Genomic DNA, 271,782 nt, shown 5'->3' with positions numbered 1-271,782 from the left:
CTGAGGCAGGATTTAAAGGTGCTGTGTCACCTAGAGCCCCCAGAAAAGTTACCCAAAGTTAGAGGTGAGTCAAAGCACTGATCAGGGACACCCTTTAAAGTGTTTCCTTTGACCAGCTAACCAGAAGATACATTAGAGACATAGTTGACAGAGTACTGGACTTGGAGTCAGGGAAACTTGAGTTTGAATCATAATGCAGTCATTTACTAGCTCTGTGACCCTGGGCAAGATGCTTAGGCTCTCTCAGCCTCAGTTTCCTCATCTGTTAAATGGGGATGATAACAGCATCTACCTCCCAGGTAGTGAAGATCAAATGAGATAATATATGCAAAGTGCTTCGCAAACCTTAAAATGATGTATAAAAGCTAACTATTATTGTACCTTTTCGGATTGAATCACATAACCAGAATTGGGTATGAACAAGGCCTATATGTTTGCATGAGACTGGGTCTGCTCTAGGCATTTTGTATAAAAGGAAGAAACTATCTCAGAAGCTGGGGAAAGGATTCTGAGAATTTAGATTTATAGGAGAAGGAACAAGAGAGGATTGAGCTGAAGGAGCAACTTTAAAATAATTGAACTAGCAAGAATGGTTAGGAAAAGGAGCTATATCCAAGGTGAACCAGTTCCCAGGCCTTAGTGGTTCCAGCCTTTCCAACAGCATTTGAGGGTACATTTTATATTTGCTTGCTGTAGGTGCAAAATTGTTACATTAACATGAAAAAAATTCTTAGGGGCTATGTTATCCCTAGTATAGCACGGTCAGAGCTTCCTTCCATATTCTCTTGATTATGCCATTCTTTTCCTCATATCAATCTACTGTTCTGCCATTTCAAGTGGGAGAAATATCCTAACAATTTTTTCCCTCTAAAAGGACAAGGTTTAGAGATCAAATACTTAATTACTTTGGTCCTGGCATTCAAGGCCTTCCACAATCTAACACAAGGCCACGTTTTTATCTTATGGTAGTAATTCTCTCCATTTATTCTATGACCCAGCCAACTTGAACAGCTCTTTCCCTCTTAATATGCCCTCATACCTTCATGCTTTTGATCTCTAATGCCCTCTTTCCCTATCTTCACCTATCTAACCCATACTCGAATGTCACCTGCTACTGGAAGCCTTCTCTGACCTCTCTGGTTGGTAACAACCTTAAACCTTAGAACTCATGGATTACTGTGTTCTGTAAGTTTCTAATACCCTTGCCATGTAATTGGCTATTATAGCTCTTATTTTTTTGTTTTATTTCTTCTAAATTACCAGAGGAAGAACTCATTAAAAAAAATTGTTTTTCAATCAGCAAAATCCACCTTCTTACTGTCCGCCCCATGCCAAATCCCTCCCCGCCACCCATCCAAATTCAGAATGAAAGAAAAGCAAAACCCCTGTTACAAATATGTGTAGTCAAGCAAAACAAATTTCCACATTGGGCATATCCAACACACACACACACACACACACACACACACACACATTCTACACCTTGAGTCCTTCACCTTCCTTTCAGGAGGTGACTAGTATGTTTCATCATTGGTCCTCTGGAATTGTGATTGGTCATTACACTGATCAGAGTTCCTAAGACTTCAAAGTCATGTATCTTTACCACATTGTTCCATAAACTGTTCTATTAGCTCTGTTCACTTTACTCTGCATCAGTTCATACAAATCTTCCCAGGTTTCTCTGAAACCATTACCTCCATCACTTCTTACATCACAATAATATTCCATCACATTGACGTACCACAATTTGTTCAGTCACTCCCCAAACGATAGACAGTCTCTCAGATTTCAATTCTTAATTACATCAGAAAGGGCTAGAGATATTTTTATAAGACACTAATTAGAGTTTTCCCCCCTGAGGACTAGCCTCTCATTTAATCTATCCTTCCCCTACTTCCCTCTTCTCATCTCCCTCCTTTCCCTACTATTTTCTTGTTGAGTGAATCTATTTCTGTACCCACCTTTATGTATGGATTATTCCCTCTTTTCAAGTGTTGCCTGCTTCCCCTACCCCTTCTGATTTGTGTAGATTTCTACTTACACACATTGATCATGTGAGATAATTTCCCCTAACCTTTCTTTCCTTTCCCTTCCTAGTATATTCCTCTTTCCTTCCCTTTCCATTTTTATTTTAAGACCATCAAAGTATAATAGAACCATTCCTGGTCCTCTAATTAGATTTCCTCTATGTCTAATTCAGCTGCCTCTAGGACTCCTGATGATGATAAGGTTTGGAGGGGAAACACGTATCATTTCTTCATATTAAAATGTAAGCTACTTATCCTTGGTTAGTCCCTTACAATTTTCATTCATGTTTACCTTTTTATGTTTTTCTTGACTCCTGTTTTTGCACTTCAAAGTTTCTACACAGCTCTAGTGTTTTTCTCAGGAATGTTTACAGGTTCTCTATGTTATTAAAATGTCATTTTTTTCACTTGTATAATTATACTCAGTTTTGCTGAGTGTCAAATGAAATCATATTTGTAAAGCACTTAGCATAGCAACTGAATAATAGGTGCTATGTAAATTCTAGCTTTTGTTGTTAATATCATCATTGCTAGGTAAGGTATTCTTGGCTGAAAGCTTATATCCTTTGCCTTCTGGAATATCATATTTCACATTCTCCATTCCTTTACAGCAGTGGCTGCTAAATTGTGTGTGATCCTGACTGTGACTCCTTGGTACTTGAATTCTTTCTTTCTGGCTGTTTACATTATATTTTCTTTAACCTGGAAGCTCTAGTTTTGGGCTATAATGTTCACTAGAGTTTTCATTTTGGAGTTTCTTTCAGAAAGTGACCAGTATATCCTATTTCCATTTTGTCCTCTAGTTGTAAGAAATCTGAACAGTTTTCTTTTACTATTTCTCAAAATGTGTTGTCTAGATTGTTTTGTTGCAGGGTGGGGCAGTCATGGCTTTCAGATAGTCCAAAGATTCTTAATCCTACCCTCACCCCCAATCTGTTTTCCAGGTCAATTGTGTTTGCTATGTGCTATCTTACATTGTATTCTATTTTTTTCAGTCTTTTGTCTTTATTATTTTTTCATGGAATCATCAGCTCCTGTTTAGTTCATTCTCACTTTGAGGGGGTTTGTTGCTTGGACAAGGTTTTATACCTTTAGTGCTAAGCTGTTAAACCCTTTATTATTATTTCTTTCAATTCTCTCATTTCTCATTTCTTCCTCTAGTGCCTTCATTTCATTTATTTAAAATTTTTTAAACATTCTTTTTAAATTCTTGCTTCATCACTTATTCTAGTTGAATTTTCTTTCTTTTTTTAGGGTAAAATATTTTGTTAGATCAATTAGTACATTAGCAGAGTTTGGTTCTTGAGTTAATCATTTGAATGAACTCTTAGCTTGCACTTAAAGTTTGGGGCTGGTCATAAAAATCACCGCGAAAGGATATCTCTATTTTCTTTATTCTCTATCAATGACTTTCATTTCAGTTTTGCCTGTTGTAGAAATTAAAGGAATCTCATCTAACTCCTTTGTCTGAAAGGCTGAGTAATAAGAAGGCTTGCATCAATTGTGAGACAGTATCATACTTCATTTGACAGAACTTGAGAAATTTGAATTTGGAAATTTGAACTTGGAAAAATCACTGTATCAGGGAACCAAGTGCCTCCTATTTCACAAACTCATGCCATGTTAGTAATGATAATAAACAATGATAACAATAAAAGACACAGCAAATGAAAAACCATCCTAGACCAGTTTCTTACAATATCCCTTCATCTCCTTGGCTTTGCAGAAATTTGCCTGCTCATAGCTCCACTGAAGACGTGGCCTTGTGGCCCACAGTTATGACAAGATATTTTTGTTTGATAGCCTTGAGAAGCTTTATATTTTGTTTCTGGAAAAAAACAAACCAAGAAAAGAACCTGGTTGTAGTAAAAAATGATTACAGGGAGATACAGTGGAAGGAACACTCAATCTGCAGTCAGAAGAAGTAGATTCAAATTCCACCTCTAACACTTTTCTTTATTTGTGTTTTGCTTTGAGAATTTGCAGCCATTTTTTCTTTTGAGTTGTGTCTTGAGCATCCCTGTCACCATAATAGCTTTTCATGGTAGGTTTCTTTTTCTGTTTGCTCATTCTTTCAGTCTACTTCCTGGCTTTAGACTTGATGTTAGTTAGCCTGGACTCCGTGTACTTCTGGAGGGAAGGTCTGGGTAGGTCCCATTGCTGCTTTTTTGGGAGACTGAATATTGTGTTACTCCAATATCTCAGGGACAGTTCAGGCTGAGGACCTGTAATCTTTCAGTACTTCCAAAATGTTCTTATCCAGGGCAGTCTGATCACTGCCCCTGGTCTGAGTTCTGCAAGTTATGACCTTTGTTTGGGCCTCTGCAACAGTGGACTGGGGCTGGACTGAAACACTGTCAGCCAGCTATGAAGTTCTACAGGTTCAAAGTGAAATAACTATAGGCTTCCCTTTGGCCTGGGTTTGCTGTTCTGGTTATTCCTCTGAAAGCTTCTGAGTGGGCTAGGAGTTGGAACTGAGACCCCATTCTTATCCACGCAGCTGCTGCTTGCTTCTGAACTTGCTCCTCTCTCCTTGATTTTTATAAAAGGGGAGGGTACTAGAGAAAAGTTAATTAGTTTTGTCTTAGCTATGTGGAGTCTGAGGTGCCCAAAAGGCAAAATGGAGTTCAGTAGAGACACTTGGGCTGGACATATAGATTTGGGAATCATCTGCCTAGAGACTGGAATTGAAATCATGAGAGCTAATGAGATTATCAAACAAGGTAATAAAGAAGGAGAAGAATACCTGGGCTAAAGCCCCAGGAGACACTAACCTTTTGTGGGCATGATCTGAAGGCTCAGTACATACCAGATAGTTTATTCATTTTGTAGTTATTTTTAATGCAATTTCTCTCATTCTAGTTCTTTCTGGGTTTTCCTTAGCACTGTATAGAAATACTGAGGATTTTTGTGGATTTATTGTGTATTCAGCTATTTTACTGACCTATCAATCATTTTAATTAGCTTCTTGGCTGATTCTCAGGAGTTGTCTGAATAGCTTACTATGGGGTTTGCAAATGTGGAGTAGTTTCATCTCTTTGCCACTGTTTATACAGTACCTTTTATTTTTATAGCTAGCATTAGTTAGTTAACAAGCTTTTATTAAGCACCTACTGTATGCTAGACACTGTGCTAAGTGAAGGAGTTACAAAGAAAATCAAAAGAGAGTCCCAGCTCTCAAGGAGCCACATGCAAACAACTATGTAGTACAGATAAAACATATACCGGATAAAATGGAGAAAATAAATAGAAGTAAGGCACTAGAATTAAGGAGGATCAAGAAAGGCTTTTCACAGAAGGGATTTTAGTGGAAACTTGAAAGGGGCCAGCAAGTGGAGATGACGAGGAAGAGTATTCCAGGCATAGGTAACAGCCAGTGAAAATGCCTGGAGTTAGGAGACGAAATCTTGTGTGACTAACAGCTAGGACGCTGGAATGCAGAGTAAAGTGTAGGTATTAGGGGCAGGTTGTCAAACAGAGGATTTTACATTTGATCCTAGAGGTGATAGGGAGCCATTAGAGTTTATTGAATGGGGGAGTGATACAGTCAGATATGAGATTTAGGAAGTTTAGTTTGACAGATGAATGGCAGATGGACTTTAGTGGGGAGAGACTTGAGGTCAACGGGCTAATGGAAAAGTCCAAGAGTGAGGTGATGAAGACCTGCACCAAGGTGGAGGCAGTATCAAAGAAGGGAAGGGGGAATATATGAGAGATGTTCTAAAGGTAAAACCTACAGGACTTGGAAACAAAAACTATGTCAAATAATAATATGGAGAGGGGATAGTCCCGGTGCATTTCCCATTAAACTCCTTAGTTGTCTTTATTTTCCAATTTATGACTATTTTTAATATAGCATCCAGGAGAGACTGAAGAAAGTATTCTTGTTCAGAAGTGAAAAATCAATCCATTGAAAAACATAATTTGTGTCAATCAAAAAGCATTTATTAAGTGCCTACCATGTGTCAATCGTGCTAAGTCCTGGGGATACAAAGAAAGGCAAAAATAGTTCCCGCTCTCAAGCAGCACACGGGAAACAACATGCAAACAGCTATGTACGAACAGGATGAGTACTCACAGAAACATCTACATAATATATACACATATATAAATACATGCGATAAATTGGAGATAAATCAACGGAGGAAAGGCACTAGCAGTAAGGCGGGGTGGGAAAGGTTTCCTGCAGAATGGGAGGAAAAATTTAATCTACTCCCTTTTTGATTACCCTTGGTGTTCCGATTTGGACGCCGAAATTCTACTCCTACAATTCTCAACTGAGCTTGCCCTTTCTCCCCAACCTCCCTGCACCCACCTCCCGTCCGTTTTAACCAAATAAAGGAGGGAAAGTACAGCACTGTTATGCTAATTGTCCCCAATATACATAGAGAAGATAGGTGAAACTAGAGTTTTTTTTAAACATTGCTCGTTAATAATCGGTCATGCTCAGCGCTGCACATAGCGGCTAAAAATCTAACTTAGCAAAGATGCAAATCGTGATGGGGGGAGGGGTAAATGTAGGCGAAGAGAAGCATTCATGTCCACTTATTATGCAATGCTCATTATCTACGGTAAAATGCGGTTGGTGAGGGGGAATCTCTGCTTGGGAATGTCTATTTTGCTTTGCAAATGAGGTGTCAAAATTGCTGCCCAAGCGACCCCCAAAAAAGCAGAGTAGGAGGGAGGATTTGAATTCGAAACAAAGCCACCAAGCGGAACAACCTTCATTGGAAACTCCTCCCCTTTTGCCACCAAAAAAGGGGGGTTGCCTTCGCCCCGGCAAAAAAAGGGGGGGTGGGGAGGAAGGGGACAAGCCTGGGATCTGGCCACGGGTTTCCTCTAGGGCGCTTTCGCTTTTCCCTCGCCCCACTCCGGCTCGACCGCAGCACATAAAGCAGAAGAGAAAAGGAAGCCTGCCCACAGTTTGTGGGTCCGGGAGTGCGAAGCCTTCCTCTGGAACAGTCAGGCTGTCTCCTGACTGTCTGTGGCTTCGTCCGTGACTCGCGGGCGCCTCGTGTCTTCTGCGACGCCCGAAGTGGGCGTGGGCAGGGACCGGTCCAGGAGGAACGGGAGGGAGGGGCCTGGCCGGAGGAGGGAGGAAGGAAGGGAGGGAGGAGCTGCTGAAGACGGAAAGGTGGGAAGGGCAGGCTTGCGAAGAGGGGGATATTCGGTGAAGCCCTGGTGGGGTGGAAGGTGAAATTTTGAGGGGAGGCTGAGAGGAAGGATAGAGAGCGATTTAAGGACTCGTGCGACAAGGAAGCGAGGACAAGTTTCGGGCTGAGACGTGTGATGGGAGGCCGTGGAGGTTGGGCCTGCCTGGGGTTCAGGTCCTGGCCCCGCCGCCATACGATATACTTGCGTCCCCGAGAGAAAGCACAGCTAGTCTTTACATGTTTTTCTAAGATCACTGAGCTTATTACTTCTTTTAGCACAGTACTTATTTGTGTCTAATGGTAGCCATGGGGGCGGGGGAGGGAAGAAAAAAAAGAAATTTACATGATAACTTTGTTATATATTTAAAAGGAATGGCAAGTTGTACATGACAGATTTGCAGTTTCATGTGCAATCACATTTTTATCATACTGTGTTACGGAAATGCTTGTTTTACTCCATAAATTAAAAATAAAGAAATTTTTTTTAAAAAGAACACAGCGAGACTCCCATAACCATGCACTTTCAGAACAAGCCCTCCCCTGCCACAGACACGGCCTCATTGCTGCTATCTCACTACAGCCCACCCCATGGACACCCGGTGCCAGATTACTGTTCTCTCAGCACACACCTCCTTATAAACCCCAAACGTAATTACGAACTGTTTTTCTCAGCACACTACTCCACCCATACGTGTCCAGAGCCTTGTCTCTCTTATCTCAGAACATTCCCTCACCCCAACAAATCAATAAAGAGAAAAGAATGAGCCTTACGGGCCAAACAAAGCCCCACGGGCACCGGGGCGGTAAGCAGAGTTTCTCCCTCTTAAAAAAGTACAAAAGGCCCGGGTTGCTTTACCCTGTTAGGTGATAGCATCCAACCTGCTTTCTGTCTTCTTGAGTTTCCTGAACTAGTTTCTCCCAGTTCTTGATCTAGATCAAGCTGTGAGGATTGAATGAAACCGCCTGACCAACACACCCCCTAGTGTATTATTACATAGAAGACACTACCGTCGACTGCCAGTTCCTGCTTCTGCCGGCAGAGCCAAACTTCTTGTAAAATAAAAACCTCATGGGATCATTCCTCCCTCAAGGTAAGCAAAACATCTCACAGTTTACCCTTCTTTTTTACTCTGTAGTAGGAGATGTACTTATGCCTGGGTAATGTAGAAATTAGGAGGGTTGTAAAAGATTTAATGATTACTTAGTGATTCATTGCTAATAAAGCTTAATATTTTTTGCAGCAGTTTCTGCTTCCTGCAGTCAGTCAACAAGCATTTGTTATGTGCCAAGCACTGTGCTAAGTTTTTAGGATGCAGTTGGGATAATAATTGTCTAAGTTTTTCTCCATTATATGTAAATAAAATAACAAGTTTAGATAATTGGAAAATGTAGTTATGCCAAAAGGACTAACTAGTGTGAGTATATTCAATTTGATCCCCTATTGGCCTGTAATGGAGGCAGCTCTAAAATCCCACATCAGAAAGAGGAGGAGTTCTATCAGAATCAATCTAGTTTTTTTTTAGTCATCTAATATGATTTGTTCTCCTTGTTACAAGATTTGGGGGGATGGTAGAATTTTAATAGCTGAGACATATCCTGTTCATTACTAGAATATAAATAGCCCAAAGTGACATCATTTCAGTTTTGCTTATATAACCTGTGTTGCCATGGAGAGGACAGATGCAATCTCAGCCCACCAGCTAGTGAGGTCTGACACGGCCTTGTGAAAATTTCTTGTAGAAAGATGCTGGGATAGAGGAACAAAGAGTGCTGTCTCTAGGTGTGGGAAAGTCATCCTCCATCTTAAGACCATGTGAACACACAGTGGAGTGTCCTGACACTTTATATCATTAAGTCATAATTCATGACTTCAAAGATAACCATGAATATGCCTGAATGGTCCAGAATCGCAGGATATAAGGAATTCTCTAAGTAGAAGGCAGAGGAGTTAAAGCATTTATTGAAACTCAAAAGTAGCAGACCCATGGACCAGCGTCCCCAGTTCAACATCTTGGCAAGAACCTTCCAAAACCAGTATGCCTATCTCACAATAGTGACCAGGAGGCCACAGAAAAACATTATGGCAGCAAGTCAAGCCATACTGGTGCTTCCCCCACAATGCCAGGGCCCTCCAGAAAGACGACCACCCATTGGCCTCGAGCCCCTGCTCAGCACTCCCTGGTCTCCACGAGGGTCAGTCCTGCTCTTTTTGTAGTGCCTGCTGCCATTGCCACCACTTCCGCTGCAATCTCCAAGCTGTGTTCCAGCTAACTGACTTCTTCCTCTCTCCTTCAGCTCTTAACTGCTCTCACCAGCTGCCTTGCCAACTGCCTCTTAGCTCTGCTCCAACCCGTCAGCAAGCTCCTCCCACCACAGGCTTTATGTCATCACATGGACCAGAACTCAGGCGCCTACCATTGGCTCCAGTCCTAGCCACTCCCCCCAGGACCCTAAGAGCCTCAACCCCAAAGCCCACTCAAATGGGGGGGGGAAATCTTCCCATTCACTGATTGCCTTTACACACTTTGATCCCCAACTTTCTTCTCTAGAGAGAGACTGAGAACAATGGCTGATATTATTTCCGCTACTACAGCTATTTATTATGTTGCTATGCTGGTGCATGTGCTCTCACAGGCGATTTCCTTGTCCCATGATTCCCAGTTAGAGAAGGAAGCAGCAACCATTAACAGAGCCATTTTGTGGACTTCATGCCTCACTCTCCCCCTAAGAAAAAGGAGTTTAAAGAAGAAAAAGTCTTCCTTCTGCAGCTAGTAGACTGGCGCGGGCAACTGTTATATCCAATGAACTTTGCCCCTCTATTTTTATTCTCTTATTTTATTGCTATCATTTATTTGGCAGCCAGGTGGTAGTCAGTGGAATCAGTGGAGAACTGGACTTGGAGTCGGCAAGGCTTGAGTTCAAATTCCACCCCAGACAATTACTAGCCATGTGACTTAAAGCAAGTCACCTAACCTTCAACTGTAAAATGGGGATAGTAATAGCATCTACCTCACTGCAGTGTTGTAAGAATCAAATGAGATAATGTTTCTAAAGCGCTTAGCCCAGTGCCTGGCACATAGTAGGTACTATATAATGGCTTCCTATTATTTAATTTAATATTTTAATTTTAATGTTATTTTTAATATTATTTAATTTTATATTGCTATTTAATTATCTCTCTCTTTTTATCTGTTGTTGTTATTGTTTGTTGTTCAGTCCTGTCCTAACTCCTGACCCTATTTGGGGTTTTCTTGGCAAAGATACTGGAGTGATTTGCCATTTCCTTCTCCACCTTATTTTACAAATGAAAAAAAACTGAGGCAAACAGGGTTAAGTGGTTTACCCAGGGTCACATAGCTAGTAAGTGTCTGAGGCCAGATTTGAACTCATGAAGATGAGTCTTCCTGAGCCCTGGCCCAGCATTCTATCTACTACACCACTTAGCTCCCAGTGGAACATTATTGCACACTAAGTAATGTCAAAAGGGATGGGCAGCTTACGGAGTGGACAGAGTGCTGGCCTAGAATCCAAATCTGGCCTCAGATAACTAGCTGTGTGATGCTGGGCAAGTAGATTAATCCTGTTTGCCACTGTTTCTTCATCTGTAAAAGTGAGCTGGAGAAGGAAATGGCAAACTACTCCAGTATATTAGCCAAGAAAATCCCAAATGGGGTCATGAAGAGCCAGACACTACTGAAACAAATGAAACGCAACAACAGCTAAAGATACAAGAACGCTGAAAAGAACACTGGAAAACACTGAAGGGGGCCAGATTATGAAGGGCTTTGAATGATAACATAATTTTACATTTGATCCTGGAGGTGATAGGGAGTCACTGGAGTTTATTGAGTAGGACGGTGTCATGATCAGACTTATACTTTAGGAGGATTACTATAACAGCAGATTCTAGGATAGGCTGGGTTGGGAAGAGACTTAAGGCAGGGAGACCAACCAGTTGGCTATTGCAGTACTCCAAGCATGAGGTGATGGGGACCTGTACCAGAGTAGTGGAATTATCTAAATAGCAGAGACATTTTGAAGGTGGAATTGACAGTACTTGGCCACAGATTGTATATGGCTAGTGAATGAGAATCAGGAATTGAGGGGGTCACTGAAATCTTGGGGATCACAACATATGGCAGGAACTCCAGAAGAGATTATAAATAGAAAGATTAATAACCTAAAGTGAATCAAAAGCCACTAGACTAGTGAAGCGGGCCCTGGATTTAGGGCCTAGTAAACGGGGTAGTGCATTACCAAGTGTTCTATGTGGCTCCATTTTGGAATTCTTGGTTGGCTGTATCTTACAAGAGATTCTTCTCTTTTCTAACATAGCCTCCAAATTACCTGAGAGTAAGGATTTGCCAGGGAGTAATCACAGCTTGCCCACACCCCCAACTGTCTATACTACATTCGTTATTGATCACTATTGAGTCAATTTGAAGGAAAATTATTTTTCTTGTGGCACCAATTAAGAATTCCTTAGTATCATTAACACTACCTAAGTTATAGAAGGAAATTAGGTGTCATATTTTGCTAGGATAAGGTGGATTTTAAAATAGGAATTTTCCCTTAGGAAATAATGCGATTGAAGAATGTTGTGGCATATTCTCGAGCTATGAAATGAAGTATAGTTTTCAATGCAATCTACCTTTCAGGCTTCAACCTGTAGGCCTGTGAACTGAAATGGAAATCAGTTAGAAGTGAAGGAACCATCTATCTAACCATCTAGTGGCATTTGGAAATACTTTTCTGCTTTCCATCTGAGAGAGGAAGGAATTAACTATGAATGGGATGGGAGAATTAAAATCTCCAGTATATATATATTTTATATAGTTGACCATGTGTGTTTTTCTGGCAGATGATCAAGGCCTGGAGACAACCCTCATCTCAAAGACTCCAGAGCTTATAAAGCACCATGAGAACCTCCACCCTGGGGAAGAGTTTGATGCATGAAGCTTTCCAGCCAGTCAGGATTCTCTTTAGTTTATTTTGCAATCAGATTCATGTTGATTCTCCTTTCTTCCAGAACCCTTGCAAGACTTGGAGCAGTTTTGTCATGATCCCTATAGAAAGATTGCTACTCCACAAAGCTGTGATATTTAGCATTTGTGTGTGTGTGTGTGTATCTACTTTTTGCTCTTGAGTAATTAATATATTGGTCCTCTCTGATGCATTTTACCTTGTAGAGATGCCTACTGAATTCAGTCACATCTCCCTGTGACAGGCATAGACATCAGTATCAAAGGTTTTGCAGTCACATGCGTCTAACTGAACACTGCTGAGTGGACAGAGTGAATGTGTGCTGTGCTGTAGGAGACAGAGGTGAAAACACTGTTTGAAACAGATGAACCTGTTGCTGGAGAAGTGGAAACAGTTTGGAGAAATGGTTCAATACTATTTTAATATAAGCATATTTTGTTTAAGATTGTTAATTTGTTCTACAAAATTGACAACAATCTGGGGCAAGGGTAGAGAGAGGGAGGGGGAAGAAATTAGCTCTACAGGAGGAGAGCTGATCTAAGGGGAATGTGGAGCGGGAGGGAAGCCATGGCTACCTAGGGACAGTCTCATGAATGACCCCTAATTTATCTTCCCATGAAATGTCCTTTGGAACCACTGGCAGGACATTGAACTTGGTTTAGTTCAGAATAACATGTCTTTTGTTCTCATATAATAAGTACTTGGTAATTTAATGAACCTGTCATTTCATTACGTAAATATTCCTTCCGATGATATAAATCATACGTACCTAGCCTTTGCAATTCTTCTTTATGTCCTACCATAAACCCATCACAAGAGAGACCTCCTGATATTTTCGGGGCCTTTTTCTAAATCTTTTAATGTTGCTTGGATATGACTTTCACTGTATGATTGAAATTAGGTTTATATAGTTATGCTTGTAGGATTATTTTTATAATGAAGCTTCTTTATAATGATGGTGCTTTTCATATCGACTTCTAAAATGAATATTTTAAATTTTTATTTTGGAATTCACGAGCATAATTTCTAAGCACAAACATTAGATAAGAGTACTCTGAAAATTCATAATTAGTATTGTTTTTAGTTTTAGTAACAGTATTTTATAGAATATGGTGCAATGTTGTTGATTTTAACAATCTTCAAATCTACTAATTTTTTTTCTCCTGATACTGTAGGTATTTTAGATTGTTCTACGGTTAGCCTTGAAAAATGTTAAAGGGCTAACAGGCTACTGTGAGACATTTTATTATGATATAAAAGTAAATATCCTGAGGACTATTGCTGTTGCTGTAACTGGATTTTCATTAAAATCAATGAGAGTATACACAATCTATAGCTAGCTTTATGTAGATATTGAAGGAAAACCTTTGGGGACTGCCTTGGTCTTACTTTGCTGTTTTGTGAGACACAGTATATAAAATGGAGAAGATGAAACATATTTTACATTTTGGATTAATAAGCATTTGAAAATGTTTAAATTTGTGATTTTAAGTGTAGGAAAATGTTTCAAGATGGGACTAGATATTATCATAACTGCATTTAAATTAAGCACCATACATTCAGGAAAACATTATTTGTTCAGTCCAATAGTATTTATGATATAAGTCATATAGTACAGTATTTGGATTCACTTTTATATCTAACCTGAAATCATTAAAATGTTTTTCGTACACATGTACTTTCATTTTATTATTTATTTTTGAACTGAGCAAAATACATGAATAAATATGCACATGACACATTTATTTCAAATGGCTCATTATTTAATTAGTGTAAATATTGCCTAGACCAATGTAGATGGTACTCCCCCAAACGTTAGGAGACAGTCCTCAAAGACACAGAGGCAAGAAATGGAGAGGTTAAGTCACTTCCCTGTGGTCGTACAGCTAGTAATGCTGAAAAAAATTATAGTAAGCTTGAAGAAAGCTAGTTCTCAATTGTGGTGATATAACCTGTGGCCAGAGATCCTCAATCTCTGCACATTTCTGAGATTTGAGAGACCAGTCTACTACTCCAAAACTCACAGCTCTTTCACATATTATGTCTCCACCTAGAGGTAGTTTCAGGGAAAGTTCTACAATCGGCTCTTCTGGGTCTTTGACCATTAATAACAAATAAGTCACAAACAGATAGAAGTAGGTTTGTCAAAAGTCTTGCTACTGTCGTGGAGGATGTTTAGTGTAATGTCCAAATGGGAGAAGAAGAATTCTCCATAAAAAGTGAAGAAATAAAACCATTCCAATTCCCTCATTTCATAGGTGAGAAAACAGGCCCAGAGAGATAAATGAATGGATTTATAGTCACAATAACAAGTGACAGCACTAGGATTTGAACTTAGGTCCTCTGACTTCAAATCTACCACTCTCTCTACAGTATTACAGTGCCAATTTGCATATGTAATTATGTCTATGTAAAGTATGATGATTATATATTACACATAACATATATACATATATATATACACATGTAAGATTATATTGTTGTTTTGAAGTCATTTCAGTCATGTCCGACTCCTCATGACCCCTTGTATAATTTTCTTGACAAAGATACTAGAATGGTTTGCTGTTTCTTTCTCCAGCTCATTTTACAGATAAGAAACTGAGGCAAACAGGGTTAAGTGACTTGCCCAGGATCATACAGCCAGCAAGTGTCTGAGGCCAGATTTGAACTCAGGAAGATGAGTCTTCCTGACTCCAGGCCCCACACTCTATCCACTGTGCCATCTAGTTGCCTTTAAGATTATTTGTATTATATATAACCTATATACAATATTTGTTTTCCAAAAGGGACCTCCTGAAAGTACTTAAAAGGGAGGAAACAAGACCAAAGATGTCTCCTGTAGAGTTTTTACTCAAAGGAATCTTGGATTTTTTCTTTTGTGGATGAGCTTTGTCTGAAGGTGTAATCTGTGTCGCAGTTTAGAGGAGCCTTTCTCAATTGTATAAATATGCTGAGAATATTTATAAACCTTAGAAGAATACAGTAAACCTCTTCAAACTTTATCAATTTAAAAAAATATTCAATGATAACAGTAATGATGTATGTGTACCTGATGGTAATTTAAGTGAAATATTATGTATTATTTCTAAACTCTCAAAGTTTTTAAAGCTGCTTCTTATGACTTTTCTTTGTAGGTGTGAGTGATATATAGATACACATATATGTACACATATATGGATGTATGTCTCTGTGTGTGTCTGTGTGTATATACATATTTGTATGTATGTGTGTATATATATATATATATACACATAGACACATTCATATATGGGGTGGCATAGTGGGTATGGGCTTGGAATCAAGAAGGCTCATCTTCCTGAGTTCAAATCCAGCCTCAGACACTCAGCTGTGTGACCCTGGGAAAGTCACTTACCCTGTTTGCCTCAGTTTCCTCATTTATCAAATGAGTTAGAGAAGAAAACAGCAAATCCACTCCAGTATCTTTGCCAAGAAGACTCCAAATGGAATCATGAAGAGTCAGACAGGACTGAAAAAAACTAAATAACAATAACAATGTGTGTGTGTGTGTGTGTGTGTGTGTGTGTGTGTATTGTGAGTCCCTCATCACCTGGGAAAGGTCTAAAACCTGGATGCACCAATCAGGAGAAAGACATTTTTGACCCACTCTGGGCTTAACCTACCATAATGCTTTGCATGCTCCGGCATAATAGACATGCTTTGCTTTGCTCTCTGAGTGAGCCCAAAATGCCCCTTCCTGTGTCAGCAACTACAAGGCCAGAAGAAGCTGATCAGAAGCATTCTTCTGTTTATGACTGTCCAGGGCAAGATGCCTCGAACCAGACACTATCTTAAATAATGGGACTTCTCTTATCTTAGTATTTTATGACATGTGTTATGCTATATATTGTCACATTAATGATAAAAGAAATGCAGATATCCTGGATCTATAATTTCAATTGACACATCTTATTTCACTTACAATCTATCCTATTAAGAAGTTCCTTCTTCATATTATGGTTAACACCTATGGAGACTATAATATTGGTTGATGCAGGCAATGAGTCTGAAGAATGAGGGATGGCTGGTCTGGCTCCTCCCTAAAATTGGGGTTCCTGGAAGGAATCCATGGTGGGAGAAGGGGACCATTGGAGCAAAGTGAGGAGACAGATGAGAAATGTGACAAAGTCAAGAGAATATTGGGAAATGGCTCTTGTTCTAATATATTTGAATCAGTTCCTTATAGATCTTGGGTATCAGAACTTAAAAAAAACTTCCTGAAAAGATTTTTTTCCCACTTAACTGTTTCTTTTCTATTAACTCCATTGATATTGTTTCATTGAACCAACACTAAATTCCTGGTATTTTGCTGTAACATCGTTGCTAATATTTTTGCAACTGATATGCATTAGGGATATTGGTCTATAGTTTTATTTTTTCTCTGCTTTGTCTCTCTCTAGGTATCAATACTACATTGGCATCGTAGAAGAAACTTGATATAAGCCCTTATTTTCTTATTTTGGAAAAGTTTATTTAATATTGGAGATAATTGTTCTTTAAATGTTTCATAGAGTTGACTCATATATCCAACTGATCATCCCCACCCCACCCCCAGTTTGGTAACTCATTTATTGCTTGTTCAATTTATTTTTCTAATATTGGCTTGTTTACATTTTGTATTTCTTTTTCTATTAATCTGGCTACTTTATTTTTTGTAAATATTCATCCATTTCATTTATCAGTTTCATTGGCATATAATTATACAAAAGAGTTTCTAATAAGTTCCTTTATTTCTTTTTCATTTGAAGTGAATTCATTTTTATTACTTTTTGAGTTGACTTTTTAAAAAATTATACCAATTAATGATCTATTTTATCATTTTTTCAAAAATATAACTGGTAGATTCTTTCTGTTTCCACTTTTGCCCTCTGGCTGTAATAGATCTGGTGGGTTTTCATTTATGATTTATTGAAATATGATATCCAGTTCTTAAATTATCTCTCCTTGACCTGTTTTCCAATTAAATTATTTTTTATAGTAAATACTTATATTTTCTTCTATTTTTTCAACTTTTTAATTTTATTCTCATATTTATTATTGTTTCATAGAGTCATTAATGTTGTTTTGGTCCATCCTAAATTTTAAGGAATCTGTTACTTGGGTAAGGTTTACCACCTTCTGTTTGTAACTATTTATTCTCCTATTTATTTCTTCTAGAGATCTTATTTCACTTAGAAACTATTTTTTATGTCTTCTTTTTCTTCCATATGCTTTTGGGGATGAGGGGGGAGAGGCCTTCATCACCTCATGCCTGGACTCTTGCAGTAGACTGATCTTTGTTCTCCTTGAATCCATCCCTACTCCAGTCTTTTGTCTGCCCACCTGTCAAACTGATTTTCCTAAAATACAGGTCTGACCATATTAGCTTCCTATTCAGTCAACTTTAGGGACTCCCTGTTACCTCCAGGATCAAGTATAAAATCCTCTGGCATTCAAAACCTTTCATAACTTGTCCCTGTCCTACCTTTTCATTGTTTTTACACCTTCTCCCTTCCGTGCACTCTGCCATCCAGTGACACTAGCCTCCTTTTCCATCTCCCAACTCTGTTTTCACTGGCTGTTTTGGAATTCTCTAGTTTCTCATCTCCACCTCCTAGCTCCTGGGACTTTCTTCAAGTCTCAGAAATTCCATCTTCTGCAAGAAGCCTTTTGTAGTCCGCCTTAGTGCTTTTCCTCTGAGACTACTCCCAATTTATCTTGTCTGTATCTTGTTTGAACAGTTATTTGCATGATGTATCTCCCTTTGGACTGTGAGCTCCTTGAGGGCAGGGACTGTTGTTTGACTTTCTTTGTATTCCCAGTACTCAGGTACCAGTGCCTAGCACATAGTGAGTATGTAGTAGATAAATCCAAATTGACTGATAAACCATACCCTACTGTCTCACTTTGGGAGGGCAGCAATGTAGGGAGGAAGACTGCTGAGAGAGGATTAAGTCATTTTCATTTGGTGCTTATCAGCTTAAAAATGCCTGCAAAAGTTATTACAGAGGAGCCTATTTCTCACATATGTACTCCAACAGAGATCTAAAGAGAGGACCAGAATGATTAATGATCAAGAAATACAAAGAAAATATAGTAAGTTTCTTCATCTAGCTGAGAACTGTTTAAAAAAAAAGATAGTCATAAGCTGCAGGGAAAAGACACACAAAAAATCCTGTGGGAGCCTACCAGCATGAACCAGTAATCCTCTGAGGACATCGGAAGCCTACAGCACTCTGTATCAATAACGGGATGATGGACGTTCAGGGTGATTGGATACCAGTAGCACTCTGATCACAGGTGTTGGGCCTGAAGTTAACAGAATTCATACTGATGCCTCAGGGGCTTCAGAGGTTTTCAGCACTTTGAACTGAAAGTCTCCAGAGTTCCTGGAAGACTGCAGTACTCTTAATCCAAACTCTGAGCACAGATGCACCATAGGAAATGGAAGTTAGTGACAGGAGCCCAGGTAGTTGAGGTCAGGGCCCAACAACCCCATCCAAGAATGTGGGAGTGGGAAGAACCCAATTCTAATCCAAAGTCTCAAATCGCAAGCCAAGGTTTGGAGATTTGAAGAAGACTTTAACTGTTTTAAACAAATGTTATGAGTCCAGAGATATTGAAAAGACCAACCCCAGAAGAAGAGAGTAACTCCACAAAAACTACAGATAGAATCTTAGAGGGAAAAAAATAATAGAATCACAAAGACTGCAAGAACAGCTGGAAGGAGGGAAGCTTGGAGAAAAACATAGACAAGCATGAAAACTTTGAAAATTACATGTTGAATTTATTATATGCTTTTTTAAAGCAAGCTTTACATAATAGAGATCTGTGGTTTCTAATATAATCTTTTTTTAAAATTCTAATTTGTGCAAACAAATGATCTACTTCTTTCTTTTATTTTATTTAATATTTTACTTTCCTCCAGTTACATGTAAAAGCAATTTTTAACATTCATTTTTTAAAACTTTGAGTTCCAAACTTTCCCCACCCCTCATGCCCCATTGAGAAGGCAAGAATTCAATATAGGTTATACAAGTGTCGTCATGCAAAACATACCCATAATAGCCATGTTGTGAAAGAAAACAGAGACAAAAATTTCCTCAAGAAAAATAAAGTTAAAAAAGTATGTTTCAATCTGTATTCAGACACCACCAGTTCTTTCTCTGGGGATGGATAGCATTTTTCATCATAAATCTTTTTTGTGGTATGTTTATTAAATTAAAACAAATTTTTAAAAGAAATAAAGGTGATAAAAAGCAAACTAAAATAAAAATTAATGATGGCCACCACAGGTTCAGAACCACTGGGATGAGGTGAGTTGTGTTTGTCCTTTGTTCTCAGAGGACCATGACAAAAGGGAAATGATGACATGACTTGCAGTTGACTTTGATTAGAGTAAGGGAGGGCTGTGCAAGGTCACCAGCCTCACTTTCTCCTCCAGAGCCATCTGGATCCAGTGACCAAACCTTCTTCACTGAAGGAGGTAGGGGAATGTGGTTGTGGAATGTTGCACTAATTATCAGACATAGTAGATGTTTTTTATTTATTCCATTTGCTTTTTGCATCACTTTTATTTCCAAATACACTGTTCCCCTACCCAGCAAGCCTTCCCTTGTAACAAAGATTTAAAAGTATGGGTATAAAGGTGGGTATGATGGATAGAAGCATATTAATCATTGAGGAATGAATTTAGGTAGGTTATCATTTTCCATAGAGGTTTATTCCCAGGTGGAATTGCCTCAGGATATCCAACAGCTGTGTGTGGCTGGAAAGCTTGAAAGATTTTGGGAGAATGTGGAGGGTACATAGGGGCAGAACAATCCTTGTTAAGTTATAGATAGCTGGAGAGGGGGCCTGAAGCAAAAGGGAAGGCCCAGGTAAGGCAGGCCCTATCAAGGAGCAACTAAACATTCTGTCAGCTCCCAACACTTATATACTCTACTACAGACTTCACAAAGGTATACCACTCTTGAACACAAGGGAAATGATTTAAGTTTCTGTCAAGGAGACGAGTCATGACTATCTTCTTTATTTTACCATGTGAGCTGGCTTTTTTTTGTCTTGAAACTTTTTTCCAACCTATATTTTGAAATAGTATACTACCTTCGCCTGAGAATTATGCTGTTTCCATGAAATTTAACTATTAATTATAGGCATATTGTATATATAAAAGCAATAGGAAATATTATTTCATGGAATATTTAGTCACTACATATTGTAGTACTAATGGTAAGTATATTGCAGTGTGAAAATAATTATAGCATAGCATTAACGTCACTTGCCAAGGATGAAGTGCTAGAGGAATTCTATGGAGAACCTTCAAATTAAATCAATATACATTCTGATACTTGGTTACTTCACTGTAAATGTGGGAAAAGATGAGGATGGGGAGAAATATAATTGTTACAACAAACTATTTTCTTCATCAAGGACAGTAGAATCACCACACTTGGACCTATTGATGTAGTCCCAGATATGCTTATAGAGGAAAGAGAAATGGCAACTAAAAAGAATAAAGATGGGGGGAAATTCTGTACTGGACCAAAAGATAGATAGATAGATAGATAGATAGATAGATAGATAGATAGATAGATAGATAGATAGATAGATGGATAGATAGATAGAAGATCTGTGCTGAGGAGTGACAAAATTTTGAAGGCATTGAAGAATCAGTATATAAAGTATTTGAGGGAGAGGAAGATATCAAAGGTATGGAAAAAACGGACCTTATTTTTAAAAAACCTAGGACTGAATAAGTGTCCAAAGGAACACCAATGGCTATCAACCTACATGGTTACTCTCCCATCTGTACAGAATCATTATGAGAATGATCTATATATGAATCAAGGGCATTCTTGGTGAGAGTAATAGTAAGGAACAAACAGATTTTGTTAGCAATATTTAACAATGGACCATATTTTTACCATCTTACAATTAACTGAAAGATACCATTATGCTTACTGTTTATTGGTTACTGCCATGCCCCCCATCCCCACCACACACACACACACACACACACATACACACACACACACACACCCCAAAGAATTGATTTAGTAGAATAAATTGCCACCTCATATCATCCATCTCTACATCAAAATCATTAAAAATTCCATTGAAGATATAGTAGCAGAAATTACTGCATTCATTGACACCATTAATGCATATCAGGAAATGTAGTGAAATTCGCTCACGAAAAAGATATTCACCACTGTGATGGAGGAGACCCAGCACATAGCCCAGGTCAAAGAAAAATTCCCAATGGAGATGAGGCTCTCCAGATTCTCCTATTTGCAAATGACATTGTGTTTATTGCATCAAGTCTCTAACTATTGTAGAAGAGGCCTGCACAACATATGGCCTACTAAAGGATTTCAGACAACTCATAGAAAATGTGGGGTTGCCGTTGGGCACTCTCCTATTTGTCATGTGACCCACAGCAACCAGCTAGCATCAGTCTGTCTCTAGTCTAAGCTATCTGCAGCCTGAAGAAGTTTAGCCTCTTTCAGTTTTGGCCCCTACCTACTGCCAAGTTGTGCAGGTCTGTTGTAGAACCTCTTAGAAGAGATCTGTAATCAGTAAAAGGAGTTTGGCCTGACCATCCACACAGGAAGGAACAAGTGGATGAAGAATGCCTTAATTTCATATACACACAGAAACACATATTTGAATATATGTGTATATGTACATACATACATTTCTGAAATAGTACAGATGAACCACAAGTTGAGCGAAGTTGAATACAAGGAGGAAAATTGATTTAAGGAAATTACAAAAGCTCCTTTATTGACCCCAAACTTCACAAGAAGCAAAAGGCCCATCTTTTCAATACTAACATTTTTCCTATGTTGCTATATGGCAATGAAACAGAATGCATCTGCCTCCAAAGAATTTAAATAAATGTCACGTACAAGGTAATGAAGAATAGCAGGGTGAGTGTGAGTAGACTGTAACATACAACCAAGGGAGAACTCTAAAGAACAGGAGTAAAAGATATCATCAAGAATTGTATTAAGGCTGTATCCCAAAGAGATCATAAAAACAGGAAAAGGACCCACATGTACAAAAATATTTATAGCAGCTCTTTTTGTGGTGGCAAGGAATTGGACATTGAGGGGATGTCCATCAATTGAGGAATGGCTGAACAAGTTGTAGGATATGAATATAATGGAATACTCTTGTGCTATAAGAAATGATGAGCAGGCCGACGTCAGAAAAAGCTGGAAAGACTTATATGAACTGATGCTGAGTGAAATGAGCAGAACCAGGAGAACATTGTACATAGTAATAGCCACAGTGTACAATGACTGACTTTGATTGATTTAGTTCTCAGCACTTTAAGAATCTAAGATAATTCCAAAAGACTCATGATAGAAAGTGCTATCCACATCCAGAGAAAGAACTTTAGAGTCTAAATGCAGATGGAAGCATACTATTTGCTCTCCTTTTCTTTGGTTGTTTTGTTGCTTCTTTCTTGTGATTCTTCCCATTAGTTCTAATTCTCCTTTACATCATGACTAATGTGAAAATATGTTTAATATGAATGTGTAAGTAGAGCCTACATCAGATGGCATGCTGTCTTGGGGAGGAGACGGAGGAGGAGAAAACTCAGAATCTTATGGAAGTGAGTGTTGAAAACTAAAAATAAATTAATAATTTTTTTAAAAGAAAGAATTGTATTCAAACACTAAAGAACTTCTGGACACAAGGGACTGGTGCATTGTATCCTGTCCCTTTTCCCTAAGAAATTCCCCTCATCTGGGATTAGGCATGTAGTCTGAAGTGAGTCCAATCCTGTGGGAATCTGGCTTCTAGTAAGAGAAGAGTTAGGCTCCCTTTTCTCACACTCTTTGGGTTATTAAACCCCCTAACCCAGCACTCTGGGGGAAACTACTCCCTAGTTACAGTATGATAGGAAGAGAAAATAGGTGGGTCATTTGGCAAAAATGAGGGATATCAGGTGGATAGCCAGTATTTCCCTGGTATCCTTGGGCAGGAGAAAGTGAAGAATGCTGGCACCTCACGGTGAATTTATGAGAGTACATATGTGAGAGTCACCTAGTGGGTTCTGAACTTAATTAGTGGAAGAAACTTCGGAATTAATTTACATAAACTTCATGGAGATGAAAAAAATTCCTCTTTCTTTATTTTAAACTTAAACTTAATATCAGGGGCAGCTAAGTAGCAGAGTAGATAGAATGCTAAGCCTGGAGTCTGAAAGACCTGAGTTCAAATCCAGCCTCAGATACTTACTAGCTATGTGACCCTGGGCAAGTCACTTAATTTTTGTTTGCCTTAGTTTCCTCACCTGTAAAATGGGGATAATAATAGTACCTACCTTCCAGGGTTGTTGTGAGAATTAAAATAGATAAAAATTGTAAAATACTTAGCATAAATATCTGGTATATTGTAAATGCTATATAAATGTTAGACAGTTTAGTGGTACAGTGGATAGAGTGTTGGTCCTAGAGTCAGGAAGACTCATCTTCCTGAGTTCAAATCTGGCTTCAGACACATACTAGCTGTATGACCCTGGGCAAGTCACTTAATCCTGTTTGCCTCAGTTTCCCCATCTGTAAAATAAACAGGATCAGGAAATGGCAAACCATTCCAGTATCTTTGCCAAGCAAACCCCAGAGAGTCAGACACAACTGAAAAAGAACAAATATAAATGTTAGTTCTTACTATTATCATCAAACATCTATATAATTCCTTAGACTTGATTTGCAAATATTTGCATTTAAATAAATGAATTGAAACACCCACAGCTTTTCAGTAACTGTGTCTCAGGATTCTTTGCCCGTTGATTTCAATAAGCAATCGTTTTCAAATGCCTACTTAGGGGTGGAGAACTTGTGGCCTTGAGGCCACACTTGAAGACCTAGAGGGCCATGTGTGGCCTTGAGGCCAAAGGTTCCCCACCCCTGTGCTAGACACTGACAGTCCAAAGACAAAAATGAAATACTCCCTGCCCTCCAGAAGCTTACATTCTATTGGGGAGAAAATATGTACAAATATATGTTCAAATAAATATATACAAGGTCTTTTTGTTTTGGAGGACATTAATGGGTAGGGATTCAGCAAAGGCTTCATATAATGATAAGAGTTGGTGCTTGAGCTGAGCGTTGAAGAAAGTTAAGGATTCAAAGAGATTTAAATAAGGAAGAAGTTTATTCCAGGCATGGAGAGGGGCACAACAAATGCAAAAGCATGGAGGCAGGAAATAAAATGTTATGTATAAGGAGCAAGAAGAAGAAGACCAGTATGGCTGTATCATAGAGATTGTGAAGAGAAGTAATGTATAATAACCCTAGAAAGGTAGTTTGGAGCCAGGCTTTAAAAAACAAACAGAGAAATTTGTATTTGATCTTAGAGGCAATAGGGAGCCACTGAGGTTTATTGACTAGAGGAGTAACATAGGTCAGATCTATGTTTTAGGAATGTTCCTTTGGAACCCATATGTAAGATGAATTGGAGAAGGAAGAGTCTTGAGGCAGGCATGCCATGGATTGTTCTGGCTTCTTTTTGTTCTTGTCACTATTGGATAAATATCTTTTCATTTTTAATATTCCTCATACTTACTGCTCTTAACTGCATTATAATAGTGTGTTAAAATCGTGTTTTGGTCCCCCAACCCCTCCCCCCAAGTCAGTATAGTAAGTAAATTTATAAGTAGCCAAGGAAACTGGAAGTCAAGTACAACCATCCCAAAGATCAAAAGAACATAATTTACAAATTGTATCATATATTAATCAAAATTCACATGTTGGCAATATGTGATGAATCAGCAGAGGCCACCTAGGTGTTTTTGTCAGGCCCTTTTGGTCTTCTCATGTGTAAATTGCAGACAAATTCCAGACCTCTACTTTTCCAAATCATCAAAAACATGCTGATAACTTTGAGATATACCTTTGAAGTTTTACAGATAACTTTGAGGTGATTTGGACGTGTTAATGAACTAACCCCAAGGTGACACAGATAGGAGTTGGTCTGTTTCCTCAAAAAAACCCTATAAAAATAAGATCTCAAACTTCTTCCCCACAGCCCTACTCTTCAATCTCCATTGGGTCCAAGCTGCCTGGTGCTCCCAACTTTAATCCTTAGTTATGTAAATGATATTTTCTGCCTCTCATCCTCTTTCCTATGCTGCCTTCCTTCATTCACCATCCCATTCCCTCTCCTCACACCATTCATTGCCTGTGCCTCTGTACCTCTTTTGCTGCTTCTGTCTGCTATTATGGGCTTTTTGTCCCCATGCCCTGTGTGTTTAATTAAAGTGTGATTGCTGCCCTGTTCCCACTGCCAACTGAAGTCTTTCCCAGCGAGCAACCAAAGAATCAGGCATGCCTGCTCCTATTGCATAATTGTATACACTAATTATCAATTCAAATAAAACTACTGTATATAATAGCATCACTATACCTAAATTGATCTAACCATGAGTTTCTTGCCAGATATCTAGGTTGCTTCCAGCTTTATGGTATAAATAATACTGCTATCAAAATATTTGAACAGTTAGAGGTTGTTTTTTTTTTAAAAATAATGCTGTTAGGATATATTTCCAACAGTGGAATTTCTGGACATGACTATTTTTATAATTTTCTATCTTTTATGACAAACAACCAGGTTGCTTTTCAAAGATTTCACTAGTTTACATTTCTACCAGCAATGAATTAAAACTCATTTCTCTTCCATCACTGTTAATTTATTTCCTTCCTTCATTGTTTAAAAGAATCTGTGATTTCATTTATTGCTGTACTATAGATTACAACTTCTTTGTGCTTTGGTGAGCTCCTGTGTCCAGAAGAATTCATTACCTAGTTGCCAGTTTTCTGATGGTAAGCCTTTTCTGACATAATTAGGCTGGTGGTCAAGAGGCAATCCATTTTCACGCCCACACTTGAAGTCTTTCCAGGTTGATAAGACTCACCAAAGTCTGGCATTGCCTTCAGTAACTTAGTTTCACCTCCATGCCATCTTTAGACATTGGAATAAGATTTTAGTGCAGGAATTTGTTTTAGGTATTTAAAAATGTTTTTGAATTGGTATCTTTTGTTTTTACTTCACCTGAGTTTCCCCCTACCTTTCCCTACTTTCTCCCAAAGAACCATCTCATGCATAATGGTCCTTTAAAACAACAACAAAAGAAAGAAGAAAAGAAAAAAAAACAGCAAAAGAAATTAATACATTGAAAGGAAATTTGAAAAGATATGTGTTATTGCATACCCATGGACTTCCCACCTCTGCAAAGGAGTAGGAGGAGTATATTCTCACAGCTCTTCTTAGAGCCATTCTCATTCTTTATAATTTCACAACATTCTATTTGATTGTTTGTGGTTACTGTTTCTTCCCATTTACATTGTTTTGGTATCGTGTATATTGTCTTCTTGGCTCTGCTTACCTCACTTTGAATTGGTTCATGTAAGTCTTTTCATGCTTATCTATTTATTACATTCATCATTTCTTACAACACAGCCAGTCAGTCAATAAGCATTTAAGTACCCATTAAGTCCTGGGGACACAAAGAAAGGTAAAAAATAGTCCCTGCTGTCAAGGATTTCACAGTCTAATGGTAGAGCCCACAAGCAAACAACTATGTACAAAAAAGGCAAATATAAGATAAATCGTAGATAATCTCCAGGGGAAGCCATTAAGATTAATGAATACAGTAATATCCCATTACATTCATATACAGTAATATCCCATTATATTCATGTACAACAGTTTGCCTAGTTGATGAGTACCTACTTTGTTTTCAATCCTTTGCTACCACAAAAAGTGTTACTATAAATATTTTGGTATACATGGAAACTTTCTTTTTATCAATGTGCTCCTCCAGGGTATAAATCTAACACTGGAATATCAGTTAAAGGGTATGAGGATTTTAGTCCCTTTATTTGCATAATTTCAAATTGATTTCCAAAATGATCATACTAATTCACAGATCCACCGACAATGGCAGTGGCTATACCTATCTTCCCACAACTCGACCAACATCAAGTCTTCCCATCTTTTGTCATCTTTGCCAATTTGCTGGGTGTGAGAGTTGTTTTGATTTGTGTTTCTCTTATTATTATGGATTTGAAGCATTTTTTCATATAATTGTGTGAGGTGGAGCCTCAGGATTGTTCTAATTTTTACTTCTTTGATTATTGGCAATTAGGAACATTTTTTCGTATGACTATAGACATCCTTGGTTTCTTCTCTTGAGAACTGCATATTCAAATTGACCATTTGTCAATTGGGGAATAACACTTTAATAAATTTGAATTGGTTCCTCATATATCTCGGAAATGAAACTTTTATCAGAGAAACTTGCTGCAAAGATGTTTTCCATTTAATCATAGCTTTAGTGGATTTGTTTGTTCAAGACCTTTTTTAGTTTTATGAGATCAAAATTATTTATTTTATCTTCAATAATCCTCTCTATCCCTTGTTCAGTCATGAACTTTTCATCTATCCATAGATCTTATAGGTAATTTTTTCCCATGTTTCTCGAATTTCTTTATATGTGACCTCACATGTCCATTGGAGCCTACCTTGGCATATGGAGTAAAGTGTTGGCTAAATCTAATTTCTTCCATACTGCTCTCCAGATTTCTCTATTTCTTTAAGGAACATTTTCTAATTGAATCTATACAGGTATTCAATGTGCTTTGGTAGAGTGGCCTCTAAATTGAGTTCATGGAGGGGTACCACACTTAGTGAAGAGAACCCTAGCTATAAAAAAGACCACAGTAGGGCTGACAGGATAGGCAACAAGACATTTGTACAAATACCTCTGTCTTTTCCCGCCATCTAGTCTAGAAAGATAGACATTTTAAAATCAAAACAACTAATTATTAAGAGGAAAAAGTCTATTTGTAGATTCTTACTTTTTCCCCTTAAATTATATTATCTATTGCAAATCCATCATTTGGCCAGAGGAGGTCACTTGTGATACATTTTAGAAATTTCTTTCATTCAGAATTGGTACTCTCCAATTAAAAGGGGCTTTTTTGGTGCCTGGTTGAGGTAAGAATGGACAAACCTTTTCTCACTGTTTTTGTTGTAGAAAAGCTTCTGCAAAAATGCTTATTTATGTATTAAGTTAGGGATGGTTGAGTAAAGTCTAATTACAAAGCAATATAGTAGATTAATTTATTGTTGTTGTTGTTGTTTATTCATGTCTGACCCTTTGTGACCCCATGGACCATACTGTCCATAAAGTTTTCTTAGCAAAGCTATGGGAGTGGTTTGCCACTTCCTTCTCCAATGGATTAAGGCAAAGTGTCTAACCACTGAGCCATCTAACTGATTCCTAGACAATGGTCAAGGTCACACAGCTTGTAAGTGTCTGAGGCCAAATTTGAACTCAGATCTTCCTTACTCCAGGCCCAGAGCTCTATCCACTGAAACATCTAGCTGTCTCTAGATGAATTCATACTACGGGTCATATCATATCTCTTTGATATGGGTCATGTCTCTATCGTATCCCTCATCCACATAAATGTTTAATATAGTTCTCATTATATGACACAGAAAGCCTAAAACATGAGGACTATCTTTCTCTTTGTCACAAACCTTATGAGGGAATTCTCCTATTCGTTTTAAAAATGAAGACTCTTGTGTCTAAAGTCCAGTGCTTAGCGCAATTCTTTCCAGGTACTTAATAAATGTTAGGTGACTGACCTAGTATCACCAAGTATACAAAAACAGTTTGTTCAAGGTGTATTCTTCATATTTATTTGCCTTGTTTGGCTTTTGTAGAAAGAAGTGCCTTTTGTGAATCTAACTCCATCCATGTTGCTTGTCAAATTTTAATATCTACCAGTACTCTAATAATTGTGTCAAGTATAATAAAATATAATAGCATATTTCATAAACACGTAGAACTCCATTTTTTCCCCAGTCATGTTAGCCAAGAAGAATAGGAGGATCTACATTGCCTTAATATTATCCTAAAAATAATTTTCCTCTCTCATGAGGGGTAAGGGTGAGGATGTTCTTCCCCTCATGTTGGCCTCCTGGCAATTGCTGACTTTACTGCCTCTCCTGGCATTTTATGCTTTGTAGATCCTTCCCTGTCAATAGGGGACACATCCAGTTTTAACAGCAACTTTGTAAGGTGGAGAAGTCCAGATCTTCTTTACACCATGGTAGCGAACTATGGTCAAGTTCATTCTCCTTTGCTTACTCAATTTTATTCTATTTTTTTTAGCAGCTTATTATCTTAATCAGGTTTTAATCCCAAATTATGGACAATGGCACCCCAGGTGTTAGGTCCTTCTTACTTTTATTTTCTGAATTCTGTTGGGCACTTCTCTCCTCCCCTAAGCCACATCTAGGGCCCCCAGCTACACTGTCCCCAAAATGCTCTTGCTCCCAGCTGTAGAGCACTCACCTGGTGTGTGTTAGCTCCTCCTTGACTGCAGCCAGGGATCACTTCTGGTCAGCACTACTGGGCCTGGCATCTAGAGGCAGTAGAGTCCTTCAATCTTCCTCTACTCGAGCTGTCAGATCCCCATTCTGTTCCTTAGATAAAAGTTTATGAGGTGCAAATCTTTGAGGCTTAAACTGCTTCCAATCCAGCTGCCCCCCGGGCTTGTTTGTTGAGTCAGCAGAGTCAGCCAGGAGGTTTTTACACTTCAGTCAGGCCAAACCTCAGCCCCTGCTGTTTTTCCTGAGGTCATCTCAAGCTATCTTAGAAGGAGAATTTCTTTACCCCTTTATTTTTGCCACTCATTTTGAGATGATGTTCTGTCTCTTTGTGGAGAAAATTTGGAAAGCCTGGAATTTTTTGACCTACTCTACCATCTTCCCATCTGGGTTTATACTCAGAAGAAGATAGTGAGGTGAAAAAAAGCCACTTCTATCCCAAAGAGTAATGTCAAAGAGTCACAAGCCCAAAAAGAGTTCTTAGAAGAACTTAAAAAGGACTTTAAAAAATAAGACTAAATAAGAGAGATCGAGGAAAAATTAGAAAAAAAGTTAAAAACAATCCAAGAAAATCAAGAAAATTATGAAAAGAAAGTAGACCAGTTGGAAAAAGAGATGCAAAATCTTAAGGAGGAAAATAACTCCTTGAAAACTAGAATTGGGCAAGGGGAAGCAAATGACATTATAAGACATCAAGAAATAATAAAACAAAATCAAAAGAATAAAAAAAAAGAATAAGAAACACCTCATTAGAAAAACAACTGATCTGAAGAACAAATTGAGGAGAAACAATATAAGATTCATTGGGTTACCTGAAAATTATGATTCAAAAACAGAATCTTGATAAAATATTATAAGAAATTATTAAGGAACATTGCCCTGAAGTTCTAGAACCAAGAGTTTACCCTCTTGTTCTAGTAGAAATACAAAAAATCCAATATTCATCACTGAAAGAGATACCAGGAGGAAAACTTAAAGAATATCATAGCTAAGTTTCAAAGATCCCAGATTAAGGAGAAAATATTACAAGTAACAAGGAAAAAAACCAATTAAAACACTGTGAAGCTACAATCGGGATTTCACAAGACCTGGAAGCTTCTATACTAAAAGACTGTTGGCCTTAGAACATTATATTGCAAAGAGCAAAAGAGCTGGGATTATTACCAAAAATAACCTAGCCAGCAAAGTTGGGTATAGTCCTGAATGAAAAAAATGGATATTTAACAAACTGAAAGACTTTAAGGTATTTGTGACAAAAACATCAGAACTCAATGGAAAACTCAATATTTAAGATCCAGAAGAAATATAAGGAAAATATCAAAGACCAATTATAAAGGACTTATTAAGGTCAAATTGTTTACTTCTCATATGAAAATGTTATCAGTGTTCTTAAGACTATTATCATTACTTGGGTAGTTCAAAAGAAAGGTTGGGGCTAAGCTGAGTATGATGGGATAATTCTAAAAAAGAAAATTGGCTAGGAAAAGGTAAAAAGGAGCAATTATCTCATACAGTGAGATGAGAAAGAAAGGATTGATACAGAGGAAGCAGGTTGGGGTGGAGGGCTGGTAGTACTGGAACCTTATTCTCATCTGATCTGGGTTAAAGAAGGAACAACATAAAAGAGCATAAAAATCTTCTAAACTTATAAAGAAGAGGAAGAGCGTACAGGATAAGGAAGGGACTTTTAGAAAGGTGTGTAGATTAAGATTTAAAAGTATCAGTGAATCAGATCACCGTGCAATAAAAATTATTTTAATAAGAAAACCATAAAATTAATAAATATAACTAGGAGTTGATTTTATGAAAATCTCAATAAAATACATAAACTATTAGTTAATGATTTTTTAAAAAAGAGAGAAGAAAACTAAATAATTTGTATTAAAAATGAAAAGGGTGAATATACCACTAATGAAGATGAAAACAAAGCCATAATGAGTTATTTTGCCCAAGTATATGGCAATAAATTTAACAATTTAAGTGAAATGGAAGAATATTTGCAAAAATATAAACTGCCTATATTAGCAGAAGAGAAAATAGAATATCTAAATAGACCTATTTTGGCGAAAAAAATTGAACAGGCCATAAATGAGCTTCCTAAGAAAAAAAAAAACAGGACCAGATGGATTTACAAGTGAATTCTATCAAACATTTAAAGACCAACTAATTCCAATAGTAAATAAATTCTTTGGAATAATAGGCAAAGAAAGGGTCCAGGCAACAAACTAAGACTTTTAAATTGAAGAAGAGTTGGTGACCTGCACTTTTAGTGGGAGTTTGCTCACTGGGAATTCCCAGCATCACTGGTTTGAAATCATTGGTTTGTACAGGACCGAAAAAGAAATGCCTAGCAAAGTGAGAAACAGAAGTCCATATAATGACACCCAGTTTTCTTGTAGACACATTATTCCCCTCAGAATAATACAGGCATGGCTTTCTTTGTACGTGGCCTCGCAAAATTTTTTGCTGTCAAGTACTCCTTTCCTCCAAGTGGAAAAAACAAGCCCCTCAATCTGATAGCAGATTCTTTCTGCAGTGAATCATCATCCTAATTAGGATCATCCTTGATTGTCCCTGTCAGCTTTTCCAACACTCAACAGCTTGCCTGGGAGGAGGGTCTCCCCTAGCTTTTCAGTTTCAGGAGGGTCCCAGCTATAAGCTCTAGGTTCATATATGGTGATCACACCATCACATGCACCTGGGAGAGTGTCTTGTACCCAAGAAAATACTCTACTCTTATTTAAGGGCTGGCAAAGCACCCCACTCATTTTTCAGTTCTGTTTCTTATGTATATGGGTAGGATAATTCAAATCATCCAAGGTTGTCACTCTCGGTCTATCGCTCTAACAGTTCCTTATTGCCTCTGGGATAAAATGTCCGTATCTCTGTTAGACTTTCAAGGCCTGACTGAAGACTTATTATATATTACTTCCTTTTGCACACTAAGTCTCATCCAAACTTACCTGTTTGCGTTTCCTGTTTCATGGCATTGCTTCACCACTCTCCATGATTTTGCACAGGCTGCCTTTCATGCCTGGGATACAGTTCCTCAACACTTCTACCTGGTAGAATTCACAGGTTCATTCAAAGTTTAGCTCAAGTGCTACCTCTTACTTAAAACATGTCCTGATTTGCTAAGTTTTTAGTGTCCTCCCCTCAAAAATTAAGACAGTTCTCCCGGCAGCAGAACCAGTGCAGCCATGAGCCCAGTGGTCCTCTGAAACTGATCAGGCTCCTGGGCCCCAAACAATGAAGACATTCTGGCTGTGGGGCCACAGGGCCTACATAAAGTCAGTGGGGAAGGATGGGATCATGGGATCATTGATATAGAGTGGGAAGGGACTTTAGAGCATGTTAACCTGGGGTCCACAGACCTCCACAGGATTGATAGATAGATTTCAGATAGTGTCTAATAAACATACTCATAAGTGTTTAAAAAGAAGAACTTGGAAAGGGAAAAATTCCACCTCTATTTTCACTGATATCTAAATGAAATTTAGCATTTTCTTAAATTATTAAAAACATTCCGTGAAGGGATTTATAGGGGTGTTTGTTTACTTGATTTATTAACAAAGGGTCTAGATTAATCTATTTAATCTAGAACAAAGGAACAAGCCCAGAGGCCAATGATTGAAGCCTTTTTCACTGGACCACATGTCCAAAAGCTGCTGTCCTTATAGCATGGTCTCTCATTGAATGCCCTTTGGGAAGGAATCAAACCAAGAACCAAGCAGCCAAACAGAATGAAAGAGCTTAATTACTGTTTAAAGAATGTTTTTGAGTATGTTCTTTACTAGAAATTAAATTCTATAGTTAACTAAAATTGGAGCTAGCTATTTTTTGGAATTTGAATACACTCCAATTGTTTATTTAAGGCATTGGTGAAAGTACTGATGATGCTGAGTCTATTGGAGTTCTTGGAATAACAGTGAAATTTACTAGTGAAGATAAGGTGAATTTTCAAAAAACTATAGAAGACTTTAAAGAGAGGGGAAAAGGAATATTAGTATTCCTTACTGTACTCCCAAAATAAGTATATTAGGAGTGATTTACTTAAAAATTAATCACTAATGCATAGACTAATTCAAGTTTCATTCAGATAATCCAAAACAAGTATTTATTGAATACTTAATATGTACCAAGTAACACAACATAAACTACTTTTTGTGAGAGTTGAAGTTTGACAGGTTTTTTTTAAAGTAAACTCTTATTTATTTAGTCTCCTAACAAGCAGAAAGTGTATTAATCAGAATTTTTTTCTTCAATATCGTATGAGAATTGGGATTCATAATAATGACGCTGAGACAGTGAAGGTACCATGAGAGTCATCAAAAATGTTAAATTATGTTCAGAATAATTCTAGTGTTGAGTGTATTTTATTGTAATCTAGGTCTTTGAACATTAGTAATCTATGTATGGCACCTATGACAATTATCAGTTGATCAGAATGTCCCTAATTTGAACACCCATTTTCCCTCCTATTCCTTACTTTATCTGAATTTGTCAAATCCTGGTTCTGCCATTTGCTACAAATGTGACTTTGGACAAGACATTTAACCTTTCTAGACTTTACTTTTTTCATTTAAAAGGAAGGTGTTGGATTAATTAAAAATCTATGATCCTAAGATCTATCTTTTAGAAACATACATGCAACTTCTAATATTCCTTGTACAATCCATTTATCCTCTCCTTATTTTATGTATTTTTTCAATGCTCAGTTGTATGTACGCAGGCAAAAGGGAAGAGATTTTAACCAAACAATGGGATTTAAACAGATAAGAGGATCACAGAAGATAGAATGAATCATTTTAATTGCATAAAATTGAAAAGTTTTTGCACAAAAAAATTAATGCAGCTAAAATTAGCAGGGAAACAATAAACTGGGGAAAAATCCTTTGGAACAGGTTTCCTGATAAAGGTCTGATATCAAAAATATTAGGGACAGGAAAGATATAATTATATAAAATATATTATATTATATAAAATATAATTATAGTCATTCCACAATAGATGAAGTCAAAAGATATTGATACTTGTCAAAGGAAGAAAATCAAGCTATCAATTTCACATGAAAAAATGCTTCAAATCATAAATAATTGAGGAAATGCAAATCAAAACAACCCAGAGGTTCTACCTTATGCCTATCAGATTGTCAAATATGATAAAAATGGAAAATAACAATTGTTGGAGGGGATTTGACAAGACTGATACATTGGTGAACTGTTGGAGCTGTGAATTGAATTGGTCTAGTCATACTGCAAAGAAATTTAGAGCTATGTCCCCAAAGTCACCAAACTATGACTATGACCCAAGGATACCACTGTTAGGCCTATATCCTAAAGAAACTGGAGAAAGAAAAAGAACCATACGTACAAAAATGTTTATAGCTTTTTTGATGTAGTGCAAAAGAGAAAAGAAGGAAACACAGCAAGCAGTGCAGCTTTGAAAGAAATATGTAGTTTATAATAGCCTTTAAAATCAAACTGTACATAATAGAGATTCATGTGTTCATGATGACTCTTTTTTTTTTCTTGTCTACGTTATATACAGAAACAAGGGAAACCTGGGAGGGCTTATATGAACTGATGAGAGTGAAGGGAGCAGAACCAGGAGAACAATTTATACATTAAATAGATGTCATAAAGGAAAACAACTATGAAAGTCTTAAGAACCATGATCTAAAAAAACAACAAATTACAACTCTAGAAGTCTGATCATTATTCATACTTCCCATCTCTTGGCAGAGGAGGTGTTGGATTAGAGGTGCAGAATGAGACATACATTTTTTCCCCAACAGAACCAAATGTGTGAATTTGTTTTGCTTGGCCATATATGCGGTATTTATTACAAGGGAGGACTTTATTTGAAGGGGAATGTAGGGATACTGATCGTCATCTTTATTAAAAATGAAGAAAGGAAATAAAAGTGTTAGTGAAACAAACAAAAAATACACAGATGTGATCCAGAGGAATTTTGGATGGGATCATAGACAAGCAAGGCAATATTGGAAACATGTTAAACTTAATCTATATATCTTAAATTTTAAAAATTGAATTTCATTTTTTAATCAGCAAAATTCTGCTTTCTCATCTTGCAACCTATCCCCATTGAGGGGATCCCCAAAACCCAACATTTTCTACCACACCACAATCTGTACACAGTTCCTAAAAGTCTGCTAGTCTCTCCCAGGGTGGGAAGAAAGCAATGCTATCTGAAACTACATTTCCCAGAAGTTCATTGAACTTGTCTTAAGACCCGTCTCTCTCTACAGCCAAAGAAATCAGTCTCTAATAGCCTGCTACTCAAGTATTTGAAGGAATCTGTTTCCAGCAACCTGCTACACAGGTATTTAAAGGTCTGCCATGAGGAAGAAAAATTAAACTTGTTCTGTTTGGCCTCTGAGCACAGAATGAAGAGAAATGAGAAGTCATAATGAAGCTTAATGTTAGGAAAAACTTCTTAACAACTGGGGCTTTCCCAAAATGAAATGTGGTGTCTCTCAGTGGGTTCCCTCTCATTGGAGGTCTTCAATCAGAGGCTGAATAACTACTTCTTGGTCATGTATAACAGTAACTACCTTAGTCTTCACTGCCTGGAGGTCAAGTATGTGATATTCTACTCCTTCCCCCAAGGTTCTCTGGTACCTTTAAGGTGGTTTGGGGGTACTTAGTCTCAGCCATTGGGTCTAGGCCTTATAAATGATGTTCTTCCCAATTTTAGGAGTCACCTGAACTCTAGTCTCATATAACTATTTACCAGTAATTAAAGATTAATTTTTACAAAGGAATATTTACTTCAAAAATATAGCAAGAACAAACACATAAACATTCTCCCTCAACATCCCTCCTCGACATTAGATTTCTCCCTGTATCATCACCTCAGTCTTTTGGGAGAGGAAAGTAATTAGGCTCACAGTTTAGCTCAGTTCCTACATAGCACAATCCTGTCAAATCCAAGTCCAAAGTATTCCTTGGACTCAAATCCCAGGTGTGCTGGCTTCTCAGGACTTTTCTACTGTGCTGGTGGCAACATCCAGCCTGGAATCATGCCTTCAAGATGTCCATGGCTTTGGGTCCAGTAGAGATTCTATCAAACTGCATCTAGAACTGAAAAGGACAAAGACAGAACAAACCAAAGCACAGCCTGATGTCTTTGATCCATGGGACATGAAAGTGGGGGAGGGAATGGTAACCCATACCCTCACCAGCTCAGTTAGTGGTACCCATGTTGTAGGTGAACTTCCAAGAACTTCCAGAGAGGTTGTCCTAGTCTGGCTGTTTTAAAGACCTGACTGTTGGCTGCTCCCACCCATGTCTTTTCCCAGAAGCAAGGTGTCTCCATCCTAATGATGTGGGCATATGCAGCAAAGCCCCCATTACAGATATTATGGTAAAGATTCCTTTCACATATGTTTTGACTAGATGGCTGTTAAAGTCCCTCGTAATCCTCCAATTCTGTGTCACTTAATCTCTAAGTGACTCTGGTGACTCTCTAGTAGTTATCTACTAAGTTGCACTGGTGGATGGGTTTCCCACACTTTGAGTTCCCTATGCTGAGGAAATTATATATCCTTCTGCATTCCTAGGTCCTATATATTAAATAGTAGTAGCCCTCTGAATCTGAAATCATGAAAGTTTTTCTGGTATCTCTTTCTCTCGTCCTTGCTTACTTATTACCATCCCTCCAGTTGTCTAGGTTTCCACTCTAAGTCATTATAAACTCTTCCTTCCATCACCCTTGGTATAATTGATAAACCACTAGACTTGGAAGTCAGGAAGACCCGAGTTTGAATCCTGCCGTAGATACATTTTGCCTGTATGACCCTGGGCAAGTTATTTAATTTCTCCATTCAATTTCCTCACCTGTAAAATGGGGGTAAAAATGGCACCTACCTCTTGTTTATTTTTAAAACCAATGTCTGACTCGCCTGCTTAAGAAGCTGCAGTGCCTCCCTCTTGCCTCTAAGGTAAAATATAGAATCCTCTGTTTGGTTTTTAAGGACTTTCACAATCTACTCCAGTCCACCTTTCAAGTTTTATTGTACATTATTCTTCTTTACATGCATTATAAACCAGTCAAACTGTCTTCTATTGTTTCTGAGAAAATATTCTGCCTCCATACCTTTACATAGGCTGTTCTCCATGCTTAAAATGAACTCCTTCCTTAACTGTATCTAAGATATTTTCTTGCTTCTTTCAAAGCTTACTTTTAGTGCCACTAGTGATCTCACCCACCTCCTAAATTATTTTGTATTTACCTTTTTGTTTTCATTTTGTGAGCCCCCCCCACCCCCGCCAAAGAAAAAGAATATGTATGCTAATTTGTGGGGAAAGCAGGAACAGCTGAGGGGAAATCGAGAGAGGCCCACATAGGAGACAATGTTTGACATGAGCTGTGAAGGAAACTAGGGTTCTCAGAGGCAGAGGCAAGGAGAGAATGTGTTCCAGGCATGGGGGACGACTCTATGCAAAGACACAGATTGAGTTATGGAATTTCATGTGTCAGGAATAGTAACAAGGCTAGTTTGGATGGATTTTAGGGTATATGAAGGGGAGTGATGTATAATAAGCCTGGAAAGCAAAGTTGGAGCCATGTTCTAAAGGTTTTAAATACCAAAGATTTGTATTAGATTTAAGAAGTAATAGGGAGATGTTAGAGTTTATTGAGCAAGAGAGTGCCCAGGTGAGACCTGTCCATTTTAGTGATATCAATTTGGCAGCGTTGTGGAAGAAAGATTAGAGAGGAGAGACAAAGAGACCAATTAGCAGGCATTGAGGGGCATGAGGGGATGTCCAGGCAGGCGAGAATGGGCATGAACTTGGGTGGTGGTCTTGTGAGTGAAAAGAAGGGACAGACATGGGAAATCTGGAGTTCAAATCTACAAGACTCGGTAACTCATTGACTATGTGGGTCCTTTAGGAAGAATGAGTAGTTGAGGATAATTCTTAGGTTGTGAGTCTGGGTGACTGGAAGGTGCCCCTGACAAATAAGGGAATTAAAGCAGAGGTAGATTTTGGGGGAAAATTAGTAGTTCTGTTTTGCATGTGTTGATTTTGAGATGCCTATGGAATATCTAGTTGGAAACATCCAGTAGATTGTTAATGATGGAGGACTGAAGCTTGGGAGAAAGATCAGGACCCGTTATATGGATCTGGGAGTAATTCCCGTAGAGATTATAATTAAACCAGTGTGAGTTGTAGATGAGGTTGCTGAGAATATAAAATGAAAAGAGAATAGAACCCAGGACAGAACTTTGGGGGTAATCCCACAATTAGACATGTGAATAGATTCTTCTCCCCTCTCTGCTCTCTACTCTACCCTTAGAATAAAGATTTTAAAGGAAAAGAGGAAAAAAGGCAGTTTAAGAAAACCAATTAACACATTGGCAAGCAGGTAAGACCCAAAGCCTTAGCAGTAGCAGTGCCCTCCAGATTACCAATTCTTCTTCTAACCCAGTCCCCAAAGCCGTTATCCAGGGGAACAATACTCATGGAAATGTGATCTTTCAGCTACTTCTGAAGGTGCTGAAGCCCTGCCCTCCTCACCAGCTGCAGCTACTGAAGATCTGGAAATGAACATTCTCATGACCAATGTCCTTGGCAATGAACCTTGAAATGGTTCAGCATCAGAAACATGTGTGATTTTATCAATGGAAATAACATTAAAGAAGATGCATTATCATCTGTTTTGCTAGACTAGAACTTTCTATCTGACTTACAACTAAAACTCCCTATTAGAATGTGAACTTCTTGAGAGTTGGTTCTGTCTTGTCTTTTCTATTTGTACCCCCAGCACTTGGCACAGTGTTTTGCATATAATAAGTGCTTAAGAAATTTTTTTTGTTCATATTAATTAATTAATTCATTCATTCATTCTTTCATTCATTTGCCATCCCTATCTGTATACTAATATTTCACGCCCAAGGAACCTCACCTCAAAGTGAAAGGAGGCAGACACATTTTCCCAACTCTTCTCTGGGGCCAACCTGGTCATTATTACACAATGTTCAGTTTCAGTTTCTTGTCCTTTCCATTTATATGAACAATACTTTTCTAATTACTGTTTCCAGAACCCAGCTGTTTTTCCATTTCCTTTATAGGTCACATCCTTAGTGTATTTCTGAGAAATTAAATTATTTCCATAAACCAGAAGGAAGGTGAATGCAACTAATTGATGTTTATAATTTAGGCTTGGAATCTGAGGTCTCCACAAACTCTAAAATTCTGTTTCTAGGGGATAATTTTTTATTCTGATTTATTATATGAATATAATCATAATTTACTATTGTATGTATCAGCATGTTGTAGTCCACAGAAGACCAGTGTCGGAAGTAAGAAGACCCTTACCTCTAATGCATATTAGCTATGTGACTATGGGCAGGTCATTTAACTTTTTGAAGCCTCAGTCAATACTCTTAGACTATAAATTACAGGGAGATAGCCAATCCCTATCAGTGGCAAGGATTTTTATACTATGAGTTGCCCAGATCAATAAAAGAACAAGTCTAGAACAAATATATGTTCTTTGCCTATATGTATATTATATAACATCCTTTGTCAGATTAAGAAAAAAGATCACACTAGGAAAAAGCGAGTAATGTTCTGCTGAAGCTAGTAAACTGATCCTTGTTTCCTTTTCAGTGTTGAGACGAACATCACGTAAGAGTTACTAAACCATTTAATGACCATTATTCGATGACTGTACTATATGACAGGTGGCTTATATAATGTGTACTTGGGAAATCACAAGCAGTAATGTTTTCTTTACTTCTGGCCAAATACTTATTATCCAAGTTGCATAAGAAAAACTTGTGTTCCAGTAGGTTTGTTGAGTGTTCCTAAGTTTTGGATGTTACCAGACTGTTGTATTTCTGTTAGTTTTAACATATGCTTTTCCATTTACTTAAAAAGAAAAACACAAGCACTTTGTGATGTGTTGATGTAGGGTTCTTAATCTGGGGCCCATGTACTTGTTTTTTAAAAGAAGAGATCTATAAAAATATCTATAAAATTATATCTATACATATAATATATACATAGATTTGTTGTTCAGTTTTGTCTGACTCTTTCTAGGGGTGGGGAATCTATGGCCAAAAGGCCACATGTGGCCCCTCTAGGCCCTTAAGTGAGGCCTGAATCCAAACTTCATAGAACAAATCCCCTTAATAAAAGGATTTGTTCTGTTAAACATGGACTCAGTCAAAAGGCCACACCCAAAGACCTAGAAAGCCAAATGTGGCCTAGAGGCCACAGGTTCCCTACCCCTGCTTTGGACCATACTGTCCATAGGGTTTTCTTCGCAAAAATACTAGAGTGGTTTTCCATTTCCTTCTGTAGTGAATTAAGACAAACAGAGATTAAGTGACTTGCCCAGGGTCACATAGCAAAGAACTGCATGAGGCCACATTTGAACACAGGTCTTCCTGACATTACTTAGGAGCCTAGATAGATAACTGCATTTCAGTATAACTGATTTCATTTGTATTCCTAGGTATTTATTTTGCGCATTTAAAAACATCTGAGAAGGGCTGCCCAGACTCTCAAGCGTTCACGACACAAAAAAGTTTAAGAACCCCCGATATGAATTAAATTCTCAACTTGGCCTCCGTGTAAATAATTTCCGTAGATTAGGCTGGATGTTTTCCTTATCAATGGATAGGCATTTATAAAATGAGGCTCGCTCCTCTGTGTCCAGTCAGAACATCAAGATCCTTGGTGTCCGGGGTTATTAGACTGAGTCATTCCGTGGAGCCGTGTTTAGAGTGCTCAGACCGGGCTTCAGATCTGCCCTCAGAGACTTAATAACAGTGTTACAAGGCACTTAATTTCTTTCTGCCTCTGTTTCCTCCCCTCTAAAATGGGGATAATAATAAGCCTTACTTCCCAGGGTTGTTTTGCAAAACTCCAAGCCCTATGTGACAGGTAGGATGAAATGTTAATATTTTAGTCCTCATGCGAGTGTAGGTATAAGACAGAAAACATCTGACAGGGATTTCTCTTGGGGTACAGGCCGTCTGAAAGGGAAGTTCTCAGGATTCGAATGCTTTTAAACGCAAATTGTGGCTATGAAAAGGGCTGGTCTGGAGGGACTTTCTCCCAACAGAAAGTGAAGCAGGCACCTCCTGGACAACTATAGGTCCGGTCCTGCGCTCAGGGCCCCTCTGGAGCAGGAAGGACTGGGGCCGGCTCTCACTGCTGGGTGTTTGGCGTGGTCAGTGGGTGTGCGCCTGCCTCGGAGAGGGCGTGTGTGTGCTTTCGAGTGTCCTGCGGGCGGCGGGCCACGGTGCTGCCCCCGGGCCGCGGCCTGGACCGCCTGGAAGGAGCCGCCTGGCTCACGGACACCCATGGCCAGGCCTCCAGCGAGAAAGAGAAGCATGCGTGGGGCGGCCCACTGACCAGTAAGTGAAAAGAGCTCTTTTAACAGAGCACCTGCCCCTGGCCTTGAGTCTGGGCCCTTCCGTCTTCCTAGGACATGGTCTGCCCCCCCTTCCCCTCCCTCCCTCCGTCTCCCGTTACCCCTCTCCCCCTCCTCTCCCCCTGCCCCTCCTCTCTCCGTCCTCCTCTCTCTCCCCCTCCTCTCTCCCTCCCTGCCTCTCCCCTTCCTGTCCCTCCCCCTTCCTCTCCCTCCTTCCCTCCTTCTCCCCCACACTCTTCCCCCCCCACCCATAAGTAGCTAGAGCATTTATTAAACACTTAGTGTATGCCAGGCACTGTACTTCCCCCGCCCTTTGGACCTAATTTAGACATTCACAATAACATAACCCAGGTGCATGGGAAGAATTTATAACCATCTCATATGTACATGTATACATACATGCATACATTCATACATACACACACTATGTACATATATACTATACAATATATACTATATGTACACACTATATACACTATATGTATACACACTATGGCAGAGAGCACCTTTAATGTGTTAAATATAGATTGAATATATATGTATTTTCAGCATTTCCGTGTAACTTCTTTCCTTTGTATTCCTACGTATTCTATTTTGTGCATCTAAGGGTTTTCATAGGCTTTCCCGCATTCCCAAAATGACACAAAAAGTTTGAGAACCCCCATCATAAATTGTTGTTCAGTCAGGTTCGACCTTTGTCACCCCATTTGGGGTTTTCTCGGCAGGGATATTGGGGTGATTCGCCATTTCCTTCTCCAGCTCATTTGACAGATGAGGAAACTGAGGAAAACAAGGTTAAGTGACTTGCCCAGGGTCACACAGGTAGCAGGTGGTTTGAGGTCGAATTTGAACCCAGGAAGATGAGGCTTCCTGACTCCAGGTATGGCATTCTATCTGTGCCACCCAGCTGCCCCATTATAAATTACTTACGTATCACACACGCACACAAATAATTGCATAAATAAATAAATTTAACAGTTCAAAGGTTTATCTCTGCCATATTCTGTGTCCCGTGGTAGTGGGGAAGGATCCCAGGGTTCTGAAAATCTAGGCCAGTGGAACATTAACTCCCTTCCGTGTGTTGTCTTCTTCCATTAGAATATAACCTCCTTTAAGGCAGGGACTGTCTGTCTATTGACCTGTATTTGTATTTCCAGAACTTGGCACAGTGCCTGGCAAGAGTAAGCACTTAACAAACACTTGCTGCCTGTTGCCTGCCTGCCTTTGTCCAGCAGAGACCTCAAGTACAGGCCCTCTGCTGTATAGCAGAGTGTGTAGTATGTAGTAGGTGCTTAATAAATGCTGGTTGTCTTGACTCGACTGTAGGCCTATTTTTGAAGGGCCAACCCAGCCAAGTTCGGAAAGTCTTACCGCCAGGTAGGTTAACCACCGACTGGTAATGAAATTACTTTGGCTGCAGGGATTCTTAAGGGTTATCTACTAAGGCATAGTTGAAATCTTCCGTGGAAGGAGTACCCACGTTGCCAAAATCATGGGATCCTTAAGTTTTGGAGTATTTAAGATTTTGAAAAATGCTTTTCTCATAGCCCTGCGACATAATGCGGGTAAGTGACAGTATTGCCACTCCCATTTCCTGCGTAAAGGAACTGATAGCCATAAAGTTATTTCTTAGGAAGGAAATACCTTATTTTTAAAAAAAAAAACATAAAAAAGGTAGATTTTTCCCACACACACAATTTATGATATATTGAATGTAACCTGTAGAAATTTTATGCATTTAAAAACAGTATTTAGAGGTGGGGTCTATAGGCCTCAAGACACTACCAGAGGAGTCCATGACACAGGAAAAATTGAGAACCCTTGCCTTAGAGGTTTGCTTTTGTTTCTTCTCTCCCTAGCAAAGGAAATGGTGGGATCTACCCCCCACCCCACCATTATCATTATAAATGTTTTTCATTTTCCAAAGTAACCTTTTCTAAACCAGAAAAAACATATGAAGTAAGTTCTAGGGCCAGAAAAGATGATGCCCTTGTTGAAGGGGTTCTATACTAAACTTTTCTCTTGTTCTCATCTTCAAATGTTTCTAAGGATGATGAAAGATGATGGAGCAGGAAAAATTTTTGTTACCACCCTGAAAAGAAGCTCATCCAGAAGAAAACATTCCAAGGTCCTTGTTAGCCATAATTAAGATAAGAGAGGAAAGGTGGGTTGGATTGAAAGGATGGGGCCTTTCTATTTTCAAATATAATATTAATAATCAACATAACCCTTGGAGTCTTCTTCACAAAAGCTGCCTCTCCTATTATAATTTCTTTTTGGTTTAGCTGATGAGTTTTCTATTTTCTTCCTGACAGATGACTTGTGCAATTAAAACTTTGGCTTTGGTTAATTGAATATTTTGGCCTGGATGGGAAATAAGGGAGGGAAGGGAATAAGCATTTATTAAAAGCCTACTATGTGCCAGGCACCGTGCTATTTTTTTTTTAAAACAAATATATCATTTGATCCTTTTAGGTGCTATTATTATCCCCATTTTATAGTTGAGGAAACTGAGGCAAAGGTTAAGTGACTCACCTGAAATCACACAGCTAATACGTGTCTCAGTCTACATTTGAACTCAGGCCTTCCCCAGCTCCAGGTTCAGCACTGCCCCACTAGCTTTTTCTGGATGGGGTTCTGACCTAGGTGATTCAGTCAGTGTTCCCTAAGTAACCCTTTATGATCTGAAGCAGCAGCACTGAATTCTCTTGAACAAATATGCTAAATGCATGACAGGTTTTACTTTTTTTTTCTCCCAGGTTTTTCTTTTTAAAAGATAGATATTGGTAGGAAATGAACAATTTCAGGATAATGGCAGCAATTTAAAACCTGGGGGTTGTAATGTTTGGTTTTTTTGGTCGATGGTTTGATTTATAGCTTGGATTAAATGATTAGGAGTTACATCACTTGTTTCTCACTTATCTTTTGAGAGGTGTCACAAGTATTTGCTTGAAGATCCCTTAAATACCAATTGTTACTGATACCAGAATTTGGTTGAAGCAATTTTGCAATTTCAATCTTATTGGTCTTTGTCAATCCCCGTGCTCCTCCCCCCCACCCCCAGCCAGTTCCCTACCAAATAATAAAAGCTGCTCTCAGTTAAGTCTGAATGAGTATGTGACTGTGAAACTGGAGGTTTTGCAAAGTTGGTGAATAGATATCTAATCACGTGAATTGGGTAACTTTTCCCTTGTTCTGTTGAATTATAAAAACATGAACGCTAGGGGGAGCTAGCTTCCTTATTTTATACAACAATGGTTGGCCAAGCTGTTAGAACTCTATTTACATTAACTTTGTACACAAAAACGGTTTTTTTCAAACACAAAATTGGAAATGTGAAAAGTTCTCCATCCTGTATCTATTGTAAAGTCCTGGTGGGAGTGATTATTTAAACTATTCATTTTATTTTTAGTCTTTAAAAAACAAAACAAAAACCTGATGCCTTTTCTATCACATTCATTTCCAAGTATATATCCCTTTCCTACCCAGAAAGTTATCTCTTGTAACAAAAAATTAAAATGAAAGAAAATCAGTTCAGCAAAACCAACCACATTGCCTTTGTCTAATAGTATATGTTATGCGCCATACCCATAGCTTCCCGCTTCTGTAATGAGTGGAGATAGCTTTTCTTCTTCAGGCTAACCTGGGTTTTAAAATTGCATAGAATTCCATTTTATTTTGTTCTTTTTCTGATTTATGCCATTGTGCTCATTGCATTTACTGTTTTTCTGGTTCTGCTCACATCAGTTATATCATCCGTTCTACATCAATTTATGAATTCTATGAATTTTTTATTTGCTGTTTCTTATGTTGGAGTAATATTCCATAACATTCAGGTAAAACAGTTTATGTAACCGTTCCCCAGTCAATGGACACTTATTTTTATTTCTAGTTCTTTGCTACCAGAAAAAAAATGTCATTATGAATATTCCATTACATGGGGTATCTTTGAAGGTCTTTGACCTTGGAGTATATGTCTAGCAGTGGAAACTGAGTCAAAGTATGAACATTTTACTCACTTTTTATAAGTTTTAAAAATTATTTTATTTTCAACTAAAAAGCATTTATTTTCTGCCTCTCGTGTCATTCACAAAGCATAATCCCAAATTGCTTACCTAGAATGTTTGGACCAATTCACAACTCTCTCATTGGTATATTTATGTGCCTATCTTTCCATTTGGCAGGTAGGTGGCACAGTGGATAGAGCACTGGGCCTGGGGTCAAGAAGACTCCTCTTGGTGAGTCCATCTCTGGTCTTGGTCTCAGACTCTTACTAGCTGTGTGACCCTCGGCAAGTCACTTAATCCTGTTTGCCTTAGTTCTTCAAATGTAAAATGAGTTGGAGAATGAAATGGCAAACTTTCTTTGCCAAGAAAACCCCAAATGGGGTCACAAAAAGGTTCTCTCAAGAATCATTTGTTCATATTCTTTGGCCTTTTAATTAGGGAATGACTCTGGATCTGGCATATGTGTTAATTCCTCATATTATCTTAGATATTAGATCTTTATCAGATATATTTGGTGCAATAATTTCCCTTTTATTTTAGCTCTGTTGATCCTGCAAAAAAAAAAACCATTACAATTTCACATAACTGAAGTTTATTTTTTGTGATCCCCCCTGCTTGGTTCAAAATCCTGTCGCTAGCCATGATTGTAAATGATCTCTCCATCCATCTTCCTCTGTTAAAAAAAGTGACTGGTTATTTTGAAGTTGGGTATCCATGTCTAACCTATTGTATATCATGTAAGATGCTGATCCACAATGTTTTGGCAAACTCCTTCCCAGTTTTCCCTGCAGTTCTTGGCAGATAGGCAGTCCATCCCAAAGTAGAGCTGTTCTGCAGCCCAAATAGTTTTGGTGATTAATGGTTTATGAAATAACTTGAAGTCTATTCTTCCTTCATCCCTACTTTTTAAATCTTGTGATCCTAAACACTTTACTCCTCCTAATTAATTTTATTAATATTCTGTCTAGCTCTTGAGAAGTACCCCCTTGGTAGTTCAATTGGTATAGTATTAAAGAGAAGTTAATTCAAGTACTACCTTTACATTTGAATTATTGGTATTACCTAACCATGAGCAATTAATTATGAGAATTATTTAAGTCATTATTTCTTAAAGGAGTGTTTTGCAATTGTATTCGTGTCTTGAGTGCCTTGGTAATTAACCCCTGCTATTTTAGCATTTTGTAATTATGTTGAATAGGATTTCCCTTTCTATTTTTTTCCTCCTGGATTTTGTTATTGCTATACATCACTAGTGATTTTTATGCATTTATTTTGTATCTTTATTCTTTATTGAAACTATTAATGATACCAACTGGGCTTTGCTTATTCACGTGGGTTTCCTAAGTAAGCTATAATTTTGTCTTCTTTGCTAATTTCTGTTAACCATTTTTTTGAAAGACATTGCTTATAAGCAACTGGTAAACACTATCCACCCCATATTTATAACCACTCCCTGCCTAATTTTATTACTTGGTTTAGTGAAAACACTACCTTAGTCAGACTAATGTTTTCAGGCAACACTAACCTCAGATTTTTGCATCTCTGGCCATTGTTTAAATAATACTGCAATTGGGTTTGGTTTGTTGTTCGGTTGTTTCAGTTGTGTCAGAGTCTTTATGACCCCATTTGGAGTTTTCTTGGCAAAGATACTATTTGCCATTGCCTTCTCCAGCTTATTTTACAGATGAGGAAACTGAGGCAAATAGGGTTAGGTGACTTGCCCAGCTAGTAAGTGTCTGAGGCTGGATTTGAGCTCAGCTTCCTGACTCCAGGGCCAGTGCTCTTATAATATATTAATGATGTTATGATTAAACAGCATTGGTAGGGACAGCAATGCTTGGATAGTCTATCATATCTTGTGAACAAACTTAGAATAGTAAAAATATCTAAGTTATTAATATAATAAATCATATATTACCAGACGTATTTATAGGGGCAGCAGAGAAATCACTGGATATGGAGTCATGACCAAATGACTGACTTCCACTAAAAAGCAAGTGAATTCAGGATCTCTGGGAGTGGCAGCAGTCCTCTTATTCCTCCCACCCCCCACCCCCTGCAACCATTGCTTCCTGCTTCCAGCCCAGCCTTCACAGCCATTATTTGGGGAGTAACTTCTGTAAAGAAGGGATCAACCATCTCCAACAACTACCAGCGAACTAATTATCATCTACAGGGCAGATATAGCCTACCCTGCAGAAACAGCAAGGCACCCTGAGGGAAAGAGAGGAGCCAGCCTGTGCCAGGCATGTCAAACTACCACCACCACCATCTTAATCCCCATCTCCTTTCAGACCCTAGTGGAGACAACTCAGGGCTGAGAGCCTTAGGAATAGCAATGCTTCCAACCCAGTGCCCACAGCCATCATCCTGGGAGGCAACTGCTCCTGCAGATTCTACAGTCACAGCTAGAGAAAGATACAGAAAAGACAGTTCTTGGGACCAAAGTCTTTGGCGTTGTCAAATGGCTCAACATTAGAAACTGATTTGATTTTATCAGAGGAGGCTGGGTGGTGCAGTGGATAGAGTGCTTTGCCCTGGAATGAGAAAGATCCAAGTTCAAATACAGCATCATAAACCTATAGAGGTGAGCCCCCCCCCCCCACAAGTCACTTAACATCTGTCTGCCTCAGTTTCCTCAGCTGTAAGATGGGAATAGTAATAGCATGTACCTCCCAGGGTTGTTGTCGCTCAGAGTAGGTACTTAAATGATTGCTTCCTTCCCTTCCTTATCAGCAGGGAAAGGACATTAAAGGAGGGGTATTATCATCTGCTTTTCCATTGTACCCATGGAACTCTTCCATCTAACTTGCAGCTGAAACTTTCTCTGTGTGTTGCCTCTCCATTAAAACGTGAGCTCCTTGAAAGGAAGGACTATTTCATCTATCAGTCTATATCCCCAGCACCTAGCACGGTGCTTACTAAATGTTTTTCCATTCACTCACACACTCACTTACTCATTCACGCTCAAATCCTAGCTCTGCCATTTACAACCTTGGAACACTATAAGGTCCTTCTATGTAATGAAAATATGCTGTGTCCTTGGATCTTTACATTATTTTTGGTACCCTTTCTCTTGCTAGGCTAATGGTTTAAGAATATTATTATTTCATATACTTCAATTGTAAGATACAAATACAGAAGAGAAGATTTCAAATGAACCTTTAAAAAAGATTTTGCTGGCTGGAAGAAATAAGGCTGTATTTGAAATTAATCCTCTTTAGGTTACTACTTTGCTAATTACACTACAAAATTAGTTTTTCCCAACTAATGAAGATTTAGGGCTTAGGCAACTTTATAATAGAAAAAAAATCACTCTTAAAAAAAACCCTCATGAATTTATTGCAAATTTCATTGTTTCCTAGCAATACCAGAATTTCATTAGATATAATAATGCCCAAATCAACAATCCTGTTTTATTTTTTTGCCACTTAAAAATCTAAGATTATTGGTCTGCTGAAACACACACATACTTGTTCATGCTATTACATTCAGAATGTACAAAGAGTAGTTATTAACATGAAATTGGTATTGGACATCTTAGGAGAAGAAAAAGATTAAATTGTAAAGTGCTGAAGTAATATAAATATACAAACTGCCACAAGCTCAACTTTGTTCTCAAGCAGAGACAGAAGAATTGCTATATCCACTTTATTGTTAAGAGTGCCTGTTTTGGGGGGCATTTACATTCCCATCTACCCCCTCCCCATTCCCACAAAATTTTACAGATTGTCCAGTATAGCTATTGCTGATCAAATGCTGTACAAAACATAGCAAGTAATGAATGATGCCACTTTATATGCAGCTGTGTGTGTGCCTGTAACCAAACTAGGCTTGTCTTGTTTGTTCCCCTGAGTTGTCTTAAAGTAACAGCAGAGATGTATAAAAGATGGGGGTGGCAAGCAAGGGCCATCACTGACCAGGTGAGATTTTGTATAAATCAAAGCCCACCCTGTTGCTTTCACACTTCCCTTCATAAGTAACCTTGAAATGGGAAATACTGTACATGTAAGTGTTAAGTTGAAAAAAACCACAACAATAACCCAGTCTTAAGATGTAAACAGTATCTTGCAACTCAATGATAGTCCTAAGTGTCTTAATGTTTCAACCATTCAGTAATTTTTTTTTAAAAAATCAGAATTAGTACAATCCAATTCTGACCAAAGAAATTTCTCAAGTATTTTTGGAGATGAATGATTTAAAAAAAAACTAAACTAAACTAAATCACACCCAGTAAGGTGGTTTGCTATTCTTGCCCAAGGGGGGTTTTATCTGTTTTCAAATAGCACAGTTTGTGTTAAGATCATTCCAAAGAAAAACTGAGAAATCATTACAGTCTGTATTTTCAATACAGTAATTTTACAAAACAAAAGATTTTTTTGAGGCATTGAAAGGATAGCTGAAAGGAGGTAAAATGCATTTTACTAGTTTTCATATTTAATTTCTCATAATAACTATCAGCTTTTACCCATCCTAGAATAAGTTAAAAATAAATACTGGTTTAAATTTAACATACTACAATCACAGATATAGGAATAACTCAAAAAAACAGGAAATATATTTGAGAATGCTATTCTGGAAAAGTATTTTGTATTAAAATACATATGGTAAAAACTGGCCATAAAAATAAGTGGTAATCTTCACATTTATCCAATTCAAGTTGTTACGGTTATTTATTTCACAATTCCTCAGTTTATTGATAAGCTATTTGGTCTAAAATTCTACATCAGATTAATCCATTTAGAAAAATAAAAGCCCATGTTTTGCCAAATGGAAACACCAAAGTCATTATTTAAAAAAAATTTTTTTTATTCATATTTATCTATTCATTTTCCTAAAAAGATCAAGGAGTTTTCAGTAGTGTCTAGGATTTTTTGAGTGGTCTGCTCATTGTCACATGGGCTACAATTATTTCATAAGATCCCAGTTTACCAGCATGGGAATTAGAGCTGTGAAAACACTTGGCTGATGCATAGCACCTCTTTAAAAACAGGAATGTGAAGGTCTAATGCATTCTCATTTAGCTAATGACATACAACCAGATTTTGAACGGAAGCTTTTTTGTTTGTTTGTTTGTTTGTGTTTGGTTTTTTTTTTGGCTGACTTAAAACAAATTCAAAAAGAAAATTTTTCAAAAAGATGTTGATAGTCCTGTTCACATATACATACATTCCTGTTAAGATGTTGTTTCTGAAAGTGGGGAAGAAAGGGTAGTCAGTCACCTTTTCCTCATAGTCCTATTAACCCAGTATTTTATATTATTTGAAAAACTGTTATCATACTACTTCGTTTTTCTTGTTTCCTTTGTTTTCATGTTTCCCAAGGTCCATTTCAAGAAAGTCTTCAGGTGTATCTTGTAAAGTTTTGGACTTCTGACTATCAGACGACTTTGTTTCATCTAGAGGAGAATGACACAGTCCAACTTTGCATGGTCTCACAAATGCCAGAAAAATAGCTGCTACTAACATGCCAGCTGCACAGGAGTAGAAAGCTGAAGCATAATTGTAGGTGCTATCCACTAGAATACCTGGAGGAAAACATGATATGTAAGAAAAGTTTTTAGAAACAGTAGATAACCTTTCCCCAAATCTCACTGAGAAAACATTCTAGTTTTTCTGATTTATGTTATTAAAAATGGAAATGTTAAATCCACCATTACTGACCTGCATCTCCCCAAAGTGATCAAAGACTAAGAGAAAAAACCCATACATACAAAAATATTTTAGCAGCAGCAGTTTCTGTTGTAGCAAAGAATTGGAAATTAAGGGAGGGATGCCTAACAATTACTCAACAGTAATGGATTATTATTGACCCTTAAGAAAGGATGAAAAGGACAAATTTAGAGAAACCAGGGAAGACTTGTATGAACTAACGTAGGGTGCAGCTACCAGGAAAACAGTTTCTATAATGACTACAATATTATAAAGGAAAACAACTTTGAAACAATAGTTAATTCTAATTAATGCAATCATGACTTCAGAAAACTAGTGAATCACACTTGCCCCTTTCTTGGCAGAAAAGTTTTGAATTATATGATATAGCCAATATATCAATTTATTTTGCTTGACTATACTTATTAATTATAAAAGAAGGCTTTACTTTTTAGTAGGAGGAGAGATGTAGGTGGGAATAGGAGGTAGTGCTACTGATGCAACAAATGTCAAACATACAAAGACAAAAATACATAGAGCAGAAGGAAGTTCAGAAGGGACAATAGAAAACTGGGCAATGTTGGCACTACTGTGTTAAATTTAATATATACTTTAAAAATCATAAACTATACATAGTATAGAGATTTATTGTTTCATGTACCATTCTTTCTATTCTTTGGATTTGGAAATGTTCACATTTGCTGACATTTGTCAAATGCAAAATAAAATAAGAAACTTTTAAAAGAAATGGTGGAGGAAAGAAAGCTCTATCACAGCTATAGGACTAGTTTCAAGAAGAATTAAAATAATCTGTAATGTAAAGAAATATCTCCCAAATGCCAAAAACATGTTCTGTACCCAGAAAAGGAAAAATAGCTGAGCTTCTGTGTGTCAGAGAGGGTCATTTGGAATATGGAAAAAGGATGAATTCTTGTTTGTAAACTTTTTTAAAGTTACCAAACCAACAAATATACTTTTCCCCTCGAACATATTCACATCTTTAAAAAAATGAGATAGCACACTTAATGATGTATTGCATTGCAACATCATTAAATATGTATTGTACATCAAAGCTATAAACCACATTCATGCCCCTTTTTCCAAGGACTTATACTACAGCAATCAGTCAACAAGTATATGCGTACAACTGCGGACCCAGGACTGTCACAACCTTTCTGAGAAGGAACATTCTTTTGGAAATCTTCTAATTTTCGTTATTCTATTAGTCAGATGAGAGACTGGCATAGTGGCTAGAGAGTTGGCCTTGAAGTTAGGAATATGTAGGTTCAAGTCGTAACTGTGTGAGCAGAGATAAACCATCACTCAGCTTTGGCGAAGGGATGTCCACACAAGCTTTTTTTTCTTTTTTTTTTTTTTTTTTTGCCAACAACACAGCATGGTGGAAGGAGCACTGAACCTCTGGGTTCCAGACCTGATTGTGCCATTATTCAGTCTGTGACTTTGATCAAGTCACTTCATATATGTGGAATTCAAATTTGTTAATCTTAAGGTCCTCTCCAACTCCAAAAACCTAAGGCTCTGATCTAGTGAAGAATATATTCCAGAATCCACAAAGTAGCTAAGTAGCACATTTTAGAGAGCAAGATATACATTTGAATTACCTGAAAGTGGTGGTCCAGCAAGCCCCGATATACTCTGAATGAAGACATAGACTCCAGCTGCAGAAGACATCTTCTCAATTCCCACTATATCATCTTCAGCTAGTAGAGGGAGATGAGTACCTGCTACTGTTCCAAGCATGAACCCAAAAAATGCGCTGCATGTCATAAGACCCCAAAATTCAGAAGCAAAAGGAAAGGCACATAAAGATACAGTCAACAGAATGACACAGATAAGCTCAATGTAGACCTTACGGATAGGCTTTCTATCAAGGACAAAACCAGCACTAATTCTTCCAAAAATTTCTGCCACTGCCATTGCAGATAATGTAAAAGCTGAACGATCCTTGTCAACACCCAGACTGATGCTCAGAGGAATGATGTACAAAGGGGGAGCAAAGAATCCAAGTGTAGCAAACAGACCAAAAAGCATGTAACAAATAAAACTCTTTTCTTTCAAAATGGAAAAGTCCAATAATGAAGCTTTTTCACTTGGTTTTGTATCAGTGGATTTTACCAGGATTTCTATGTCAGTCTTTGGCTCAGGCTCTGCATTGGCATTACTAGGCACGTTTTTAGGTGAGGTAGTTAATTCTACTCCTGAGTCAATGGAGTCTATTGAGGTGTGTGTTTTCTCATTTTCAAGCATATACTGCACTTCTTTCCGATTTTCGGCTGAGGATACTTTTGGTGTTATGGGTGATCTGATTATAATTGGTCGAAGCAGGGATCCACAGATGATAATGTTTAGCTGTACTACACCAACAAAGAAGAGACTGTATCTCCAGCCAATTTTCTCTTTCAAAGCTGTGATGGCTTGCATATTCAGGAGAAAAGAAATAACAAAAGTCAAAGTTAATGATGGACCTAATAAGACTTCAAGAAGCAATACAGATTCTGATTTAGCAATAAACTTTAAAAGATAAACCTCCATATTTGGGACCACATGCTAGGTAACATACTTTGAATAAATAAATAAGGGTGTAGAAAGTGTCAAGAGATACAAAAATCAAGGAAAGAAAATGAATATTGTTTTGCCCATTTCCACTGGGGTTAGATTTCAGGCTCTATAAATGCGTGGACAAAAACCATCTATTAAGGATTTAGGCAAAGAATGGAAGAGTTACAGTTACCTCCACCAAAAGTGGTATTGGGGGGTTACAACGTATCAGGCAGAGGTAGAAGACATAAACCAAGTCAATAATGCATACTGGAGATTGTTGACATTAAAGGTATTTATATTTTTTCTGTTTATAATTCATTGATTATCATTTGCCTGTGATTTGTAAATATGCCCACAAGCAATGTAACTGCTGGTTGGTTTTAGTTCATCTAATGCAATTCCCATCACTCCCACCACTGTACACATGAGGAAACAGGCCCAGAGTAGAGAGAGACTAGCACGTGTTTTAACAAGCTAATTAGTAGTAGATCGGAGCAGCCAGGTGTCACAGTGCACAGGCACTGGGCCTGGAGTCAGGAAGTCCCGAGTTCAAATTCTACCTCAGTCACTTACCCCTGTTTGCCTCAGTTTCCTCACCTGTAAAATGAGCTGGAGAAGGAAGTGGCAGACCATTCCAGTGTCTGCCAAGAAGACCCGAAATGGGGTTCTGAAGAATTGGACACAACTGAAATACAACAACAGCCGCCAAGACTAGAACCCAGGTCACCTGGCTTGCCATTCAGTGCTCTTTTTACCAAATCATACTGTTTTAGTTCAGTGGAAGTACAATATGAGCCAATGAAAATGAATGAATGACTAAAGCGTTTATTAAGTACTAACTATATGGAAAGCACTGTGCTAAGCTCTATGGATACAAAGAGAAAAAAACAGTGGTTACCACTGCTGAACCACTGCCTATGATATTGGAAAGACTGGGGAATGGTTGAGGAGGGAAGGACCTGAGACAGGCAAAGGTTATACTTTGGAAAGTAGGAAAGAGAACACATTCTGCAATCTATAAGCCACTGAGCTGGACTTTGATTCCTGGAAAAATTCTTGAATGGATCATTAGACTCCATAAAAACAAAGTGGTGATTATGAAGAGACAGTATGGCTTCATCAAGAACAGGTCATGTCAAACTAACCTTATTTTCCTTCCTTTTGGCAGGGTTACTAGATGAATACATAAGAGGAATGCTGTAGGAAGCTAGTTTACCTAGAACTGATCCAAGTACTTAATAAAATATGCTCAGCTCATAGCAAAAAAAAAAAAAAATGATGACCCAAGCTAGAGATAATCTAATTAGATGAATTCACACTTGGCTGAATGTCTAGACTCAAAAGAGTAGTCTTTAGGGGTTCAGTGTTACCTTGGAAGTAGGTTTATTGTAGAGTGCCCCAGGAAATTGGGCTTGGTGCCAAATCATTTAACAATCTTAACCAAGTCTGAATAAAGGGATAGATCCATGTTCATCCCATTTGAAGATGACACAGAACTAGGAGAGGTAGTGAATACACTGAGAGACAGAGTCAGGATCCAAAGGACTCTTGGTAAACTCGAGCATTGGGCTGATTCTAATTTAATGACATCCAGTGGGAATAAATGCAAAATTTTATGCTTTGGAACAAAAAATAAATCAATCTTAGAAGTACAGATAAGGGAGGCATGATGAGACAGCACTTTGTTTGGAAAAAATCTGGGGGTTTCAGTGAATTGTAACCTCAAGTAAGAGTCACCGATGTGGTCCCCCGTAAAAGCTTATGTCATCTCTTGAGCTACTCTAAGAGAAACCTACTTTCCTGGAGTAATGAGGGGATAGTCCCATTTTGCTCTACCCTTATCAGACTTCATTTGGGGTACTCTGTTCAGTTCTGAGTGCTGTAGTTTAGGACATGACACTGACAAGCTGAAGAGACTTCAGTCATGATTACTGAACTTCTTTAATGTTTGAAGGAGTGGAGAATTGTTGAGGTGGGAAGGACCAAGGAAAGCCCCGGAGCCCATGCTATATGAGGAGTGGTTAAAGGAACTCGGAGATGTTTAACATGAAAAAAATAACCAGGGGTGACATGGTAGCTGTGTCCAAATATGTTAAGGGCTGTCATGTGGAAGGATGGGATTTGGTTCCAGAGAGCAAAACCAGGAGGAACAGTGGAAGTTCAAAAGAAACTAATTTAGATTTTAAATCAAGGACAACTTCCTAACAATTAGAGCTGTCTCCAAATGGTGGTGAATTCCCTACCTTTGATGTTTTCATCAGAGGCTAGATTGCTTGTGGGATATATCTTAGGGTGGGGAGTTCTTTCACCTGCGGCTCCAACTAGACTCAAATGCTAGGATTGATTCTGTGTTCACTTCTGGATGCCACAGTAAGAAGAGCACTGACAAACTGGCAGCAGAGGGCTCTAAAACTACGTTGGATGAGGAAACGTTTAAGTAAAGAAGGAATGCACTGTAATTCAACAGACATACGTGATACATGTTTATTGCCCTTGTTGAGTCATAGATTTAGATCTGGAAGTGACTGTAGACACATCATCTAATCCAGCTTCCAGATTTTACAAAGAAACAAGGCCGGAGAGGTTAGCTAACTTGCCTAAGTTCACAAACATAACAAGCAGCAGACGTGGGGTGTGAACCTAGATCTGTTAACTCCAAATCCAGTGCTCTTTCCAATGCTGACTGTCATTTGATGAGAGAATGTATACGACAGCTGTCTTCAAATATATGAAAGGCTGCCACAAAGATGAGTGATTAAATTTAGTCTGTGTAGCTGTGGACGACAGAACTGGGATGAAAGGGTTAAAGCTAAAGAGTTAGATTCTTCCTCAGCACACTTTGTCTAACAGTTAGGACTATGTAAAAATGGGTACTGAATCTCTCCTTCCTTTACTTGTATTCTTGAATGGGGTTAGAGATTAGACTAGATTATGACCAGTAAAGTCTCTTTCAATTCCAGTATTCTTGGTAATAAATTAGCAAAAACACCCATCCACCCACCCAAACAAAAAAAACTTTGAAAAGTAAGTTAAGGGTCTGAAAATTAGCATGGTTTTTAAAAAGATTTCATTGATATAAAGATCACAGATTTGGAGTCTATGATTGTATGAGATATTACAAGTAAGTTTATTTGGGGCATTCATCTCTAAAAATAAGAAGACAATGCTTGGAACTTAACTTTAGACAGAAAAACCTTTTACTTCAGCATACCTCATGACCCAGAGACTGTTGGAAAAGAATCAGCACACACACACAATTTTTGGAATTGGTGTCGTGGTGGAAAGCATGTTACATTTGAAGTCAGAAGACCTGGATTTACATTTTGTTCTGCTAATTATTAGCTGTCAGATCCTTAGAAAATCGACTTTACCTCTTTAGGCCTCAGTTTCTTCTTTTTTTGGGGGGGGGGGGAGGCAATCAAGGTTAAGTGACTTGTCCAGGGTCACAAAGCTAATAGGTATCTAAGGCTAGATTTGAACTCAGGTCCTCCTGACTCCAGGGTTCTATCCCCTGTGCCATCTAGCTGCCCCTAGGTCTCAGTTTCCTATTTTAAAAAGTGTATGTTGGACTTGATGATAGATTCTAAATTCCTTTCCAGCTTTAAAACTATTATCTATTTTTTTAAAAACTAAATCAAAGCAGCCTAGGATCTTCTCCCTCCTTGCCACTGATTTGAATTCTAAGCTGCTGCTATTAGAGGCACCTAGAAGATGAAATGAAAAATGTTTGAGGGGAGTATTACCAAATACAGTAAATTGTTGCTTGTTGTTACACCAGTTGCAATTTTCTATTAGCTGGTCTGTTCAGACAAATAAAACATTATGACTGATGTTCAGAATAATAACCCTGAAAAGGTGCTGCAATATTTCAAAATCATGGAATGAATATTAAATTATGTTCAATACGGTTTCAGTTGTTTATACTTTGCTGTACTAGGATTCTTTTTTGGTACAGCATATCATAATTCACTATTAACTAGTATGATAACTCACGGATCTGATTCCTCAACCATGAGAAAGTAGAGAAAAATGCTGCATTTGGAGATAGAGAATTCTAGGTTTAAATTCTGGTCTTCTAATCCATTTCCTTCATGACTGTGGACAAGTGGCTTTACCTTTATGGGTCTGTTTTAAAATGAAGGGGATGAATTAGATAACTTCTAAGATTCCTTCCAGTTCTAAATCCTTTGATATAGGAACCTAACAAATTTTGCTCTGTTACTGTTTTTGAATTATATGTTGTTTCGCCCATGCCTCTTTCCCCTTCTGTTAGTATACACGATGAAGAATTAGGACATCTTTTACCATTGAGTCTTTTATACTCAACTGAAACAAGTTGATTCTACAGATTTTTTTTAATGGAGTTGGGGAAAGAAAACCCTTGCATCAAGACAATGGCAGGGCCAAGAATTCTGTATCTCTCAAGTGAACTCTTCATTAGATCTCAATGGATAGTCTTCTTGCAGTCAGCTCTAGATTATTTGAGTCAATGGAGACAAAAATTGTATAGAATCCAAAATTATTCCTATTTTCTACCCAATATTCTACCTAGAGATTAGCTTGAGATGATGTTAAAATAGTCTGCATTCCCTGAATGGAAAATGACTAGTGTCCAGGGAAGGTGTCCCAAACAAGTGTCTGGGGGAGAGAGGGGGGTGGAAAAGGGAGAGGGGGAGAGGGAGAGGGACAGAGGGAGAGAAAACAAGAGAACAAGAACTTAGACTGTGTTGAAGCAAGAGGAAGGAAGGAGAGGAGAGGAACCAAGCATTTACTAAGCATCTTTTATGTGTGAGGCACCATGCTAAGTCCTTTACAATTTGACCGTCACAATAACCCTGGTAGGTAGGTACTACAGTTACTCCCAGTTGCAGTTGAGGAAGTGAGGCAACCATGTAAAACATAAGAGTAGTGGCCAGGGAATTTTAGTGTGAAGAGGCAAAGAGACTGGGGATGGGGGAGAAAGAGTAGTGTTTATTAAGCACCCACTGCTTGCCATGCATTGTTCTAAGTGCTTTATAAATGTGATCTCATCTCATTAGAGCCTCCAAACAATCTTGGAGGGTAGATACTATTATTATCCTTGTCTTACGGCAGAGGAAACTGAGGCTGAGTGGCCAAGTGACTTGTGCAGGGTCACACAGCTATTACGTTTCGGTGGGGTGGGAGGAGACACAGAGTCTGATGTCACATTTGAACTCAGGTCTTGCTGACTCTTTCCACTGTGCCACCCTAAAAGGTGGGCAGGGACAGAGAAGGACTTTTGTTATTCTCTTTTCAGTTGTAAAATATTTTGGTTCACTTACCTGGTGCACTAGTAAACACTGCAAAACATTCTCCTGTGGAAGCAACTGCAGTCACCAGGGAGCGTCTTTTTGCAAAGTATAGTGACAGAATGGTGACAGTGGGGAGGAAGCTGAGGCAGAATCCCAAACCTGTGAACACGTGTCAGAAAGTATCACGATAACCAAGAAGAAAGAACATACTGATATTAAAGTTCTCTCTTTTTTTTTAAATAACTCACATTTATGTCATACTTTAAGTTTTGAACAGCTCTATGAGGTAGGTCACAAAAGTATGATTATCTTTATATTACATCTAAGCAAACTGAAGCTAAGGGGCTGAGCTGTACACAGTCATATTTCTTTTTTTAATAAGTTTATTAATTTTTAGTTTTTAACATTCACTTCCATAAGTTTTAAATTAAAATTCTTTTACAGATATCTTTTTTAAGAAGAAAATAAGATTGTGAGCTTTTCTAACCAAGTAATTTAGTATGGACCAGGAGTTCATGAAGGATGGCGCCTCATGAAGGAGTTACCAGTGTGGGAGATGTGAGGTAGATGACGTGAATGGTGTATACTTTATTGCCCACAGATACGAATGCTTTTCCTCCCAAAGCAATTGTTCAGTTGTACTTTGGAAAACAAATGACATTTTCAAAAGGATTAATTTTAATCAGCTCAGGAAAAGGGTCCTCTGCAAAGTTTTTAAAATCAGGTAGACTGTTTAATATACATCATATCTAGAAGCTCACTTCAAAAGCAAAAAACCAAAATGTTGCCATTACCCAATTGAGAAGAATTTTTGAGTGAACTCTCCTTTGTCCTCCCACCCCACCGAGAAACTTAAATAGCTGGAACATTTGGATCCAGGGCAACACTTACCACAGATTATTCCAATAGTGATGTACATATGAACAACAGTTTGTGAAAAGGATGCCACAATCATCCCCGCACCGACAAGCAGCCCTCCTACAATCACCACTGGACGATGGCCAAAACGATTGGTCAATATTGTGGACAGAGGAGCTACATTGAAAGAATATAAAGTTATAAGTTAGTCTTATAGGTCTGAATGCTAACTCAAGTTGTCTTAAGTCTTAAATGTAAGATAGTATGGAAAAAAGCAAATGAGTTCTATAAAACGTTCACTTAAGAAAGCTCATGGGGTAAGTTTATTATTTGTTCATGTCAAACGGATAAAAAGAAACCAGGTACACAATATTCTGGATTTATATCTGCATTTGAGGGGGGAAGAATTTTCCTAACACTTTTTTTTCCTCTGAAACTCACTACGTTTTGTTGTGTGAATATAGATTGTTATCTGGGGTGATGGAGCCTCCCAATATTCTGGTGATTTTTCTTTCCTGGCTTTCTAATACCCTCTCCTCTCTCTTGCTTTATTTTTACTAATCTGTTTTGTCTTTGGTTATTCTCTTACTTTTATCCCTCTCCCATGTACTTTTGCTTTCAAATATTAATCACCATTTGGTGTAATTAGTACAAAAACCCCTCAGAAATATACTTAAATTTGGGGGAGGGATTTCATTGATGATTAATCAGCTTTGGTTCATACTGTAAGATTATAAACTTGTTCAGAACATGAAAGTTGGAAGGGACTTCGGCGACCATTTAGCCCAGGATTTCTTAACCAGTGGTGTGGGGGGGTGGTCCACAAACTTGAAAAAATGGTTTTTGACAACTGTGTTTCAATATAATTGATTTCCTTTGTAATCTCATGTATTTTATTTTATGCATTTAAAAACATTATCTTGAGAAAGGGTCTGTCTATTGGCTTTACCAGACTGCCAGAAAGGTCCAATTACACAAAAGAGGTTAAGAATTCCTGATGTAGTCCAGTGCATGCCTAAGTGAGAATGCCTTCTACAGAAATAGTAGTTATTGGGGACTTCATTTATCTAGACATGTGATAAAACTTTCAGCAAAAAGCAGAGCAGCTAATCATTTCCTGACTTACTTAAATGATAATTTAATGCTCTAAAAGGTAAAGGGATCAAACAAGAGGGAATTCTATTCTGAATCTGGTTTTTGTTCAAGGAGGAACTAGCTCCTGGGGTGGAAAAGCCAGGGGATAGGAGACAGAACAAGATTTAAACAGTTTATTTTAGAATTTGTGATAAAGGAGAGGAAATTTGGTAACAGCCTAACATGCTAGTGCCTGTTTCCCAAATTATGTCGTATAGATTTTGTATTTATATATGTAGATATTGGCTCCCCTGATCGAATTTAAACTTCTTGAGGTCAGTGGAAATTATTTCAAAGGATTTGGGAAAAGGATAGGTAGGATCCCAGAGATTCTACAGAGGAAGTAGGTTCAGGAAGGATGGGAAACTCTCAAGAATGAAATTCTAAAGATAAAATGAGATGCAGTTCTCATGGAGAAGAAAAAGGAGAGTTGACTAAAGAGACCAAAGTGGATGCAGAAGGTACTCAACCAACTGATTTTTCTTGTTAGTAGTAGTACTTACTTTTCAGAATGCTTCACATATATTTCCTTTTACTTATTTTTTAAAAGTTTTACTGAAATTTTTTTTAGCACTCACCTTTCCAGACTCCAATACAATTGTCCCTTATAACAAATAAAAACATAAGTTTCAGGTTTTTAAAAAGTTATATAAGGAGGATAGCAGCAAAGGCAGGTAAAGGAAGATGAATAGACAAGCCTGTAAGAATAGTGTCATGAGTAAGAAATCTCACAATGAGCTGAGGCTGTCAGGGAAAGCTAAGAGGAACAAGAGAGAATATGTTTGGGGTAAATGGGACAATGACTATTTAAATACAGAGGGAAGGCAGAACTTACTTTATTGCTTACTTTATGTTTGCATTTTCTGCCAATAAGAAAAATCTTTGGAATAGAAAAGGTAAAACAAAAATGGCAAATGGGGAGCTAATACCCAAGAAAATTAAGGAAATAGTTAAGACAGCATTTAAATGTTCCAGTGAGTTCAGGGACCAAAAGAATTGGTAACTTGGTAACTGTGTCTGCTGAGTCAGTGACAGTGATTTCTGAAAGAATTTGGAGAATGGGAAAGGTATCACAGGATTGGAGATGGGTATATGTGCCAATTTTCTAAAAAGGGAAAAGAATAAACTCTACAAACTATGGTGCCTTATTCCTGGCACAAATCTTTAACATTTTTAAAAGGATGGTCAGTAAATATCTAGAGGAGGAAGTTATAACAAAGAGTAAGTATAGTTTTATCAAGAACGGGTCATGCCAACCGAACCTTATTTCCTTTTGATAGCTAACAAGATCACAGAGTATTTTAAAAGTTCCTTATGGGCTAGAACCCCACTGGGCTGAATCAAATAGGAAAAAAAAATTACTAGGGGAACATGTGAAGTCTTAAATTTTGATTTTAAGAAACTGGTAAATTAGAGGGCGAAGTGCTGTAGATTATTTTGACTAGATTTTAACAAGACATTTGATAAAGTCTCTCAAGCTTTCCCATTTTATTGGCAAACTTCTCTTCATTATAGAACTCTTCCTCTTTGCCATTACCACTCAGCAAACTTTCTAGCTTTATCTCCACTTCACTCTATCCAGCTATATCACTCTATTCAAACTCTTGAAGCAATTATCTACTAGCTCCAGTTTCATTCTCCTTCCATTCTCAAGGTGTTCCCTACCTGTCTCACAATCTTTCACTCCATCCCAACCTATGCCATTATATTAGGGGACTTGGCATACATGTTGATGTTCCCTAAAACATCCTGGCATACTGGTTCAGACCAGCTCAACATCCAAACAACTGGCTAATGTAGCCCATAACCCTCCTCAGTGCAACTGAAGCAGACTAAAATGTAACTGGGAAATATTCAACAAAATAAACAAAAATACAATAAAACATAGATAATGTTAATATTTGGTTTTCTAAGCCAATATTTGGCTTGCAGAGATTCTTCTTTATGATTTAGTGGCCCCCATTTTCTATTTGAGTTTGACACCACTGTATTAGATAACAACGAAACAATGAAAGCCCCAAAAGTTGGGTTAGAACATTAGGCTGAACCTAATAAGACAAAATACAGTAGTAATAAAGGAAACCTTTTTACACTGGGTTAAAAAAAAACAACTTCACGGCTTCAGGCCTGTGCAACTTGCAGCCAGCCAAAGGATTTCGGGCAGCCCGTGAAAAATGTAGATGAAAACATCCTTCATATCCAGAGGACATCCTTTGGCATGCAGCAGTCGGGCCAAGGGCCATAAGTGGGTCGAGGGCCTTAAGCAGCCTGCGGCTGCAAATTGTGCCGGCCTGGGCTAGATGTACTGTTGGTCATCTGAAAAAAAGTGTTGGTGCTTTACTGGACTGAAAGTTCAGTCAGTCAGTGGTATGTGTGATCTGGCAGCCAAGACAGCCCATGTGATTTCAGGTTGCATTAAGACATACACGTAGTATCTAAAAATAAGGAGGTGCAAGCCCCACTGTAACTCTGTCCTAGTCAGACCTCATCTGGAGTATTATCATGTCTAGTTCTGGATACCACATTTTGCAGAAGATACTGATAAGCCAGAAGGTGTCCAGAAAAGGGACTATCTACTTGTTGCAGATCTTGTGGGGGAAGAGGGGGGTGGTTCTTTTTCAAGTATAGGTTAGACTAATCAGCCACTGAGGTCTCAACTCTGAAGATTCCATTTCCCACAAGTAATCTAACATTATCTGCTTGAAGACCCCCAGTAAGGTGGAACCTGCTACCAAGAAGCAGCCCATTCCACTTCTGGAAAGCTCTAATTGTTAGGAAGTGATTCCTTCCAACAAGTCTTAATTTTCTTCTCTGCCTCTTCTGCCCAGTGCTTCTAGTTCTGGCGTCTGGGACCAAGTGAAGCAAATCTAATCCCTCCTCCTGGGAACCTTCCAGAAATCTGAAAACTGCCATCAAGTTCTCTCTTCTCTGAGCTTTTTCACTTGATCATGATTATGGGATCTTTACTAGTCCTCTCACTTTTTTGGGTCACCTTCTTCATTAGTGCTCTCCAGCGTTTCAGTGTCTCTCCCAAAATCTGGTTCCCAAGCCTGAATGCTATGTTGATGTGACCTGATCATTCTGGACACCATACCTCTCTTAAGGTAGCCCTAAGATAGCATCATTTTGACTCATCACTTTACTGACTCACGTTAAGCTAGTCCACTACAAGCCTAAGTTAGTTTTTAGTATAACAACTCTTGGGGCAGCTAGGTGGCACAGTGAATAGAGCACTGGCCCTGGACTCAAGAGGACCTGAGTTCAAATCTGGCCTCACACACCTGACTTACTAGCTGTGTGACCTTTGGCAAGTCACTTAAACCCCAATCATCTTGCCTTAACCCCAAGCCACTTAACCCAATTGCCTTGCCTTCTCCCCTCCAAAAAAAAAAAAAACCAAAAACTCTTATCTAGCTATGCCTTTCCCATCCTTTACCTGTAACATTTTTTTAAACCTACATAAAGAACTTTATGTTTGCCTCTATTATGTTTCTTTTTTTTATAGGGGATCACATGCCCAGCAAAATGATGCAGTTGTTTTCAGTAAACTTCAACATTCCCCTTTCCCTAGGGAATTATGTAGCAGATATAGAATAGCTAAAATTGGATCTACAAGATAGAAATTCCATAATGGATAGTTTTAAAAACTCATGAAATAACATAGGAGAACTTAAATATTTAACACACCTATTCCACGACCCACTTTCAACCTACCTGGTCTTCTAAGAACATGAGGCAGTGAGCACAAGCAATCTTACAGGCTTGTGCTGCTGTCAGGGTCCCTGTCCAGCCCCTCTCCACAGTAGTGACAATCCTGATCCCTCCTCACCCCACAAAAGGCAGCAGACACTAATTCTTTCAAATTACTTAAAGAAAAGGGAGAATACGTGGATGAAGAGGGGGGGGAAAATCTGAACAGCAGTCATGGTAAAGAGGGGAAAGAGCTTCCATGCAAGGGAAAAGGAACTGGAAACTCGGTAGATAGCTCTAGAGTTAACTTTGGACAGGAGCCTTTCCATGTAACCAAACCTCATAACTGGAGCGGACTGAAGACAGCTAAGATGGGGGTTCTGGATGGCAACGGAAGGGGGAGGGGGTCAAAGAGTGTGGTGGGAAATCAGAGACAAGAAACTGAGAATGCAAGAGAGAGGCTGAAAGAATAAAAGCCCAAGAAAAGGAAGCCCAAATAAAAATGTAGCTCACAAACATATAAACCAAGAGAAAGAGAAAAGGAAGAATGAGTAAAAACTTGGGAGAGGCCAGAAAGAGAGTGAAAACAAAGCTCCTTAATTAAAGAGAATTCTGCGATTAATCCTAAAATCACAGAATGACCCCAAGAAATTCCAGAATAATTTAAAAGAGGAATAAAATTTTTAGAAGAAAATATTAGGGCAATTAGGCAATTAAGACAGAGGTCTTAATGAAAAATTTTATTCAGTTCAGTCCATCATTTTAAAGTATAGTAACATTTTTAGGTTCTGATTTTTTGGATCCTGGAGGGCAGGAACTGTGCCTGTGCCTCATTATTCCTCAATGAAACATCCTTAACATAGTAAGTACTTGATAAATATTTTTTTTTAATCAAGCAGTAGAGACAGTGAAAATCCAGTCAAAACTAAGTCAACTGACACAGAACATGCTAAAGATTGTCTGTGATCCAAACTAGTTTGGTTTTGTTCCACTGTTTGGAGTTTTGTCATTTTGGCTCTTTCACAATCTATGCTTAAATTAGTATTTCAAAAAGAGATCAACATTTAGGGTCAAATTCCAGGTAGTTTTCCCTCTTGCTGTTGGAGTCCTTATGAAAATGGTTTATGTGACCAAAGTAAATGAGCTTCCATTTATCTTTACCAATAGATGGGAATTACAGGTAAAGATATTAAAAGATAATAGATAAACCAAAAATTCATTTGGCTTTTTATTATGCTGTTTTCCCCCCTCCCTCCTCAGCATTTGCCTTCCTAATTATGTTTCAGTTAGGTTGACATTAACAGCTTGTTAAGACTACAACTAATTGGGGCAAAGGATGGTGGGCAGTGCAGCAAAGAATCCCAGAAAAGTACTTGGTATCAGGGGAAGCGGTCCAGAGGTCAAATTTGACTTCCTAAACAGAATTTAGTAAAAGTTAAACCAATATCTAATATGACTTGCATGCAAGACATCACCTGAATTCATCTTGAGGCGATATGATAATTGGAAAAGGAGTTAGTTTTCTGCTGGTGTTAAAAAAAATAACATAGAAGCTTCTTGTTGACAACACCGGTTGTCCTTAGTGATAGAAGAGATTAAATTCAAGCCTATTTATTTTGAAACCTGAGTACAGCACATATTAATTAGCTTTCTGAGAAAACTAACCCTTCACAACTGGGAAATATTATCTTCACTGTAATCTTAATTATAGTTGGATATGGCCTTACATCAGCTACCTAGAAATCTGTTATTTTTCAGATGAGGAAATTGAGGCATCAAAGAGATGACATAACTTGCCCCCTAGAAATCACATAATAATTAGTTCTTGATCTTCTAAATCGATGTTAGGACTAATATAAGAAGGTAATATTGTATGCAGTGAATAAGAAACACAAAGAACATATACCCTAAGAGGTTGTATAGGCTTAAGATGCAAGTAGATTCATAGGCTCGTAGGATTTAGAGCTGGAAAGTCATTTAATTCATCTTCATTTTACAGATTAGGAAACTGAGATTTGGGAGGGTTAAGTGATTTACCCAAGGTCACAGAGCTAGTAAGTAGCAGATCTAAGATTTGAAATCACAGCCTCTGATTTTAAAACCCGTGGCTTGTTTCAGGACAACACATTGCTTCACTATGGAGAACAGTCCACTGATCCAACCCAGTGAGGCATTTCTATTTAACAAGATTCCTTGAGACAGTAACAGAACAAGGCCTCTAGCATGATGTGTAGTTTTTGTGTGGTGGAATTTTTTGGCAAACAAGGCAAGATTGTGTGGGATTGTCACATGATCAGCAAGACAGTGGAAAGTTCATCTACACATGCAATTCTAACCCTACAACTTCAAAAGAGTAATCCTCACAGCAGTGACTCAGTCTGAACCCTCTTCCCCCACCTTATAATGAGCAGATGACACTGATTCTGGGATACTCAAAGGAAAGTAAATACAAATGGTGGTGAAGAGGAGGAAAAGCAAGGTGCAGCCAGTTGAAAGAAGAGTCCCAAGGGGTTTCTGTAGTCTTCCTCCCCAGTGTTTACTCTGGACAGAAAGCCAACTGCGTTCCTACATACTCCCTTCCTTACATACCCCCCAATGCACACAGGCTGAATGTGCTACATTGGGCATCGGTGCATTAGTGGAATAGAAGCTGAAGAGTGAGAATGGAAACCAGAGAGAAGCTACTAAAAACAAAAGGAAATGAATGAAAAACAGAAAGTTTAAGAGAAAGACTGAGTGTATATAAGCCTAGTTTCTAAGCAAATAAAGCATCAGGATGACTCATAAAGACAAAAGGAAAAATGCATAAAAGTCCAAGAAAGGCTATAACACATTTGAATAAGTATTATATACTATGAAAAAAAATGAATCCAAAATCTCCAGTGAAAAAGAGAATTCTGAGGATAACCCACAGATCACGTGTGGAACAACACAGCAAAAAACTCGAATGATTCAAAAGAGAAGGCTTTTAAAAGATACTATTTGGGAAATTAGGGCATGAGGAATTAAAGAAGACATATAATAGGATAAGGAATTCTGAATACAAGATGAAGAATCTTTATAAAGAAATAGAGGCACTGTAAGAAAAGTGACAGACTTTAAGTTCAGAAATACAGAAATGGAAGAAAACTTGGCAGAAGAGAAGTAAAAGATAATAATTTTGAAAAAAAACCAAAACCATGAATTCTACATACGCCAAACTGACTGATCTTGAATTCAGGATATAAAGAAGTAACTTAAGGATCACAGGTGTCCTTGAAGAATATGAGAAATTTTAAATCCTGAATATCACACTACAGGAAATAATACAGGAAGAATTCCCAGAACTATTGAATACAGACAACAATATCCAAAGAAAACAAAACCCAATGAGAAACACATCTAAAAATAGGCACATACAGAATGAAAATTAGAGGCTGAACAATATGTTCTCTCTCTCTCTCCTGCCCACATACACCAGGCAATTCCATAAAGGACTTGCATCTCTGCTTTCAGACACCAAAAATTAAAATTCAGAATGTCAAGAGAGGTAAGTAGGGAAAAACTACAGCTTGCTTAATGTTCCATGGAAAATGAAGCAATATCAGTATTACACATGTATTCACCAAATGGCATAGCATCTAAGTTCATAAAGAAAAAGTTAACCAAAGATGATTGTAATGTAGTAATTGTAGAAGATTTTAATTATTGTCTCGCAGAGTTGGATAAATTTAATACAAAAATAAACAAAAAGGAAAATATAGAACTGAACAAAGTTAGATCGAAAGGTGTGATGTCTTCTAAATGGGGATATTTAATAATATGCTCTTCTCAATACTACATAGTGCTTTTACAAAAATAGATCACATGCTAGAACACAAAAAATACTAAACTTTAAAAGGCAGAAATATTAAGCAAATACTTTTCTGAACTGAGAATATTAGGAAAAAATAAATGGGTCAATTAAAGAACAAATCATAGCAACGATTAACTCCCACGTGAAAGGAAAATGAAGACCCAAAATGCCAACATTCTAGAGATACAGATGAAGCAGTCCTCAGAGGAAAAATAATATCTTTGAAAATATACACTAAACAAAATAAAAAAAGAGGCTTAATGAACTGATTATGTATGTCCTTAAAAAATTAAAATATCAATAGATTAACAAACCAAAATAAGCACAGAAGGAAAAATCTTGAGAATTAGAGGAGAAATACATAAAATGGAAGATAAAGAGTCAATAAAAATAATACTAAGAGTTCTTTCAAAAAATTCACAAAACTGATAAACTGTTAGCTTATCTGTTAGTTAAAAAGAATATAAAAATCCCAAAATAAAAAATAAGATGAATTCACAACAAATGGAAAAGAAACAAATTATTACTAGAACATTCTATACACAGTTATTTACTGACAAAACCAAATATTTAAAGAAAAATCTAGTATATCTAAAATTTAGCATTTTAGTGCTAGATAATAGGAATGAAAACAGGGTTTGACATTAGGGAAACAACATAATCCCTAAAACTGAAAAAACCCAAATCCCATGATTTTATGAATAGATACTGTTATCCCAGTAAATAGAGGAGTATAAAGCAAGAGTGCCTCCAGTTTTCCTTCTACCATCTGACACAGTTCTAGAAATGTTAGCAATAGCAATAGAGAAAGAAATTAAAAGCCTAATCATTGGAAAGGAAAAGCCAAAATTATCCTTACAGAAGATAAGAATTTTTTTTAGAAAACCCCAGAAAATTAGCAAAGATATTAACAGAAATTATTAACAGTTTCAGGGAAAGTAGTAGGTGCAAAATACATCCATAAAATGTCAGTAATTCTATACAGCAACAACAAAAACCAGGAAGGAATAAGAGAGAAATCCTATTTCAAAGCAACTACAAACATGTAAAAAATATCTGAGGGTCTTTCTACTATGACCTACTTAAGATATGTGTGTGTATGTGTATATGTATAGTTATGTATATATGTATGTATATATATGTGTGTGTGCATGTTTGAAAGGTTTCATGAAGACAGGTATACTGCAGGTAGAGCTGTGAATTTGTCCAACCATTTGGGAAAACAATTAGGAATTATGCAAAAAAAATGTTAATAACATTTCCATACCCTTTGACCCAGATATCTCCCTGCTTCGGTGTATACCCCAAGGAGGCAAAAGAATGATCTTATGTATGTAAAAATCATAATAGCAATTTGAAAATCTTATTTTTATTTATACCTTTTATTTTTATTTATCTTCATTTTAAACTATATCCTTCTCCCTTTCTCTACCTAACAAGCCATGCCTTATAATAAAAAAGACAAAACTCAAAACATTTCAGCAAAAAAAAGCATTTTCAAAAAATCAAACTATATTTTGATTTATGTGATTTTCTACCCTCATGGTCTCCCATCTCTTCAATAAATTTTCTAAACTCTTCTGTAGGACCAACCTTGTTCATTATAATTACACAGTATTCAGTTTTGCTTCATTCTTCACATTTATGTTGTAGTTACTGTGTGTATTATTTTCCTGGTTCTGCATCAATTCAGTTCATAAGTATCTTCCCATGTTTCTCTGAATTATTCATACTCATCTTTTCTTAGAGAATATTCCATTACATTTATGTACCACAATTTGTTCTGCCCCAGTCAATGGGCATTCACTTTTTTCCAAGTTTCATAACTAATGCCAAAAAAATGCTATGAATATTTTGGTGTATATTGGAACTTTTCTTTCTGTCTTTGAGGTAAATTTGCAGAGTAGATAGAATGCTGTAATTGGTTTCAGGAAGACCAGAATTAGAATGGCACCTCACATACTACCTGTGAGACTCTAGGCAAGTCACTTAACTGTGCCTCAGTTTCCTCATCAGTAAAGTAAGGTCATTGGACTTGAGGGCCTTTGAGATCTCATTCTAAATCTATAATCCTGTGAACCTAAGTGGGAGTTCTCAATCAGAATATGAGTATTTGACTCAAGTTTTAAACACAATCCCAAATTGCTTTCTAGAGTGGTCAAAACAATTCACAGCTCCACCGTTAGTGGAGTACGTCAGTATGCCTCTTCTACAGCCCTTCTAACACGAACTGTTTCCATATTGTCATCATTGCCTATTTTTCTAAGTGTAAGGTGAAATCTTAGAGCTGTTTTCATTTTTATTTCTTTTATTATTAGAGATTTATAGCAGTCTCTCATATGTTTATCAATGGTGAGCAATCTTTCATGTGAGAACTCTTTGTTCATGTCTTTTGACCACTCATCCACATGGGAATCATAGCAGCACTTTCTATGTTAGCAAAGTAATGGAAAAAAGTAGATGTCTATCGACTGAGGAATAGCTAAACAAATATCAGTATATGAATATGATGGAATATTACTTCATCATAAGACATGAGGACCTCAAAGAAACATGGGAAGATGACTGAACTGTAGAGTGAAGGAAACAGAACTGGGAAAACAATATACACAATTACAAAAATGTAAATAAAAAGAAAATGAACATTGTATAATTATAATGATGAAGGTTGGCCCTACAAAGAGAAGAAAGAAGATCTGTGCTTCCTTTCATTGAAGAGGTGGGGGACTGTGTTGTAGAATGTTGCATATACTACTGTCAGATATAGCAGATGTATTGGTTGGTTTTATGAAAAAAAAAATTTTAAATCTTTGTTATAAGGGAAGGCTTTCTGGGTAGGGGAACAGTATATCTGGAAATAAATGTGATGTAAAAAGCAAATGGAATAAGTAAAAAAAAAATCTACTATGTCTGATAATGTGTGCAACATTCCACAACCACAGTCCCCTACCTCCTTCAACTAAAAGAGGTATATTTAGACTAGAAAGAGTATGACAGAAAGGGAGAAAAAGGAATTGATCCAGATGAAAAAGCATTAAGAAGAGATTTTGATCTGCTCTGCTAGACAAAACTTCCATTCTGGTATACGAGGTGGGCAGGAAGGAAAATATCCTGGTGAGACCATAGATCCACTGAAGCATCAAAGGCAAATTATCATTAAAAGCTTGGGATCTACTAATTCATTCATTCAAAGGATATTTTTTTGAGTGCTACTGCGTGCCAGGCACTATACATATAAAGACAAAAACAAATTAGTTTCTGTCTTCAGGGAGTTTAAATTCTATTGGAGAAACAATATTTGTACGAAGTATGAAAAGCAAAATACAAAGCTAAAACAAGGTAATTTCTGGATGGTGAGGAATCAGGATAGTATTCCTATAGGAGGTGGGGACTTGAACTAAACTTTGAAGGAAACCAAAGATTCCATGAGATAGAGGAGAGGAGGGAGTGCATTCCAGGCACAGACACAGGATTGAGAGGTGGTATTTCTTACATAGAGAAGGTAGAGCATCTTATGTTATTTTATGATGTAGGATTGACAGCAGTGTGCTTATACTGTGTAATCTTTAGTGTAATTACTGTCACCTTAGTCCCAAGGCCAGGAATCTTGTTTTATTGCACTTTATATACTTATCCACCTATTCATCTTTTAATCTGTCTTCCCCTAGGGAAACTATTTCTATGACACACTTGAGTGGATATTAAAACCATAGTCAAACCATATCTAGAGTACTGTGCCCAGTTCTGGGCAATATTTTAGAAGGGACATTGGTAATCAGTCAGCAATAAGCTGGAATGTGTCCAGAGGAAAATGACCATGATTATGAGCAGGCTTGAAGGCCATGCCCTTTGAGGATTGGATAAAAACTGGACAAATGAATCCTATAGAAGAAAAGCCTAAAAGAGCTGAGAGGACATGATCAGTATTTTGTAGATATTCAAACTGTCATGTGGAAGAGGGAGAAATAGGCACAAGAACGATCAATGAGCAAAGTTAAAGGAAGACAGATTTTTCGTCTAAGGGGGGAAATACAAGAGGGGAAAAACTTGCTAAATTGAACTGTCTAAAATTCAAGTGGACTGCCCTGGGAAATACAGATGCATCCATCACCCAGTTCTAAAGTGAAGATTTGATGATACATGTCAGGGATGTTGTAGCTACTATTCATTCTTTGAGTAGGACTTGAGCTAGATGACCTCTCTGGTCCCTTCTGGTGCTGAGTCTATGATTCTAGCCTGCCAAGGACCAAATTAACTGAATGCTACTAGTTCTAGACTAACGTAAATATACAGACACTCAAAAAACTATTGAATTGATAAAGGGACCACCCGGACAATCTAGATTCTATGACTTTATTTCTGGTTTCATACCTTTTTTTGTCTTACTTCCTATGTTTGGAGTACTTTCTGCATTTATATCTGTTTCCTAAAATCCTATTCATCCTCTAAACCCTTGCTCAAATTCTACCTACCTCCTCCATGGGGTCTCTCCTCCCTCCAATGGAAATGAATCATTCCAAACAACTTCATACAGAGCTTTAGGTCTAATGAACTTATGTTTTATTCAGTATCTATTACTTGTGTATATATTATATTGAACTCTCAATATCAGACTGAAAGTGCCCTAAGGGTAGGAACTATTTTTTAAGTTGTTTTATTTCTCACAGACCTTTGTATATAATAAATATTAATAAATATCTATTGGACTGGACTGTTGAATTAACTCCTCTAATTTCTTCAGCTGGAAAAAGTGTTTGATAATACCAACCTTATGGCATAACCGAAGTTACAATGAGCAGCTTTGCCCTTTTATGAAATGAGCTCCAATCACATAAAATATCTAAATATGTCAATAAAAAACAAACTTGTTTAAAGTATAAACTAAAAGATGTACTAACCTGTAAATGTTAGCACAAACACGCATATTGATATTATCCATGAGATTCTGCTGTTGGTTTCCTTAAAACTGTCCCTTATATCATTAAAGAAGATGCCAAATGATTTGATGACACCATATGTAAGTGCTTCTACCACAAAAAATGCGCAAGCCACTACCCAGCCCCATCCTCCATCAGGCACTTGAGAGTAAACATTTGCACTGGAACAAAATTTTCTCTTCTGCGTCATTCTTAATCTGAAATAAAAAGAAAATATAACATTTAACATAGAGGGCCATGAAGCAGGCTTAAGCATTCCGATGTTTCTTACCAAACTCTATAAGAACAAATATGATAACTTGAATTTTTTTTACGTTGCTGTGAAGTTAAGACATATGAAACCAAAACAGAGTCAAAATATGTGTCTTATGGATAGATAGCTATAGGCTAGTAACTGGTCTTTGAAATATTCTAGAAAAATATTAGCCAATTAGAACTAGCTCTAATAGTAGGCACTTCTACTACTTCAAGATATGCAAAAGCACTTTATGTGCTATCTCATTTGACCTTTACAGTCATCTAGAGAGGCAGGTCCTATTATTATGCCCATTTTATAGATAAGGTTGAGGCAGAAATTAAATGCCCTGCCCAAGGTCACAGTTTGTAAAGCAGGATTTAAATTAAGGTTTTGCTGAATCCAAGCCCAGCATTTACTATGCCACTTCAGTTGCCCTAAAATGAGTAGTTCAGCATAGTACCTCTATTGACTAAAATAAGTTCTTGGTACTGGGATTGAAGGGACATCAGCTTGTAAGTGCATATTATCACTTGGAATGGTTTAGCCATTTTAAAATTCTTAGAAATGGCGTAGGAATTTTCAGCTACAAAAAAGTCACAGGTAGCCAACATAAATAAAATTTTGGTTTTGAAGCTTTGTAGCCCTGCCTGATTATATCTGAAGTCTTGGTGCTCATAGGTTGTCTTCAATGCAATTCACTTCAGTTAGCATTTATTAAGGGCTAATTCTATGCCAGGCACTAAGCTAGGTGCTAGTAATACCGAGGCCAAAAAAAAAGTCAAAAAGTCCCTTCCCTCAAGGGGCTTAAATTCTACTGTCACTTCACTTCACAGCAAAAGCTGCTGGTGATTTTTCAGGACAAAACATCAGTCAGTCAGCTAACATGTATTTATTAATCACTTATGTGCCAGGTACTATGCTAAGTGCAGGTGATAATAATTGACATTTATATAGTACTTCCTATGTGCCAGGCATTGTGCTGAGTGATTTACAATTATTTTCTGTCCTCAGATTGCTCACATTCTAATGGGGAAGACAACATGTAAATAACTACATAATAAAAGATATATATACAGAGAAGATGGAGTATAGTCTTAGAGGGAGGACACTGGGGAAAGAACTGGGGATAGTTCTACTGAAGGTGGGATTAATAAGTCAATAAAATTTATTAAGCACCTGCTATGTGCCAGGCATTGTGCTAAGTGATAGGGATACAAAGGAGGCAAAAGACAGGCCCTGCCTTGAAGGAACTCACAATGTAATGGGGGAGAGACAACACGCAAACAAATATATAAAAACAAGCCGTATATTGAATAAGTAGGAAATGATTAAAGGAGGAAAAGGAGTAGAATTAAGAGGGGTTTCAGAAAGACTTCCTATAAAGTATAGGATTTTAGGTGAGATTTAAAGGAGGCCAGAGAAGGTAACAAAGTTGAGGAGTGAGAGCATTCCAGCCATGAAGGACAGCCAGAGAAAATGCCTGGAACCAAGAGATGAAGTGTTTTATTTAAGGAATAGTAAAAAGGTCACTGGATCAAAGACTACATGCCCAGGAGTAAGCTATCCGAACCATGGCAAGGTAAAAGGGAGCTAGGTTATAAAGGGCGCTTTAATGCCAGAGGAATCTGTATTTGATCCTGGAGGCAACAGGGAGACGCTGGAGTTTATTGAGTCAGGAGAGTGACAGAGTTGGACCTGAGCTTTGGGAAAATCACTTTAGTGGCTAGAGAATTAAATAAAGTAGGGAAAGAGCTGAGGCAGGCAGGTCTGCCGGCAGACTACTGCGGCAGTCCAGGTGTGAGGTAAAGGGAAGTGTGGCAGAGTGGTAGCCGTGTCAGAAGAGAGAATGGGGGTGGGGTGAGGGGTGAGGGATATTTGAAAGATATTATAAAGCTGAAATAGGGCAATAGTGAGGAGTCAAGGATGACTCCTAAGCTGTGAGCCTGAAGGACTGAGAGGATGGCGTTGTCCTATTACAGTGAGAAGAAAGGTATGGGAGGGTTTAGGGGGAAAAGATAAGGAGTTCTATTTGAGACATGCTTAATTTAAGATTGGACATTCAGTTAGAAATTTCTGAGAGACAGATGAAGATGGGAGACTGTAGGTCAGCAGAAAGGTTGGGGGCAGGATAGGTAGATTTGAAAATCATCAGCATAGATGGTAATTAAATCCATGGGAGTTGATGAGATCACCAAATAAGGTAGTATTGAGGGAGAAAAAAGAGGACTCGGAACAGAACTCAGAGGAAGAGTATGGTTAGAGAGCATGATCTGGATGAGAATCCAGCAAAGTAGATTGAAAAGGAACATTCAGATGGATAAGAGATCTGGGAGAGAGTGGTTTCCCAAAAACCTAGAGAGAAGTTAATTATGAAGGAAGAGAAGGTGATCAACGGTATCAAAGGCTGCAGAGAGGTTAAGGAGAATGAGGACTGAGAAAAGGCCATTAGATTTGGCATCTAAGAATCATTGGTTACTTTGGAGAGAGCAGTTTTTAGTGGAATGATAAGGTCTGAAACCAGATTGTAAGGGGTTAAGAAGACAGTGAGAGGAAAGTAGAGGCACCTTTTGTAGACTGCCATTTTAGATTTAGCCACAAAAGGAAGAAGAGAGATATAAAACAACAGTGGGGATGAAAGGATCAAGTGAAGGTTTTTTCAGAATGGGGGAAACATGGTTGTGTTTGTAGGCAGCAGGGAATAAGCCAGTGTTTCAACAATCCGGCTAGCAGCTTCTGTGGGGGTGTAAGATCCACCCACAGCCAGCACCCAGAAAGTTCCCAACAGCACAGGTTCTTTTGATCTGCTTAACTAAGGAAAGCAAGGTAAAGGGGTTGACAAGTTTACTTTAATCCAGCATACAGACAGCATTCATTTAGTTCAGGGAAAAAATCCAGCACCCTGAACTTCAGAACAAAATACAAACAAATTACAAACATCAACAGACAGACCCAATACAATTCATAGTTACCAACATCTAGGTTCAGCCCGGGAGCTCAGAACAAGGGCTGACCCAGAGTCACGCCTACCACCACTGCTGTGAGTAAGAGAGCTCCAAAGAACAAACAGCCAACCCCTGGTTTTTATATCTTTTTCAGCATCAGGGGTGAGTCACACATGTGACTCACCCACGTGACCTAGAGTTGTCACAGAGAGGCGGACTTAAACCCACGTGGTCTAAAAGCCTCTGCTGTCCCAGACATGTAAACTAGGTCCTCCCTGGAGTTAGCCCCACCTTAGTTGCCAATCCACACCCACTAAGGTTTTACACCTAATAGGAGTTTGGGCCTGGGGATTAGCACCTAGTAAGACACTGAATTAATCAAAGGAAACAAAGGCCAAACTCTTCAAGGGCACTTGTTGAACTAAGTGCTAAGGAGCCCATTTTGCTTACCAACACAGCCAGTACGTAGGGGAAGTTTGAAAATAAGTGATAGAATGGGGATGACAGAGGGGATAATCTATGGGAAGAGATGGTATGGTATTGGATTGCTTGAGTAGGTAGAGAGGTTAGCCTTGGTAAGGTGTTAAGGCCACTTCATGTGAGAAAGGGTGAATGAAGGAGGGGATGGGGCAGAAGGCATCCGAATGTGTTAGGAGATGGGGAAGAGGGAAGAATAGGAAGCTCATGGTGAATAGCCTCAAATTTTCCTGTAAAATGTAAGACAAAGTTCTCAGGGGACAGGGGAGCCATGGGTGGTTTGAGGAGGGATGAAAAGGACTGGAAAAGTCACTGTGGAGAGTGGGATAATGAATTGAGGCAAGTGAGGGTCCAGTTGAGGTTGTGTAACAATAATTTGTGGTGGACCCAGTCAGAACAGTTATGTGATTTTGAACTCAACCCTGAAAGAATCTAGAGAAGGAGCTAAAAGGCAGAGGTGAAGGAGAACAGTTTAGGAATGTATCCTTTTCTACCCAAGGCACTATCCCAAATTATCCGGAAACAGGCAGACTTTACCATGTTTCATTTTTAATCTTTGCATCTCCAGTGCTTGGCACAGTGCTAGGCAAATAGCAGGTGCTTAAAAATAGTTATTGATTGATTAATCACCAAAGACATAAGGCCACTTTCTGATTCCCAAATTCTCAGACTAGATTAATTTACTATACATGTTTGAAAAGGGACAAATCTCCTTTCTAATGGCTCTCTCATCCCTACAATTGCATGTAAAGTTCCAAAGCTTCTTTTAAAAAACAGTTAAAACTCACTTTTTATAGTAATAAATTAAAAAAGAAATACTTGGCTGAATAAATGTAATGGTAAGCAGGACAGGACTTTTTACTGTTCTTCTCTTAAATGCTTTTGATGAGTCTGGCCTTTGTTTGAATGGGGCAAGTAAAATAGGATCTTTTTTGTCTTGCAGCGTTTTTCAGCACTAAGACAATAGGGAGTCATTAATTGGAAACAATGTATATGAAGTGGTACTAGTGATTAACTAACTTTCCCACACCCTAAATGCTAAGTTGGGTCCCTCAGGGCCCTGAACAGGTATATGTACTGGAAGGTTGGCGGTTGACTTTTGGGGGGATACTCATTGAAAGAGTGACAAGACTCTGGGCAAGCCTTGGAACAGCCCCCCAGCTTCATAACCCAGACAGATAGATGTTGGTGCTTCTCTGGTAACTAGTTTGTGTTAGTTGATCTGTTTATAATGTGACAATATTTGTATTTGCCCTGAAGTTCAGGGGGCTGATCTTTTCTCCCTGAACTACGTGAATGATATATATATATATATATGTTTAATTAAACTGAGATTAACCCCTTAAAGTCGCTTTCCTTAGAAAAGCAGATCAAAGAACCATTGTTGGCAGCCCTTCCCGTGTGCTATTGTTGGTCTTACACAGCCACAGTAGTTGTTAGCAACATTGTTGTTACAAAATGGCATAGAGTCGGCAGGATCTGCAGATTAAAAGGAAAGTATGGAGTTTTGGGGTACTGAGATAGTGGCTGGATGTTTCCCAGTTACTGGGCTGCTCTTTATACTTGTGGTGGCTGTGGTTCTGTGGAGCCCCAGAGGCCTGAGGGAACAGTCAGGTGACAGTGAAGGGAATGGTTTCCCAGGAGCCCGGAGCAGGAGCCCTGGGAGATAATCTCTTCTTTCCCCCCTCCCTACCCCACTAGCACTCCAGAGGAGACAGGCCAGAATGGATGGAGGCTTGGAGGAGGTGGGGATGGCCAGAGCCAGGGCTTGAGTGGATTAGCCCGGCTCTGGACAGTGCTGGAAGGGTGTATGTTCTGAGATTGTATTATATGTGGAGCTTTGAAACAGGAGTGGAGAATGACCTTCATGCAGACTTGCGGACAGTGGCTGCTGACATAATGACCCAGCCCGAGCTGAAGACTGCCTGCATGAGAACTTTGGAAAGGTGAGAGTGGGGACCTGCCTACATCGGGATTCCGGCAGAGGCCAGAAGCAGCCAGCAGGAGGTGAACAACCAGGAATCCAGGAGCTTGGAGTTACACAGTCACAGTAGCTAATAGCAATGTTGTTACAATAAAATAAAGCATAAAAATGCTTATGGGAAGCTTGTGTCCTCTGTGGTAGAGATATTTTTTTTAATGTGTTTTCGTTCAGACTATAGATTGAACAAAGACAGAAAAGGTATTTCGTTGGCTTTCCTTAAAATACAGAACTTTGAGATGAAAACTTCAGCAGCCCTCTGAAGAAGGACTTTACAACCTCCTTAAACTGACCTTCACAGATAAGTTTCATCTTTGTGCCTGGAGTGTCCAAAATCAAGTTACTTGAAATCCTGAGAAAAAGCATAGGCAATCTTCATAGGATCATAGATTTAGAACTGGAAAGGACTTTAAAGATCATCTAGTCCAAGGGTTTTTAACTATGTTTCGTGTTGTGGATCCCTCCGGCAGTCTGGTGACCTATAGGCTACCTTCTCACAATCTTCTTTAGAATCTTGCCCCATAACTGCCTCATAACAAAACAAAACTGAGACATTCCTTAAGAGCGCTCTCTCTCTTCCTGAAAGCGTATGACTAAGGTGCTTCCGGAAAGAAGGGGTCCTTCTCTTTGCCTAGGGAAACTCCTCTACAAACACAAGTGATCTCATTCAATCCTGTATCTTCCAATAGACTGTCCCCCTCTATTGTGACTCGACTTTTTCTCGATTCTCAGATCCCTACTGACTTCTTCCCTATCGCCTTCAAACATGCCCATGTCTCACCTCCTCAAAAACCCCTCATTTGTCTGCAGTAGCTATCATCCTTCATCTCTCCTACTTTTTGTGGCTAAACTCCTTGAGGCCACCTTTCAACTGCAATTGCTCTTACCAGAGTTACTAATAACCTCTTAATGGCCAAACCTGATCCTCACTCTTCTTGACCTTTTACACTTTCAATTCCCCTCTTCTCCTAGAAACTCTCCTTCTCCTGGTTTTTGTTATACTTCTGGATTCTCTTACTTTGTCTGGATTGTTCCCTCTCAGTCTCCTTTGCTTTACATTCAGCTGGGTTGTCTGCTAACTGTGGAAATCTCCCAAGACACTGTTCTGGGACTTCTCTTCTCCCTCTACTTAGATCACTAGTTGATTAGCAACCACTGATTCAACAGACCAAGTCTCTAAAAAATTACTTTGTTTTGAGATTTCCAGGCACTTGTTTGCTATAGCTATGAGACTGATTAATTCAATCAAGAAAATTCAGTCAATCAGACAAATTATTTTAAGTAGCATGGCTTAATCAATGTAGTCCCAGCCTTACCGTATCTAACTTTCTTTTTAACTAAATTTTTAACTGTCAGAAAGAAGGGAATGAACAGAACTCAAAATGATTTGTATCCCCCTGTGTGTTTAGGAAAGAGGCTTGTAAACACTAGGTATTCAATGGAAATGTTCAGACAATTAGAGTGATGAAGAAAAAACTATAAAATAGACAAGTATTCACTAAGCAGCACTTATGTTCCAGGCAATATAAAGTCCTGGGGATACACAAACTAAAATGTAACAGCCTCTTACCTCAGGAGCTTACATTGTACCCCTTTCCTAATGACATATCATACTTAGAAAAGTTCTAGTCATCTTTCCACTTATCCATAATGCCTCCTAACTCAGTGGGTGACCCTGGGCAAGTCAAATCTACCTCTCTGAGCCTGTTTTCTCATTTATAAAATGAAGGGCTTGGACCTTGTTCCATCTGGACAGTTTCCAATTTGATCAGGCATCCAATACGACTGGCTACGATGCTCAGCAGTTATTAGAAGACCTGAGGGAAGAGAAGAACTGAACTCCCAAAGACAATTTTCAACTAACTCCCCAACCTTCCCAATTGGCCTTTTTACTTAAATTGGAGGAATCAGGACTTCAAGCCACACTCTATTTTATCCTCCCCAGAGTTGTTAATTAGCTTATTGAGTCAAAGTTGAAAAGTGGTTCTCCTCAAAAAACTTCTTAATAAATGAGTGCAGCTAATTATGCTGAACAATAAAAAGTTCTCCCTGAAAAGCTCACCAGCACATATACCCTAGGCAATATAAAAGGTGACCAAAAAGTGTGTGGCCTTTGTTTTCTAAACAGTAATCTCTTTAGGGTACAAGTTAAAACCCATTGAACTCCAAGATAACTGCTAACTTTCCAAACACAACCTTATTAAGTAGGTAATGGCTTGGCCCTGAAGACCCAGGAGGTTTCAGTACCAGTCATTAGTCAACTATTTAACAAAGAGTCCCGTCACTGCCCCCCCCTCCCGCCCCAGTATAGGTCACCTTGAGTTATAGAACTGTAACTTGAACTACAGTAACTTGGAGTATAATGGGTAGTTAGGCAGTATGGTGCTCTAGACTTACAGTCAAGGAAGAACTGAGTTTGAACTTCACCTCTGACACTCACTAGCTGGTTCCTTCATCTTTCTAAGCCTCAGTTTCTTCATTTGCAAATTAAGGACAGTACCACCTATAATTCATAGGATTGCTTTGAGGATCACATAGTTATTTAAATTACTTTGTGAAATCAATATGTTCAAGACAACTCATTATCTTTTCTCCCACCCTCACCCCCCCAACTCTTCCCTCTTCCTAATGTCCATATTACTATCAAAGATGAGGTCATCCTTGCAGTCTCTCAGGTTCACAACCCAGGTGTCATCCTCTACTTCTTACTCTCACTCTCTCCCCATATCCAATCTATTGTCAAGTCCCATGATTTCTACCTAAATCATCTCTCCTCTGACAGTGTCACCACTCTGGTTCAGGCCCTATTGCCTTATTCCAGGCATTCTTCAATAGCCTGCTGGTTCTTCCCCACTACAATCCTTCTTTCATTCACCTACCAAATCGGTCTTTCTAAAACATAAGTCTGATTATAAACCTCTCTCTCTCCCTCAGTCAACTCTAGTGCTTCTCTATTGCTTCCAAGATCAAATATAAAATCTTCTGTTTTACTTTTATTGGTTCCCTCCTACCTTTCCAGTCTTCTGACACTTTACTCCCCTTCCCCCTACATTCAAGTCCTTGAAAGCAGAGATTAGTTTTGCCTTTCTTTGTATCCCCAGAGTTTGGAACAGAATGTGACACGTAGCAGTTCCTTAATAAATGCTAGTTAACTTAGCACTATATTATTATTATTATAATCAAGAGAAATGTAAATGTTACTACAAAACTAGTTAAGATTCCAAAGAGCATATCTCTTTCAACTGAGATCATGACTGTGTGAAGTACATGGTCCTTTACATTTAATTCAAGTATGTTTAAAGTAGGAATACTAATTGGCCCTTCCCATAGAGATGATTCTTCTACATTCAAATCATTAGGACACAAATTTTTGTTCCAGAAGTTTCTGCCCTAGGCTTCTTTAAGATTCAGAGTGTATACTTGCTGACTAGAGGTATAGATGTAATCTGTAGTCATGAAAGGGACCCTTTTTGTGAAGCTGATCTCATTCAATGAATAAACCCTCTACTTTGATTTCATGTGGAAATAATTTGCCTTTTGGCTCTTAAACTAACTTGCTATGTGACCACAGGCAATTTACCTCATCTTCCTAGGTATCAGTTCCTTCATCTGTAAAGTGAAGGGTCTGGATTAAATGATTCTAGTCCCCTTTGAGCTCTAATTCTAGTCTGTGTGGTGTGGTATAACAGAAAGAACACTGTTTGAGGTATCAGGAAACATGGATACCAGTCTTGGCTTTTTCACTAGCTCATTTCATCTCCCTGGCCTTTAACATCCTCATTTGTAAAAAGGAGATTGAAATAGGTGATACCTAGGTCTCTTCCAGCATAGTGTCCTAGAAAAGGCATTGGCTATGGAGTCAAGGTTCTGATTCCAGGCTCTGCCATTTATTTGTTGTATGACTCTGGACAAGTCATCTCACCTCTCTGAAATTCAATTTCCTCAATCCTCATAGGATTATTCTGAGAAAAGCATTCTGTAAACCTGAAAACACTGTAAAATGTCAGCTATTATGATAAGCACCATGAATTTACAAAATGAACTAGCCCAGAGAGTTGTGGAAAGTAGAGGGCTGCCCAAACCTGTTCACCTGTTAGAGACTAACATCACTAAACAAAGAAGAATGTATATAGTGCACATAGAAGATGAATTCTTAAGCCTAGATCCAAAAGTTTGATGGACAGTTGCTGAAGATGTGTATATGATTTAAGTGTATATGATTTAATAAATGACACTTAGCTTTTGGTTTCTTTTTCTTTCTTTCTGCTAACTATATACTCTGAACTCGTAGAAGATTATTAATCCCTAGGAACACCTAGGTCGGGCAGTGGATGGAGAGCTGGGCCAGTCAGGAAAACCTGAGTTTAAATCTGGCCTTAGACACTTACTAGCTATATGATCTCATTTAACCTCTGTTTGCCTCAGTTTCCTCAACCTTAAAATGGGGATAATAATGGCATCTTCCTCCCAGGCTGTAAGGATTAAATGAGATGATATTTGTAAAAGTGTTTAGCACAGTGCCTGGCACATAGTAGGAACTATATAAATTCTTATTCCCTCCCCTGCCTTGTTAGAAAATGTCAGAGCTGGAAGGGGTTTCAAAGGTAATTTGGTGCAAGCAGTATCTGAACAAGAATATCCTCTAAAATATACCTGTCAAGAAGTCATTCATCCTTTTCTTGAAGACACACAGAGCTGGAGAATCATTAATACTCTCATCAAATAATGTACCCCACTGAGGATGAACTGCCTCACCTTTTACTGTTTATCATTTTGCGATTTCACATCTTTGAAGGAAACTGCCATTCTTTGAACAAAAGTTACTGTTATTACTAAGATCATATAAAAGTCCTCTGTCTCTCCAAAAAAGTTTATGGTTATAACTTTCTGAGGCAGTCTTATGCCCTATTATTTTCAATTACCAGTGGATAAGGGATGATAACTTTACAGCAAATAGTTGTCTGGTTCCTTGGAGTAATTTCTGTGTAGTTAGTTTTAGAAATTTTGGTAAATAAGGATGGAGATTTTGGATGGAGAAGACAGTACTTCCCTAATGCCTCTACATTAAAAAAAAAATTCATAGACACCCTAGAGCAGGCATTTAACCTAGAATCAACTTGTTTGGATGCATAATTAGTTCAATATAATTGGTTTCCTTTGTAATCCTATGTAATGTTTTATGCATTAAAAACATTATTTTGAGAAGAGGGAACCATAGGATTCTCCAGAATCAGATAGTGGTACAGTGGAAAGAGTGCTGGATTTGTATGTTGGAAGACTGGAATTCAAAATCTCCCTCAGACACTTCACTTGCTTTGTGTCCCTGGGTAAGTCATTTAACCTCTCTTAACCCCAGTCTCCAAATCTGTTGAATCTAAATAATAGTAGCACCTACCTCCCAGGGTTGTTCTGAGGATCAGATGAGATAACATATGTAAAGCAAATTACTACATATGTTAATTATTATCAAAATGCTGTGTCTATGACACATATACACAAAATGTTAAGGACCCCTTCCCTAGGTCATTTTTAAAGTAACCAAGATTATCCATTTTACACCTCACGCTGCTATCTTGTTTATTAATAAATTGTTTACCTATCCATAAGTCTGACAGGTAACATATTCCACGTTCTTCAAATTATCTTATAATAGCTCTCTTTATTTCAAGGTCATGTATCCATTTTGATCTTATCTTGGTAAATGGTGTAAGATACTGGTGTGTGCCTAATTTCTGACAGACTGTTTTCCAATTTTCCAAACAATTTTAACCACATAGTGAATTTGTATCCCCAAAACTTAGGTCTTTATACTTGTTAGTTAAATACAAGGTTAGTATATTTATTGGCCACTGAATTGTATGTCTACTCTGTTCTACTGATCTATTTTTCTATTTCTTAGCCAGTACGAGATAGTTTTGATAATTACTGCCTTATAATATAGTTAATGTTATGGTTATTATGTTAATAGTTATGGTACTGTTAAACCTCCTTCCCTTACATCTTTTTTTCATTAGTTCCTTTGGTATTCTTGACTTTCTGTTCCTCCAAATGAATTTTGTTATTGTTTTTTCTAATTCAGTAAAATAATTTTTTGGTAAGTTAATTGGGATGCCATTGAATGTATAAATTAGTTTAGGTAAAACTGTCATTTTTATTAGATTGGCCCTGCCTACCCATGGACAATTAATATTTCTTCAATTATTTAAATCTGATTTTATTTGTATAAAGTTTTTTTAAAAATAATTTTGTTCATATAGTTCCTGGGTTTGTTTTGGCAGGTGTATTTCCAGGTATTATGTGTGTGTGTGTGTGTGTACATATACATATATATATATATATACACACACACATACTTATACATATTTATATAACAAAACACAAGACTGAGTAACAGTTGGGGCCGATTTCAGGTGTTTGTACAGATGCCAGTAGTGGGGAAAAGAAACTCATCTCAGGACCTGGATTCAAATTTCTGCCTCACAACACTTAACTTCCTGTGTGACCTTGGGCAAGTTAACCTCTCATAGCCAGTTTCTTCATCTGCAAAATGTGAATAGCAATATTTGTCCTGTCAGAGTAGACAGGAGATAAGTGCTTGGCAAACCCTAAAATGCTATGCAAATCTCAGCTATGATTAGTAGTATTAATACAACACAGTACTGTTTAAGGGGCATTGGTTTCAGAATCATGGTTTTAAATTCTGCTTCTGATGCTTACTACTGGGAGAACTACCATAGGAGAACATGTGTGACCTCGGGCAAGTCTCTTGGTCTCCCTGGGCCTTGGTTTCCTATGTATTGGATTAGATAGCCCCTGAGTTGATTTTTGGCTCTAGAGGAGAGAAATCATCTTTCCCATGCAGTTTTATAGTCAGGTGAGTTTGTCTGCTAGGATGGTATATTCACTTAAAATGTTGAGTTCTAAGGAGGCAAGTCACTTTGTGACTGAACAAACCACCTAAGTGGGCCTCAATTTCCCTCATAAAATAAAGGTTTGGACTAGAGATAATCTCTAATGTTCCTTTTAGCTCTAACAATCTAGGATCTTCTCTGATATTTATTTGCTATGTAAATTACTTTACCTTTTGGAGTTTATTCTCTTTATTTCAGTTTAATACAACAAATAATTATTAAGTGTCCTGCTAGTCCCAGGAGATACAAAGACTTAAAATTTAATAAGAGCCCAGGTCCTTAAGGCGCTTACTTTCTATTGAGGCAGATACTACATGTGTGCAGATAAACAAATACAAAGTGTCTACAGTGTAGCACAAAGTAACTAAAAATGATCTTTATCACTTTGAGACCTAGTTAATGGCCTCCAGTTTCTTTGTGAATAAAAGGAGGGGGCTGGACTAAACTATTTCAATGGTCGCTCCCAGAGCTAATATTCTCCTAGGTACAAAATAGAAGTAATAACAACAATCTCATCTTTAAGCTAGTATTCTTCAAAAAGATGCAGAGAAGCAATAATTTAGTACAAACTACCTTTAAACTCTTTCTTGAGGAAATGAAAATCTCATGATAAATTTAAGGACTGTTCAAATTCTCTGTGTACTGAATATACTTGAAATAACTGACCATTCTGCTGGGGCTTAGAAATATGTTAAAATATGGAATTTCACTGTAATAGTTATTGCTTAATATGACATTCAACCTGTATGCATTAAAAAGGCACAACATTGGTTATTCCATATTAGCAGCTTTATCTTCAAAAACTTCAGAACAGTTTCAAAACGACACTTCCAGGGCTTAAAGGCAACTCATACAAGCTGCCACTCGGCAAACCGTGTCATGTATTGCCATTCTTCTTAAAGGTGTAACCCTGGAGAACAGCTTTCAACAAGTTGTTCCAATCCATAGTTGTCAAAAACTAGTTAGGTGAAGTCCACTTGTAAAAAAATGTCCAAACTGTACAGTAAAGAATCCCAAGCCTTTCCAGAAATGTTGCATAAGCAGCACTGAAATATTTGACAGAATTCATCCTCCAATTTACTAGACCATGATGTTGCAGCCCGATCCAAGAATTTAATTGTGTTCTCTGTGTTCTCCCTGGAAGGATTTCCATTGAGGAAACTCCTCGTTTGAAAACCACAGAAATAAAACTCTGGGGTTAGTGGCAGTCATTAAGACAGTAGAACTTGCTTTTCCACTTGGTTGCACTGTTTATTTACATACAGTATGTCTCTATGTTGGAAAGTCTTAAGCGAAAGGAACCTCAGGACTACTTCTACATTGTCCATACAGGATGTATCACTGACTAAACTGTCATAGTGCAGAGCTTTCTACCCCAAGGTGGTTTACCTCCAAAGATTTTACCATAAACTCTGTGGCTACAAAAGAATAACTCTACCATTTGGGGGAGGGAGGAGAAACCACACACTTTCTGTGATACCTCTCAGTGTAGAAACAGACTCAGCTATAAATTGCTAGCTTTAAATTTTAAACTTTGCAAACATAGGAATTTCAGGTAGAAGACCTAATGGTGCCAAGTAGTTGCTTCCAAGGCTGGTTTCTCACTAAAGCGTACATCCAATGTTGCTAGCCACCTATGTCATTTTTTATTTCTTCTTTGTTGAACATAAGGAAATAACCCATTTCCTTTAAAAAGCGATCCTCCTTTGCAAAACAGCTGTGACACTTGCCGGCTACCGGAGCGTTTTGCTTTGGATGCAGGGGAGAAACCGCTTAAGATGGGAGGGGAAACCTGCAGTCACAGAGAGCTACAACTTTAACAATCTAAACATAATGATTTGGAGTCTACCGGGAAAGCTCTGCCCGTCCGAGAAAGCCAGGGATCACAAAGTAATTGGCTTGGAGGCAGTAACCTTACTTTCTTGGGACAGCATGGGTCTGCGCCCTAGCCGTGTGCAGTGCGGAGCCACGGTGAGGTGCCTCTGACATTCAGATTCTGATGACGTCCAGGGAACTTCATGCAGGACTCTCAAAGGCAGAGCTAAATACCAGCCGTCAGCAACTCCAACAGAGGCTTAAGCCCCTTACTTGGGGGGCACTTCAGGCAAGGCCTCTTTTAAAACAAACATTTTTTTTAAATCCACAAAAATTAGACGAGAGGTATGATAGATAGACTAACATCCTCTCTGCCCTCCACCAGGGAGAGGGCATAATCTCTCTTAAATTGTCAAGGGAGAAAATATTTTCACCATAACCTCTCCAAAATGTTAAGGTGTTTTCCTCCGTGCGCCCTATTCACCCGCCCCCTGCCCCGCAATAAAATAAATACACAATCAAACTTTGAAACGCGTAAATAATAAAGCACTCACCAAGTTAGGAGAGAAGAGAATAAACCCCAAAAGGTTCTCAATAAGGCGGAGGCTTGTCCTCCCCCTCTTTATAAGCAGCTCAAAGACATAAAAAGGGTTAACCCTTTGGGGCCCAGGAGACCCCGTCCGGTCTGGAAAGAACCCAGAGAGTCCCCGCTACCCTCCCCTCCCCACCCCTCCCCCGGTCCTCGAACCCGCCTATTTCCTTATCTTCCACTCCTACGACTGGAGCACCCCCCCGACCACACCCTACCCCCACCCACCCCAACGATGCCCCCTTCTCCCCTTTTCGTCTGTCTGTCCGTCCTAGTGACTCTCTCGCTCTGGTCTATGCCTATCTCTTATCCGATACCGGCTGCAGCCGGTCTCTGCCGGCCTCGGGGGCGCGCCTCCGCCGACCATGTGCTGCAGGAGGCAGTGCGCGGGGTGTGGAGGGGGGAGGTGGAACCGGCGCGCGCGCGCCCGGCCCTCGTGGAGCCGGAGCGCGCCGAAACAGGGGCGCACCCGCCCCCTCCCCGTCAATCCTGCCACCCGGTTTGCAGCCCCCCTCCCTTTGGCGGCTCCCGTGTTCCGCGTCCCCGCTTGGGGTCGTGTAAGGTAACTGCGTCGCTGTTCTCATCCAGCTGTGCCGAGGCGACAGCAGCTACAGCCCGTCCCTGTTTGGTGGGGCGGGGAGGGGGCGCTTCGCTGTTTCTCCCACAGGGTGTCACTGCGTATTCCGATTCCGCACCCCCAGCATCTTCCCACCTACCCCAACTCTCCTTGGGCGCGACATGGCGTTCTACCCTAGCCTCGCGGTAGCCCTTTCCTTCCGTGCCCTAGGAAGTCCGGGGATAAATTACACCTTTGCTCATCCCCATTCGCTCCCCAAAGCATGGGGAGAAACGCACGAGTAGGGTGGTAGCTGCCACTTTCCTATTATGAACCTGTGACCACCGCCCCTGTTCTCCTCAGCTAAAAGACGCGCCGAAGACCTGGGACCCAGTCTTGGCGGCAAGCTCTTAGATCCTCCCGCCCCTAGTCATCCTCCCCCTCCTACAGCAGCTTGTGGAACTGAAACACTACTGTGCCAACAGGAATTGGAAGCGGAATGGGGCTTGGTGCGCGTGGGACCAAGGTCCTGCGCTGCGCTCCTGGTGGTAGTGACTGTCACTGTGGCTGTGGCAGCGGCTGCGGCGACTTGGAGCCGCCCTTTGAAAAACAGGTTCCTTCCAGTTTGGGTGTGAGACGTTTGCGGCTTCTTTAAAAACCCAGGTTCCTTTGATCTCCCATCCCCTTCCTTTCCACAGTTTCATCAACTTATACATCCCCTCTTGGCCCCTTAACCCACCCAGTTTCAAGGAGCAGGGTCCCAGCTTGGCCAAAGGGAGCGCAAGCGGTTCCTTCTTTGCCGCCGGAGTTGCCCTGCCGCAGCCACCGTTACGTTGGAAGGGATGGGAGAAGCCGGATGCGCAAAAGCTGAGTCAGCATAGCTCAGTTCCCAATGCTAACCCCTCCCAGCTGGGAGATGGGTGGCTTACCCTTGGCTAGAAAGTTTCCAGGGAAGGACAAATGTCCTGACTAAAGGACTCTATCCCAAACCTTTTACTTTGGTTTTGAGCCACTGTTCCCCTCCCCAAACCCTCTCCACTTCACAGTAGTTCTCAGGCTTAAAGTGTGATGAAAGAACATGTTTTCCAGAAGCAAAGTGTGTATGCACACTTTTCTACATATCAATTACATGTGTCTATATAAATGATACATAATAATGCATGATACATGTAATACAAAATGTAACATATGCAATATTTTTTTTTGGTCAACGTGGCAGGAGATCTCAGTGGAGTACCCACCCCAAGGATCTGTACTTGGCCCTGTGCTGTTTAACATTTTTACATATGGCTCTGATAAAGGTATGCTTATCAAATTTGCCAATGACACAAAACTTTGTGAAGGATAACTAACACACCGGATGGCAGTCAAGAACCAATGAGCATTGGACTGACATTCAGTGCTCATTTAATTTAAAGTCACATTTAGGTATTTTAAAAAATCAGCTTCACAAGTACAAAGATGGGAGAGGGAGAGTTATCTATATTAGCCAAAAAAGCAAACAACATTCTAAAAGGTTTTTGGTGAAAGGCAGGGCTTCCAGGGATAGGAAGGTTATGGCCCTCTCTGCTCCAAACTATTAGACCTCTTCTGGAACATTGTGTTCAGACCTAGGTGCCATAGGTTAAGGACAGTGATGAAATGGAGCTCCCCAGAGAAGGGCAACTGGGATGGTCAAGGGCCTTGAGTGTATTTCATGTGAGGATAGAATGAAAGAACTGGGTATTTTTAACCTAGAGAAGAGAAGACTGAGGAAGTAGAGTGGGATTGCAGGACTTTGTCATACCTCTATCTGGTACCCTCATATTCCCTTCCTTCCCACCCCAGTATCTTTTTATGTATTGTCTTCCCCCAATAGACTGTGAGCTCTTGGAGGGCAACAGGGACTGCGTCTTGACTTTCTTTGTATCCCTAGCTCTTAGCACAATGCCTGGCACATAATAGGTCCTTAATAAATGTTTTTTGATTGCACAGCTGTGTTCAGATATTTGAAAGGCTATCATATGGAAGAGGTTTTCTACTTGTTCTGTTTGATACCAGAGAACAGAGCCAGGAACAGTGGTTAAAAATTGCAAAAAGACAAATTTAGCCTTGAAATTAGGATAGCGAGGTGATAGAGCATATACTAAGCACTTAACTATGTGCTAGGCACTGTGGTAAAGGTGCTGGGGATATAAAGAAAAGAAAACAAGAAAGTCCCTATTCTGAAAGAGCTCACAGTCTAATAGGGGAAGACAAAACATAAAAGGGGCTGTAAGATGGGGTTAGGGAAGGAAGATACTCTTGTGGAAGCCAAGCAGCCAATGTGGAAGTTAAAGCAGACTCATCTCTTGGTGGAACAGAGAAGAAGGTGAGTCAGAAAATGGAGAGGGAACAGTGTGATGGGATCCCTTCTCAAGATAATGCAGTTCTAGGCAGGGATTCACCAGGACTTGTGTTGGTCTCTAGGTAAAATTGTTCTCAGAAGGCCATGCTGCTGGTATGGAGGTGAAGCAGACCAGTATAGTGTTGGAGGGGGAAAAAGCTTTCTAACACTTAGAATTTCCAAAAGTGGATTAGACTGCTTTGAGAGGGGTGGTGTCCCTTCCTTGGAGATTTTCAAGCGGATAATCACTTGCCGATTATGTTATAGTAGGGATTCCTTTTAGCCATGATTTGGACTAGATGAACACTGGAGTCTCTTCAAACTGTCAGATTCTGTGGTACCTGCTAAAAGAGTGTTGGTACCATTTAAATTTGGGGGTCCTGGACAATGCCCCAGTTCCTGACCCTAGTTGTAGCTTTACTTGAGCTTATGACTAGCAGCTAGATGCTCTTCAGCCCCCTCACCTCTAACCACCAATTATCCCTGTTGGGGATTTATATCTGTGGAAGAGAGCTCAAGCGCTGAAACCAGCCTTTAGTCAGCAGTTCACTTCTCTACAGATTAGACTTCATCTGTCCAGAAAAAGACTCTTGTCCTTAGGGAGACATAGCATGATGTATGGAGAGCTCAAAACTGAAAGATGTATATTCTGGAGTTGGAGGGTGGTGGAGAAGAAAGGTAAGTAAATTACATTTTAATTAAAAGTCTTCCTTTCCACTTAATTTCATTCAGGTCCTGGAAGCCAATGTTAAAATGCTTGGGAGTGTAATGGATGTCTATTTGGTTTCTAAGTATGTGTAATTTAATGTCATTAAAAGACTGTGTTGGGTTTGCACACAGTCTAACACAAACAGGAGGGAGGTGCCCAACATATCTGGTGAACTTTACAGAAGGACACGGATAAGAGTCTTATAGGATGGACAGGCATGGATGGTTTTGGGCCTACGTTGTTATCCAGATATCCTCACAATCAGATCACAGATCCACTAGAGTTTTGAAGACTATAATATCTTCATAATATCTTGAATAGGTGTTTTGGTAACTACTTTTAACATACCTATCTTCAAATAAATATACAATAAAATATTTCTAACAACAAAACAACACTGAATATTATTTAATCTTTTTTTGATGATTAGAGTGCTTACAGTGCTGTAGCTATCAAGAACATTGGTTCTCATTGTTCTTAAAAGCAAGGAAACACCAATAGAGATTTCTGCTAGGTAGAATTCTACATAAACCAACTCTTACTGTACTTTCCTGTCTAGGAAAACAGACTTCAGTTAATGTTACTCCTATCACCAGTTGCCTGTTTGAATTCAAACAAACTGCCTCTATATAGGAGATACAGATGTATCATTTTCTCTAGTGCTTAGCACATAGTAGGAACTATATGCAATAAATTCTTGTTTTTGTTATTGGCTTAAAAATGGAAATGAATACTCAAAATCTGAGTGGACTATTAAGGATAAGATTAAAAAAAAGTCAAGGACAAGGTGCTTTTTAAAAGCTATAATATACCAGCTGTGTGACCCTGAGCAAGTCACTTAACTCTGATTACTTCTCTACTCTCCAAAAAAGCTATAATAGGAGAAAAAAGGATCAAAGAAAGTTTAGAACCTTTGCTCCCATGTGAATGGAATGATAACTGACAACCAAGAGAAGGCAAAGCTACTCAATTCTATTTTATTTCTGTTTTCTCTGCAAAGGAGAACATGTTTAACATTTTGATCAATGACTGATAAAGACATCAAATCTGAAGATGACAAGGATGACCTTTGTATTAGAAATAGCAAACAAAGATGACTTTCAGGGACTTGATAAACAAGATAAGTAAGGATGGTAAAGATAAGTAGGAGGACAATTGATTACTCTTCACGAATTCAAGTCATCTGGCTCACATGCACTACATCCTTGGATACAGAAAGAATTGGCAGGTGTGATTACTGAACTGCTTTCAGTAATATTTGAAAAGTCAAGGAAAACTGGAGGGGTACCACAAAGATTGGAGAAAGAGAAGTATCTCAGTTTTCAAAAAAGAAGGAACAGAGTCTACAAATTAATTCGGGGAGCTTGACTTTGATTCTTGGGAAAATTCTTGAAAGAATGAATGAAGAGATGGTTGTAAAACATCTAGATAGGAAAGCAGTAGTTACATAGATTACATGGCTTCATCAAGCACAGGTCAGGCTAGAAATCCTCATTTCCCAGATTTCTAAACTAGTAAATGAGGACATGGGTATAGTTTATTAGATTTTAGCAAATCTTTTGATGAAGTATTTCTTTGTACAGTGGATAGAGCACCAGAGCTGGAGCAAGGAAGATAAGATCAGATACTTATTAGCTGTGTGAACCTGGGTAAGTCACTTAATCTGTGCCTCAGTTTCATTAACTGAGGAGAAAATGGGGATAATAATATTACTTACTTTGTAGGGTTGTTATGAGCATTAAATGAGATAATAATTATAACATGTTTTGCATAGTCCTGGCACATAGTAAGTGCTATATAAATGTTATTATTAGTATTAGTATGCTATTTTTGTGGAGAATTTATATAAAGAGATAGATTAGATGCTCATACAATAAGATAGATTCAGACCTAGTAGGATGGGCTGGACTCAAAGAGCAGTTGTTAATGGTTCAACGTCAGCATGGCTGATAGTCTCCAGTTGAGCATCCTAGGCACTGGTACTTGGCCCTGTGCTATTTAACATTTTAATCAATGACTTAGATAAAGGCACAGATGGCGTGTTTATCCAATTTGTAGATGGTGCTAAGCTGTGAAAGATAGCTAGATCAGAGATGTCAAACCCATGTCCAAAGCATTCACCAGTATGGCCAAACCAGAATAAAATATAATTGGGAACTATTTAACAAGATGAATACAAATACAATAAAACATAATAATATTATGTATTTTAAAACCAAGTCCATATGTGTCCCGCAGGGATCCTCATGTGCAGATTAGTGGACTCCATTTTTGTTTGAGTTTTACACCTCCCAGCTGGATCACCCAGTCAAGATCTAAAAGGATTTTAATAGTCTAGAGCATTGGGCTAAATTTAATAAGATGATAGAGGTAAATGAAAAAAATAGCTTACCAAACATAAAGTGTAGGAAGCATGAGTAGTGGGCAGTTTTGATAAAGATCTTGGAGCTCATTGTTAGTAAACTGGGGGATATAGAAGTAAAGAAAAAAAAAGCCAATTTTGAATTCCATTTTGGGCTTTGTTAAGAGGGGAATAGCTTCCAAGAACAGGCAACATCATTTGTCCTGTTGTACTCTGAGCTCGTCAGACCTTATCTGTACTGTGTTCAGTTCTGGCCACCATAGTTTATGAAAGGCGTTGATAACGATGGAGAATGTTTGAGGAAGGCAACCAAAATGGTTGTCAAGCAGAAGCTGGATGACCGCTTGTTGGGTTTGTTGTAATGGGATCTCTTACATGTGACTTTGACTAGATAGAAACTAAGGTTCTTTCCAACTCTCCAAATCTGTGACCCATGCATTATCAAACGTTCTTCACATGCATTGAAGGCAATATGATGTAGGAAGGAGCAATGGATTTATAAAAATAGAATCATAGGGTTTTTGCCCTGGAAGGGAATTTAAGAAATTGTAGTCCAACCATTTCATTTTACAGATGAAGGAACTGAGGCACAGAAAGGTGAAATGACTTGTTCAAGGTCACACAGCTAGTAAGTGGTAGAGCCGGGGTTTTAACTCAAGTCTTGTGACTCCAAATCAAGGGACCTCAGATTCAGTAGACGTGGGATACAGTAACATTTACTAGCTGTGGGACATGTCACTTCTTTTGAGCTTTTATTTTCTCAGCTGAAGATGATGCTACTCTTACTTCATATTCCCTATGATGATGGAGAGGTGTACAATATTTGTTAAGTGTTAGCTATTCTATAATGGAACAAGAAGAAATGGGATTAATTTATAGCACAGAATGTTCCAACAAGGTTGTTAAATATTGGATTTCATTTCCATGGGATTTGGTTTAGGCACACTCCTGTCAGGAATGAAATAATTCAATTGAACAAACATTTATTAAGTATCTACTTGCATGCAGAGTACTGTGTTAGAAACTGGGGAAGATACAAAGATACAAACCCTGTGTTTAAAAGGTTTAGGAGAAGGAGAAGGCAGGAAAGCAAGCTCAGGGTATGTTCCTCAGACAGAGTAGTTAGGTTTAGATGGAGTGAGTCTAAGAGTACATGGAGGGAGGTAATACGAGAGAAAGCTAAAAAGGTAAGGGAAAACTCTGTGATATCTTCAGCTCCCTTCTAGCTTGATGATTCTGGTGTCACAATCAAAATATGCCATATTCCTTATAAAGGTTTAGTACACTAGGAGCCCTGCAAATTTGAATCGCTTCTATCAGATTTGGCCCAAATTAAATCTGGTTATTCTCGTTCTTTATCATCAGTGATTCTCTCCTGATATTTAGTTAACTATCAATTATCCTGAGAACACATAGGCACAGATAATTCAGAACAATTGATAATTTTCAAAAATAGACATGGATACACATTTTTAGGCATACACATTTTATCTCTTCCCTACCCACCTCTGTTTGTCTTCCTTGCGGCTTTGCCAAGGGAAAAGTGGGACATTTACTTTTGGGTAATTGAGACAATTATGAAGCCACAACCCCTCTCACCATTGCCAACTTCAAATTTAGTGTACATACTTTGTCTGAATAGTTCAGAATTGAATTACTGCAAAGCCTAGACCTTGCTTGTTCAATCCATTGGGGGCAGCATGGAAACTCATTGGGGGGGGCAGGGCAATTGGGTTTAAGTGACTTGCCCAAGGTCACACAGCTAGTATATGTATCAAGTGTCTGAGGCCGGATTTGAACTCAGGTCCTCCTGACCCCGGGGCCGGTTCTCTATTCCCTGTGTCACCTAACTGCCCCCGAAACTCATTGTTTTTACAATGTTAATCAATAGCCCTCCATCCCTGCCCCACAAACAAAAACAAAACCAAGAACACCTATTTAGCTTGCAGAGGATAGAGCTTGGAATGCTCATTTTTATGAATTCAAATATGGCCTCAGACTGACTTACTAGCTGTGTGACCCTGGGCAAGTCACTTAACCCTGTTTGAATCAGTTGCTCATCTGAAAAATGAGTTGGAGAAGGAAATGGCAATCCACTGCAGTATCTCTGCCAAGAAAACCCCAAATGGGGTCATGAAGACTCAGACACGACTGAAATGACTAAACAACAACAACAACAAAAGAACTTTTGGATTCTTGGTACAGAACCAGAAAAATCAAGAAATTAAGTTAAGAACTCTTATTTCTAACCTCTCTTACGCCTGTTACAGCCCAGGAAGTAGACAAAGTGTCCTTATAGTCCTTCATTACAATGAGGCAAGCCATTATGGTGAACTTTGAAAACTTTTAGACACATTCCTGGGAAATAAGCTCTATGTAGCCTGTTTATGCACAACTTTTCTTTTTTTTCCTGCTTAGGGAAATTTGCATGAAAATAAATTCCTTTGTTCACAGTTGGCCTGCCTGCTTTCCATCAAAGTTATAGTTCTCAAACTCTTGATGTTTGATGGTTAAGCAAACTTGACAGTGGATTTCAAATAAGAATAAAACATTTACCAGTTCTATAGCACCTAAGCTTGGAGTAAGTTCATCAAATTGTTCAAGATTTAAAACCTATAGTTCTGTGAGTTTGGGCATATGCACTCAGGAAGTAGATTTTGTCTTTAGTCAAAAATTATATCCAGAGAAAAGTCTGGTTTTGGTACCTTTGACATAAAAGGGGGCAAGGGATAATAGGGAGATTGTTTATGAATACATCCAACCTCTCCTCCAAGTCTCTTTCAGCCAAAGTCAGAGTTTAGGTTGGTAAGTATGCACTTTACTGAACCAGAATTAATATTTAAAAAATTTAAATTTGTATTTGTGTAAAGAACTTGATGAAGCAGTTTCTAAGTACATTTTATCCTTAATTAATCAACAAGTATTTATTAAGCATGTGCCAGGCACTGGGGATACAAAGAGAAAAATAAATAGTCCCTGCCTGCAAGGAGAGCTCCTTCCTAATCCTGCATTAAGGGGATTTCAGGGAATCTACTTTCTCAGATCATTTCTCACTATGGCCACAGAACTTCATCATGTCCCTGTGTGGGGTATTCTTCCCCTCCTCCCTGTCTCTACTTTTCAGCTTCTTTTTATGTGTTGTCTTCCCCCATGAAGTTGTAAGTTCCTTGAAGGAATGAACTGTTTTATACTCTCCAGCACTTAGCACAATGCCTGGCACACTGGTGCTTAATAAATATTTATTGACTACTGTCTATGTCTTCTCAGAACTCTCATATATCCTTAGGTGTCATAGAGAAAAGTGAAAATCACAGAAGGTTGATGTATACTTTTGTTGTTTTAGTAGTCGTAGGAGGAGACAAAAGTAGAAGCAACTAGACTGGGAACACTGGAGGAAGAAAGGGAATGAAATCATCATTGTATAATAGAGGTAGATAAAATAAAGACTATAATAATGGAAGAAGGAGTGGGGGAGGGGAGGGAGATGGGGATCCCATGAACCTCACTTTAATCTGAATCAGATAAAGAGTGAACACTACACCCTTCCAAGCTCCTCCCTCTCCAAGATATTAATATAGTTCAGCTCGGAACAGAAATAGGAGGGGATAGGAACAAGGGAACAGTGGAGTGGGATTGGAGAGGGATGGTAAGATAGGTAATGGAATAGTCATGAGCAAAACAAATTCCAGTATTGGAGAGGGGAACATGAAAGAAAATTAAGAGAAAAATAAGAGAATAAAAATCTGGGATTACAGCAAGGTAAAGAGAAAAGAAGTGCTACACTAGAAAGGAATTAGACTGTTTCACTTATAAGAGTATAAGTGTCAGGCAAATTCCCTCTTTTCTACCACTTTCTTATTTTTAAAGATGAAGGTGGGTTCAAAGATAAAAAAGTACAAGAGGACAGGGTGGCGAGAAATACACAATTAACAATCATAACTGTAAATGCAAATGGCACCAACACACCCATAAAACAGAAGAGGATAGCAGAATGGATTAGAAAACAATCTGACAATATGTTTACAAGAAACTCTTCAAACACAAAGAATCATATGGAGTTAAAATGAGGAGCTAAAGCAAAATCTATTATGCTTCAGCTGAACTAAAAAAGCAGGTGTAACAATCATAATTTTTGATAAGTGTAGTAAATATAGATAAGATAAAAAGAGATAAGGGAAATTGCATCATTGCTTAAAAGCATGATAAAAATCAATATCAATACTTAATATACATGTGTATATATTGTATGTAATAAATGCTGAAAGGAAAACTGAATTAAAAAGAGAAATAGACAGTAAAACTACAATAGTAGGGGATCTTAATGTACCCTTTCCAAATCTTTACCAAAAGATGAACAAAAAAAAATTTAAGGATCTGAATATAACTTTATAAAAATTAGAAATGATTGTTCAATGGCAATGGGATAAAGTGCCTGGGAATAGGAATAGAAAGGAATTTATATATGTTTTATCTATACATAATATCTGTATAAATTTGAGCATATATTAGGGCATAAAGGCCTCACCATAAAGGTAGAGAAGAACATCATTATGGACTATAATGCAACAAAATCATTCAATGAAGGGCCCTTAAGGCAAGAATTAAAAAATAATTGGAAACTAAGTTCTAAAGATGAGTTCTAAAGAACTAGTGGGTCAAAAAATAATTTATAGAAACAATAGATAGGTCATCAAAGAAAATGATGGTAATGAGACAAAATACCTTCTCTATGGGATGCAGAAAAAATAATTCTGAGGGGAAAAATCTCCAACTGAAGAACAAAGTAGAAATTATAAAAAGTAAGAAATTAATGAAATTGAAAGCAAAAAGTTTATTGAATGGACAAATAAAACTAGTAGCTGTTTTTCTTTTTAAAAAAAATTAACAAAATGTATGACTAATTAAATCATCTGATTTAAAGAAAAAGAGAGAGAAACCTAATTCTTTTTCTTAAAAATGACAACTACTGAAGGAACACAGAGCAATATCATGGGAACCCATTGAGTTGAGAGGATGTGGATGAAGGGATAGTCAACAGTATCAACTGATAAAAAGAGGGACAAGAAGGTTAAGGACTGAAAAAAGGCCGGTGGATTTAGCAATAGAGAGATTATTAGAGACCTGGAAGAGAGCACTTTCATTCGAATGCTGGAGGATACAAGCTAATTTCAAGGGATTAATAAGTGAGTGGGAGGTGAGAAGGTACAGAGAAGGAATGTGGAATGCCTTCCCTAGGAGTTTGGCTATGAAAAGGAGAAGAAATATAGGACAATAGTTTGAGGGGATAATAGGATCAATTGAAGGTTTTAGGAAATGGGGCAGATCTGGGCATATTTCAAGGCAGTATGCAAAGAGCCAATGAGTAGAGGATGAAAATTTGCAAGGGAGAGAGGAAGAGGCAAGGGAATCAAGGGTTGAAGACAATGAAAAGTTGAACCAGTTAATAAGATTTTGAAGCGAGAAAAGTGAGGATAGGACAAAGGAATAGCTTGGGAAAATAGGAAAGGATGGAGTAAATAGAGGTTGCATTGAGAATGGAGGATAGATTTAGGAGGGGTATAGGGAGTGTTGGACAGGAAGGGAGATGCAGCACAAGCAATCCTGAGGGGGAAACCCCCAACTAAATAATGTAGAAATTATAAAAAATTAAAGAAGAGATTAAAAAATTGAAAACCATTGAATGGATAAATAAAACTAGTAGCTTAGCTGTTTCTGTTTTAAACAAAAATAACAAAATATATGAACAGATCACCTGCCTTAAAAAGGAGAGAAGAAAACCAAATTCTTTTCCTTAAAAATGACAACACTCATGGAACCCAGAGCAATATAATGAAAACCCAGGAATATGAGAGCATATCAAGAAGGAAATGTGGTTAAATACATACAGAGATCATAAATCTGAGGGACACAGACATCTTGAGTTGGGATTGTTCTAAAACGAATAAAAGGCTTGTCATTCTTTTATCAGGCAGTCAGAATTTAAGTTCTGGCTCTGTGTATACATGTATCAGCTAGCTTTAAGGGAAAAAACAATATGAATTTACATACCACCTACCCTGTTTGCCTCTTTTAACCAAACTTTGAGGTCTGCAGCATCAAGGAAGGTGATGTCATGACTTGCAAGTGAATTGGATTTAAGTGAGAGAAGACTGTGCAAAGTCACCAGCCTCACTCTCTCCTCTGGAACCATCTGGGTCCAGTGGCAAAATATAGATCAGGACTGACTGGAGATGGCCCCAGATGCAGTGGGAGACCTTGGCCTTTTTAAACTAAGGTCTTTCCCAAGTTTCCGTTGGACTGAGGTAATGCCCATTCAGTAATTAAGGCTAGGTAAGAAATAAGACAAAGAATGGCTTCTTTTACCTAGTTAAAAAAAATTGGGGGGAGGAAGACCCTCAGGATTTCTGGCCAAAATAGAAACATTGCTGTTTACTCTAAGCTCAAACAATGCGCAAGTGAGGCTTGTGCTGGGACCTATTGTTGGCTAATCAGTGAAAGCCAAAGTGAGATTTGGGTTTAAGGCATGGTCCTTAAAAAAAAGATATCCAACCTATAATCCCCAAAATATCTTCCAAGCGTTCAGCAATCAAAATTTATATTCCTAGTGATGAGATGAGGCAGACAGGAGTGCTCAAGGCAGATGGAGCAAGCAGGATATGAGCTATGAGATAAGATGTAGGGTGTGACCAACCAGAATAGTGATCAAAGAAGACTATGCTTTGAAGCCCTCCATTGTGGCCTTAGTTTTAGCTTACTTTGTTTTACAAAGCACCCCCAAATCCCAAACAACTCTTCTCCTCTCCTAATAAAGCCACCTCTGGACTACCTGATATCCCAGACATTTTGGAGTCGTGCTTGCTCCTCCCTTTCTCTTGCTCCCCTTCCACCGTTCCATAAAATTGCACTTAAACCAGACACCAAACCCCACTAACAGTCTTTGCCTCCTATGGGAAGCAGGGCCGCACTCTGCTCCCTTAGGGGAGCAGGGCCTATGCTCTGTTTCTCCCATGGAAGCAGGTCTGCTTGGGTGCGTCACCCCAATAAATGCCTTTTTTTTTTAACTTGGAGACTGTCTGAGTGAATTTGAATTCTTTCAAGGCACTGGAACTATTGTCTAGACTAGAGCCTATTCCTCATCATTTTAGGTGGCACCCCAACATTCTTGGGATGTACCCTGAACTCATCACTTTGGGCAGAGCACTATCAGGTAAAGGTATGATTCCCTATGTGGACAGAGAGAGAAGAGGGAGGGAGAGGAGGGAGGTAGCAGAGGGGGAGAGAAAATGAGGGAAGGAGGGAGGGGGAGGAGAGAGGGAAGGAAGGAAGTAGCATTTTAGTAGTTGATATGGAAATACCCAAATATACCCCTGGATTGCTTTAGAGCAGTGACATCAAACTCAAATAGAAATGGGGCCCACTAATCCAAACGTGAGGGTCCCTGTGGGCTGCATGTTGGCTTAGTTTTAAAATGTAGTATTATCTGTGTTTTATTGTATTTGTATTTATTTTGTTAAATGTTTCCCAATTAATTTGAAACTGGTTTGACCATACTTGGAAGTATTGTGGGTACATGTGGCCCAAGGCCACACTCTGCCTTAGAGTTTGGGAAGGTGAAAATGAATGTGGTACTGAGTCATTTTGAAGGCTTTGAGCTGTGACCACCCTATAGAGGCTACACATAAGTGTAGTCTAAAACTCTGCTATAAGTAAGAATAAGTTTGGGGGTGAAGGGGACAACTTTGAGCCATTTACAAAATTCTTTTAGAAAGCAAGGACAATGTAGATTGGCTAACATGACAAAACAGGAAAATCCTAAATGCTGTAGAGGATGTGGGAAAATTGGAACACTAATGCATTGTTGGTGGAGTTGTGAACTGATTCAACCATTCTGGAGAGCAATTTAGAACTTTGCCCAAAGGGCTATAAAAATGTGCATACCCTTTGACCTAGCAATACCGTTTCTAGGGCTGTATCCCAAAGAAATCAGACAAGTGGGAAAAGGACCTGTTTGTTCAATAATATTTATAGCAGCTCTTTTTGTGGTGGCAAAGAATTGGAAATAAAGGGGATGCCCATCAATTGAGGAATAGTTAAACAAGTTATGGTATATGAATGTAATGGAATACTATTGTGCTATAAGAAATGAGGAGCAGATAAACTTCATAATAACCTGGAAAGACTTAACACGAACTGACACCAAATGAAGAAAGCACAACCAGAACATTGTACATGATGGTATCTGTCATGACTAACTTTGATAGACTTGACTTTTGTCAGCAATGCAAGGTTCCAAAACAACTCCAAAAGACTCATGATGAACAGCGCGATTCACATCAAGAGCAAGAATTATGGACTCTGAATGCAGATTGAAACAAACTGTTTGCTCTCTCTCTCTCTCTATCTGTTTTGTTTCTTTTTTCTCGTGGTTCATTCCATTGGTTGTAGTTCTTCTTTGCAACTTGACTATTGTGAAAATATGGATAGTATAAAGGTATATGTAGAGTCTATATTGGATTGCATGCCATCTTGGGTAGGGAGGGGAAAGAGAGGGAGGGGAAGAAAATTTGAAACTCAAAAACTTGAGGAGCTGAATGTTGTAAACTAAAACTAAAAGTAATTAATTAATTAATTAAAAAAAGAAAGGAAAGACAATGCCCTTTGGGCTAGTAGATAAAACAGCCTGGATTGGGTGATATATCCTGATGGAGTGAACCTCAGAGGCAGAGAGGCCACTGAGTAAAAATGGTAGGAGAAGGAGTTGGGAGTTGCGGTAACGAACAAAAGGCATGCTAATCTAATTTTTTGAACCAGTGTTTCAGGGGCCAAGAGAGAAGGTATATGAAGTACTGGAGAGGCCAGGTTTCTGTGATTGTAAGGACATTGAGATTGGGAAAGGAAGTCAAATGGGAAGGATTTTCTCTTCTCTTTCTCTCTCTCTCTCTCTCTCACACACACACACACACAAACACACACACACACAGTTCTTTTTAAATAGAGACTATTTAAAGAAATGACAATGGGATAGAAGAAAAAGGAGAAACCAAAGGAGGAAATAGGAGTGGTAAGAACCATCCCAGAATGATGAAGTATAAATAGCTTGTGCAACCTTGTGTAGCCTTGGGCAAATCATTTCCCCTTTCTCGACTTGTTTCTTGTAGCAAAAATCTGGCTGGCAGCTGCTGTAGGGCTGTAAGATCAATAACACCAGCACACAGAGGGCTGTTAACACAGGTTTTTTGATCTGCTTTACTAAGGAAAGCAACTTTAAGGGGTTAACAATCTCACTTTAATCCCACATACAAATATCATTCACTTAGTTAAGGAGGAAAAGCCAGCACCCTCAACTTCAAAACAAATACAAACTAATTACAAACATCAACAGACAGACCTTGTCTGGCTCAAATCTCAATTTATAGTTACCAGGGTTTAACAAAGTCCCAGCATTTGGGTTTACAAGCAGGGGGTCTCCTAACAACGGCAACAAAACATCTGGGTTTCTTCAAAGCCAGGGGCCTCTTAACAATGGCTGCCCAGGGCCTCCACATCAACACTCCTCCAGTGAGTGAGAGCCCCAGACAAAATGCTAACCCTAGAGTTTTTATACCCTGTTCAGGGCCGAAGAATTCACACCTAATCAGTAAAAGGGTGTGAGCCCAGCCTTTGCACCTAGTAAGGCTTAATCAAAGGTATTTGATTACTTTAGCATTTCTAAAAGAGAAAACAGTAAAAAAAAAAAAAAAAGTCCCACCTTAATTACCAATACATTTCTTCATGTGTCAAATGAGAGTACTAAACTAGGTGTCAAAGATTCCTTCTAATTCAAAATCCTATTACCTATGATCATTTGTTTTCAATTATCCAGGCCCCTCCCATTTAGTTAGTGAGGATAATTGGTAATTAACTGCCAAAAGAAAAAAAATCCCATTACTCCTTCAACTTACTTTCTTCTATATCTTCTCCCTTTCCCAAATTCCTAGAAAAAAGCTGTCTATATTAGTCTCTATTTTCTCATTTCATCCTTACTTCTTAAGCTCTTTTCAATATGGCTTCCAATCTTAAAACAGCTGAAACTGCTCTCTGTGAGGGTCCCAGTAATCTCTGAAGCACCAGATGTGATGGCCTTTCCTTGTTCCTTATCCCTTTTGCCCTCTCTGTAGCATTTGGCATTACTGAACCCTTCTCCTTCTGTGACTCTTACTTCTTACTTCTCCAGTCTGGTTGCTCTGCTCTTTCTCAGTCTCCTTTGCAGATTCATCATCCTTGTGCCATTCCCTGGACGTGGGTATTCTTCAGGATTCTATCTTGGGCCCTTTTCTCTTCTTTCTCAACTCTCTCTTAGTGACACTTGCATGGATTAAACTATTGCCTCTATCCAAATGACTTCAAGATCAATAGATCCAAGTTAGCTCTCTCTCCCAAACTTTTATCCTTCGTCACTAACTGTCTGTTGGACTTCTCCTATTGGATGTTCCATAGGCATCTCAAACTTAACATATTTAAAACAGAACCCATTGTCTTTGCCCCCAAACCTATTCCTCTTCTTAGCTTCTATTTCTGTTGAGGCGCCATCATCCTTCTGGTAACCTAAGTTTACAAACTCAGAGTTATTCTAAACTCTTCTCCCTCACATGCACTCAAATGCCATGTCTTATGAATTCTGCCTCCATAATATTTCTCACATCTTTCTCCTGACCTTTCATACCATAACTACCTTAGTTCAGGCCCCTGTCACTTATTGCCTAGATTATTGCGACAGCTCTCTAATTGCTCTTCCTGCCTCTAGCCTTGCCTCTCTTTAAGTCATGTTTTACACAGTTACCAAAATGATAATCCTCAAAGCACAGTTCTGGGCAAGTCACTCTGTGCTCAAGAAACTCAAGTGGCTTCCTCTTACCTCAAAGATAAAATACAAACTTCTCTTTGTTTTTAGGTCCTTTACAAACTGGGTCCGGCCTACCTTTCCAAGCTTACTACCCATTACTCTCCTTCATCAGTTCCAAACTCCTGCTCTTGCAGTCTAGGGGTGCTAAGAACCCCAAAATGACAGGGCAAAGGGCACGGGTCTGCCTTGAAAGAATTTGACCACTCAAGCCTTCTTTCAGTCAGAGACAAGGTTTATTGTGTTACCAATAGAAGCAGGTGGGATTTTAAGAATCTGAGCAATTCAGTGGGGAAAAGATAAACACTTTTATACAGAAAGACTGTGGGAAGATCTGGATGTGATTAAGGAGTAGCAAGTAGCCTGGGGTGGGACCAGGTGCAGACAATGAGGGCCACAATGAAAGGGCAGTTAAAAGGATTATACTGGAATGGGCCAGGTGCCTCGGGCAAATGCTAGAGACTTGGTACAGGGTCCCAAAGACTTGGTCTTTTCCTTTTAGGGGTCCAGTGCAAATCCCATCCCCCATCACTGCCATATTACCCTGCCTACTATTCCCATTACACGTTCCTAGAATGCCCTTCCCACCTTCACCTCTTAGAATTTCTAACTTCCTTCAAAATTTAGGAGTCTATTTTGATGTCCCTAGTTAGTCACTATTTCCTTCCTTATGAAAATTATATGTTTTATAGTTTAATTCTCTATGTTCATAATGCATTCCTTCAGTATAATGTAAACTCCTTGAGGGCAAGAGATGTGGTTGTGAGGCTTTGTTTTTTGTGTGTTTTTTGTTTTTGTTTTGTATTCCCCGCTTAGTATAGCATCTGACACTTAGCAGGCACTGAATAAGTACTTATTGGATTGCATTTTATTTTGGTAACTCATGAATAATTTTGGTTTAGGATAAGCTAATTAGATAAACATACAGGGTGATAAATTGATTTTTACCCCACAATCGTGGAGTTGCAGGATAAAAAATTGAGTATTGGTTTCCAGTCTTGATTTTGTAATACCTCAGGGTATACATGAAGTACCTTATCAAACAGCTCCTGTTTGCCCTCTAGACAGATGAAAAATAGAGCAGGCAAAATTGTGAGGTTAAGAAGTTTGTCATTGCTGGCTCTTTTCTCCCTTTTCTGCTTCATTTTCTTCCTTAGTGTCTTCTTCCTGGCTTGAAGCCTGTGACTTTCCTGCTTTCTAACTTCCTATCAAAACAAGAATAGATAGGATATCATCATTTATACATTGACTAAAATTCATTCTTACCTATTAATTCCTCCTCCCAGACATGTGCATTTTCAACCATTTAGCTTGAAATGTGGAAAGAATGTCTCTTCTTATAGGACTACAAGGAACAGTTGAAAAAGAGTTTGAGGAGTCTTTTTGTTGCCTTGAAATCAAATTGCTTGAGGCTGACCATGAAAATAAACCTACTTTAGGGTTTTTTTTAAGAGATTTTTGCTGGTAGGGAGCAGCTAGTGCAAGGTCAGAGTAACAGCAGAGAACCTAAAAAGTCCCTTCTCCTTTCTCCTTAATCCTAGCTCCTTTCTTTTTCCCTTCCCTCTCCCCTTTCCCTTCCTTTTCTACCTTTTCCCTTCTCTGTTGGTGGTAAGGAGTAGCAGGTGCTAGGTCAGAGTAACAATAGGGAACCTAAAAAATCTCTTCCTCCCCCCTTTAATCCTAACCCTTTCTCCTTCCCCCTTCCCTCCATCCTAAGGCTGTCTGTGTCCCCTTCCCTGCCCCATGTCACCATCTCTAACCTACATTTTCCCTTTCCTTCATTCGTTCATTAAACGTGTTCAGTGCCTACTGTATGCCAGGCACTTTTCTCGGTACTGGGAAATCGAAGACATAGACAGACAGACAGACAGAGACACACACACACACACACACACACACACACACACACAGAGTCCCTGCCTTCAAGAAATTCACATTCTATTTGGAGAAGAGGGAAGCAGCATGTACACAGAAAATTAAATACAAAATATATACAAAGAACACAAAGTAATCTCTGGGGGGAGGTCAGGAAAGGGCACTAGCAATTAGGGGGACTCATACAGACTTCTTGTAGGTGGCACTTGAACTGAACTTTAAAGGAAGCTAGGGATTCTAAAAGGCAAGGTTAGGGCGAGATGTATTCCAGGAATGAGGGACAGCTTGTCCAACGGCATGGATGTAGGAGATAGAATGTCATGTAATGGGAACAAGTGGGCCGGTTCAGCTGGAACTTAGAGTGCATGAAGGAGAGCAATTTACTTGGAAAAGTAGGCTGAAGGCAGTTTATGAAAGACTTTGAATGCCAAATACAACATAACACTGTTGCACTTGGGTTTCATATAAGCTCCTCCAAAGTGATATGTGCGGCAGGGATCTAGGAACCAATGACCTCTATGCCAGTGGTGTTGGCAATTCTTCTCTTGTCTATTCATGTGAGTAAATTTGATCCCTTGGAGGATAGTGATCATGACGTTGCCCTCCCAGGAAGGAAATCGACAGCCTCTAGTCCAAAATGTCTGTGGCCTCCAATACTTAGGACATCCATGTAGAGAGTGCAGGCAGTAATCTGGAAGTAGCTGCTCATCAATCTTTGAGGGAGGGGGCAAGGAAGACCCAAGCCTGGTCATAGAAACAAACTAGAAATAAATCATCTAGTCCAACCCTCTCACTTTACAGATGAAAAAAACAAGTATGGAGAGGTGAAAGAGCTGGTCCAAGGTTATGCAGCTAATAAGTGGGATAGTCTGGATTTAGAACAAGGTAATAATTCCAAATCCAGTGCTTTTGGCATCCCACCACACTGTTACATTCTATGAAAAAGGCTACTTTAGCTATAGTTAGTCAACAAACATTTATTGAATTTTTAGTACTTGCTATACCCTGTGCTAAATACTGGGGATAGGGAGAAAGGCAAAGACATGGTCCCCATCCTCAAGGAGCTCACAGTCTAATAGGGGAGACAAGTTGCAAATGACTATACAAACCAGATATATACGAGGTAAATTGTGAGGTAGTATCAGAGAAAGGCACTAAAATTAAAGAGGACTAGGAAAGGCTTCTTGCAGAAGGTGGGACTTTTGCTGAGACTTGAAGAATGATAGAGAAGCTATCTGATCATCTTCTGATGGAGATGAGGAAGAAGAGTCCTCCAGGCATGGTGGCATCTGGCACTTGGAGTCAGTGTGGAATCAAGAGATGGAGTGTCACATTTTAGGAACATCAAGGAGATTAGTAGGGGTGGGAAGAGTAAGATGTGAGAAGACAGGAAAAGTAGGAAGGGGCCAATTTATGAAGTGCTTTAAAAGGGAAACAAACCATTTTATATTTGATCCTAAAGGTAATAGAGAGTCACTGGAATTGATAGGTGGGGTAACATAGTCAGACTAGCACTTGAGGGAAGTTAGGACAAGGGGAAGGGTTGCGGGGAGAGATAATGAGTTCTAGTTTTGGACATACTGAGTTTGAGATGTTTAGAGGACATCTAGTTCGTGATGTCCAATGGATAGTTGATGTTGCAAAACTGAAGCTCAGGAGGAAGGTTAGGAGCTGGATATATTCTAACTCTAACCATTACTCTATAGTCAGCCAAAATAGTCTTCTATCTGTTCTCTGTACATGACATTCTATTTGTATTTTACATGCCTAGAATGTTCTTCCTCCTCATTCCCAGCTCTTGGAACCCCTAGATTCCCTTCAGCTCAAATACCACTTCTTACAGGAAGCCTTTCCTGAATTCCCCAATTCTTAGTGCTCATCTACCCCCACCCAAATTACTTTGTATTAAGATTGTATATACTTGGTTTTTTAAATATTGTTTTGTTAATTGTCTAAAATTAAGAAAATGTTGTTAATTCAGATTAAACTCAAAAGCATTTGTGCATTCGTCTCCTCCTTCCCCCCAAGAATCTGATTGTTAAACATTTACCAACACACTCTCTTATTGCTTTATAAACATTACTTGAACCCAACAAGAGTGTAATAGAAGGCTCAGGGAATGAGTCATTATACAACTGGAGGCCTGGTGACTGTAAGATGATGATGATGATATCGATATCTTCCATTTACATAGCACTTTAAGGTTTACAAATTGCTTTACACCTGCTATCTCATATTAGCCTTATAACACCCCAGGATATATTGAAAATATCTTGTAAGGAACAATCTCTTGATATAAAAGTGTGTTGTATTATGATATTTCAAATGGAGAAGCACTCTTTTGACAATACTGATGGTAATCTTGTTGGATAAGTAAAGTACTAGCAAACTTTCCAAGCTTAAGTCTAACTGATTATCATATTACTTAAGCTAACCTTATGTAACATGTTTATTTGCTCTTTGTTCATTGGTGAATATGTCACTCCCTCTGCTGATGTCACTTGCCATTCCTTTTACCTTTATATCTTATGTTCATTTTGTCCAGGCTTTCTGTAAATCTTCACAGAGGATCCACTCAGTGTGCTAAAGGCCTTCACCTTGTGGATAACAATATACCTTCCTTTTTTTTTTTAATTGATGTCTTTTGTTTTTAACTGCATCGTAGTTTCCCTCCAGTATCCTTTCCCTTCCTCTCCCAGAGAGCCATCTCATATAACAAATATTTTTTTAAAAGACAAAAAAGAAAAAGAAGAGGAAGAGGAAGAAAAAATCAGCACAACTGATTAATGAATTGAAAAAAGTATAAAAATATATGCTATGTACAATAACCGTGGGCCTCTTCCCTCCACAAAGTGGTGGATTGGGGGTGTCCTCTCTTGTCTCTTCACTCGAGCCATGCTTGATCTTTGTCATTTTGCTGAGAGCTAAAAGACTCCCTTGTGGTCATACAGCTAGGATGTATCAGAGACAGGGCTTGAGTTTAGGTCTCCTTCATTTCATGACCAGCTTTCCCTCCACCTAGCCATACCACCTTCAGGGTTCAATTAAAGTGTAAAAAATTGCTTTCTTGATGTGTCTTGTCAAGGCTAATCAGAAGAGAGGTTCAGTTTCCCTCTGGGTTAAGGGGTGGGGGTGGGGAGGAGGTCATAAATTTTTTTCAATTTTGTTTTATTTTCAGGTTCAAATCACCTCCCTCCTCTATCCTCCCCTCCTTTCCATCAATTGAGAAAGCACGAAAAACAAAACTCATTATAAATGTGTATAGTCATGAAAAATAAATTCCCACATTAGTCATCCCCCCGTCCCCCCCCATGCTCCCAAGAGAAGGAATATGCTCGAATCTGCAATCTGAGTCCATCATCTCTCTACCTGCAGGTGGATAGCATGTTTCATCATGAGTCCTTGAGAACAGTGGTTGGTCATTGTTTTGGTCAGTGTTACTAAGGCTTTCAGGATTGATTGTCTTTACAATATTGCTGTTATTACATAAATTGTTCTCTTGGTTCTGCGCATTTCACTCTGTATCAGTTTATACAATGTAATGTCATATAAATTTAGAGCTGGAAGAGATCTATAGTACAATCCAACTTCCTCATATCACAGATAAGGAAACTGAAGCTCAGAGAGCTTAAGTAACATGCCTGACAAGTGACATGGTTGGTAAGGAGCAGAGCTGAGATTCTAATCCAGGTCTTAGTCCAAATTCTGGTTTTTTTCCACCGTCTCACATTGCCCCTCCAGAGACTTGCTAAGGTCTTTATAGCACTGACATTTCTGTAAGTATACAAAATGCTTTACACGTGGGGTTAGCAACTCCTCCTATGTTTACCATCTCTAATTAATTTATATGCCTTTGAAAATTACATACAATGTTGACTTAGTTTTCCTTTTTTATGTACAGTACAACTACATATATCTTTATTGCTTGAGATCAGGCATGAACTATAAACTATAGGAAATATAAAGTATAAGAAAACACAAGCCTCCAAACACCTGCACAGGACAGGAAGATGTAGAAAAGATAGACCCAAAGAGGAGAAATATGGTTGTATAAACCAGCACACTCGATCCTCCATAGCACCCAGAAGATTACATAAGGTTCCTTTATGTAAGCTAGATTGTGGAATAGGAATCTGGATAGGTAGGGAAAAGAGGAAATTGCACTGTATTTGTTTAATATTTCATATTTCCTTGTTTATTCACTGACACCCACAGTGTACCAACACCTATCCTGGGAAAGTGATTAAAAAAAGAAAGAAGAGATATGGCCTTCACCCTTCCATGTCTTACAGTCTAGTTGGGGAAATAGAACACACACCTGAAAGTAATTTAAGAAAACTTTAAAGCAGCATGTCAACAAGTGAAAATTAATAGTGTCCAACCAGAAGACTTTCTAAAGTTGAAATGAAGTTGAATTTTGAAGGAGTGAAGGAATGTAGACACATTTAGACATACAAATGGGTTCGCTTAGTCCATGAACTTTTCCCAGATCTTCCTAGCTGGTGGTGATCTCTTTCTCATCTGATCTTCTAGCACTCTTCTGTTGTACCTACTATATTCTAATTTATATGTTTGCATACATGCTTTATCTACTGGATTAAAAGATCTTTGAGGACTGAGACTGTGTCTTATTATCTGTATCTCCCTTAGAACCCAACACAGTATATTGGAATAGTACTTTTTCAAATACTTAAGAACCATGATCTCATGGATGTGTATGCACACTCCACTGAGGCAGACTCCTTTCCATGTCTTAATAGATTTTAGATTTAGAGCTAGATGGGAATTTAGAAACTATTTAATCCAACTTTCTCATTTGACAGATGAGAAATGGAGTCTAAGAGGTTTGAAAAGGTCACATAGTAGGAGAGCTGGAATTTGAATCCGGGTCCTCTGATTCCTAGCCTGGCACATTTTCCTCTATACTAAAGAATTCATCATAAGTAACTGTGGCCAAAAAAAAAAATCACCTATTAACCAACTTTCCAATGATGAGCTTCACCCAATCTAGCTAGGTTGGTTAGTCCTCAGAAAACAGACCCAGTCTGTTCCCAAGCCAGTGCTCAAAACCTTTCCAACTTGGTAAAACCCACCAGACCCTGTGCTTCACTGATTCAGTCTTCAAGAAATCATGAACACATCCATGACATGATGAAGCATTGGAATCTATCAACAAGTATTTATTAAGCATCTACTACTATGTGCCAGGTCCCTAGGATATGAGTACAAAGAATGAAACAAAACCATATTCACAGGAACTTGCATTCTAATAAAGAAGACAAATATGCATGTGAATACTGATAGTATAAATAAAAAGGGAACAAATATATACAAAGTAATTAGATATGATAGTTAAAAACAAGGTAATTTGAGGGAGGGAGAACTAGCAGCTGGAGGAATCAGTAAGGCTTCATGCAGAAGATGGCACTTGAACTGCAACTAAAAGAAAGAGAAGTACTCGGTGAGGTGAAGGTAAGGAAAGAATGCATTCTTGGTGTATGTGACAGCCAATGCAAAAGCCTGGAGATGGGAGATAGGAAATGGAACATCACGTATCATGAACAAAGAGTTTGGCTGAATCAGGTGATGGAAAGTGGAGTAATGTTCCAGTGGGTAACTGGAAACGTAGGTCAGATCAGGGCCTTAAAAACCAAGCAGAGCAATTTATATTTTATCCTAAAAGCATTAGGAAGGCATTGGAATTACTAAGGGTATTTACTTTGGCAGCAGTGTGTGGGATAGACTGGAAGCAGGGAGACCAATTAGGAGGCCGTTGTAATAATCTAGGTGAGAAACCATGAAGACCTGACATCCAGTTGGTAGCTCTGTGAATAGAAAGGAAAAGTTGGATATGAATGATATTATAAAGATCAAAATGGCAGTATTTGACAACTGGTAGAACATATTGAGTGAAGGAGAGTGATCAAGTTGAGCTTAATGCTTGGTAGACTTAGAAGGGTGGTGGTGTCTTTGATAAAAATAGGAAACGTTTAAAAAGTGGAGTATTGGAAGGAAGAGAGTGAACTCCATTTTGGACATTTTGAGTTTAAGATGTCTCCAAGACATCCAATTTGAAATGTTTAATAGATGATTGTTGATGTGGGTTGAAGCTCTGGCAAGAGGCTGGGGAAAAGGGCTGCTCTGTGTGTATGTATCTTATGTATGTATGCATATATAAGCATATATGCATTTGTACACACCTGTATACATGTTATTTGCATATAGAAAAGAAATAATTAAACCCATGAGTAATGAGGTTACTAAGAGAAAATGTAGAGGAAGACAAGAAGGTCTAGGACAGAACTTGGGGAAGAATTACAATTGAGAATATGATATAGATGATGAGATAACAAAGGAGATACAGAAGGAATAATCAGATGTATAGAAGACCCAGGCGAGAATAGTGTCATGGAAATCTAGAGAGGAGAGAAGATCTAGAAGGAGAGAGTGATCAACAGTGTCAAACACAACATCTAAATAAGGATGAGGACTGATAAAAAAAAAAACCCTATCAGATTTGGCAGTTAAGTGATCACTGGTAGCTTTGGAGAGAGTAGTTTCAGTTGAATGATGAAGTTGGAAGCCAGATTGCAAAGGGTTGAGGTTTGAAAAAAGAAGTGAAAGTAGTAAGGGCAGACAGCTTTTAAAAATGAGTTTGGCTTAAAAAGGGAGCAGAAATTATAGGACAACAGCTTAAGAAGATGGCATAGTCTGATGGAGGTTTGTGAGGGATAGTGCAGTCTTGGCCATATTTCAAGTCAGTTGGGAAGGAGTCACTAGATAACGAGAGATTGAAAATTTGAGATAGAAAGGAGATGACCAAGGAGACAATCTGATGGAGAAGAAGAGAGAGGATTCGGTAGGTAGGGGAGTTGCGTCTTTGTTGGAGATTGGAGGAAAAGAGGAGAGATTGGGAAATTATGTCAAGGGATTTTGAGAAGAAGGCGCTTACTTTTAATGGCCTCAGTCTTCTCAGGAAATTAAGAAGCAGAATCCTCAGCTGAGAAGAGGGGAGGAGGAGGAGGATATTAATGGAAGTGTATATGGCTTCCAACTCTATTCCTTCTATCTTCTGTCACTCATGGAAACCTGGTTCTATCTGGAAGGCACATTTTCCCTGTCCACCTTCTCCAGTGCTGGTTAGGTCTTCTCTCATTTTCCATTAACCTGGACTCAATCACACTAGGTCAGGAGAAGACAGACACTCTGTAGACACTTTATACTATGACTAATCAACAAACTCTTCTCCTTTGGAGTTCAGTTCATCCCCTTTACCATCGTATCCAGATTGTTGTTTCTATTCATCTATCAGCTTCCAAGTCACTCACCTTTCTAACTCACAGTCTTCCTCTACACTTGTACCCCTGCTTTCATACTTGGGGACTTCAACATACATGTTGGTATCCTCTTGAATAACCTAGTCTCCTAGTCCACCAGCCATCTTAGTTCCCATACCCTACATGATCACTCCCCAGAACACTGACAGGCATAGTCATATCTTAGATCTTCCCATCACTCACAACTATGCAATCATTATGGTCTTGGACTCAGAAATTCCCCTTGCTGATCATAATTTCCTTTCTATCCATCTCTCCCAAACCCATTCCTCTGAAACTTGTTCTTTGTCTTCACTATGACCCCTCCCCCCAGTTACTCCATCTCTCTCTGTTCTCTCCAAACCACCTACTCAGTCTTCCTTTCACAGTCTTATCATTAAGTTCACTGGCTCAGCCTATATGTTGTCTTATAGTCTTAAATTCTGTGCCCCTTATCCTACCAGCATTCATATCTTTTCAAGTCCTCCACTAATTCCTACCATTTATCTTTTTCATTCTTACTCTTGGCTGGTGAGTACCACTGGAAAAAGTAATGTATAGTGCTCCCTGTAGGCTTTCTTTCTTCAAATCCCACTTCCACAGGCATCATAGGTCCTCAGAGAGGGGCAGACTACTTCTACTCTCATAGCTCTTGGGGTAACACTGGGGGATCCACAGTTTGGGAGACTCCAGTGGTATGCTCTCCTTTATTTTTTTCTATTTTAAAAAGTCTGAACTTAAAAAGTACCAAATAAATTGAGTATTTCCATATAAATTGTGAAAGAGAGGATTGTACATAAATATGAATCTATTATGTGAAACTTACTTTTCTTTTTAAGTATATAATAAATTTAATATATTGCTTTGAAAGCTGTTTCCTTTGGGGAATAAGGGGAATAAGCATACCTGCTATTTACCAGGTAGTGGACTTCCTTTTGCTGGGTCTTTTATTTGAAGATAGCAATTCAATTCCTAACCCCTCTTTCGCCCACCTTCCACCCAATTAAAAAAAAAAAAAGCACTGATCACAAATATTTTTAGTTAAGCAAAATAAATTCCCACATTGGCCGTGTCCAAAAATCTGTGTCTCATTCTTCATTTTGAGTCTATCAGGATACGGGTAAGATATTTCCTCATCAATAATTTGTCATTTTATTGATCAGAGTTCTCAAGTCTTTTAATTTTGTTTTTCTTTACATTGTTGTTACTGTATACATTGTTCTCTTGGTTCTGCTCACTTCACTTTGCATTAATTTAAATGAGTCTTGCCAGATTTCTCTGAAACCATCTTTTTTATAATTTCTTAAATTACAATAACATTCTATTCCATTCCTATACTATTATTTGTTCAGTTATTCTCCAGTTGATAGGCACTTTTTGGTTCTTTGCCATTATAACAAAAGCCACTATAAATATTTTTGTACATATGAGTCTGTTTGCTTTTCCTTTGATTTCTTTGAGGTACAGACCTTATAGTAGTATTGATTGGTCAAAGAGCATGCACATTTTAGTGAATTTTGAAACATAGTTTCAAATTATTTTCCAGAGTAGCTGGACACATAGCTGTACCAACAGTGTATTAATATGCACATTTTCCCTCAGTTTCTCCAAAAATTGTGATTATCCTTTTTTTGTTATTTTTTCCAGTCTGATGGGTGTGAGGTGGAAGCTCAGCACTGTTTTAATGTGTTATTTTTCTAATTATTGGTAATTTGGAGCATTTAAAAATACAGTTTTAATAACTTAGTTTTCTTCCTTTGAAAATTATTCATATCTTTGACTGTTTGTCTGTTGGGATTGTTTTTTTAATATTATAAATTTGAATCAATTCTTTATATATTTTGGGTAGGAGCTCATCCTCGAGAAACTTTCTGCAAATATTTTTTTTCAGTTCACAGTTGATTTTACAATTTTAAACTCATTGCTTTTTTGGTGCAAAAACTCCCCATGAGCAGCTAGCCAAAGTTAACAAGCCTTTAGTTAGAGGTAAGGTGTAAGGACTAGTGCAAAGCATTTCCCCTAAAAGCCTAGGTGGGACTCTCTCTCTCTCTCTCTCTCTCTCTCTCTCTCTCTCTCTCTCTCTCTCTCTCTCTCTCTCTCTCTCTCTCTCTCTCTCTCACACACACACACACACACACAAATCTTGGGGAAAGTATGTCCAAGTTTAAAGAGACAGTATATATAGCAAAGGGGGAACTCATAGGTTCTGAATGGATGGAAGTCCTTTTCTTTCTTCCTGTAGTCCTTATGAATTTCCCTTTGAGTGGTGTAGCTCTCTGCTGGGCCCTGAGGGAGAGGGCCTCCAATGAGTCCCCAAGCTAAGCTTTCAGAGGCCACACAAGCTGCCTTTCCTCAGCATTGTTTTCTACTGACCCAGTCTGTTTCATGACACAATCAGTATGAGTGGAGATGTCTGACACTGTGTGTGACATTTCCCCTGGGATCCCTCCCTGCCCCCTTGCTGCCCTCTGGTACAGGTTTAAGGGGTTTGTCTCCCAAACTCTCAAAGATGATTCCCAAAGCAATTATTGGAATGCTTCTACTCAAAATTCCTTCTTTGATAAACATAGTCCTAGAGCCAGATCTAATTCTTTTAACCAATTGCAATACTTTTAATCATCTGATTTTATCCAATGACTTCACTCCTTCCCAGCTTGACTAACAAGGTTGGTCTTACCTACTTTATGCCTTTGATTGATCATGCAAGATTCAATATGTAGGAATTATTCACACCTATTTTACACCTTTGATTCCAAGTAGCTCAATCAAAGAGGTATTCTCACCTGATAAATATATCAGGGCATAGAAAACATTTTTAGTTACATTAATTTGGAGTGACAGCTATAAAACACTCTGTTTACACATTCAGGCACGCCAGGCAGACCCACTTCAGATTTGTGTTGTCTAGGTTCAGCTGCGTCCTCATTGTCAAGTTAGCCTTTTTAGTTATCTCTTGTTGACACTCTTTTATGCTCCCCACAGTGGCTGTTCTAAACCTTTCCTCAAACCTTTTATACTAGCCTCAACGTCTCTCTACAGAGGACCTTGACTTCCGCTTGATTAGCATAATAGAGACCAGCTGCCATGAACTACCTCATTTCCCCACATCTCAAAACCCTTCTGTATCTTCACCTGTCTTCTCTTTTAATCCAATCTCAGAGGAAAAGGTGGCCCTTCCTACTGTCAAGGCCAATCCCTCTACTTATATTCTTGATCTCATTCTCTCCATCTCCAGGAGTTTACTTTATTGATCAAACCAACCCCTCCCCATATTTCTTCTTCAGTCTCACCAGTAACTCCTTCCCCAGTACCTACAAATATGCCTATGCATCAATAGCCCTTAGAAAAAATCCTTCATTTGACTCCGCCACACTCTCAAGCTTTCATATCTCTTTCTTTCTTTGCCAAACTCCTAGAAAATCGTTGACACTAACTACCTCTACTTTCTTACTACCCATTCAGTTCCCAATCCCTTTCAATGTAGTCTTTTAAAAAAAAATTCATTACTGAAATCATTCCCTTTAATGCTACTAATTATTTCTCATAGGCTTTGGGCAAGTCACTTAACTTGGCTGGGCTCAGTTATCTGTAAAATGAGAGGGATGGACAAGATGACCTACATAGTTTCATTCAGTTCTAAATATGTGATCTATGATATCTCAATTCTTAAATCTAATGATCTTTTCTCAGTGCTCATCCTTCTTGACTTTCCTGCAGCTTTTTATACTGTTGACCACCCTCTCCTTCTGGAAACTCTTCTCCTTTACCACAGCTGTCTTCTGATTCTCCTCCTACCTGTCTGAAGTCTCCATTTTTTTTCTAGTTTATAGTTCTATTTCTAGTGTTTAGATTTTCCAGTTCTAATCCTCTTTTTCTAGTTTATCACACGTCCTCCTCCCCTAAAGGTGCACAGGTATTCCCTAAGCTCTGTCCCATGTCTTCTTCTCTCTCCCTTAGTGATCTCATTAGCTCTTATGTGTTCAATTATCTCTACAAAGAGGGCTCCAGGGCGAGATGTTGTGTTAAAGGTTTAATAATGGCTTTCTGGAAAGAGGGGTGGGAGTGGGGAGGAAATGTACCCACTAGGCACTTTTAAATTTAATCTGCTTTACTAACATTTTCTCCATCACTTTTTAAAATTTAGACAATCAACAAAACAATAAATCAAAGCCTGATTTATAGTGTTTGCCAAATTTCCAAGGTCAAATGTACACACTGAAAATTTAACAATCGGCTCTTATAAACCACTTGGAGCTGGGCCAGGGTCTACATATTTAGCCCTCATTTCTCTCCTGAACTTCAGTCCAACTTTACTAAACTTCTGTTCTACATCTCTATGTGGACATCATGTCCATATCTCAAAGTCAATATGTCCAGGACAACTAAACGATAATTTTTTTGGTGGGAAAACTGCATTCACAAACCTTTGACTCTGGTGATTTAGCCTCTGACCTATTTTATCACTCAAAGTACTGTTTCATCTGTAGATGTTTATCCTTACAGTAGCCAATAGACATAGGAAAGCAACTATCATTTTGCCAGTAAAGCCATTAAGACATAGAGGTGGTGAGATGATTTGCTACGGTAATACAGAGCTGTTGTTGTTCAGTTGTTTCAGTCATGTCCAACTCTCTGTGACCCCATTTGGAGTTTTCTTGGCAAAGATAGTGAATTGGTTTGCCATTTCCTTCTCCAACCCACTTTACCAATGAAGAACTGAGGCAAACAGGGTTAAATGACTTACCCAAGGTCACACAGCTACTAAGTGTCTGAGGTCAGATTTGCACTCAGGAAAAACAGTCTTCCTGACTCCAGGCCCAGCATTTGATTCATTTTGCCACCTACTTGCCCTTATATAGCTAGTTAGTAGCTGAACCAGGATTTGACTCTAGAGTCCAGGGGTAGGGATCCTGTGGCCTTGAGATCCTCAAGTGCAGCCCTTTGACTGAATCCAAACTTCACAGAACAAATTGTTCTCTTTTAACTATATAACACACTCTGTGATATGATGTTAGACTTTGAGCAACACTTATCTCTGGAGCCCTTACCCAAAGCCAGGTTGAAAGGTAACCCATCTATCACCACACTAGGTTTCTCTGGCTCGTCCTTGACAACTCACAGGAAGTTCCTACCACATGACTCTCCACTGTGACAGGACCGACAGACTGTCACAGCTTGAAAGGTGGCTGGCTGTCAGGTATCACCACTGGATTTCCTGGTATTATACAATTGCTAGATGAAGTATTACCAGGAATAGAGCCTGGCTCGAGGTCTCTCACACTTAAAAAAAAGTCAAGGAATTTCAATTAGAAGTTACTTTGTCAAATATATAGGATTAGTGACATTGAATTGCTCCCTACCGAATAGAGACCATGATTCAAAAATGTCTTCTGGCAGAGAGGTGTAGAACTGATTGACTACAAGGGTAGAACATTACATACGCTGTCAGACAGGGTCACTGTATTTGGTGTTTTCTCCCATCCCTTCCTTAATTGTTTTGGTTTTTTTTGGGGGGGGGAGGCGGAGCTGAGGTTGTTACAAGGGAGAGTTCAATTCAGGGGATTGGGGTGGGGATAGGGTGAATGAGGGTTATGTAGAGAAAAAACTGAGATTTAAAAAGTATCAATAACATTCATTTTTATTCCTCCATGGATCCTATATTTTACCTAAAACTGAGAATCTAACAAGTCATTCTTACTTCTTGTTGTCCAGTCATTCAGTCCTGTCCAACTCTACATGATCCTGTGGACTGTTTTGTCCATGGAGTTTTCTTGGCAAAGATTCTAGAATGGGATTTAGAACACTCCAGTGTTCCCCATTTTACAGATGAGGAACTGAGGCAAATAGGGGTTAAGTGACTTGTCCAGGGTCACACATCTTGTAAGTGTATGAGGCCAGATTTCAACTCAAGTCTGCTTAACTCCAAGCCTCGTGCTCTATCCACTAGTCCAAGCTGAGACATAATTAACACACATAGAAACACTCTTAGCACCTGTACCCTGTGTTCTGAATGTTACTCCTGCATGCTCTGAAGCCTTTGCTGATTAGAAGCAGGCTTCTTGTTTTGATGTTTGTTTTCAGAATACAACTTAAATCCTTTTAATGCTGGTACAGTAAAACTGATCGGGGTTTTTTGTTGTTGTTTCTAGCAGGAGGGACCTTCATGAAGCTCCTCAATCTCAAGAACTAACTAGCTCTTGGCAACCCTTAGCTCTAGGCCCCTTGAAAGTAAGAGAACAGCAGAAGACTGAGGTCTCTCTCCTGAGGGAGTTTGCCATCTAGTTGGGGGGACAGATCCCAAATCAGGAAGAGAACACATGCAAAACAATATGTACAGGTGAGTGGGAAATCAATAGAGTACAAAGGAGGGAAATTCAGATGAGATAAAGAAAGAGCACTGCTCTTACATGAAGACTCGGGTTCTAAGTCCCAGCTCAAATATTTACTAACTCTGCAGTATTTCACTGTCATAAGACCAGTAAACCACCACTTGCTTCTTTCCTAGTCCTGATCATTTAAAGTAGTAGACCATCTAGCTGAAACCTCCTCTCCCCACTTTCCCTGCTACCACTCCTCTGTTTTCTCATCCCTGTTCACTTTAGCCCATACCACCCTAAGCCCTGTCTTACTGTGGCCTCTCCTTCATCCCTTATAACAAAGGATGAAAAAGAAAGCAGATCATCAAAACTAAATAATACATATACTGAGTCTGGTAGTAAATGCATTTAGAAATCCCTATTCTATCATTCCCAAATTTTTGTTCATCTTAAACCTCTTCTTGCACTCCTGTTTTGCACTTATACATATCTGGCTCCCTGCCTGAAGAAGACACTATTTCTGGTCATCCTCTTCAGTAACTGATGCAGATTCTTTCCATCTCCTTGTCCTTCTTGTTCCTCCAATATTCAATAAAAATACATTAGACAATATAAAAGAAAAGAAAAAATGCATAAAGAAACAGTTACCACTTAGTTTTGTGCTCCTGATTTCCCAGTTCTCAAGGTATAGTCTAACTTATAGGTCCTAAAACCCATTCAAAGGGCCGTGAAGCCAAAACTATTCTCATAATAATACTAAGATATTTTAATTTCTAATTCAGTAAATGCTAATTGATATAATTCATATAAACAAGATCTTTTTAGAGAGTCCTTGTTTTAAAGGGTCCTGAGATTTAAAAATTTTTTTAAGAACTGTCCTAGACTCTTGTAAGTTACCAGAGAGTGCCACTGTTTTGGATCTAGGAATTCTAGGACATAGAGTTTAATCCTGTGTTGAGTAGGCAAAGACATTTTAGACAACATAACACAGTTATATAGATGTCTGATTCACCCGTCCAGTAAGGTCAGTCATTGTGTTAAGACTCAAAAGATTCTGTAGGAACTCTGCACCTAGAACCCTTCATTTTCTCCTCTGGTATGTGCAGATGGTTTTGTTGGTAATATATAGGAAGGCTAATGATTTGTGTGGGCTTATTTTATAACTTGCTTCTTTATTGAAGTTATTATTATTCAGTCATTTTTCAGTTGTGTCTTCATGACCCATAGGGTTTTCTTGGCAAAGATGCTGGAGTAGTTTGCCATTTCCTTCTCCAGATGATTTTCCAGACAAGGAAACTGAGGCAAACAGGGTTAAGTGACTTTCCCAGGGTCATACAGCTAGTAAGTGTCTGAGGCCAGATTTGAACTCAGGAGGGTGAGTCTTCCTGACTCCAGGTTTGGCACTTTATCTGCTGTACCCATTGAAATTATTAATTGTATCAACTAATTTTTATTTGCCTCTCTAGAGTCCTATAACATCTCATCTGTAAAAGTAATCAGTTGGTTTCCTCTTTGTTCTCCTCCAGATTGTGCTTCTGAATTTTCAGACTTCAACATCATAACTCATCTGTTGTCTCATCTTGGAACATCCTTCAGCCCCTGGGGCCTCCTGACTTTCTTCCCCTTCTGGCTGTACTTCTGATTTTCCAGATAAACACCCTGTGGTCACATTGTGGTTACCTTCAACACCCACTTTCCATCCCTTTTGTGTATTGTCTTCCTCCATTAGATTGTAAGTAACTCAAGAGCAGAGACTACTATCTCTTTTTGCTTGTATTTGTTTCTTAGCATTTTCGCACTGCCTGCCACATAGTAAGTACTTAATAAATCTATGCTGTCTGCCTTGTCCTCAATGTCCTTTTCTTGTTTTCTAGTTATAATTAGCGTTTCTAGCACCATATCAAATAATAATTTGTGTTAATAGACCCCCTCGCTTTACCCTTGATCTTATTGGAAAAGCCTCTACATCCCTATAACACATGATGCTGGGTTTTGATTTTAAGTAGATGGTGCTTGTCATATTAATGATTAGCATTTTAAATTGAAATGAGTGTTGTATATTCTCAAAACCTTTTCCTGCATCTATTAGTATAAGCATGTGACTGGTTATTTTTGTTACGAATATAGTATGTTATTTTTATAGTTTTCCTTATATTGAGCCAATGTTGTATTCCTAATATGAATCCAATCTTGTAATAGTTTATGATTTTTTGATATGTTGCTATTACCTGCTTGATAATATTTTATTTAAAATTTTTGTGTCAATATTCCTTTGGAATTTTAATCTAATGTTTTCTCTATTTTATCTCCCCCTCTGATAAAATCCCTTCTTTTTCCATTTTTGCAAACAGTTTACGAAATGTTAGAATGACATATTATTTTAATATTTAATAGCATTTACTTATAAATTTATCGGTCCTTAGCTTTGTTTCTTTGAGAGTTCATTCATGGCTTATTCAATATATTTTTCTGAGACTGCGTTATTTAAATTCCCTATTTCTTAATCTGGGCATTTTATGTTTTTCTCCCCAAACATTCAGCAATTTTATTTATATCACCATTGTTTTACATCAGCATTACATTGTTTTTGTGAAATTGTTTTATTAGTATATAATTGGGCAAAAATATTTCTAATATTTTCTTTTATTGTTTCTTCATTGTTGTGAATTCCTATACACTTTTGGTACTAGCAATTTGATTTTCCTTGTCCTTTAAGAAATCAGATGAGCTAATGGTTTATCTATTTTATTGGTTTAAAAAAAATAGTTCCTTGTTTTATTGACTAGTAGTTTTTTGGTTTTTTTTTTTTTGCTTTCAACTTTGTTCATCTCTTCTTTGATTTTTCAGAATTTCAATTTTGGTGTTTAATTTTTTTTTAATTTGATGCTTCTCTAGTTTTTTAGTTTTAGGCTCAACTAATTGACCAGTTCTTTCCTACTTTTGTTATGAAAGTGTTTAAAATATATATACATATATATATATACATACATACATATACATATATATTTTCCTGTAATGACTGCTTTGACTATATCCCAAAAGTTTTGGTATATTGTCATTTTCTTTGACAAAATTATATATTATTTCAATATTTGTTCTTTGACCCAACAGTTGTTAGGATTAAATTATTTATTTTTTAAATTAATTTTTAATGCTTTCTTCAAAGGGCATTTACAGAATATAATATTTAACATTTCTGTTTTTCTGCATTTCTTTGTAAGCTTTTTATTTCTTAATTGTACATTGTCAATTTTTGTATTGTGCCTACACTACTGAGTAATATGTATACATTTTCTTTTCCAGTTCTAGATTTGCCAAAGACCTATGATATGTAACTTTTCTAAAGTTCTTTTCAGATACTTAATTTAATTCTTGTTTATTTTTGTTAAATTTTTCTAGGTGTGAAATGGGTACATTTAGGTCCCCAACTATTATAATTTTGCTGTAAATTGTTCAATTTTTCCTTTAGGTATTTAGATGCTATGCCATTTGATGAACATAAATTATGTGTTGATATTTATCCATTTTCTGAGGTACCTTTCAGCATACAGTAGTTTTATTGTTTATCTTTGATAATCAAGTGTACTTTTACTGTTTCTTTATTGTGAACATGATTGTTTTTGAAGTTCATCTGAAGTAGAATAGACTGCTTCAGTCCCTTATCTAAACTTTGTATGAATCTTTATGTTTCAAATGTGTTTCTTATATGTAGCATTTTGTTAGATTATGCTTTCTAACCTATTCTCCTATCTTTCTCCCCTTTGTGGTTGAGTTCTTCTCATTCACTTTCATAGTTATGATTGTTAACTATACATTTTCATCCATCATAACCTCTTATATTTTCTCTTCTTTTCCTCCATCTCCCTGTTTACTAAGAAGTGGATGGTGAGTTTCCTCAGCAGTAGTGATCTATATTTGATGCAATCTGCTTTTTCTTCCCTGCCCCTTTCTTTTTTCTCTTTACCCAAACTTTGATACCAGGTTTTTACTCTTTCTTTCTTTCCTTTTAGATCACCTTAGATCCATACTAAGAATTTGCACTTTGTTTTGCTAATGCCTAATCGCTCCCTGAATCTACTCTCTCTCTTATCCCTTCCTTTCTCCTCATCAGTTCTCTGATGGTTTCCACATTGAGTTAAATGCATTTTTTTTGCATCAAACTCTGTGTGTGTGTGTGTGTGTGTGTGTGTGTGTGTGTGTGTGTGTGTGTGTGTGTTCTAGTCTCTTCTGTCTGGTTCAGGCAAAAGTTAGTCTCAAGTGACATCTAATCCTCCAGCCTTCCTTCATGGTTGTTTAATATTCTTGCATACCCTGATTATGACAGATATTTTCACTCCTTTCTTCCTCCTTTTCTCCCTTGTGTATTCTTTTGTTTTTTCTCTAAGACCATGGAAACATAACAAAAACATTGCTAGATCCTCTATGACCCTTGATAACATTAGGAGTATGAGGGAACACATTTTTATGTAGTTACCCCCTTTTAGAAGGTATACAATTCATCCTTGTATAATCCTTTCCAATTGTTCATATAGATTTACCTTTTGTGTTTCTTTTGACTCCAGCATTTGTATTTCAAAGTTTCTACTCAACACATCTTTTCATCAGGAATTCTTGCAAGTCCTTTTTGATTAAAGGTCCATTTCCCCCCTGTAGGATCATATGGTTTCATCCAGCAAGTTACTCTTGTTTGTAAGCCTTTATGTTTTACTTTTTGGAATGAGGTTTTCTAAACTTTCCTCTTCTTTATATGCTGCTGTGACTCTTTGAACTCCTTCTTTTTGCCTGCTTACAGTATTTTTTAATTTAGCCTAGATGCTCTGAAGTTTAGGTATGATGTTTCTGGGATTTTTCATTTGGGACTTTTTTTTCAGGAAGGGATCAGTAGTTTCTCTTTTTTCACTTTACTAATTCAATTTCCAATAACTTTGGGTACTTTTCATGTATCAAGTCTCTCCCAACTCTAGGATATCCTCTAATCATCTGCCAAAATGATCCTCTTAAAGCACATCATCCTGTGACTCAATAAATTCTTCTTGTTCCTGATTACCTCTAGGATATAGTATCCTGTTTGCCTTTTAAAGCCCGTCGTTCACTGGCCTCCTTCAGCCTTTCCAATCTTCTCGTACTGTACTCCCTTCCATGTATTCTACAATTATTCAGCAATACTGACTTGCTGTTTTTCACACATGATACTATTTCTTTACCCAGTGGTCTTTTACTGGATGTCCCCTATGCCTAGAATGCTCTTTTTCCTCATTTCTGCCTATTATTGGCTTCTCAAGATTCCTTCAACACTTAGCTCAAATCTGACTTTCTGCAGGATGTTTTTTCCTGCATCCCTCCCTTCACCAACTACAGTACCTTCCTTCAGGAACTAGAAACCTTCCATGTACATCGTGTGTGTCTCATGTGTATCTAAGTCTTTTCATGTTGTCTTCTCCATGAGATTCTTGTGGGAAAGGACTGCATTTTTGCCTTTTTCTGTAGTCTAGTGCTTAAGAGTGCCTGGTACATAGGAGGTACTTAATAAGTATTTGATTGATTAATCATTTCTTGAAATAGAATATTCATGGTTTTTAAAAATTTTTGGAGGGGTGTAGTTTTTAGCTAGTCTGGTGATTTTCATGTTTTCTTGACATGTATTCTAGGTAAGCTATTATTGAAAGAGATAACACATTTTCTTTTATTTTTTTCAGTTTTCATTCTTTTCACTTTATTTCAGTATTTATCATCGTCTCAGGGAGTTCTTAATTTGTTTGGTCCATTCTCATTTTCAGAGGGTCTGTTACTTAGGTAACATTTTGTAGCTGAACTGTTTATTTCCATTCCAACTCTTTTTCCCTAGGGCTGCTCCCATTTCCTTTCTAATTTTTTCCTCTAGTGCTCTTATGTCATTTATAATATAATTTTAAAAAACTCTTACTTCATCTTATTCCAGAAATCCTAGTTGACTTTGCCAAGTTTTATTTTTGTGAGAGTCTTTGGTTGTAGATTATTATGATATTACTATCCTGATCCCTTCTCCCTTGCAAGTTAGGCTAGTTTTTCCATTAAGTGGTATTAGGATATTCTTTGAAACTTGATTGATTTAGGGGACTAATCATGTCTTCTTACTAGCATACAAAGCAGCCATAAGGAGCTCCAGAGGCACTGGGATGCTTGGCTAATGTATCATCATGAGTACTTCTAATAGTATAGCTCAGCTCAACTGAACCAATTTGAGTTGTCCTCAATGCCTCTCCTTGTCTAATATCTTTCTTCAGCTGTGGCTAAGTAAATCTCTTTTCGTTAACTTTTGAATGACCTAGGGATGTTTTATTTTGTCCCAATATCAAACCTAAACTACCAGGGGACTAAGTCAGGCTTAACCCTGAACGACTGGTATAGGCTTGTAGCATTAGAATATAATGACCTCTTTGGAGTAGGAGATGAGCAGTGAATTGGAAGGTGAGCCTGGATTGGATGCTTCTGGGGACACTTTTGGTGACATTAGAAATGGTGCTTGTTTACTGTGAGACATCATCTACTACTGGGTGATTAGAGAATAACCTGCCTGTTACCATTCATTAAGAAGAAGGCAATGTAAACTGCATCTTAAACTTTTTAGCTTTGTTGGGCCATCCAACTTGGTGATTTTAAGCCTCCTCCACTTTTACTAGAGGGATCTCTTCAGGACTTTTGTTGTGGTTGTTGTTGAGTTGTTGAGTTGTTGATCAGTCGTGTCTGGCTCTTTGTGACCCCATTTGGAGTTTTCTTGGCAAAGATACTGGAGTGATCTGCCAGTTCCTTTTCCAGATGAGTAAACTGAGTCAAACAGAATTAAGGGACTTTCCCAAGGTCACATAGATAATAAGTGTCTGAGGTCAGAGTTTAACTAAGGAAGATGAGTCTTCCTGACTCCAGGTCTGGCACTCTATCATCTTGCCAACTAGCTGCCTCCTTCAGGACTTAGTTTACCTTCAAATCAGCCTGATAGTGTACAAATTTAAAACTTGTTCTGTCCAGCTTTTGCTAGGAACAGATCCCTTTGTTTTGCTAATAGGCATCATTACCCAGTTACCTCAGGGGATATTTCCTGAAAGGAGGGCCTTATCAGCTTTAAAAGAGTCATATTTGTTTAAATTGTCTTTGGAAGTGCCTATACAGCTGAACCAATAGTTCTCATTCCTACAGTTGTATCTGGACATAACCAGCTATTGAGGAGTACCTTGAGGGAGCCTAACTGTGCAAAAATGCAAACCAAGGCAGGTCTCTGGAATTTGTGGATTATCTAACAACTATGCTTTAGAAACTGAGGGGTGGTTTTTTGTGTGTGTTTTAACTTGGAATTTGAGAGGCCAGCTATAGTTTTGTTACAAGGATTTTGTTGCTAGGCTTTAATGTAAACTTTTGGGGGAGGCACGTGAAAGGACAATGAAAAATTCTCTCCAGGGGCCTAGAGATATTTCTGGAATTGGAGATATGGACACGTGTGCCAATTGTATCCCATTGATTTAGTTAAAGACAGGCATGGATGCTGCAACAGTTTGAAAAGTTTCCACAGTTATCCCAGCACTATGAACTGTGAGTTGCAGTGGAGATTGCAGTGAGGGATCCTTAAAGAGCCCAGAACTCAGGCCCCAGCAGTATTTAGGATTTCCCCAACCCCAGCACAAATAGCTACTGCTCACACATGGTATAATAGAGTATGTGTGTTGGCCTAAAGGGGTCTCTGGTTTTGTTGCTTTCTTGTTGTTGTTTTCTATTTTCTCCCCCTGCCTAGTATAGGAGGGTAGTGTCAGGCCCCAGCAACGGCAATGATGAGGTCAGAGTTGGGAGAGCTGGTTCAAATGTGAAAGAATTCACTTAGACCTTCTCTATTTTTATTGATGCCAAAGCATCGAGCTAGCCCTGGAAGGACTAGCAATTTACAGAGGGACAGAGGCTTGTTTTTATAAGGACAGGATAAGGGAGATTGTAACACCAATGCTGCTTGCAGCTGCTGTGGAGGTTTAAGACCAACAACACCAGCACACAGGAGGGTTGCTAGCACACATTCTTTGATCTGCTTTTCTAAGGAAAGCAACTTTAAGGAGTTTACAATCTCACTTTAATTAAATATACATATACCATTCACATAATTCAGGGGAAAAAGTCAGCACCCTGAACTTCAGAGAAAACACAAACAGAAATTACAAGCAGAAATTATATAAGCAGAACAAATAACACAAATCAGCAGACAGGGCTTCTAACATCTGTCCATAGCAATACCTACATAATTACCAGAGAGAGAAGCACCAACATCTGGGTTTTCAAAGCTGGGGGGGCTCCTTAATGGCTGCCCAGAGTCTCATCTGGTCAAGTCACAGGAACACTCTTTCAATGAGTGAGCCCCCAAAGCACAATGCTAACCTCAGAGTATATATATATTTCTTCAGGGTCAGTCCGCAGAAGGGGTCACAACCATGTGACTCAATCTCTTGTGACTTAGGCTTTCTTGTGACTTAAGCAGGTCATCAAAGACTCTTGATTCAAACAAAGGCAAGTTTCAATCAAAGGCACGTGATTACCTTAGTGCTGAGAAGAACTAGAACTCCAAAAGAAAAAAGAGCAAAACAAAAGTCCCACTTTACTTGCTATTACAAAGACAAAGGGAATTTTTATGACCCAGGATGGGGGGAGACAAGGAATTCCATAGTCCAGGATAAGGGGAAGTTTGGTGGTATTTCAAGATAAGGAGAGGAGACTTTAGGGCTCCAGGGAGAGAGCAACTGAACCTTTAGGGCACCTTTGTATCAAGAGACTTTAGCAACTCAATCCCTAGGGCACCTTTGTATACACATCAGCAGCACCCATAGAACCCAGATTCCTTCTGAATATAGAAACAGGGGCAGCCCAGTTCTACAGCAGTCTTCTGCAGAGAATGGTAGTGTCAGGTCTACAAAACTGGGCAGAGTCATGCCCCAGTAGTGTCTTAACAATTGGGCTCCCCTCTATAACAACATTCAGTTCAGTCCCAGTAAAGGGCAGAAGAGCTCAGGGCTAGGTAGTGACAATTGTCCTAGACTATCACTGAGGTAGCAGTAGACTCTTGCAGAGTGGGCAGAAGGCAAAGATATTGAGGGATGAGGGTAGGGAAGAAGCTGACTGAGATACAGGCCCTGGCAGCAGCAGATAATAGTGAACAGAGATGTGGGCCTCAGAGGCAGCAGATAGACTGGGTAATGGGTAGTAGGTAGAGATGGGAGTCCTAAAGGCTCAGAGAATGAATCAGCTCTCCCTCAACAAAGGCAGCACAGTGGCAGAAGACTAGACAGGGTATGCACAGCAACAAGAGGCAGGTCTAGTGTAAAATCTTGATTCTCAGAATCTGAGCTGTGGAGCTGCAGGCTACTGCTACCCTCCCCACCTCCAGTCTGGAGTTCCAGTAGGAAGCTGCTGGTACCCAGACTTTTTCAGTGGCCTAGAAGACTGGAGGATAGAACCTCAATCTCTGCTCTAGGCTATGCTCCCTGCACAAGCATACAGCTTCAGGTCCTAGCCCTGGTCCCAGCATTAGAAGGCTCCAGGATCAGAGCCACACAAATGCATCTTCACCCTTGTTCCAGGATCCCCTCTGCAAGTCAAAGCTTCAGGCTGCAGTCATGATCCTCATGCTGGTTCTGCTACTCAAGTCCAAGGTCAAAGTGACAGCTCTGGGTCCATGATGCTTCTGGCTTCAGTACCTCCTGCATGGCTCTTCTAGGCTATACTGCTTTCTTCAATGTCTGTAGGCTTCTGGCTGTCTCCCTGTGCTTACTTGGCTTGGAAAAAGACGCCCCCTGTAGTTTCTCCTTCTATTTTCCTATCACCATTTGGCCTGGTGGTCCTTTTATTCTTCACTGGAGTAGTTGTGAGAGAGACCTATACTACACCATTTCTTCTATCATTTTGCTGGTTCTCCAAGTCCAATTATTCTTAAATGATCTCTTCTTATCCTGTTTTCCAAGTCAGTTTTTTTAATAGCAGATAGCTCACACATTCTAATTTTTTAGTCTTTTGGGTCTGCTCTAATATTTTGGGGACTATTGTTGAGTGTTTGAGTTCTACCTGCCCCATTGTATTTTAAGCCTCCATTGCTGTCCTTGTAGATGAGTAGTTCAGCTACATGCTGTTCTCTACCTTCGACTCTCTTGCCCCTTAATTTTTTTTTTTTTACCAATAATACCTTGTTAAACCTCAACTCTGTATGACCCCCATCGTGAGTGAGTGAATGAATGAATAAAGCACTTATTAAATGCTTACTCTGTACAAAGCACTAGGCTAAGGCTTAGGGATGCAAATAGAAAAGTAAGACAGTCTCTGATCTCAGGACGCTCACACTGTAATGGGGGAGAGAATACATATGGAAAATTTGAGCAGCAAGGCAGAAAGAAAGGGATTAGGGTCCTTAGGGTACAGCAGCAAAGCAGATGGCAATGTCTCCCTAATATAATTTTCACTGATAAAATCATATCAATTTCTGATGTTGAACCATTTGACAGCACCAAAGGCTTTGGTGACAAGGACTTTTCTTCAATAGCTTTTTCAATAGCTGTGGCTCTAGTACCTGTAGGGGCAGTCCCCAGGCTATGTGTCCCCTGAGTTACTTTCCAGGATGATGGCTGAGGGTACTGGGCTGGAAGCATTGATATTCCCAAGACTCTTTGAGTGGGGGTCTGGGGCTGTTCCCATCAGGTTCTGAGGGGAGATGGTGGTCCAGGTGGTGGTAGACTGAGCTGCCTAGCACAAACTATTTCCTGTCTCTTCTCCAGGGTTCAGCTAGGCTTGTCCACCCTGTGAATGGCGGTTTGTTGGCAGCTGGTAGGGTTGAACAATGCTTTTTCTACAGGAATTGGCTCTCTGGATGCTGGTTGTGAGGGTTAGGCTGAAAGCACTAGCAGTGTGTGCTTTCGGGGTGCTGTCAGCCCCCACAGATAAGCTGTGCTTATCTGCCTGATGATGGCAATTGTTGCTGGTGGCAATGAGGAAGGTGGGCTGTATTCTCCACGATTATTTCTCTTCTTAATGATGGTTTCAGGGGCTTGGCTGAAAGCAGGACTGGTGATGGGGAGGGGGCCAGGGAGGCTCTGCTACTCCCAAGACTCTTGGGCTCAGGGCTCTATGCCATCTCCATCAGAGTCTAATGGGACATGATGGTCAAGGTGGTGTTGATGATGGTTTCATTTGCCTAACACATGCTGGCTCCTCCCTCTCCCTCAGAGCATCTTGATATTTCATCCACCTTCTTGCTTGATCCTACTGGCATGCTGCTAAACAGAGCTAGAAGCAAAAACTATTCTGACAGCTTTCATTACAAATTTTTAAATCTATTCTCAACCGCACCTTCATTTCTGCATGATAATCCTTTTATTCTTGCCTGATCTATCACATTCCCCATAATAGCTGATACAACCCTTCTCTTCTCATCTCAATTCTCCCACAATATCTCTTCCCCCTCATCTTTCTGAAGACTACCTAACCCCCTACTTTACTGGGAAGATAAAGGGCACAGGCCTCAAACTCCCTTTTCTCTCCTGATCTAATCCCTTGATACCTCAGTTCTACATCAGTTCTCAGTTTTTCCTTTTTCACTCTAGTCCCTGAAAATGAGGTGTCCTTCTTCTTGCTAAGGCTGATGCCTGCAACTGTGCCCCTGAACCCCCATCTTCCCATCACCTCTGAAATTTTTCCCCCTTCAATCAGCCTCTCTTTCATAATGAATTTCTCCTTTTCTAGTGGGTCCTCCTCTGCTTCCTACAAACTTCAAATCTCCCCATTCTTAAAAGGCTTTCACTTAGCTATGCCATGTCACTCTTGTTCTTGTCCTGTATCTCTCCTTTCTTTTACAGTTAACTTCCTAGAAAATACCATCTACACTCACTACCTCCTCTTCCCTTCCTCCTATTAATTTCTTAATTCCTTTTCATTCTGGCCCTGTGTCCAGACACTCCATTGAAACTGGTTCCTTTAAAGTTATCATTGATTTCTTAATTGCCAGATCTGATAGTCTTTTCTTAACCTGTTGATCTCAACAAAGCTTTATACATTTATTCTCGGATATTCTCTTCTTTGGCTATTCTGGTTCTCCCTTACTTGTCAGACTACTCCAAAATCTCCAATGGATGATTATAGCCTGCTGCAGGGGTGGGGAACCTGTGGCCTCCAGGCCATATGCGGCTCTCTAGGTCCTCAAGTGGGGCCCTCTGACTGAATCCAAAATTCGCAGAACAAATCCAATAAATGGATTTGTTTTAGGGAGTAGGCCTTGCTCCCTAACCCTGATTATCTTCCCAAAGGACTGTTCTGGACCCTCTTCTTTTTTTCAGTGGCACAGAAGACAGAACTTTGGGTTTGAAATCAGGAAGATGAGTTCAAATCCAGCCTCAGGTGCTTACTAGCTATGTGACATTGGGGAAGTCACTTACATGCACTCAGTCTCAGTTTTCTATTATGTAGAATGGGGATAATAGCCCCCTACCTCATAGGATTTATGTAAGGATCAAAAGAGATAACAAATATAAAGCATTTTGCAAACTTTAAACTCTATGTAAATATTAGCTTTTCTTTTTATGCCCTTTCTCTGTTGGTCTCATAATGAACTCATGAACTCTTATGAATTCAATTATTATCTCTGTGCAGATGACTTCAAAATCTATACTTGTCTCTCTTAACCATAGCTCATCAGGTGCCATAGAAAACTAACAAGATATTTTTCCAAGAAAGTTCTGCTCAACCTTATTTTTGTTATTACAGCTGTTTTTAAGACTCTCCAGGAGAGCCCTAGATAGAGTTGTCCCATCCAGGAGCCAGTCTGTTTGTCCAGGGCTAAAATACTGGAGTCTTCAGAAACTGATAAATATTTAGCTCTCAATTATTTAGCCTGGTTATCTAGTCCTTGGATTATTCTTCTTAGAATCATAGAATTTTAATTAGTAGATATCTCTGATGTGTCTAGGTTAACTTTGACATCCTGAGGAGGAATTCTCACTATAGTGTGCTTGAAAAGTGGTCACCTGCCTTCTAAGGCAGTCTATTATATGTTTGGACAGTTCTAATGGTTAGGAAGTTTTTCTTGATATCAAGCCTGAATATGTTTCTCTGAAATTTGCATTATTCTTATTTCTGTAACTTCTGGCAAAACAAAGCAATCCAAGCAAACAAACCTAATCTTTCTTCCACATGACAGCCCTTCAAATATTTGAAGACAGCTTTTATATCTCCTCCAAGATTTCTCTTTTTTAGACTTTCAAGCCTAAAGAACTTTCAAGCAAAGTATGGTTTCAAATCCTTTGCTACAACTTGCTTCTCTTCCTTTTTCTTCTATTAACAACCTAGTCTTTTTCATTGGCTTTTCTGGCCTAAAGGTGATCAATGAAGCAGGAAAAAAAATAAAATTCAAATACACCTATCTTGTCTGTTAAGAAAGTGTGACCAGGGAACATGCTGATGTTATTGCTAAAACAGATAGTCTCCTGAGGTGGAAGCTACTCACCAGGAGGAACTGAAGCATGGAAGGTCATTTATGCTCATACTGGGAGAATCTGGTTTAACAACTTGATCTTGTGATCTTTTTGAGGGGTACCGAGTGACTCAAGAAACAAGTGATCCTTCTTTGTGGAATTTATTGTGTGAGATAGCTAAATCCTCGTGAAATGAAATCTTTTAAAATCCTTTAATGTCCCTTTCAGTCTTACCCTAAGGCCTTTCCTCATTCCTCCTAATCCTAATTCTCAAAATTCTCATTGTCCTTCATCTGTAATCATTCTCTGTATACATGTATTATGTCATCTGTAATCATTCTCTGTATACATGTATTATGTCAATGTCAATTCGACTCATGGTCTCATGCATTATGGTCATTTGGGTACCTGTCTGATGAGTTGTTGCTATACTTATAGCCTCATCTCTAATTTTTTGGAGCACTTTCCTTACAATAACCCCATGAGGTAGATAGATACTCCAATACTCCAAAATTTCAACAAATCTGTGATTGAACTAATACAGGCATTCCCTCCAGTGACGATCACAATCCATAATGCTTGTGTGTCCTATGTGACTCTTGTCCAGGTCCTTCCAGAACTCTGCCACTGGAGAGTCCTACCTAGCATGGAGAGGATCTAGAATTCTCTTAATCTTGTGCGGATACTAATGCATCAGCTAGGTGGATAAAGCACTGGGGCTGAATTCAGGCGTTCAGATCTGGTCTCGGACACTTATTAGTTATGAGACTTGGGCAAGTCATCCAAACTCTGTGTGCCAAGGTTTCCTTAGCTATAATATGAGGATAATAATAGCTCCTACCTCACGTAGTTACTGTGTGGATCAAATGAGATAGTATTTGTAAAGCACTTAGCACGGTGCCTGGCACATAGGAGTTGCTTAATAAATGCTTATTATCACCCTCATTTTGCATATGAGGAAAGTGAGCATCTTGTAGATTAAGTGATTTCCCCAGGGCACACAGAGTATCAGACATAGGATTCAAATTTAAGTCTCCTAATTCTGTCCATGCCTTGCTATGCTGTGAACTCTTTGAGGATAAAAACTCTATTATTCATCTGTGTATGATATATTCAGAGCCTCCAGGCAAGCAAGCAGTGTGCTGTAGTGGAAAGAGGAGTCAGAGGAACTGGGTTCAAATCCCCTCTTTAATACTCACAAGCTCTATGAACCTTGGGAAATCACGAGGTCTCTGGGCCTCAGCTTTTTCATCTATAAAATGAGAGAATTGGAGGAGATGGCCTCTAACATCCTTTCCGGCTCAGTGTAATCCTATCCTGGTAGATTGGGTGGGTTAAGCAGATTAATTGCATAGTGGGTGCCTAATAAGTGTTTGTTTAAGCACATAGTAGGTACCTAATAAGTGTTTGTTGAATTGAATTGCAAAGTCAAAGAGACCAAGAGGAAATAGAGGTTTTTTTCTCTCTGGCAGCATGAAGCATCTTTACCCCGCCCCCTCCCCTTAGTTGAAATGTCCCTCTTTTCTACGGCTACTCTCTCTGTCTCTATTTTTTTAAAATGAGATGTGTGGGAGGAATAAAGGAGTGTTGAATAGAGGTGGAAAATGGAGAGATAACAATTCCTTAAAGTAAGGATGAGGGCCAGATTCTTCTGGGCACCTGAGCTCCAAGTCTCAGCCTTGACCTTGACTTCCATCTGTGGCTATAATCAAGTCTCTTCATCTTAGCTTGCTTTTTCCCTTCCATAAAAAATTGGGGACAAGATAAGAAATTAAGTTTTTCCCTAGGGAGTACAGTGGGGTGCTGGGGGCCGGGTTGGGGCAAGAAAGGAAAGAGAGAGCATAGAATTAGCTTATGTCCATTCTTTTCTAGTGGCAAGTATTAATAATTATCTTTGAAAATTCTCAAGAAACTTTATCTTGGAGAACAGTAAAGAAAACAATCTCTATTTGCTCCTTTTGTGGGACAAACTTCTTCTTAAGTACATTTATACCTTTAAATCCCTTGTTTAATCTGGACCACCCCAAATAGGTTACTTATAAGAAATAAAACTGTTTAGAGTTCTAAGCTAAGTAGCTTTAAGAAGAAAACCCTGGAAAGACCCTAGAAGAGAGAATCTAGTTTAATAATAATAATAATCATAATAACAATGATACTAGCAGCTAACATTTATATAGCACTATGTGCCAAGGCCTGTGCTAAGTGCTTTATAATTATCTCAGTCAATCTTCAAAACAACCCTGGGAGGTAGGGTTTATTATTATGCCCATTTTGCAGAAGAGGAAACTGAAGCAAACAGAAGTTAAGCAACTTACCCAGGGTCACACAGCTAGTGTCTAAGACCATATTTGAATTCAGATCTTCCTGACTCCAGGCCAGGTGCTCTATCCACTGTGCTATCCACTCCAGGCTAGCTGCCTTTGAAAGAAGATGGGAGTCTGTCCACAAGAATTTATTAAATGTCCTTTGTGTGTATATTGTTATTCTAGGGAAAGAGAAATGTTTTTTTTTTCCTTCACAAATACTATTTGATTAAAATTAAATTTGAAAGTATGAGTCTCATTTTGGAATTCGGAAAGATTTGCATTTCTGCACAATGGATTCATTGACTACCAGATGACTGTGGCTGTTGTCTTGGAGTTTCTTTTATTTTGATTAAACATCTATCGGCTCATCCTTTAAAAAAATTCAATTTTATTCGTGTCTTTTATTTTTATATCACATTCATTTCCTCACACATCCCTACTCCCTCCTATACCCAGTGAACCATCCCTTGTAAGAAAGATTAAAGAAAGAGAAGAGGAAAAAAGCAGTTCAGCAAAACCAATAAACATATCAACATGAAGCACTATTCCACATCCATAACACCCCCCCCCCCCCCCCGCCCCACACCTCTACCGACCTTCATAAGATCATAGCCGTAGAGCTAGTAGGGACTCAGAGGCTACCCAGTCCCATCACTCTGTTTTATAAAGGAATTTAGGGGGCAGCTAGGTGGCTCAGTGGATAGAGCACCAGTCCTGGGATCAGGAAGACCTGAGTTCAAATGTGGCCTCAGACACTTACTAAGCTATGTGGCCCTGGGCAATCCTGATTGCCTCAAAAAAGTTTTTTTTTTTTAAATGAATACTTCAAGTATGAAAGACAGGATTCTGACCCCAAAGTCACTGCTGCCTCCGGGTTGTTCCGATAATTCAGGATTATAATTCTTTCCCCATTTCCCTCCCTGCCCCCCCACCAACATCCACCCCTACTCTCAGTCCATTTTTCCAAATCTAATGGCCTCTCCTCCATCCTCATCCTTCTTGACCTTTTTGCAGCCTTTGGCACTATCAATCACCCTCTTTTCCTTGTTTTATTAATTTCTCTCGAGATTTTCATGACATTGCTCCCTCCTTGTTCTTTTCCTGCCTGTCTGATTGTTCTTTCTCAGTCTCCTTTGCTGAATCTTCATCTATGTCATCTCCATTAACTACGAATGTCTCCCAAGGTTCCACCCTGGGCCCTCTTCTCTTCTACCTTTAACCTTTTTCAGTTAGTAATGTCATCAGCATCTGTGGATTCAATTGTCATCTCTATACTAATAATTTTTATTATTCTCGATGCTAATATTTCTATGCTGATAAATCTACTTATTCAAGCCCTAACTTCTCTGCTGATCTTCAGCCTTGCATGTCCAACTGCTTGTTGGACACCTTGAACTGAATGTCTTGTAGACACTTTAAACTTAACATGTCCAAAGCTGAACTCTTTCTCTCTCCCCCAGCCCCAAGCCTTTCTTTCTTCCCAACTTTCCTGTTTCTGCCAAGGGTATCACCATCCTTCCAGTCACCCAGACTTACAACATCCTCACTCTCACTCATGCCTCCCACTCCATACCCAATCTCTTGCCAAGTCTTTCAATTCTACCTTCGAAACATCTTGAATCTATACCTCCTTCTCTCCTCTGCCACTGCCACCACCTTGGTGCAGACTTCCTCATCTCTTACTCAGACTGTTGCAACAGCCTTCTGATTGATCTCTCTGCCTCAAGTCTTTCCCCACTTCAGTCTACCCTCTGCTCAACTGTCTGATTGATGTTCCTAAAGTGTAGTCACTGCCCCACTCCCACTCAATAAAGTTCAGTGGTTTCTTACCACCTCTGTTGAGTTATTGTCGTGTCTGATTCTTCATGACCCCATTTTGTATTTTCTTGGCTAAGATACAGGAGTGGTTTACCATTTTCTTCTCCAGCTCATTTTACAGATGAGGAAACTGAGGCAAACAGGGTTAAGTGACTTGCCCAAGATCATACAGCTAGCTGTGTCTGAGGCCAGATTTGAACTCACGAAGACGAGTTCCTGACTCAGGCCCAACACTCTCTCCGCTGTGCCACCTAGCCATCCAAAATCCTGTGTGGCATTCAAAGTTCTTCATTAACTGGCCCCCTCATATGTTTCTGGTCTTCTTATATCTTACCCCTTTTGCCACCACATATTCTCTGGTCTAGTGACACCAGCCTCCACAAGAGACGCCCCATCTTGGACTGAACATCTTCACTAGCTGTTCCCTCTTCCTGGAGTTCTTGCCTTCCCCATCTGTGCTACTCTCTCTGGCTGCTTTCAAGTTCCAACTAAAATCTTATAAAACTGCAAGAAGTCTTTCTTGATCCTCTTTAATATGAGTGCTTTTCCTATTGTTTATCTCCAATTTATTTTATTTCTGTACAGTTGTTTGCCTACTTTCCCCCCCGCCCCCCGCCCCACCCCCAAACCCCCGTGTTAGACTGAGCTCCCTGACAGTAGGGACTTTTTTTTTTTTCAAAAAAAAAATTTTGTATCCTCAGCACTTAGCCCAGTATCTGGCACACAGTAGGTGCTTAATAAATGCTTGTTGACTGATTGACTGTGAATGGTTGGGTTAGCTGGTTTTGTAGCATCAAACATGCATTTTGTTGGTGCACTAATGAAAAGAGCATTTGTCATAATGCCAGTCCTACCTGAATGGAAATATCCATCCTATTATACTCTAAACTGGTCTGCCTTCCTCTCAGTTCCTTCCTGAATGTCTGATTTTAAATTGATGTCTTTTATATTTCCCAGCGCCTCTGCCTACTGATCTCCTTATTGGCCTTGTGAATGAAGAACTCCTTAATGGACTAGAGACATTGGCCTCATGCTGATTCCATTTCCCACTCTGATTTCTTGCTTTTTGTTCTCAAGGAGATTGAATTATAATTAGTTAAGCAGGGCACCTTCTCCTTTTTTCTAGTACTTTCTAGTCTAGTCTGTGCCCAGATTCATGATAATCTAGTTTTCCATCAACTCTTTAGATACCTTATTAAAGGAACCATGTCAGGTTGAAAAGAGGTCACAGTTCCTTTTTTTCAAAGGATACAGTAGACGTAAGGCGTTGCAGTGTAGTGCAAAGGGGAAAGCTCTTGACTCTAGAGTCAGAGGGCCTAAGCTTGAGTCCCAACTTTGACATTACCAGCATGATCTTGGACAAGTGATTTTATGTCCCTTGGCCTTAGTTTGCTCATCTATAAAATGAGAGGGTTAGACTAGATAGTTTCCAAGGTTCCTTCTAGTTCTAGACCTAAGATCCTTAAAATGCTGTGTATATATATATATGTATATGTATATATATGTATGTATATATTATATGTTATTAATTAATTATTATTATTATTCCATGTTAATAAGAATGTGGTACATAACGATTTTATTTGATAGCATCGTCATTACAAAGAATGCTTTTCTAGTGGAATCATTCCACTTTCCTCCCCTCCTTCAGAGCTGGCAATATGTTTTTGAAAGATTGTTTTTTTCCAGTCCTTGTGAATCAGGTCATTTGGCAATGGTATCATTACTATTTTGGAGGCAGAGAAACTGATATACAGGTTAAATATTTGAGTAGGGAAAAAAACATCTGTTGTCATGGAAAAGCCATTCTTTCCCAACCTACTGAATAAAACACAGCTGTGCTGGCAGTTTTGACGCTAATTTTCTTCTCCAATGTGTGTGTGAGTGAATGAGTGTGCTCTGTGTGTATGTGTGTGTGTGTGGTGTGTTTGTATGTTTTCAGAAACACAGAAGAAACGAAGGACTCTGCCATCTGGAATTTGAACCCTCCCTCCATGTCCACTGCATCCTCTAGGACATCCAGGTGTTCTGCAGCTGCCTGAACTCATCTTGCAAGGGAGTGGCACCCCAAGCAGATGTGAGCGCTGCCTCACAGCTCAAATAACATGGTTGTTATTCTCATGATTGCATAGCTGAGTCATTTTCCAAGTGACCGTGATACAGAGACTGTAGAAGAACTTGGGACAACAATCCTTGAAACTGTATGCCGTGTTAAAAAGAGAGAAGGAAAAAAAAAACTAGCTTTTTTCAGTGGACCCCAGATATAAACATCAAAAGTCAGTGTAATATCTACATCCAGCTGTCTGGTGAGTGATAAGGTTCACTGACAGGAAGAATAAGGCCATCTTGCAGGCTGCAAGCTTCCTGACTCCTCAGCTCCCAGAATCACAGTCTGTTAACTTCATTCTTGGTGTTGCCACCACCTAAGAGAGACATTTTTTTTTTTTGTGCATGCAGCTCTCCTGAGTGACTTTCTTGCAATTAAGGCAAGTAGAAGATAGCTAAAGGAAAGATTTGGAGCGGTGCCACCAATTTCATTGCCCCAAGTTACAGGAATCCAGCCCCGTAAGAACATGGGGGGACTCTTCCTGAAAGTTTTGCTGCTGGGTGCAAGTTTCACAGGATTGCTTTACTCCCTTGTGGATTTTCGTTTTTATGGGAAGACAGGCCTCAAGAGGCCTAATTTTGTAATCATTTTGGCTGATGATGTGGGATGGGGTGACTTGGGGGCAAATTGGGCAGAAACAAAGGACACTCCACAACTGGATAAGATGGCTTCAGAAGGGATGAGGTGAGTTTTAAAAAAGACAGCCATGCTTCTTTGTTGACGTCTCGTTGGTTGTCTCATACTGAGCCTAGGCTTAACCAAGAGCTTCCGCAGGTGCAAGGAGCAGGTCCATTTATGATAACTACATGGTGCCCAGTCTGTCATCACTGACCATGTCATATTTGATATTTGCCATCTTATGATGAAAATGATCTCCTCTTTAACACACACTATGCAATAGCATGCCCCCAGGCAAAAGAGCACACAATTGGCCCGTATATGGTCATTGTTGTGGAGTCATTTTGGTGGTGTCCCCATCTGGGCTTCTCTTAGCAAAGATGCTGGAGTGGTTTGCCATTTCCTTCTCCAGCTCATTTGACAGATGAGGAAAGTGAGGCAAACTAGGTCAAATGACTTGCCCAGAGTCACACAGCTAGCAAGTGTCTGAGGCCAGATTTGAACTCAAGTCTTCCTAGCTTTTTTGGTCTATATAAAACACAGCTAATCGTATGTGATATTATGATGTTATGTTATGTTATATTACATGACATGACATATGATATGATATTCTATTTTAATTATATTATATTACATCATATCATATCATTATATCATTGTGATATTAAAAATAATGACCCACAAATTTCAAGTGCTTTATGGTTACAAAGTGCTCTATAGGCATCATCTCATTTGATCCTCAGAGCAACCCTATGGGTTAGTAGTACAAATATTAATATCTGTATACTACTGATAAGAAACTGAGGCTCAGAGAAATCAAATATTGTAACTATTATTAGGGGGGGCCTCCCTGAAATAAATCAGCCTATTTATTAAACGCTGGCTCCAAATAACTTTTATTGCTTTATTCCACAAACAAATGCTGGTAACACGTGTCTGAACATCAGTAACTTCTGGATTTCATCCTTGTCTGTGCAACCGATAAGCGAACTAGGCCAGAGAAAGTCAGTCTTCCTCTATTTCATTTTTTTCTAATCTGCAAAATGGAGTTGGTAAAGGCTATGTACTCATTACAACCTAGTGAGTCTTCATAGAGGTCCTGACTAATTAAGTCTTTAAATCCCTAGAAGATTATCAGATAAATACTGATGAAAATACTTAAAGCCACAGTCTTTTCGGCCTGTTCGGTTCTTTCCAAGTGTTTCCCTCTGAGATCCTCTCAACCAAGACCAAAACGAGACCTGGGGAGGGCCCTTTATGCAAATATTATTTTGTTGACCTCCAACAAAATGATCAAACCACAGTGGTCCCATGATGGAAGTGAGAGGTGGCTGACTGGTGGCAGTCCATCTAAAACTGACAGATTTATTTTTTTTTTACTAATTGGTTGATATTCAATTAAACTTAACAAGCATTTTTAGAAGCACCCACTATGTTATGCTACTATGCCCCAGGCACTATGCTAAGTTTTGGTGAGAAAAACTTTAATAAAAGAAACAATCCTTTCACTTGAGGAATTTATATTCTAATGGGAAGATAAAATATACACACATATAATTAAAACAAAGTAAATTTTAAGAGGTGTAAATGATAAAAGCCCTGGGAGATGGGGTAGGAAGCTAGTGCTTCTATGAGGTGTGCAGAGGTGAGGAGGAAGGACTTTCCAGATGTGGTTTTTCTTTGTTTGTTTTTGTATTTTATCTTAGAAGCCATTGGCTATATTTGAGTGGGGAGTGGTGGTGACAGAATCTAATCTGTGTTTTAGGAACCTAATTTTGGTATCTGTATGGAGGATGGATTGGAAAGGGGAGAGACTGGGATTGGAGAGACCAATTTGGTGGCTGTTGTAGTAGTGCAGGTGAGAGATGAAGACCTGAACTAGGGTAGAGGCTGTGAGAGTGGAGAAGTCATGACAAGTATATGGAAGTACCATCATTAGTCATTTTTGCTAGTCTTTCTCAATTCTCAAATACTGATAGTTTGGGGGAAATATTAGGCTTTACTGGATCTTGGTTGCCTGTGAAATTCCAAAAATTAATTTAGGAGTATTTAATAAACTTTTTTTCTGTCAGTGAATGCAGAGAATAACAAATATAACCTCAATTGTATTATATATTATTGCATTTTTGAAACATATTGGCATTTCTGCATAATAAAAGGTTAAAATGCCAAGGCACACAAGGAGAAGCCATATGTACTGGAGCAGAAGGTGTTGCTCCTTCCACTAAAGAAGGTGGCCCAGGAATTCGGTGGCCTTGATTTCCCATCATCCTCTAGCACAAGGCTGGGTTCCTACCCCTTTCTGTTCTTGTCTTCATTAGGGATGGGGAGGGAATAAAAGAGTGGAAGAAGGGAGAGACAATCACTTCCTCTTGAATTTGGGGACAAAGTTCAGGCTTCTTGGACTTTTCCTACCTGGGGTGACTTTGCCTTCATAGTCCATGGAGCCCTCCTGTTTCTCTGCCTCCCTGGACTCCTTCCCACACACCAATCTCTCCATCTTCCCAAGTATTCTCTCATATTGTCCCCGTCTTTTTAGTTAAATCTTCCAGTATTGCCATGCTCTTTCCTATCAAAGATCCTGAGTAGCTGTGGTCACTCCCTGTCATCTTAGAGGTACCAGACATGGCCTAGGGAGGTCAGAGGCTTGAGAATCAATTAATATCAGTAGCTCACATTTATGTTGCACATTAAGAAACACTTTCATGGAATCAGAGAGCTAGAAGGGATCTTAAAGGTTATCTAGTCTCCCTGGTTCATTTTACAAATGAGAAAACTCAAGTCCACAGAGGTTAAGTGAATTCCCTTAAATTAGTAACAACCTAAACTCAGTTCTTCTGACTTTAAAGCCAGTGCTTTTTAAACTAACTCCATAGTCAACTTCACAACTCTGTAATGAGAGGAGGATAAATAGACATTTTGCAGCTAAGGAAATGGAAGATTAGAAATGTCAGTCAATAAACTCTGCCTACTCTCCTAAGGGTCTACTATATGCTAAGTGCCTGGGATACAAAAAGAGGCACGACAGGCAAGGAAATGTGTACAAACAAGGTATATGCAGAATAAAAAGGAATTAATTAAAAGAGAGAAGGTACTAGGATTAAGATGGGTTAGGAAAGGCTTCCTATAGAAGATAAGATTTAAATTTCATCTTAAAGGAAGCCAGTGTGTGAAGGGGGAGAGTATTCCATGCATGGAAGATAGCCAGAGAAAATGCCTGGAACAGAGGATGGAGTATCTTGTTCATGAAACAGCAAGGAGGTCAGTGTCGCTGGATTGTTGTGTTTGTCCTTCTTTTTCGAAGAGGACGATGACATCAGGGAGGTGATGACATGACTTGCGGTTAACTTTGATTTGAATGAGGGAGAGCTGTGCAAGGTCACCAGCCTCACTTTCTCCTCCAGAGCCACTGGATCCAGTGACCTGATATTCATCAGGATGACTGGAGATGGCCCAGGATGCAATGGGAGACCCTGGCCCTTTTAGACTAAGGCCTTTTCAGCTTCTCATTTTGAGTGAGGTAAAGAATACATGGCAGGGAGTGAGGTGTAAGAAGACTGGAAAGGTAGGTGGGAGCTGGGTTATGAACAGCTTTGAATGCCATACAGAGGATTTTGTATTTAATCTTGGAGGTGATAGGCAATCTCTGGAGCTAATTGAGTAGAGGGGTGACATGGAGCTTTCAGAAAATCATTTTGGTGGCCAAATTACGAACAGGTTGAAGTGGGTAAAAACTTGAGGCAGGCAGACCCATCAGCAGGCTATTGCAATAGTCTAGACATGAGATGATGAAAGTTTGTACCGGAGTGGTGACAATGTCAGAGGAGAGAAAAGGCCATATTCAGGAGATGTTAAAAAGATGAAATCAACAGGCTGTGGCAACAAACTGGATATGAGAGGTGAAAGATAATGAGGAGTCACACCTAGGCTATAAGCCTGGGATCAGGAGGACCTGGGTTCAAATCCGGCCTCTTGACACTTACTAGCTGTGTGACCTTGGGCAAGTCACTTAACCTTAATTGCCCTGCCTTTTCCCCTCCAAAAAAAAGAAGGTAGGAAGTGTTTAGGGAGAAAGATAAGGAGTTCAGTTTTGGATATATCGGTTTTAGGATGTCTACTGGACACAACTTCAAGATGCCTGAAAGGCAGTTGGAGATGCAAGATATACAGACATGGATTAAGGGCTAGAATTCGACTAGATGCTAGTGTTCAGAGATATATGAGAGAAATGGTATTTGAGACTGGGTCTGTGTACAGGACTCTACTAGATAATATTAACAACTAATATTTAAACTCTGGAAAGATACTAACCTCTTCCTACTCCCTCCAACTTCCTCTTTTAGAAATATTTTAAAAATTTTATTTTCTCAATATTTTTGTCTCAAGTCTTTCATCTCACCTCAGTAGAAAACCTTGTTGATACTTGATCATTGGCTTAGCCTGAAATTCTTTTAACATCTGTTTCAAAGACCTAATCAGTTTCTAAAAAGAAACAAAATCAAAATTCAAGGAAAAATTCTGTTTTCTTTAAAGATTAAAAAATAGGGTGATGATTTGAGTGCATGCCTTTAACTAGTTTAGGGAAATGATTTTACAGAGTCATCTGACAGTAAAGTGACTATTATTTTGTTTGATAAATCAAAATTATTGCCTAGATTTATTTCATCTTCCTATTTAATCTTGATTACAAAATGTTTGTTTTGTTCTCAAATACTGTATGTTGGAAATGGCTTGGGCAGAGAGATTTTCAAAGACAGGATGGATTTGCATCCTTTTAGATTTGTTTCCCCTAAAAATATTTAGAACAATCTAATTAATTAATTAATTGATTAATTTGTCCCTGACCTATTTGTGTCCAAAATGCAGAGCACAGAATTTTTCTTCCACAATACAATGCTTTAAAATTTGCAAATAGCTTTATATGAAGCATCTCAAGTCATATTTGTGAATTTTATGAAAATTTGTAAATGGCTTTATATAAAGCATCTCACATCAATCTGGTAAGCTAGGTACTGCAAGTTTCATCATTGTCATTTACAGATGGAGAAACCGAGGCTCAGAAAGTTAAACGACTTGCCCAGAGTCATAGATCTAAGTGTCAGAGCTTGTCTTCATGACTGTAGGTATAGCTCTCCACTCCCCATATTCTGTAGCCTCTGAAACTATTTGCTGAATTGAAAATGTCAATCCATTCTAAGAATTACTTTTGCTTATCTTCACTAACTTGACTCGGTTTTTGTTTAAAAGAAGCCATTAGTTGCAGAGATCACCCAAGTTGGACTTACCACTTTCAAAGGCATTTGTGGGTTTGCATTAGTGCTTTGAAAATGTAACTGAGAATGTTCAATAGTCATGGGAAAATAAATTACTTAATGAAGTAATCTCTAGTTGACAAGAGTTATTGTGAAAACTAGAAAGCAATCTAGTAGGATTTAGTTTAGACCACTATTAAATCACACAGCAAAATAAGCTCAAAATAGATTACATATTAATGGTTGTACCACTAAAAAATTAGAAGACAACTAGACGATTAGAAGACAACATTTATAGAAGTGGATGGGGGAGAATTGTTATTCAGTCAAGGGAGGGAAGTGATGGCTCGATGTAAAACAGATTAAGTTACATGAAATTAAAAAATGTTGTGTGAACAAAATCAATGCAACCAGGGCAAAAAGGGAAGCTGTCAGTTGGGAAAAACAGTTGCATCAAATATCGCTGACAGGGGTCTCTTATCTAAAGGACCTGATGCAAATATATAAAGCTGAGAGCTAATTTCCAAAGGATTTGTGAACAAAGGATATGAACAAAGATTTCTCTAGAGAATTACAAACTGCTACCAACCATATGAAAGTTTGCTCCAAATCACTAATAATGAGAAAAATGCAAATAAAACAACCCTGAAATTTTACCCCATGCCCAATAAATTGGCAAAAGTGGAAAATATAAGTATAATCAGTGTGGGAAGGGCTGTGGAAACATAAACACACCAATAAACTCTCCTTCACTCTGAAGAGGTTGACCATTTTCTTGCAAGACCAACCTGTCTACCTGTACCCTTGATCTCCAATTGATTCTCCAATTTGTCCTCACAATCATTTCCCCAACTTACTCTCTGATCTTCAATCTTTCTCCATCTACTGATTCCTTCCCTGGTGTCTACAAACAGCCACATCTCCTAGACTTTAAATACCCAATATCTTCAGAAGCTATCATCCTTTATTTATCACCCTATATCTTTCCTCTTTTCTCAAGAGGAAACTCCAAGAGAAAACTGTACATGCTCCTTGTCTTCACTTTCTCTTTTCTCACTTATCAACCCTTTGTGATCTAGTTTCCAACCTTATCCCTCAACTAAAACTGTTCTCTCCAAATTTATGAGTTAACTCTTAATTGCCAAATCTGATGCCTTTTTTAAAAAGTCCTAATCCTTCTTTACTACCCTAAATCTTAATCCTTTTTTTAAACACTGTTGACCACCCTCTACCTCTCCAAGTTTAATGATACTGCTTTCTCTTGGTTCTCCTATATACCTACCTGTCTGACCCCTCCTTGATCTAGGTTCATGGGGTTAATTTGAAGAGTCAGAAAGGTGATCAGGCTCTTCCACCCAAATCTAATGTCTAACAACTAATGTTCTTTAAAGAAATAGTGGCAAACATTATCCCTGCACATCTAAAACGTGAAAGCCCCACTCACTTCTATTCCAGTGAGATTTATTGAAAGGTGAGTCATAGTGAGTAGAGCACTGGCCCTGGAGTCATGAGGACCTGAGTTCAAATCTAGCCTCAGACACTTGACACATGTACTAGCTGTATGACTTTGGGCAAGTCACTTCACCCCAATTGCCCTGCAAAAAACCAAAAAAACAAAAAAAAAGAAAGATGAGTCATTATAGAGATTAATTCCTGCTGATGAATACTAGTGCTTGGGGTGCAAATGCTGCTCTTCATCACAATGGGTACTTCCAGATGAAGAAAAGAATCCTCTGGGCCTGTAAGGTTTCTTCTGGCTCTACACTAGCCTTTTCCACACTAATATAAGTATAAGTATTTGTCTGAGGATTGTAGGATGTCTTTGACTACAATTTGGTGTAATGGTGGCTTTCTTTTACTAGATAAATGCACACACGTATATAAAAAAATACAGAAATAGTGAAAAAGCACTACTTCTGAGATCGATCTTTGTCAATGAGTTTCTGTGTTTTTCAAACGTTCTCTAAGATTTGTAAGCACAAATTGGCCAGGTGGTACATGCCGGAGCTTGTGAACAATCTTTCCTAAATGCTAATTGTCTGGAGCACAGGAGCCTGACCCATGGACAATACCTTCCTTACCCATGATTAGTTTTTGATCCACAGCACTTTCAGGTTGTTTGGAGGAAAACTTATGATGGATTAGTTCTCATAGTTAACCTAAATCTTATTGTCAGTGACTTTGGGAGGTGGTGCTTCTCTCAGTGTAGACTGTCTGCTGAGCTTTGGACACTAATAAATATTGACTTTGGCAGGGACTACTATTATTTGAGTTAGTGGGGGTAGAGCAAAACCTTTGAAAAAGTTAGAAAAAAATGAAAAAAAGTCTTTTGGCACTTTTGATAAGCACATTTGCAAGACTACATGTGACAGTGCTTCAAAGGAAACTATCAACTCAACATGCAAGAAAAAGGAATTACAATAAACCATACCTAGTGCAACTTTCTTCTCTGCAAAATGAGGTTTTACTTTTAGCTACAGTACAGAATAAGTAAAACCAACAACAGCAGCAACAGTACAGACTTTAAACATCAACTCTAAGGTTTAATGATAGTAGTCATAATAAGGGACTGGCTAATGAAATGAAAGATAACTCAGGATGTTGTTCTCAGTCTCCTTTGCTAAAAATCTGTGTCCTGTTCCGTGACTGTGGTGTGTCAGAGTCTGTCTTGGTGCCTCTTCTCTTTTTCCTCTATGTTTTCTCCCTTGGTTGACCTCATCAGCTCCCGTGGGTTTAGCTATCATTTCTATGCAGCTGACTTTCAGCTTTATATAATTAGTCATCATAAAATCAGATGAGATGCTTATGCCCAGCACATAGTGGGTGCTAGATAAATGCTTATTCCCTTCCCTTTACCCTAGTTATTTCTCCTACATCACTGTCTGATGAATATTTTGAACTAGATTTCCTATAGGAACCTCAGAGTGCATGACCAAAACAAAACTCATCCTTCACTCCAATCTACCCCTCTTCCTAACTTCCCTGTTGGGAGCTATTAGCTGTATGACTCTGGGCAAGTCCCTTAACCTCTATCTGCCTCAGTTTCCTCATCTATATTCTGAGGTTAAGAACAGCATTTACTTCCCAGGAATGTCATGAAGATAAGATGAAATAATATTTGTAAAGCGCTTTGCAAACCTTAAAACACTAGATAAATGCTGGCACCACCTTCCTTCCAGTCACCCAGCTCAAGTGAAGCCTTTCCCAATCCACACAGCTGCTAATGCCCTCCTTCCCAAAATTTCCTTGTATTCGTTTTGTACATATTATGTATGTACTTAGATACATTATGCTGTTTTCTCCATTAGAATATAAGCTTTATGAGAGCAGGAACTGTTTCACTTTTGTCTTTGTATCCCCAGCACTTACTGCAGTGCCAGGAACAAAGTAAACACTTAATATATACTTGTGGAGTGATTGACCTAGTCCAACTCCTTCATTTTTATGGAGGAGAAAAATAAGACTGAGAGGGAAAGTGATTTTAGGGATCACAGGATTATAGATTTAGACCTGGAAAGGACCTTAGAGATCATTGAGTTCATCTCCCTCCCTTCTCCTAGTTTTATGAAGTAGGTAACTGAGGTCCAGAGGTCACATAGCTATTAAGTATGAGAGGTAGGATTTGAACCTAGTTTTTCCCCATTCCAAATCCAGAATCTATGCACTATATTCTATGCACTTATTTTCTGTCATATTTGACAGAATATGAATAAAGCAAGAACCATTTGATTTTTGCTTTTGTATACTTAGTGCCTGGCACAAAGAAGGTACTAAATAAATACTTGTTGATTGATTGAAAATTGCATTATGGATGGAGTTGTGAATTGGCCCAACCATTCTGAAAAGTAGCCAAGAATTATGTTTTTTAAATAGCGAGTAAAATGTTTGTGTTCTTGGACTCTGGGATCCAACCCAATGAGGTCAAAGCCAGAAAGTTGCTATAAATTCAAAAACAAAGCCCTTTTTTTGTGGAAAAAAAAGAACTGGACACAAAGTAGCTACCCATTGGCTGGGGAATGGTTAAACATTGTACTTTAACATAATAGAATATTACTGTACTATAAGAAAAGAAAAATATGAAGAATTCAGAAAATAATCGGAAGACCTGAACTGACTGATGAGCAAAGTGAAGGAAGTAGAACCAGAAAACTTTATATGTAGTGACTACAACAATGTAAATTGGAAGTAACAACCACCACCACAACAAAAACCATAGACTTTGGGGTGCAATTTTAAGGACCAAGTCGGTGCCTAAAGAATGGAAAAATACTCCTCCTGCCTTTCTTTGCCATAGGTGTCAAATATTACATATAATGTCATGCTCAGTTGATGTGTTGATTAATTTTATTGAAATTTATTCAATGCCAGATGACTGTGATTACCGGCTACCTATGTTTTAACATGCATTCATTTTTCTATTAGCTCCAGCTTCCTATTTTTGTCTTGTTTTACATTCTATTTTCAGCCTCTAATTAAAGCCCTTGTTCTTTCAGTTGGTCAAAGCCTGCCTAGGTTGACTTGGAAAAGAACATTTCCAAATAATAAAGCCTCTTTGTTGCTTCATTACTTACCTCCCCCATTTACCGTGGGATGAGGTGAAATTCAAATTGGTTCATTTAGCGATTTAATCACAACTTCTGAAAGGGAGGGATGTGAAATTCATTGATTGAAAGGTTTCTATCTCATAGAATGTCAAAACTGGAAGGGATGAAAGCATGTAGGCCAACAGACACAGACAAGTGAAGTAATTTAAACAAGGTCACTTGGAAAGAAGTCCATCCAAATTCATACTGAACTCTTCCGTCTCCAAGTCCAGTTTTCTTTCCCCTATAGCATGTTCTCATTCACATGCCTCATTGAGGATTGTTTGTAGATCAGTCATTCACTCAACACATAACTAACTATTAAGCATTATACACAAGCTATTGTGTGCTAAGTACTGGGAATTCAAAGATGGAAAATGACATAGTCCCTGACCTCCAGAAACTTCAGTTCATTGGCAAAGTGAGGAAAAGACAGCATGGGATGCAAGGAGGTGAGAAGAAGGGAAACAGAAACCCCAGGACACTTTAAGACCTATTTATAAGAATACTGTTGCTGGGGGGAAGAGAGGAGTAGCTTCCTATTTTTACAAATTATTATTGCTACTTAGGTGCTAAGCCCTGTTGCTTCTACCACTGCTGGAGTATAGGGGTTATCAGTACCTTCTAAATTTTATTGTGCTGGAGCCAAGCCCTAGTAGCCCTGTCCTTTGTCTCTGAGTTCTTAGCAAGGGAGGTAGTTGGATTAAATGGTTTGTAAGGTTCTTTTCATCTCTACAATTCTCTGAAATTAATTCCCCCCCCCCCTTTTTTTTTTTGCATTCATTCCATGCTTTGTAGTTTCCTCCCACAGTTTCTTTCCTTCCAGGTTTGTAGATTTTCATGCCCCGGCCTCTACCTGCTCCCCCTCCCGGGCCAGCCTGCTTACCGGAAGGCTCGGGGTTCGAAATGGAGTTACTCACAACTTTGCCATCAGCTCAGTGGGGGGCCTGCCGCTCAATGAGACGACCTTAGCCCAGGTGCTCCAAGAGGCTGGCTACGTCACAGGAATGATAGGTAATACTACAAGTTTCACTTCTAGAATGAACTCTCTCCCTTCTCACCTCTGCCTCATAGAATCCCCAGTTTACCTCAAAGCATAGCTGTAATGGCAAGTAAAGTGGGACTTCTTGTTGTCTTTTGTTTTGGAGTGCTTTCCAGCACTAAGGCAATCAAGTACCTTTGAGTCTTGCCTTTGTTTCTACTGGGAACTGGGAGTCTTTGATGCTCTGCTTAAGTTATGGAAAGGCTTAGGTCACATGGGTTTAAATCACATGGTTGTGCCACCCTCTGACCCTCAAGAAGTGTATATATACTCTGAGGTTAGCATTTTGCTTGGGGGCTCACTCACTGGAAGAGCGTTCCTGTGATTTGATCAGATGAGACTCTGGGTAGCCATTAAGGAGCTCCCCCCAGCTTTGAAAAACCCGGATGTTGGTGCTTCTGTCTCTGGTAACTATGTGTATATTGCTATGGACAGATGGTTAGAAGCCCTGTCTGCTGATTTGTGTTTATTTGCTCTGTTTATATAATTTCTGCTTGTAATTTTCTGTTTGTGTTTTCTCAGTTCAGGGTGCTGGCTTTTCCCCCTGAACTAAGTGAATGATATATGTATGTTTAATTAAAGTGGGATTATAAGCCCCTTAAAGTTGTTTTCCTTAGAAAAGCAGATCAAAGAATGTGTGTTAGCAGCCCTCCTGTGTGCTGGTGTTATTGGCTTTACACAGCCACAGTAGCGGCAAGTAGCATTGTTCTTACAATAGCTCAATTGCTATCTCCTATACAAAGCCTCTCCTGACCCTCTGAGTTCTTAGGGCTTTCTCCCTCTTAAAATTAGGCTGCATTTGTTGTTATCATTCAATTGTATCCAACTCCTCGTGACCTCATTGGGGTTTTCTTGGCAGAGATACTGGTATGGTTTGCCATTTCCTTCTCCAGATCACTTTACAGATGAGGAAACTGAGGCAAACAGGGTTAAGTAACTTGCCTAGGATCACACAGCTAGGAAGTATCTGAGGCCAGATTTGAACTCAGGAAGGTGAGTCTTCCTGCCTCTGGGCCAGGCACTGTATCCACTGTACCACCCAGGTGCTCTGGGCTATATTACTTTTCATATACTTTATATTTTCCCGGGAGACTCTTGAGGGCCAGGACTGTTTCATTTTTACCTTTGTATCCCTGGTGCTTGGCACATAGTAGGCATTTAATAAATGTCTGTTGAATTGAATTAGGGTCTACCACGGGGTGGGGAACCTGCTCCCTAAAGGCCACATGTGGCCTTCTAGGTCCTTGGGTACAGCCTTTTGACTGAAGCTTTACAGAACAAATCCTTTATATTAAGGGGATTTGTTCTGTGAAGTTCAGATTCAGTCAAAGGGCTGCACTTGAGGACCTAGAAGGCCAGGTTCCCCATTCCTGGCCTAGTCTGTCCTCAGCTTCGTGTTCCCAACTCTTTGTGTAGCCCTTCAGAATTCCAAAGCACTTGGTGTTTGGAGATGGCAGATGTGAAGGAAATTATTTTTGCTCTTTCTTTCCCTTCTCACTTTAGCCATATTCAATGTGTGGCAAAAGGGGAGGGTGGTGAGGCAGGCAAGAATGCAGGTGTCCCTGATACAGAACGTGTGGAAATCTATTCTGTCTTCAGTAATTCATATCAACTTAATGGCACAGGGAAGAAGTGAAGGGGAGAGGAAGGGACAGACAGTGAGCTTGTTCCTCTGAGTCCTCTCTGTAGGAAGGGCAGAGGCAGCCTTCTCAGGTCACTGAGTTCTTTAGGTTTCCCACTACCTGGCCTTCCTTTCTCCATTCTCTTTCCTATTTATTTAGTTGTATCTCTTGTTCTTGCTTGTTGTCTCCCAGTGGATGCTGGCTCGTGTTCCTTAGAGGGAAAGACTTGCTTGGCACGACTCCTCTTAGTACCTGTTGGTTCCCTTTTCTCAAATGAAAAGCTAATGGAGGATAGTCTGTTTCCTCAGCTCTCTAAATGAAGTGAGATTATGAACAGAGAATCATGCTGATCACCTTCTTTCTTGTTTCCCAACAGGCAAATGGCATCTTGGTCACCATGGCCTCTACCAACCCAATTTCCGTGGTAAGGATTCTTGGAAGGGGATAGGGAGGGTATTTGTTATTTGAGGGGGAAAAGCTGTATGAAAATGAGACACGTTGTCTTTTGAAATCACTTTCCTGCCTTCTGCTAGACAATTCACTGCTGTGTTTTTTTTTTCCTTCGAGTTAATCTCACTGTTCATTAGCAGCCTCATTTCACTGCACAGGGACCCTCCTACTGCTCTACTGCTTCAGGCCACTTTCACTTAGGCTTTATTCCCAAATAACACTTTCTTTTAGCTCTCTTCTGTCCTCCTGACTTTTCTGTTACGATGTTTCAAAAGCATTTATTCTCCTCTCATGTTTTTTACTACGTGATTAAAGATACACAGATTTTAGAGTTAAGATGTTAGAAATTTAGTACAATCCTTTTATTTTATAGCTAACATGTATGACATTTTCAAGGCAACTTCACTAAATTAACTAGTCATTCAGTATCTAGTGTTGTTTTATATGTCTTTTAAGTGCCCGTTGAGCCCTTTCTCTCCAGTTAATCACTGGAGAGAATTATATCATCTGGCCTCATGGTACGGTGGATAGAGTGTTGGACTTAGTTTCCAAAAGTCCTGGGTTCAAATGCTGCCTCTGATAAGGACTTAGCTGTGTGACTGTGTCACTTTAACCTCTTTGAGTCTTCATTTCCTTGTTTGTAAAATGCAGATAATATTACCCTTAGTACCTTCCTCATAGGGTTGTTGTGAGGATAATACAATGGCAAACTACTTCAGGATCTTTCCCCAGAAAACTCTAAGGGGGACCACAAAGAGTTGGGCATGGACTGAAAATGATTAAACAATGAGTCACCTCATAGGATCGTTGTGAGGATTCAAATGAGATAATGGAAGTATCCTTAAAGTATATACAAATGTCAGCAATTATTGACTCCTCAGAACCATTATGGTCATTATATTGAAGATTTTCATTAGGAATCCCTAGTATCATAGGCTTGAGTCTGAGATTTGGAAGAGATCTTGGAAATTGTCTAATTCAATACCATTTTATTAATGTAAGAGGGAGTAGGTAAGATTGGTTCCTCCACATCCCCTCCCAGTTCAGTTGGTATCAGTCAGAGGATTTAATCATAGATAATGATGTTTTGCATTGTTAGTGAGGTGTTAACACCCTGTTAACCCTTTTCAGAGTATGAATAGCTTGTTCTCTGAGTCAAGAGCAAACCACCTTGGCCACCTTCATCCCCTCAAGTGATCCTTAGAAAACACGGTCCAGTGAGTTTGAGGCAGTTGAAGAGAACCAATAGTTATAGGAGAACACAGCTCTTCACCTCTTGGTAAGAGAAGAAGGAAAGCTCTTCCCATCTGCATCCATCAGCCACAGTACCTAGCAATGGAACTGCTTACTCAGAAAAAGACACTGTATCCAGCAAGCAGTTTGAGAGAATATAGATAGCAGTTGAGTAGACACACACACACACACACACACACACACACACGCACGCACGCACGCACGCACGCACGCACACACATTCCCCAGACAGAACCAGATAAAAAGAGTTACTTAAGGCCAAAAGCATCTTCAAGGAGTGTGACCCCTGGTAGCAGAGAAGAGAGTTGGATTTGGAATTTAAGCTAGCTCTGGACATTGACAGTAGCACTACAAAGAGGGTTCCACAAGGAAAGAAAGGACTTGGAGGCCCAGCGATAAATAGGACCAGTGGAGTGAGTAGTTTTGGCTACTTGTGTTCCTCAGCTATGTGCCTCACTGCCATTGTACTCAAAGTTTTTGCTCACTCTTACCACAATTTCTGTGTGTAATTATAACAAGGTCACCCCAGGTTTATGGTAGAAATGTTTTATCACTGCCATTCTTCCCATGCCATATTAGTAAATGCTTTTGCTTTGAGCTAATTGTGTTTACTGTCTGCCTGTTAAGAGGAAGCTCACAGGTAGTGGTGGGGTGGTGGTGGTGGGAGATGGGGGTGGCATGGAGGGGTGGTAGTGGTGATGGTGGTCGTGAGCTGCAGTTGTGGAAATAGGTACCGACAGGGTAACTCTAGAACCTGAGGTAGCATCTACCCTCTAAGAACCCCACCTGCAAGTATGAGTATGACTTAGGGGGAGTAATCCAGAAGGGATGCTACAATAACAAATGTTTAATTGAGTTGAGGAAACTGAGACCCAGAGAGGTGATGATAGAGCCAGAACTAGAATCCAGGTTTCCCGATTATAGTCCAATACTCTTTCTACATGTCCTTTTTTTAAAAGTAGTATTTTATTTTTTTCCAACTATATGGCAATTTTTAACATTCATTTAAAAATTTTTTGAGTTCCAAATTTTCTCCTTTCCTCCCTCACTTCCCCCCCCCCAAGCAATTTGATATAGGTTATTTATGTGCAATCGTGTAAAACATATTTCCATATTAGTCATGTTGGGTAAGAAGAAACAGACCAAAAGGAAAAAAAATAAACCACACAAAAAAATACAGAGAAGATAGTATGCTTAGATCTGTAGTCAGAGTGCATCAGTTCTTTCTCTGGATGTGTGTAACATTTTCCATCATAAGCCCTTTGGAATTGTCTTGGATCATTGTATTGCTGAGAAGACCTAAGTTATTCATAGCTGCTCACACAATGTACATGTCCTTTCCAATCAGATTAGTGGACCCTTTTTAGTCTTTAGCTCCATACACCTTGGTTTCTCATCTTTCCCTATTCTCTATACTTTCCACACCTACCTCCACAATGTTTGAGGATAGGATTCTATGATATTGTTTAATTCCTGTTATCTATCTACTGTTATCTACCTACTGTGGTGTGGTCCAAACAGCAGTGGAATTGGAATTAGGATATCTAGATTCTGGTTTTTAATTCTATCACTGACCTGGGGCAAGTGGTAAACGTGACCAGGTCCATCTTGTTTTGTTGATCTGTTCTCCCTACCCATGAAGTCTGTTGGGGGGAGGCAGGAAATCCATTGGATCCAGCTCTCTGAGATTGAAAGCCTCAGTTTCTTCAACAAAACTAAAAAAAATTTAGGTGAATTTTAAAATTCTATAATTTTGGTATTTTCTACCTCTGAAGCCATCCTATCAATACACTCCTACTGCATGGTCATTCATTCAAAAACTATTCATTAATAGTTTTTGATATTGTGTGAAGAACTCTGTTGTGGAGGAGATACAAAATTTAGAGAAGAAATAGTCCTTTAAAACTTAAAGTCCAATAAAGGAACAATACAGATAAGCATAATATGTGATATTCTATAATAAATTTGTTAAGGAAATGCAAGACAGTGTTATTGGAGGTCTTTGGGAGAAGAGCATTATCAGGACTAGGGGATCAGAGAGATATTCATGGAAGAAGTGATATTTAAAAGATAGGTGGGGGGGCAGCTAGGTGGAGCAGTGAATAGAGCACCCAGAGTCAGGAGGACCCGAGTTCAAATGTGACCTCAGACACTTGACACACTTACTAGATGTGTGACCTTGGGCAAGTCGCTTAACCCCAATTGCCCTGCCTTCCCCCCTCCAAAAACAACGACAGCAATAAAAGATGGATGGGAATTCAACAAACAAAAAGGTAGGAGGGATGTATTCTAGGTTTAGAGAACATTGTGCTCAGAGGTGTAGATGAAGCTCAGAGCATGTTTAGGAAACAAAGTAAATCAGTTTGACTAGAGCATAATGGGCATGTAGGAGAATAATCTGATAAGGGTGGAAAGGCAGGATAATTAGTAATAGAAGTGATGCTAAAGTAGAAAGAGCCCAGGATGATCTGAGTTCAAATCCTCTATGATCCTATCATCTTGGGTCTATTCCTCACTAGTTGAGCTGGTCATCCTTCCCTCTCCTCCCAACCTCCCCCAGTTTACTATGTGCAAGGGGGTCGGAGTGTTGAGCTGCACAGCTACTTTCATGTCTGAATACTATGAGATTGTAGAGATCCTTGAATGCCCAATGTGGCATGTCAGGGCTGACCAAGCCATTTCCTTAGCTAGAGCAGAGAAAGGATATTCACCAAGGATTCAGCATTGATTCGGTATAGTACAGCTTTCCAGTCAGTGCCAGTACTGGTCATGCTGTCAGAAGCATTGGCCTGCTGCTCAGAAACCTCAGAGACCAGCCAGAACTCCTCATAGTTTTTCTTGGAATCAGGCAACCAGGAAGCTGCATCGGTGACATGGGCCTTAATCTCTTGAGCCAATTAAGTCTCAAGGACCATTTTAATGCCTTTTAAGCAAAAGAACTAATCAGGTAGATGATGTAGTGGATAGAGCACTGGGCCTAGAATCAGGAAGGCCTGAGTTCAAATCTGTCTTCATACACTGACTAGTTGTGTGACTCTGGCCAACTCCACCTCTGACTGTCTCAGTTTCTTCAGTTATAGGATAGTAATAGTACCTACCTCCCAAGGTTGTTGTGAGAATTAAATGAGATATTTGTAAAGCACTTAGCACCCTGCCTGGCACATAGTAGGTACTTAATAAATGCTTGTCCCCTTCCCACTTCACTCATCCCACATGGCAGGTATGGAAGTACAGAGGGAGAGACTCTTAGATATTCTTACTACCACACCAGATGTTATAAATTATTTAGAAGACAGTAGGGAGCCAATGAATGTTCTCCAATAGAGGAACGACATGACCACATCTGTGAGTAGAAAAGACTCCTCTAGCAGAAATGTAAAGATGGATTAGAGAGAAGAGAGAATAGATGAAGGAAGATCTTCTAGGAGGCTATTGCAATACTATGACTGAGTGACAAAGAGAACCTGTAATAGGGTGGTGGTAGTGGGAATGTGTAACAACAGTGCTACTTGCCAATACTGTGACTGTGTAAGGCCTGTAATACCAATACACAGGAGGGCTGTTAGCACAGATTCTTTGATCTGCTTTTCTAAGGAAAGCAACTTTAAGGGGTTAAAAATCTTACTTTAATTAAACATACATATACCATTCACTTAGTTTAGGGGGAAAAGCCAGCACCCTGAATTTCAGAGCAAATACAAACAGAGAAGATATAAACAGAGCAAATAACACAATCAACAGACAGGCTTCTAGCTGTCTGACCAAAGCTATACATACATAGTTACCAGAAAGAAAAGTATCAACATCTGGGTTTTCAAGGGGGGAGGGTGGGGAACACTCCTTAACAGCTATCCAGAGTCTCTACACCAACACTCTTCCAACAAATGAGCCACAAAAAAAATACTAACCTCAGAGTATGTATAGACTTCTGCAGGGTCAGAGTACTTCATACTTCTTGAGGGTTTCATACCTCTCATGACCTAATTAGCAAAACAGTGTGGGTCTTTCTACAAACAAAGCAAGACTCAATCAAAGGAATTTGATTCCTTAGTACTGAGAAGCACTCCAAAACAAAAGACAACGAAAAGTCTGACTTTGCTTGCCCTTACAGAATGGAGAGGAGGCTATAGGTGTCAGAGATAATATATATGTCTTCTCCATGATGAGGAGCATGGCATGCCCCCACAGCAGCCTTAACGAAGTTAAACATCTACTACTGTTTTAGATATCTGTGAGCCCACCTTTGTCTATGATAATCATAGCCACAAGTCCCTCATACATCCAAAACATGTATGCTTCTTCCCCCCCCCACCCCGCTTTCACATTAGAGCTCCGATAAATTCAATCAAATTCAGCTACTGTGTATTAAGTGCCTACAATATACAAGGCACTGTGTTAGTCACTTTTTAGGGATTCAAATATCTATATGACACCAGCCCCACTCTCAGGGAGCCAATTATTTAGTGAAAGTGGGAGTAGGAAATGACAAATAGAGAACTATGATCTAACACAGCTATGATAAATACAAAAGAGAGACCTAAAGAATGCACTATGAGAAATTGAAGGGGAGATATCACTTTCAGAGATGGTAAAGTTGACTTAGAAAAGTATAGAATTACAGGGTCTTAGAGCTGTCTCAGAAGTCAGAAGCTAAATGGCCCAACCCATACCTGGATTCTCAAGAATCTCCTCAACAACATACCCAACCAGTGGTCACCTAGCCTTTTGTTGAAGACCTTCTGTAAAGGGGAACCCAAAACCTTCTGCCTTGAAGGGGCAAGGGACTTCAACAGAAGGAGATGGAGAGAGGAGCTGTGTTCTAAGCATAGGAGAATGTATGAATAAAGAAACAGAGAGGAGAGAGGGCAGGACAAGAATGTAGAAAGAGTCCATACTGATGCCACTGATGCCATACTGGTGTCACTGATGCCAAGAGAAGAGAATTTCAAGATAGAAGGTGTGGTCAGCAGTGTCAGATGTTATAAAGAAAGCAAGAAAACTAAAGACAGAAAAAGATCATTTGATTTAGTGATAAGGAGATTGTTAATGTTCTTAGAGAAAGCTGTTACAAAGAAGTGGTGGGGATTGAAGTCAGATTGCAAAAGCTGAGGAGTAAATGAATAATGAAGCAATGAGGCTAGACTACTTCCTAGAAATCTGGCAGTGAAGGGGTGCAGGGATAGAGAGATGAGATGGTCATTCGCAAGGGTAGTAGAACCAAAGGGTAGGCAAGAACGTATTTGTAGAAGGAAAAGAGCCAAGCAACATCTTCCTAATTCCATGTCTAGCCTCCTATCTGACATACCAAAAGGAATAATATTTAAAAGCTGGAGTGTCATTATAATCCTGGCCTCAAAAAATATTTCTAATCACAGAAAACCTCAGAGAGCCTGACAGAGCACTTCCCTGTTATAATATGTTTTGTTGTTACAGAGTTTGGATAACCTTTGGTCCAAATCACATCCTCAAAACATAAGTACACTCAGCATACATTGGTTGTAAAATGATGAAATTAGCTTGGTCATGTCACCCAACACCAGTTTTAAACAGAGTGCCGCCTTGCTGAGTAGTTCACAGTCTAGTGTTCTTCCCACTGCCTCACTCTCTTTCTATCCCTAGAGCTAGGGGAAAAGGAAACCTAGTTGTTTCTGAATAGGGGTATGCCTTTTTGAATAGTCCTGGCCTTTTGAAAGAAAATTCTTGAGAAGGAATATTCAATGGGATTCACATAGGAAGTAGGAGGGGATAGGATAAAAGTGTTGAGTTCCATGTAAGTGAAAGTCTTCAAGGGGAGGCTAGATTGCCACTTGTAGTCATATAATTTTGTAAAGTAGATTCCTGTTTTAGGTATGAATTGGATGAGATGACTCCTATTGTCTCTTCCAATTCTGAGCTTCACTGAGGGTGTAAGTGTAGGAGCTAGCTTGGGCATGGAGGAGGGGTACCTTTCCCTCTAAAACTGGAGGGAATGTAGGAAAGTTGAGAAAGTTCGTAACATTCCATCTTCTACCTCCATATCTTTGTTTCCATGAATGGAATCTTCTCCCTATTTCCTCTGGCCGACAGAGTCCTTAGGTCTCTTAAGAGTTGAGCTCAAGTCCTACTTTCTGCAAAGTGTCTTTCCTGTTCCCCATAGTTATCACTGCTCCCAAAATTACATTGTATTTATGCAAGTGTTGATGCCTCCCCTCTGAATTAACTGATCAACTGACAAAACAGACTAGGTATTAAGGACTTTTCCTACGTCCTTATCGCAGTGTGTAGACAAGCCCTTAACCAATTAGAAAGGACCATAGGACTTTGGGCCAGAGGACTTTTTGCATGGAAGGTAGAGGGTACCATAAGGAAAGAGGGTAACCTACTATGTGCCAGATTCTGTGTTAAATGCTTTTCAAATAATATCATCTGATTATCACAACAGCCCTGGGAGGTAGATGCTACTATATCATTCACCTGATTTTACAGTGAAGGACTGAGGCAGAAAGACGTTAAGTGATTTATCCAGGGTCACACAATTACTAAATGACTGAGGTTAGATTTGAACACAGGCCCCCTACTGCACCACCTAGTCGCTTCTATTTTTTTTCCGTAAAGAAAACATCTTGTGATTGGTCCTACCTCTTGGACTATGTATAAAAGCAGTAAGCCTGTTTCAAGTCAGCCAATCCACTGGTGAATCATAGCATTAGAGCCAAGCTGACTAGGAGGAAGAAAGAAGAGAATTTCTCTTTCCCTCTCTTCTTCACCCATCTCACTCCATCAACCATGTTATCAGAACCTAGATGACTAGTAGGAGGCAATGCACCCAGCCAACACCAGAGAGACACACAAAGAACAGGGAAAGACACACCAAGGACAAACATGTACAAACAGATGCAGAAAGATAGTCATCTGGGGGAAGAAGCAGCTGCAGGGAGTGTGACCTCTCCTAGCAAGAAGTGCTGACTATGGGCTCTACAAAAACACCAGCCCTTGGAGCTCAGCAGACTGTGCCATAGAGGATGTCCAATTCCAATTAAAAATGAAAGAGGTTCCATAAGAGTTCTGCACTCTTTCAGTAAACTCTGGGTTTCATGAGAACACTGAGAAATGAGAAAAAGACTTCCAGTAACTATCAGTTGTGAGTTAACCCTTTGCCAGATGTTCTCTCCACTTGGGCCTCACTCACTACCTGTGTCTTCTTAGTTTGTACTCGCCCTTCTCAGGGAACTGTGTGTACTTGCAAGAGAGAATGGCCCAGGCTTCTGGCGGGAGCTGGGACAGGAGAGGGGTCATTTTTTTATAGTAACTCTTCTTATGCTATCTCAGTACGTACTTTTTTACAAAGCTAATTGAAGTCTGGCTGATTCGTTGGGAAGCACACAAGTAGGGGTTCATGAGCAACATTAATGGAAATTCAGTCCCTTAAGATTACTCGTCCGAGCTCTTAGCTAGAGAAGTAGCCAAGTGACCCTCTGGGGATCTCAGTTTTCGGTTTAGTGTTGACAGAATGGTCTCGGAGGGGGTGTATATATTGTGTAAAGGCTTATATGTCTACAGGTTTTTATGCTCAGTAAAATATAAGCTCCTTGAGGGAGGGACAGACTGTTTTTTCTTCTTCTTTTTTTAATATACAACACCTGGCTCAGCATAGGTTCTAAATGAATGTTAGTTGAATTGAATTCATACCACATAGCCTCAGTCTTCTCAGTAAAAGAGATAAAGACTAAGAATAAGAGGGTATGGAAGGGTAGGGCACTGATTAGTGAATATGGAAAACTGCTAAGAGACTTTCCCTCCTGAATCAACATCATTGCCTCTGGCCAGCGCTATTCAGAAACAACTTCCTTTCTTCCCCACCACCTTCCCTCCCCACCCCCTCAAGCTCTAGGGATTGAAACCGGGTGATAGAGTGGGAAGATCACTAGATTGTGAGTCAGTAAAGTGGAACCCCATTATAAGCTGGTGTTGGAAACTGGGTGATGAAATGGAAAGATCACTAGATCGAGAGTTAGTAAAGTGGAACCCCGTTATAAGCTGGTGTTGGAAACCGGGTGATGGCGTGGGAAGCTCGCTAGATTGTGAGTTAGTAAAGTGGAACCCCGTTATAAGCTGGTGTTGGGTGGCATATTCATCAAGCAGTGTTTACTAAGCATACTTATATTTTGAGGATGTGATCTGAACTATGGGATATCCAATTCTGCAGCAGCAAACTAGTAGGGAAATCCTTTATCAAACTCTCTGAGGATTTTGTGACTAGAAATGCATTTTGAGACTAGACTTATAAGGATCCTCCAGCTTTTAAACAGTATCTCTTTTGGTATATCAGATAGGGGTGTGGACTTGGAGTCTGGAAGACCAGGGTTCAGATCCTGGATCACACGTTTACTAGCTATTTGACCCTGATCAGTCGCTTAATCTTTCTGAGCCTCAGTTCATCTGTAAAATGGGAATCATTATTATTAAAATTATTCCTATTACAATGGGAAGTAGCACCTACTTCACAAGGCTGTTGTAAGTTAAAATGCAATGATGTATGTAAAGCATTTTGAAAACTTTAAAAGTTTGTGAAAGTGTGAATTGTTATTATTATTGTGTATATTTAAGCTGTGTACATACACAAAAGCAAAACCAAGAGAACTGGCAAGTTATGTTTGCATTATGTAAGTCTTCTAGATATATTAGCTTTAGAGCTAGATTTAGATGACCTTAGAGGTCATCCTGAGCAAACCTTTCATTTTACAAATGAGGGTAGAGGACCTGTGAGGTTATTTAAGTGCTTTGCCCAAAGAGATCCAGAATTTGAATCCAGATGCTTTGACTCCAATTCCAATATCCTTTCCACCTTATGTTACTTCTTCAGGTGTGTAGATACAGCCTCAAGATAAAAGCTTGTGTGTGAGAGAAGAGGTGTGGAGGAGTGTATCTGAATATCATTTGATTTTGCTTTGTGAATAAATAAAGTTATAACTTGATATTAATATCTGATTGAACCAGGAACCCAAGTGCTCCATATCTTCTTTCTCATCAGATCTTCCACACATGGGTTAATCCCTTACTTGCAGAATGCTGTTTCAAATTTGTAGATTGAGGCTTATGGCTAGAAGCGAGCAGCATTTTTCTTTGAATACAAGGAAAGCGATGTTAATCAAATCCTTTTTAAATTGCATACCTTGTGCTATTAAATTACTGGGAATTAAAAATCAGGAGGTCATGGCAGAAAGCTGCTGCTAGGACAACGCTGCTGTGATTCGGGAGGCTGACCTCATTGCTTTGACCACAGGCTTCAGCTACTACTTCGGAATTCCTTATAGCCATGACATGGGCTGCAGCGACACCCCTGGCTACAATCACCCACCCTGCCCAGCGTGCCCACCTGCAGTGGCTCTATCACAAAGGTAACACCCAAAGCCAGCCCTCCCTCACTCAAACCCAAAGTCAACTGCAAGTCATGTCATCGTTTCGCTGATGTCATCATCCTCTTCGAGAACAAGGACAAACACAGCAACGCAACAACCCAAAGCATTGGTACTCGTCTGCATATGGTCCACAGAAACTGAATTAAGCAGAAGTCATACCTGCTCTCCTGCTGCTTATTGGAGAAGGCAGTCAATAATGGTGTAGGCAGAAACCTTCTCGGACCATTTACAAGGTGCTTCACTCAATTCAATTTAACTAGCAATCACTGAGCCCACCTTTACTTACCAGGCACTGTGCTGGTGGACTAGACACTGGGTGGGCCTACAAAGACAAAAGTGAAAAAAAAATTCTTCTTCCTAGGAGCTTATATCTGATGGGGGGTAGGAATAAAAAGACCTATATTCAGATAGGACATGGCTTAAACAAATGCAGCCTCTATACTAAATGAAAAAGTATAAATAAAGTAATAATATTCCCTTTTCACAGGCTGGGAAATCATGTGTTTGACCACTTGGTTAGAATCATAGGATGTCCAGGTTAGAAGAAAACTTAGGCATCTATCTAGTCTGCTGTTAGACATTTTAGGCATGGCTGGTAAATATCTTGTGTTTATTTACATGGCTAGATGAAAGAAAAAAACGCTTCCTCCTCACAAGGCTACAGAATTACTTTGCTTATTACAATGAATAAAGTGAGTGTCTGTGGTTTCTATACATTTTCATAGGTCAGGCAGTTTGGGGAAATTGAGTCACTGCTGTGATCTAGTTAACATGAGTTATTTGCTATTTCCTAGACACGACCCTTCTATCTTTCACCTTTATGTGTTTGCGTAGGCTTGTCCCCATGCCCGAGTACATCTTCAGTTCCTTTCTTGAATCCACCTATACCGCCCCCCACCCACAACAAGTTATATTTACTTTTTCTGTATTTTGTGTTGATTTTTCTATGTACGTGTTGTTTCCCACTCCTACCCCCCAGTAGCCTATGAGCTCCTCGAAAACAAGGACTATTTTTTCATTTTTGCCTTTGTATGTCCAGCATCTAGCACAGAGTCTAGGACATAAAGGTGGGATTAGTAATTGCTAATTGAATTGAATAATGCACTTTTCCTTGTAAATGGTCCTATGGAATTTTTAAGTTCCAATCCTGAGTCACCTGATATAAACACCAAGCCCTCAGACATGCTTGATGGGACCATCGATCTCCCTTCAACAAATAATGAAGCCAAACAGAAAAAGTTGTTGACTGAGGCCTTACACAGAGGTTCCTAGAAGGGAGAGAATCTCAGTGAAGTTATAAATATGAATGTTTGGAATGTATCATTTTCTCTGTTTTTCTTAAGCTTGGTCCATGGTGGTTACTCTAGCTGACCTTTTGGGTCTCCTTCATAAAGAAAGATTTAATTCCAAAATTCAGTACTGGAATATGTGTGTGTGTGTGTGTGTGTGTGTGTGTATACCTGCGCACACACATAGAACACCTAATACATAGGGTTGTTGCCAAGAAAATGGTCTATAAATCTGAAAGGAATAAAGAAATATAATCTAGATGATAGAAGCAGCACGTTCTCCACCCTTGATATAGTAAGTAGAGCACAGGTCTTCAAATGAGAAGATCTGAGTCCAAATCTACCCTCAGATATTTACTGTGTGACCCTAGAGGGTCACTTAACTTGTGACTGCCTCAGTTTTCTCAACTATTAAATGGGGATGCTAATAATAGTGGGTTGTAAGCAGTGGTGGGATTCAGCCGGTTCGTACCGGTTTGGTAGAACCGGTGCCCTAATTTTAGGTTGGGTTCACCAAACCTGTTGTTGGGGGGAGAGGGGAGGGCCTGAGGGGGGGCAGTTCTGTGAAGAACTAGTTGTTAATTCATTTGAATCCCACTACTGGATGTAAGGCTGAAATGAGATAATTATTGTAAAGCAGATGAACACTTAATAAATGCTGTTTCCTTCCTTCCTTTCTGACTCTGGGACCATGGACAAATCACTTCCTCTTTCTAGAATTCAGTTTATTCCCACATAAAATGAAGTGGGACCAGACCATCTCCAAGATCCCCGCCAGTTCTGACATCCCATAATTCTGTGATTATTCATTCATAGAAACAAGGCCAATAATAGCAGATTAGTGAAGACGAGGGTTATGAGTGTTTCAAGTATTCATCCCAACAGCCTGGAAAATATATCCACTTCCTCAGGACGAGCAAAGGTATTTTCCCAGGGGAGTAGAGAATAGAAAGCTGTTAGACGTCTTAGGCATGACTGTTAAATATCTTGTGTTTATTTACATGGCTAGATGAAAAAAAAAACACTTCCTCCCCACAAGGCTACAGAATTACTTTGCTTGTTACAGTGAGTAAAGTGAATGTCTGTGGTTTCTATACAGCAGCCCTGGGAAAGACTGTTACTCTGATGTGGGCCTTCCTCTGTATGAGAACTTGGTCATTGTGGAGCAGCCGGTGAACCTCACGGGTCTTGCAGACAAGTTTGTAGAGAAAGCCACACAGTTCATCCAGCAGGCAAGGTAGGCAAGCCACTATAGCAACACACCTAGGTAACTTTGATATTTAAAGAGATCCATCATATCTTTGATGCGGTGGGTCTTCCCCTCCAATGACTCAGTTTCCCAGGGCCTCTTCATTCTAGTAGATGGGCTTCCTAAGTTGGTCCTGCCAAAAAGACTTCTTCACCTGGTGACTACATTTTTCTTTGTGTTCATTAAGCTGGGCTGGGCTGGGTTTTGGATGACAGACACACAGAACATTGCTCGGCCCACACCCAAAGCCTTTTTAGCTTGTTAAGACCTCTCCCAGGCTTACCCCTTTTGCTATCATAGCCTTTAAGAAACCAGGAAACCTCCCTACCCACAAAAGACCAGTCCCCGGGGAAGCCTCCCTTTTCCTGCATAAATACTGAGAAAACTCAGGACAGAGTGGAGTTTGCTGGGCTAAGCAGAGTTATTTGCCTGTCACTGTTACTGGAGGTAAATACAGTCAGCTTTTGGCTCTGAATCAGGAATTAGAATACCTAGGTTTGAGTCCCAGCCCTTCCATATGCAGAATTCACCCCCTTGAGGTTCCTCTCCTGTAAAATAAGGGGGTTAAACCGGGTGAACTCTACAACTCTTTCTAGCTATCATATTCCAAGATTTGTGCTTATTCAAGGTGAAAGAAGGAGCCAAAGGGGAACTAGATAATGCAAAACACATAATCTCCAAATTGCATACATACGTTTAAATGGCTCTGGCATGCCAAAACAAAGATATAAGCAAATACTTATTCTTGGGTACTCTCTGATCCTTCTATCACTCTGATCTCCTGTGGGTGAGCATCATAGATCACAGTAATCAGAGGAGTTTGAGAAGCTCAGGTGTTCTAGTTTGCTTCAAGGAAATATTTGAGATAAGAATGTGAGCTTCCTGAGGGGAGGGAGGGTTTCTTTGTTATCTCCTGGGAGCCTAACTCAGAACTATTGGCAGGATTGTACCTTTCGATAAGCAAGGTTATCGCAGATCTTTTTGGGTCAATTCTCTTTTTACTGAAAGGATTGATTTAAATACATGAGATTCTGAGGGGCAGCCCAGGTGGTCCCAGAGATTGCATCTTAGGAACCTTGGAGAAATATTCTGGCTCCTGCAACCGTTACTGCTAAGCAACTTCAGAAAATCTCTGAATAAGTAAACATCTTTCTAGGACAATGGAATATGGCTATCTGGTAAAAAAACAAAACCAAAAAACCATGTTGGGGTTGGTTTAACAAGTGGTAGGTACTTAATAATAAACATTTGATATACCAAAAAAGTAGAGAGCCTTTGGGAAGCCCCTAATTTCCTCAAGATTGAGATTAAACATGAAATGAAAGTCATAGACTGCAAGGAAACTTTAGAGATTAATCAAATCACCCTCTTCATTCACTTTATTGAGAAGGTCTATGGTCACACAGGTAATAGTTAATGGCAGAGCACAGATTAGAACCTGGGTCTCCTGAATCCATTGCTCTTGCAGTTATAAAATGTCACCTCTATTAGGTTAACTGTGATAGTCCTCCCTGTTGTACCTGAATACTTTTTGGCTTCAGTGTGGAGTCCTTTGCTCATCTCTGGCCTACGTAAGGAGGAGATGCTCTGAGTGGACTGCTGGTGCTGGTGGTGGCAGCTGTTAATGTGACTTGGGCTAGGGCTGCAGAGATGCTGCTGATTCAGATAATACCGAGTGACTAGTAGATATTGTGAAGGAATCTTGCTGACTTTTAAGTTTTTGTGATTTTAGGTACTCTCTCTACTGATATAAGATAATAACCCTTCCATAATTGGGGAGAGGTGGCCTTTAAGAGTTACTATGGCTTTACCAGTGTAATGCTAATGGAATATGAAGATCTTCCCCGTCCATTGATAGGCCTACGTAACCACATGTGTTCAATCATGGGTGTCTTGTTGCTTTGAGCTCTGGCCTAGCTCATAGCTGTGATACATCCTGAGTCACATAGAGCCCATTGGGGGAGGAACTTGCCTAAGGAGGGGCTTGCTTAGGGGGAGGTTTGCTTGCTTGTGGGAAGGTTTTCATACCTTTTCATACTAAGCTAATTAGGCACTGAGTCACAAGGGTTGTGATGCCTTCTGGCTCTGAGCCTATTAGCCAAAAGTGTATATATATTTCGAGGTGAGATTTTGCTTTGGGGGTCTGCTCATGAGAAGGACCTTTTGATTCCCAGGATGGGACTCTGAGTAGCCATTTGTTAAGAGCCCCCTTACTCCTTAGATGTTGGTGCTTCCCCATCTGGTGGTATATGTAGGTGGTTGTATTACTTTGTTCAGACAGTTGGAGCCCTGTCTGTTGAATCTCTGTGCTAATTTCTCTACTTGTATTTTCTACTTATCTGTAATTAAAGTATGACCCCTTAAAGCTGCCTTTCCTTTAGGAAAGTAGATCAAAGAACCTGTGCTAGCAGGCCATCCTGGGTGTGCTGGGGTGCTTGCTGATACAACCAGTCAGAGCTTTCAGTAATAATAATGATAACAATAATAAAATAAAGCTTGCATTTATATGGCGCGGTAAGGTTTGTAAAATACCTTAAAAATATTATCTCATTATTCTTGTAGCAACTTAGGAGGTAGGTGCTATTATTATCATCCTCATTTTGTAGAGGAAGAAACTGAGGCAGATAGAGTTTAAGTGACTTGCCCAGGGTCACACAGCTAGTAAATATCTGAAGTCAAATTTGAACTCAGTTCTTCCTGTTTCCATGTCCAGCACTCTATACACTGTGCCACCTATGTGCTCTTCTTCCGTAAAGAATCCTGGCTCACCTACAGTGAGGCATCAGAAGAGGATTTCATCTGGGGTTTAACTAGTCTAGTTAACTGAAGTTAATTCCCAGACCTGCCAACTTCCACAGGATCCAACAAAGAACAAACAAACAAAAAAACCTTGCACTTAATTCATCTAAGGTTAACAGAAAGATCTACCCTTTTTCTTCTTCCCTAAGCCCTTGTCAAGCTAGGCTGGTCTGGTCTGGAAAAACTTCCAAATTGTGCTTTGATTAGACCATAGGGAGGGTGCCAAATACAGAAGAGAGGGAGTTCATAGACTTTAAAACTGGAAGGAATCTTAAAGATCACTGATACCTGGAGTCAGGAAGACTGGAGTTAAAATCTGACCTCAGACACTTACTAGCTGTGTGATCCTCTGCCTCAGTTTCTTAACTATAAAGTGGGGATAATAACTAGCACCTACCTCCCAAGGTTGTTGTGAGGACCAAAAGAGACAATAATTATAAAAGGCTTAGCACAGCGCCTGGCACATAGTACTATATAAGTGTTAGTTTTTATTCCTAGGAGTGGTTCAGTCATTCGGTCGTGTCCAACTCTTTGTGACTCCATGGACCATAGCATACTTCCACTCTCTCCTGGAATCTATCCAAACTAATCTGTCCATGGGGTTTTCTTGGCAAACATACTGATGTAGTTTGCCATTCCTTCTCCACTGGATCACCTTTTGTCAGAACTCCCCACTATTGTCTGTGAGTCTTAGGTAACCCTGCATGGCATAGCTCAAAGTTTCATTGAGTCATGTGAGTGATCTAGGAAGGGATTCTTAGTAGGTAGTAGGTGCTATATAAATGCTAGCAATGTTTTTATTGCTGTCTAGTCCAGTGAAGAAACAGGTACAGAAAGGTTAAATTACTTACCCAAAGGCCTTTCACAGGTAGTAAATAGTCAAGTCTAGTCAACAAGTCAACAAGCATTTGTGGGACACTTACTACGTGCCGGGTGCAGTGCTAAGTCCTGGAGGTACAAAGAAAGGCAAAAATAGCCCTTCTCAGGGAGCTCACATTCTAATGGAGAGAGAGCATGCAAACTACTACATACATACAATATACATCAGGGCTGTCCAACCTTAGGTTTTTATTGAAACAATAAACAATACATTTTGATTTGCCATTTTAGTGAGAGCCCTGCAGTAGCTTGGCTTCGTTTACTAAAGCATTTATGTCAATTTCTATGCCTGTAGGTGGGCCGCATGAATCACACTGCAGGCCACATTCTGGACAACCCTGATGTATACACACATATATACAACATACAAATACATGTATACAAGCATACATATGCATACACACAAATATATGTGTATATATATTAAGTTGGAGGTAATCTCAGAGGGAAGACTCTAGGATTGGGACTGGGTGAGGGGTGAAGACCAGGAAAAGCCTCTTGCAGAAGGCAGGATTTGAGCCGAGTCTTGAAAGAAGCCAGGGGAGCCAGGCAGAGGTGAAGAGGGAGGACATTCCAGGCCTGGGGGACAGCCATCATGAAAAGATACAGAGTCAGAACATGGAGTGTTGTGTGAAACGCACATCAAGAAAGGCCAGTGTCACCGCATCATGGAAGGGAAGGGCGTACGTAGAGGGGAGTAAAATATAAGAGACTGGAAAGGTAGGAAGAGGCCAGGTTGTGGAGGGCTTCAGAGATAATAGAAAGCTACTAGAGTTACTGAGTAGGGGAAGGGGGCGACATGGCCAGGCTTCTCTTTGTGGATACTACTTTGTCACCTGGGCGGAGGATGGAATAGAGTGGGGAAAGATGAGGCGGGGAGACCAATAGTCCAGGCCAGAGCCCAGGCATGAGGTGATGAAAGTCTGTATCAAGGCAGCAGTGGCATCAAAGGAGTAAAGGAGACAACATATCAATGATATGGCAAAAGGTAGAATAGATGGGTCTTGGCAGCAGATTAGATATGTGGAGTAAGTGAGAGTTGGGAGTTGAGGATCACACCTAGGTGTAAGTCTAGGTAATTAGGGGGATAGTTGTGCCCTTGATGATAATAGGGAAGTTGGGAAGAGGTGAGAATAGGAAAGACAGTGAATTAAGTTTTGGACATATTGAGTTTAAGATATGGGACATAGAGTTTAAAATGTCCAAGAGGGAGTTGGAGGTGTGAGATCAGAATTCAGGAGGGAGATTAGGATTAGATAAATATATCTGAGAACCATCTGCATAGAGATGATAATTGAATGCATGGGAGAAAACCAAGAGAAATGGTGTAGAGAGAAGAGAAGAAGGCTTGGGGAGAGAGCCTTAGAAAACACTTAGGGTTATTGGATATAACCTAAATGAAGATCCAGCAAAGGAGAGTGAGAAGGAGCTTTATAGAGGTGGGAAGAGAATCAGGAGAGAACAGTAACAAAAACCTAGAGAGAAGAAATTATCAAGAAGAAGAGGACTGACAATGTTTTGTCTTATTTTTTACCCATAAAAAGTTATTTACTGAAAATTATGTTAGGGTCACAGTCTGGTAAACTGTAATATATTGTTTCCCTTCCCTAGCTCCTCCCTCAAGAACAAGAAGGCTACAATTAAGCACATTTATACACACATATGTATGTGTGTGTGTGTGTGTGTGTGTATATACATACTTATATATATACATACACACACATATACATAGATATCTATAATCATACACATATATACATACATACATTCACATGCATCTCTGTAAGACAGTACTATGCTTGTTTGTCCTCTGTTTCTCTGAAGGTGAATAACATCTTCCTTCATAAGTCCAAGTCTTTTCACATTTTTCTAAATCCACCAACTCATCATATTCCAACCTTATACTGTCTGGTTATTTTAACTAATCTAAAACAGTATTGATTAATATGGCTGGCATATAGTATAGTTTCCCCATTTTTCTCTTTTGATTAAATCTATTTTAGCTTTAACTTTGTCTGAGATTATGGTTACAATTCCTCTTTTTTTCCTAATAAATTCTCCTCCTGATCTGTATTTTTAGGGTTAGTATATTTCTTATTTTTTATTCCTCCTGACTCTTCTGCTTTACTTCTATCTACTACCTTGCCCTACTATTACTTAACCTACCCCCCTATCCAAGGATCCCTCCCTTATACTGCCCCCACCCTTTCCCTTTGCACCAAAGATCCCTCCTTTATCCTCTCCTATCCCCCTAAAATCCTTCCCTTATCCTTTCTCCCCTCCCTATCCCTTTAGCCTTTTATTTCTTTCTGAATTTAGTAGACTTTTATGCCCTTCTAAATATATATGTATTGTTCCTTCTTTAACCCATTTCCTATCAGAGTGGTGTTCTAGAACTACCAGCCCTCCTCCCCCATCTAATTCCTCTGTGTTAGTTCTTCCTCTTGCACATCTTTTGTATAAGATAATTGTTCTTTTTACCTTTTCCTAGATGGTTTACTTTTTAGTATCACATCATACTCAGCTCTACCCCAATCTTTCTTTTGAACTACCCAATTATTAATAACAATCCTAGACATACAATTTATTTACCTTTCTTCGTATAAAAAGTAAACAGTCTATGATTATCAAGTCCTTTGTAATTAGTCTTTGATGTTTACCTTATATTTCCCTTGGATCTTGTATGTCAAATTTTCTATTATTGATTTCAGGTCTTTTCACAACAAAATCCTGAAAGTCTGGAAATTCATTCAATGACCATTTTTTTTTCCCATCCAGGATTATGCTTAACTTTTCTGGGTATGATATTTTTGTCTGTAAATCCAGTGTTTTTGCTCTTTGATAGATAGTGTTCCAAGACCTGTGGTCTTTTAGCGTAACCGCTGCTAGATCTTATATGATTCTAATTGTGGCTCCACCATATTTGAATTATCTTTTTCTTGTTGTTCATAATATTTTCTCCTTGAGCTTGGGGTTTTGGAATCTAGCTGTGATATTTCTGTAGGTTTTCCTAATAGGATCTCTTTTAGGTAGTAATTGGTGGAGTTTTTCTATTTCTACTTTCCCCTCTTGTTCTAACACTTCAGGACAGTTTTCTTTAATTATTTCTTGTATTATTGTATCAAAATTCTTTTTTTTGTTGTTGTAGCTTTCAGGTAGTCCAATTATTCTTATGTTTTCTCTTGATTTGTTCTCTAGATCATTTGTTTTTGTTTTCTTATGAGATGTTTCACTTTCCCTTACATTTTTTCATCTTTATATTTGTGTTTTGTTTTTCTTGGTCTTTTATATCTTTGCTGGCTTCCTCTTGCCCAATTCTAAATTTCAAGGACTAGTTTTCTTCCTTAAGATTCTGGATCTCCTCTTCTAGTTGGTTGAGTTTCTTTTCATTATTTTCTTATTTTTCTTGGATTGTTCTTATTTTTAAATTTTTTCCCTCAATTTCTCTCATTTGATTTTTGAAGTCTTTTTAAAGTTCTGTGAATTCTTTTTGGGCGGGTGACCATTTGATGTTAAACTCTTTGGGGTAAGAGAGACTTTTTTTGCTTCAATTTCCTTCTCTGAAAACAAGCCCTGATCTCTACTCCCATAGTAACTCTGTGGTTGGGTTCTTTCTCCTATGCCTGCTCATTATTTTTTATTTTTAGAAGTTTATTTATTATAATCACCTGTAGTCCTGGGGCATAGGGGATGGTGCCTCTGGCCTCAGATACTCCTTCAGTTCTTCCCTCTGGCCTGGAACGGAAACCAAGAACTCTGCCCTCCTGTAAGTGTCCATAACTCATGGTTTCCTCACCCTGCTGTTTCTGCACTCATCAGGCATTTACTGGTTCTTTCCTGCTCAGGGCTGTGTCTCATCTCAGCAGCGCAGCTGGGCCTGGTGTCCCTTATGCTGATCTACTCCACCATCTTCCCAGAGTCCTCTCCTCTTTTTTGGTTCCTCAATGTCTCATGGAATCATTAGCTTTTACTTGCTCAATTTTAATTTTTAAGAAATCATTTTCTGCATTGAGCTTTTGTACTTCTTTTTTTTTTTTCCATTTGGCCAATTCTGCTTTTTAAGGAGTTCTTTTCTTCAGTGAGTTTTTGTACCTTCTTTCCCATTTGACCTATTCTGCTTTTTAAGGAGTTCTTTTCTTCAGTGAATTTTTGTACCTCTTTTATCAAGCTGTTAATTCTCTTTTCATAATTTTTTTTGTTGCATCGCTCTTTATTTCTTTTCCCAATTTTCCCTCTGTAACTCTTATCTCTTTCTTTAATTCTTCTATGAATTCATTTTGGTTTTGGGTCCAATTAGCATTTTTCTTTGAGCCTTTTTTGTAGCTGTTTTCATACTCCTGTCTTCTTCTGAGTAAGTCTTGCTCTTCCCTGCCACTGTGGTAGCTTTTAAAGGTCAGGTTTGTTGTTGTTGTTTGCTCACTTCCCCAGCTTATTTCTTGACTTTGAACTTTATGTCAAAGGTAGGCTCTGCTCACCTGGGGATGGGGAGGCACTTTCCCAAGCTTCAGGCTTTTTCATGCCGCTGTTTTCAGAGCTATTTCTGGGGGTCTGCAGGTTTTTGGCACTTTTAAGGTGATGTGATCCTGGGAGAGGTATGATCTCTATTTTCTTGACCTGTGCTCTGGTCTTTACCCAGGAAGCATCCCTGGTCCCCTGCAGCCACAAGCACTAGGGCTTCTCTTAATTTCGGAACTGTAACCAGGGCCCCTACTCCCTTGTTTCTGATCACCGATTCTCCTTTCTACCCTGGCACTGTGACGCAGAAGTATATATGGGCAATATACATAGAGTTGTTAATCAGCTGTACCCAGTGCCAGCGGCAGGACCCCTGTAATCTCTTTCTGAGCAGTTGTCTGATCCCATTACAGTGTCTGGGTTGAGAGCTCCTAAAGCTACTGCTGTGGCTACCGTTGCTACCATAATGTATGTGGGCTCTGGATGGGCCTCCAACCCAACATCACAGGCATCTCCTGCTGACCTCTTAATTTTTCTTAGGTGGAAAGAATGTCTCACCTCAGTCTTTTGTTGGTTCTGCCACTCCAGAATTTGAGGCATTGTTTGGAGGGGAATATTGGGAGAGTTCAGCTGGGGTGACTGCCCCTAATTTACCAGCTGGCTTCACCTCCTTGATGGTGTTAAAGGTTTCAGGGAAGTCAAGAAAGATGAGGATTGAGAAAAGGCCATTAGATTTGGCAATTGGTATCACTGGTAACTTTGGAGAGAGCTGTTTCAGCTGAATGATGATGTGAGGTCAAAAACTAGGCTGCAAAGAGATTAGAAGAGAGGAAGAGAAGAGGAAATGGAGGAACTAAGTGTAGACAGCTTTCTTAAGGAGTTTAACCACGAAAAGGACAATTGCTAGCAGTGTTGATTGAAACAAGTGAGGGCTTTTTAAGATTAGGGGGGTTATGGACATGTTTCTAGGCAGTAGCCAAGTAGCCAGTAGACAGGGAGAGACTGAAAATTAGTAAGAGAGTAGTGTGGAGGGAGCAATCTGTTGGAGAAAATGGAATAGAATAGGATTAAGGGTATCAATAGGGGATTTTGCCTTGTCAAGGAGAATGCCTGCCTCCTTATGTGAGGCAGAGGTGAGGGAGTTGATAGTTACAGAAAACATTTGAGTGATGTGAAATGAGGAAGAGGAAAGAAGAGAGAACTCTTGACAAATGACCTCAATTTTTTTCAGTGAAATATGAAGCAATATTCTTGGTTGAGATATAAAGGGGAGGAGAGTGCCATGGGAGATTTGAGAAGGGGTAAAATAGGTTGAAAAAGCCACTGATGTGAGTCGTACATTGAGTTAATTAGGGAGGTGTAAAAGGATTACCATGCCGCAATGAAGGCTTAGTTGAGATTATGTAACAAATTGATAGTGGATCCAAACTGGATTTTATGATTTTTCTCTAGCTCCATTTAGCAGTGCATGAATAGAAGCAAAAGAGGCAGATAGCAGGAGTAATCCAAGGTTGGGATTTAGCAAAGTATGACTGGCAGTGGGGTGAGGGGTCAAAGGACTCGATCGTAGAGACCAGTATAAAGTTCAACTGGTCTATCAGGGGGTCATGATGGGGAAAGGAGGAAAGTATACCCACAGCAGAGGTGATGGCCTTTGAAAGAACTGAGGGATAGAGAGATTAAAGGTTGTAGTAAGGGCAAAGAACACGGTTTGGTGTTGCAAGGCAGTGGGAGAGGTGGAATAGCAATAGATAACGATCAGATAAAGAAATTTCAGAGTTCATGAATGTGGAAATGGAATGAATACTGGTGGTTGATCAGAAGATCAAGGGTATGGCTATGTGCAGTTTTTGTGGGGTGGAGGAGTAGGTCATGGGAAGTCAGTAAATTGAAGAATTCAAAGTTTAAGGTGTTTAAGAGAATATAAATATGTATGTGGAAGTCCCCTTCTATGAGTGGTAGAACTGAGAGGGAAAGACCATGACCCAGGCACTGAATTCATCAAGAGAGAAGAGTGTCTCTGGGGTTGGTAGACAACAGCTGTTAGCATCTTGATTTGGTGATAAATATGGATAGAATGAACTTCAAAGGAGGGAGAGTCTGGAAGTGAAAGTGGGGAGCAAGGGGTATTCTGCCCCCTCCCCCACAGGCTCTTTGGAAGAGGGGTATGGGTAAAAATGAAAATGGTATTGGAGAGGGTGCCCAGGGATACTGTTATCAGGAAGGAGCCACATCTAGGTGCCAGAAGGTGGAGAGCATGGGAAATGAAATGATTTCAAATGAAAGCAAGTTTGTTATCTATGGAACAGGAATTCTGGAGAGCACAGTAGAAAAGGTGACAGATCTGGGAAGGAGTAAAGGGGTGGGGTTGAAGGTAATGAGGAGGAAGTGGACAATGGGGTTTGGACAATGACAATTAAGGGTTCAGAATCACTGGAGTGGAGAGATTATGATAGGTAGGAGTATGTTAACAATTGTGGAATGGGTTAGGCAGATTATCAGTAACTGGAGAGCGATTAGGCTATTCAAGGCCCTTCTTTGATGTCCTTGTGGTAGGTGGTAGTATTGACTCTTGTAAGGAACAGGAAGCCTGACTGGCAGTATGCCGGTGTAGGTGAAAGACCACTTTGGGGGATTTTGAATAGGAGGGAGGAACTGGACATTCAGAGAGTGTCTAATTTGAGAAATGACCTCTGTAGAAGGCCTGTATACCTGTATACCTCAGAAGACACCTTGTAAAACAGGTAGATGGGCTGGATTTGGGACTATGCTGGGCTCCTGGGGAAGTCCCAGGGGGTGAAGACAGTGGCCACAAGAAGTCAGGCTAGATCTGGAGTTAGGGCTCCCTGAGAATTCTCAAAATCGGGGCAGGGGGAGGGGGTAGGGCAGGAGCAGAGACAGGTGGGCAGGACAGATCTAGAGGTGTAATGCTGTATAACAGAGCTAGGATTGGGACTCAGGTTCTTTGACTCCAGATCTAGTGCTCTATCATCTGTATCCTATATTAATAGGCATAAAGATGGTCTAAACAGCCCTATGATTGCAAGTATGTCTGGCCTGGGGGCTCTTTCTCAACCTTTTACTTGGATGCACAAAATGACATGGTACAGTGGAAACAGCACTAAATGTGAATCAGACAATGTATAGTTTGAATTCTGGACTTGTTGCTTTTTACCTGTGTGACTTTAAGGTGGAACTAGATGGTTTCTAAGGTCTCTTTCAGTGCTAAGCTCTAGTTCTTTGATTTAAATTCAGGTCAGTGGCTCTAAAACGAATATGCTGAAGGCTAAACCAGGATTTGAGCTAGATTAGACAGCAGCCAGAGTGCTGAGCTGGCAGATAATGGGCCCAGGAAAGAATAAACACAGCATATACACAGCAGTGTACATAAATCGGGAAAATCCTCCATTCCTTAGAGGCAAAATTTAGAAGGAGGCCATATTGACCAGAAGTCCCCTTTTTTTCTCTCACCCCACCCTCTGAAAAATTGCCCCAGAACTTCCCTCTACAATAATCCTCCAGCCAAGCAGTTAGAATCACAATTCCCATGACTATGGGGTTTTCCTGCCATACCCCTCCCCAACCCAACTGAAACATACTCTTGTGTCTCATGCTCTCTAAACCCTGCTCTAAGCTTTCCTGGACAGCTTATTTGTCTGACCAGCTGATCTATGCCATGATGTTAATGAAAAGCCTCACACCCACCACCCTTCCCTTACTAATATTTACATGCATTTTATTTTTTAATCAATGCCTTTGTTTTTATTACCATTCATTTAAAAAAATTTTTTTTTACTGATACCTTATGTTTCTTACTTCATCATAGTTATTCCAAGTATCTCTCCTCCTATCCCTCCTAGAGAGCTATATGAAACAGTATTTTTTTAAAGAGGAAAAAAAAGTACAACTGCTCAGTACATTGAAAAAGCTCAAAAACATGTGTAACACTTGTAGACTTCGCGCTTCCACAAAGGAGTGGGTTGGAGGTGTTCTCTCATATCTCTTTACTTGAGACATGCTTGAAATCAGTTTGGATACGTATAAGAAGAAGGAAGAGGAAACCTTTCAAGGTGAACCCTGAAAGGCGATGGGTAGGATTTAAATGGAGGTAGGAAGCACAGAGGCAAGATTGTGCTTGTATGTATGGGATAGTAAAAAGATGAACCTGCACTAGAATAGAAAGACAGGCAGACAGACAAATAGACAGATAAATAGATGATAAAACATTTATTAAATGCTTATGTTCTAGACCAGGGCTGTCCAAAATGCAGACCAAGGGTTGCATGCCACCCACAGTGCAATTTATAATGCTTTAGTAAATGAAGCCAAGCTACTGCAGAGCTCTCACTAAAATGGCAAATCAAAATATATTGTCTACTGTTTCAATGAAAACCTAAAGTTGGACAGCCCTGGTCTAGGTGATGAGGTGATGAGGGTCTGCACCAGAGTGGTGGCAAGCGTCAGAGGAGAGACAGGAACATACAGGAGATCCTAAATCTTTTGCTCTCCCATTCCTTGAATCTTCTAACTGTCATTGAAACCTGGCTTCCCTCAATTACGAATTACCCTTTCTAGTGCTGGCTATACCTTCAATCATTCACCTTGGCTTTGGTTGAGGCAAGGGAGTTGGAAAACTCCCTGCTCTGCATTACCGATTCCCCATATAGCTTAGCCTTCACATTCTTATCTGAAATATTTGATGCCAAGATCTTTCTCCCACTAAGCAGTCTCCCATCTTATCCTAGCCACCTTTCTCTAGTTCACATAATGTTTTTTAATGACATGTGATTGAAGTTATCTATTTTATCTTTTGTGACCTTCTCTATCTCTTGTTTCTGCAAGAACTTTCCCTATAGCCATGGTTGTGAAAGTTATCTCCATCCATTTTCCTCTGTTTTTTTAATGGTGAGTCACATGGTGAGTTAACAAGGGCATTCTCAAGATAATGGTCTACTTTACTGCCCCTAGACAAAGGAATACCTATCTTAGTAGAAATATCAGATATTCATGGAGGAGATGGAGGCAGATTATTGTAGAGGAAAGGACAATGAATTTGGGGCTAGAAGATGTGCTCCCAGATTTGTTACTTAAAATCTGACCTCCTTAGGTCTCAGTTTCTCCATCTATAAAATCATCCTTTTGACCTAGGTAGTCTGTAATGTACCTTCCAGCTCTAAATCTTACAATCCCTATATTCTGGGGGAAGGGAAGGGATTGTCATCTAGTTTTGAGTCATACAGGGGAGGCAATTATCAACTCGACTCCTGTTTCTGAAAGACTGCACTAATTTTCTTTGGGCTTGCCCCCTTTCTGATTGTAGAATGGATTCGGGGAAGCATCTTCTCAAAATAGGATGCCTTGGCCTGGAGTTTTCCATGTTGTGTCAGTAATTTTCCAAATTTCTTTGCTCAAGGACTCTCTGCCAGTAAAATGACATCCCTCTAGGACCTGGCTCTCAGTTAGCCCTTTACGTTATGTCACTATCTTTCCCAACTTGTCAACATCTTGTGACCTTACAGGATCTGCCATGACCTAAGGAGGGCTCCCACTAGTCCAGGAAGCATTCTTTTATAAAGTGCTCTTATTTACCCTGAAGAAGAGAAAGGCTGAGTCATAATCCCATTATGATCTTCAAGAGACAGCTTGGTACAGTGGAGAGAGGGCTTGAAGACATGGGTTTGAGCATGCACATCACTTTCCTCATTAAATAAAAATGTGAGTATTAGACTGTCTGACTTCCAAGATCTTTGCTAGTTTTCTGTCTGTGATACAATGCAGTACCACATTTGAAGCTCTAATTAGATCAGGGGTTCTTAACCTTTTTTGTTTCATGGACCCCTTGGGCAGTCTTGTGAAATCTATTGACTCCATCTCAGAATCATGTTTTTAAGTGCTTAAAATAAAACACATCAGATTACAAAGGGAGCCAATTACATTGTTATATGTTATCAAAATATATTTTAAAGTTCACAGATCCCAGCTTAGAACTCCAGAATGAGATGGAGACCAATTATTCTCTGGTTCTACTTAATATGAAACAAGAGGCTTAAATTAGAGCAAAAAAAAAAATAAAGATTAGACATTAAAAAAAGAACTTGTGAACTTTTGTAGTTATTAAACACTGAAGCACAGAATTACAAAATCTCACAATTGGAAGGGACCTTTTAGAGAAAAGCTAATCCAACCCAAACCTGAACAAGAATCTTTCTAAAACAGACTTGACAAGTTTTCTACACAGATTTTTCTTTTAATTTTTTTCATTGATATCTTTTGTTTTTTACACAACAGTCATTGCCCAACATAGCCCCACAACACAATAGAACCTTCATTGTAACAAAAATAATGACACGAAATCACAGCCAATGCATCTCATTGTATATAAAACATCCTGCCCTGTAGTCCCCCAACCAGTAAAAGAGAGAAGTGTGCTTCATCTTCTGCCAATTTGGACCGAGCATAATCATTACCATTTAGTTCCATTGTCTTGCAATGTTATTTTAATTTACACTATTGTTATCATTGTGTATATTGTTCTATTGGTTCCATTTCCTTCCCTTTGCCTCAGTTCAAACAATCCTTCCTATGTTTTTTGAATTCCTTATAGTCTCTTTTCTGGTGCACTAATACCATAAATTGTTCATTCCCCAACATATAGATATTCACTTTGTTTCCAGGTTTTGTTCTTGTCTGCTACTACAAAAAGTGTCGTTATTAGTATTTGGATATGTATGGGACCTTTCTGTCTTTGACTTCCTTGGGACAACATCCCTAGTCATGACATTTCTGTATTAGAGGATTTGAACAGTTTAATGACATTTCTGATATAATTTCAATTGCTTTCCAGAACTATCTGCTTAATCTTTATAATTCCTTTCTTGCTTTCTAAGTAGGCAAATTAGATAACATTATTTTCATTTTAAAGATGAGAAAAGTGAGGCTTAAAGAGGTAAAACTCCTTTTAAAGTCACTTTAAAAAAAGCATTCTTGCCCTCTCAATGGGTGGAGGAGGGGAAGAAGAGAGAGCATTCAGAACTGAAAATAAAATAAAATTGGATTTATAAGAGCATCGACTATCTTTTGTTTCCACTGTCCCTACTCCCCCGCATCCCCGCTGAGCAATAGAAACCCTCAAAAAACTAAGACCCTCACAACAAACACATTGTGTAGGAAAAGATTCCTACATTGGTCACAATTAAGAGTGCGTATCTCCTTTTAGATTGTAGGTCCATCACCTCTCAGGCAGGAATTGAGTGATGTTTTTCGTTTTCAGTTTTCTAGACTCATAGTTTACAATTACATTAACTGGAATTCTGAAGTCTCTTAAAGTTGTTTTCTCCATAACATCATTGTGAAAATTGTTCTACAAGTTCTGCTCACCTCACTCTGAATTAGATCATACAAAGGCATTGTATATCCCAGTACTACTTTAGATAAGTATATATATATATGAAAATGTTTGCTTGGAATCAAGGAATATTCAACCTGGAATGGAGTTCCCAGACATATTGGGAATGATGATTTCTTTACCTCACAAAAGGACAAAAGGGGTCCTGACTAGTGAGTGTCCCTGTTTTGGGAGGTAGTGAGACTAGTCCCATGATTTCATTAGTGTGTAAAGTCCCCATAAGGGAATTGATTTGTAACTTACCATTTTCTTTTTTTTAAATTTAATTTATTTAATATATTTAGTTTTCAGCATTGATTTTCACAAGAGTTTGAATTATGAATTTTCTCCCTATTTCTACCCTCCCCCTACTCCAAGATGGCATGTATTCTGGTTGCCCTGTTCCCCAGTCAGCCCCCCCTTCTGTCACCCCACTCCCCTCCCATCCCGTTTTCCCTTCCTTTCTTGTAGGGCAAGATAAATTTATACGCCCCATTGCCTGTGTATCTTATTTCCTAGTTACCTGCAAAAACTTTTTTTTTTATTTTTGAACATCTATTTTTGAAACTTTGAGTTCTAAATTCTCTCCTCTCTTCCCTCCCCACCCACCCACCCTCCCTAAGAAGGCAAGCAATTCAACATAGGCCACATGTGTATCATTATGTAAAACCCTTCCACAATACTCATGTTGTGAAAGACTAACTATATTTTGCTCCTTCCTAACCTATTCCCCTTTATCCAATTTTCTCCCTTGACCCTGATCCTTTTCGAAAGTGTTTGTTTTTGATTACCTCCTCCCCCCATCTGCCCTCCCTTCTATCATCCCCCCTTTTTATCTTCTTCCTCCTTCTTTCCTGTGGGGTAAGATACCCAATTGAGTGTGTATGGTATTCCCTCCTCAGGTCAAATCAGATGAGAGCAAGATTTACTCATTCCCCCTCACCTGCCCCCTCTTCCCTTCCTACAGAACTGCTTTTTCTTGCCACTTTTACGTGAGATAATTTACCCCATTCCATCTCTCCCATTCTCCCTCTTTCAATATATTCCTCTCTCATCCCTTAATTTGATTTTTTTTTAGATATCATCCCTTCCTATTCAACTCACCCTGTGCCCTCTGTCTATATGTATATATATACACACACACATGTACATATATATGTATATATATGTACATATATATAAAATATGTATATATGTATACACACACATGTACGTATATATATGTACATATATATAAAATATGTATATATGTATGTGTGTGTATGTGTATATATATATATATGTATATTCCCTTCAGCTACCCTAATACTAAGGTCTCATGAATCATACACATCATCTTTCCATGTAGGAATGTAAACAAAACAGTTCAACTTTAGTAAGTCCCTTGTGATTTCTCTTTCTTGTTTACCTCTTCATCCTTCTCTTGATTCTTGTGTTTAGAAGTCAAATTTTCTATTCAGCTCTGGTCTTTTACCTGAGAAAGCTTGAAAGTCCTCTATTTTATTGAAAATCTGTATTTTGCCTTGGAGCATGATACTCAGTTTTGCTGGGTAGGAGATTCTTGGTTTTAATCCTAGTTCCATTGACCTCTGGAATATCGTATTCCAAGCCCTTTGATCCCTTAATGTAGCAGCTGCTACATCTTGGATTACTCTGATTGTGTTTCCACAATACTCAAATTGTTTCTTTCTGGCTGCTTGCAATATTTTCTCCTTGATCTGGGAGCTCTGGAATTTGGTGACAATATTCCTAGCAGTTTTCTTTTTGGAATCTTTTTGAGGTTATTGGTGGATTCTTTCAATTTCTATTTTACCCTCTGGCTCTAGAATATCAGAGCAGTTGTCCTTAATAATTTCTTGAAAAATGATATCTAGGCTCTTTTTTTGGTCATGGCTTTCAGGTAGTCCAACAATTTTTAAATTATCTCTCCTGGATCTGTTTTCCAGGTCAGTGGTTTTTCCAATGAGATATTTGACATCGTCTTCCATTTTTTCATTCCTTTGGTTCTGTTTTATAATATCTTGATTTCTCATCAAGTCACTAGCTTCCACTTGCTCCAATCTAATTTTGAAGGTAGTATTTTCTTCAGTGGTCTTTTAGACCTCCTTTTCCATTTGGGTAATTCTGCCTTTCAAGGCATTCTTCTCCTCATTGAGTTTTTGGAGCTCTTTTGCCATTTGAGTTAGTCTATTTTTTAAGGTGTTGTTTTCTTCAGTATATTTTTCAGTATTTTTTTGGGTCTCCTTTAGCAAGTCATTGACTTGTTTTTCATGGTTTTCTCGCATCCTTTTCATTTCTCTTCCCAACTTTTCCTCTACTTCTCTAACTTGCTTTTCCAAATCCTTTTTGAGCTCTTCCATGGCCTGAGACCAGTTCATGTTTTTCTTGGAGGCTTTTGTTGTAGGCTCTTTGACTTTGTTGACTTCTTCTGTCTGTATGTTTTGGTCTTCTTTGTCACCAAAGAAAGATTCCAAAGTCTGAGATTGAATCTGGGTGCATTTTCACTGCCTGGCCATGTTCCCAGCCAACTTACTTGACCCTTGAGTTTTTCATTGGGGCATGACTGCTTATAGAGTAAAGAGTACTATGTTTCAAGCTTGAGGGGATGCGCTGTTGTTTTCAGAATTATTTCTATACAGCCATCTCTGCCACATCAGCACTCCTCCTTCCCCAAGAACCGCCAGTCAGGACCTGACTGGGATCTTAAGCAGGCTCTGCACTCCTGCTCTGATCAGCCACTTAATTCCTCCCACCAGGTGGGCCTGGGGCCAAAACCAACTGCAGCTATAATAACTGAACCATCTCCACTTTCCCCAGCGTGGTGGCGGAACCACAAACTCCTTCCACTCTGTCCCAGCAGCTTTTCCTACTAACCTTCTCTGTTGTCTTTGTTGTTTGTGGGTTGAGAAGTCTGGCATCTGCCACAGCTCGCTGATTCAGCGTGCTAGGGCCCATTCCGCCCAGCTCCTGGCCTGGTTGGTCCTGCCTCAGCCTACACTGGACTCTGCTCCCCTCCGCTCCCCTCTGCTCCTGTGGGTGATAGACCTCACCCAGCGACCATCCAGGTTGTTCTGGGCTGGATCCCTGCTTCCTTCTGCTATTTTGTGGGTTCTGCAGTTGTAGAATTTGTTCAGAGCCATTTTTTTATAGGTTTTTGGAGGGACCTGGTGGGGAGCTCACGCAAGTTCCTGCTTTCTAGCCGCCATCTTGGCTCCGCTTCTCAAGAATGCCCATAACTTACCATTTTCGAGATTGTTCTGGTGCCAAGGTGTTAAGTGATTTTGCCCAAGATCATACAATTAATATGCATCAGAGTCAGGACTTGAACCTGGGTCTTCTTGACTCTGAGGCTGGCTCTATCATTATTTCACTATGCCTCTAGAGCAGAGGTTCCCAAATTTATTTGGCCTACCACCTCCTTTAAAAAAAAATTACTCAATTCCCCTCCCCACCCCCACACTCCAGAAATCTACTTCCTATATCCCTTTAATTTTTTTTTTTTGAAATTTGGGTCATTTCAAATATATATATATATGTGTATATATATATATATGTGTGTGTGTGTGTATATATATATATATATGTGTGTGTGTGTGTGTATATATATATAAAAAATGACACATCTTAAATTTAATAATTTTCCTGCATTGAAATTTTGGTGATGCAATATTGTATCATGTAACTGTATAGTACTGTATTGTAAACAAATCATTATATGCGCATATTCCTGCTGATGCATGCTGGACTTCCCGACTATGTGAGCCACTTGCTCGTTAAGAACTGTCTATAGACTTGACCACTGATTGGTTATGATTTGCATTTTGTGTGTTTATTTGGAAAATAATGTTATCACTACGACTTTAACTCTGTTATACAACAGGTGAGACATGTGAACAGTTTTTCAAGATTTTCTTCTCTGCTTTCCTTATGTTTCTGCCACCCCCTTATTTTTATTCAACACCCTACTACTGCTCCAGAGGTTACTAACTGCCCTTGTGGATTGTTCCCGTGCTTCTGCAGGGTGTGGATTTCGCCTACTTTGGGAACCTATGCATCTAGAGTGACTTCAAAATATGATTTAGTTTCTACAAACACATTTAACATGCAACTTTTCAGATAAACATCTTGTTGCACAGTGAGGCATTCCTGTAGGACGTAGGCTGAAGGTCTCCCCAAATTTTGTCAGGATGGACCTACAGAACAAAGAAGCAATAAGAAAAGGATAAAATTCATGTAAAAGTGTCTTTTTTACTCACCTGGTGCCCAGTTTTGTAAGGTCTGAAGAGATCTTCTAATGTAGCCAGATAACTGAAGTGCCACAAGTGGGGTAAGTTCACCTGGCCAGATAATCTCCAGTTGGGAAGATGTTGAGCACAGCATGGGAAAGCAGATGAGTGTCCATTCTGTCTAGTCACCTAGCTAAGGCCACATTCTCCACCTGACCTGGATTGGTAAGAAGCCAGAAGGCCAAAAAAAAAAAAAGACTATCTGTTTTACTCAGGATAACCTGCCTTTTTCTACCTATATGTGTGGATAGCTCAATATACAATCTCTTTTTGCATAGCTAGAATCTGTCTTCCACAAAACACATGTTGTCTGAAAATGTTATTTTCCTTTCCTATCCCCAATCGACTTGTATCACATTAATAAAAATGTCAATGGATTTTAGACATAATTCTATTTATGTTTATACTAAGATAAGAGGTCAGAAACTGTATGGCCGGAAGAGATAGCTTTCTGGGAGATGACACAGCATAAGAATTGGAAGCCCTAGTGGTACCTGGGAAGGGAAGGGTAGCAATCTGGGGACTGATGATAAAAGACACTATTAAAAATTTGTCAGAGACATTGGAAGCAGAAGCATTAGGGACCCAGTCAGGGAAGGTAGAATTGCTGCTCTCGAGCATTTCTTACGGACTAGTGTCTGTGAAAGAGAAAAGTTTAGTCACAGAGATCCTGTAGGTACAATCCAGGGAAGAAGCTGGGGTGAGGTGTGAGCAGCTTTGAGAAGAACCATTTGGCATGGGATTAGAGAGAAAATACTTGACTGCCTTTGTAACTCAAAGAACTATAAGAGAGAGCTTCTCCAGAGTAGAAAGGGGATTTGAAAGTAATTTTGTATTAAATTGCATAACAAGACTATGATTGCAATAACAACTTAAGAGAGGCAGCATGATGCCCCAGCAAGAATGCTGCAATAGAGAATCAGAGAACCTGGGTTCGAATCCCATCTTTGCCATATACTCCCTATGTGATCTTGGCAAAGTCAATTAACGTTTTTTGGCTTTAGTTTCTTCACCTATAAAATGAGGAGGTTGAATTAAGTGAACTCTGAGGTCTCTCCCAACTTTATTTAAATCATTTAGCACCTCAAGATTTTTCAAGTGCTTTCCTCATAACATCTCTATGGAGTAGGTATTGTAAGTATTATCTTATTTTTACAGGTGAAAAAAACAGAGGCCCAGAGAGAAGAAGAGAGTTTCCCAGAGTTAGAAGGATAGCGATAACAGTCAGAGGTAGTATCAATGGGGAATGACTAACAAAGTTGTGGTTTGTGAATTTAATGGGATGTTATTGTTGTTGTTCAGTCATTTCCGTCATGCCCAGCTCTTCATGACCCCATCTGGGGTTTTCTTGGCAAAGATCCTGGGGTGGTTTGCCATTTCCTCCTGCAGCTCATTTTACAGATGAGGAACTGAGGATATTACTACTGTGTTACAAGAAATGACAGACGTAAAGAATTCTTTTTCAATTAGTCAACAGACGTTTAGTAAGCGTTGGCCATGTGCCAGTACTGTGATAAATGTTGAGGATACAAAAAAGAGGCAAAAGCCGGTATCTTCCCTCAAAGAGCTTTTAATCAGAGACTCACGAGATCCCTGCCCACTCTGAGAGCCTCTTTTTTCTTTCTTTCTCTTACTTCTTTTCTTTCTTTCTTTCTTTCTCTCTCTCTCTCTCTCTCTCTCTCTCTCTCCCTTCCTTCCTTCCTTCCTTCCTTCCTTCCTTCCTTCCTTCCTTCCTTCCTTCCTTCCTTCCTTCCTTCCTTCCTTCCTTCCTTCCTTCCTTCCTTTCTTTCTTTCTTTCTTTCTTTCTTTCTTTCTTTCTTTCTTTCTTTCTTTCTTTCTTTCTTTCTTTCTTATCAAATTAACCAATGGTTTATCTATTTTTTCCAGAAAACTAGCTGTTAGTTTAATTTTCAAATAAAAATGTTTTCAATTTTATTAATCTCCCCTTTGATTTTTAGTACTTTCATTTTGTTTTTTAATTGAAACTTTTAAATTTGTTCTTTTTAAAGTTTTTTAGTCGTATACCCAGTTCATTAATTTGATCTTTTTTCTCTTTTATTCATGTATACACTTAGAGATATAAATTTCTCTCTAAGTACTAATTTTTTTAAATTTAATTTATTTAATATATTTAGTTTTCAACATTGATTTTCACAAGAGTTTGAATTACAAATTTTCTCCCCATTTCTACCCTCCTGCCCACTCCAAGGTTGCATATATTCTGGTTGCCCTGTTCCCCAGTCAGCCCTCCCTTCTGTCACCCCACTCCCCTCCCATCCCGTTTTCCCTTCCTTTCTTGTAGGGCAAGATAAATTTATACGCCCCATTGCCTGTGTATCTTATTTTCTAGTTGCATGCAAAAACTTTTTTTTTTGTTTTTGTTTTTGAACATCTGTTTTTAAAACTTTGAGTTCCAGATTCTCTCCCCTCTTCCATTCCCACCCATCCTCCTCAAGAAGTCAAGCAATTCAACATAGGCCACATGCATATCATCATGTATAACCCTTCCACAATACTCATGTTGTGAAAGACTAACTATATTTTGCTCCTTCCTAACCTATTCCCCTTTATCCAATTTTCTCCCTTGACCCTGACCCTTTTCGAAAGTGTTTGTTTTTGATTACCTCCTCCCCCTATCTGCCCTCCCTTCCATCATCCCCCCTTTTTTATCTTCTTCCTCCTTCTTTCCTGTGGGATAAGATACCCAATTGAGTGTGTATGGTATTCCCTCCTCAGGTCAAATCTGATGAGAGCAAGATTCACTCATTCCCCCTTACCTGCCTTCTCTTATCTTCCTACGGAACTGCTTTTTCTTGCCACTTTTATGTGAGATAATTTACCCCATTCTATCTCTTCCTTTCTCCCTCTCTCAATATATTCCTCTCTCATCCCTTAATTTGATTTTATTTCTTTTCGATATCATCCCTTCATCTTCAACTCACTCTGTGCCCCCCCATATATACACATACATATATACACACATACACCCACATATATACATACACACACACACACACACACACATATATGCATATTCCCTTCAGCTACCCTAATACTGATGTCTCATGAATCATACATATCATCTTTCCATGTAGGAATGTAAACAAAACAGTTCAACTTTAGTAAGTCCTCTATGATTTCTTTTTCTTGATTACCTTTTCATGCTTCTCTTGATTCTTGTGTTTGAAAGTCAAATTTTCTATTCAGCTCTGGTCTTTTACCTGAGAAAGCTTGAAAGTCCTCTATTTTATTGAAAATCCATATTTTGCCTTGGAGCATGATACTCAGTTTTGCTGGGTAGGTGATTCTTGGTTTTAATCCTAGCTCCATTGACCTCTGGAATATCATATTCCAAGCCCTTCGATCTCTTAATGTAGAAGCTGCTAGATCTTGGATTATTCTGATTGTGTTTCCACAATACTCAAATTGTTTCTTTCTGGCTGCTTGCAATATTTTCTCCTTGATCTGGGAGCTCTGGAATTTGGCGACAACATTCCAATGAGATTTCTTCCTGGGATCTATTTGAGGAAGCGATCAGTGGATTCTTTCAATTTCTATTTTACCCTCTGGCTCTAGAATATCAGGGCAGTTCTCCTTGATAATTTCTTGAAAGATGGTATCTAGGCTCTTTTTTTGATCATGGCTTTCAGGTAGTCCAATAATTTTTAAATTATTTCTCCTGGATCTGTTTTCCAGGTCAGTGGTTTTTCCAGTGAGATATTTGACATCGTCTTCCATTTTTTCATTCCTTTGGTTCTGTTTTATAATATCTTGATTTCTCATCAAGTCACTAGCTTCCACTTGCTCCAATCTAATTTTGAAGGTGGTATTTTCTTCAGTGGTCTTTTAGACCTCCTTTTCCATTTGGGTAATTCTGCCTTTCAAGGCATTCTTCTCCTCATTGAGTTTTTGGAGCTCTTTTGCCATTTGAGTTAGTCTATTTTTTAAGGTGTTGTTTTCTTCAGTATATTTTTCAGTATTTTTTTGGGTCTCCTTTAGCAAGTCATTGACTTGTTTTTCATGGTTTTCTCGCATCCTTCTCATTTCTCTTCCCAACTTTTCCTCTACTTCTCTAACTTGCTTTTCCAAATCCTTTTTGAGCTCTTCCATGGCCTGAGACCAGTTCATGTTTTTCTTGGAGGCTTTTGGTGTAGGCTCTATGACTTTGTTGACTTCTTCTGTCTGTATGTTTTGGTCTTCTTTGTCACCAAAGAAAGATTCCAAAGTCTGAGATTGAATCTGGGTGCGTTTTCACTGCCTGGCCATGTTCCCAGCCAACTTCCTTGACTCTTGAGTTTTTAGTTGGGGTGTGACTGCTTGTAGAGTAAGGAGTACTATGTTTCAACCTTGAGAGGATGGGCTGCCTCACTGGCACTCCTGCTTCCCCAAGAACCCCCAACCTGGACTGGACTCAGACCTTCAGCAGGCTCTGCACTCCTGCTCTGATCTGCCACTTAATTATTCCCACCAGGTGGGCCTGGGGCCGGAAGCAACTGCAGCTGCAGTTCTGTAGCTGCCCCACCTCCACTGCCCCTGGGGTGGTGGCCGAACCGTGGACTCCTTCTTTCACTCTGTCCCAGCAGCTTTTCTCACTAACCTTCTCTGTTGTCTTTGGTGTTTGTGGGTTGAGAAGTCTGGTAACTGCTGCAGCTCACTGATTCAGGGTGCTAGGGCACGTTCCGCCTGGCTCCTGGCCTGGTTGGTCCGTGCCGCCCACACTGGGCTCTGCTCCGCTCTGCTCCCAGCTCTGTGCAGGATAGACCTTACCTAGAGACCATCCAGGCTGTCCTGGGCTAGAGCCCTGCTTCCCTCCACTATTTTGTGGGTTCTGCAGTTCTCTGTTGTCTTTGGTGTTTGTGGGTTGAGAAGTCTGGCACCTGTCACAGCTCACTGATTCAGGGTGCTAGGGCCCGCTCCTCCCGGCTTCTGGCCTAGTTGGTCCGCGCCGCCCACACTGCGCTCTGCTCCACTCCACTCAGCTCCCAGCTTCGTGTGCAAAAGACCTCAACTGGCAACCATGCAGGCTGTCCTGGGCTGGAGCCCTTCTTCCCTCTGCTATTTTGTGGGTTCTGCAGTTCTAGAATTGATTCAGAGCCATTTTCATAGGTTTTTGGAGGGACTTGGCGGGGAGCTCACGCTAGTCCCTGCTTTCCAGCTGCCATCTTGGCTCCACCCCCACCTCTAAGTACTAATTTGACTGCATCCAACAAATTTTGGTTTGTTGTCTCATTATTGTTATTTTAAAAATCAAATTATTGATTGTTTCTATGTTCTTTGACCTACTCATTCTTCAGGATTAGTTTATTTTTAATTTATTCTTGATGGCCCTTTATTGAATGTAATCTTCATTGTATTATGGTCTGAAAAGGGTGCATTTGAAATTTCTGCTTTTTTGCATTTGTGCGTTTTTTATGCCCTAATATAGGATCAATTTTTGTGAAGGTGTGTAAAGGCAATCAGTGAATGGGAAGATCTTCCCCACCCATTTGAGTGGGCTTCAGGGGTGGGGCTCTCAGTGTCCTGGGGGGAGTGGCTAGGACTGGAGCCAATGGTAGGCCCCTGAGTTCTGGTCCACATGATGACATGAAGCCTGTGGTGTGAGGAGCTTGCTGAAGGGTTGGAGCAGAGCTAAGAGGCAGTTGGTGAGAGCAGTTAAGAGCTTAAGGAGAGAGGAAGCAGTAAACTAGTTGGAACACAGCTTGGAGATTGCAGTGGAAGCTGTGACAGCGGTGGCAGGCGCTACAAAAAAAAGGCAGGACTGACCCTCGTGGAGACCAGAGAGTGTTGAGCAGAGGCTTGAGTCCAGTGGGTGGTCTTCTTGCTGGAGGGCCCTGGCATTGGGGGGGGAGGGAGAAGCACCAGTGTGGCTTGGCTTGCTGCCATAATGTTTTTCTGTGGCCTCCTGGTCACTATTGTGAGATGGGCATACTGGTTTTGGAAGGTTCTTGCCAGGATGTTGAACTGGGGATGCTGGTCCGTGGGTCTGCTACTTTTGAGCTACTCCTCTGCCTTCTACTTAGAGAATTCCTTATATCCTGTGATTCTGCACCATTCAGGCATATTCATGGTTGTCTTTGAAGTCATGAATTCTGCCTTAATGATATAAGGTGTCACGTACAACTGAGAAAAAGGTATGCTCCTTTCTATTCCCATTCAGTTTTTTCTAGAGGTCCGTCATATCTAACTTTTCTTTCTTATTTATTTTATGGTTGGATTTGCATAGCTTTGAGAAGGGAAAGCTGAGGTTCCCCTCTTCCGCAGTATTGTTTTACCGTCTGTTTCCTTGTGCAACTCATTTAACTTTTCCTTTAAGAATTTAGATGCTAGGCCATTTGATGCATATATGTATAGTATTGATGTTACTTCATTGTCTATGGTGCCTTTTAGCAAGATGTAGTTTTCTTCTTTATCCCTTTTAATTAAATCTATTTTTGCTTCTGCTTTCTCTGAGATCATGATTGCTACCCCTGCCTTTTTTACTTCAGCTGAAGCATAATAAATTCTGTCCCAGCCCTTTATTTTAGCTTTGTGTGTGCCTCTGTTTTAAATGTGTTTCTTTTAAATGACATATTGTTGGATTCTGGTTTCTAATCCATTCTGCTATCCGCTTCTGTTTTATGGGTGAGTTCATCCCATTCACATTCACAGTTATAATTACCAACTGAGCATTCCTCTCTAACCTTTTTTTCTGTTTATCTTTCTCTCTTTTTGTTGTTCCTTCTCAAAAATCTGTTTTGCTTTTGACATTGCCTCCCTTTTATCACCCCCTCCCCCTTTTCCCTCCTACTTCTCTATTGGGTAAGATTTCTATACCTAGTTGAATGTATGTGTGTATGTATATCTTTATGCATGTATATGTACATATATATGTGTATACATACACTCATATATATGTATGTGTATGTGTGTGTGTGTGTGTTCTTTGAACCAATTCAGATGAGAATGAGGTTCAAGCATTGCCTACCCCCTCACCATTTCCCTCTCTACTGTAAAAGCTTTTCCTTGTGTGCATCTTTTTATGTGAGATAAGTTATCTCATTCTTCCTCTCCATTCTCCCTTCTCCCAGCACATCCTCTTTTTCTCACCCATCCAATTTTTAAAAAATCATCTCAACATAATCAACTCAATTCCTGTACCCTCTGTCTATGTAGAGTCTTTCTAACTGCTCTAATAATAATGAAGTTCTGAGGAGCTATATATATATATATATATCATCTTCCCATATAGGAATAAACCTTATTGAGACCCTTATGATTTCTCTTTCATGTTTATCTTTTTATACTTCTTTTAAGTCTTATATTTGAAAGTCAGATTTTCTATTCATTTCTGGTCTTTTCATCAGGAATGTTAAAATTCCTCTATTTTATTAAATATCCATCCCCTTCTCCCCCAAAGGATTGTACTCAGTTTTGCTGGGTAGGTTATTCTTGGTTGTAATGCTATCTCCTTTGCCTTGTGGAATATCATACTCCAAGCCCTCTACTCCTTTAATGTGGTAACTGTGAAATCTTGTGTGATCCTAACTGTGGCTCCATAATATTTGAATGATTTCTTCCTGATTGCTTGAAGTATTTTTCTCTTTGTCCTGCGAGCTCTGGAATTTGGCTATAATATTCTTGGGAATTTTCATTTTAGGATCTCTTTCAGGAGGTGATCAGTAGATTTCTTTCCATTTCTATTAATATTGGAGCAGTTTTCCTTTATAATTTCTTGAAATATGATATCTAGGCTCTTTGATCATGGCTTTCAGGTAAGAATTTTAAATTATCTCTCCTTGATCTATTTTCCAGGTCAGTTGTTCTTCTGATAAGATATTTCATGTTTTTCTTCTATTTTTTCATTCTTTTGACTTTGTTTTATTTTTTTTTTTTGATATCTCATGGAATCATTAGTTTTTACTTGCCCAATTCTAATTTTTAAGGAATTATTTTCACCAGTGACATTTTGTACCTTTTACCATTTGGCCAATTTTGTTTTTCAAGGTGTTATTTTCTTCAATATTTTTTGTTGTTCTTTTATCAAGCTATTAATTGTTTTTTTCATAATTTTCTTGCATTGTTTATACTCTATCCCCCATTTTTCCTCTACTACTCTTACTTGATTTATAAAATAAATTTTAGCTCTTTCAGGAACTTTTGTCAGGCTTGTGTCAAATTCACATTTTTTTCCCTTTGAGGCTTTGCTTACAATTATTTTGAAATCATTATCTTCTTTTGAATTTGTATCTTGATCTTCCTTGTTACCATAGTAGCTTTTATGGTCAGGTTCTTTTGTTGTTGTTGTTTGCTCATTTTTCCAGTTTATTTCTTTACTTGAACTTTATGTTAAAGTTGGACTCTGTTCTTGGGTTGGGAGTTGGGGAGAGGTGTTATCACAACCTTCAGGCTTTTTGTACTGCTGTTTGCAGAGCTAATTTTGGGAATTTGGAAGTTTTTAGTGCTTCCAAGGTGGTGTAATGTAGGGAGAGGTGTGGTCATTGCTCTCCTGGTCTGCACTTTGGTCCTTACTCAGGAAGGACCCCTGATCCCTTGGTATCACAATTCTTACTGCTACTGAAGGCCCTGATCCCTTCTAAGGGCCTCTTCTTCCTTGTGACTGAAGGTGCTCCTCTTTACCTTGGAACTGAGACCCAGAAGTGGGTACAGGCAATGGAGTTGCCAAACAGAACCCTGTTCTACATCTAGCATTAGCACGGGGATCCCCAGTAATCTCTTTCTGACCAGTTGCCTGATTCCCTTACTGTTTCTAGCTTGAGAGTGACCAAAGCTGCTGTAGCTGTTACTATCTCAAGGCACATAGCTGGTGTTGCCAAGAGGGCTCTGGGCTCTCCTTATGACCTCCTAAGTTGTCTTAGACCTTTTGTTGGCTTTGCCACTCCAGAAAATTGATTTGAGGAGTTATTTTAAAATTGTTTGGGAGAAGAATGTTGGGAGAGCTTGTCTGCTTCCTCTACTCTGCCATCTTAGCTCCAACCCTGGAATGACCTCTGAAATTCCCAGATGTAAAGAATTTGGATGAGCAGGTAAAGTCTTCTATGAATGGATGCAGAGTGATGTAAGCAGAACCAAATATATATGATGACCACAAAAATCTTGCAACTAAATGCTATGTAATCATAATGACCATGGTTGGCCCAGTGAAAAGTATCTAAAAAATGTACCATCTTCCTTCTTTGTAGAGGACAAAGGGTGTAGAATATTGCATGTACTCGCAGATTTAGTTGATTTATTAGTTGGTTTTGCTGAACTGCTTTTTTTACTTTCTCTTCTTAAAAGTTTTTGTACAAGGGAAGACTTACTATATGGAAGGAAGAAGAAAATGAATTGGGGAAATGAATATATGAGGAAATGAATGTGATTAAAGAAATTAATAAAATTTTAAACAAATGTTACTCATGGCCTATGGCCTTGTGTTACCCTTGACCTAGGGGTCTTCCCTTACAAAAGGCTCTGGTTTTAGATTGGAGTAGGCCTAGATTCATACCCAGGAAAATCCTGGCCCCCAAAGAGGCTTTTTATTATCTTTATAGTTCTTTGCCCCAACCCTGATTCCTAGGGAAAATCTCTACAACAATGCTTAGGTATGGTTCACATCTAGGATCTCTCTTATTAGGGATTAACAAGGTCCCTCCTAGAAAAAGTACTCAGTGTACAAAGTAGATGTTGTATATTAGGCAGCCATTTATTTCTCCACCAGAAAAGAAGTGCTTAAAATATAAAGGACTTACAAGTGCACATTAACAATTACTTGAAATATAACTCAATAACCCGTCACTCTCTTTATAATTTCCCCAAATGGTAAAGGCACTTTGTGGGACTGTTGAACAGATATTTCACTTTCACCTCTGACCTGTGTTATTTGTGCACCTCAGGAATCCTGATCTCAGGGCAAGCTACGACATGGCTTCGGCCTTCTTAGTTCTTCAGGTAGCAGCAGACTCTTAGTAATGGTGAATCTTATCTTTTGAGAAACAGAAAAGTTTCAGGAAGCACGGAGCTCGTCCCACTGGGCATTTAAGACTCAGGAACTCCTTGACCTTTCATACTCATGAAGCACTTGTCAAGGATGGAAATGTCCTTCTCCTTATTATTCCATCATCTGTGCTTAGGGAAGGAAGTGCAAAACAGAAGAAGTACTCAGGTACTAGAGGCCTAGTCCTCCCACCCCAGCTAGAAATCCAAAGTAGTGCTGTCAGAGTCCCAAGAGACATGCTCGAAAGAGGGAGAGAGACAGGGCCTTTCTCCAATCCTTTTATAACCTGAAGGGGTGACTTTTCCTGACTCAGCTGACAGTCATATTCAATATAGGCTCCCTCCCCGCCCAAGTTCTGAGGATCAAGAAGGGGGATTGTTTTGTCATTTTAAAGAGCAGGTCCTTCAGCACTGTGTTGTTCAGGCGTTTCAGTCATGGCAGACTCTTCATGACCCCATTTGGGGTTTTCTTGGCAAAGATACTGGAGTGGTTTGCCATTTCTTTCTCCAGCTCATTCGACAGATGAGGAAACTGAGGCAAACAGGGGTAAATATCTTTTCCAGAGTGACATAGCTAGTAAGTATCTAAGGCCAGACATGAATTCAGGAAGATGAATCTTCCTGACTCCAGGTCTATGTGTTGAACCACCAAGCTTCACTTCCCACAGCATGTTTGCATCCCCATGGAGCCAAAATCAGTGCTCCACAGGACAGTCCCTGTAATATAAACAATCAAAAAAAAAATTGAGTACAAGGGAGGATTTGAAACCAAGTCTCCTGTTTTGTCTATTCTTTCTACTCCAACACACTGCTATTGTAATCACCTATTTGTATACATGGGTACAGAGATCCAAACACCCTCAAGGAAAAGGGGGAAGGAGGTGCTAGAAGAGTCCCAAAGGCAAGGCCTTTGGAAAAACATCTCCTTATCCCTATTTCCTTGGGCCATGGTGGGGGCCATGATATCTGTTTAACCACTGAGTGACAAAGTGGGCTACTTTTAGGTGGTTACCCACGGTCCCATTTTTTCCATATACTTTCCCATAGAGCCTTCCCCAAAATAGGCCAGGCCATAGAGAAGCCACACAACTGGTGTGATTTAGGTATGGGTCCACCTAGAACAAAGGACTAAACTAACTCGGTGTTTCCCTATCCAAAACATGTCACAGAGCAATATATTGTTAAAAAGTTCTCAGCATGATTTTCTAACCTCTACATGGCAGCTTTTCATGGGAAGAGGTACTAGGCAGAATCAGGATTGCCCATCTTGTCCACAGCCCTTTCTACCACCTCCCCAAAAGGGTGTATCTGGTTTCTATTTGAAGATTCCCGGGGGCTGAGGGGAGGGGGACCTAGTACCTCCCAAGACAGCCCATTATTTTCTAGAGAGGTTTAATGATTAGGAAAAATTTTTATTAAATCAGGCTTAAGTTGGTCTATTTCTAACCTCTACTCTTTGCTCTGCCCTCTGGGGCTGATAAAACTAGTCTGATGCTTCTACTCAATAACCCTGATGGCTATCTCAATCCCCACTTAGTCTCCTCCCCCAGCTAAATACTGCTTGTTTTTTCAGGGGATCTGGTACTCCCATTCCCTGACCTTTGTAGTCACCCTCTTTTGAATGAATTGCAGCTGGTCTATGTGGCTCCTAAGAAGTGATACCCAGACCTGAAGGGTGTTGCTAGATTTGATCTTATCTCTTGATCCTCCTGTGCCTTTCTTAATGTATGTAGCCTTGGATAATATCTTTTTGCCTTTCATACTATACTATGGACTCATCCTGGGCTGCAGTTCACTAAAATCTTCTGGTCTTTAGTATATGAACAGTTGTCTAGCCACACCTCCCCCATTCTATATTTTTAAAGTAGATTTTTTGAATCTAGGTGTAGATTTTACATTTAAGCCCATCAAATTTCATTCTATTCAAAAATGATCGCATTCTAGCCAGTTGAGTTATTTTCAGATCTGAACTTTGTGGATTCTTGAGTTCAGGGACTGGAGGGAGCCAGAACGAATAGGATTCAGTAAGAAGGAAAAAAAAAAATCTGTTTTTTAAATTCATAGATTTTTAAAAATAACAACGTTTGGTGATAGAAATTTGGCACACTAATAAAAATTTACTTCAGACTAATGGATCAGATCACAGGATCTATTGTGGTTATATTTGGCTCTCAAGTTTTGTTTCCTTTAATCATTTATTTTTACTAATAAGGGGGGTGGAGGTGTGGTTACTGATAAAGTAAATTAACAGCTAATTCAAATAATTTTTTTAAAAATTGTGCTTTAGATTAGAATATATCATGAATGGCTACATGGCATAGCAGATAGACCATATAAAACTTTTTTTCCAACAGACTACCTTTAACTATGGCTTTTCTTAAGCTCACACTAAAATAACTAAGTTACCTGAGCACATATAAGTCAACTGGCATTTATTAAGCACCTATTATGTACATAATACTAAATACTGGAATGTGAACAAAGGGCAAAAACAGCCTATGCTTTCAAGGAGCTCAGTCTAATGGGGGAGGGAGGGGCAACATTCGAATAACTATGTACAAAGACAAGCGTAGGTTAAATTGGAGTTAATCTCAGAGGAAGGCGCTAACATTAGGGAAAACTAGAAAAGACTTTTTGCAGAAGGTGGGACTTTAGCCAAGACTTGAAGGAAGCCAGGGGAACTATGAGGTGGAGATGAGGAGAGAGAGAATTCCAGGCACGGGAGCAGTCAGTGAAAATGTCCCAGAGTTGGTAGAGGAAATGTCTTGTTCAAGGAATAGGAAGGAGGCCATTGTCCCTGGATCACAGAATATGTGGACAGGAGTAAGATGTAAGAAGACTAAAAATGTAGGAAGGGGCTGGGTTATAAAGGGATTTCATAAAAACTATACAAACTGATTGGGCTAAGGAGAGGGGTAGGATTTAATGGGAGAGATGATAATCTAAGAGCATGTGAAGAACAGAGGGAAGGTAATTTAAAATTTTAATAGAATTTGAGATACATGGCTCTGAACAGTCCTCATACAGACAATTGAAATTTGACTCTTTTTCCCATTTCTCTTTCAGTGACAGCAGTCAACCTTTTTTTCTGTACCTTGCCCTAACTCACATGCACGTTCCTTTGACTGTGACTCGTCAGTCAGCAGACTTATCAGGTCAAAGGCTGTATGGGGAAAGCTTACGGGAGATGGACAGCTTGGTTGGCAGGATAAAGGACAAAGTTGACAGCACAGTGAAGGAAAACACATTCCTCTGGTTCACAGGTAAAGTAGTAAAAATCAGTTAGCCTAACCAAGATATAATGTATAACCCAGATTAAAATCCTTGTGGCCAAACTCCCAAAACAGAGGAAATACCTCAATGTGGTTTATACTTCATTATAGGAGAGATCACTAATGACAGATTTCTTATACCTATGATTCACTTCAGTTTGGTTCAGTTCAATTTTGCAAACATTTATCGGGTTGTTACTATGTGTGGGAGGAACTGAGTAGGAGCTGAATATTGGTACCTCTCAGACCTGGGTTCAAATGTGGCCTCAAACACTTACTAGCCATGTGATCCTGGGCAAGCCACTTAACCTTGTTTGCCTCAGTTTCCTCATCTGTAAAATGATCTGGAGAAGGAAATGGCAAACCACTCCAGTATCTCTGTGAAGAAAACCCTAAATGGGGTCACAAAGAGACAGACATTACTGAAACACCTCATTAACAACAATAAATGTATTTATTATATAATGAGTATATATGAATATATGTATACTATACACACAGGGAAGGCATATACTATATATGTGCATATATACATATACACATGTACTTGTGTGTATAACTTTAGGAACTATGTGAATGTCCAGTGTTGTTATTATTAACTCCATTAACACCATGTGGTTGTAGTCAGGATATCTGCTGACTGCTTTTAAGACCACTCAATGCTTTAAGTAACAAAAGTACAGATTTTGACTTCTGTTTGAATTGGTATGACATGAATGGTCGTCACAGGTTGTCTCAACCTTTATATCTTGCATTGCCTGCTTCCAGGAGACAATGGCCCATGGTCTCAGAAGTGTGAGCTGGCAGGAAATGTGGGACCCTTCGCTGGACTATGGCAAACTAACAGAGGTAGGGAATAGGTCTTCCCCTCTCTTTTGGTAGAAAGGGATTCAGTTGGGATTTAGTGTGTTAGCTTACACTGGGAAGCTGAGATTCCTGTCCCTGAAATACCAGTTCACATTCTGCTCTCAGCTAGGTGGTACAGTGAGGAGAGCACCAGCCCTGGAGTCAGGAGGACCTGAGTTCAAATGTGGCCTCAGACAGTGACACACTTACTAGCTGTGTGACCTTGGGCAAGACACTTAACCCCAATTATCTTCCCTTATTCCCTCCAAAAAAAAAAAAAAGGACAACTCTTGCCATAGTAAAATGGTGGTAGAAATACTGACCAACTTTCCAGTTCTGGAAAGAGAAGAAAAGTCTGGCTCTTAACTGACTTTTCTAGCATTGTCTTTTATGGTTCTCTCACGTGAACCAAGCCTTCCATTCCAGCCGAACTGGTCCCAAAGAGAGCCTTCAGCTTTTCTGCCTTTGCACTTGGTCTTTCACAATTCTTTCTTCTGGATTGTTCTCTAACCCCAGCTGATGTAAATCTTACTCATCCTTAACGGCCCAGCTATACTCTCATCTATTTCTTAATGCCTTTCATGATCAGACTGATCCATGGGAAGCCCTTCATCTTTCCTTTCTCTGAACTCTACAGAGTTTCTGGCTTTCTCTCCCCCTGTGATCCTATAATATATGTTATGAGAATCATGAAGCAGGTAATTAAGAATTGATTGTAAATCCAGAGGGGTTTAAAAGTATAGTAGACTTTTGATGATTTAAAACCCTGGACCTATTTACCCTTGCCACCCAGCACCTTGTGAAGGTCTGTCTCCAGGCTGCCACAGTGTATGGTGCAGTCATAGGATTTAATCATAGTTGAAGTTTTAATGTGGCAATGAGGTGTTAAAACTAACTGTAAAATTGCGATCATACCTTCCTGAGGTTCAAATAAATCCCTTGATGGGATGAGCCAAAAATTGTCCTCACTTCTGAGGATCTTAGAAATTTGAGTTATTAGCTCTGTAGGTAGTTCAAAGCTGGAATCATGAAGTGGAAAAAGAACCAGGCTCCTAAGAGAGGTATTCACTATTGATACAGAGGAGGTAGTTTCTTCTATTCTCTCCCCACCCCCCATTGGCCATGTCACTTTGAAGCAGAGGTATTTGACCAGTAGGAGACAATGTAGCAGAGGGAGTAGAGATGTACCCTTCAGATAGACACAGATACAGGGAGGCAATCGCTTGAGGGAAGAAGCAACTTTGAGGAATGAGACACTTGACAGTAGTGAAGAGAGACAGCTATGGACAAAAGCAGGCCTTAGAAGCCCAGCTGAGTATGTGTTCAGCAGAGACAATGTACCCAAGGGGAGCTGCCTGAAGTCTTGATAAAGAGAGAAAGAATTACCAGGTTCTGTATTTCCAGAAGTTGTAAGCTATCTTTGCCATATAGGTATTCCACAATGTGTCCCATTGCCATCATACTCAAGTACAAATCTATTCTTCCTATGTATGCTGTGTGCCTTTTTGGTTTAGGTGGGAAGTGCTTTTTCAATATTGTACTCTGTCATTCCAGCAAATACCTTTGTTAAGAGCTAATTGAATCCATTGGCTGATTGTTTATGGGAAGCACACAGGTAGGGGCTCATTAGTTATGGCAGTAGAAGTGTAGGCTCATAGGATTGCTCCTAGAACCTGTGGTAGCAGTTGCCTGTTGCAGATCTGGTCACTGAGCATAAATGCTAGTTTGAGTAATCCATAGGGATACTCATTTGAATGGTAAAATGGCTGTCTAAACAGAAAATAGAATGATTCTGAACTCTATGGCTGAGAGTAAAAACAAAATGCTATTTGGTGTTAAAAAATCTGATCTGGATTGATCCTCTTGTTCAAATTAGGGCTTTTTAGTTTTATGAGTAGTTACTAGGGCTGAGATAACGTAGTATAATGGAAAAATCTGTAGGCTAGTAGTTTATTGGAGTCCTGATCTGTTTGGACTTTGGGCAAATTACTTACCTTCCCTGGAACTTTTTCTCCATTGGTAAAGTGAGGAGGTCAGAAGAAATGATATCTAAAGCCTCTTCCAGTGCTGAATTTGATTTTTGTCTTGTACTTGGGGTAAGTTGATGTAGGCAAAGGGCTGAAAGATTGGGGAATAGATAGGTATATGCTTGGTGTTAGTGTTGTGGTGGTATGAGTACTTTCTCCCATGCCCACAATTATGATTCTTGCTTCCTTATGGCTTTTTATTGATACTGCCTGTCCCCTGTGGGATAGGACTAGTCAGTATAATTTCTTTGATGTTCTAGTGGAAAAATAATAATGGGTGGTGGGCAGGAAATTAGAAAAAAGGGAGCCTAGAGAAAAAGTTGAGGGGTTTTTTGTTTATTAGTTTTAGCATTTAACAGCACAAATGTTTACAAAGAAACAAGTTCCTTTAGTGTTTCAAGTAAGGAGCATGCACAGTGAGAATCTTCCTATGTGAGGGTAGCCTACTGAACTACCAATTCAATTCAGTTCAATAAACATTGACAAACCTACTAAGCGCAAGGCACTTTGCTTAGCCCTAGGGATACAAAAATCAAAACGACACAGTCTTCTTCCTCCAGGGACCTTACACTCCACAGAGGGAGTGGGTGGGGAGAAGAGAGACAATCTGTAGGACATAGGATGTCTCTGTTGGTCCCCTTTCTGATGTGTTTTTGAAACCTCTAGTTGGGTTTGGAGGAAGTGGTCTGTGACCACGGAAGAGGTTTTGGTTTCTTCTGTTTTTGAAACTAACTGACCTGATGAGTGGTTGTACTGTACCTACCCTACTGTTCTCATTAGCACAAGGCTTTCACCTACAGAGCAGAAGTTATAAATAACCACAATGTGAAATGCAGCAGCCAAGAATCCAGAGATACCACAGTTAATAGGCTTTTGGATATAGAAGCGACCTTAGTGAACATTAAGTCCAACCCTCTGGTTTTCCTGGTAAGGGCCCTGGGGTTCAGAGAGGGAAAACAGCTTGTCCAAGATCACACAGTGAGCCCTGTTGCTGGGCTGCAAACTGACTGCCCAGGACGACTGTTCCTCTACACCATACTTCCTTTTTGGCTGTGAAGAAAAATTTCCTTAGAATAAGATAACATCCTGGCCCCTTCTGAAGTTACAGGAAGGCCTGTTCCTCCCCTCCAAGAGTGTGCTTTGCAGAATAAGAATGAGGTGGTGAGAGTGGGGGAGGGTGGGGGAGTGTGGGTGTGGTGTGGAGGGGGTGGCAATGGGGGGGGGGGACAAGAACCGTAGGAGAAAAAATATCTTGGCTCACATACGCAGACACAACAGTTTCCTGGAGTTTGGACTTCGGATGTTATACTTTGGGTTTGAACTACAGGGATCACATGCTTTTTGTCTTTTTATTGAGTACCCACTTCCACATTATGTCCCTCATAATGTGTCCTTTGGGATGTGCGGTGTGTGACTTTGGGGAGGACTAGAATGCCAACCCCGTTTCCTCAGGAGGACCTGATGCTATCCTGCCACTTGTCAGTAGACTTTGTCACAAAAGACAGGACCTACAGACAAACCAACCCTTTGAACTCAAGATTTAAAACCAGAAGGTAGCTCAGAGATCAACTGGTCCAAACCCCTTGTTTTCCAGGTGAGGATAGTGTGACTCAGTTGAAATTAACTCACACACAGCTAGTTAGGAGCTTAGCTGGAAGAAGCCAGTTCTCCTGACTGCATTATTCTCTCCAATTAGATACTAGGAAACTTTCTTTCTTTCTTTATTTCTTTCTTTCTTTCTTTCTGTCTTTCTTTCTTTCTTACTTTCTTTCTTTCTTTCTTTCTCTCTCTTCTTTCTTTCTTTTTCCTTTCTTTCTTTCTCTTTCTTTCTTTCTTTCTTTCTTTCTTTCTCTCTCTTCTTTCTTCCTTCCTTCCTTCCTTCCTTTCTTTCTTTCTTTCTTTCTTTCTTTCTTTCTTTCTTTCTTTCTTTCTTTCTTTCTTTCTTTCTTTCTTTCTTTCTTTCTTTCTTCCTCCCTTCCTTCCTTCCTTCCTTTCTTTCTTTCTTTCTATCTTCCTTCCTTTCTTTCTTCCTTTCTTCCTCCTTCCTTCCTTTCTCTCTCTTCTTTCTTTCTTTCTTCCTTCCTTCCTTCCTTCCTTCCTTTCTTTCTTTCTCTCTCTTCTTTCTCCCATTCTTTCTTCCTTCCTTTCTCTTTCTTCCTTTCTTTCTTCCTTTCTTCCTCATTCCTTCCTTTCTCTCTCTTCTTTCTTTCTTCCTTTCTTCCTTCCTTCCTTTCTTCCTTTCTTTCTTTCTTTCTCTCTCTTCTTTCTTCCTTCCTTTCTTTCTTTCTTTCTTTCTTTCTTTCTTTCTTTCTTTCTTTCTTTATTCCTTTCTTCCTTTCTTCCTTCCTTCCTTCCTTCCTTCCTTCCTTCCTTCCTTCCTTCCTTCCTTCCTTCCTTCCTCTCTCTGTCTCTGTCTTTCTCTGTCTCTCTGTCTGCCTGTCTCTCTCTTTCCCCTCTCTACCCCTCTCTCCCCACCTCTCTCCTCTCATCCTTCCCTCCTAAAAGCTAGGTCCTCTGACCCCCAAATCCAGTGCTCTCTCCATGACACTGTGCTACCCCTCATTTCTCTGACTGAAATGATTCATAAATCATTCCCATTGTTGAGGCTTGCCCTAGATTGGCATTCTCAAAGTTTTGAGGTCTCAGGACTCCTTTATACTCTTCACAATTATTGGGGACCCCCAAAGAGCTTTTGCTTAGGGGGGTTTTATCTATTGATATTTGCCAAATTAGAAATTAAAAAATGATAGCATTATTATGAAAAGTTTTGACCTTGTAGACTCCCTGGAAGGGTCTTGAAGGTCCCCAGGAATCCCCAGACCACACTTGGATAACCATTGCCCTAGGTGACTGTAGGAGGTAAAGGGAGTTAGTGGAGGAGAATTGGGAGAGGTAGAGAAGAGATAATTCCATAATTAAACCAAATTAGGTATTGTTTTCAAAGTCACAAATCTGAAAGTAACTCAAATGATATTCCTCACCAAGTTTATTCTTTTTAACAAAAGTATTGATATGAGAAAAAAGGAAAATTTTAAAATATAACTCATGTACAGGGTCATAGCCCAAATTATTTTTAATTATATGGATTTTAGACTCCTGAGAAAGTATAAAGAATTTGAGTTGAATGAATTCATTGTGCAATTAGAGACTGAACCCTGGGGGCCCTGTTATAGTCAGAGGTCTAGACTCAGTTTCATTTTTATTTGGATTTCTGCATTTCCTGGCATGGGGAATCCTGCTTAGAAAAACTCTTTTAGATCAGATGAAAGGGTGACTGAAGGTGGTTGGTGTTTTCACAATCATGTAGGACACACAGTAAGTACCACAGTGCAGCCTCTTCTCAAAACCAGCCTGTTGCATCAGATTGAGAGCTTCCTTGGCTCTCAAGCACTTCATAAAGGCCCCCCGCCTTTGCGCCCCCTTTTTGCTACCTGATGAGGAAGGAACAGAGGACAGTTGATCTGAGGAGGCAGGAGTCCTCCTTTCACTTTGTTGTTTCTTGGTGGGGATGCTCAGCTTGGCGCTGAGGCTTGTGAGAGGGATAAGGGGGCTGGATCACATTCTCTCTTTGGCTTCTCATTAGCTTGAATAGGTTAAGGGGGGAGGGGCTCAGGACACTGCCTTTCTCCAGGTCAAAGGGCAGAATGCATCAGGACAACAGCCCCCTCAGTCCCAAACAAGCTCCATTTACAGGCTAGGAGCCTCTGGAGGGCTGTTTGAGGAAGGGGATTCATCCGGGCATTTGTGATCTTGGGCTGTTTGAGGCATGTTTCTGAACTGCAGTGTCCTCAACTGTAGAGTGAGGGGATTGGGTTAGATGACCTCAAAGGCTCAGGGGCTTTTAGCCAGGGGTCTGGGAACTTTTTCTTAAGAAATATTTCGAAAACTATGGTTCAATATAGTTGGTTTCCTTTGTAAACTAATGCATTTTTATTTTATTCATTTACAGATTTTCTTAGAAGGGATCCATAGGTTTTACTATGCTGCCAGAGGGGTCTAACACACACACATACACACACACACACACACACGTTAAGACCCCCAGATCCGTAAATATATGATAATCCCATGCAGCATATGACTTAGATTCAGGGTCCTCAGAGTCACCACTCCTCCTCTTCCTGACAATACCCCCAGACCTAATTTCCTATTTAGTGTGGAAGTGACGACTTGTTTTTTCCCCAAGATGAATGCCCCTCTGTCTGCTTCTTTGGCTTAATTTAAAGAGCAGAATTGCTGTGCCTCCCCTCCCCCTCTCTCCATCTCCCAGTGATGAGGAAGCATTCTGTTGTGTTTGTGTTTTTGGCATCCTGCTGCGCCTAGGGGACCTTGACAGTTTATAATTTATGCTATCAGGTTGTTGCATAACCTTTCCCACTGGGAAGCAACATTCTGCATCCTGGGCTTTCCATCTAGTGGGAGGGTGGGAAGGCAGGCAAGGAAGGATGTGCTTGCTGTTGGGCAAATTAGCATTTCCAGGTTGTTGGTGATGCCTTTGAATCTGTCTGGGTCGGGGTCATCCGCTAGAGATTCAGTCTCTGAAAGAGAATTAGGAAATCCACAATGAGGTCTCTTCCAGAGTACTTTGACCACATTGCCTAATCTAAGCTGTGCCCATGTCTGCAACATTCTGTTTTACCTCATATTCATTTCCAAGTATATTCTTCCTCTTACTCTGCACAGTGAGCCACCCCTTGTAACAAAAATTTTTAAAAATGAGAAAAAAAAATTGATTCAGCCAAAACAGTCAACACATTAACCATATCTGACAGCATATTCAGTATTACACACCCCATAGTTCCCTACCTCTGCAATGAAAAGAGGTAGGTGTATTTTCTCAATTTTTCTTAAGGGCCACACTTGGTCATTATGATCATGTAAGATATTCAGTTCCATTTTATTATTCCTTCCCTTTATTTTGTTGTAGTCATCTAGTATGTTATTTTCCCAGTTCAAAAAAAAACCATTTAAAGAAATGGTAAAAGGGTAAGGAACAAACAAATGCTGGTTTAGCATCTAGCACCTATTGTGTGCCAGGCACTGTGTTAAGCCCTTTACAAATATTATCTCATGACGACCCCTGGGTTTTAGGGGCTGTTATTATCCCCATTTTACAGTTGAGGAAACTGAGGTGGATAGAGGATAAGTGACTTGCCTAGGGTCACACAGCTATTAAGTGTCTGAGGAAGTACTTGAACTGCAATCTCCCTGACTCCAGGGTCAGTGCTTTGTGCACTGTGGTGCCACCTAGTGGTACAACAAGAAAAGTACCAATTAAACATTTTTCCCCGTAACTGAGACACACCATCCATGAGAAGTTGGGACGCTCTTAGAGAACATGTTGTGGAGGGTGGGGTACATGTGTAGTCAGGTTCCATGCATTGAGGAGGACCCCTGGAGGGAATACTTATAGCTGAGGGTGACTCACATCTCTGATGCTTTAGGACTGCTACCTTTTTGTATTTTTGTTTTTTTGGATATTAATTAATTATTAACTTAATTATCAACAAATATAAACATTTTGATATACAAAGAAGAACAAAGACAGGATTATATATTAACTTCTATTAGTCAGAGGTTTTTTTGATTTCTGATTTAATTTTAATGAGGTAGTAACAAAATCTGCTTCTTTCTCCTAGTGATATCATTGCATTGTACTTACGGGACCTATTCTCCACTGGCTTCTTCTAGTCGTGCAGCTTCCACTGGATGCTGCTCTGGTGGGCTCAACCATTGCCACTACTCTGCTGGATGCATGGTCAATACCAGATGTGGCTCCATTAGATGATGCTCTATTATTGATGCAGTCTGTGCCAGATGCTATTGGGCATGGTCCATCTGGGCATGTGGTTATAGAACTTCCACAGAAGCCCTTGGCTAGAGTGTGATTTCTTCCTTTTGAGAAGTGTGGCACTACAATAATCTTTTAATGCAGAATCTTGAGCCTTAAAAAAACCTAAAACCAAAACCAAACCCAGTTCATTTAGAATAGCAGCTGTCCAGTAACAGACCAACAAAATCCTTCCTTAGGAGAAATAAACCATAGCTTTCTCCCCCTTTAAGAAGTGAGCTTGTTTTTTCCCCTTCGGAGTCCTGGGTTCTGAGAATCTTGCAAAAGAGACTCGGCCTCAGGTACCAATTTCTTTAGAGCAAAAACCAGATAAATTCCTAAGTAGCAACTGCTTTTGGACTAACTCTTTTCTTGGGATTAAACCCTTTGGTCTCTGGGATGGAGGATCTCTGTGGGCAACCTTATGATAGCTCAGGATGACCCCTCTGTATACCACCTGATTTTAGTCTCTGAGGGCTAGACTATCCTAAGTCATTACCCCTGTAAGGACCATTTGTCCAATAATTACCAGAACTCTGGGTTTTGATGTTTCTTAATATTTTCTGGGTTTTGATGTTTCTTAATATTTTCCAGACCCATTCTACCTTCCCAGGGAGATAAATGAGTCTGTGGAAAGACACAGAAACAAAGCTAAGTCTAGGGCCAAACTTATTACTAGACTGACTCCATCCCTGGCCTTCCCTAAGTAGATTTGACCAACAAAATATGAAAAGGCTTTAGGCTCCTCTTATACAAGGTAGAAATGAGATTTTTCATTTTAAAAAAAGGCAAAAAATATTTGGGGTTCTCCAAAGATGGTTATGAGAAAGAACAAAGAATTTAGAGCATTTCCTGTATGTTATGCTTGGCCCGGAACATCAAAAGTTCAGTTTGTAGTAATGACTGCAGATCAACACGTGTCTCTTTTCTCCTTCCCTCCCAGGCAGCATAATTGTTTTCCTTATTCAGGCTAGAAAATCATGGGGATATATGACTAAGTTATGTGTGAACTGTGTACAGTGTTTGGCTTGGAAGGTGCTTTGCACATTAACTGTTGAAAATTTGGTTTCTCAACTGAAGGTAAGATTGAGGGGAATGTTCACAGGTAATTCAGTTTTGTCTTTAAGACTTTTCTATAAAACAATTTCATATTTTCCAGTCTCCTGGGTGCCACTGAACTGGGTAACTCTGCTTTAGTGATTCAAAATGGCTCCTTTATTTTAATTCTTGGAAATTCTTAGCTCACCAGAACAGTCTGCTAATCACAAACCCATGGCTGAAGAGGCGCATTTTTAGGTTGCAGTCATAAGCTAATGAATGACCTTCAACTTCTCTTTGTAGGAGGAAGCTCAGCTAAGCAGACCACATGGGAAGGAGGGCACCGTGTACCAGCTATAGCTTACTGGCCCAACAGAGTGCCAGCCAATGTTACCAGTACTGCTTTGTTAAGGTAGGAAGCTAAAACTGCCTTGCCATTGTAGGTTTTCAAATAGGAGAAATCATAGATGTCAGGAAACTCTCTTCTTCACTCATTGGGCTTCTGAGACAGCCAGCTAGCTGTAGTTTTGATGCCTTATAGAAAGGGTAGCTTTACAGGAAAGATTCCCAAACTTATTTGCCTACTGCCCCCTTTTCAAAAAAAAATACTCAGGGTGCCACTGGAAATCTACTTCCTTTAACACTTTAATTTTTTTTTTTGAAATTTGCATCATTTCAAAAAAATATAAAACATATATATTTTTAAAAATGATGCATCTTATATTTAATAATTTTTTGTAAACTTGTGGGGTTTTTTCCTGCATTGAAATTTTGATGACTGAATATTGCATCATGTAATTATATAGGATCATATTTTAAACAAATCATCACACACACATAGTCTTGCTGATGCATGCTGGACTTCCCAACAATGAGCTCTATGCTTGTCTGCCAACACTTGCTTGTTAAGACCTATCTGTGGATTTGACCAGTGATTGGTTATAATTTGCAATTTTTTTGAGTTTCTATTTGATCATTATTTATTTTTGTTAATTAATTTATTTTTAGTTTTCAATATTCGCTTCTCTAAGTTTTAAATTTTCTCTCCTGCCCCCCTCCCAAGGCAGCCTGCAACCTGATATGGGCTCTACGCATACAGTCCTATTAAACACATTTTCACATTAGTCATATTGCATAGAAGAATTATAATGAATGGGAGAAACATGAGAAAGAAAAACAAAACAAAACAAAAAAGAAAATAGTCTGCCTGGCTCTGCATTCAGACTCCATGTTTCTTTCTCTGGATGTGGATGGCATTTTCCATCTTGAGGCCTTTAGAATTGTTTTAGGTCCTTGCATTGCTACTGTTACTGTGTATGATGTTCTGGTTCTGCTCATTTCGCTCAGCATCAGTACAATTTGTATTTTGTGTGTTTATTTGTAAATAATGTAATCACTATGTCTTTAACTCTGTTACACAATAGATGAAACATGTACAAACGGTTTTTCAAAATTTTCTTCTCTTCTTTCCTTATGCTGCCACTGCCCCATTATTTTTATTTAACTCCCTCCAATTGCACCCGAGGCTACTACCACCCCCCGGATGGTTCCAGAATGCTTCAAGGGGCAGTATGGTCCACTTTGGGAACCTCTACTTTAAAGCATGGGACACTGCTTGAGAAGGGTAGACATGACTTGGGCACGTACAGTCTCAGGGAAGCCGGGAGTATTTTGGAGCAAGGTATCAGTTAATCACTGGACCAGTCCCCATTATTTCCCAGCTGAAAGAACTGAGGGCCAGAGAAGCTAAGTGGATGGCCTAAAGTCTCATGGTAGCAATGACAAAATTAGAATTTGAGCCCTGATCCTTGATTTTTTCTACTTTATGAAGTGTGTGTGTGGGGAGGGTGGGGGGGGGGGGCTTTACCAAAGATACAACCAAGAGAGAATAACTAGCTCCTTTCCTCAGCCAAACACCTTCTGCTCTTATCCATTGTGAAACATTGTTTTTCTTAGTATTCATTGTCTTGGAGACTCAGAGCTTCCCCCATCACCCTTTCTTCCAAAGTCCCCTTTTCTTCTTCTGAAGGACATTAAGATCTAATCTAAAAGGTCTATTCCTGCTCATTGTGCAGCCCAGACAAGTCTGGGAAAATGTTGATTCCTCCTTATAGTCAAGACAGGTGATACGGAAATTGATGTCTCTTTGACAAAGGCCCATGTTCAGAGCTAGCGCTGTGTCTTGCCTGTATCATCCGTTGCATTCAACAAACATTTGTTGAACTGAGTTGAATTAGGTCACCTCTGGGTAGTCTTAGTAGAAAAGATCTTTCTCCCTTCACCCCCTAGCCTTTTTTAATAAAAGTCCATGAACTTATGAAAGTGAATGTTGAAAACTAAAAATAAATTCATTAAAAAAATAAAAGGGCCTGAACTCTGGTCTTAAATGTCTAATTTGCAAAGTTCTTTGAATAAATTTACTCGCCTCTCAAGTTCAGGAAGCCTTTAAGAGTTTTTAATATATAAAAAATCAAGTAAAATCAATATTAATAATGAAATAATAAACAATAATAAATGCTTTGGACTACAAGGACATACAAGCTTTGGATTCTGATATGATTATATGGAGAAGTAACAATTAACCTGATAACAAGATAGAATTTTGAAGTTTAAAATTGGAGAATAAAAACATTTCTTGCTGTCATCCACTATTTTCTAGAGCCTCTTGCTATTCTGTATGTGCTCAGAAAATGCAAATCCATTTGAACGTGAGCTCTAGTGAAATAAATATAAGAAGGGAGACATGGTCATCATATTATATTGTCCACTTCCCATACCTCCGACCTGTTTAACACACAGATGTGTTATTCTTCCTAGGTGAATGACTTGCCTACATTGGGTAAGCTTAAATATTAAACCTAAGGGAGATTTTTGCTCACAGGTTGTCATTGTCATTCACTTGTTCAGTCCTGTCTGGCTCTTCGTGACCCCATGGAGCATAGCATGGTAGGCCCTGCTGTCTTCCGCTATCTCCCCAAATCTGTCCAAGCTCATGTTTATTGCTTCTGTGACACCATCTCATCCTCTACCACCCCCTTCCCCTTTTGCCTTCAGTCTTTCCCAACATCAGGGTCTTTTTCAATGAGTCCTGTCTTTTCAATATGTGGCCAAAGTATCTAAGCTTCAGCTTCAGTATTTGTCCTTCCAATGAGTAGTCTGAATTAATTTCTTTAAGTATGGACTGATTTGTTTTCCTTGCTGTCCAAGGGACTCTCAAGTCTTCTCCAGCACCACAATTTCTTTCTGTGTTTTTCTAAGATCACTGAGCTCATAATTTCCTATAGCACAGTGGTATTCTATGACGATCTATACCACAACTTGTTCAGCCACTCAGTTGGAAAGCATTGATTCTGTGGCTTTCAACTTTCCTTATAGTCCAGCTCTCACAGTCATATTTTATTTACTACCTAGCTTTTAAAACCTACCTTTGACTATCTTTGTTGGCAAGGTGATATCTCTGCTTTTTAGTATGCTGTCCAGATTTACCATAGCTTTCCTTCCAAGAAACAAGTGTTTTTTTTTTAAATTTCATGGCTGCAGTCACTGTCTGCAGTGATCGTTGAGCCCAAGAATATAAACTCTGACACTGCTTCCATTTCTTCTCCCTCTGTTTGCCAGGAAGTGATGAAACAAGTTGCCACAATCTTAGTTTTTTTGATGTTAAGCCTCAAACCAGCTTTTACACTTTCCTCTTTCACCCTCATCAAGAGGTTTCTTAATTTTTCTTCATTTTGTGCTGTCAGAGTGGTATCCTCTGCATATCTGAGATTCTTGATATTTCTCCCAGCAACCTTAATTCTGGCTTTTGATTCATCCAGCCTTGCATTTTGCGTGATGTACTTTGCATTTAAGTTAAATAAATGAGGTGATAGTAGATAACCTTGTCACACTCTTTTTCCATCTTAAACCAATCAGTTGTTCCATGTTTAGTTCTAACTGTTACTTCTTGATCCATGTTCCTCAAAAGACAAATAAGATCCTCTCTTTGAGGACTTTCCACATTTTGTTGTGATCTATGCAGTTTTAGTATAGTCAATGAAGCAGAAATAGACTTTTTCTGGAACTCCCTTGCTTTCTCCATAATCCAGGAAATGTTGGCAATTTGGTCTCTAGTTCCTCTGCCTCTTTGAAAACCAGCCTGCTCTTCTGGCAATTCTCAGTTCAGACTTTGCTGAAGCCTAGCTTGCAGAATCTTAAGGATAAGCAGTGTGGGATAGCGGAAAAAGTATTAACTTGGATGTCAAAGAGAATCAAATCTTGACTCTCCCTTATAGCCTATATAACCTTGGGCAAGTTATCAACTCCATATCCATAAATTAAGGGGACTATGGTAGATTATCTCTAAGGTCCCCTCCAGCTAAGTCTTATTATAGTCACAAAGTTAGTCAAGGACAAGGATATGAGGGAAAGAGCATTTGAACATCATAAGACCTACAGAGAAGGGGATTGGAATAAGCGTTTATTAAGTGCCTACTATGTGCCAGGCACTGTACTAAGTGCTGAGGATGCAAAAGGAGGTGAAAGACAGTTTCCTGCCATCAAGGAGCTCACAAGTTAATGGGGGAGACAACAAGCAAACAAATACATACAAATAAGCTACATACGATAAATAGGAAATAATTAAAAAGAGGGAAGGTAACAGAATTAAGAGGAGTTGGGAAAGATGGGGTTTAGCTGATATGTTAAAGGAAGCCAATAGGTAGAGATGAGGAAAGAAAGCATTCTAGACCTTGGGGCTAGTCAGAAAAATTGCCCAGAGCTCGGTGTCTTGTTCATAGCATAACAAGGAAGCCAATGTCTCTGGATTGAAGAGTACCAGATAGGGAGTAAGGTGTAAGAAGACTGAAAAGGTAGAAGGGGTCTAGGTCATGAAGGGGCTTGAACACCAAATGGAGGATCTCATATTTGATCCTAGAGGCAATGGGGAGCCTGGGGAGGTTCTTGAGTAGTGGGGGTGATACTTGTCAAACTTGAACATTGGGAAAAATCACTGTAGTGATTGAATGAAGGATAAATTGGAGTGGGGAGAGACTTGAGGTAGGTAGACCCACCAACAGGCTATTGCAGTGGTCCAGGCAGGGTGTGTGTGTGTGAGAGTGTGTGAGATGAAGAACTGCACTAGAATGATGGCAGTGTCAGAGGAGATAAGGGTGCATATTGAAGGGAGTTGCAAAGATGAAATTGACAGGCCTTGACAATAAATTGGACTGGGGTGGGGCAGGTAAGTAGTTGAGGATGACAACCAACTTGTTAGCCCCAGAGACTCAAGGATGGTGTTGCCCTTGGTGGGTGAAAGTTTAGAGGGAAAGAATGATTTCAGTTTTGTACATGTTCAGTTTAAGATGTCTACTTTCCATATATTTTGAGATGTCTGAAAGGCAGTTGGAGATGCAAGATTAGAGGTCAGAAAACCTAAATCTAAATCCTATGAATGACAGAAGTACAGAGAAAAAAGCAGAACATGGCAACTGAGATTATCGTTAGGCTTTTTTCTCCCTTACCTTTCAACTTGTTGCAAATCCTAGTCAAGAAGAGCAGACCCTGCCAAGGTGACTGGTCCAACATCTGTTTCCTCGCAGTGTGCTTGACATCTTTCCAACTATAGCATCTTTGGCCAAGGTGAGCCTGCCCCCCAGACGGCATTTTGATGGTCTGGACATATCAGAAGTTCTCTTTGGACACTCCCAAAATGGGCAGAGGGTGAGTAAAATTGTCTTTTGCTGAGTCTGAGACTATTCACTGTGTGTGTGTGTGTGTGTGTGTGTGTGTGTGTGTGTGTGTGTGTGTATCACCCTCCCTGAGATATATTGGTCTTCAGCTTTTGCTTTACAGGGATACTTCACTTTACACAATAGTTAAGTATCTGAAAAGTCGCATTTGTAGAAACTGAATTCTATTTTGAGTATATTAAGAGCGTTCACAATTTCAGGATCCCTGAAGTGAATCCTTTCGTGAGATGAATGATATTTTATGATTCTAAACAATTTCATATGTTGATTTACGTAAAGTTAGGGTATACTTGTATCATTTGAGGCTTCTTGGGCTGTTTCTTGATTTGTTCTGTGACTTTTAATTTTTGACATGGAGGCCCATAATCATTGTTTTCAAGTATTTTAATGGCCGTTATCAGAAAGAGGAATTAGTGTGACCCTCTAGGGGTGGTGGCTGGAAGTTGCAGGGGCAGGCTTGATGTAAGGAAAACTTCCTAATGATTAGAGCTGTCCAAAATCGGAATGGACTCTGTCTGGGTGGAGGTGGGGTGAGTGCCAGCTACCTCACTGGAGATTTTCAAGAAGAGACTGGATGAACCTTTTTTTCTTTTTGGAGGCAATTGGGGTTAAGTGACTTGCCCAGGTCACACAGCTAGTAAGTGTCCAAGGCCAGATTTGAACTCAGGTACTCCTGACTCCAGGGCCAGTGTTCTATTCACTGGGCCACCTAGCTACCCTGGATGACCCCTTTTAAAGTCTGTTTAAGAGACTCTTGTTCAGACTCTCTGGATTAGATGGTCTCTGAGGTCCCTTCCAAATCTTCTAAATCCACATACTTCTAAATCTGTTTTGTTAATTTTTGTTTTGTTAATCTTCTGTTTTCTTAAATTTCTGTTTTGTTAATTTTCCCAGCTCTCTAATGGTACTGATGTACCGTCTAGTTTTCTGCCATTCTCCATACACTTAAGGCAGGACTCCATACACGTTGTGTGCTTAGCCATTTGTACTGCCAGCCTCCTCAAACAATGAACATGAGTCTAGGGACTGACCCTATTTGATCTGCGGAAGCTAGGTATTGAATGAGCGATCAGTCTTTCAATGGACTCTTAAAGTAATGACCAAGGTGAGGGAAACAGGCAGGAAATGTCAATGTTGTTGGCAACTAGATGGTATCAATGAAGAAAGAGCTTGATTAAAGTAGGGAAGACCCAACTTTGAATTCTGCCTTAGATAATTAACTCTTTGACCCCGAGCAAGTCACTTAACTTCTCTCAGCCTCAGTTTCCTCATCTCTAAAATGGGGATAACACCACCACCTTCACAGGGTTGTTGTTGTAAATCTTAAAGCACTATATAAATGCTATTATAGTAGTGGTAGAATTATTACTAATATCATTACCTAGTAATTTCCACAAAGTTTCCCTTCACCAAAAAAAAAAAAAGGAGAGAGGAAGCTGACTGAAGGAATACTTTTGCATTTATAAAACCCATGTGACCAACTCCCTAGTTAAGAACCAAAGAAGCTATCTGTATGGCTTCTTGTTATTCAGTTGTGCCCAACTATTCTTGACCCTTTATGGGGTTTTCTTGGCAAAGATACTGAAGTGGCTGGCCACTTCCTTCTCCAGTTCATTTTATAGATGAGGAAACTGAGGTGAACAGGGTCAAGTGACTGGTCCAGGGTCACACATGAGGTCACATTTGAACTCAGGAAGATGAGTCTTCCTGATTCCAGGCACTCTATTCACCGTGCCTCTCTATCCACTGTGTAAAATCCTTGAATTACCTCCCTTTCCTGCACCCAAGTTTCATTTTATAAATGAAGTCCCTAGACTTGGAGAGGTAAATCAACTCAGTATGTTAAGCAACAGATTGTCTGGCCAACGCTCCACATACTTATCTCTAAAATAAAATACTTCTGGTTGTAGCAACATAGCATTTTAGAGTTCGAAAGGACTTTAAGAAATTAGCTACTCTAATATCTTCATTCAACAGAGTAGGAAACTGAATCTCCATGAAAACTTGTCTAAAATCACATGGGTAGTAAGTACTAGGGAATAATTTGAATTTAGAGTCTTGACTTCCAAATTCACTGCTCTTTCCCTCCACGCAGGATGCAGAAGGGTTTATTTGCTCCAGGTTTTAAGGTGGGAGGTACTTTTTTCCACATTTCCTGGTTCTCATTAGTCTCCAGTGGAGCTTCATGTTCATGTTTACACAGGGGTGGAATTGACACCAAATAAAATGTTATAGCCCCTACTGGACCTGAGCTAGAACAGGCAACAAAGACCTGAAACTCGAGGAGTTTGCAAGAAAATATTGACTTCAGTTCCTGTTCTTGTAATCATGTGTGCACGTGTATGTTTTCCCATCTGGACATAACTACAGGGTGATAAGCAAGTAGAGAGCCCTTCCAACTCTTTCCCTAGACTCTTCGAATCTCAGCATTGGAAGGGACTTTAGAGGTTTCCTACCCTGTAGAGCAATCCCTACTACATAGCATTAGTGACAGGTAGTCATATGACCTGTGCTTAGATGCAGAACACTGGGGAACTCACTGCCCTACAATTTAGACTTTTCCAATTGGTTAAGCTCTAAGAGTTTCTTTTTACATTAGGGGCAGAAAGCAAGCATTAAGCACCTACTATGTGCCAGGACCTCTAAGAGCTTTACAAATGTTCTCATTTGATCCTTATAACACCCCTGGAAGGTGGGTGCTATTATTTTCCCCGTTATCCCCATTTGTGGAAACCAGGGCAGACGGAGGTTAAGTGACTTGCCCAGGGTCACACAATCAGTAAGTGTCTAAGGCTGGATGGATTAGAACTCAGGTCTTCCTGACTTCGGGCCCTTGCACTCTTTCCACTATACCACCTTGCTGTCCTTAAGCCAAAAATATGGCTCCATAAGTTCTGCACTGTGGACTCATACAGACCTAAGGCCCTCTTATGATAGTCCTTTAAATATTTGAAGACAGTTTTTTTTAGGTTAAATACATCTAGTTTCTTCAGTCGTTCTTCATAAGATCTGGTTTTGAGGCTTGTTCTCTAGTTTGCAAATGTACTTCTTAAGATGTGGTGTTCTAAACTAAATATACTTTAGACACTCATCTGCAGCCTTCTTGCCCCTCATTTTGAAACTGAAAGTTACAATGTCATGACGTGTGTCAACCTCACCACTCCCTTGTTTCAGGGTGTCAGGAATTTGTCCAAGATGGTTCAATATCAGCGTAGCCCAGACCAATTGGAGGATGCCTTGGGCACAGAAATGTGACTGGGAATATCCTAAGCTAAGCAGATGTGAATGAGATGGGCTTATTTTATTTTCAGGCACAATGATCACTTCTCTTTAAGGTCTTTAGTACTGAAAATTCTTTTTCTATTTACAGCATGACAAGCAGTAGAAGGGCAGGGGCAGGGAGGAGACTGACTTCTTGCCCTTTTCAGAACATAAATGAACACATAAATGAGAAAGGTCAACCACTTTGAGACTAAAAGTCAAGGACTAGTTTCAAAGTGACTTACTGAAACAAACTGTACTTCCCCTCACAGTTTCCAGAACAGAGCAAAAGGCATGTGACCAACATGAGTAAGCAGGTGCCGAGAGTACCCCTCCACATATCCAGAGGAGATAAAGTGATTTCTAACTTCGAGACAGGCCTCCTTGGAAGGGAAGTGTCCTCATGCAAAGTTCATGTGTATGCTTGGCATTCTATCAGTCATAAGGCACATCTCTTAAGACACCCAGAATGGGATTGTTAGCTTTGCTGAAGTGCCAGGTTCTCCTTTTTAAGAAGAATGAAATATCTCCTTTGGCTAACATCCTGGCTGTCTGTAGGGGAGCAATAAATGAAGGCGTTTTCTGTTTCAGTTTATTTTCATTTTTGGAAGTGGGCTTAGATAATATTAGTATTAGTTGGGACTCTTAAAAGCATTAAAGGTAACAAGTGTGCTATACACATCAGGCTAAGTAACCATATAACTAATCAACTATACCTTGTACTAAACTTTGTGGAGCAGATATTTACCACTTCAACAGATGTTTTTAATTTTTGAGCCCAATGGAAACTTTGAATCATATAAGTTCCTTCCCAATGATATGTAGTCATGATTCATTCCAGGCAAGTCTTTTAATGCAGAAGCCAAACCTACCGTTCTACCACTAATCATTTATAAACATTTTCTACTAAATCCTTCACCCTTCCCTTGGGAACAGGGAAATTCCTGTTTCTACTTGTTTCTTCTTTCATCTGTGACCAGATGAGGAAATATTTCCTTAACACGAACAGCATAGGGCTTAGCCAAAGGTGAGTAACTCTGGGCCAAGATGGTTAAAGTTGATCAGAAGTCACTGTGTGAACAGTTCACAACTTGTGACAAAGCTGCTAAAGAGGAATTTCTTAATGCAAACCTGTCCTATGGGGCTATCTTTGATCTGATGGTGTGTGGAGCCTACAGCTACAGATGGTTAAGAGTTGTAATTTACTCCGAAAAATGTCTAAATGTATGGAGAACTGCTCAGAGGTTCCAGTGAGGATGCTGGCCCTTATTAGGTCAGTTTCTGTGTGTGGGAAGTACAGGAATTGTTGCTTTTCTTATGGCATCACATGTCACTGCAATCAAGTCACTGGTTCCTCTTTTAGGCGCTGTTTCACCCCAACAGTGGGGCAGCTGGAAGTTATGGCGCCCTAGAAACAGTTCGTCTAGGGCAATACAAGGCCTTTTACATCACTGGTAAGACTCTGTCTTTCTATCCTACCTTCTCTCGGCCTATTCTTCAACAGAAAGTACATTTATCAGGACAGTAAGATTCATCTCCCAGCCCCCTTCTATTTACACCCACAGGCTCTATCCCCTGTGTTTACTCCATTGATTTTCCTAGACTAGAATTCCTTCTGAAGCTGTAATTGACTCTTACTGGGGTTCTGTGAGATGAATGCCTCAACAGCTCCCTAAGCAACTTGTGCCCCTCACTCTGTCGCCTTTAACCACAGGCTACTAATGGGCTCTATGTTTGTTCTCTGTACTCACAATTATTCAGTGTGATCCTTCTATTCTGCTCTGTCTCATAGCCAGTTTAGAGCTTTTTCTTGCACTCCTGAAGTCCTCTTTCCCTATAGTTCCATTTTATTCTTACATTGTAAATGGATGAACACTAGGTAGAAGCCTAGAGACGTTTTTAGAGTGCAATTTACTTAACAATAGCCTGCATCAAAAATAGACTCTTAGAGGTCTATTTAGAAAACCACACAGAACTCTCTCTGTGCCTTTTGGTTCAGTCATTAATTGTCCCGAACAACTATTTAGGAATCAGGGGCTGAATCAATCTGGATGTCTAATCTCAGATACATGAACTAGCTTCCAATTTGGCCTAGCTCTTATTGAGCTTTTAAAGTAATTTTAATTAAGTGCAAAAATGACTGTTCCTAAGTCTGTTGGTGGATACAGAGGCAAATGCAAAAAAGCATTTCTGGTATTTCTCTCAAGTGGTCTAAGTTGAAACTTTAATGTCAGAACTTCATTATGATAGTCTCAAAACCTCGGACTCACGCAGGTAAGACATCTATTATACTTCCACATCAGATACATGAAACCATTCAAGATGTATGGCGCCTCTGGCTTACTATTAAAGCTTTGCCACCTAGTCCTTAGCTTCATAAAAGCTGATGCTTAGATGAGCAGAGGTGTCCAAACATGCGGCTCTCAGGCTGCAACACTCCTGAATGTGCCTGAACCAGATTAAAATGTAATTCCTATCTGATTTTAATGTACTGGTGTATCGATAAAAAAGAAATATATAAATACAGTGTGGTTTTTCTAATTTAATATGCAGCCCACGGGGATCCTTATGTATGGTTTATTGGCCACTGTTTCTATTTGAGTTTGATACCGCTTCCAAAACATGTACGTAAAATGAGCTTTGTCCTTTTCAAAGATGTTACAACTGAAAACTACACTTATTCTGATGATGTTTCCTGCACTCAAAACATATTTGGAATTGTACCCTCAATAAATGAGGATTTGCCACCAGAGGATATCCACAAGAGGATGCTGTCGGTTGACAGGAACTCCAAAAGGCATACTAAACAATGCTATTAATCGTCTTCCAAGAACTTACTTGGAAGGGATAGTACTCACCTGCACATGTGAGTTCTGGCATGCTTGTTAAAAAACTTGAGGCATACTTACACACCATTCCAACCTCTGGAATTTTGCAACACTGAGCCAGGATAGCAGGATTTAATGGATTATTTTTCTTTACCTCCTCTCTAGGTGGTGCAAAAGCCTGTGATGGGAGCCTGGGACCTGAGCAACATCACAAACTTCCTCTTCTTTTCAATCTACAAGAAGACCCTGCAGAATGTGCACCTTTAGATAGCAGTAGTGCTGTCTACCAGGACATACTGCCTAAAGTCACAGAGGTTCTTGCTGATGTTCTTCAGGATATCTCAGGTGATAACACTTCAGTAGCAGATTATTCCCACGATCCTTCAGTGATCCCCTGTTGCAATGCACTTGAGATAGCTTGCCGATGCCAACTCTTGTAATTAGTCTCAGTGTTTCAGCCAGGGGAAAGACGGAATAAAAAAAACCATATGGGCTTCCAGATTTCAGTTTTCTGAGACTTTCAATTTTCTAGTCAGTATGGTTTTCAGAACAAAACCTGGGGTGTTGTTTCAAAACCACCATTAAGCATATTACATATGCTATTCTTTTTTTTCATGCCAGATTTAGAATAAACTAGTTCAGGTAAACAGCTGTTCCGGGCAGGGAGTTGACTCTGCAGAGATTAGAATGGTGCCTTCCAATTCCAATGGCTGATTCATACTAGTGTGTAGTCAGGATAAAAAAATCAGACCAATTGCTGGAGTATGAGGCCGGAAGTATTCATTCAGATCCTTCAATGGTCAAGATTCTCTGGGGTTTTTATTTTTTTTTAAATATATTTTTATTTATTCCATTAAACATTTCTCAATTACATTAAATTTTTCTTAACATTTTAAAAAAAAGTTTGAGTTCCAAATTCTCTCCTTCCTTCTTGCCCCTCTCCCATCCCTTGAGAAGGCAAGCAATGTGATATTGATTATACAAAACCTATTTCCATATTCTTTATGGTTTTTAGAAGCTAGAACTAGAGTCTCGTGGTTTCTGCAGTTCTTCCTGCTCCCCAAGCCCATAAAAAAATGAACAATTTATAAATGCATTGTCATGATTTTATTACTGATCTCCTCAAAAGGTAATAAATGTTTTTTTTCTCTAGTAGTTACTGTAAAAATACTTGTCTGGGTAAAATAGTGTGTGTGTGTGTGTGTGTGTGCACGCAATATACTGTACAAAGAAATACAATTTAATGAGATTTCCCCCTATAAATACATTTGCACACAGCACAAACTTTAAAAGGATGCCCCCCCCCCTTTTTTTTTTACAAAATTTTGATTACATACCAATATGGTCAAGTTAGCTTTTATACTGTCATTTTAAGCTATTTTTTGAATAATGTGCATATAATATAATTTTACCCAGTGAAAAACCAGGGCTGAGGAAAATATGGTAAGAATTTAAGAATATACTGTAGTTAAAAAAAAGTGGAGCACCTGGGGTTACTTCTTCCACCCAAACCACCCTGTGTCTGTCTCATACAAATTCAAATCCATTCTTCCACCTTGGTTTTTTTTTTTCCAAAACCACCTGATAAAGGGATGTGCTGAATTCTGAGGTGTGCTTCTCATCATGACTGCTTCGTTTTGCCCTTCTGACTTCCACGGCACAAGATTATCTACCAAAATCAAAACAAAATGTCCTTACTCTTTCCAGGAAGAGGCTGTTAAGCAGGGTGTGTTATAAAGAGATCTGAGCCCATGCAAAGTCAATTGGGGGACGGGACATGCTATGCTTGACTAACTGTTAGTCTATCCATACATTAATCCACACTTGAGACTATAGAAAAACTACCCACCTCATTCAGAAGTGGACTTTTAACAACTGATCTGGCACAATTGCAGGAAATTGTGACTATAAATGTACGCATACATTGATTCCATTTTAAAAGGCTCATCTTGGTTGTAAACAATGAATATACATTATTATTGAAACAATCAATAAATATCATTAAATCCAATTCTATCATCTTTAGCTATGTGGGCAAGATTCCACTAAAGAAACACTCAGATGTTTTTAGTAACTGATGATCCTCTTGGACATAACAGAGCCTTTCAAGGTGACAGCAGTTACCGATTCTGTATAGTGGGCCTCCATCCTGAAAAAGTAGCCTATCACTGGAAAAATATTATCTCCACAAGGATTAAAAACAGCTCCCCCCACCCCCACCCAAAGCATCCTTAGAAATCTAAGGAAAATTCAATTTTGTTATAGTAAGTTGCTAATTATGATCAATAAGAGATATATAAGCCAGAGAAAAATTTTTCAGGCCTCTGATCTCATTTAGGCCAGTCAGTCCAAATGCTCTCTGGATTAGTATCCTGCTATTCTAATTGCTGCCAATATTAAGCATATAGCTAATTATTATTCTTTAAGATCTTAAGCATATAATATAAAAATCATTTTATGGCTTTCTGAATATTAGTGGAGAGAATTAGTTATTATAGGCTAGGTTAACAGAATGGGAAAATGACTTCGCCTCTTGGAGGAGAATGTCTTCTTATTGTGCAGACTGAAGCACTCATTTAGGGGCTCCTAATGCTCACAGGAGGAAACTCATTCTCATCATCAAGACACACTGGTCCCGTTGCAAACTCATGTTCTGGGATAACCTCTCCTCGAAGCGCCCCGCCATCCTCGGAATAACCTGGAAGGCCAGAAAGAGAAACATGGGAAATGAAAAGCGCCAAACTGTCCCCCCTCTGGACACAACTACAGAAAAATGTGGGAAAATTGCAAAGTGTGATGCAACTTCCTGCCTTTGTATTGTTGGTGTGGATGCATGAAAGATCAAGCTGAAACATGCTACTCAAAACTCGCCAACTTGTCAGAAGATTAAAGCTAATTGTCAGGATGAAATGAATTTGATGTTTACCAAACATAAAGGGCATCACCTGGATGCCAAAAAATAACTAAGGAAAAGAAGGTTTTAGTAAACATCACCTTGAGAGGAATAAGCAAATGGTTAGAAGTGTCATATCCCATTGATTTGATTTCTGCTCACCTGGCACTGTTGAGGACAAAGATGTGTTGCCTGGTCTGGCTACGGTTGCTGCGTAAGACTGAGGTAATGAAGGCCTGAGGTCGTTTTCTTTATTCTCTTCTGTCTTTCCTGAGCCAAGCAAGCTAAATTTTATCAATTTAAGGAAAAAGAAAAAGGAATGTATTACATTTAAAATGTTTTCAAAGAAAGGACCGGGCTCTATAGACTCACCAGCACTTCTAGGATAGCATGAACTGAGGCTATATTAACCTATGAGACAGGCAACACAAATGTTAAAATAGCTAAGGGAAGCCTTAAAAATTAGTACCCAAGCAATCGAATTTGCTGTTTAAGATATGGTAGAAACCAAGAGAAAGTTTTATTATCATTCCCTTCCATAGTATAGGAATAGATCATACTGCACGTGGCTATAGAAGCTATTTAAGCACTAAAGAAAGGAATAAGCAGGAAAACAGACATTGTGAACGACTGTTAAACTCCAACTGGTGATTTCATTGGTGTGGGCACTTTATCTAAAGATACAGCTCACACCTTTGATTTAGTAAAAGGTCTTTGAGAGTCCCTGTGTCCAGGATAGAGGTGATCCCCTCTGAATTTAGGCAGGCTTGTCCTTGAATGGCAGACAAATAATCTATCACTAGACTTTATTTGAAGCCTTTCTGGCTCAGAAGGACTTTACCAGTGCTTGTGCTCCACTGGCATAGTTTCAAGAGCCCAGAGTCACCTACAAGGTGCCACAGGAGCAAATTTTAAACACTTGTGAAGTTTCTAAAATGGTAAATGAAAACTAAAGGATATATGGACTCAAGCCCACCCAACATTGTCCTACAAAGAGTCAGGTACTCAACAAACACCTATAATTGTTGATGGCAATAAACCAAGAGCCTTAAAATATATCACCTGTCTTAGAACCTACTTTACGGAGGCAGCTCTTCTAACACTTTTCAAAGTTTGTCATTTTGAAAACAAACATTTTTACCTGTGGGTCTTGATTAAGATACACTCTCCTCCATCCTGAGGGTCCAAATTATAGATGTAAAGTCGTCCATCAGATGATATGACTAACAGCCTTGGCAACTTCTGAATACTAAGAGCAAATGAAAATATGAAATTTAGTTGTGAAATAGTTGTGCAAACAGGTCACCTTTTGATGAAAAATCTACTGGGGTCATTGCTAACATCTGTTTTCCTTACATAAAGAAGTGCCACCGACACAACAGCTTCTTCAAAAAAGCTACTGTAATGAAATAGCAACATTAATTCATAAACAAGTGTTTTATTAATTCTTTCTGCATGATTGTGTGTCTGTTTTGGATGTTTAAAGGGGCAACATGCAAAGTTAGATCATCATCCTTACCAGGATAGTTATTTTGGTTCAGTGAACTGTTTAGTGAACAGGATCCTAAACTACAAAGTCTATTCAATCTCAATCCCTGTAAATCAGAAAAGGAAGAGGGCAATGCCATACATACGTGGAGAGGGTGCAGATGTTCTTCTGACCAGAGAAATTCAAACGCACAGTGGCAAAGGCTCTATCCTGGTTCATCATATCTGATACTTGAGAAGGGAGGTAGTTGGTAGCAGCCATGAACATCTTTCCCATGTAACCACTCCAGGTTGAGGGCTCTTCTGGCCCACTAGTGGGAACAATGCAGAAGCAATGACATGTCTGAATTGCAGGCATACGCACCGACCAAAGCACTAATACCATTAGCATGGACTTAAAATTCTGCTTCAAAAGTAAAAAGAAAAAAACCCCAAAAGACTAGAAGGTCAAAAATATTATTTGCTGCATTCAATGGGATGAGGTAAAAATCCATGGCTTGGTGCCATTTTATGGTAGGCCTGATTGTTCTTACATCAGGGGTTATTTGTCATTTAGATATGCCATGTAGATTCTTGGTTTAAACTGTTAAAAGATGTGTACTAGTACTAGATTCAATACTCGTACTGAAAAATCTGTATCCCATAGCAGAATAGGTTCCTGGGAGTGAATGATGAAAGAGAAAGAGTGAGAAAGTGTAAGAAGAAGCTGAAAGGGCCAAGGGCTAAGTCTTCTTGTACACCCAAATTTATGGAAAAGGCAGAGTATGTAAGCCCTATGAAGGAGATGGAAAAGAAATGGCCTAAACAGTTAGAGGAAGGGCAGGACATTAATGTCAGGGAGAACAAGGTAGGTGCAAGTTTCAGGAAGGAAGGAGTAGTCAGTAGTGTTCTCAGGATTCCCTAGATTGTTCAAATGCTTTCCTTTGTATCCCATTCACCAGAAACAGCAGGCATACAGGAAAAACCAGAAAAGACCCTCTAGTATGTGTCTTTGTGTCCAAGAGATACTTAACAAACAGAACCTCATATTTACATTCTACTTGCTAAGAAATGAAGGTATAAAAAGTGCTAAGATGCTTCCGACATTAACAAAACTCTGCAACTTCTGGCCTTGTCACCTTCATGGGCATCTCCTAAGTCTAGAACGACAGACCTTCAGGATCGTGACCTGTTTCCATAGACTATTTTATCAAATATAAGGGATATGTCATATTTCTGACTTACGGAAATAAAAGGGGGCTTTTATGCTAATCAAAGGCACTAACATTCACCAGTTAGGGACCAAAATATCTCCAGGCTAAATCATGCCTTTCATGTCTTTGAAAAATAAGGACTTGGCAATCAGGGTCACTTGCCTGGAGAGGAGTTTGAAGAGGGTGTGGCTTTACCCAACTCCCAGTGTGATACTTGCCTGGAGGTAAGGTTGTCCAGTTTGAAGATGTGCACTGTTTCTGTGTTGCTGGATGCACAGAGGAACTGTGAGTCCATGCTGAAAACTAGAGAGTTGATATTCACATACCTAGGAACAAGGGAATATGTTCATTAGTAAAGAAAGAGCTAGAGATATCACTGAAAAGCTAGATATACAACCAAGTCTTGTAGAAGGCAAAGATGTTAGTGACATCTGAAATCATCTTCCCTAAGTCCTGAATAACTAGAAATTACAAGGTCAAGTGATTCAATAAAAGGTTATGATCATGTCCAAAACAGCAGGAAGAGTCATTCTTTTTCTTACTGGCCATTAGAGGCACCTTGTCTGCCTGCCAGATGCTCTGACGCCTTTAAAATCTGACAGAATTCAAAATAACTGTGCTTTGCATCTCTCTTCTCATGGGATAAGCAGTATTCTGCATGGAACCAGCAATACTACTTTTCTATCTTAAGTGGATGACATTAATAATTTCTGTGGGTTATGTACTCAGTCTCCTTGGATCCCTTCTTGCCAACCCCTCATATGCACACACCAGATGAGGCTCCAATAGCTGGATAATGATCAGTCAAAGTAGCTTCTTGGTTTTTGATTTTGCTAGGCACTGAGTGGAGCCTCTGAGTATAATACTTGGTTACATTTGTCCATTTCTCACATTCTCTAACAGAGGAGACACATATATTCACACCTCTCACAGGCTACTCGGCTTCCAGTTATTCCAGTGCATTATCCCCAGGTATACTTTAAAATAGATACCTCTTCATTCCTCTCCTAAACTCATAGAGTTTTTGCCCTTCAGGGACAGAAAACACCCGGATGACTGTGCCCTGGGAGAAAAAAACAACAAAATTACCATTTCATAGCCATTAAGGGTTTTGCAGAGATATTTTTCCATTTCTGTTGCTTATTAACATCCCCTTTTGAGGCAGGTATACAAAATAAAGCCTTTTTATCACTGGGGCTATACACATTGATTCCCAAGTGACTTTCCCCAAACAAGCCTTGCATCTTTCTTGCACAAAGCATACCTTTTCTCACTCAACTGTTCCTACATCTAGAATGTTCTTCATCTCTACTTGTGGAAATCTGAACCATCTTTCAAGGCTCCTAAATGCCATCTCTTCTCTGAAGTCTTTCCTCATTCCACTGCTAGAAGTGAGCTCTCTCTCTCTCTGAACTACTAACATGGTATTCCACTACCACTCTTATGGTACTCATCACATACTTCCCTGTATTATAGCTTTTTCACAAATGGCTTAGTTCTTCTGCTCAATTTAAGTAGATTCCCCTGAGGGCAGGGACTGTATCATACTCATGCTCCCCATGCCCCCTTTCCTAGAGTAGGCATTTAATATATATTTGCAGGATGAATGAATTTATTTGTTGAATGTGATATGACATACTAATACTAATACTTCATCCTGAAGCTTATCCTTGGCAGGATCAGATAGATGCCAGTCACAATGTAGCAATATGAATGAAGTTCAAGCAGTGCCACAAAATTTCCTCTCTGCATCACGCCCCCCCCCCCACTTTGGAAGAAGAAGAACTAGGTAACAGGTGGTCATACACACTCACTTTCTCAGAAGCACTGGCAAGCTTGGATCCCACAGAGTTGAAGGTGATGGCAGCAAGTGGACCATCATGGGCAGGGATTGTGCAGACTGTTTTCTGTTAAGGACAAGGAACAAAGGAGATTTATTTAACTTAGGGAGAAGGCAGAGACTTCTTTTCCTTCTTCTTTATCTCAGATTCTCTACCTACATTACTGTACTTCCTCTGTCATTCTCCCCTCTCACTCAGGCCACACACACATAAAACTAATCCTTCATCATTACTTTCATAAAAGGAAGTGGCAGCAAAAGGAAAGAGTGCATACCAATTCCAATCATAATCCTATCCCCTTTCCTGCCTTCACACAGATGGTCATCCAAGCAAGCCAAATGACATTACTGAATAAAAGTGGATCTTTTCTTAGGTATGCCATTGTCTCTAATCTCAGGCTGTTCCCAAAGAATCACTGCTATGCTCTGTAAGCCCTAAAAGAAGGAGATGTTAACAGGTATACACTGGCCAGAGTTATGAGAACTGCATAACAAAATATCTCCAACTGACAAGCAGCCTGCCCACTGGTAGATGTCAAAGTTAGCTTCTCCCTTTGCCTCACAGTTATATTTGATTAACGGCTGCTTGGTTGGCCTTTTGTCTCTGGCTGCCGCCTTCCCCTACATACCTTACCCCACTAGAGTGGCCAGGGAAGTGTAAAGAGAAATATTTTCTGCTTTCCCCCCATAACTGTTTGCCTCATTTATTAGCAGGCTGGTGGTTATATTCACATCTGGAAAATTCAAGTTACAGTCTACTTACCAGAGTGTTTCCATCATAAAGTACAATCTCCCCAGTAGTCAAGCTTCCAGGGTAGGCAAGGTAAGAATTGGAATGGTTAATAGATAGGGCACACAAACCTGGTAACGAAGATAGATTGAGAATGGAAATAAGTTAAGTTTTAAGCAGCAATTTAAAAGACTAACTATAGCATCACCTACTGGTAAATGAGGAAAAGTGCTCTGGGGACCGCTTCCTTTGTTTATTATTCCAACCAGAGGCTTAAAGAAGTGAATGCCCCAGGAAAGAACTCAGTGTTTGCTTAACTTTGGCCATGAGAAACAAAACTGATCTTTTTGAAGCTAAGCAATTAGATTTTGGAATTTTAAAAAAATGCTTTCAAATTCCATCCCCAGGGGCTCTGAAACAGCACCTGCTGCCCTTCCTCATTCTTCTTCAGTTGCATTTGTTGGTAACAAACAGATCTCTTGTAACAAGTCCCTGGTTACAAGCAATTAAACATAACTAGCTGGTGATCTCAAAATGGAGCCTGATGTAGTAGAGGGGAGAGTCTAATGAGAGAGATTGCTGATTTCTAAGACCAAATGTTGTGCTATGATAAGAACTGGGCAATTTCATGGGCATAAAAAGTTTCTTAGAAGTCTGTGTTTAAAGAGGCCATACAGACTACCGAATGTGATGCAGCCAAGGCATTGGATTAAAATAATTTATTTTTATTTACATCTAGTAATTTTTTTTTTAAATTAAAGGTATATAAAATAGTGATTGGAGAGCTGGCTTCAGGGTCAGGAAGGTTGCTGGGTTCAATTTCAACACTGGACAAACATACTGGCTATGCAACATGGCATATGGATGGTCACTGACTTGGAGTTGGGAAGAACTGGGTTCAAATTCTGCCTCAGGCACATCAACTGAGAAGTCACGACCTCTCTGTGTCTCAGGTTCCTCATCTACAAAATGAGGGGGTAGGAGGTGGGGTTGGACTTGATGGCCTCCAAGGTTCCTTCCAGTTTTAAGTCTATGATTCTATGATCTAGGCCAAGACACAAATACTTAGTGCCCCATGGAGACTATATATGTTGGAAAATGGGTGCTGATCTGCTTTGATAGAGGACCTTTCCTTATCCAGAATTCCCTATGCCAAAAAAGACACAAATCTAGTAAAAAAACAAACCAAAACAAAATTCGGAAGTAGTTCGATTTGAAGTTGGGGTATTCTTACAACAGGCTTTTACGACAGAAGTTTGTATCACATCATTGAATTCAAGAAATTAGTAAAGACAAATTCCTCCCTTCCCCTCAACCATCCAATGTGGATTTTGAACTGTTTAGAAAAAACCTAAATAGGTGGCTTGGTGGTGCAGTGGATAGAGTGACAGGCCTGGAAGTGCCAGGAAGATCTGAGTTCAAATCAAGCCTCAGACAATTACTAGCTGTGTGAGTCTAGGCAAGTCACTTAACTCTTTTAATCTCAGTTTCCTCATCTGTAAAATGAGCTAGGAAGGAAATGCCAAATCACTTCAGTATCCTTGCCAAGAAAATCCTAAACGGGTTCATGAAGAGGTGGACCATAACTGAAACAAACTGAAAAACAACAAATAGGCGGGTGAGAATGAACTTGTTTAGTCATTTCGAGGCCATAGCTAACTAGTTAGTTGGCTGCCTATGATGAGGATTAATGTCAAGTTGATTTCCTAGAAAAGTTTACAGAGTAAAATATACCCCCAATCTACTAAAGAAAATGCAAACACGGAAAATTAAGTTACACACTGATTTGAACCATGGCCTCCCCTCCACTTATGTCTGGCAATAACAAATTTCATAACTGTTCTTATTACCTACCAGAGCTCAATGGCAGGAAAATAGCTAAGTTGGGCCCTGGGATCTAAGTTACATGCAGTGGAGGCTCTGCAGTAGTGCTACTGCCCACTCCTGTTACCGGGAGGGTTCTTGTGCTTATCTTAACAAAGAAACCACCCAGTTTTGCTCTTGGAATCCCAATCATTCTTCTGATTCATATTACTGGTAACCCAAAGGCAACTGAAAGGGAGAGCAGAGAGGAAAGGGATGACATTTGAGGACGAGGAGGGAAGAAAAGGGCTTCAAGCATGGAGTGAGATGAGTTTGTCTATGGTGGTGAGTTTGTATATGGATATGAGATAAAGTTGGAAACTATGAGGATAGAGGTCAGGTTTTGGAAGGCCTTAAATGTTAGGCTAAGGAATTTGGGTTTTGTCCAAAAAGGCCACTAGGCCTATTTTGTTAGTAGGCCACTGAAAGTCACTGAAGGTTATTAATGTGGGAGTAACCCATTAAAAAAGGAGTGTTTCAGAAAAATTAATCTGGTAGTAGGTTACTATGATGGATTAGAAATGGAAGGGACTAGAAGCAGGTTGCTGTCCACTTTGTAAAAGTAGTTTTAAGAGAGTAGCATTTCAAACAAAAGTCCATACATAATTTCCAAATTCAAAGGATAAAGTAACAAGCAGCCTTTCCAAGGCAAGAGCAAAATAATAAGCCTTTCAACTAGGACAAAATTAAGGACTGCTGTGCCAAACCCTTTGTCTGTCAAACCACAGGAGGTAACAATGTTCCCTAGGCAGAGGCTCTAATAATGAAGCCACTGCTCCAAAAGTCACTGAAAGAATGTAATGCGTGTATGAACACTTAAAGTGGACTGTCTCAATACTAGGCTGCTCTTACACAAAAATACACTCCAGACAACATATTCTACACTAGGCTAAGCATTAATAGCTTAAAGTGATACAGGGTGTTAAAGTTTAATTGCTTAAACTGCACTAAGACTTTTGGGACAACCTGTATAGTGCTTTATAAATATTATACTATTTAATATTCCCAAGAACCCTGAGTTAGGCTGTTTATGTATTACTATGTAATACATATGTATTATGTAATTATGTAATTATGTAATACTATGTATTACTGAGGGTCAGAGAGTTTAAGTGACTTGGTAACATAGCCAATAAGTAGTATACTTGGAACTTATGTCCATGTTGTCTTACTTTAGAAGTCCAGTATAGCATACTTTCCATTATTCCAAATTTCTGTCAATTTTATTTCCCCAGAAGAAGATTGGCCAGTTTTTGGTAGAAGCTTACATCTATACTTTTAGAGTCTGCTTTAAAAATGTACCTGCCATAGCCTTCATGGTGATATCAAAGGTACATAGATAAGCCCAGTTTTCCCAAGGGAAACTCAAATACCTGAAAAGCCTCACAGAAAGACCAAGGGTGAGTCAATTTTTAAAAGAAACAAATCACTTCCTCCACTCAGTTCAGAATTGCACAGCTCAGGTAAATACAGAAGTAGGAAAGGTGGGGAGAGGGGTTGAACCAAGAGAACAGCTGAAACCCAGGGGAAGTTCCTAGAGGCAGGGAGAAGAGGTGAACCACAGTTAACTGCTGCAAATGTACCTGAAGTCACCCCACACTCTGGACCAAGGGCACTGCTAACCTGTACCAACCAGTAACTGAGTGCCTGAAGCCAGATCTTGATCCTAGCCTATAAGAACAGAAGAGAGAGACAGAAGCAGCTGTGACAAGGCTTTTGTGCAGGGGGACAGGGCCTGGGTGAGCACTCCCCTCTAAGCACTGATAGTCATACTAGAAGGCAGTGCCAAGTTTATGTCTGTATACAAGCAACAGGAAGACTATGAAGAAGGCTAGAGACCAACATGGTCTCCAAGAACAGACTGAGCCTGTCAGAGCCACACCAGGGACCAGAACTAACTGAAGATCATGGAAAGTGGAAAAACAGTTAAGGCCTAAACCTACATGGATGCACCAGGAAACTAAAACAAAATCCACGAACTGAGACAGAGGGTGAGGACAAATACCAGCCAAAAATCTCAATCCAAAAACTCAAGCTGATAATATAATTAAATAGGAGACACTAAACACAATGAAGAAACACTATGTAAGGTAAGAGAAGCCCAAGAAGTAAATTTAAAAGAAGAGAATAACCCTAGAACAACTAGAGAAGAGCTTCAGAGGGAAAAAATGGCCTGGCCACAAGTACTAAAAAAGTAGCTGGAAGAAATAATCTAAAAGGGAAAAAATAAAATTAGGAATGAAGTGAGAGTTGGGGAGAAAAAAAACTGAAAGCAGACTAAAAAGATTAGAACAGAAGGTGGAAAACCTTCCCCCAAAACTGAGAAATAGAATGGAGCAAACAGTACTAAATAATTCCATGAGACAACAAGAAATATTGGAATAAAGTTAAAAGGTTGAGAAATGAAAGAAAGTAAGATAGCTATTATTAAAAACAACTGACCTGGAAATCAGGTCAAGGTGAGATAATGTAAGATTCAGACTCCCTGAAAACCATGACCAAAGAAAAACCCTGGATACTGTATTTCAAGACATCATAAAAGAAAATGTCTCAAGATGTATTAGAACTAGAAGGTAAAATGAAAATAGGAAAAAAACCCACCAGTTACATTCTGAAAGAAGCTCCAAACTAAAAACAGCCAGGAATGCCATAGGAGAGTTCAAGTATCAAAGAACCACAGTCAGGATCATACAAAACTTAAGCAGCAAATACAATGAAATAGAAAGTCTTGGAATATGATATTCTAAAAGGCAAAAGGTAAAGACTTAGGAGCAGTGAAAACTTACCTCGCGAAACAGTATAATCTTACAGGGGAAAAAAATGGACTTTCAGCCTTTCTAATCAAAAGACCAGAGTTGAATAAAATCTTTGAAATGAAAACAAAGGAAGCTAGAGAAACCTGAAAATATAAATATTTTTGAGCAACTAGAATGGGCTAAACAATGATAAAGTGCTTACATTTTAGTAGGGGGGAGAAGAGACAAGCATCCCAGTTGTAGATTTATTGTGTTTTGTTCCTCTGGGGCCTTGTTCCAGACTTTCAGGAGTTCAGAACAAAGCCCCCTCTACGGGTGGCTCATCCTGTGACTTCTTTCAGTACCTAGGTTCTTCTTGCCTGGAAAAGGCTATGACCCCTGCAACCTGCTCACCCTGGAATGTTCCTCTTCAAAGCCCACCCCCTCCCCTTCTTCCACCGGCAAGTTTCTCCTGGAGCCTACATTTTGTGTGAAGGCTTAGGCCAGCCTGCCTTCATTCTCCTCCTGACCCTGCGCCTTACTTTCTGGTTTTCAAAACCATGCTTTCATGCTGGCTACCTTCCATCTAGGTTTGGGGAATACCCAGGGTGAGCAGGGATGACCTACATGAAGATTCAGCTAAGGAGACTAAGAGGGAGAATGATGTGTAGGAGGAGGAGAAGGAGAGAACAGTGTCATACAATTCTAGAGAGGAGTGAATAACAGTGTCAAAGGTCGCAACGAGGTCAAGCCACATGAGCGCTGAGAAAAAACCGCTAGATTTGGCAATTAAAAGACCACTGATAACTCTTGAGAGAAATGTTTCAGTTAAATAATGAAGTCAGATGCCAGACTACAGAGTCAAGAAGGGAGTGAGAGAAAAGGAAGTGGAAGCACTGATCATAGTTAGATATTATCAAAAGCAACTGACCAGGAAAACAGGTCAATGAGAGATAATTTAGGAATCATACTCCCCCCAAATCCTGGAAACCGTATTTCAAGAAATCATAAAAGAAAACATCTTAAATGTATGAGAACTTTCTCAAGAAGAAATAAGGAAGAAAAAGGAAGAACGTATTATTTTGCATAAGGGAAATGCTTAAGAAGAGTACAAACATGAAAAAGAGATGGGGGACGGGCATCTTATGACCTCACTCTTATCTGTCCAGATAAAGGATATACACAGAGAGTTTCATTAAATTCAGAGACAGGCAGCAACAGAGCAAGGGGAGAGGGAAAGAAGAGCCAAGGAAAGAACAGTCACATACAAAAGAAACTTCAGCTTTGGAGGACAGATTATGAAGTGAAGATTAAAATGACAGAAAAAAGTGTAAGAAACAGATATCAGGGTCTTTGGTTTGGTGAATAAAGGCAGTGCAGAAGAGAACAACAGACCACTTCAATTATACATTTCTAGTGTTGAGATTTCTTTTCTTTTTCCACCCACCTCCTTCTTTATAAAAAAGGGTCCAGGAAGAAAAGAAAAAACATAAGATATGATATGGGAAAATAACAATCATTACAGTGAATGTGAATGGGATGAATTCACCTATAAAACAAATGAGAATGGTAGAATGGATTAGAAAGTAGAATCCTGTATTATACTGTGTATAACATTCAAGCCACAGAATATTTTAAGTCTCACCCATTATTTCCAGCAGTTTATGACATTACGTTCTTTGTGGTTATGGGTTTTCATGGTCTTCATAATTAATTATTGCTACAACCCACAAAAAATAAGCATCCTTTCTACATATTGTCAACAAAATCCAGCAAGAAGAGACAGAAAAAAATTCCATTCAAAATAATTGTATAATGTGTAAAGTACCTGGGAGTCCTCTTACACATGGGAAATAATAGGGATAAAACTATAAAATGCTTCTAACTGAAATATAGATGCGAATAATTAAGAGATTCATGATTGGGATGTAGTAGTATAATAAAAAGGAAACTATCTAAATTGATTTAGAAATTCAGACCCCTATCAATCAACTACCAGTGGATAACTTCATAGAACTAAGCCAAAGAATAATAAAATAGAATGATAATAACATTTTTCTATTTCATAAGTCATTTAGAGGCACATAAGATCAAGAATTTCAAAGGAAATAATGAAAAAAAAATGGAAGGAGGCAAAGCAGCACCAGATCTTACACTACATTATCACCGAGTAATCAACAGAAATAATTTGATATGGTTAAAAAATGGAAAAGTCGATCAATGCAACAGATTAGGTATATAAGATATACAAATATTGTTCTAAACACTCCATGATACTGATGGGGTGCTTGTGCTTGGGGTGCCTGTGCTTGGACCCTAATTCTAACAGCCTCTGCGTGGGTGTCTGTGCCTGTGGCAGAATTCCAATTTCAGAACACATCTAGTTCTCAAACATATTCTTTCCCAGGCAGTCTTTCTATAGCTAAAGGGCAGTGTGCCCCCAAATTATCTCTGCTTCTTCCTCAGTAAGCAGCTATGCCCAATTATAGATTGACTTAGGATGCTGATAACTGACTATACACTGAGTCTAACATGTATCCTAGACATAGTCAAATGTATACTCCCTTACATTAATCTTGTCTAACAAGACACATGATGGAATCCACCTGGATATTCCCAGTCAGTTGTGAACTTTTGGTGACTTAGTAGAATTTCACAGGCAAAACCACACCCTCGGGTAGTCCCTCATGGGCTATTTCCCAGTGAACTCGGGGTAAGATACCTTCGCAGTAGATACAAAAAGTGCATGTTCCTTTAAGAACTGACCACCCCTTAATCACGCCTAAACCACTCCCTGATCCCACCCCAAAACACCTAATTGACAGATTTTATCCCTAAATCTTGTACTTAAACTTTCCCTGTAGCCCTGTATGGTTGCAGGTTCCCTAAGAACTCTTGTCAGCTTTATTTATGTAAAGTGTAATAAATCTTTGCCTCCCTGACTTAAAGAATGCTTGGGTCTGCGAATTCATTCCAGGTGGCCTTGCCTTGGGAACTTTGGTTTGGGATTTCTACATCCCTGGGTTCATTTCTCCCTCAACAATACAAAATACTGGAGTATGGACTCACTGCTTAACAAAACTACTGGGAAAACTGGAAAGTAGTTTGGGAGAAATTAGGCTTATAACATCTTCCATTAAATTCTATAATTCTATAATAAGCTCCAATTAAAACAATTCTGGGGTTCTAATTCATACTTATCAGATTGACAAAGATGACCAAAAAAGAAAGCAAAATGACACAAATATTTCTGTTGTTTCTAGTGTCATGAATCGATCCAATCATCCTGGGTATTATATCCAAAAGTTATTCAACTGTGTATGTATTTCCAAAGAATCCAAAGACAAAGGAAAGTGAGTCATATGGACAAAAATATTTATAGCAGCACTTTTTGTTGTAATGAAGATCTAGGACAAAGCAGGTGAATATCAGCTGGGGAATGGCTAAAACATTATGATATATGACCATAATGGAATATTATTGCACTATTGCTATTGTTCAGTTGTGTCAGTCGTGTCTGACTCTTCATGATCCCATTTGGGGTTTTCTTGGCAAAGATACTTGGAGTGGTTTGCCATTTCCTTTTCCAGCTCATTTAGATGAAGAAACTAAGGCAATCATGGTTATGTGACTTGCCCAGGGTCACACAGCTTGTGTCTGAGGCTGGACTTGAAATAAGTTCTTCTCGACACCAGGCCTTGAACTCTATCCACTATGCCACCTAGCTGCCCAATTATTGTACTGTAATAAAAGCAAAACGGATGGATTCTGAGAACTGATGCAGAGTGAAATCAAAGAACCAGAAGAATTTAGACATTAACAATAAACTAATGCCTCCCACTTCTTGGTGAAGAGGTGGGCTGCAGGTATAGAATGAAAACAGCATATTTTCAGCTATAACCAATACAACACAAATGTCTTTTTCTTGATTACATTTCTTTGTTACAAGGGAGGTCTTATATTTTGGAGAACAGGATGGGGGGAGAGTTGGGATGGGGGAACAGTGATAGTGATGTGGGAGGGAGGGGGAAAGCATTAATTAAACATTTAAAAATACCCCAAAAGATAACATTAGAATGTTCAGAAGGGGACAAAGATAAGGAAGGTAATACGGGTATTGCCATGTTAAATTTATATATGTTTTAAAGCTGTATTAATAGATTCACGATTTCATATACAATTCTCTTTTTCTGGCCTCCTTTCAATATGGAAATGTTTGTGTTTGGCGATGACTTTTAAAATTCACAATCACATAATTTTTAAGGGCACTCCATTCCCCCACATACATCTATGTAAGAGTTATACTAAGATTTATCTGCAGACACCTTAAAAATGAGTTAATACTTTAGCTGACAGCAAGTTGAGAAAGAGTGCCTCAGAATAATACTAATAGTAATACTAGTAATAATATTTTAATCACCTGTACAATAATCCACAGAATATTAAATATAAAAGAATAGTAGCAAGACAGTAAATTGTCCCAAGACCGTTTCTACCTGAATCTCACTGAAAAAGATGAAAAGAACAAGATAGCAAGCAATAAGGGGCTCAGGCAGTGGATAATCAGCCTTGGAATCATTAAGATTGGATTTCAATCCCATCATTGACATATACTTATTAGGTGTCCTTAGACAAATCACTTACTGTTCCAGGTCACTACAAGAATAAAAATTGAAGATATGCATTAATCGGGGTGGGGTGGGTAATTCTTCACAGTGAATTTCCAACAACAATTAAATCATCAGGCCAACCTAAAAACAAAATCTAACAACAATAATAAACCATTCCCATTTATACAGCACTTCAAGGGCCAAAGAACTTTCTTACAACTCTGTGAGCTATTGTTATCCCTTTTATATAGATGGGTTTTGTTAGTGTTAGAGTCAGAACTCCTACCAACTTCTTCTGACTTTGAGACAGCATTCTTTCTATTACCATTGTCTAGAAACAATGGGCCAAGACAAACCTCACCCATTTTACAATTCTGCCTGGTAATAAGGCAACCAAAATCACTAACACTTGTGCCAATCTCAATGAAGGCACTAGAAATTCCAAAATGACGTAAATTGACTTTTAGACTAGGTCCCACACTAAACCGACCTTCTGTTGAAACAATTTTAGATCATGTGAAACTGAAAAACACACCTTTTTTTTAGGCTTAGACTAAGAAAATTGTACCAGTGTTCCTCCTCTGCCAAATTTCACCAGGAATTGGGCTTCAATATGAGTTGCCAGTTGGTATTAGGTAAAGAAATGACAAAAATTTTCTTAATAGTAAAGTGTTATTTCACTGATATTAACTATAATCCACTTGGCAGAATGAGGACCAGAATACAGGCCTCTTGGATTCCTAGAATTTTTAATTTACACCATATTTTTTCAGGCAGTTTAACTAATTATTAAAGACTTCAATATGCATCACCAATGTCTATCAATGACCAGCTAAGAAAAGGAAGAACTTTAGCTTCTGATACAAAATGACCATTAACAGTTTACCACATCTATGGAGGGTGAACAGATGCTGGAACAAAACGACTACTGGCCTGGTTTAGCATATATATTTCTACATGGATTGAGTTATTCTGTCAATATTCCATGAAAGGTTGTGAGTTCCGTCATGGTTGCAGAGTTGGCAAATCTTTCGGATGGTTTATGTCTCTAATTGCTTAGAGTAAGCACTGCTGCACTGTCAGGAAATTGAGTTTTCTTGTGGCTAAACAGCTTAAAGGAAATCATATGCAATCTTTGACACAACAGTCCAAGGCATGACATTATCACAAAATTAAAGAAATTAACAGTTATATCAGAAATGGACTGAACTTGCAGTTTTATAGTCATCATTTCTGAGTTGTTAACTAAACCCAAATGACATTAGAAATGTTCAGTCCTAATTATTTAGATGAATGCTCTTCAATCTGCCATATGAACCAACTAGGAATTAGAACATAACGATGAGGTTCTCTGAGCCAGTCTTCTTATAATTTCACTGGAAGATGTCAATAGATTGATGACTTCATTTGTGTGGCTAACTCCATTAAATTTAAATTTGCCAACTCTTCACATCTTGAACAGATGTTTTTGTGATTTTAAAAATGTAATTGAATTTAACTGTTTTCAATGAACACAAATTGATTTTTCCTCCTGCCTTCCATCTTCCACTGGAAAAACAAAACAAAACAAAATCCTCATAACTAATATGTAGCATAAGCTGAGCAAATTCCAGCACTGACCACGTCCAAAACATAAGTCTTACTTTGTATCATCATGTCTTTGTCAGAAGGTGGACAGTATGCTTCATCATTAGTCCTCTGGAACTGTAATTGGTTATTGTACTGATCAGAATTCATAAGTCTTTCAAAATTCTTTTTTCTTTACGATGTTGATTCGCTTACAGGAACTGTTCCAGTTCTGCCCATTTTTCTTTATATCAGTTCATGCTATAACGGATTCTTTGAAATAGTCTTTCTTTCACCATTTCTTATAGCATATAACACTAACATATATATTTACTATAATTTGTTTAGCCATTCCCTAATTAGTGGACATTCCTTTAGAGTCTGATTTTTTTTTTAAATCTCGTTAGTTTGTTTTGCTTTCTTCTATTTGCTCTTTGGTACTATTCTCCAGCTAACCTCCACCCCCATCTCCACTTGTTATTGCCTGTTGAGTTTGACACATTTGATAACAGTATATTTATATATTTCTATGTCAAATTCTGTTCCATTTCAGATAAAAGTGAGGTTCATCTGATCCCTGCTCCCTCTCTGCCTTTTCCTCCATATTTTTTATTTTCCTTCTCAAACACTCCAATTATGAGAAATAGCAAGTCTCCCTCCCCACTTTCCTTCCTCTTTCCTTTCTATACAAAGAATATCTTTTACCATATCTTTTCTTTCCTCTCTTTAAACTCTCAGAATAGAACCAACCCACTCCCAGGTCCTCCTCCTTTTTCCCCCCTCAAAAGGGGAGTTGGGGGAAGGGAGGATAGATAGGGTAACAGAAAGAAATTAAGGTCAGTGAGGCATCTTCTCTTTTAAAAAAAAAAGCAATGAAGACGGCGACCAAAAAGACGCAGCACAGACACAAAGGTGTAATATCGATTAAGTTGGGTGTCTTTGGTTGAGTCTTATTAGGTACTAAGCCCCAGGTCCAAACCCCTATCTATTAGGTGCTAAGCCTATGTGGGTATGAATTGGTAACTAAGGTGGGACCAATGAAGGGAGGTCTGATTATATCTTTGCTCCCAAGTTGGCCCAAAACCCCTAACTACTAGGTGCTAAGCAGATGTGGGCGTGAAGCCCTCAAGGTCCTAGGGGCAGGAGCTAACTACAGAGCCAATAGTAAGAGCCTAAGTTCTGGTCGCTCAGATGATGTCTGATGATGGCTAAAGAGTGCATAAAAAGTGAAGACAGAGCTATTTGCTTAGGGCTCTCACTCTTGGTGGCTCGCTGATGTAGAGACTCCAGGCAGCTAAACTCTGGTAACTATGAATTGGGATTTGAATCAAACAAGGTCTGTCTGTTGATGTTTGTAATTTGTATTTGCTCTGAAGTTCAGGGTGCTGGCTTTTTCCCCTGAACTAAGTGAATGATATTCGTATGCTGGATTAAAGTAAGATTGTTAACACTTTAATGTTGCTTTCCTTAGTAAAGCAGATCAAAAGAACCTGGGCTTGCAGCATTCTGTGAGCTGGTTGTTGTTGGTTCTTTACCCCCACAGCAGCTGCTAGCCAAATTGTTGAAACAGATTTACTTTTAAGCTGTATAAAACAGGTCTGCAGTTTCATGCATAATCCTCATTTTCTGTTCTACTATGTATATAGAATATAAATTTTATTTGGTAAGTTTAAGTTCAGAACATTTTTTAAAGTCATTAAAATTCTGAAGACATTTGTTTTTTTCTCCCCCTACTAGAAAGTTAACAATATATCATCATATAGCTCCTTCCAACTGCACAAATAAATTTACCTTTCTTTAAACTCTTAAGTTTGCATTTCTAATTTCCTACTCAGCTCTGGTCTTTTCACCAGAAATGCATTAAAGATCTCTATTCCAGTGGAAGTAAAATTTTTTCCTTATAGGATTATACTCAGTTTTGCAAGGCAAGTTATTCTAGCTATAAGACATTATCTTTTGCTTTTTGGAATACTGTATTCTAAGACTTCTTCTCACTTATAGTTGAAGCTGCCACCTCTTTTGTGATCCTGACTATGGTTCCTTCATTCTTTAAATACTTCTTTTGGTATGCTTGCAATATATAAATATACATATGTATGCACATACATATTTTAATATGGGATTTCAGCTATGACATTCCTAGGACTTTTTCTTTCAAGAGGTTCTTTCTGGAGATGGCTGCAGATTTGCTCAACTTTGTCCTCTAGTTTTAATTTATCTGGACAGTTTTCATTTAGCATTTCCTGAAATACAGACAGTTCTCACTGTATGTAAGTGAGTATTTAAGTTCTACAGACCTCTACATAAAGTGGTTTTTATGTAGCAAATTTGTCCGGATATGAGGAAAGGAGAGAGCAGACCCCATGCCTATGGAGTGAAAGGGCTGTCATACAGTTCAAGGACACATGGGGGCAGGGGCTAGAGAAGCAAGAGCAGAAGAAGGACCACGTAGGGCCAGCCACACAGGGGCCTGGCCAGAACCAAGAAGAAAAACATAAAGGGAGGGCAGATACATGAGGGCCGGACATGGACACAGGAAGGGTGGAGGATACAGGATGAGAGGATAGGCGACACACAGGGGCCAGGGACAGGCACTCCATACCTAGTGAGAATGGAGAGAAAACAGGTGTGTAGGGGCCAGACATAGATAGTGAGTGGAGCAGGGCAAAGGTCTCCTTTCTTGCATTGGAGGTTTCAAACCAAGTTTGCCCCAATCTGGTGGTAGTGGTGGTGGTGGTGGTCTCTTTGTGCATCTATTCTTCTGCTTTCACTTGGAGGTTTTTTTTTTCTCAAAAGGGTTTTTATTTTATTTTTTTTTTGGTGGAGGTGGTGGGGGAGGCTGTGAAGCACCAAGCCAAGGGAAAGGAGTGGAGAGAGAAAACACAGTACTGTACAGTAAAGTTAACATAGGCGTTCTTTTGGAATGCATTTTTCTTTCAGATTTCTTTACATAAAGTCTAATTTGTGTAACGCAAATTTCCAAAAAGTGAGATCTGTATAGTACCCAGGCCCTCCCCCCATTTTTTAAAAATCACAGTTTTCAGGGAGTCCAACAGCTCTTAAATTATCTCTCTTTGACCTGTTTTCCAAGTCACTTTTTGATATCAGGTAGGTTAAAAAAAACTTCTGATTTTTATTCTATTTCTTGCTGTCTAGTAGAATCATTGATTTGTGTTGGATCTATTCTAGTTTTTAGGGAGTCTGTTACTTAGGTAAGGTTTACTACTTCTCTAAACCATTTATTAGCCCTCCAATTCCTTCCTCCAGAGTTTCCTTGCTTCATTTCTTCTAGGCATTCATGCAGTCCTTCTGAATATCCATTTTTAAAGTCTCTACTTGCTGTTGTTAAGAATTCCTTTTGCCTTTTTAGAAGAATTCTCTAGATCATAAATATACATATATATGTGTGTGTGTGTGTGTATGTGTATATATATATATATACACGTACTGGGTTTTGTTTTTTTGTTTGTTTAGTCATTTCTCCAGCTTCGATTCCTTAACTGGGCTTTGTGCAGGGGGCAAGCTTTGCTCCCTGCTCATCAGAAGTGGTCATTGCTGCTTGGTGTCATCCTAGTTCCCCTGGATTCCTATGCTGACCTCCATATTCCTGGGTTAGGTTTCCCTGGATCTTGGGATCATCTGGGCACTCTATGGCATCTTAAGAAAGAGTGGCTGGAGACTTTGGGGCCCCTATTCACCTGCTGCTCCATGGGGCTTCTCAGAGTCCCACCAGAGGGCTTTTTCTGGGGTGCCCTCACCTCTTGCTTCCTTGTGACATAGAGCCCTGCAGGTTTTATGTATCTCTGGTCACACTGGGAGGCTGCTGGCTTATTTACCTGTGTTGGCACTGGCCTTGCTGGTAGATCTCTTTCCTTCTAGCCATGGGATTCTAATTTGTAAGGCAGAAGAAATCACTAGTTTTTCAGTGTATTTCTTGATTATTCAGTCTGGTTCAAATTTTAGGTTTTTGCTGGAGAGTCATGTGGTCTGTCACCTTGGCTGGAAGTTTCTTGTAGTAATTTTCAGCTTTTCCATCTCCTTCACTCCTCATATCCTGTGGCCAGGCCCTGTTTATTCTGTGCCTCCTATACCCCTTGAATTTATCCCCTTGTTTAGACTAACCTATGTCAGATCCTTACTCTTGCCTGGACCACACCAAGAACTTTCTAGTTGTTCTTCCTGGCTTTGGTTCTTCTCTTCTTCAAACAAAATAATCTTCTTAAAGCACAGGTTTCACCACATCATTTCCCTGCTCAATGGTGGTTCCCTATTGCCTTTAATATAAAATAAAAACTCAACTTGGCAATTAACTTCATTTACAATCCAATTCCATCCTACCTTTCCAAATTTCAATTATTCACCTTTACAAATGCTATATTCCAGCCAATTTGGCCTGTCTGCTGTTTGTGGAACACTAATTTACCCCCCCCCCCTCCTCTTGTATATTCAAAGTGATAATAATGATAACATCAAGAGTAGACATTTATAACCCTATCCTGCCCAAGTCTAGGAAAGGCCTGTGATGTTGCTTGCTGTATGTGTGAAGGCAGATGACTATTGAACAGCTGTGGGTGCTGTGTAAGGTGGACACATTATAGAAGGAGTTCAAGAGAGGTGGTCAGACTTTTGAATGGTGGAATGGAGAATTCCCCAGAGCCACAAACATACGAGGAAGCTGGATTCGACCACGGCTCTTTATTCTCAGTGCCTGAAACTCTACAGATCCCCAAGACCAGACTCCCTCCGTGAGGTTGTCCTATCCTTAAGCTACCCCAGCTAGAGAATTCATTTGTATGAATTCTTTGGCCTATTCTAATCTATATAACTCCCCAATTTCTGTTTACTGCTTACTGTGATAAAGAGCTATTTATTTACTATTTATTATGGGCTTTTTTTGTAACCAGAATTTGGTGGGAGGGAACTAAACTGGAGATAAAAGCTAAAAGTTACTCTTCCCTTGAGAGCAATCAGGAAAACTGCCTTTTATTCTGAACCCCCCATATTCCCAGACTACAAATATTTGAGATGTAGAAGAAAGATACAATTTTAGCTTAATACTCCTCTTAGAGACGGGGAGAGGAGACCCTGTGGTGACTTAGTTCAACTTTATACTATTCTCTCTACTAGAGTCCTACACTCTCTTGTACTATCACTAATCCTGCCTTGCTAAATAGCAGCTTTGCCTCATTCCCCTCATCCCCTGCTTTCATGTGCTTACTGGGTCCACTACAAATTTATGGTAACACTATCACAACTTGATTCATTGCAGTAATACAATCCTTTTGCACCTTCCTGATTTGCTATCTCACTCATCAGAGAGGCTACTCCAAACCTTTTCATCCCTCTTCAAGCCTCCTTTGCTATCTTCTCTTCTACCCTCTCTCAGCTAAGATTCTTGCTAATTACTTCACTGAAAAGACTGAGGCCATTTGCCAAGAGCTCCCTCTTCTTTCCTCCTCCTCATCTCACATCCCCCAGATGGCTTCCCCCACTATCTCCTTTACCTCTGACTCACATGAAGAAGTGGTCCTTCTCTTCATCAAGGCAAACCCTTCTACATGCACTCCTGATCCAAATCAATTCCATCTTCACCAGCACATTTCTCTTCCTCCACCATCTCCACCTTCTCAATAATCATCACCCTCCCCTTCATTACACATAAATATGTATGTGTCTCCATTGTCCTTTACAAAAACCCCAAACCCTCCCTGGATCCTTGACCACTCATTCTCTTACTCTTCATATCCAATCTTTTGCTAAATATCCAATCATGCATCCTGGGCCATCTCCAATCATCCTGCTGAATGTCAGGCCACTGGACCCAGATGGCTCTGGAGGGGAAAGTGAGGCTGGGGACCTTGCACAGCCCTCCCTCCCTCAAATCAAAGCCAACTGCAAGTCATGTCATCATTTCCCTGATGTCATGGTCCTCTTTGAGAACGAAGGACAAACACAACGACAAATATCCAATCTGTTGCCAAGTTCTGTCAATTTTATCTTTATAACATCTACCAAATACACTTCCCTCTCTCCTCTGATGCTGCCACCACCCTGGTATAGACTCTCATCTCCTCATGTCTAGACTATTGCAATAGTCTGATAATTGGTCTGCCTACTGCACATCTCTCCTGACTCCTGACACAAGTCTCCCCTCCTTTCAGCTGCCAAAATGATTTTCCTAAAGTGCAGGTCCAATCTTGCTGGTATTCAGATTCCTTCATAATGGCCACCTAGTTCCAGTCTTCTTACATGTTAGACTTCCCTACATCTTTGATTTAGTGAATCTAGACTCACTGCTGTTCCTTGAATAAGACACTTCATCTCCCAACTCTAGGCATCTTCCCTGGTTGTCCCTCATGAACAGAACGCTCTCCCTCCATCTCTTCCTCCTAGCTTCCTTCAAATCCCAGCTAAAATCCCATCTTTCTCAATCCCTCGTATTTTTAATGGCCTCCCCTTTGTTGATTATTTGTAATTTATCCTGCATACAGTCATTTGTACATAATTGTTTGCATGTTGTCTCCCTCATTAGATTATGAGCTCCTTAAGGGTAGGGGCTGTCTTTTGCCTTTCCAAAAAAGGCAATGGTATCTCCAGTGTTTAGCACAAGGCCTGGCACACAGGAGGTGCTTAAAAGATATTTAATGACTGATTTACACTATATAAAGGGTGTCTGAAAAGTTTTAGCAGTTTTAAGCTTCAATATAGCTCTATATACAGCTCTTGTATGTACAATTTTTTGCATGTTACTTCCTCCATTAGTGAAACTCCATTTTAGCTCACTGCTGGAACAGAGAAATTCCCTAGAAAGGAACTGAATTCTTTAAGATTCTATTATCTTTTTCCCTCTCCTTGGCATACAAAACAGACCATCTCAAGTCTCTTTACTCTCATGAAAACTTTTGTATTTTTAGAGAATCTTTTTAAAAAAGCTAACAACTTAACAAGCTTTCCATATTCTGAGATGCTGCCAATACCAACTTCATAAAATCAAAAAAATAAATCACCCTGAAAGGGGTACTTTTTGAAAATGAGTCTCGATGAGGTTACAATGGTACCTACTTTGTTCTCACACACAATTTTCCTACCTTATGTGATTTTAATTCACTATCATTAAAACAAAGCTTCGAGGTGCCAAAAAAAACCCCACCAACTCTCCCAAAACCAAACCAACTGCTTAAGGCTTTTCAAGTATGAAAAAAAAACTCAAGAATTTTCTGTTTGAGCATAAATCTAATATGTAAGAGAAAAGCATCGATACATGAACTCTTTGGAGCATTTGATTTTTGTAGGATTTTTTTTACTTACCTGTTGGGTTTACAGGTATATCCAGAATAGTCTTCAATAGCTTCATATCTTTAATGTTGTGAATATAAATGGATTCCTCCAGGCACACCAGCAGCCTCTGCAACCACACAGACATGCATAGCTACTGAACCAAATTCCTTCAAAAGCACAGAGCAGACTAAATGAAGTTACTCATGAATAAATGTGAAGATCTATACTTGTTTTAAAAAATCGAACTACACAATACAAGATGGAGGGATTTGCTAGATGACAGACTGTTTATCTAAAACAAAGCAAAAAACCCCAAAGATTGGGGTCTCTGAGTGGACTCAATCATTTAAAAAACAAATGGGATCTTTGGCTGCATTAATAGCATTACAGTGGCCAAAATATGGGAAGTGAGTGTCCTCTGCTCTTGTCAGACCATATCTGATGTATTGGGTTTACTTTCAGGTACTACACTTTTAGAATAACCCTGAAAAGCTAGAGTGGAACAGAAGAGTGACCAGAATAGTGATGGAATTAAAAACCATGCCACAGGAAAAGTTGATTCAAAGAATCAGGGGTATTTGAACCTGAAGAAGAGAAGAAAAGGGGGTGCTTTCAAGCATGTGAATGGCTATCATGGGAAGAGGAATTAAAATTGGTTTACTTTTATCCTAGAGGCAAAATTAAAACTAATGGGTCAAAGTTGCAAAGAAATAATTTTCAACCAAAGGAAAAACTCACAGTTAGAACCATCTGAAAGCTGAATGGGCCTAGGGGGTAAAGTTTTATAGGACTTAGAGCTGGAGAGAACTTTAGAGATTTTCTAGGTCAAACCTCTCATTTTACAAAAGAAAAAGTACCTTAGGTCTAGAAAGGGTAACGATTTGTCCAAGATCACAAAGATAGCAAAAAACAGGGCCAGGATTTGAATCCAGATCTTCTTTCTGAACTCTTTCTACTAGTTTTTGCTTCTGCCTACATGATCAGTAAAGGCCTTCAAATAGAAGCTGGATGACCACTTGTTAGAAATATCATAGAAAGGAAAATTCCCCCATACACAGGTATTGGACAAAATGTCCTCTGAAATTCTATGATTTTATAAGAGCTGACCTGAATCTAACTTTCGCTGGTAAACACACACACATACATACCCACCAATGTATTTGATAGCTAGAAATATGAAAAATGCAAAACCTTAAATAATTATGTTTTCTAATTTGAAGTCTATCATTTTCATTTCTGTGTGCAATCTTTATATAGAGTAACATTTCTGCTCAGACCTCCCAAGCCCATTTTGATATTCAGTAAAATGTCAGTGATTCTGTAGATATAATTCAAAGGCTCTCTTTCAAAGTTCATGATGAAGTTTCCTTTCTTTGTTCTCTTAATAGCACAATACTTTACTTCTCTCTAAGTATAAAGTTGCCCTTTTTGTCCGAATTTTTTTTCTCCTTCCTACAGTAGTCTTGGGCAAACTGTTACAAAGGTAAAGTTTGTCTTAGTGGTCCCTTCAGTCTGTTTGGTATCTCTCCTAAACACAGGATACACAAGGTCTTCATGCTTGTACTTTAATTGTTTAGTGTTCTCTCATGTACCAAGATTTTCCTTCTTTCCTCACAAACTTAACTTGTCTTGTGACCAAAGCTTTCCTTTGGCCTTGATCTTTGCTAGGTAACTATGGCTTGGGAGGAGTTAATCAGACAAACAAATCCATGCTAATATTTAGGTAGCTATCCCATTAGCTAAGTAATGTGTTATTCTTCCAAAGTAATATAGTGTACATATCTCTCTAAGGAGAGACGCTAACCTGATTGTTACAGAGGCTTTAATCACTGGAAACCAATATCAAAATAACCTTTATTGCTGTAACAATGAAGCCATAAAGCCAAAATGGAAAGAAGTATAAATGAGTTCCAGGTCAAAATTAGTCTGGCTTAATGTGCTTTTTCTTTTTTTTACGATGCTTTCTCAATAGAATGACTTATCTAGTTATCTAGACTCAGATCTAGTTAAAAGAGTATAATCAAGTTAGAGTAAAAAAAGTTGGAATATTCTATTTCTCCTTTTTACATTCAAACTCATTTCATCCTATAATTCCCCACGTAAATGTTCCAACTCTGACCCCCTCCCCCACCCCAATTTTTTTTTTAAAGCTGCCCCACAACTGGTAGAACAATGACCTTTGTCCTTGCTGGACAGGCTTGTTGCTCACAACTGGATGGAGTACAAAGAAGCAAGAGAAGTTAATTCCTCTAGCTGCAACAGCTGCCTCTAACCCTACTTCTTTATTTCTTCGGCTGGGACTAGAGACACGCAGTTAATGGGGATTGGAAAAGCCACCCAGTCCTTCTCCTGCAACATAAGTTAAACCTTAAATCTGAAACTTGAAAGAAAGGTACATTCTAGATGTAAAAGTCATTTTCCAAAGCACTGCTTTCCCTTTCTGTAAGAAACAAACTTGCCCTAAAAAAGCAATCTTTCCTTCTCAAAGGCGAGAGTGGAATGGCCAGGATCACAAGATCAGAGACGTAACAGATGGAAAGGGCCTTGAGAGTCATTTAGTCCAGATTCCTGATTTTATAGATAAAGAATTTGAGGCCCAGCAAGATAAACTGACTTAATACAAGGCCATACAGGTAGTGTCAGATTTTAAGATTCAAACCCAGTTCACTTGATTCCAAGTTCAGCATTTTCCCCTTACTATATGATAACATCTGAATTACAAATAAGTTTGCCTTTATTGCTATGGAATTTTGGGTGAGAATTTCAAAGATTAGTAAAGGCTGCTAAGGGAAGGGTGGCGCCAAATAGCAGGAAAGAAATGGAGGTATAAAGAAGAGGAGAGAATTGTGTAAATAAATAGCCTAAATAGTGTTTGAGAGTTCTGATCACTCTGTAGGAAATGCACTAACCAATCTTAAAAGTTATATCAAATCAGTGGCAAAAAGAAGTAACTCAAGAATAAACTAATCTTCTGTAGACCACCACTAAATGAAAATATGTCTAACGGTCTACAAACAAGTCACAAGTCATCTTAGAGTTGGAATACACTTCAGGAGCCAACTAATACAACCCATTCCTAAAAATGAAGTTACTTTAAGACTTACCCAACCATTGCTCAACAACCTTTTGATAGAAGACTTCTAGTGAGAGGGAACACAATACCTTCTGAAACAGCCCATTCCATTTTTAAACGTTTTAATTGTTAAAGTTTTTCCTTTCCTAAAGGTGTTTCTTTGTAACTGTCACCCACTGGTCTTGACTGCCTTCTGGGGTCAAGAAGAACAAGTCTATTTTTTTTTTCATTTGACAGTTCTTCACACATTTTAAGGTAACTAAATCTTATACATGTTAAATATTCCCAGTTCCTTCAATCACATTGGCATGAATTCAAAGCCCCTTACCATCTTGTCCCCTCTGCACACCCTCAAGTATATCAACATCCTTTGTACAATGTCATAGTGACATAACATGCCAGATGTGATGTCAACAGGATTCTACTACTTCATTAGTCCTGGGCACCATGACCCTTGGCTGCCATATCCCACTACTAACACAAAATTAGTCTGAAGTCCAATAAAGGCAACACTTTACTTGAGCATTTCCCTTTAAAGCTTTCAAGTACAAGTACACTCAAACCACCTTTCACTTAATATAAATCATTCCTCCCTTGTCCTTTCTACAGTTTACCCATTCAAGTTCCACATTCTCTACTCTCTCTATATAAAAGGAACATACTTCTCAGGGAAGAATTTTAGACCTTGCAACAAACCTGCTCTCTACATAATTTAGTGGTGATCTAAATGAAATCATTATATTATCTCAATGAAAATGATATCTTCCCACAAACAGGTTTATGAAAAATTCTCTCCCCTTTGCCAACAAAATTATTTTGGGCATTTTACATCTCAGCAGCAGGGCAGAATAGATTCCCCCCCAAAACGCCTTTTACTTTCTTCCTTCCCCTTCACACTCCAATTACTCCTCTCTCCCTGTTAAAATCTACCCTGTAACATAGAATATTTAGTTATGTTAATAAAATTTGTTAATATAAAATGTTTGGTGTTACATTTGGCCATGACTACCTATGAAACAAAGACAGAAAATGGCCCTTAATTCTGTGTAGCCCCTTCTATTTTTGTACTGATAATGACATGAGTGACAGGAGTGTGAGGGGGGCAGACAGTGCTAAGAATGCCACAGGTTTCAGACCATCTATAAATTGCAAATTGACTAATGTACTCTAAATGTAAGATCCAGTGGGGCCACTGTGACAACATGAATATATTGGTAGAGGAGCTAAATCGTATCATTCCTGATGCTTGCTATAAATGATACCAGAAGAAAAAAGGAAGTTGCACCTAAATGAAAGACTGGCTTACAGATACTCTTTGAAGAAGCAAAGAAAGGAGTAAACAGAGTGGGTTTTATTGTATACAAAAGCAACAAGAAATGTTATTTCGTGGGATGTCTAGTCATCTCATTTGGCAGTGCTGGAAAGTATATAAAAGGAAAAGGAAGACCACCATGAAAAATAATTGCAGTTTATATATCAACAGTGGGTGCCAAGGATGAAAAGGCACTGAAATTCTATGAAGAACTGTGATTATATCAATAAAGTAACAAAAATTATTATAATAATTGTATAATATTAATATATTAATACATTATATTAATATAATAATTGTAATATATTATATATAATACAATAATAATTATAATAAATCTATTATATCAATAGATGCAAAAAGGCTTCAACAAAACACATAACTCATTCCTGTTAAAAACACTTGAAAGCATAGATATATATGGATTTTTCCTTAAAATGACGGCAGCTACCTAAAATCATCAGCAAGCATTATTAATAAGGAGGGTAAGCTAGAAGCCTTTCCAATAAGGTCAAGAGTGAAACAAGGATGCCCATTATCATCAATATTATTCAATATTGTATTAGAAATGCTAGAATAGTAATAAGAGAAAAAAAGAAACTGAAGGAATCAGAATGGGCAATGAGATAATAAAACTATCCCTTTATTCCAAACAATAAGTTGATATACTTGGAAAATCCTAGAGATTCAATTAAAAAGCTAGTTGAAACAATTAATAATTTTAGCAAAGTAGCTGGATATAAAATAAACCCACATAAATCATCAGCATTTCTATATATCACCAACAGAACCCTGCAAGAAGGGATAAGATTGTAAGAGATACCCTGTTTGAAATAAGCACAGAAAGCATAAAATACATGTATGTTCAACGGTAGCCAGAGCCAATAAAATAAAAATGACAACTCTACCTAAACTAATCTACCTATTCAATGCCATCCCAATTAAATCACCAAAAAATTATTTTATTGCACTACAAAAGATAATAATAAGTTCATTTGGAAAAATGAAATGTCAAGATAACAAGGTAATCAGCGAAAAAAAATGGGAAGGAAGGAGGTTTGGCAGTACCAGATTTTAAACTGTATTATAAAGTGGTAATTATCAAAACTATCTCATACTGGCTAAGAAATAGAAAAGTGAATCAATAGAAAAGAGTAGACATACAATACATAGTACTAAATGATTATAGTCACCTTGTGTTTGACAAATGTAAAGATTTAAGCTTGCTATTTGGTAAAAATTGTTAGAAAACTAGAAAGCAGTCTAACAGAAACTAGGTAGAGACCAGTATCTTACACTATTTATCAAGATAATGTCAAAATGGATAAATGGTCTAGACATAAAGGAATATGTCATAAGTAAATTAGAAGAACATGGAACATACAGATAGGAGAAGAATTTATGAATAAACAAGAGATAGAGAACATTGTGAGACATAAAATGGATAATGTTGATAACATTAAAAAGGTTTTGTACAAATAAACCAATGCAGCCAAAATTAGAAGGAAAACAGAAAATAAGGGGAAAAATTTATAGACATTTTCTCAGATAAAGGTCTCATATCTCAAATATTTAGAGAACTCTGTCAAATTTATAAGAATACGAGTCATTCCCCAATTGATAAATGGTCAAAGGATAAGAATGGGCAATTTTTGAATGAAGAAATCAAAGCTATCTGTAGTCATATGAAAAATGCCTTAAATCATTATTGATTAGAGAAATGCAAATTAAAACAATTTTGAGATATTATCTTACACCTACAAGATTGGCTAAAATGGTAGAAGGGAAAATGATGAATGTTGGAAGGAATGTGGAAAAATTGGGACACAAACACACTGCTGGTAGAACTGTGAACTTATCTAACCATTGTGGAGAACAATCAGAAATTATGCCCAAAGAGTTATAAAATTATGAATACCCTTTGACCCAGCAATATCACGATTAGGTATGTTTTCCAAGGTCATCAGGAAAAAGGAAAAGAACCTATATGTTCTGAAACATTTATAGCAGCTCTCTTTGCAGGTGGCAAAGAACTAGAAATTGAGTGGATACCCATCAATTGGGTAATGGATAAATAAGTAACCAAGAAGTGAAGTCAACAGCTTGAGCCTTTGAGCCAACAAACCTCAAGGATGATTTCAAAAACTTTTAAGGGAAAACAAACAAACAAAACTAGCCTAATTTGTATGAGATCAGGGATTAGAATATTGCTCCTACCATAGGAGATAACTGGTAGATTTTTTCCACCATCACTTTGCCCTCTAGTTCTTTTTTTTTTTTTGCCCTCTAGTTCCAATAGAGCTGGCAGTTTTTGTTTGATTTCTTGAAATATGTCACCCAGGCTTTTTATTTATCTATTTTTGGTCATGACCACCAGGTGGTCTGGTGATTCTTAAATTGCCTCTCCTTGAGATGTTTTCCAGGTTGGTTATTTTTCACAGGTACTCTTGTAGTCTTTGTGGCCAATACATTCTCTTCTCTGAGGATCGACTTGGTAAGAAGTTACTCTTCTAGGTTTACCTAGTGGTTGTCTTTCAGAATAAGGCATTTTTTCATTGTGTTCATCATTTTCTTCTGTTTATCCACATCTTCTCACTCAATTTCTTGATTGGAGATTTGTGTTTCGGTCACACTATGATTCTTTTCATACTCTTTCTTGGATGGTGTGGGCAGGCCCTACTTGGTCCTAGATGACATGGCTAAGATTAGGTCCTAACATGTACAGGAATCCTTGGTTTGGGGCTTAATCTCCTAGTGGCTCAATTTAGGCTTGGGCCTTAGCTCCTTTTTCTGTCTCCTTCTGGCAGAGTCTCTAACTTGGAGTTGGTTCCATCCCTGACTATGGCCTTGACCCAACCAAATGTTGTTGATTATGTTGGTAGCAGGCCTCCAAGACCCCAGGTGTTTGACTTCCCAAGGTACTACCCTGACCCTTCATCTTACTATGGCCCCTCTGTGGCTTGGGCATGGGCTGTTCGGACATTGTCTGGCCCTATCTCTGGCAGAGGTTCTGGGGTAAGTACTACTTTTGGACAAATACAGCCCTATCTCCTGCAACACTATGTGTGTGGGCTCTGTGGATACAGGCCCTGCACTGGGAGCTGTTCTGGCTCTTTTTCCCATGGAGGTTGGGGAATGGGCTGTGCTCACCTTGACCTGGCTTTCTCTTCTGCAAAGGCTTGAGCATGGGTTCCCTGGCTGGATATAGGGCTGGCCCTGTCTCTTGCTGTGGAACCTGGCTGTTTGTATGACCACCCAGCCTTCTACCTACCTCACTTGTCTCTACTAAAAACTTTTGCAGGATTAGCGCAGTTTTCTTGTGTAGTCCTGGACTGGATAGAAAAGTTTATAGTTGTTTCTCTTTGATTTTCTTTATCATTACTCCTTTTGGTGCACTTTCAGAGCTCTACTGGGGGATTTGTGAGGGAGTTTGGCTCCTATACATTTCAACATATTATGATTTTCCTACAATTCCTGTGGCTATATAGTTGAAACACATCACGCCTGAACTAAACAGGGAATCAGCAATGATAAATAAACAACAGAAATGACAATAACTCTATAATAATTTGACTACTATAAATCTAATGGAACAAGAGAACCAAAAGGAAAGACAGAAGGAAGGAAACAAGTATTTATTATGTGCCAGGCATTCTGCTAATCACTTTACAAGCACAATCTAGTGAATCCTCACAACAACTTTGGGCGGTAGGTGTTAGTATAATCCCATTTTATGGATGAAGAAACTGAGGCAGATTGTGGTTAAGAGAATTGATTGGGGTCACAGAGCTAGAAAGTGTATGAGGTTGGATTCAAAGTCAGGTTGTCCTGATTCTGAGTCCAGTGCTCTATCTGCTGTGCCACCTAGCTGCCTCTAGATAGAAAGCCCAGAAAAACACCGTAGGAAGCAAACACTTCACTTATTGGGACAGTGGAAGAGAGAGAAGCCAAATGCAGCACTATTTTAGAATATAAATTTATCTTCCAAGGCAGGATAATGGATGCTTATAAGCATTAATGTTTAATATTTCATGCAGATTTTTGCATTATCATTGTCACTAATCATACTATCCAAAAAAGGGTACTTTCCTTCCTTACCTGTCGGTTCAGCCTTATGGACAGGATGTTGCTAGAATAGCTGTAGTTACAGATTTCTGTACCCTTTTTGAAATGATACACATTCATTTGCCGTGGTTTTGTGTGACTAACCACCACAACCAAGCTACTAGAGAAGAGGCGCTCTACAATGTAGACATCTGGTATTTCACCTAAATGGGGAAGAAAAAAAATACGATTTACAAAGAGAATACCACACAATCAAGCTTAGGAGCACTGAGTTGATCTCCAGTGTTAACTTTCCTCAAGTTCTACTCATGATATGTGAACCATTAGTAAGCAGCTTTAATCATGACTTTAAAACAATGCTGCTTCTACTACTCAGAATAATTATTTCGATTTACTTCTTAAAAGTTCAAAATGATAGAGTTGACTCTATGGGTTAGTAAACAATCAGTCAACAAGCATTTATTAAGTGCTTCTATGTGCCAGGCACTGTTCTAAGTTGGTCGGTTGGCTGTCCTTCGTTCTTGGAGAGGACCAAAATGACATCACTATGCTAGAGTCAAGTTACAGTGTGTCTTACTGTGGCTGATCAGACCTAAATGAGCTTGGAATGCTATACCCCAAGGCAGGCAGAAATAGTCCATATGAACATTTGGGGTGGATTCTCTAAATTTGCACATCTCACATTTCTTTTGAGCTACTTCAATTCTGCTTTATGTGCCAGGCACTGTGCTAAGTGATGGGGACACAAAGAAAGGAAGAAAAAAACAAGTCCCTGCTCTCAAGAATCTCATGGTTTAATGGAAGAGTCAAGAAACAACTATATACAAATAAGATGTAAACAGAGTAAGTTGTGGGTAATCAACAGAGTAAGGAACTAGGCATCTCATTTCTATCATTCTATGGGACCCTAGGTGAGTTGCTCTATCTGTCTGGGCTCTCTTTTTCTACTTTCTAACAAGGTGGCTCATTAATTGGTACGCTTTATAAACCACAGAGGTTTGGGGAAATCTCAATGTAGTCTACCTTCTCCTAGGTTGTAAGACACACATGGAGCTATTGAAGTACTGTAGCCTCCGTAACTCTCCAATTCTTTTTTTTGCACCTAATACTGAGAGACATTATCAAGAGAAGTGTGGTCCTATAGCTTAATCTATTCCCTTATTTAGTTTCCCTAGTCTTCTAGTCTCTATTTCCAGTTTAATGTAACCTGGGTATTGGCTTTGTTCTTTAATCTCTCCTTTGTTCTCCATATAAAAGAAGAAGGTCAAGACTGATAACCCATTATTCAAGTTTGATTTAAGCTTCTATTTCTATCTAAATGTAATTAAATAAGTTGAACCACAGATAATAAAACACACCAAAATCTATTCATTTCTCAACCTGCCCAGTAGTAGGGGTACATAGGCTTTGAGCCTTAATACTACTTTGATACCATTTCTTTATCATCATGCCTAAATGTCTTCTTTTTTCTTTCCTTAACAATTTTTTTTGATGAACAAAAATTTCCTCATACTTCTCCCTCACTCCCACCCTCATTGAAGAAAAAAGAAAAACAAAATCCTTGTAACAAATATAGTGAAGCAAAAAATTCCCAGATTGGTCATGTCTAGAAAATATCTCTCAATTTGCACTGAGTCCTTCACCTGAGAGGTGATTAGTCCTCTGGCATCATGACTGCTTTGAGCAGTTAAATCTTTCAAAGCTGCCTGTCTTAACAATATTGTTATCAACTGTATAAATCATTTGTCCTGGTTTTGCTCACTTCTCTCTGTTTGAGTCCATTTAGGTCTTCCCAGGTTTCTCTGAAATTGTCCCTTTTTATAATTTCTCATGGCACAATAGTATTCCATTATATCCATAAGCCATAACTTGTTCAACCACTCCCCAATTGGTGGGCATCCCATTATTTTCAGTTCTCTGTCATCACAAAACGTACTATAAATATTTTTGTACAGCGTCCTTTTCTGCTTTCATCTCTTTGTGGCACAGGCCTGGAGCATTTTTTCATATGGCTATTGGCAGCTTGGATTTTTTTCCTTAGAATACGGCCTGTTATCTCCCTTTGATAATTTATCAGTTAGGGAATGGCTCTTACTTCTTATAAATTTGAATCTGTTCTTTATTTTTTTAAAAAAATGTTTTCAACATTCACTTTTATAAGATTTTGAATTTTAAATTTCCTCTCCTTGATTCTGCTCCCCCCTTCCCAAGATGGCATGCAGTCTGACATAGGTTATACATCTACAATTATATTAAACATATTTCTACATTAGTCATGTTGTAAGGAAGAATTAGAACTAAACGGAAAAACCACGAGAAAGAAGAAACAAAAAAAAAGAGAAAATAGTGTGCTTTGATCTGCATTCAGAATCCACAGTTCCTTCTCTGGATGTGGATAGAATTTTCCATCATGAGTCTTTTGGAATTGTCTTAGATCCTTGCATTGCTGAGAAGAGTTAAGTCTATCAAACTTGGTCACCAACGTTACTGTTGCTGTCTACAATGTTCTGGTTCTGCTCACTTTACTCAGCCTTAGTTCATGCAAGTCTTTCCAGGTTTTTCTGAAGTCTGCTTGCTCATTATTTCTTATGGAATAATAGTACTCCATTACACTCATATACCACAACTTGTTCAGTCATTCCCCAATTGATGGGCATCTCCTCAATTTCCAATTCTTGGCCACCACAGAAAGAGCTTCTATAAATATTTTTGTACATGTGAGTCCTTTTCCTGTTTTTTAATGATCTCTTTGAGATACAGCCCTAGAAGTGGTATTGCTGGGTCAAAGGGTATGACAGTTTTATAGCCCTTTGGACATAGTTCCAAATTGCTCTCCAGAATGGTTGGATCAGTTCACAACTCCACCAACAATGCATTAGTGTTCCAATTTTCCCACATCCTCTCCAACACTTATCATTTTCCTGTTTTGTCATGTTAGGCAATCTGACAGATGTGATGTGGTCCCTCAGAGCTGTTTTATCTAGTCTACTCCGCAGATATTTTTCTGTTGTGGTTGTTTTTTAATTAGTATCTAAGTATGTCTGAGGATTACTACTTTATAATATAGTTGAAAGTCTGACTGTCCCCTAAACTCTGCTGATCCTAATCTGTGGTCAACATCCACTATCCGATTTTTCTATCCCTTTTATATGGCTCCTGAAGAGTCACAAAATTGAGTTGTCTTCATCTACTACAAATCCATGGTGAATAAGCTCAGCTAGGTCCTTGCTGTTGCTCAACAATCCTTATTGACTCATCTCCTCCACAATAACTCCAAATCTTTTCTTCCCTTACTTGCAGCAGATGACCTAGCTACTTATTTCAGTGAATACTGGAGCCAACTGAAGGAACTCCTTCAGTTGTCCTCTCTCATTTTTAAAATCTTTAATAACAGCGTCCTTTCTCTCTAGCCACAGAAGATAAACTATCTCCATTCCTAACAGTAATTCCTCTAAATAGCTTTGAAAGTTACACACTGGAATTTCCAATCAAGACAGCTACCCAAATGGGAGGCCGACAACCCAGCTCCCACACGTACCTTCTCCAGCAAAATTTTAAAATTTTCAAGAGACTCAATAATAATTAAAAATACTGTGAAACTAAAGTAATTGACTTTTTCTTCCTCAGAACTGCACAAAAAGTCAACCAAAAGCCTGAAGTAAAGAAGATATTTTAGTTGTAATTTTTTGGGGGTAAATGTAAATTGTAATTCTTTTCGGGTAAATATTCATCATTTCATATGTGTAATGGCAAGTGAGGTGGGACTTTTTGCTGTTTTTTCTTTTGGAGGGCTTCTCAGCACTAAGGGAATCAAGGGCCTTTGATTGAGTCTTGCCTTTGTTTGAATCAAGAGCCTTTGATTGAATCAAGAGTCTTTAATGACCTGCTTAAGTCACAAGAAAGCCTAAGTTATGAGAGTTTGAGTCACATGGTTGTGATGCCCTCTGACCCTGAAGAAGTGTATATATACCCTGATGTTAGAATTTTGCTTTGGGGCTTACTCATTGGAAGAGCATTCATGTGATTTGGCCAGAGGAGACTCTGGGTCAAGGAGCTTCCCAGCTTTGAAAACTCAGATGTTGGTTCTTCTCTCTCTGGTAACTATGTATGTATTGCTATGGACAGTTAGAAGCCCTGTCTGCTGATTTGTATTATTTGCTCTGTTTATATAATTTCTGCTTGTAATTTCTGTTTGTGTTTTCTCTGAAGTTCAGGGTGCTGACTTTTCCCCCGAACTAAGTGAATGATATATGTATGTTTAATTAAAGTGAGACTGTAAACCCTTTAAAGTTGCTTTTCTTAGAAAAGCAGATCAAAGATCCTGTGCTAGCAGCCCTCCTGTGATGTTGGTCTTGTTGTTGGTCTTATACCTCCACAGCAGCTGCTAGTAACATTGTTTTTACAATATGTTATCAGGTTTTCTGCATATAATTATGCAAAACAGTTGCTAATAACTTCCTTTTTTTCCTCTTCATCTTTTGTGAATGCTTTTTTCACTCTGATATTGTCAATTTGGTTTTCTCTTTTTTAGAAGATCAGATTTGCTAATAAATTATCTATTTTATTAGTTTTTACAAGAAAAATTCCAGCTCTTATTTTTAATTATTGGTAAATTAATTCAATGTTTTCTTTTAATTTTATTAATCTCTTCTTTGATTTTCAACTTTAGTGTTTAGTAGATTTTTAAATTTGCTGCTTTTCTAGTTATTTCATTGCATGCCTAGTTCATTGTCCTGTTTTGTCTCTCTTTTGTTGATGCAAATGTTTAGAGATAAAAATTTCCTCTTAAAAACCACCATGGAACACAGCCAAAGTATATTGTCATTCTCTTGAATGAAATTCTCTACCACTTCTACGATATGTTCTTTGACTCACCAATTTTTTTGAGTAAATTCTCCATTTAAGTTTTAATCTTATCTTTAGAGGTCCTTCATGAGTATAATATTTAATGCCTTATGGTCAGTAAATATGTTTTTAACATTTCTGCTTTTCTACATTTATGTAAAGGTGTTATAAAATATTGAGAATGTGTATATTCCTTTTTATTCCCATTCAATAATGGCCAGATATCTATCATTTTGTGTATTTCCCTCCAATATATCCTGTTCTATTTTTAACTCTTTGTCCCTGGTCCCCTTTTTACAAAGAAGAAGGTGGTAAAAAGGAAGGAATGTGATTAATGCTAGTGATCTATAACTGAAGCTAGCTGTTTCCCTACATTTGTATCTCCTCCTTTCCTCCTACCTACTCTAATCACTTAAGACTGTTTTTGTTTTGGGAGGCAACTGGGGTTAAAGTGACTTGCTCAGGGTCACACAGCTGGTGAGTGTGTGAAGCCAGATTTGAACTCTGGTCCTCCTGACTCCAGGACCAGTGCTCTATCGACTGTGCTGCCTAGCTGCCCTTCACATTAGATCTTGAATATTTATTTCTCCTCTTACTAGAAGAAAAGCATCTCATCATCATTTTATTGCTTTCAAGTATTCAAATATATTTACCTTTCTAGGTTTTTTTTTTTTTGCTTCTGTCAAAAGTTACTACTCTAATCCTTTCATCAAGAATGTTTCAAAGTCTTCTGTTCAATTCCATTAAAGGTCCTTTTCCCCAGTCTTGCAACATAAGTTATTCTTGATTGTAAGCCATTATCTTTTGTCTTTTGGAATATGATATGCCATGATTTCTTCTTTACAATAGTAGCTGTCCAGTCTTGTGTGATCCTGACTGTGATTCCTTGGTATCTGAACTTTCCGTCTGGCCATTTGTGGTAATTTTCTTTGATCTGGGGGCTCTGAATTCTGGCTATGATATTCTTGGGTGTTTTTCACCTCTGATGCTTATTCTGTAAGTGAACTTGGGAAAATCAGTTTACTGGGCCTTAGTTTCTTCCTCTGTAAGACGGGGGAAAGAGAGACAGGTTCTATGATCATCCTCTCTCTCATTTATCTTCAGTCTTTTTTTTTTTTTTTTTTTTTTTTTTTTTTTTTACTATTGATATCTCATCTGACTACAAACATACTCAGGTTTCCCCAATCTAAAAAAAACAAAAAAAATTTTACTACCAAGTCACACATTTCTCTCTTCCTCCTCACTGCTAGGCTTCTTGAAAAATCTACATTTAAGGCCTCCACTTCTTTATTCAAAACCTTTTAATCTGGCTTTCACCCATGCCACAGTAATAACTTGAAGGTTATTAAAGACTAACTACTAAATCAATGGTCCTTCCTCCCCACCCCCCCCCCACCCCCCCGCAGTCTTCATTCTCCCTAATTTCTCTGTAACTTTTTTTCCCAAACAATGAATCACTGTTTCCTTTTGGATACTCTGATTTCCTGTCTTCAGAGACACTATATTCTTGTGGCTTTCCTCCAGTCGCTCTAACTGTTCCTCTCATTTGCTGATTCTTCAACCCTTTTCTAAACTTCTTAATGCAATCTTCCTTGGAAATTCATTCTCATGGCTTCAACCATGACCTCCAAAATGGCTCTCTTCACTCCTGATTTTTCTTCCACGCTCCAGACCCACACCTCCAAATGCCTACAGGTTCTAAAACAAGCTGTTTGTTTCTTCCACATCCTCTCTTTAGACTTTACCTCTGGCATCTCCATTTACCTTGTATTCCTTCTCTTTACCTCTCTTATCAATTACTATGTCCTGTGGAGCCCATAATCTCCCTTACATCTGTTCTCAACCTCTCTATTCTCCCACCCCCATCACCTGAGCATGTCTTTATTCCTATCTACCTGAATTGATTTTAATATTCTTCTAAGAGGTCTTCTAAGCCTCTACCTTTTTCTACTCCAATCTATCCTTCACATCTTTGCCAGAGTAATTTTTTATGCATAGATCTATTCATGTCACTACTCTATTAAAAACTCTTAGGTGGTGCAGTGGATAGAATGCCAGGCCTAGAGTCCAGCTTCAGACTCTTACTAGCCATGAACCCTGGGCAAATCACTTAACTCTTTTTGCCTCAGTTTCCTCATCTGTAAAATGAACTAGAGAAGGAAATGGCAAACTATTTCAGTATCTTTGCTAAGAAAACCCTAAATGGGATCATGAAGAGTCAGATATAACTGAACAACAATTAGGTCCCTACTGTTACTCAAGTAAAGATAAAGTTCTCTTGCCTGACACTAAAAGCCCACTATAATCTTGTGCAACTTTACTTTTCCTGACTCTCCTCCACGAACTTATATTCTAGTCGAAAATCAGACCCCATCATACCCATGTTCATATTGCTTCCTATGCCTTGTATGTTCTCACTCTTTCTGCCTACTGAATTCCTATCTATCCTGTAAAGCCCAACTTAAACGTGACCTCTTAATGAAGCCTTTCTTAGTTCCCTACCTGCATCTCAACCCTCCCTAGCCTTTGGTCAGTAAGACCTTTTCCTTTGGACTTCATATTATATTTTATTCTGCATCTTTCTAATTCATTTATCACATAATATTGATAAATGGTTATCTATTTGTCTTCTTCTCCTACTAGGCTGGAAGGTCTGAAAGGGCAGAGACCTTGTTTTATCAAAACTTCATATGACTCTCCAGCACTTAGCACAGTGTTCATCATATAGTGGAGAGTGAATAAATATTTGTTAAAATATGTCAGTTTTCTGCCTAATTCATTGAGATGTGAGAAAAAAAATGAGAGGTCTTTTACAAATAAGTTCAAGTCTGATTTAAATCAATATGTGAAGAGGAAGATATTTTAAAAATTTATCATTTCACTTCATCTTCCTCGGGGAGCCACAGTTAGTAAAATAAATTAAACATACATTCCTTACATCATTTATTAGAAGCTGAATTACTTGTGCTACCAGATTATTTAGCCTGTAGGAAATTATTCCTGAGATTGAATTATTTTAAAATATGTAGCTACAGCCTTGGACCTCTGTAATATTGATACTATATAAAAAAGGTGGGTGCTATTATTAAAGTTAAGGAATAAATGTTTTATACTTCCATAGACACAGAAGCAAATATTGCCAATCTTCTATAGGCTGACAAACAATAAGACATAGGTAACTGACCAGTTATCTATTGGTTCAAAGCCCATCATAACCTACCTCCCCTAATCTTTTTTCAGTCTTCTTACACCTTACAGCCTGACATGTATTCTTCAATTTGGTGAGGCAGTTAGGTGGCACAATGGATAAAGTGCCAGGCCTAGAGTCAGGAAGATCTGGGTTAAAATCTGGCCTTAGACATTTACTAGCTATGTGACCCTGGGCAAATCACTTCACTCTTGTTTGCCTCAGTTTCCTCATCTATCAAATGGAGCCAATAATAGCACCTACCTCCTAGGGCTGTTGTAAAATGATTAGCACAGTGCCTGGCACACAGTAAGCACTACATAAATGCCAGCTATTACTATTACTATTATACTGGTCTCCTTGCCGTTCTTCAAACAAGAAATTCTATCTTGCAGCTCCAGGCATTTTCATTGGCTGTTCCTCATGTATGGAATGCTCTCCCTTCTTGTTTCTGCCTCTTGGCTTCCTTCAAGGGCCAGCTAAAATCTCACCTTCTACATGAAGCCTCTCACAATCCCTCTTAATTCTAATGCCCTCTTTCTGTTGATTATTTCTATTTCTCCTGTATATAGTTTGTTTATCAGGTGGCTGCAATGGTTAGATTGTGAACTCCTTGAAGGAAAAGACTATCTTTTGCCTTACTTCATTATATCCCCAGAGCTTAGCACGGTACCTAGCACATACAGGGCACTTGATAAATGCTTATTAACTAACTGGTTCAATAAAATAGTAAATATAACACAAAATAATAATAGTGGCATGATATAATGGATAGAAAGCAAGAATGGCAGTTAGCAGGACCTTATTCAAGTACACGGGCCATGTGACCCTGGGCAAGTCACATTCTCAGAAAGCCCCAAAGAATTTTCGAAGACTATAAACTGCAGAACAGTTGCTGATCTGCCCTAGCAAAAGAAATTTCTTCTCTGGGAGTCCCTTCTACCAATTAAATCATGTCTACACCAAAAAGAAGAAAAAAAGGAAAAAAAGTTCCCATTTATATAGCACTTTATAGTTTATAAAGCAAATAACTCACAATAACTTGGTGAGGTAGGTCATGTGTACGTATATCTTACAAAGGAGGAAATTAAGCTCCAGAAAGATTAGGTGACTTGACTAAAGTCACAAACCAGTCAACCGTACAGCCAGGTTTTAGAATTCTACTTCCTCTTCTACAACATCATGTTGCTTCTCATTTGTAATTAAAACCTAAGAAAAATGTGTTTGCAAAACTGTCTCAAATAAGGGGATTTCATAATACAAAGTAATTTTACTTGAGTCATCTCCGAACAAATCAGTAAGTGCTTCCCCACAACCTTTTGTTTTAAAGCAAGATGAGGCAGTACCATGATCCATTTCAAATTCTGGAAAATCAAGACTAAATTTATAAGGAACAAGAAAAGGAAGGAGGGTTCTCCAACACTAGAAATTAACATTTAAAATGATGACTAAGTAGGAATGAAATTAAATAATGACTTACTGCTTTCATGGACTTGGTCCAGTTGTTCCACAGAACTCAAAGAAAATAACCTATACCCAGTTTTGGTTCCAATTGCTAGGGATCTGAAATAGATAAAAGATAGAATAGAAGTGACCAGATGTATTGTAGTGGAGCAGACTAGTGAAACCAACCCTTTTTCTCTCTTCTCAACCAAGTGAGGCTATTGTCTGCCAAGAAAACACACACACACACACACACACAGACTCTGAGTCTGAACTGGTAAATTCCCATATAATCAGGTATGTGTTGGCAGACAGGCAGAATTATAATCAAAATGAAGGGGTCAATTAAATTTCAAATGCAAATTGTAAATTAGACTATTTATTAATGATATGAAAGTCTACTAAGTACATATAGCTGTCTTAAAAGTTAGATAGCAATGAGACAGGGTTATTTCTGAATTATCAATGATTGCTGCCCCTCTCTGGTACTTAGGACTTTTTTGGTTTGCTTTAGAAGTGAAATAAAGATGGTGAAATTGGATATCAAACGGCTGTTCTTCATCAGCTCAAAAAGTAATGATGGAATAAAATCTATCATCCTAAATGACAGATTTATACTGACTGAACTGTGCCCATAAGAAATCAAAATAATCAGTATGTTTAGTTTTTAAATAAGTCAAACCAATTATTTGGCACAATTTAAACAAAATAAAAATGAATATGACTTAACTTTTCATGTTTCAATAAATAATCTTTAAGTGTGACTCCTTGACTTCCATGAGGAAATAAGCCCAGTTGAATATAGATAGGCCAAGATCTTCCTGAATCCCAATTTATGTTTTCAGCTTACATTTTGCTCCTAATAATGTGTATCTAAATTAGCAGTGAATCAAAACAGCAAGCAGAGGTAGAGTTGTATAGAAGATTTTGTTTTGGACTTGGAGATAAGGGAAACGTGGACTGGACCCTTGCTTCCAACACTTAGTGGTGTGACCATGGGCAAGTCACTTCACCTCTCTTTGTTTCAGTTTGCAAAATGAGGATGATAACACCACCTCTAATACCTAACCCTCTAATACTTTCTTCTAAAGTTCTTATTTTGTCTGGACCTAGGATTTCATTTATCTAGGGAATGCTAAATGAGGAACCTCCCTTAATCTATGATACATACCTGTTCTGCCTGGGACTTGAAGAGGTTAAGTGACTTGCTCAGGGTCACAAAGCCACTTTGTAGCAGCAGGACTTGAATCTAGGTCTTGCTGAGTCAGAGGTCATTCTCTAACCACCAAAACATACCATATCACAAAGTTATGAGGATCAAATGAAGTGTTTGGAAAGTTCTTTGCAAAACTTAAGGTGCTAAATAAAATGTATTTTATTGTTATCCACTTTGGTGAAACTATTAAGGGTGAAACTTAAACTTTACAACAAAGTATATATTAAAGTGAAGCAATCACCATTATTATAGGGCTGGATGGCTATAGCCTTTTCTTTCATTAACATGAAGACTGGACTTTCACACCTTCTAATTATAAACTGATACAGTCAACTTCTACAGAGTATAGTAACTGTTCCTGTGTTTAACAACCTCAACCAGCTGAAAAGCCAATCCTAGGTTAAACATTTGCTTAAGAAATAGGGTTCTCTTAGCTGGAGCACCATTATAGTTGCAATGACTGAAAAAACAAAGCTCCCAAGAGGAGCTTACTTTACTTCTTTGAGATAAAACAAGCATTTAGCTATGTACCTACATTTTAAATTTATGGAGGGAGAGAAGGGAAAATGCTGCTTACTGTCATACAGCATTGACTAAAATACTTAGCACTTTATAGTAATTTTCAAATAGTGCTGTTACTTCAACTATGGAGCGAAGCATCCTCATTTTATCTGTGGGAAACAGTGTGATTCCTATTAATTCAAAATTCTGATCATCAGTTACAAGATCTAGACATCAGGCTGAATTTGAATCAAGGACTTCCAGATTTTGTTTTTAAGATTTGCTACATTAGTGAGTTCTTGTTGCCTCTTAGGAAAAGAGGCTTCGAAAAGCCCCTTTTCTTAAAAGTGTGTTAACACAGACACTCATGAGTTATGTCTTTTATGTTCTTTAGTGTCAACAAACACCTTTACGAAGAATACAATTACACACTAAATATGTCTGATGATGGGCACAGATTTATTTTAAAACCATGTCATATAATCCATGGTTCGCAGGGACTATAACGACAACTTTTATTTATAGATGAGATTAGGCTGTCCAACAGAGAGCTTCTGTCTAAAAAAAAAATAGAAATGATAGTAGGAACTGAGGAAGTTAATCAAACATCCCCACAGATCTGAAAATAATGTGCTTAGCAGAAGCTAATATTTATTCAATGATGTTAAAAAAGACTACAATAAAAGTTAACATTACTAATTAAAATCCATTATAAATTGGGTTCCAACATAAATTTTCAGGCATTTATTATTAATTTGCAAATGGATTCCCTTCTTTCTAACCTGTATGCAATTGGGAAGAGCAATATCACCGAAGCATTTCAACAGCCATACCTTCTTGCAAAACACATCTTACAAAACTTTAAAATGTTATCAAGGCTAAGCTGTTGTGCTGCTCAGTTACACAAAGCTTTTCAAACAAAGGCACATTGTGAAGCACAGTATGTTTTAAAATAAAAACAAGGTGAATGGAGAGCTGGGCTACATAAGAGTACATGGTGACCTTAATCACAGTACTTTAATGTTCAAGATTAGCATAGCTCTGAAGCTATCATAGCTCAAGCATGAAATATACGCAGAAGAATAACTAGCATTTATATGGTGCTTTAAATATGTCTCTCACTGCAGCCTCCCAACAATCCTGTGAAGTAAAACTGGCACAACCAGAAGTGAGAACAGGAGATAGCCAACTCTCTGATGATCTGGGACTACATATGAAAGACGGCCGTCCATATGGTTGTAAAAAAAAAACAAAACACTTACAGTTTCATGAAAAGAGGGAGTCCAGTGTATTGGGTCAAAACACCTAAATTACAGTTTAACAACTTATGCTGTGGTTAAGCAACTACAGCTAACAGCCAGATCCAAAGAGGAGAACCAAAGAGATATATTAAGCTCCTTGAGGGCACAGGATGTCTTTTTTTCTTGGTACCCAGCGCAGGGCAAACAGTACCTCTGCACTTAAAAAAACACGTTGAATTTCATTTAAGACAATGTGATGCTCAACTACTCTGCAAAAGGAAACATTTGGGCAAAAGCCCTTTCTGATTTAGAAAAACGGGTTCTGTTTCTGCCACAGATGAATGAAAAGCCAAGCAGAAGACAAAATTAGAGTGCCTGAAGACTGGTTGGGTAAATGGCAAGCAGGCTGCCCTAACATCCAGGCTGGACCAGAGCTGGAAGGAGTTAGCTGAAAAGACTGCCACATCTTTGTCCCGAGTCCCGGGGTAGTTGCCACGTTACCGTGGCAAGGGACAAATGGGAAACAACCCTTTACAACCATCCTCCTGGATCTCCTTTCTAACCTCCTCTAGCACGTTCGTGAGGTCAACAAGCGGTTATGAAACGCCTACTATGTGCTGCGCTTCGGCTTCTCATTTCTCGAGTGCCTCTCCTCTGCTTTGACCAAGCAGTGCTGCTCCCTTTCTCCCCTCCCCTTCTCTTCTTGTCTTCCCACCACCAGACCGATCCTCTTTTTTTCTGCTTTCTTCCTTCTTTCTTCCCTTCTCCCTACATCCTCTCTTCCCCCGGCCCCTCTGCCCCTTCCCCCTTCCCCCGCGTCTTCAAGCCGAGCAGCCTTTGGTTTGGGTGGAATTCGCTTTAAATCCCAGGACTGAAATCAGGTATTGGGAGATGGGAGAGTCGGGGGGTCGAGAATCATGTGACCCTCACGTGACTGCCGGTCTCTCTCTCTCTCTCTTTCTCTACCCCCCCCCAGCCCAAATCGCCCCAAAGCGGCGACATGACACCTCTCCCCTAGCTAGCCACCCCCGCATAATCTTAAAGGAATGAAGGGAGGAGGAGACTTCAGCCCGGCACCGGTCGCGACAGGCCCCGCCCCACCCCCGGCTGGGAGTCGCCAGGCGATAGGCCCCAAAGGGGTGGAGGTGGCAGAGCTGCTTACGTGCGGTCCTGGTTGAAGGAGAAACAGCTGAGCCCGGCTTCGGCCTCCGCCCCACCCGGGGGAACTTCGGCCACCTCTGCCTCCATGGGGGACAGGGGAGAGGGACTCAGCCTGTCAGGTGGGGGCAGGTCGCGAGCAGCCTGGGTCGCGACAGCCGTCAGATTAGCCTCTCGCGGCTCCTCAAGCCCCCACCCCCCCCTCCCCGCTCGCACCCTGGGGCCCACCTCCACAGCTGGCAGCCCGGCACCGCCGAGCAGCTGACTGGGTGGGGCCACGAACCGCAGCCTGCCATTGGTAGCCAACCCACTCCGGGGTGGGGCTGCCGGATCGGCCAATCGCTAGCAGCTGGGGGTGGTACTTCTCCGTAGGGGACCGCGCCCCCAGCCTGGCGACGCCGTCGCTCATTGGGCCAAGGCTTTCACTACGTGGCTGGAGGCCACGTGGTAGTGTTTTCTTCGGCTGGGCTGTGGCGTGGAGAGGTGCAAAGCTAAGGTCCCTTAGGAAGGATAGGCACATCTGGAGCCTCTGGTATGAGCATCTGGAGACAGCCCCATTGCCGGATACAGTCCTGCGTCCCTGGCTTCTGTAACCTTATTTTTACTAACCTATTCCCGGTGAACAAAGCGTAGATTTCATTAAAGAGCATTAGAAGCAACGGTATCTTCGACGTGAAGATACTTCCCAAAACTTGTTTCTTAACGGCAGGAAGAAAGAGTACAGCTTCGAGCCAGAAGGAAATCCATGTTATTGAACTGAATTAATCCATTTCTTTGAAATTGGGAAAGGCATTCCTTCTATTAAGTTTTGTCTTCCCAGTGCTGTAAATTCCTCAAGAAAGGAGACTTATTCCTCAAGGAAGGAGACTTTTGAATTCCTAGAGTCCTAAGTTATAAATAATAACCTATGCAACCTTGGGGAAAGAGAGGAGAGAGAAGGTACATATTTAGAAGCTATGGGCCTAGAATCAAGGAAAGGCAGAGGTGGCTTGGGTAATATAAATCTTTTGAGTCAGACATCCCGAGTGTCATTTCAAGCCTTGATGCCCCGAGGTGGAAAAGACCTGGCTGTCTTTTCATTCGGCTCCGTGTTCCCTTCCTTCTCTCTAATAAAGGAATAATAAGGCACTTTAAAGACGTACTTATAGGTTGGTTCAAGGCTTCTTGGTTTCAAAGCATTGTGCTGTACTATGAATGAAAACTTCCGTTTAGGTGTG

The 271,782-nt window shown here is 39.2% G+C and overlaps 3 protein-coding genes across 7 annotated transcripts; 1 reads left to right on the top strand and 2 right to left on the bottom strand.

Moving 5' to 3' along the window:
- The first annotated feature begins 41,810 nt into the window (after nt 1-41,810).
- On the top strand, nt 41,811-223,192 carry ARSG (arylsulfatase G). Of its 4 annotated transcripts, XM_036754101.1 has the most exons (15): nt 41,811-41,978; nt 121,107-121,294; nt 122,801-123,006; nt 140,744-141,164; nt 141,316-141,649; nt 152,245-152,432; nt 154,459-154,506; nt 165,049-165,163; nt 167,573-167,710; nt 200,564-200,760; nt 201,538-201,618; nt 210,814-210,922; nt 216,090-216,210; nt 220,864-220,954; nt 222,494-223,192. In XM_036754101.1, exons 5-15 carry the CDS (start codon nt 141,432-141,434, stop codon nt 222,766-222,768), a joined length of 1,581 nt encoding a protein of 526 aa, XP_036609996.1. In that variant the 5' UTR covers nt 41,811-41,978; nt 121,107-121,294; nt 122,801-123,006; nt 140,744-141,164; nt 141,316-141,431; the 3' UTR covers nt 222,769-223,192. The 4 variants fall into 4 exon arrangements, with proteins under 4 accessions (XP_036609996.1, XP_036609995.1, XP_036609994.1 ...); XM_036754100.1 differs by having other exon boundaries at nt 121,110-121,294; nt 140,744-141,649; XM_036754099.1 differs by having other exon boundaries at nt 140,744-141,649.
- On the bottom strand, nt 49,321-94,437 carry SLC16A6 (solute carrier family 16 member 6). Of its 2 annotated transcripts, none has more exons than XM_036754104.1 (6): nt 94,416-94,437; nt 73,904-74,139; nt 60,380-60,523; nt 59,519-59,647; nt 53,276-54,088; nt 49,321-51,529 (listed from the first exon to the last, which is right to left on the bottom strand). In XM_036754104.1, exons 2-6 carry the CDS (start codon nt 74,130-74,132, stop codon nt 51,279-51,281), a joined length of 1,566 nt encoding a protein of 521 aa, XP_036609999.1. In that variant the 5' UTR covers nt 74,133-74,139; nt 94,416-94,437; the 3' UTR covers nt 49,321-51,278. The 2 variants fall into 2 exon arrangements, with proteins under 2 accessions (XP_036609999.1, XP_036609998.1); XM_036754103.1 differs by lacking the exon at nt 94,416-94,437 and adding an exon at nt 88,861-88,966.
- On the bottom strand, nt 223,124-270,830 carry WIPI1 (WD repeat domain, phosphoinositide interacting 1). The gene is made up of 13 exons (XM_036754105.1): nt 270,570-270,830; nt 266,487-266,569; nt 257,008-257,177; nt 248,555-248,651; nt 230,506-230,603; nt 229,717-229,809; nt 228,895-228,965; nt 228,121-228,228; nt 226,856-227,020; nt 226,363-226,470; nt 225,384-225,505; nt 224,926-225,026; nt 223,124-223,997 (listed from the first exon to the last, which is right to left on the bottom strand). Exons 1-13 carry the CDS (start codon nt 270,653-270,655, stop codon nt 223,950-223,952), a joined length of 1,350 nt encoding a protein of 449 aa, XP_036610000.1. The 5' UTR covers nt 270,656-270,830; the 3' UTR covers nt 223,124-223,949.
- Nucleotides 270,831-271,782: the final 952 nt, after the last annotated feature.

This window comes from Trichosurus vulpecula, chromosome 4 (genome assembly GCF_011100635.1).
Source record: "Trichosurus vulpecula isolate mTriVul1 chromosome 4, mTriVul1.pri, whole genome shotgun sequence".
Classification (NCBI taxonomy): Eukaryota; Metazoa; Chordata; class Mammalia; order Diprotodontia; family Phalangeridae; genus Trichosurus; species Trichosurus vulpecula.
The sequence above is the reverse complement of the archived record's forward strand: the minus strand, read 5'-3'. Positions and strand labels throughout refer to the sequence as shown.

What these genes read in the sequence shown, in the direction of transcription:
- WIPI1 (XM_036754105.1), bottom strand. Translation starts at nt 270,655, where the DNA reads ATGGAGGCAGAGGTGGCCGAAGTTCCCCCGGGTGGGGCGGAGGCCGAA. An exon ending in TTTATGATGGAAACACTCTG is followed by an intron (nt 229,810 to 230,505) that starts GTAAGTAGACTG and finishes TGTCCTTAACAG; the next exon opens with AAAACAGTCTGCACAATCCC. An exon ending in AACATCTGCACCCTCTCCAC is followed by an intron (nt 226,471 to 226,855) that starts GTATGTATGGCA and finishes ATTTGCTCTTAG; the next exon opens with TATTCAGAAGTTGCCAAGGC.
- SLC16A6 (XM_036754104.1), bottom strand. Translation starts at nt 74,132, where the DNA reads ATGACGCAGAAGAGAAAATTTTGTTCCAGTGCAAATGTTTACTCTCAA. An exon ending in CACTATTGGAATAATCTGTG is followed by an intron (nt 59,648 to 60,379) that starts GTAAGTGTTGCC and finishes ACGTGTTCACAG; the next exon opens with GTTTGGGATTCTGCCTCAGC. An exon ending in TGCTGGACCACCACTTTCAG is followed by an intron (nt 51,530 to 53,275) that starts GTAATTCAAATG and finishes GTTTTCCTCCAG; the next exon opens with GTATTCTAGTGGATAGCACC.
- ARSG (XM_036754100.1), top strand. Translation starts at nt 141,432, where the DNA reads ATGGGGGGACTCTTCCTGAAAGTTTTGCTGCTGGGTGCAAGTTTCACA. An exon ending in CTACCAACCCAATTTCCGTG is followed by an intron (nt 154,507 to 165,048) that starts GTAAGGATTCTT and finishes CTTTGACCACAG; the next exon opens with GCTTCAGCTACTACTTCGGA. An exon ending in GCAGTGGCTCTATCACAAAG is followed by an intron (nt 165,164 to 167,572) that starts GTAACACCCAAA and finishes GTTTCTATACAG; the next exon opens with CAGCCCTGGGAAAGACTGTT.